At 42.0% G+C, this 249,202-nt stretch overlaps 5 protein-coding genes and 1 long non-coding RNA gene across 46 annotated transcripts; 3 read left to right on the forward strand and 3 right to left on the reverse strand.

The window, feature by feature from the left end:
- The first annotated feature begins 6,185 nt into the window (after positions 1-6,185).
- LOC132327055 (uncharacterized) lies at positions 6,186-13,588 on the forward strand. Its single transcript, XR_009486431.1, has 2 exons — positions 6,186-8,591; positions 8,752-13,588. It is a non-coding gene; the product is annotated as an uncharacterized LOC132327055 (long non-coding RNA).
- A 91,039-nt stretch (positions 13,589-104,627) lies between these two features.
- PPARA (peroxisome proliferator activated receptor alpha) lies at positions 104,628-137,830 on the forward strand. 2 transcript variants are annotated; one of them, XM_059845746.1, is made up of 9 exons: positions 104,628-104,759; positions 104,966-105,117; positions 107,393-107,515; positions 121,157-121,401; positions 123,253-123,413; positions 124,380-124,518; positions 126,930-127,132; positions 129,960-130,407; positions 130,584-137,830. In XM_059845746.1, exons 4-9 carry the CDS (start codon positions 121,194-121,196, stop codon positions 130,829-130,831), a joined length of 1,407 nt encoding a protein of 468 aa, XP_059701729.1. In that variant the 5' UTR covers positions 104,628-104,759; positions 104,966-105,117; positions 107,393-107,515; positions 121,157-121,193; the 3' UTR covers positions 130,832-137,830. The 2 variants fall into 2 exon arrangements, with proteins under 2 accessions (XP_059701729.1, XP_059701730.1); XM_059845747.1 differs by lacking the exons at positions 104,628-104,759; positions 104,966-105,117; positions 107,393-107,515; ... (1 more) ...; positions 123,253-123,413; positions 126,930-127,132 and having other exon boundaries at positions 124,417-124,518.
- Positions 137,831-140,078: 2,248 nt separating this feature from the next.
- CDPF1 (cysteine rich DPF motif domain containing 1) lies at positions 140,079-149,532 on the reverse strand. Its single transcript, XM_059847800.1, has 3 exons — positions 149,528-149,532; positions 146,167-146,278; positions 140,079-140,785 (listed from the first exon to the last, which is right to left on the reverse strand). The coding sequence occupies exons 1-3, from the start codon at positions 149,530-149,532 to the stop codon at positions 140,639-140,641; spliced, it is 264 nt and encodes an 87-aa protein (XP_059703783.1). The 3' UTR covers positions 140,079-140,638.
- Positions 149,533-156,756: 7,224 nt separating this feature from the next.
- PKDREJ (polycystin family receptor for egg jelly) lies at positions 156,757-163,295 on the reverse strand. Its single transcript, XM_059845749.1, has one exon. The coding sequence runs from the start codon at positions 163,172-163,174 to the stop codon at positions 157,037-157,039; it is 6,138 nt and encodes a 2,045-aa protein (XP_059701732.1). The 5' UTR covers positions 163,175-163,295; the 3' UTR covers positions 156,757-157,036.
- A 51-nt stretch (positions 163,296-163,346) lies between these two features.
- Positions 163,347-181,096, forward strand: TTC38 (tetratricopeptide repeat domain 38). 2 transcript variants are annotated; one of them, XM_059845790.1, is made up of 14 exons: positions 163,347-163,529; positions 166,983-167,060; positions 167,525-167,606; positions 167,957-168,128; positions 169,107-169,280; positions 170,145-170,220; positions 171,318-171,437; positions 173,542-173,601; positions 174,656-174,694; positions 175,447-175,528; positions 176,414-176,579; positions 178,557-178,716; positions 178,999-179,072; positions 179,535-181,096. In XM_059845790.1, the coding sequence occupies exons 1-14, from the start codon at positions 163,506-163,508 to the stop codon at positions 179,626-179,628; spliced, it is 1,401 nt and encodes a 466-aa protein (XP_059701773.1). In that variant the 5' UTR covers positions 163,347-163,505; the 3' UTR covers positions 179,629-181,096. The 2 variants fall into 2 exon arrangements, with proteins under 2 accessions (XP_059701773.1, XP_059701774.1); XM_059845791.1 differs by lacking the exon at positions 163,347-163,529 and adding an exon at positions 165,083-165,237.
- Positions 181,097-182,376: 1,280 nt separating this feature from the next.
- LOC132327057 (zinc finger CCCH-type antiviral protein 1-like) lies at positions 182,377-212,440 on the reverse strand. 39 transcript variants are annotated; one of them, XM_059845752.1, is made up of 19 exons: positions 212,059-212,437; positions 209,932-210,064; positions 207,090-207,342; positions 206,869-206,979; positions 206,432-206,494; positions 205,795-205,857; positions 205,152-205,214; positions 202,133-202,195; positions 201,496-201,558; positions 200,853-200,921; positions 199,406-199,507; positions 196,083-196,206; positions 194,717-194,882; positions 192,728-192,848; positions 192,074-192,170; positions 191,582-191,663; positions 186,745-186,875; positions 184,761-184,912; positions 182,377-184,175 (listed from the first exon to the last, which is right to left on the reverse strand). In XM_059845752.1, exons 1-19 carry the CDS (start codon positions 212,337-212,339, stop codon positions 183,820-183,822), a joined length of 2,493 nt encoding a protein of 830 aa, XP_059701735.1. In that variant the 5' UTR covers positions 212,340-212,437; the 3' UTR covers positions 182,377-183,819. The 39 variants fall into 39 exon arrangements, 37 of the variants coding, with proteins under 37 accessions (XP_059701735.1, XP_059701734.1, XP_059701733.1 ...); XM_059845751.1 differs by having other exon boundaries at positions 191,582-191,660; positions 205,789-205,857; positions 212,059-212,436; XM_059845750.1 differs by having other exon boundaries at positions 205,789-205,857; positions 212,059-212,436.
- Positions 212,441-249,202: the final 36,762 nt, after the last annotated feature.

The raw sequence follows: 249,202 nt of genomic DNA on the forward strand, positions 1-249,202 counted from the left end.
GGCGGGTTTGTGTGAATGTGAGAGGCAGACAGTCTGGCAAGCTTAGACCTGTGTTTTTATATTTTTTTTCTAAGTAAGCCTTGAGGGATTTGTTTGCCATAATTTGAAACCCCTTAATAGCTTATGGAGCTCAGTAATATCTTGGTTCCAGAGGCTGGAACCTGATTTGTCCATTTGATGTTTTCTAAGGGGAAGTTATACACATTGGCAAAATGGAGTTAGGGCCCAGCTGGACAAGACAAAGAAATTAAGCAGAAGCATCCCAGGAGCTAAAGCAGTTGCTTTAGGCAGGTGGTCTTCTAATAAGAGTATGGTAGGTTTGTGCTGACTGTGTGTGTGAGTTGCTTTGGGGTCACCTGTTACAGCTGTGTATTTCTAACTACTTGTAAGACTTGTTTCGGTGAGTTCCCTCTGTCCTGTTTTCAGACTTGGGCAGTAGGGTGCGTGTACCAAAATGTCCCCAGGACCTCATGTAAGAGCCTAAGGAGCATTTTCAAATGTCTGATAGTTTGGGTTCTAGGTAGCTCAACACCACTGCTTCTTAGTTCCTTTGTGTAAGGTTGTATTGGTGGTGTTATGCTCAGCATTCCAATAGCCATAAAAAGAGGTCCCTGTGTGGAAATCTGCTTCATGGGCCAGGCTGCCAGTGGGTTCTGGCTTTCTGTTCTGCATGCAAGCTGCCATAGGGCTCTTCCTGATCTCTGCACTATGCTTTGGGAGCTGAAAATGTAGAACATGTGCAGGAGGAAAGTGATGGAAGAACATTTATACCAGCAGTTTCAGCAGTGGTTTTGACCTCAGTGAGAAAAGATATGTCAAGGTAAGATGTGGAATTGTATGTTTTAAAAGATAAGGGGAAAATGTCCTAAACTAAATTGGATTGGGTTCATGATGAGGAAAAAATTAACAGGTATTTCATTCCTCTGTTGTGTATGTTAAATGCTGGGTGTGTATGTGTGTGTGCTGTTACTATATAGAACAGTAAAGTCCAAACCCACCATGTGAGCTCTAGAGTATTTGCTGAAATACTTTAAGGTTCAACTGTCTGAAGCTCTTGGCTCTTAGAGGGAAAAAAGTCCCACTGGTGTCAGACAAGACACTTTTCCAGGGCCTGAAGGGTGTAAAGAGTAAGGGTCTCTCAGAAGTGAACAGAGCAAATAAAATCTTTCGAGAAGAGATGAGCTCCAGGGAACATTCCAGTTAGGCAGCAATGGTCAGCAGCACAGGGGCGTCATAGGCTCATCCTTCAGAGTGGAAGGACCTTGGGAGGCATCTAGTCCAGCCTCCTGCTCAGAGCTTGGCTGGCTGAGACTAGGTGGTTCAAGGTTTTGTTCAGTTAGGTCGTGAAAGCCTCCAAGTATGGAGACTGCACAGCCTCTCTGTGCAGCCCCTTCCACTGCTTAACTGACTTCATGGCAGAAAGGTTTTCCATTGTTTCTAACTGGAACCTTTTGTATTTCAAATTCTGTCTGTGGTCCCTTTTTCTCCCACCACACCCCAATGTGAATAATCTGGCACTGGCTTCTCCTAGCCTCCTGTTGGGTGTGGAGGGGCTGTCACCAAAGCCTACTCAGGTCCCTTAGCCCCTTCTCACAGGGCTGATGGTCATTGTAGGGGTTCCTGTCATTCTGCCTGCACTGCAGTATTGCTCAGCAGGTTGAGTGGTGGCACTGGAGCCTCTCAGGACAGTGCTGGGGCTGACCCATGCTGTCCCATGGGATGCTGGCACCAGAACAGGCAGAATGGCTCCCTGTGTGCTGCATCACTCTTGTCCAGCCCCTTTAAGAGGTGTGGGTGTTTTTGCTGACCATCTGCTGGAAGCAGTGCCAGGAGCTGATGCTGTTGGCTGGCCTTGGCCTTCACAGCAGATTCCTGGGTGAATAGTGAGGCATTACTAATTTCAGTTGTTAATATGGAAAAATATTAGCTTAGATTCAAAAATCATGTCTTAGTTTAAATGCTAGAAGATGTTAAAGCACTGTAGAGTTTCTTTGCAGAGTGGTTTTTGGGCTGCTGAGATACAGGTTTTAAGCATAAAACCCAACAGTTAGAGATATACTTAGTCTTAAAAATTGTTAGGTGTCATGTAATTGCATAACTGCAGAACCCAAGGCTTTAAGAACAATACTGAGTATCATGAAATTGTGATTTGATTTTTAAATAAAGCAACATCGATAAGATCAAGAATCTGCTGCTTTTGTAAAGCAAATGTTCATCCAAGAGGGGTTTTTTCAAATAGTGAACCACATCTGTAAAGTTCTGAAATGATAGCTGCTATTATGTGCTCATCTGCTTGGCACAGTAATTAAAGTATATATTAATGCTGTGAGACACGTGTTTAGAAGTATGGATTGAAATTAATCACCCTGCCCCTACAGAAATTGCTTGATGAGTCCAGCAGCATATGTGTTGCTATAGAAAGCTGTGAGTTAGTATATTTTACATGGGTACAGTTACATTTAGTATTTCATATGTTTTATTAAATATAAATACAAAAATACATTCAATTTTAATAAAGCTACCAAGCAGGGTTATTTACATATTTTTCCAGTGTGGGACAAGCATTTTTACAGGTAAAACTTGCACAGTAATAACCCCTAAAGATAGAATTGTCAAGCAGCTCAAATACTGCTCAAGGAGTCTTTGAGGTGTCTGCAAGAATTGTGTGAGCAGGGCAGGAGGAATTCCTGCCTCTGTGAGGTGTGGCTCACCCAGGGCCAGCCTGGCACATCCACAGCGGATCCCTCATGGAGCACCAGGTGCAGGATGGGCTTGTGCTGAGCTGAGCTGTGTGGAGGAGGCCTTTGGCTGCTGAGAGAGAGTGATAATTCTGCATCCACTGATGAGTTTTATCTTAGATTTAAGCTCACAATGTTAATTCCATCTCCGGCTTCCTGGGCATAGGACACAGTTGTCCTGAGGAAGTCTCCAGTGTGAGTTTACAGCCTGTGCAGTTGCCAAGTGAGGTGCCACCTCAGCCTGTACCATGGTTACTCTGCCTGCCAGAAAAGCTTGGTGATAAATATTCCACAAGAAGCTTGAGAGGCCATGATGTCACCCCTACACCAGGTCAGGTTTGCTCTGTTACTTTGTGAGGTGGAAGTGGAGGAGCAGGTGCGGGTCCTTCCCGCAGCGCTGAAATGCACGCGGTGTGCAGCTCAAAGCGCTGCTCACTGCTTCTGTCCTGCTTCCCAGTGCAGGGAACTGCTCCGCTTCCCCAGCTTGTGTAGGGAGCAGCTGGAGAGCTGCTGCTTTTCCTGGTGGCACAGTGCAGTGTCCCAACAAAGGGCATTGCTCTGTGCAGTGCAATTGTGAAGCTCATGGATTGAGAGAGAGAAGCAGCGAGCAGCAGGTTGAGGACACAGAAAGAACAGAATCCTTGTCGGGGGGGTTGTTTGAGAATCGCCGCTTTTGCGAACTTAAAATGTGTGCACAAAATATGTCTTGTTCTTCCCTGCTTACAACATATGACCCAGTTCAAAAAATGGTTGTTTTTGCAAAACTCTGACTTCTATACTCTCACTGGTCTGTGTACCTCTTTGTGTGTTCAAGATCTAAATGCAGTGTGCGGGCAGCCTTTCTCTTACAGCTAATACTGATATCCTGCCCCAGAGTTACAAAAGCAGAGAAAAGAAAATCCTTACATTTACTGCTTCGGTTGATACATATTTGCCTGTTTCTGGGTATTGAAAGTTGTTATTTTTATTATTTTTGCAGCATATCAGCCCGGATGTAGTCACCCTGTCAGGAGTGTAAAATTTACAGCAGAGATTATTTTAATGCTGGAAAAGCTCTTACTTATCTGAAGCATCATTCAAAATGCACAGTGAAAGTCACCAAGCAGAAGTTTTCCATCCCGTTGTCTGCAGGACTCCTGCAGGCCTTCTGATGCTTAAGGTAAGATTAAAAATAAAGAAACAATCAGTTGTAAAGTAGAAGCTGGTGGAAAGCATGAAGGTGTAATTCTGAGGCAGAGAGGATCCTCTTTGTGCATTGACCCTTTTCTATAGGAGCAATGGTATTGTTAGAAAATATTAGTGCAATATTTGTTTAAATAGTCAAAGCAGAACAAACAATAAACCCAAGCTTACTACCAGAATTAAGTATATATAAATGTATGTATGTATATATAAAGAAATTACTTAGTATTAAAAAACAAAAGTATGTATCACATTTTTTTTATTCTTTTGAAAATGTGTGTCAAAGTACAGAAGTGTTTAACTATCAAAAATAAGTGTTAGCATAAGGAGGGAAAGTAGGAACCACTGAGTAGGACAATGTATTTTGTTTTGCTTAGCTCCTAAAAAATAGCTGAAATATAGAAATAGCTGCATAACCTGTGTACAGGTTATGCAGTTGTTTGTCCTTAGTGCTTTTGGTTTGTGTTTTGTAGTGGTGTTCATTACATTCAGTGAATTAAACTCTTCCACTGTATTTCCTTATTTCTCTGCCATTGTAGTACAGGTAGCTGTGGTGTCGTCAGGATCCCTTCTCCAAGACTGCAGCCATAGGATTTTATATAAAGAGCATTTTCCAGAGGCTATCATTATGTTCTCTTATACATTACTTTTTTTCTATGGTTTGTTTTAGGTTATATATATAACAAAAAACACGTTCCAGAAACTTTGTTTTCTAAATGTGTGTTGGGCACAGTTGTTAATGTTGCAGGTGTTCACATTCAGGGCAATATAAAATGCTGCTTGTGACAAATGAAAAATAATGGAATGCTCACTTTATAGCCCTAGGAGTTTGGCTTGGGCCTACAAACAGACATTATTTTTCATTTGTTTATAGACAGACAAGTTTATAATTAAGACAGTAATGGGCATAAGCATTCTTGCAGCCTTTGTAGCTCATCTTTCTTGTAAGCATCAAAGAGAATATTTGTGGTAGAACACACAGTAATAAGTGTGGGGGAATGAACAGCATGCAGATCCATTTGTTTATTTATTTATTAGATCTGGTTGTCCCCTATCCTCCCATCATCTGTGCCTCTGCAATAAAGGCAGAGCATGCCTATTTTCTCTCATTGCTATCACTCCAAGTGATGTAGATAAGAATGATATCTGGACACAAGTACCACACTGTGCACCCCAGAGCATCAGAGGTATTAATGAACTCTGGCAAAGACTTGTGTAACCATTAGATCAGTGTCCTGTTTCTGGAAATGACTACTCTAAATTACCATTTGGCTGAGGAATCCATCGTGCTGATCTGGAGCCTGCATGGCCCAACTGTGGATTACATCAAGCACATGAAAAAGCTGCCCAGGAATCCTGGCACAGAATGAGATTATTTTGTTTTGCATAGGAAACCTGTGTGTTCATGCATACATGTATATAAATATGTGAAGTGGTTTGATGGCCTGTGTCTGAGGGCAGAGCCCTATATGGAGCAGATCTTTTAACTTCAGGGGTTGTCCATCTTTTATGTCAGCTCTGAGGAGGTTGAGATGAGCTGAAATGTCAGTCTTGGGGGGTCACTGGTGTGTGAGAGTTGCCACAACACAGTTTCTCTAAGAGCCCTTAGAGAATCTGTGATTTGATTCCTCTCACAGCTTGGTCCAAACCAGCTTGTGTTTATTGGCTGTGAAGCCCATTTATGTCTGCATCATCTGGGGACAGCACTTGGGGGCTGTGTATCTGATGAAAAAGTACTTGGGGGTCAGGAGTTTTGAGACCTTTAATAATTATCTAGAGGGATGACTTCTTTTGAGGAAATATTACCAATTTGATGATTTTTGTCGTGGTTTACGTCTTTAGTTAGTGCCAGCAGTGTTAAAAAGCTGAGATTTGTGTGACCATATATTTTACACTGAATTTAAAACACAAATATGTCATCATAAGAATCTTCTTTTTAAAAATGGAGAGAAAGAAAAAATATCAGTCTGGTTAAGAGGTGGTAGTTCTTATTAAGAAAACAGTGAGTTATTACTGCTACCTCTGATGTATCTAAGTCTAGTAATACATGTATCTCTTTAGGACTAGACCTCAGAATAAATTGCAACATCAGAAACTAAATTAAAATCTTCTAAATCTTGATCCTCATGTATTTTTAAGGAAGTGGTCTATTCCAAGAAGTCTAATGTATGAAGTCTTGTTAAGATTAAAGTCTCTGGAGGCTGAAGTTCATTTTTTGAGGAAGAAACCCAGTTAACAATAAAATCAGGTAATGCCAAATGATATTGTCACAAATAATTAAAATAAATTTGTATTCAGAACATCATCAGTGTATGCAATAAATAATAGCTGAGAGGAAAGGCTGACCCCTGCTTGTTAAATTGCTTGGAAGTTCATTTGGATGTGTTCAGGTGAAAAAAGAGGTTTGCTCGTGTGAGATTTTTTTTCCCCTCAGCTGCAGTTTTCTTTGTAATTCCACAAGAAATGGAATAATTTGGGCTTGTCAGACCCACCTGTGAAAAGCAGATGCCCTTGTGCACAAGTGATCTTCACTCAGCTGGTGAGCAATGAATACAGACAATGGACAGTGCAGTTGCTCCAATATTAAACTGCTCTTATGAGCCTTTCGAGCTGGATTTCTTTCCAGCCCATAGGAAATGACTGGTAATCCTTTTTTCTTTTTTTTTTTCCCAGAGAAGGAATGTGGTGCAGTAGAAATACAATGTGTAACATAAAGATTAATACATATCTTTAAGTTAGATAATTGCAAAGGTATTGACTTTCTCCAACTAAAATGAGGGTAGTGAAACAAGGGAAGTTAATTGTGGGAGAGCCTAGTTGCCTCTTACTGTCATTGTTATCTGTTCCTTAGAATATTGCCAAACTTAAAATATTTGGGGTGAACTTTCAGTGCTGAATGTATTTTTCGGGTTTGCTGCCATAGGCAAGTTCAGTCATAACAGTTCACTTTTCCTGAGCAGAGGGCAGCCTTTCCTTTGGCATCTTTTAAATTTTGAGAACTTTGTGCTTTAACTGTAATCTTTTTCTTCTCTAAAGAAAATCTTCATTTGTGCAGTCAGCTGGCTGATTCAATCTGCAGCTGAAAAATGATCACGAGATGAGTGTGTGTTCAGTCCTGTTTCTGATGGGTTTTAAAAAGCACCGACAGCTTTAGTTAAACACAGCAATGGTTTTCAGTATGTGGCTCTTTGTCTCTGTACAGGATTCCTGTGCAGGAGGTCCTGTGAGAAAAAGCTCTATCAACCATTGGAAAGAAAAGAAATTTTATTTTAAGATTTTAAGGAACAAAAAGATCTCGCAAGAAATAGCATAAGAGGATGCTTAAACTCTCTGGGTAACCAGGAGAAAGGTAGAACAGGCGTAATGTTAAGTTAGAGTATTTTGGGCAAGTCATCATCTTTCTTGAAGATTTTGGTATAAGTCATGTTCTTAATTTTTCTTAAATATCATATTTTTTTTAATTACCAAACAGGTTAACAACTACTTTCGTAGTCTTATTGTATTATTTTTCAATTATTTTCCAATTTCAACTATTTCCAATAACTTGCTTCTATTAGTAATCAGTTAAAGCAAATTTTTAAATAAACAGTGATTAGCATATGTGAATTCTTATCCCTGGAAGCTCCTCACCCAATGAAAGCAAACCATGAGATAGATATACATCAAATAAGTTGATATTCCTGTATTTAAAGCACCCAGAAGCATCATTTCTCTGTAGGTAAGGAAATGAGATGGGTAGGTTTCCCCACCTACTTTACAAACCTGCTCTGGATGGAAGGGGGATTTCTGGAAATGCCTGTATCCTCATCAGGTATGGTGAGTGCCCACTCCTGGGCATTCCATGGCCAGCAGGTTGAAGTCCCAGGAGATAACCCCCACACCCACGTTGCTTGGAACTGGAACCAGTGCCTGTTAAATTGGCTGGGAAAATGTGCTGCTTTTAACAGGACAATTTCAGGACACCTCTGGTCTCTGATTTTTCGTTTGCATTGAACAACAGGATCACAGCACCATGAAATGGGTTGGGTTAGGGGCCTTAAAGCCCATCCAGTTCCACGCTGTGCCATGAGCAGAGACACCTTCCACTATCCCAGGTTGCTCCAAGCCCTGTCCAGCCTGGCCTTGGGCACTTCCAGGGATGGGGCAGCCACAGCTTCTCTGGGCACCCTGTGCCAGGGCCTCACCACCCTCCCAGGGAAGAATTTCCCAGTATTCCATCTAACCGTGCCCTCTGTCAGTGTGAAGCCATTCCCCCTTTTCCTGTCACGTCTCTGTTTTCAGGTGGCCTGAGATGGGGGACATTGGCCTTTAAGAAACCCATTTCAGATGCTGAGTAAAACCCCACCAGTTCTGAGATCATTGTTTCCCTTGTCTCACATTTTCAAAGACTTCAGGCACTTCCAGCCCAGTGTGTCTGTCAGGGCATTGTAGCAATTCTTGAGACAGGTAGCAGAATGGGAAAAGGTGGAATGCTAAAGGAAGATATTGGAGCCCTTTTGCAGGTATATCTGGTATTCTTTGATTAAACCTAGGCTTGTGATACTCCAGATATAATTCTTATATTTAGTTGAAAGTTTTTAATTTTGTTTGTTTGTTTGTTTGTTTGTTTTATGAGAGGGAACTGCTTCTGCTGCTCTCTGCAAACTCCAGAGTGCACACTGTTGTTGAAAAGTAAGTTTTAAGGACATGTTATTTTCAGTGTAAATGTGGAGCTGCTGGTCACAGGCACGCAGACTGCCTGAAATTCATCAGTTCATGCAGCACTACTACAAATACTGCTTCTAGGATAGTAGTTTAAAGAAAGTGCACTGTATCTTTCTCCCATTTCCAGATATGGTTTAGTAGCCTGACATGATCAATCAATACCATGTGACCACTCAGCTGTGTTTGGAAGAGCTTCACAAATCACAGGCAAGTTTAGGACTCCTGAGCTGATTGATGTAATCAGGACATGCATCTATAAAACTGGTTTCATACAGCCTGGATTCAAGCAATTACCTGGCCTCTCTGCTGGTTTGTTTGGGGTTGTTTTTTTTTTGGTTTTTTTTTTTTTTTTTTATTTCAGTATTATTGGACAAGGAAATAGTATGTCCACAAAATTCAGATTTAGTAAACTGGCTACAATAAACAATCATTAAAAAAAGGCATGAAAGACTAAAGAATTTTAAGTGTATGTAGATTTAATTGTAATGACTGTGCCATGTATTATTCTCAGACTCTGGAATGAAGCACAGGGACTGACATAACTTGCTCTGAGCATTCCCTGGATTAAATATTCTTGCTGTTTGTATTCTGTCATGAAATGGTTGGCATCCCAACAGTTGTGACAAGTGTGTATGTTGGCAAGGAATTAAAAATGGTGGTGCCTCTGAAGTTTAGCAGGAGGTTTCCTGCTTGGGGATGGCAGGCAGTTGTAGCTGTTACAAATTCCATTCCCTTGTCTGCATTGCAGCTCATTTCTGAAACAAAGCAAGCTTGGGAACATGTTCCACTTTGTAATAGGAACTGCTACATTTGGTTTTCTTTGAGTCTTCTCTGACACTGGAGTCTTCATGTGCCCACTTCTCTTTTTTTTCTTTTTGTTTTGTTAATAAATCAAATCTGACTACAATATCTGTCTGCCTCTAAACCACAGTAAGGGCTGCTTGAAAACGCATGAGCCTCCCAAATTTTTTACCCTCAAGAGGAAATAAGTGATTTTTTTGTTTGTCTTTGATCCAGTCTCATCAATGCAATTTTCCTTCTTCAAACAATTGAGCCTGCAGTTCATTATAGTGCAGGACCGGAACCCTTCTATTACCTTATTTTTAGCAACAATTAAATCGAGCCTTAAAATTGAATTTGCAAAAAGAAAGGCCTGTGCCAGTCCCAGATCTTCGAACTCAGCTCTTAAAATTTGAATCTCAGCACTTTGCTCTCCTGGACATCTCATTTGGTAGTGTGGCTTGGTGGTATTTGTGGCCAAATGAAGTGTACGGTGACCCCGCAGAACAATTTAAATTCTGACATCCTCATTTTCAGAGTTTCCACTTGCTCTGATAAAGCACTTGAAGGAGTTTTTACTCCTTTGAAGTGTAGCCCTGTTGTGCTTGTGACCATGACCTGTGCCTCTGTGGGTGTGGCAGCCCACTGGACCTGCCTGGATGTGCTGCCTGTCCTGGGATTCCTTTCTGGCCTCCTCCAGCCCCGAGCTGAGGGTGCAGAGTCAGAGAGCACCAGGATGCCCCAGGCAGGTGCATCTGTGCTGGAGACTCTGTGAAGCTTCTCAGCCTGGGACAGTGAGGAGCTCCCACCTTCCAAGCCCCCTCCCAGCATCAAGGACACAGGGTGCTCTTGAGCATCTTCCCAGAGCACAGCCTCTGACTATTTACCAGAGCTTATGTACGTGATTAAAACGTAACTTCCCTTCAGCTTATGGAGCTTAGAAGCTCTTAAAGGCATGAATTAATGGAGAGACAGGTTGTGTCTGCTGTGGAGTCAAGGAGCTGTGCTGCAGAAGAGAGAAGTTGTTCTGCCAGGTGATTTCTTGGGGTCAAGCATTGCCTCCAGAATTTTTCAAGCAAGATGTTTATCTGCAGTTGGGACTGACTGACACCATCTTCGTAGAACGCTTGCCATTGGAGATTGTCGTAGTTTTCCTAAAGATGGCTGTTAGAAGTCTAGGAAAAGAAATTTGCTACTTGGGCAGGACGGAGGTGAGGAGATTTGGAAGTGTCTGCCAAACATGTGAGAGCAAACTCCTGTCCCAGTGACTTTGGGAGCCCAACTGGAACTTAGAAAGAGGAGCATAGTCTGAAACACTGGAATATTTTACTGTTGTTGTACCCGACTGAGATATCCACATTTCATGGGTAGTAAAGCTCTCTGAATAATGGAATTTGCTGCAAAATGTGGAGCCCTCATGTTATTTACCTAGCATGGTATGCATAGAAGCGTGGCTAGCATCAGGCAGGCTGAGAGATCCACAAAGAGAAAAAAATCTGATTAATGGCACCTAGGAGAGGGCAGAGTAACCCCCTGCAAGGAACCAGACCCCTCAGAATGCAAAACTGCCGGACCAAGATTTCAAGCCCATGTGGAGGTGCTGTGTCTGTGTATGAGCCTGACAAAGGGGATAAAAATGACAAGATGAAGGTAGAGCTTTCTTACACTTTCACCAGACAAAATGAAAGAGTGAAATAAAACTGCCAGGAATTGAATACACAAACCCCAGAACAGCTGGGAAAAATATTTGAGGAAAATATACAGGAGATAGCAGAGGGATACTTTTCTCTAAATCCCAAAAGCAAGAAGCAGAGAAGAGCATAGATGCTTGCATTGTGTGGTGGAAAATTCTGGCACGCACATGTACATTAGAGACATAAAAGATCCCCTAATTAGAGACAGGATCATTTGTGGGACATGTGATTCCAGTTTACAGGAGAATTGCTGAGAAAAAACCATCTAACCCTAAAGGAATGAATCAAAGAATAAGAGCTGCTGAACTATCCAGGAAAAGGAACAAAACAACAGCCACTTTTGCAGGACACAGCAGAGACCAGGAGAGAGGGAAGAGGGGGATGAACCTGTGAGCAATGCACAAAAGTGAAGTAGGATTTGGGACTGGTGGGATGGGAGCCACAAGGATTTATTTAGCTCAGCAGTGGGCAGTGGTGCTGTACCTGGCTGAGCAGACTCCCCTCCTCAGCAGAGAGGCAAAAGGAAACGACAGGGCAATGAGGTGGATGAAGCAACAGGCTGTTCTGGAGCTCAGCGTGTCTGAAGGAAAATGGAATCAAAGAGCCAGCCTTTAGGGGTCCCTGGGTCAGCAATCTCTAGTTAGCCACCAAATGTTTGCATGGAAAGCACAACTGTCAAAAGGAAAGTTGGGGGGATCCATTTGCATTTCCGAGAGAGGAGGAGGAGGAAGATAAGGTTTGAAAGAGGCACCAGGAAGTCAATCTGTCTGAGCGTGACCTGAATGTTACCTCGGTTTTTTGTGTTTCTCTATGCCGTTCTCTAAAGAAAAGCCAATTATATTTCAGAAGAATAGGGGCCTCTCATGTTGTTATTCATCATGTGGCACATGAAACACCAACACTAACTCCGAAACTGTGAGTTAACCTTGTCCTTTCATCACGTATGGTCATCTCATCACCAGGCTGGTGACTGCTCAAAGCTGCCTGAAAGTGGTTGAGCCCCAGACAACTAAACTTTTATACATCAGTACAAAAGCAGCAAAGAAGATGAGAAGGAAAACTGATTGTCCCCAGGGACGCAGCATAGTGGTTTGGGTAGTCCTGCTTAGAAAGTCACTTGTGGCTTTTATAATGAGGAACTTAAGGTTTGAATTTTCAGACTTATTAGCTGTACATTTGTTTGTTTTTTATTAACTTAATATACTACGTGCCACATTTTCCTTGGGGTATTGAGTCAAGTGATGGATTCATCCAGTTTAGCTCTAAATGCATGGGCTCTCTTTTTCATAAAACTTGGAAAAGATTTGGGTCTCATATTTCCTGAAGGATTTTATTTTATGCCTGTATATTTTGGTACAGCAGCTAATGTTTTCTGTCCTGGTTCTTTTCTGACAATATGTGCTTCTGGCTAATTTAGAGTGGGAATGTAGTTTTTGTTTGTTCTCTTTCTTGACCCATGAGAATTAGAGTTGTCTTATATGAGCAGGTAGAGTTAAACCACTTTAGTCTACTAAAGAGTCACTGGAAGTTTCCAATGCCCTCGCTCTCTGCTTCAATGGAAAGAAAAACGGGTTTTAAAAAGTCTGAGAAAGATATGGTTATTAAGCTAATCCAGTATACTTCATCTAGCTGCTAAAAATCTTGACTCTTAACAGTGATTAAATATAATTGCATCAGTAAAGGTGGTGTAAAAAAACCCCTGGCTTTCATTAGAAGCTATCTTTAGGAAACCATGGTTCCTTGACTTAAAAAGTTACATGTAACATCGCTGTTTTATTTTGGGAGCATTTTGAAGGTTTCTTAAACAGAGGGTTATGCAGAAAAAATAAATAAACCCCTGCAGAACAAATACACAAGTCTGAAGTATTCTTCCGTATTTCAATATATATCTGCAGTGCATGTGATTTATTAAAAAGCAAAATTGATCATAAAACTGAAAATTTAGTGGATAAATGTTGAACCATTTTAAAGATCTGATCAAATAGTAAAGATATTCCAAAGGAAAAAAAACAAATTAGCAAACCACCACATATGTGTGGGATAAAATTGTTATAGGATGGAATGGCAGGACTCCTAGTAATTTTAATTAAATTATATTCTTTTTTTTTTTTACTACTCTTCAGTTTGGAAGGGAGTCTGTCACTATTTTAAGAGCTGAAAAAGAATGTTGCTAAACTTTTTCTCTTATTTTCATAAATTTAAAATTTGAGCTGTGTCAGAGCCTTAACACTGCACAATCTTCATAGAGAATTTAAAATTCCTCCAATTTATGTGATCTGAAAAAGCTCTTCCTAGACAGTCAGATGTTAAAAAATTCAGCAGTTTTGCTATAATTCAGAACACCACATGCTGCTCTGTATCCTTGGGCTGAACTGGATATTTGCACTTCTGTGTTTGTTTTGTAGATTATGAAAAATTGTGTAAACTGAAAGGGGACTGTAAAACCTCCTACCCTGAAATACTGAAAAATATAAAATAATCTAGTTCTTACCTAGCTTTGTCATTGCCAATGTTAAATGTTACTGCAAGTATTTATTGCAAGAACCTGAGTTACTGCAAAGACAAAAGTACAACAGTGAGCCTTGTTTGCTTAGAGAAATCATATACTCCCAATGTGTTTGAGGGTAATAATCGTCCATTTTTTGTGGGTATTCAGGTGAAGTGATAATTCTGAAGCAGAGAATGCTATTGATAATGTTTCCACTGGGATACTCACTAAAAATGTAATTAGCTGTTTCCATAAACAGAGTATAGGCAAAGTTTAAGTCCAGATCGTGACTGGCCCATGATGAGATGCTGAACTAAATGTTGGTTTGTCTTCTTCACATACTTTCTGCTTATAAGTTATTAGAGCTATTAAAACCATAAAAAATATGTCAGTATTTTAATATTAGGGCATTTAATGAAATATTCCAAACATAGGCATTTATAGATAGATATGCACTATACAAAAAAAGGTAATGTGGATGATGAAAAATTAGCCTCTTGTGAATTCATTATTTCTATTCTGTTTAAATATTTGCCTCTTATTTTGAGAATCCCAATGTGGAAAAATATTTTTATAATTTGTATTTGGCATTTTTGCCCTTGTGCAGTTTTGATTCACAAGTTAAAATCCTGTTTCCATGGAAATTAGCTGAATTTTTGATTAGCTTTGAATTTCTCCCACAAATTAAAGCAACTGGGGAACATCATTTGGGCTGATTCTGTCCTTAATGTTAGCTATAATATTTTCCCTTTTATTCCATGTGAATGGGGGCTGTATTTTGATGATGATTTAAGTCAAGATTCCCAAATGTTACTGCAACAAGTTCTCTTTTATCAAGGGAAATGAGGGTATTTGATAACATCGAGCGAGTTTTTGTGTGACAGCCATCCACAACTTCCTCAGCAGGAGCAGCAGATCTGCCCCTGCCCCCTACCATAAACACCAGCAATCCATGTAGCTTTTCTCTGATTACTTTCAGAACAGCTGAAAGAAAAATGAACACTATTTTTTAGGAAGTATAAATAAATAAATAAATACAGCCTATAATATAAGCTTGATATATAGATTGAGAGGAGAGGTTAGGCTAAATTTATTTTATGAGAATATTCAGCAGAAGTGAAACTCCAAGCACCAGCTTATTTTCCTAGCTCTAACTTGTAACTGGAAGAGGTGCATGGGATAGGAATTGGCTGCTATGGGCAGGATGGGACAAGAATGCCATCATTTGCTACTCTGCAAATATCTGTCCCAGGCCCTCAGATGGGAGGGTGGCAGTGAAAGCAGACCCTCCCCTGCACTGGAAATGCCAGGTGATGGACTTGAGCAATATTCACATTCTGAGTGTATTTCTGGCTTCCCTAATCTTTGATCCTGCCATTGAATCCGCGGGGGTGCAAAAATCCACCCACACAGATCCGATGTCAAAATCCTGGCCTTAATTATTTATGGTTTGGTTTGGACAAATTATTGTTCTCTGTGCAATAACCACAGTTATTACCAGAAATACTGGACAATCTGAAACATACATATATACATTGTGTAGGTATGAATTTTTTTTTAATAAAGGTCATACCTTTATTAATGTATTTTGACTCTCAACTGAAATTCTCATTTCTGAGTCTTGCCCTCTGCTGTTTTTCACCTGACCAGACTGGCCTGGATCTATGACAATTAATTCTCGGAAAAAAGGAGTTCATAATGTTTATAATCTGAAATCCAGCCTAGAACAAAAAGAACATCCAGCTTTATACACCTTGCACTAAGATCCTACTGATTTGTTATACTGCAGATGGACTGTACTAGCTTTCTGCACTAAAGGGGCACCCCCTTTTTTAACTGCCTCTGGGCTCTATTCATTATTCCAACCATCTCAAGTTAGATCATCTTCATCAGCATATAAACAGCAAAGGAATCTCTTAGGAAGAAAATCCCTTTAAACAGGAACAGTAAATTTCACAAAAGAAAACTAAAATCAGAATTTTCCAGCAAAATCAGACATGCCAGAGCCACTGCAGAGCTTGGCAATGTCAGCCAGCACCATTCTTTAATTAATTAAGGAAAACTTTGTGAGTTTTATGTGTTTCCCATAGTCTTTCTTTCCTTCTTTTCATCTTATTTTTTCCTGAATTTTTAATCGTAAGTTAATACTGATATAATTGCTGACATAATGTTTACAAATAGGTTCCCAGTACTTGAATATTGCTTTAAATTTGGATTTTTGTCTTTTATTTTTCCTTACTAGAGCTGTGTATAAAAATGTGCTCTCTTCAAAAGTTCATGGGTAGGACATGGCAGGCCTGGTCATTTCACTTCTTGCATGTTCTCAGTTGGAAGTCAACTGAAAATCAGCAGAAGCTCCCAGGCAATTCCTGTGCCTGCTTAGAATTGTTCAAAAATGACTTTTGTTTGAAGTTAAAAATCTGTACCCCATTTTTCAATGAGGTGCCAACCAGGTGCTCTAAAACATGTTCCTAATTATTTGCTTTTGATCTGATGAGCACTAGTTTTGATTTTCAAGTTCATCTCTGCTTTTAGATCCAAGATATCAGTGGAGTGTATTATGGATATGGATTGCAGTTCCAGTCTCAGAATGTCTGAAGCTGTTCCTAGAGTCACAGGAAATATTTGTTTTACACATGTTATTTTTGAGGAAAACCCAATGGCAATAAAAGTATTCTGGAAGGGAAGAAAACTTTCTAGTAAAAATCACATTTGTGTGAGTGGCCTATCTGAAAATGCTGAAGCCCCACAAAGCATAGCATATCTGTCTCACCAGAAGCAGTATAATTCCTTTTCACTAAAGAGTGTGTGCAGTTTTCAAAAATTAAATACAGCATTAGCATTTCTCCAGGTTATTAAATAACACACAAGACCTTTTCCAGTTGGGTACAGTTTGTATTTCCAGGTCTTGGTTGTGTCTGGCGCTTCTTCAAAAAAAGTGTTCTCAAGCTTTCAGAATTGCACCTTTCAGAGCTTTGGTTCTCTGCAGTTGGTGTTGGAATTAATTGTTTTCTAAGCCTGCAGTAAACCTCTTGAGGGGATCCTCTGTCTCCTCCTGATTCAAAGGAATTGTAAGCTAAGGCTGTGGGTCCACATAAGGCCTTTTGTGATGAGAAGCCAGTTTCACAATAGGGAAGAATTTTACATTTAATACATTTGTACAGTTTTGTTTGGGTTTTTGTTTTTTTTTTCCCCTGCAGAGTTACCAGATTCTAGCATGTCTTGTATGGATTTTTTTTTTTTAAAGATTGTGAGCCAAGGTTTAAAAATCACTGGTCATTCTGGAAATGGCAGTGCTGAAGAGCTAATCTAGAAAACTGGCTGCTAGCCCTTTCAAAGGTTTCAAAGCGTTCAGCTTTGTGCAGGAGATCCACCTATTAAAGTGTCTCAGGCTGGGATGCAAAAGCCCAAACTTACCACCTTTTAGTCTTTGACCTACTTCAATTTTTATAAGAAATTACTGTAAATATCTACTTGCCAATTAATACAAAGCAATATCTGGTAGTCTCCCACAGTAAAAAATTGTCTGCACACGTATATCCATATGGGGGGCATGGATGTGAAACAAACAAGAACTGTGTTTCATCTTTCAAGCTACAATTAGATTGTGGCTTTTCAAAATCTGCAGATTTTCTCTGTAAATTAATCTTCCAGTGTCTTTTGTTGCTGTCTTTCAAGTTCTATCGGCTTCCAGCTAGAAAGCTAATGATAAAGCATCAGAATTGCACCCTTTTAAAAGAAGAAAAGCAGGGTAGGCATCTGTAATAGTAGTGTAACGACACCAAATCTGCAAGTACAGTTTAGAATTATTTGCCTACATGCTCGTTCATTGGCACACAGACGTTTTCTTCAGCGCTTTATCTGCGTGTGATGTTTTGCAGCACCAGTCTGGCATCATTAGACATCCAGCTGCCAGCATTTCAGAGATTTTTCCACAGAGCCATAAAATTGCACCTTCCTCCTTGAATCTAAAATCCAGCCCACCTGTAATAACAGAGCAATGCAACAGTATGGATCTCTCCTGGATGTCTGCAGTGCAGTGAGCTGGGGTGGCTTGCCTTCACACTGAAGTAAAGGTCATGTCCTAATGTTATGCCTTCCTGTTTAAAATGAATGGCTTGTAAATGTTTATCTCAGCTAGAAGTGAGAACGTGGTCTACATCTGTGCTCTCCAATTCCCCTTGGAGAAACCCTGTGCAGTGAAACAGCTGCATATCCCTTCACGTCCTTCCTTGCTGTTAAACATGTACATCTCTGGCTTCAGCTCTTTGCCAGGTTTCCCCTGCTCATGTTTGGATTCCAGGTTGAAGTTTGAAGTTGTGTTGTCTGGATTTACAGTGGGTTACATTGTTTTCTCCAGGAAAGAGGAGAGAAAGAGATCAGCCCGATGCAGACAGACTCACAGTCCGTGCAGTGTCATGCAGGGTAGAGTTTCTTTGGTTCTGCCAATAGGTATTGCAGTGTAAAATGTCTGGAGGCTAGTTGGGGCTGCTTCTCTAGAGACAGGACCAAAGTATACAGTATACTGGCTTTCATTTTGCTGTTTTTGGACAGTCAGGGCTGCTTTCCATTTCCTACAATGTTCCAATATAACCAAGGCACATGTGCTCAGTAATGGAGGCTTCTGAGACCTGGGGCTTCTGTAAAAAGGAAAAGAGCAAAGTAGTATTTATACAGTATAATATTTGGATTCGCTAATGGGCTGTGAGGTGGGTGTTATCACGAACTACTGTGTGGCAAGAAAGGTTCCTAAAACACAGATCAGCTTACTCCATCTCCAAATGGTTGCAGATAACACAGTGTTTAGTTTCTAATTAGACTTGTGTTGTGCTAATTCTCGTGAGCAGTGCAAGTGATTGACGTGCTGCATTTTAGTGGCAAGTAGCAGAGCAGCTGAGTGGAGCTCAGTGATGAAGCCAGCATCCAGCTGCTGAGGAAGGCACACAGCTCCCAGAGACTGATTTGCAGGATGAACACACGCTGATTGGTGTGGCCTTGCTCTGAGGGAAAGGAGGAAATAAAGGCACGCAGTCTTCAATTAGACTAATGATATTCTAGTCCTAAAAGGATTAGGAAAGAAACATCTAACTGAAAATAAAATCCAATGTGTAATAATTCACAAATCATGTATTTACTTTGGATAGTATTTTTCACTGTTTCTTAGGAGAGGATGGACATTATTCTTTTTCCATGCCTCAGTCCCCTGTATTTAAAACACAGATGGCTCATCCTAAGTTCTGGTTTCTTTACATGTAAGTAATAAGTGTAGGCTTTGAGGCAGAGCCTTGTGAACTGTTTTTTGATGAAACATGCCAGAGCAGCACAGGCATTTTATGTAACTAAAATTATTTCAGAATCGTTTTTGCCAGCACTTTCCTTTGTGGCCAGCTCAAGTCAATATGTTTGGTAATGCAGTTCCACTGTGGATATAAAAATAAAAATATGGATTTGATATAAACAGTCTCATTGAGCTAGATTGGGTTACTGTAAGGAACATCTCCTAACTTAAACCCTCTAGTCAGGTCCAAATCCCTTCAGTCAGATTCTTGATGTAAAGTTTGGCTTTTTCAAATCATCATCATCATCATTGCATTCAGTGCTAACAAAGGCTGTGCCTGTGACTCTTGGATTTATTCATGTAGCATTTGATTTTTTCACAGCCTTTAAAGCCCCTGTGAGGCCATGCAGGGCTGTTCCTTTGCTTTAGGGGCTTTTTGGGTCCCCCATACAAGTATTAAAGGAGAGGGGCTGGCTAAGGAGTGGCATTTTCTCAGGATGATCAAGCTGTGGCTTTCTGCAAATCCCATCTGCCCTCTCCACATGCAGCATTAGAGGCCCTTCCTGGAACAAGCTCCTCGGGGATTTACCTGCGTAGGATTTACCAGTACGGGGTCACTGGCAAGGCAGATGGGACACATGATGACAGACTTGGACCAGTTGCATTTGGCAGAGAAAACACCTATGGAGTAGGATAGTGACTTTATGGGTCAGAATTTCTTTTTAAGTGGTATTCTTTGTGGATCTCATCCCCCAGTCAAATAGCAAATATTGTGGTACAAATAGCAGTGGTACCGTGCAAGGCTTAGATTTTCAGAATTGCCAGGTGGTCACTGCTGGCTGCAAAGAGTGTGTGTGTGCAAAACCTGGAACAGATAAAGGTATTTATTCCTGTCTGTGTGCTTCAGCCTGCCAAGGATACTTTTTTGCAGGCTGTGTAAGGAAAAATCAGATTTTGCTTTGTCAGTTGATGTTGGGGTGAATTTGACTCGAAAGCCACAACAATATCCCAGGTAATAAAACTTAATCTTGAAGTAAGAATGACACATTTGTCTTCTGCTTGAGAAAGGAAAGTGTAGGGCAACCCAGGCTTCTCATACTGTTTTGTCTCTCTCAGAAAATGCAAAAAGAAGGCTCTGGACTTTGTGAGAGCTTTAGGAAACATGGGAGGAAAAATCATGTGGTGTAAATGTTCACTTGACCCAATTACGGGCAGTGTGTTTTAAATATATGAACTTGTAAAGTGCTCATGCTTTTTCACGAGTAAAAATGAGTAAAAAAATTTTTACTGAGTAAAAATGTTCTGCTGCTTGCTGTGAAGATGAAACTTATCTTGGACTTCACTGGCAGTGAAACCAGGCTTGCTACAGATCTGTGTTGCAGATTAGGTCATTTACTCATATTTCAGTTATGTTTCTTCCAGTTTTTCTTCCTCCACTGCTCTGTTAAAGTACTGCAGCTGCCTAGAGGGCCACAGGCATTGAAAAGGCTTGAAGCACTAAAAAGAGAAATTTTGGGTCCTTTTTCTTAGTCAAACAGTTTTTATGTACCAAGTACAGTACTTTATGCTGCCCAAGGACATGGATATAATTTGCTATACTTTAAAATAACACAAAAGCCAGTCTGGCTCTCCTTGAAGCCAGTGAGAACATTCCACTTGCTTTCAGGGGGAATTTGTAAGCAATCCATGATGTAGTTTTTGTCAGAGCAGGAGAAAGCTGAGAGTCCATAGTACCATGTAAATGTAAAATGAAACAACTTGGTGCCATATCATTTGCACATTTCAGAGAGAAACTGTCTTGGGTTTGGAGAAGAGTCCCATAAACTTGTTACTTAGGCACCCTCACATCCAGAGAAATCCAGAAGAAGAAGTGTGCAACTGCCCTCCAGCCCTCCAGAGAGTGTTTTGTCTGAGTGTGTGTTGGAGCATGGGGAAGGAGGAACCATCTTCTTGTCCTGGGTGTTCCCTTCAATCTGCAGGGTGAAGTGTCAGCTGCAGTTTGAGTGCGTAATAATCACCAGTAAATCATAAATCTAGAATAGTTGCTTGTGCAAAGCAGAGCTTGAAATGGAAGAACTCCAAGGAAGACATCTCTTTTTGTAAAGAGAGTTTTCCCCTGGGCTTTTCCTGCCACAAGCCAGCAGAAGTTTGGCTGCCCCAGATCTGTTCCCTGTGCACCTGCTGCTCAGTGTGCCTGAGCAGCCCTGAAAAGGGGAAGCCAGCCCTGGGCTGTGTGTGAAGGGTAGTGCATGGGTAAATGTACCTTCCAGACACCTGCCTCAGCAACATGGCAGCAAAAAGAAATGTCTCATGTTCCCTCCACATGAGATCAGCCTTAAAATTCTCCAGAACAATGAGGTGTCTCTGCAGCTGTGGAGAGCCTGGGGCCTTGTCAGGCATTCTTGCATTTCTCAGCTTATTCTTGTTGCACCTTGATAGAAGTAGGACTTAATTATTAGATCTTCAACTTTAGACTCCCTGCAGTTACTCGGTGCACAGGGTTTACTTTATCTATAATTTTTCACTCTAGCCTTACAGTTTACTATGGGGAGATTATATACTTGCAGCTACAGGCAGAATTTGCCTACCAGGAAAAGACATGGCTTTGAGCTCCATGGGATGTTACTGATGTGTAAATCATTTCATCTCTTCCAAATAGTGGCTACTCTGTCCTTTTTCACAAGATACCTTGCCTTAACATTTTAAAACAATGGGTGATTTTGGGTGATCAGGTTCAGCAGTCTTCAGAGGGACCCAAAATCTTTAGAAATTGCTGTTAGGGAAGATTATATCTTCTAAAAATCACATTGCCCCGAGTTTCAAAAATCTCAGGCTTGCATCAATATTCATAAGAGACCCAAGCTCAGCAATATTTAATGAAAGAATACCTTCATGGAAAGTACTTTACATGCACAGTAAATGCATTTTAGAACCTGTTTGAAATGGATGTGTAGAGCCTTATGTTCAGAGAAAGACAAAAACTTTGCAAACAGAGGTGTTTGCAAACCGGGAACAAGCGTGTGGATCTTTTGCTACTGGATCTGGATTTTAATTAGACCTCTGTGCTGCTGTCTGACTGTGATGGGGTGACACATCAATCCATGCAGTCATCAGGACAGAATGGTAAGGAGAGGCAGAGACTGGGAGAACCAGGGCTTAGAGGAGACTTGGACTTGTGCCTGATATGGCCCATGGCAGTGTCTGGTTGGTGGGGCTGCCTGGAGTTTTGAAAGATGAGCAGAATGAAGGAAAATACCAAAGAAGGAGAAATGAAGTACACTCTGGGCATTCTGTGACATTTCTGTTCTCACCCAGCTCTGTGTGAAGTTGCAATATGTGTGTATGTACTTATGTTGATTTATCTTCATTTTAAGGTCAGGTAACTGACTCTTCCACAAAGGTAGAACACACATTTTCTCACTGGCCTCAAGAGAAAACAATTCTCTGCTGTTCATTCTGATGAATTTAGAAGAATTTCACAGGGCATTTTCCCAAATTCTCTGCTTGTATGAAATGGTGCTGCATCACTTTACTCAATGTAAACTTACGCCAGTTTTTGTGGCAGGTGATATGGCCTTGATGACAAATCATGTGTCCCCAGTTCCTGAGTAACCAAGAGATGGAAAGTTTTTGTTAGGTTTGGATTGTAGCTTTCCTGTAATGTGCACGCTCCGGATGAGTTGGCCTAAGCCGGTGAGGTGTCTGTGTATGCAGATATTGTACCCCAGCTAAAACAGGTTTCTGGTTCAGCTGAAGAAGGGGAGCAGGAGAAAGGTTGGCAAAGTAGCCACTAAATCCAGCAAAGCTTCAAGCACTGCCAGTAGTCTTGAGCATGGTTCAGTTCAGGAGGTTCAAAACAATTGCTAAAGGAGCAGTGCAAATATTTTCCATCCTTTCCTATGAAATGACATGGTTTGTTTGCTGTTGCTTGTTTATCTGTTCTGCATGGTATGTTGCATTTATCAGTCAAATAGACTGTAGGGTGTAACAGTACTTTAATAGTGATGTTTTGACTTTTGCTGTGTTTATTCTGTGTTTTCTGACTGAATTCATACTCAGATGGCTTTTTCTTCTGCTGTTCCAGCATAGCTGTCTCAGGCTGCCCCTAAAAAGAACAAGCAGTAATCTGGCAAAATGAACTCAGAACACACAAAGAGGAACCACTGGAGACTAATCTGCAAGGTATTCAGGTATTTGCACTTTCATATCCTACACAGTAATTGGTGCACACACATGGTATGCTCTGCAGTTCTTGTTAACTCACATAAAGTGGGTGCCTTTATTATCTAAATAAGCAAAAAGTCATGTGAAAGATGAAAGTTGTTTAGTCAGAATGCCCCCTTTCAGGTTAAAGATGGAGCCAGGCTTGTAAAGGTAGAGTTGCAGCTCCAAGTTCAACACACATTGATGCTGCTGTCCATCACATCTGTTAGCCAGGTCAGATTTTACAATCTGGTACTGCCCAGTGCACTGATGGCCGTTTGAGAAGTGGTGGAGAAAGAGGATCCTTCTCTGACTTCCACTGGAGCAGAGTGAACAGCCCCTCCTCTGCTGATGGGCTAAGGCACTGTGACACTCCTGTTGACCTCAGGAATTAGGTCCTGGGCTAGGCCTACAGTGAGGAAGAAATTCATTTTGGATCCCAGAGATGCCAGAGGTCCTGTGTCAGTTGCCAGGCCTCAAGGATTTTTATGAGTTTTAGGTATATATGTCCTGTATACAGCTGAAAGAAAATAAGGCTTTTACAGTTCTTCTCAGTGAGAAAGAGACTTTCTAGTTGGAAAGCAAGAACAATCCAGAGAAATGTTGGAATTTTCTAGATATTAGGAAAATAGATTTTTGTTTTATGTATACATACAGCAGAAAGTAGCACAGCTCTGTTGAGTCTATGTTCCATGTCTCTGAAGCAGGGAGAATTCTTGTGTGATTCCTTCTCCATGCTCTGTGTGAGCAGGTGGTGGCATACATGCATGACATGGATGTGCAAAGTGACAGCTTATGGATGGCAGCAAGTAATTACATATGTGTTTGTATGATGGTGTGAGTGCAGAGGTTGGCTCTACACAGTTTTGTAGCTGATTAATTGGGGGAAGCAAATGAGCTGCTAATGGGAGTAAAGGTAATGGGTGTAAAGGTAAGAGTTAATGGGAGTAAAGGTAAGAGTTGTGCTTGCTGAGTGCACCAATACCAAGGAGCATTCAGAGAAAACATTTTATTTGTACAGTGATTGTAGTCTTATGTTATCTCATTGCAATAATTAAGCTGTTATAATTAACTGTTGTTCATGATGAAGTATTTTAAACAAACCCACAAAAGCAGAGGTATCTCCTAAGGGTATATATTTAATGGTTATATCACTGATATGTGAAAAATCACTCTCGTTGAATGTTACATCATATGTGACTCTCTGAAAAGCAGATGCAAGTAAACAGCAAAGTTACTATGGGTATTATTGTAATTCCTGAATTACACACTCTATCAGCTTCCAGATATTTATTAACATTGGTATTTTTTATGTGTCCATTCCCATGGTCTTAGCAGTGTGTTCATAGACACTGCTGTACTCTTTCAGATTCTGCTACCAAACTGCTTCTGGGCTTTCATGCAGTTTGCTTCATTTGAGAGAACTTCAGATAAGTTATATGGAAAATTGATAGTAAATCCCAGAGTATCAGATTTTGCTGCCCATAATGCAGATGTAACACATGGGTTCAGTGAATGATGGTATAGTATTTAAGTATTTAGTATTATTAGTGCTTTTCCTTTCGGTATTTTGTCTTTTTTTTTTCTTTTTTTTTAACCTTTTTATTTTCAGCATTGGACCTCCAATGCAAGTAGTTGCTTGCCATGGTGTCCTGAAAAAGTAAAGTCAATGGTGAAAATTCTTGGTTTTCTACCAAGTGTTTTAGAACCTTGAGCCAGCTCATTAGCCTTCAGAAACATCCTCAGTCTCACTTTAGAACTACAGTTTTCTCTGTAAGAACAGGAAACTCTTGTCAGAATCTCCTAATGTAGACTTAGGAAAGGTTTCTATTCAGCTTTGAGAGTTGATACTGTTTTCTTGTAAGAAGATTAATTGTATCTAAATAATTTCAACTTTTAACCCTTTTAGAAATAAGTACACTTGAGATTAAAAAATGTTTTACTGCTCAGTTATGCAGTTCGTTCCAAAGAGAATTTAAAGGCAGGAGAAATGAGCCTTAAACCAATTTTATTGACAGTAGATGGGAAAAATAGTACCTGAGAACATTCTGTAAGCTGAAATTATGGACTCATTCTGTACCCGAAGGTGGAGGTCAAATCAAACTATTTTAGATGAGAATTACTAACCTTCCTTAATGTTCTGAAAACTCATCATTATGGGAAAAATAGACTTTGAATTTCAGACTGTGATCATTCCTCAAAATAAGAAAACTCTAAAAGTTGGATTTTCCTCCAAGAAATTTCTAACTGTATATGATTTGGGTAACTATGAGTAACAAGCTATTTTAGAAAAGATTTTTTTTTCCTTCTTTGGGGAAAAAATGTACTCAATGCTTTTTGCAAACCCTTCATGTTTCTAACACTACCCTGATACTCTATTTTCTAAACAAGTTACAGGTATAACAAAGCTACTTACAAGTGTTGCTGTATTTGAGAGAAACAGCTTTTAATTTGTTTTCACAGAAGGAGTGCTTCTATTTCATAAATTTTGTGTAATTTTGGGACCTGAGAAGCTTGCAATCAGTATTTTGTCACAGTCAGTATTTCTAGATAATGTCGTTTTAAAAGGAACTTTTCCTAATTATAAAACTTGGAAAAACTCTCAAATTTTTAAAGTCCCAAAATTGTGGTTTGTAAGTTTGGTTTCCTTGATAATGTTCAAAACATGAATTAGTTTAGGGGTTTTTTTCCCTTTTTTTTTTTTCTTTTTTTTCTCTGAAGGCAGGGCATTCATTGGACCCTAGAAGCATTTATTGAACAGTAATGGGGGAGGGAAGAGAGTTTCAGATATGAATTAAGTCTGAGTTGTAGTGACTCATAACTGACAACAAAACACCCAAGAAGAGATGTGAGACAGGATGAGATTAAATGAGACAAGCCATGAAAGGAGGGACAGATTTATGACTTATTGGCCTACAGATGGGGTGAGAAGATATGAGTGGAGAATGAGATCATCAGGCAGAAGTCTGCTAGGGGAAAAGGAGGGGGTTCACAGGACACATCCCAGTAGCCTCCTGTGCATAGTGGGAGGATTGATTTAAGCCACAGGAAAATCAGTATTAGAAAGGATACAAAGATGGGTTAGATCCCAAACCTCAGAGGGGCTAGATTTTTCTCTCCTTTCACTTAGAAAAACAAAGACACAGCAGTTAGGAGGACTCTGAGCCTGCAGCAGTACGTGCAGAGCCCACACTCCAAGGGTAGTCTCACCTGGTTAAATCATATTGGCCTCTTTTCAATGTTACCAATGCAGGGCTCTTTTCAGCAGTTCAGGAAAACTGCTGGATTGCTTAAAATAAAGACAAGAGGCAGAATTTTCACCTTCAATCTAAACAATTCAACAGTTTTCTTAATTAAGATTTGCTTTTCATCCCTGAAACTGAAAGCATGTTTTTAAGTAACTACATCCTTCATGCTAAGCTGCAGCCAAGGCATTGTGTATGGGTTATATTGGTGGAATTGATTGCCAAGTGTGTTTGGGTGAATTTTCAGTTGGCCAAATCACAATCCTTTTCAAGATTCAGTATCTTAAAGTTCTCACCTACAAAATGAAAATAAGACCTTGGATGCTCACAAAGGCCTGTACAAATCTGTAGAGTTGCTGTGTTACTGTAGCCATGACCCCTGTCCCTCTTCTAATTTTGTTTTTGTATCCTCTGCAGAGAGATGAGGAGAATCTGGAGAAATGCCCTGAATTCTGCCCTTTAGCTGAATCTGTAGAATCAGTTGGCAGCCTCTTGAAAAAAACTTTTCTGTGGAATTTCTTCTTACATCTGATTCTGATAGTAGTAGGGAAGAGGCAAATGTGTGTTTGTCACAGATTCAATCATTTTTGCTCCATGATTTAGCTAAGAATACTAAGGACTCATCTGTGCATGTGGACAGCTTGAATTAAAAGTTATTAAACTTGGTAATGGATCAGTAGAACTTAAGGTGATCAGTAGAGCAGTTCTGATTTGGCTGGAACTATGAAATTTCATTTGGAATATAAAAGTGAATGGCATTAAAAATTCACAAAGCCTCTGTTATTCTTTAACTATATCTGGAGCTATTTAGTTTTGGGTGGAACTGAAAAAATGGCTAGATTTTTCCTTAGAAAGGTAAAGTTTAAAAATTCTGAAACTTTTTTGCTCAATTTGAGCCAGTGGGCTGAAACAAGATTTGGTTAAGTTTCAGTGTGCAATACTGTGCATTATTTTAATTATTGCTGATCATTCACTCCACAGCAGTGTGCATGGAGTCAGAGTTCCCTTCAGGAAGGGCTGGAACATCTGAGCTTAGTGCTGGGACTCATCCTGCAGCAGGAGGATTGTCCAGCTGCTCAGACTGGCACCTGTCCTCAGCCCTGTCTGAACCCAAATGCCTAAGGAAGTGTGTAAAGACAAGGAAATTGTAGATCATATTTCAGCTAAGTGATCTCTTGGTGCTCCCCCACCCCAGAGAAACATGCAGTCAGGCATAGTTTATTTCTCATTAGCAACTGAAGTGATTTCTGTTCTGTAAACTTGCCCGACCTCCCTCTGAGCCTTGCAGCCTCCCTTGCAAGGAGTCCTAGAGCATAACACACCTGTTGTGAAGAGCCACTTGGTTTTTGTTTGTTTTCAAACTACCTCATGCTAGTTGGAGATGAAAGGATACCTTATAGAATCTGACAGTGAAACTAGGAAAGGATCTTAAGATTGTATTTTTTTAAATGTAATTTGTGTTTAGGCTTTAGGTTAGTGTGGTGGATATAGCACAGTTAAGTAATCCAGGACCAGGTTGCCTTGTGAGTGAAATAAGTATAACCTAGAGGGTCTGTGCTTCAAAAGAATTTAAGTCTTAGCAGCCATATCAGTTTTAAGCATGGGCATATTTGGTAATAGCAGGAAAACTCCTGATGGATTCCAGTTAATGAATCATTTGAGCATGCATTTAACTCCTCTGCACATTTCAGACTGAGTTGTGCTGGGGTACTGAGTCTGGGTCTTACTCTGGAGGTACCTCTCTGTTTGTAAAATTTAATCCTGTTGTAACACTTATGGTGGGTTTTTTTCATTTTGTTTGCTGGATAAACACCATGTGCTTTTGACTTTGCTGTCCTGTGTTGGATGGTGTTGATTTTGTGTAGAGCCCTGATTCTAACTGGGAGCTAATTGAGATCAAGGTGTTCTGGGATGTTTCTGCTTGCCAGTGATAAGAGGGATGAACGGGAGAGAGGAGTAATGGGAAGAGAGAGGTAAAGGTGCATGAGGAACCCTGAAATTTTAAGATAGGAAGAACATGGATCATCAGTCTGTTACATACTGAGACACAAAATCTCCTTGGAGTGGGCTAATAAGTACTTCAGTAACTTCAGCCGCCTGAGCCAAGGTGTCTACAGACATGGTTCCCCTTCATGGCACCTTCTAGGAAATAAGAGCACAGGAAGGGCTTCAAATGGAAAACACTGGAAAGAGAAAATAATTAAAATTACAATTTGCTCACCAGGTTTTGTAGACTAATAAGATTATTCCTGCAAAACCAAATGACCAGCCAAACAAATTAACAACGTCATAATAATGGAGAGACTGATTTTAACTAAATTGCAGTAGGGTCTTGCTATCTGTGGGAATTTTTCCTTACTAGATTTCGTTTTGAGAAGGTTTCTTAATGCAAATGAACTTTGCAAATCTTAGTCTGCTGAAACTGAGCTGTCTTAAAAGTCAAATCTTCTCTTTTGGCAAAATATAATAGATATAATGCATGACTTGACATTATATTACATTACATAACATAACAGTGGTATTTCTAAATGAGTAGAGTTCCAGGTTAAAATTCAAGACAAGCTGTGTATAATAAAATATTTGATCTATTTATATCCTAAATTCCTTAGGAAAAGATTAAGCTTGGGAGAAGACAAAATACCTTATTTTTTTATATGACATAATGGAGCACTGAAAGATTAGGGTAACAATGTCAAAAATTCTGAAGTCCTATTTAGACTGCAGGAGAGAAGTCTGGACTTTGAAAAATGCTTAGCTGTATTGACCCTGAGCTATTCCAAATATCCCATCATAAGAATTGGAGCAGAAATAGGTTGATGCTGTGCTCTCTTGAAAACCTGTCACCAGTGGTGTCACTAGCAGTGGAAAATAGAGAAGCTGTTTTGAAAATCTGTTTCACTGCAGGAGATAAACACGGATGCTGGCATTTAACCCAGTGTCTAAGCAAAACATCTTTCTGGGTTTTTGTAAGTATTCTTGATAGACAGAGTGTAAAGGGGAAGGAAACAGAATGACTGAAAAGTCTTCATTAGGATGGAGAGGAATGAGGGCAGCAGGAATAGCAGGTGTCAGAAGAAAATGCCATGGACAGGACATTGATGGCAGTAAAAGATGCAACCCATCAAAAGCCATGTCAAAAGTAGCTTGAGGTGCTGGAAGCAGTAAAAAATGGGATTATTTTTCCCACAGGTGTTGCTGTTGAGCAGAAGTTGGAAGGAAACTGTGAGGGTCAATAGACTGAGAAAATGGTCCTGCCCACATCGTAGGAAGCCATGAACCTCTCCACTGTGGGACACGAGTGACCAGCTTCTCTGCCTTAGGAGCATCCCCATTAGCTGTACTTTTCAAATAAGGTAAGAAATCAGTTGTCCTGGTTTGGGGAAAATTTGGGAGAAAACTTCCAAAGAGGTTCTTCAGAAAGCAAATTCAAGCAGCCTCTCCCCAGTTTGGTTCAGGAAAATATTTCCTTGAAGAAAAAAAGTGGAAAAAACTGTTTATTTAACAGGCAAAACATTCACCAGCACAAGAAAAATGAACAATATTAAAGAATAAAAGCTCTTGCCAGTCTGAAGAGATGACAAATTAGAAAGTCCCTTGGTGGGCTGTAGCTCAGCTCACCCAGTCTCTGATCAGTCCCTCCAGGGCTGGAAATGCCACGGCCCAGCCCCGGCCCGGTGCCCACAGGTGGAGGTGCTGGTGCTCTGCTGGGTATTCCATCCAGAGCAGATTTAACAGGTCCAAGAAAAAGAAAAACCACAGTCCAGGGAACTTCTCTGCTTCAGCTAGCTAAAAAGTAAGTAAAAGCAAAGGAGAGCCCTGTCCTGCTGTCTGTCCATGCTGCAGACAGCACAGTCCAGGAGCAGGAAGGAGCAAGTGCAGTTCTTGAAAACAAACTCCACACTTCTCTCCCCCTTCTCTCTCAGAACCTGTCTTTAAGGTGCAAAACTTATTTTTGGCTAAATAGATCAATGGGGATACAAGCATCAAAAAGTCAACCCAGGGCATCAGTTAATATCTGAATTGAATTGGGAAAATACTGTTTTAAATCAAACTGAATGCAGCCTAAGCAAAAAGTCTGAATATAGACTTCTAAAATCAGTGGCTTTATACGTTTTCCAGAGGCAATATATGTCAAATGTACACCCATTTTTCGGACTGATACAATAGAAGTGTCTTAATACAGAATACTGAACTAATTCTGTCTGTTCGTTTTCTTTCTTGAAGCTGTTTGCTGCATTTCAGACAGGTTAAAATGGAGTGTTTTTCTGACTCTTGGGACTGACATTCAGCTTGCCTATTACATCTTATGAAAGGCTCTGTCAGGTTTGAAAATCAGAAATTTTCAAATAAAAGCAGTGTCTGGAGGGAGAGGCACAATTTGCTTTCTTTTTCCAGCCTATTAATAAGTGAGGAGTGGGAGTTAAAGCAGGGTTCAATACAAGACAGGGGGCTACTTTAGACCTTTCTTTAACTGAAAAGAGGAAAAAAATGTTTATTTGTTAGAGAACAGCCTGTGTTTGTATGCACTCAAAATACTGACTGATTTGCTGATGTTACTGACAGACACTGCGTGCATTAAAGTCCTTGGATGAGAATTTGCAGTAATTGTGTTTCCCTTTGTGGAGATAATTAAGGCACCCAACAGCTGTCTGGCAAACATTAGCACTCTACTACCTGCTCCCAAGGGAGCAGAGGCAAGGCAGGAGTGATTTGACCAAGTGATTGGCAGTACTGGGATGAGAATCAAACCTTAAGCAAGTCCTGCATCCGAGGGTGAGCACATAGCATTGTACTTACAACATTTACAGTTGCTACAAACATCTTGGCATTGTTTAGGTTGGAAAAGACCTCTAGGATTGTCAAGTCCAACCATCAAATGCAGAGGAGAAAGTAGTTTTGTGTGTGGAGACAAAAGATACAGCTGTGCTAAATGCTCTACAAATACATAGTAAGAGGACTCCTCATCACAACACTGCTCAGTCCATCTAAACAAGGAAGAATCTCCTGTAAATTTATTTGTAATAGTAAGTTAAGGTAAGCTCTGCCCCAGCTGAGCAATATTTAGACATGTGTCTTTTCTTCTCAAATCAAAACTGTATATTAGTTAATGGGGACACCTTTTAATTAATTTCTCAAAATGTGTATATTGCATTATTTCACAGAATTATTTAGCTTCGAGGCACAAGCTTCCCTAAGCCTCGTGCTTTGTGCAGTATCCTCCTTATCTATAAATAAACAATATATGACCTTTGTACTCTAGAAGCCCAGTAAAGACCCTGGCAGGACATCACAGAACCTCTTAATATAACTTTCAGCTATTTGTGGGAGTCTGCCTCCGTGTCACTGAGAAACAGAGTTGGAGGTGACAGTTTAGAGTTTGCCTCCTCCTTCCGGAAGCCATTTCAGTCATGCAAGCAGTTATGGATCTTACTGTGCATTTATAGCTTAAGGAGTCATTTCCACTTGGAAATAGTCCTGGGCACAGTGAAGATGGACACAGAGTGCAGGCAAAGGTACAGCTCTGTTACTGCTTTAAGGTACTGAGATTAAATGCATGTTTACCAGGTTTCTGTTTCAGTGAAAATTGCAATAATAAATGCGATTATGTACAGTTCAGTAAAGATGCAATTTAGAATGTTAAAATATTTATGTTAGCTCTCAAATGCCACCCTAAGTAGGTGTTATATTAAAATTGCATATTAAAACAAAACACAGATTTCCCTTCCCTACTTAATGTCAGTTACTTTATTTCAGTTACTGAAAATATTTTGCAGTTGTTTTTACTTTCCTGTTTTTCTCTGCTTACATAAATCCACTTACAAGTTTAATGAATTTAGGCTTATATCCTTCAATATTTAAGCTTCTGTCTGCTTTGATAAATAAAGTTAGGAGCAAAATAAAATTTAAAAGTGTAGAATACCGGCATTGTAGTTCCACATGGTCAGAATGTTTTCAGATGTTTTAAATGTTGCACTGTTCTGGTGCTTCATATTAGTATTTGAAGCAAATTTGTGGTCAACCACAGGAAGGCTTTCTTAGGTCTTTTTTTGGTTGTCAGACCTCCAGTAAGCTGTTTAACATGAGGGCTTCTCCAGCGACACTTGCTGAAACAGTATTTGTTGCTATGCATGTGGCAAAGTAGCCACTTGATTCCTGGGGTCTTGAAAATGCAACAATATTTCAGGTGAAAGCAGTGTGTATTCCACTAGCAAAGGTGCTGATCATTTTGTATAATGAAATTCTATGTATTTTAGACAGAAGTTGTGATTTTTGAGGTTATACCTGCATTAGTGGTATGTATTAGTTTGTATATTGTTTAGTTTACATATTCCACCTACATCCTTGTAGCCAGATGCAGAGCTCTTTGTGTCTAGTAAGTGTCTACTCTGAGAATATTTTTATCAACAATTACACAAAGGAAACTGAAATGATAGGCTTTGTGGATCATCCATTGTTTTGTTGTTGAAATAATGAATCCTCACTGCAAAACTAGAAATGGAAAATGAGCTGCCATTAAAAGGGGAATTCAGATGTGTTTCATGGATCCTTTGTTTTTCTTGCTTCCTTGTGATTGCACAAACACTGTATTTTAGGGAGAGTGAGAGAAAATCCTAAGGGCAACTGTCAGAACCAGGACACAGATTTGGTTTTGTCACTGGTCTCCATGCAAATGGACTTCTCTTTCCATCCTTCCCTGCTGCTGGACCTAAAAATGGATTTTAGAGTGCCAGAGCTTGTGGCCTCAGTTATGTGGGTATATGTTGTGAGAACTAGTAGTACCAGTGGAACTCAGGGTTGATAAATGCTCCTATTATTGTACAATTAGGTATTAAATGTTACCTGTATAACCCTCTCAGGACAACACACTGCACTTCAGGGAAGAAACACATAACATGACTTGAAGAAAATGAGAACATGTTTTAACAGAATGTCTCCAGGATAGTCAAGGGAGAGATTAAACTGGAATTCAGATGAAGTCTTTTGTAGGTACATACACTAGTGAGGAATTACCAAAATGAGAGAGCCAAAGGGGAGTGCTTAGCTTACCCTTTTTTCCCCTCAGTAAAATCTGGGAAGTAAAATTTCAAATGTCATGTGAATATTGAGCCCTATTTTGGTTTGCTTTTAGTTTATTGAAAAATTAAAAATTATTTTAAAAATTAAATTATTCCAAGGCTTCTTTTTTTCATCCTGCTGTTGTTGGACAAAAGTTCTTTCAGCAATGTCAAACTGGTTGACTTGCTACAGGAAAAAATCCTGTGAAATAGTGATAAATAAACAAAACCAGGAAGGTTTTTTATGTGTTTGTTCCCCACCAACTTTTTACTGTGCTGATACTCTCAGTGATTATTTGTAATTGTATGAAAACTGTGTCTGTCTGCATGAATATGAGAAGAAATACTTGGTTTAGTTCTGCATATGAAGAAAAGGAACTGCATAAAATACTTTTCATTCCTCCTGTTAATTCTTGATTGAAATCCATTGAGCACTGTTATTCTTTTGCTGATAATGCACAGACAAAAGAGCAGACTGTTACCAAAGACAATTCCTTAATTCATATTTCAGAGGATAAAAATGAAGAACATGTTATTTATTTTATGGACATATGTGTGCATAGTTAAATGTATATCAGTTATAGTGGGCCAAGGAAAAGTGGAAAGGAATCCTTAGTGCTCAGATGGAATGGGAAGGAGAGAACCAGATCAGAGCTGGCTTTGAGATTTGAGGCAAAGGAAAGCATTTCATGTGCAAAGGATCAGGCTTCTATTGGATTCCCTGTACTGGGGGCATAAAACTTTAATTTCCTTATAGAAGCAGAGCAGTTTGAAGTGCTAGGTTTGACAGTGGAAGCTGAATATTGGTTTTCTTTTTAATTTATTATTTATAATTTAAGAAGTTGTTATAATTTATTGTATTTTATTTTACCTTCTCTTTAAAACTACTAGTCATTATTTAAAATAATAGAGTAAGGTTTAGAATACGGATTTACTCAAATATCTCTATATCCATTGTAGAAGAAAAATCTGTGAAGCAAAGAAAATAGATTTAGATCAGTCCAATTTGACATTGTGTGTGTAACAAGACTTGGGAGCCTAATTTGTACTGATGACAATAAAAATAATTTTGGTGTGGGAAATGTTATGACCCACCTCTGAAGGCCAAGTAACTGAGGGTCTTGGGGTGGATTAGAGTAAAATGTGGTTTTAGAGAGATAGACAGCAGATTTATTTTAGAACCATTTGGGTACTTTGAGTTGCTACATTGCATTCTGACAAGGTTCAGCTACAACAAGCTGAAGATTTTTGCTTTTAATAACATATTGCAGTCAGTATGTAGGTGCATGAGCCATGCTGTTCATAAATACAAGTGTGGCATTCTTTCATAAGTTTTTGAAATGGTCAGATTTTAAGTGAAAATCTTGAGAATCATAAATAGAAAATTTTCTAGATTTTTAGGCAGTGATCATATTTTGAACAGCATGCTGCTAAAAACAGGCTCCAGACTTAGTCTTGGACATCAGCTAAACAGCAAGTGTTACCAGGTAGAAGATTTCATAGATGGATGAAACCTTATTTAAAAATTGCCTTCACTTAGATGATGTGTGGAATCATTTGGTACTGGCTTCTGATGAGCAGGATGTTGTCTTTAACAGCTCACTGGGATTTTCAAATACATCAGTGCTGAAGTTTAACAAGTGCTTGTGTTCCTTGAGGTATGGAGAATAAAAGTAATTCTGAACAAAATTCTGTTCTTTATTTCAGTTTCACTGATGACATGCAAATCAGAGTCTGTTGACCATTGGCTGTTCCAGATATGATGTCAAAGCCAGCAAGGGAGACTTGATGTAGTATGACTCAAAAGCAGAAGTATTTTGGTAAGTCACATAACATGCATTAAGTGGTTGGGAAAGTGATCATTCATGATAACAAATATTTTTTCTACTCTTCGTACCTAAAATGTACTTTCAAGAGACATTGCTAAAAAGCACAGTAGACTGTTCACATTTTGGAAAGTGTTTCTCCCTTCAGAGGCCTGGAAGACCAAACCTCCATACAGGGAAGGCTTAGAACATCCTGCCACAGCCTAAACTTGTGGAAAACTCCACACTGCTTCAGCGTGGCATACTGGTTTTGGTCAAGTGTAGCACAGGGCTCTTCCTATTTGTGCAACTTCACCTTCTTTCAGAGGTTTTAATTCACCTGTTTCAGTTAGAACATCTTTCTTGGTAAGCCTGCATTACCTCAGCACGTCAAGAGGAATATTCTCAAGTTCATACAACACTGAAGAGTATCATCTGCTTGAGGAGTTTTACATTGCTTTCCAAAATACATTTTGATTACAGCAGTATTTAAATAAAACAAGTCCCAAAACAAAATATAACTCTTGTGTATTCACTATGTAAATATGATTTACAGGGTTTTAATCTCTTTCTTGAACCCTTTGAAAGCTTGGTTTTTAAGGTGGTAATGATATACCTGTAATAGTATAAGTTCTTAAATGTACTGGTGCTATCATTCTGCATGCTTGGTTCTTTTATACCTAAAGGACTCTTTAGTGCTGCTAATACAGCTAACAATACTGCTTGACTTTATTAAAGCCTACTAATGTGTTTACTTGGGGTTGAGAAGTCACACATTTTCACTTCCCACCAGTAGCAGTCAGCTCTGATGTGTATTTTTGCTTTCTTACATAAACACATATGTGTTGCAGAGTATCTGTGCAGGTGATTAAAAAAAAAAAAGGCTGCATAGCCTTTGGTGTCTGTGAAAAGTAAAGTGAAAGGAAAGAAAGGAAACTCCAGGTGTGTACCCTACTCAGGTGAGACTCCATATGAATGTGTAGATGCATCTAAATACAATTTCTGAAGAGAAAATTATCCTATTTTGTCCTGGGCTCATGTCCCATTTTTATTAATGCCTCAGATTGGAGAAACAGCTGAAACAGAAGCTGTATCCTTACTGTGATACCTGGGTGTGAGACAGAGCACCCCCTTTTTAAATGAGTAACTCATATAAATTCTTATTTCTCCACTCATAGAACTCTTATATATACCTCCCATCCCCATTTTTCTCCCCAGAATTTATCTTCTATTCGAGAATTGCTGTTCTGTATCCCAGTTTGGCCCAAGCAATAAGTAAATACTAGTGATATTCCCTTAATCATTGTATCTTGCTGCTGACATCTACATAAGGAGCAGATGATGTCCAGTGTTGCACCACTGTCAAGGCATGGAAGAGTCTTCCTTCACTTTCTGGCCTTCCTGATGTTGTTCCAATTCTAGTTGAAATTGTGTGTCCTCTGGACTGGTATGCACATGCTCTTCCCTGCCTGTACATGTTTGATCTGTTTAATTAGAGCCATGGAAGACATCTTCTGTACCTCAAAAAAATACTTCTTGGCACTACAGCTGGAGGAACAGGCATCCACCATAATCTGGGATATGACAAAAACAGCAGAGGCCAGCTGAAGGAGGGATTCCCAAAATCTTAATGTATTTCTCATGGTACTTGCATGAGAAAAAAGCATCTGCAAAAATGGCTCCAAGTGCATTTGTCTTCTGCAAGTGCAGAGCCTGGGACAGAATTGGAAACAGCTGTAACCACTGCCTCAAAGAGGTACAGTGCAGATCCTGTTCTATAGGAATGCTATCCCAGCAAAGGTAATTGGGCAACTCCTGATCTAAGGTATTAGTATTTTATTATCATCGTTTTCTTCTGACATCCACACATGAGCATTTACATTAGAAGTGCATCCAAAAAGGTCATAGTTACTTAAATAAATAACATTGGTATTTTGCAAATGAGCAATTAAGTTATGGAAGAAGCCTCTTTTCATATAGCTGCTGGCTTTGATCCTTCTCTGCATTATTTAAGACCTAAGGCTCCAGAGTTAATTCCTGGTGTCAGACACAGAGTGTAGCTCTGCTGTGCTAGAGTGTTGTGTGACCTCCTGGACCAGGGGCAGGGCAGACTGCAGGCTGATAACAGCAGGCCCTGCTCTTCCCTGGGCTGGAACTCCTTGCTTGTCTTTGCAGCCTCTCTGTCCACTCACTCCTGTCCTTTCCTGCACAATCCCTTTTAAACTGGTTTCCTCTGGTTCCTGCCACAAATGTCTGTGGTCACAGCAAAATATGTGCCCTCTGCAATGTCTGATTTCTGTCTTGATTGGCTTTTCCAAGGCTCTCAATACATCTGCTGCCTCCCCTCCACCTCCTCATCTATGTCTTCAGGTCGGAAAACTGCCTGCAGAAAACAGTGACTGGAGATAGGTGCCATCATGTGTCACCACAGACAGGGGAGTGGTCAACATGTGCTCTGAGACTCTAAAAGCCAGGTGGAAATCTGCAAGTGGGAATGTCCCTTTGTATTAGAGTTTATCAGAAAAGGATTCCAGGAGTTAAAAAAGAATTCCTGTGAATTTGAATGACATTTATTTTTTTAAAAAACATGAGTTAGTGTTTACTGTAAAGTTCTTTTTTGACTACAGACTGCACAAGGAAGGAAACAAAATATTTGCATTCTCTCTGTAAGGCAGCTACTTTCTCTGTGCCTTTTTCTTTCCTCTGTTTAATTCTCAATACCTCAGAGGCACAGTTTCCTCCTTTAGCAGGGACTGTGACCTTAAAAATAGCTTGCTCCAAAGTAAACACAGGAAAAACCTACTTCAATTGTTTCAAATATGTGGTAAGTAACCAAAACCATGTCCATGCTAAAGCTGAAATTCAGAGTTTTTTAGAGCTGCCCTGGGCCTTTTGTTTCCCTGAGCCTTCGTGTTCAGGCTGCAGGCTGGCCTCTGTCTCCAAAGACATTGGTAAATCCTGCAGTGCCATTTGTAAGTAATTTGTCCCTGCCTTTGCCACTCTTGCAAAATGTTTATAGGGGACACTTTCTGTTTGGATGAGGGGCAAGTGTGGCACCCAGCACCTATGGAAGTGGTGATTCCAGGCTGCTTCCATGGCATCCAGATGGGTGGAACATCACAGCTGGAAGAGTTGGTGATTTTTCAAACAGAGAGCTTGTTTTGTCGCTTTTTCTTCTACCTGTAGGCCTTCATTCTCTGGTCCAGCTGCAGGAGGAGGGAGGCAGGACCCTTCTGCACTGGTGCTGTAGCACAGCCACATCCATAGGGCTGTCCTGCCACCCCTGCCTCTGCTGCCTTCACATCTGCCCACAGCTGGACCAGAGCTTGCAGTTCCTACAGAAGTGTTTTCCAGGACCAGGACTTGCCATCAGACAGATTTATGGGGCAGTGAACCAAGTCCCAGCCTGTTCAGTAACAAGGCTGGTGTCCATGTGTTAAAGCAGCTGTGAACAGCTGTGCTCTACATTTCACTGAGGAGCTCTTGGTATTGTGTAACCAGTAAGGACAGAAAGACAAGGGAAAGGACATTCAAGTCTGCAAATTAAATCCCTTATGACAAGCAAGTATTGCAAAGGAATATTTTCAGAGTCTGGCCAATGCCCTTGCATGGAAAAGTTGGTCAGGTCTCACAAACACTTCTCCCTGGGCAGAATTGTCTCCTTACCTTGCTTTGGAGGGTTTAAAATGGTACAGATGCAAGAGTAACCGTCCATTGGGTCTCTCACAAACAGTCATCTTGTGCAGACTGTCTCAAAACACAGGTATTCCCTTTACTTTTCATATTGCAGAGGGGATCTTTCAATCTCTAAGTATACCAACTCTATCTGTGTGGTGTAGCAAATATGTAGTCACTTGAATATTTTCCTCTGAATATAATCTAAAAGCCTTCATTTATTTAGAAAAAATATGTATTACAGTGTTTTGAAGTCTCAGAAGAGGACTAAGAAATTTTTGATTACCATTGACAGCTTGGTTCCTTTGGTGTAGGGGAAAGAGGAACAGTTGAAAAAGGAGCAGGGGGAAACCTCAAAAGAGCTTTTTTTTTTTTTGTACTTTTCCATCTAAGATGCAGCAGGGTTTGGGAAGGTTTTCTTAATCCGTTGTGTTAGCCTGATCCACAGGGAACTCATTTTGAAATTAAATATACCAAAGCATTTATGATTTACAAGGGGGGGTGGGGGGGAAGCCTTAAAAAATATCTTGTGTTTGATCAGTTTGTCACTATGAAAATATTGACAGAAAGTAGAAGAATGGCCTTCATTTAGCTTATTATTCTTGGCTTATTTAAATGCTTTCTTATTAAGAGCAAACTCCCTTTAAGATGTGAGATTAACTCTTTCACAGTTGCAAAGGAATAAAAAGTTTGACAATTACATCAAACTGTAATCTATTCTAAAGCAGGTAATTTCTACTCAAAAATACAAAGTGTGGCTGAGAGGGATGCTTTTAAAATTAAAAACATATATGGAATAAGCTGTGCAGAGTTTATGCTGCAAAATATTTTCAAAAAGCAGCTTCTCTGTAAAATCAGAAATGGAGTGTTAATGACACAGTTCTTAAAGGATTTTAGAAAATAAATACTTTATGGGGGAAAAAAAGAGAGCATGAAGTGTTAACTACAGAGCCAGCCCAAGGGTTCCTGGGACCTTGGCTTCCTCCTCTCTCAGAAAGCTCTCAGTTTGTGGAGCGTGCTTTCCCTGAGAGTCAGTGAGCCCTCTGGGAGCCTGTTTTGAAGGACAAGTGCTCCCAAAATGGGCAAAGCAATAAAGAAACTGGAGTTGGTGCAGCACAGCAGCTGCTGATCCAGCCAGGCTGTGCCACTATCAATTACCCTGGGAGCCCAGGGCTGGGTTTGGGGGCAGTCACTGTCCCAGGAGTAAGAACTGGGTTGAGGTCTGTGCCAGAACTGAACCTTCAAATGTACCCAGAGTGGGGCCCAGGGCACTGCCTGGAGGTGGCAGCACAAGAGATCAGGTCTAGGGCCCAGGCTCCTGCCCTGCCACCCGTGCTACCTGTGCTCATTAGTCTGAAGGACTCTTAGGTAGCTAGAAAGTCATTAATGCTGGCAGGAGAATGATTACCTAGCTCTGGGTTAGTAATGCAATGCGTCATGTTGCAGAACAGCCAGACCTGAAGCTTAAGCTCTCTGTTATCACTTCAGAGAGACAGATGTTACTACTGCCAGCCCAGAATTCCTAAAAGAAAATGCTAATTTAAATGACTTACTCCGTTAAATTCCCGTTGAATTAGCATTAGTAATGAAAGAAGTTGCATTGTTATCACTGTAGTATCTGAGGAGGCTGTTGGCCAGAATGTCATATGAACAGGAATGTCTGCTGGGATATTTAATTTCATCTCCCATGACAATGTGCAATTGTTCTCTTTTGTACATCTTCTGTTAACTCTTAGTGGTCTGGGTGGTGTTTTGGTATAGGCAGAAGTCCCTCCAGTCCAGCACAAAGTACACAGTGGTGAAGTCCCTGTCTGAAGAATGGCAGTGTGCAGGGACAGCAGAGTTAGCATTCCACTGCAGTGAAACAAAATGTTCACAATTTCCTTCCCAGAATTTCCCACCAGGCTCTGGTTATATCTGCAGCCAATGCATCTCCATTGTTACTCACCTGATCCTGCAGAAATATCCCTCCTTGGAGGCTGTTGGCTGAGATGTGCAGAGGGTCCTTTGTGAGCCTCTCTCACAGCACATTTCACCTGATCTCAGGTGTCTCAGTGGGTGTAGAGCTCTCAGCACTTAATGCTCTATCCTTGCAACACTTACATTCTGCATCATTGTGCTTTCATTGGAGCCCAGGCAGGAGACACAGGTTTGGATTGGTTTGCCATGGGGACCCAGAATGAAGATAGAGGTGTAGGAGGTATTGGTATTAAAGCTTGTAAAAGGCAGCAAGCTTGTGATTGGAGTTGTGAACCAGAAATACCACCTTCCCCACAAAATTCCTTTGGTGTGCAGGATTCTTTTTTTTTGCCTTTGGCTTCTTTTGTGTTGTAGAATTTTGTGTCTTTGGAGTTGTGGGGTGGATTTCTTTGTCCCAGGAACCAGCAGTATTTAAAATATAGGGGGACATTGCTTTATTAAAGCAATTATTTCAGTTGTCACAGCAATTGGTCTTCCATAAATGATGAAGAAAGAAGGAATGTGTGTAAAGAGATACATTAGGTCATAATGGTGAATACAGTTTTGCTTAAACTAACAAGGAAGCATTCTGGGGTTTGTTGCTGTAGTTAATTTTATCCAGGTGATTTTTTACTTCAGTATTCTCCAGGTTTGCAATCAAACACTGCAGCCCTTGTATGTTCACAGCTGTATCAATTCCAGTTTCTCTTGCCTGTGTAACTATTAAGTTCCTCCATTAGGATATCAGTGAAAAACAGAGAGAGAATTATATAATAGAAAACCCAGATGTGATACTTTGTGATTCTTCCCAAAATATTTTTCTGCTCCTGCTTTCCCAAGCTTCCCTCAGTCAGATAGGCAGAAATAGCAGCATAATGAGAATGGTGCTATGCCCCTGAGGTGATCTGCCTGACCATTTTGTACAAATGGCTACTTTTCTTACAGCTTTGCTCAGTTAAAGGATAGTTAGAGACTTGGGGAGGCAGGGGATATTACTCTAGAATCAGCATATGTGATTTCCAGCATTTCCAAGTGGCTAAGGAGTAATTCACCAAAGAAATGGAACCCCAGAGAAGAAAAGTGTGCTGACAAAATTTAGCATTTTTTTTTCCTCTTTCTTTAGGGATTGAATAGTAGAATCAAAATTCTTTACTGCTCAAAACATTTTCTACATTTAAGAAAAAAAGCATGTCAAAGAAATGTGCTGTAAGTAACACACTTAGTCTTTTTATTCCTATTCCCTGATTTTCAGTATGATTTCTAAACCTTTTTCCCAATATTTGTGGGTTGGTTTTTAATCCTTATTCTCATCTGTCTGTAATCATCTCACCTTACTTTTCTCTTTTTCTTCTTACAGGCCTTTACTTTTCTTTTGCTTCCTTTATGCCACTCTCTTAGGTAAGTCAAAAACGTAACAAATGTGCCTCTGCCACCCCTCCCTAGTGTCTTTATTTAAGTTGAAGTGGAATTGGAGGCTGTGTAGAGTTCTGCTTTTCCAATGTCAGCAGGTGAAACTTAGTATATTCTTCCCAGGAGCACATGCAAACATTTTTTTCCTAATCTTTGTCTTGCTGTGTTTAAGTTTGCAGCTGCTGGATTCCACTTTGAGTTTCAAGTTCAAAGGCATCCAGGCAGTCTTTGTGAAATACCACAGAACCCACTGAACTTCACCTGGGTTTGCAGGGAAGTTTTGTCAAGCCACAAGTTTCCCACACTTCCAGTGTAAAGCCTTGTGTTAATTCAGAGCTCTTTTCTCCCAGCTCAGATTAGAGTTAACTCTGAAGGATCATAACCTATAGGGAACTTCTTCCTAAACTTTGACCTGCTTTCAAGTTTGTAACAAAACTCAGAATTGTTTCTGTAATTTTGGGGGTTTGTAACAAAAGCAAAGGACAGCTGTAATCCAGGCTGATTTAAAATCTGTGGCTTTAGAGATGGGTTACTGGAAAACGTATGTCAGCTATAGGCTAAATTCTTCCCTTTTCTGAGAACATTTACCCTGCTGTCCCTGGGGACTCAGAGTTTTTTTTGGTTTTTTTTTTTGTGACATGGTCAGGCTTTCTGCCATTTTTTTCCAAGAGATAAAGTTTCAAAATCCTCTTCTTCCAACTGCTTTTCCAGGTAGCTGGTCCACTCTGCCCCTTGCACTCTGGGAGGGGTCACCTCTCCTTGGCTTTTGAGGGCCAGCCCTGCCCCTTCAGTCAGCTCTTCCTGGTCCTTTGAATATCAAGTAGCATCATCACACTGGAGAGCAAGTGGGATAAAGGGAACAGAATTGCTTTGGCCTAAACTCTTCTAGCTTCAGTGTGATCCTGTGTATTCAGTGTGCCTTTGTATAGAAATGTTACCTTTTTTGTTGGTTTCATTTCTACAAGTCCCTCAAAAGCAGAGCTGCATAAAAATTAAGAATGATTAATTTTTTTGCATTGTATAATTCCAGGGTGTTGGGGGTTTTTACACCTATCAGCCTTTCCAAGTACACCACTAGCTGAGCTGCTTTGCTTATTATGTCATTAAAAAAAAAAGTAAGCAAAATCCCCTTGGCCATTTTTTTATTTATACCATAGTTTTTCTGTGTTAGAAAGTTTTAGGTTTTGGGGTTTTTTAGGTGGTTTGTGTTTTCTTCTCCTCTCAGGAAGCAGTGTGAAATCTCTAAATCTCTAAACTGGTAATTAGGCAGGTACCTAAATTTTTAATGAGTAGCATGTGCTTTGCAGTTTTTCCTGAAAATTTGCATATTTGTTTCTTAGGATTTATCAGGTGCTAATATGTTTACAAGGAGGCTGGTGGATGCACACTTGAAGAAAATATGTGCTTCTTAATTCTTGGTGCTTTTTTGCTATTATCAGCTCTGGTGTTACTGTTCAGCTCTAGCTGTCCCTGGCTTATTACACTCAAGACAGTGAAATTTGAGTCAGAAGTCACTTGCAGAGATGGAGGTGTAGGCTCCATTCTTTGTGTTCATTTGCTGGTTATATTGCAAGTGCTTTCAGAGCTGTGCAGAAGACTGTGAAGTTCCTGGGGCTGTAATAGAAAACATTGGTGTCTTGACTTTCAAGGGAAGAATGTGGTTAAGATTACAGTGACTGAGGCAGTGTCAATGGGTGGTCCTGGGTCCACGTGGCTCCCAGAAAAGAGTGTCTGCTCAGATGGGTGATGAGCTGCACTCACCACAGTCAAACAGCTGGGAAAGAGCTGGCCTGGACTATATTTTTGCCTGCTCCGTGGCCAAATGCTGTCAGGTGGCTCCTCAGTGCTGCTTGGCTTTAACTTTGCTATAAAATAAGATAAAGGGTTTGTTTAAAAGCTGGACCATCATAGAGCTGTGTGCTCCTTTCATCCCCTTGGGTCACTGCCTTTCCCTCAGCACATTCCCATTGTCCTGTTCAGCCAGAGGTACAAAATGTCTGCCTCACTCCCAGCGCCATTTTGTGGCCTGATTGTTGGATAATTAAGTCTGTGAGAAGTGGAAAGTAAACAGCATGGCATGGGGGAGATTTCAAAAGGAGCACCAAATTTGCATGTTTTGTTTAGATGTTTAATTGTTGCCGACTGGCTGCATTTAAACAAGTGACTTTACAGTGTCTGGAAGAAAACAGGCTCCCAAATTTGAGGAGCTGACCTTGGATAGGTGCCACCAACTGTTCTTTTCTATTGGCACGAATGTGCTGCTGGCAGGGTCTCCCTGGAGCTGCAGTCTCTCACCCAGCCCTGAGGCAGAACCTGCTCACATTGTACTGGGCCACCAAATTATGGCACTGTCATGGTTTAACCCCAGGTGGCAGCTCAGCCCTGCTCCCTCCCCTGCCGTGGGTTTGGGGAGAGTAAAAGTGAGAAAACTCGTGGGATGAGATAAAGACTAAAAGATAAAGCAAAAGTGTGTGCACAAGCAAGGCAAAACAAAGCATTCATTCCCCTCTTCCCTTGGACAGACAGGTGCTCAGCCATCCCAGGAAAGCTGGGCTCCATCACAGGTCACAGTCTCTTGGGAAAGCAAACACCTTCACTCCAAATGTCTCTCCCCTCCTCCTTCCCCCAGCTTTGTATACAGGAGTGACACCTTATGGTCTGGGATGTCCCTGTGGCCAGTTGGGGTCAACTCTCCTGGATGTGTATCCTCCCAAGGCCTTGTGCCCCCCAGTCCCAGCACTGGTGGGATGGGAGAGGAGCAGAAAAGGCCTTGGCTCAGTGCATGCCTAAACCAAATAATAACCAAAACATCCCTGTGTTATCAGCACTGTTCCAGCACAAATTCAAAACACAGCCACTACCAGCTACTGGGAGGAAATTTAATTCTACCCCAGCCAAATCCAGCACGGCCATTTATTCCAAATATTACTTGCAGCCCCTTCAGTAATTTGATTGAGAAAATATAGGATATTTAAAAATAAGAGCCTTCAAAATAGCTGTAATTAAGCTTCTCCCATAGAGCAGCACATAACATTGTTCAGGGAAAAAAAAGGCAGCAGGATAGACTACAAATATGCTGAAATCAAACTAAAAATATGTGATAGGAATTGAAGGGACACTGTGTAGTTGTTCCTGTCATCCTAGGGATGCATTACTAGCTGTGTGAGGAGCAAAGTTAGTGGCATTTACTCTGTTTCTCAATGAAATGCTCTGGTGTGTGTGTGTAACATGGGCAAGGGGGATGGGGAAGGGCACTTTACATTCACAGGAGGGTGCAAATTCAAAGCTGTTTAGAATTCTGCAATATCTTAATGGTGATAGTTGATCCCAGTATCAGAACAGTGCTTCTATTTTTAAAATGCAATCAATCAATCATTTTAATACATTGCACCCTTAGTGCCAAACACCTCAGAAAATTATGTCTACAGCAGTAAAAATAAAGCATCTGAAACCCCTTTGCAGAGTCATTCTTCCCTTTTTTCTTACCCATCTAAGTACAGTAAAAGCTCAATGCTGCAAGGAATATCTGGAATTACATAAGAAGGAGTAAATCCTCCAAAATAGACTGATTAGCAGGCAGGGATTGCCATCATGAACTGAGCAAGGAGGGACAGAGAAACTGCCCCACCTGACGAAAGTTCTCTCTAAAAATACAGCATGTGCTGGTTTGTGCTTGGGGTTTGGTTTTGACTTCTGAGGTGGGAATTGTGTACTGCCTTTTATGAGGATTACAATGAAAATTGCTCCTTTCTGTTTATTTCTCAGGAAGGTGTTCCATGTCTACCATGCTTTTACAGAAAACTGTTCATGTAGAGGTGATTGAAGGTGTCGGTAATTCAAGTTCAGTTTCTGCCTCTACTGCAGTGATTCACACAAATGCACAAGAGAGTCTTGTACATCTGTTCCTCATCTGCAAAATAAGGATTAATGCTTCCTTATCATTAGTGCTTATAAATGACTTTGAAGTTCCTCCAGTGTGTTTCAAATATATCTGATACTGTTGTTGGTGATAAAAATGTGAAATCATAACTCAGACATGTTAACAGCATATTAACTGAGAGGATTTTTAACACAACTTGAATATAAAAGTATCAGCACCATATTCTAGCAAATAACCAGCTACAGTGAGAGCATACCTTTACATCACCTCTATTTTCCCTTCCACATGGATTTTCTCAAGAGTGAATTTTTCCGTGGGCCGCTTATATTCTGAGACTGACCCTCAGTCTTGTATTGATCAAAGCCTTTGCTTTTTTATATAGGATCAGCAAGAAACAGTGTTTTCAGTCATGAAACTGGTAGGACCACTACACTGGACCAAGAAGTTAAAAATTAATTTCAACCATTCTTGTTGCCCCAAGATAAATAAAGGGGGAAGTTTTGAACAAGATTTTTGGTTTCAGTTGAACAGTAGCCTGCATAAATAGGTATTTATATAACAAAAAATAACTCAGTGAAAGCAAGTTTAGTTGAGGTAAAATTGGAGCCAAAAGCACAGATGATCTGAACACAGATCATAGGTTACAGAGTTAAGACATCTGGATTTCTATTCAGTTCTCTGAAGGTGTAACTAGGAGTTAATAAGGTTTGCTTTCCTCTTCCAGAAGAGCTTTTTTTATGTAGTGTCTGAAATCTGGTTTCTTTAGGGGATTAATAAGTGTTTTTCCAATAATTCAAAATAACTGCCTTGAAAATACAAGGCAGCTTATGATAGTCCTTCCTAGCCTAATGCATTTATAGCAGCAATACTGTAATTTGTGATTTGCAGATGTGAGTGCATCCTTCCTAGGGACAGCTGTCCCAGCAGTTGGGATATTTGAGCCAAGACTTCTTTAAATCATTTGCCTTGATATCTTAGGCAGTATCTGAAAGGATTTTTTTCTGAAGTAGCAGTAGAGAGGGCTTGTGTTTTGGGTTTGTCTGACCAAGAGGTCTCCTCCCATTACGTGTTTCATTTTGATGTTGATACACATGCTTTTGTAAAATATTGCACATTTTTATGTCAGATATAATTATATAAGGTTTAGTTCACTATGCTTGTATGGCACAAATGGAAGATCCTCTCACAGGGTTTGTGGTTAGGGCATGTTGAATTCATCCTGCTGTCCCATGCATTGCTTGAGTGGTTGAGGACAGAGTGCCACAGCAGGGAATTATCAAATGTCTGATTCTCTTCTCACCCTTTTCTGAAAAGGAGATGTGGGATATAGGAAGGGCATGGCACTGAAAAAAACTTCAGTTGAATTTCAATGTTTGAAGCACCATTTGTGCAAAATATACCACATATAAAACACATTAACAACCTCCATGAAAAATCTCATATTCCTTCAGTAAGTTCTTGAGATTCTTTTTTCTAATTGAATTTTTTTATTATTTTGAAATGAGGCCTTTCTCCTCTGAACATGAAGTAGTTCACAAGCACTTAGTTTGCCCAGTGTTTGGATATCCCCAAGGCAGTAGGAATACAAGCTAGTTCCAGATGAGTGACAGCTTTCATTCCTTTACCATAGTTAACAGCAAAGGTTCAGAAGTTGTCATACCAGCTTTTTAAACAAAATTGTAAACTTGCAGTGCCCATGTTTCCAGAAGCAAAAAGGCTTGCTAACATTCAGCATCAGCTCTGTTAGGCTTCTTGTGGTGCTGACTTTTTACTTGGCTAGTTTGTGTCTGATTATTGCTTCTTGACATTACTTTACCAGAGTCATTCATTTAAAAGATCTCAGGGAGAAAACCTCAAGCAAATGACAGGATTTTCAGGTCCTTACCATAGTTTCCCTTTGATATTAGACACTTGTTTTCATCTAGCAAGAAGGGCTTTTTAGCTTCTAATTTATTAGGTTGCAGTTGTGATAACATGAATAGATCTACTTAAGATTTAGTCTGGTATCCTGCTACAGCTATAGGCCTTTAAAAATTGTGTTGCACACCATACTTGTCTTCATAGGTAGACTGATGGTTCTGGAGGGACAGCCCTTCCTGAGAGTATGTGTTATGAGGGAAGATAGAAATGAGTTATTTGTGTATTCCCACATGCCTTATTAAAGCTGCCCTAGGTATTATGTTCCTGTCTTACTCTAGATGCTGCAAAATACTTAGTCTGCTTACTTGATCAGTTACCATGCAGTGTGGATAGCTGAAATCACAACAATCCTCTTCATCCTTTCAGTTCTAATACTTGGTAGTAGGTTATGTTTATGTTAGAAAGATCATAGTTTTTCTCACATGGATTACCAAGTACATGAATGTTGTAATTGTTATTCAGAGCCCAGATGATTCATTATTGATAGAAAGTTGTGTTCCTTTCTTAAAGGAAAGGGCTGTTCATTTGGAATGTTCAGTGTTACAGTTGTCTTTCTGATGAAAATGATTTGGGGTTTGGTTTCCTTTTCAGCAACAAAGGATCTTTCTAGCAAAAAATATTGGTGATCCACAACAGTGCACTCTCCATATCAAATATCTAGATTACAAAGTGTTCTGGGATTATCATACCCCCATATGTTCTTAGAGGATAATTACTACGCTGTAGACTTGCTATGTCCCAGCTTGTCATCCACATTTTGTTTAAGAGTGTGTGGCTTTTTTTGTTTGCTTTTGTAAAGGTGCTTTCTATGCACTGTTGATGCTGCAAGACATAGAAATTAGGAGACTTGTATATTAGCACTTCCAGAGCACAATAAAATTTGGGGGATCTGTGTATTTGCCAGCAGATCTGGTATCCAAATTTTTGCATGTATAATATATAGAAATACAAGGAAAAGATTTAAAAGACAAGGTAATAGTTAAATGTAGGGGGGGAGTTAAGCTTTTAGATTTCCTAAATGTTAAATCTTTCACTATTTGACTTGCTGTATAAATTTGGGGGGGGGGGGCGGGGGGTGTGGTGTTTACTTGGGATTGTTTTGGGTTTGGGAAGATTTTGTTTTGGGGGGGTTGATTTTGGTTTTGCTTTGGTTTGGTTGGCTGGGCGGGGTTTTTTTTCTTCTTGTACTTGCTTGCATATGTATTGTACAGGCTCTGAGTTTCTGGCCAGAGCAGACAGAATTACTTGGTGCTGATAACCTTGTTAATTTTATGGCCCATTTTCACATGGAGATCGGCTTTTCTTTCCCCTCTCAGTCTTTATTCTTGATTCAGTTGTTAGTAAGGTTTACTGAGCAAAAACACTGGGTGTATTATGGGAAGAAATCTAATCAATGCAGCACCAAGGGACAGTCCTTCAGAGTCCTCCCTGTGGCTGTGAGCCAGCCTGGAGGTTACTACGAGGTTACTCTGTCTGACTTTAACCAAAATACCCATCTACTTCTGAAAAGGCCGCCGGCCCCCCCAACATGTGTAACAGAAGCCTCATTAATATGAGCTCCCAATATATGTATCCACCTGTTGTGGCAGCCCCCAGCACAGAGCCTGTGTTTCCTATTTTAAACACTTTGCATGGCTGTCTGCATTCCCTGCTGTCTGCAGTTGCTGTGCTGTGGAACTGCAGGGCAGCTCCCAGGCGGTACCTTCGGGGAATGCAGGAGGCTAAAGAAAGTGGTGGCAGATGTCAGTGGACCTTGCCAAATGCTAGCTTTCAACTTAGATTGTCTGCAAGATTCACTGGCTAATCCAGACTTTGTGATACAGAAGTATCCTCATTAGTCATGGCTTTAAGTGTGCATTTCTTTAATGCCTGCTCCTTTTTCAGGTATTGATGCAGAGAATTGGATTGACACATGTGTAGGAAATCTTTATTTGTTTTGCTTCCTAGAAAACCCCAGCCCTCCTGTAAGCAGAGTTTAACTCTTCTTAGAGTTGAATTATTTGAAAGATACAGCACTTCCTTAGGGCTTTTACCTGTTTTGGCTCTGAGTTCTAATAAATCATTTGGCAGCAAAATGACTCTAAGATAAACTTCTCCCCTTTGATGAAATATTTGTTCAGCACATTCTGCAGTATGGTTTATGTCAAGAGTTATACATCTTCCTTGTTAAAGACAAAAAAGAAAGGATCAAAACCATTATCAGACACCACTGCTGAGTCAGCAGAGGCACAAAAAATTCACATATCCAGTAAGCCATATATTTTCTGGCCACCTCGCTTGGTTTTCCAGACAAACACATTGGGAACTGCCTGCCACGACTTTTAGCCCGTGCCATATTTTGTGTAAAGGAGCAGTAAGGTCTTAAGGAAATTATACTGTTCCCCCAAGCTGGTCCTGAGGAGCCTCAGGTGCTCCTGCTTGCACACAGCTGGTTTCCAGGGAACACCCTCCCCTTAGTTGTGTAGCTCCTGTTGCACTATGAGTGGACTGAAATATCTGCAAGCAGGCACACCTGCTGGTGCATTCACAGATTTCATTATTGTTCTCACAGGGCCTCATTGATAATTCCTGCATTTTGGTTTTGTTTCCTTCTGTTTTCCATGGAAGTTTCCGGTAAGGTATGATTCCTAGCACCAGGTATTGATGGCTAAGAAGAGGCTGAAGTTCCAGTGGCAGTGAGCTGCAGTGAATCAGAGACTCTGAAGGAGCTTCATTAGCTCTGCTTTAGTTTTAGCTCTTCTCTGTCTGCAGTGATGTACTTCCTGCCCATACCCTGTTGCAGCATTTGATTGTGAATTGTAGCCTGAGAAGCATGTGGCAGTTTCAATATGCATGTATGTTAAACTAAACTTTGAGAGAAACAGTCTCCTCAGTTAAAAATCCTAAGAACATAAGACTTCTGGAACAGAGAAGGGACCTACTGTGTTGTTTCCAGCAGTGATGAGTTGTCTGTGCTTATGGAAAAAATACAACTGCTAAGTATATGGAATAAATAGGCAGAGGTGTTGTGGTTGATGAACTCATGTGGAAAATCCCCCTGGACTGTAGGTGCATCAGGTCAGAGAATTCTTAGGCAAAAGCCTGGATTTGTATGGTTGGATCCACAGTCACACATTGGGCATAGGGACCAGCCACAGCACAAACACCAGACAGGTCTGGGACTAAGCCCAGGGGTTCCAGCCATTTGCAAATAATCTGTTTGTAAGGGCATTCATCTTCAGTGACAGTAAGTACAAGAATGTTCAAATGCAATTAATTACTAACTTGCTCTTAATAACTTTAGTAACCTGCTTATTTCAATAATGGATTTGATTTGCCTGGGTTCTTTTTATATTATTTCAACATAAACCAAATTTCTTTAGCCTTTGTAGGTTTTGGATTTGATGATCCTTGTGGGTCCCTTCCAACTCAGCGTATTATGTGACTCTGTGTTTTGAGGACTTGGATTGTAGAAGTTATTTTTTGTCGTTAGTTGAAGTGGCATCATGTCACAAAAATTTGCATTTTGCACAAAAGTGTTTTAGTAAAATTGCAGTCAGGCTGTAGAGCTTATGGGGACACAAAATAAATGTCGTTATTACACCTCAAATGTCTTTTGCAAGATTAAGTATTACAGAAAAGGTTAATAGCCAACACTTTCCTAAAATGGGACCAGTGGTGCTATTTCATGGAGATCCTATTTCAGTGGGGTTCCAGTCAGTTGTGTTGTTGGGATGGGGGGTTAATCAATCAGGATAATTTCTCCTTTCTTCCCACAAAGGAAACATCTTTGCTCTACACTAAACTGGGGGAGTTTCCATTTTAGAAGACACCAAGTGTCAGTTCTGCATGTGGTGTTCAATTTGACTGCAGCATGATGTGTAAGAGTATTGTTTCAATAATCATGAGTTAAAGCAGAAATTGTGTTCTATTGCAACCTGCCATGGTAAAGGGTGCCTTATGCCATTTACCTTCAAAAGTTCATACCAGGTTAAGCTGAACCAACATTGGATTTCCAGTGTCAGTCATTAGTGGCTGAGGTTATCCTTAGTGCCTTTTTTTGGTGCACTGCATTAGGGAGGAACCACCAGCTCTGATGGTTCTGGGCCAAAACTAGATGTAGACTGGAGCTTAACTGTCTTGGTGTGTAGATACCAAGTACAAAGGAAATTCCACCCTCTTTTCTATACCAACATTATCATTAGTTCTCTGACTCTCAGACTGGGTCACTTGGCTGCCTCGAAGACCATAGTTAACATGTTCCTGCTATTCACCTCTTTCTGCTTTTACTCACAACATAAAAATATAGTTCTTGCTAAGGAAGATCATGTTTGTTGTTTGGGAACAATATCCCTGATGTTCAGTAATGCCCCCTTTCAGACTAATACATAAACATATCTATGATTTGAGTTCCATATTTCAGCAAGCCCTTGAAGGCCCTGGAGCACAGGCATTGTGCATTTCAGAATGGAAGTTTAATATGATGTTTCTTGTTGTGCATTCTCATGTTTCAACACAAATATGTCTGGCAACTGTTGCTCTTCTATAGCCAGTCTAAGAGAGAGGGCTTTCTTATAGCTCTCTCGAGAAGAAATTTAATAAGACCCAGTCATGAAAACACTGACATGACTGAATAAAGTCCTTCATGTCTAAACATCTGCAGGGTTGTAGCCTACTGTAATAATGGAATAGTCTGAAAACCATGTCTATAAAATCTCAGTGTGGCACTGTACCAGCACATGCTCTTTATACAGCCTTAAGGCTGTCAAGTTTGAAGAGTTTCTTTATCTGTACCATTTCTATCCCATCTTGTGTCTGGACTTTTTTCTGCCTGTAGGTTCCCATTGGCCAGATGTCTGACTGAGACTAAAGATTATTTTCGTGTACATTTTTGTACAGTACCTATATTCTATTTTAAGGAAAAATATACACGTGCATTTTTCTTCTTTATTAATAAACCAAGTGACAATTTTAAATAAATTCTTTCAGCTGTTCAGAATGGTACACAGATGTACTGGCACATTTCAGAATGAGTTAAATAGAGAGCACAGCATTACATCACCTACAGAGCTGAGGAAGAGGAGGTGGTCTCTGACCACGAAAGCAAAACAAAGCAGTGCAAAAGTGGTGGCTTTGAGAAAGATAAACCAGACTGTTACCTCTCCTTGTAGATTGTGTGGGGAACTCTGATGCCTTACTGCCTTTCATTCCAAAGCCAGGTATCATCTCACAGTGGGTAACCCAATCCTAATTTTTAGGATACTTAAGTCTTTATGGGACTTTGCTCTCAGGCTTGGCAGTGAAGAGACTATTCACTTGCATTTACATCTAATTTAGGTGCATGTGTAGGTAATTGTTATTCCTAAGCTGCTGCTATGGAGAGAGAAAAAAGAGGCTCCTAAGGGCTTGGTTCAGGGTATGTATGTTAGAGATGTACTGCAGATTTCTCTCTGAAGGACCCTGTCTGTATCTGGACATTCTGTATGATCACCTTAACTGAGACAGTAAAAGTGAGCTGTATCCTCTCTCTGTCTCTGCCTTTCTGTTCTGTAAACAAAGGCAGTATTTTTCTCCTGTGAGGTTGGGGGATAACATTCAAAAGGAGTTGTGGTGCACGTGGATATTAATGGTGGTCAAAGAGTGAGAAATGCCAAAATAGGAGGTGTCTTTTATTGGAGGAGAGGAAGCAGTATTCCAAGAAGTTTGACTTGGAATGGACTGTTAATATATACAAATTTTGAGGCCATTGTGGAGAAAAGTAGCCCTTCTTCATAAAACAGCAGTGGAATTAACTGGGGGAAAAAAAAGTAGAAGCAGTAAGAAGTGAATAGATTTAGCATTTGATGTGATGTGATGAGAGAGAGAACAATCACAGCATCACTTCTTTGGAGTGACCCAGAGTAATTTATGTACAGTGTGCAGGGGATGAGACCCAGGTAACTGCACTGTGAGTTCAGCCAGCACCCTAAGGGAGAGTTCAGAGGTGGGACAAGGGTGGAACCCACAACCTTGGTGTTATCAGTACCATGCCCTTGAGCCCATTCAGGGTGAGTCTCACTTGTGAGAGGGTTAACATTTACTGAATATTTGTTCCATTACAGGTGGTGTTCTTGCACAGTTTAAGTGGATAGAATTGTTGAGAGGGCTAATGTTTACTGAATACTTGTTGCACTAAATTTGATGTTTCTGCATAGCTTATGTGGATACAGTTGTGACAGGGTCACCATTTTATAATATTTGTGCCATTAGAGTTGCTGATTATGGACTTTGAGTGTTATTCTGGACTTTGAGTGTTATCTCACCCTAATCCACACTGGGGGATCTGTGAATCTCAGCTCCTCTCCCCTTCTCATAGTGAGGACATGAAGGAGTGGGTTTTTTTTTTAGGTTCCCCATAGTTCTATCACCATCACAATGCAAGAAACTGGGAATTTTTTTTTCACCATACTGTATGTTTTTTTTTTATATGAGATAGACATTTCTGTATTTGACAATGATGACAAAGCATATGTGAAGATATTACTGAGACAAATGCATTATCAAAAATGTTAGTGTCCCTGGCTACTGAGACTAAACTGCTGAATCCTACATTTTAGGAGTGATTTACACCTGATATATTGATGTCCATGATTGGTAAATTAATCTGACCACAATTAATCTTTCTACTGGCTATTGGTATAGTAATTTTAAAGATCTGGAAACAAGGATGATATTTTGGGGTAAAGGTTGAAATATTTTTATCTGGTAACTTTTATTTAAACTCACTTGGCTATGAAATTAGAGGAAACTTTTTCTACTCAAAGCTTTCAAGGTTTGCAGCTATTAAATTGACTGGTCTCAGGAACTTGTCATAGTGCTTCCCTGAGGGTAAAGTCATCCCTCCATAAAGTGCCATTCATACCCTACTTACCCTCAATTAAGGCTTCCAAAATAAGTTTTGGGACACTGGCCTTCTTCTGAAACAGAATCCTCACCTGCAGAAAAGACTTTGGAAGGCTGTATTTAATATCTGTATGTCTGTTCCTCACTTTTTCCATCATAAGGATAACACTTTTTTTTTTTTTTCTTCTTTCTCTCTCTTTAGAAACAGAAAGGATGACTTACTGGGGCACCAAGTTAAAAAGAAGTGAAGATTGGTCATCTCTGCAGAGGTAATTACAAGGTATGCATAGTAATCACACTGGAGATTCATTTCTTGCTGGTGCTTAGGTCTTCATGGTACATTACTTGTGGCAATAAAGTTTAAAAATAGTCCTCAGAAACGTTGGAAAAGATATTTGAAAAGAACTTTTTTCTTCTGTGTGCTTCCCAGAGTAAGCAAAGCAAATATTTATTTGGTTGTAAATATCTTTGAGATGCACCTTTAAACTCATTACTATGCTGAATTGTAGCTGTGTTTCTGCAGGTAAATGGCAATCACATTCAATGAATTGGTTTTTTGGCTGAGGCCAGTAAAAACAACTCTTCTCCCAACAGTAAAATTGAAATCCATCCAGATTCAATCAATGGTCATTCTTGAGACTTAAAGTGCTTGTTTCATGGACTCATTTAAATCACTGTATGCTCAGTTCAGCAGTGTTACCATTTTCTCTTCCTCATTTATTACCATCACAAGGAGATGCACTTAGAACCTGTTATGCACTGCAAGTGAAGAATGTGTCCTTTTACATTTGTCATGCTGAAAATTTGTAACTTAAGGGATGCAAAATCAGCACTACTAACAACTCCTGCCTCTCAAATATTTTCTGTAAAGTGAATGCTTAATATTTATCCAGTGACTGCTCAGAGACCAGCACAAGGCTATCTGCCACTTAAGTCCTGAGGTTAAATGTTACTTCAATGATGCATAAAATTTGTATTGACCATCTGCCCAGCATTGAGTTGAACCCATTAATGAATGAGCCTCACAGTATCACAGTGAGATAGGGAATTATGATCTGCATTTAACAAGTGATAAAACTGAGCCCCAAGGGTAACCTCTTCAAGTCCTACAGGAAGTGTATAATAGAACCAGTAAGGAAGCCCAGCTCACCTGACCTGCTGTCCTTCCTACTTGGACACCCCTGCACCTGGTGTGTTTTTCACCATGTTCTGTTATCAGCAGCTATACACTCTTTATGCACAATTTCAACCATCAAATTCTGTTGCAAAGAAACTTTAAACACAGCTGATGTGACCTGTGAATCCTTCTTGTCCATAAAAAACAACATGAGACACAAGGCACAAAGGCAGCACAAACAGCACCAGATGGCCTTCATAACTGGAGCAAGTCAGCACAAAGTGACAACAGGGAGAGCTGTTGTTGTGACCTCCCTTTCTATTTTTTTGCATAATGTTGAGAGGAAGAGTATGCAGACCTTTCTGTAGTACAGAGAGGAGCTGCTGGTAGAGGGCAATCAGTGCTTTGCCTTTTGTAATCTTGCTCAACATTTCTTTGATTTCTTTAGTAAATGTCAGGTCACATGCTTGCATTCTAAAGCTGAAGTATAAATCATCTTCTCAAGTGACAGAAACTGTCATTTTTCCTTGCAAAGTATTTTTCTAACTATGTCTTATGTAACTGTTACAGTTGTTGACATTCTTCTTAAAAGCCCTATTGGTTTGACACTCAGGATTCAGTATAAAGCTATAGACTTGGATAGAGAATTCTTCTGCCTTTGCTTGTGTCTCTTTTCCTTTCCCATGAGCTGAAGAAAGAAATATTATGCAACTCTGAGTCATGCTGTAGAAAGGTGTTGTATTTTTAATATCATTAGAATTTTAAAAGAAGAAGAAAGATAAACCTTAGCATAGGTGAAACCAAGAGTTAATATGCTTCAATTATAGAAAGTGGCTATTAAATTTTGATGGGATGCTGTGACTGATACTTCAAATAAAATGTTGATGTGGCAAAGTGGGGAGTGTCGATAATGAGTTGAGTACTAGAGAAAGGCTGTTGATTTTTGTGGAAAATATATATATAAAAAATACATGATCCTCAACCAGAGATGTTCTTGTGGAGATATCCATAGTAAAGAATCAGAGAATAGACTTCTTCTGTCTGTCTTGGCTTGTGTCTACAAGAGCACAGCCCTGTATAGCTGTGTCTTGGCACAGATACAGGCTCAAAGTACTTGCCCACATGAGATGTTTTACTGTGCCCAGCTTAAGGATGATACTGATTCCTGCCCAGCTTAAGGGTGATACTCTAGCATTATTAACCTGCTTTCCCTACTCTTTCATGCCTGCAGAAAAAACTGTTGATACATTCCTGACAGGTTTCTTTCTCAGAAGAAACAGCTGCAGAATGTGGAATCAGTTGTGTGAAGTTCCTGTTGGCAAGACCTTTGACCCTCTACTTCTGCTAGATCCAGCTGAGTGATCAGAGAGGACTTTTGCAGGTATTTCATGTCTTCACCTATACTAATCTCACCTGAATGAGAAGCAAATTACTCTGGAATAATAAGTTCAAGAAACACTTGTGTTCCTTCTGAGGGAATGCTGCAAGGGTGATCTGGAATGCCAGGAGCTTGGTCTTGAGTGGGCCCATTAATCCTACTGCATCCAAGTCCAATGTTTTAGTTAAATTTTAAGCAAGCTAGAGACCTTTATGGTAATTGCAGGGTATTTTAAGACACATTTAGGACTCTGATGATACACTAGATGTCTGTACTGACATAGTTTTCATCTCTCAAAACCAGCACCTGAATTGTTTGGTTAAGTGTCCTGTGGCTGTCAAAGAATAGTGCTGAATCTAGAAAGGAAAGTCAGGTCTTGATCTAAACATCTCTGCTTTATGAAGAGATACTGTCTAATAACCTTCACAGCAAACAGTTGAACTCCATACAGACACATGCCAGAAGGGGCACTAGTCCCTGTTAAGAAGACTGGAAAGTGCCCTCCTCATTCCCATGACTAGCAGCCAGACTCTTCACTGAGTTTAGAGCAACCCACCCTGGCATCTGTGGCATCTTGTGATCATGACTTTGGGGTTTGTAGATCCCAGTTCCCTTCCTGTCAAAGCCAGAAGTGGGAGGTGGTCCCTGTGACCCATGAGCCCTGTGCCAGTCCAGGTACTTAAATGATCTTAGCACTGAAGCTTCCCACAGCTGGTTCATGGGCATTACAAACTTCTTCTCCTCAGAACATAGAGGAGGAACACAGTATTTTACAGGTGAGGAAGTGAAGCACACCTGTGAATACTTTAAGATGCATAACCTCAACAGATAGGGATAGATCTTTAGAAGTCTTCAGTGTGGGTCAGCTTGTAACGTTTCCAGGGAGACTGACAGCCGAGTTGCATTTTTCTTTTGAAAAGTCTGATGAGTTATTTCAGCATCTAAAGAAGCCAGAAGAACTGAGCTTATTTTTCTGAAAACTTGACCCAAGTATTTGCTCATGATCATGAAAGAAATATGTAGTCCAGTTGGTAAATTAATCCAGCTCACTTAAATTTCTGCATACCCAAAGGACCTTCCTCTCTCCCACCTTGCTCACTTCCCAGAGATTTTTTTGCTGAGTACTTGGAAGTCAATGCAGTTCTTCTGTGCTAATTAAATCTTTCTTTCTCTTAGTGCCAGCTGTAACAGAGGGAAAGTCCCAATAGGACTGTCAGAGAGTCCTGTTGTGCTCATTAGACCATACTGAGTCTGGAACCCTAAAGTCTCCAAAGGCTTACTGGATAATCTCTTTTTTAAGACCTCTGTTGGTACCAGTTATTTCAAATAGCAAACCACTGTCAAGTCTCAGGAATCTGCAACAGCAGGTCTCCCCAGGCATTGGATAAAATGACTTGTAGAGAAAGCTCTGGGGAGACCTCAGAGCCCCTTCCAGTGCCAAAGGGCCTCCAAGAGAGGTGGAGAGGGACTTTGGAACTGGATGATCTTTGAGGTCCCTTCCAACCCAAATCATTCTGTGATTCCATGATTCAATACCTCAGGAAATCTGCAAAGAAGAGGAAGATAACTGAAATTTATGGCTGGAGCAAGAAGTCAGAGGGACCATTTCCAATTGTTTAAGAAGTTTTTTAAAGGTAAAATATTTTTCACTGGCAGGTTTTTTGAATGATTGAATGCACTCAGTGCTCAGTATTTGCAAAGCCTGGAAGAACACATTTTGATTTTCTGATGGAAGACTGCAGTCTTCAGCCCTCTCAATATTAAGAGCATTGGAGCCTGGGTTTCCTGTTGATGTTTCCAAACTGAACTTTAATCAGTCTTGAAAAAGGACTTTAATAACCTGAATTATGGCCCCCAGTGCTAGATCTTTGATATCAGTGAGCCTAGCAGTACTGATTTTCTCATGCTCAGCATTTCTTCTGGTATTTTTTGCCACTTGTTAGGAATGTGTATTTTAAGAAAACCTCAGTTTAGGAAGTGCCTTTTCCCAGCAATTTTTCTGTGTTTAAGTGGAACCTTTTTACATCATTCACATACTTTTTTTTTCCTCATTTTGTAGCAAAATATTTTTTTTTAGGAACTCCTGGATTCAAAATCTAAAAATGGAAATTTTGTTCCCTCTCCAAGTATGATACAGCATTTGTCAGTCACACCAGATGGGGAAGATGAGCCAAGAAAGCAGCACACAGATAGTCAACCACTTTCATTTTTTCATGTTGGTGTTTTTCTGTGAGGAGGCAAATGTGCTTTTTGACTCAATATAGCGTTTGAAGTCCTGGCTTGTCTGTTCAGAAGAACTTAGACTTGGTTTTAATAAGAAAAACAGACTGGAGAGATTAGAAAATTCAGAGCCTTTCTGAGACAGCAACAAATACCTGAAAGGTGCTGCCTTCATTTTTGGCCAAGAAATCTGATGAAACACCCCATAGCTGAAAACAGGATTTTCCTTTAGTGCTCTTTGTGCATTGTGGTTTTATTTGCTGCTGAAAAGGTTCTGTACAGTGCTGATTCTCCAAAGCAGATGACAAACAATGATTAACCAGTTCCTTCCAACTGCTCACTCATGAGAAGACACCAAGTTGAACCAGTTATTCATACTGAATTAAGCTTAAAAAATATCATGTATTTATGAGAGTAAATGTTCTCATCTAAATGGAAACTTTCCCAGAATAGTGCACTTGGGGCTGGATGGATATCTTTAAGCATATTTCTGGTGGCAAAGGGTATGAAAAAGTAAATGATACTAGAATATGAATATAGTTCTTAATGTAATTTAAAATGTTTCCATTGTAAGTGAAATAGTGATGCACAAGGGCAGGACCTCTGATCCAGGTGCATTTGCAAGCCTGTCCTAGGCAGCAGTAAGTGTCTTGTGTGGCTGCTGAGTCTTACTGTCCTGTCTAAAGCTTCTTTTAAGATTTGAGTGAAAGCACTGCTCTAACAGTAGTATCAAGGATTTTAGATTTATGGCATTAAGAGCTAATGGGAAGCACATTTGCTGTACATTCATATTCTTAAGCTGTTCTACTCATGGCACTTCAGGGCCAAGTGAGGCCTAGGATTAATGAAATTTAAAAAAAAAATAGATAAGATAAAACCTTTTAGTATCAATAATTTGAGGAATGGTGTAAATACTGTCATGGGTGAGATCCTGATGAAACAGGCTGGGGCAGCTGTGTAGGAAACAGTTCTGCAGAAAAGGAGCTGGGGGTCCTGATGCACAGGTTGACATCCCCCCAGCCATGTGCCAACTGCATCTGGGACTGCATGAGCAGAACAGGGCTAAGAGCAGTAATCTTCCCTCTTCATAGCACTGCCTTAGAATCACAGAATGGTTTGGGTTGGGAGGGACCTCAAAGATCATCCAGTTCCACCCCCCTTCCATGGCAGGGACACCTTTCATTATCCCAGATTGCTCCAAGTCCTGTCCAACCTGGCCTTGGGCACTTACAAGGGTGGGGCAGCTACAGCTTCTCTGGGTAACCTGTGCCAGGGCCTCACCACCCTCTCAGGGAACAATTTCTTCCCAATATCCCATCTAACCCTGCCCTCTCTCACTTTGAAGCCATTCCCCCTTGTCCTGTCACTTCAGGTCGTTATAAGTAGTCTTTCCCTGTCGTACCTGAAGGGCTCCCTCACTGGGGACAATGAGGTGACCCCAGAACTTCTCCAGGCTGGACAATACCTGTTCTCTCAGCCTTTCTCCATATCAGAGCTGCTCCATCCCTCTGATCAATGCTTTGTCCACTTTGGGAGCACCCTTGTGCAAGAGAGGCACCAGCACTGTCAGAGCTCACTGCACTGAGCCAGGCAGTGCCACCAGGCTCCTCAGAGCTGGGCCAGTGCTGAGCACAGAGAGCTGGGACACATGGGTCTGTGCAGGCAGGGAGGGCACAGAGGGGACACCTGGGTCTGTGCAGGCAGGGGGGCACAGAGGGGACACCTGGGTCTGTGCAGGCAGGGGGGCACAGAGGGGACACCTGGGTCTGTGCAGGCAGGGGGGCACAGAGGGGACACCTGGGTCTGTGCAGGCAGGGGGGCACAGAGGGGACACCTGGGTCTGTGCAGGCAGGGGGGCACAGAGGGGACACCTGGGTCTGTGCAGGCAGGGAGGGCACAGAGGGGACACCTGGGTCTGTGCAGGCAGGGAGGGCACACCTGGGTCTGTGCAGGCAGGGAGGGCACAGAGAGCTGGGAGGCTGCAGTGCTCTCTGCAGCTGTCTGACCACACGGTGGGAGGCTGGAGCCCGGCTCCTCTCAGAGCTGCACAGCAAAAGAGCAAGGGCTGAAAGCCACAAGTTGGAACAAAGGAAGTTGCAGTCAGATAACAAGGAAAATCTTTTAACCAAGGAGGCTGGAAGGGGTGCCCAGAGAGGCTGTGGATTCTCCATCCTTAGAGGTGTCCAAGATTCAATTGGGTGTGTGCTTTAGCAACCTGATTAATTAGACCTGCTTTGAACAGGAGGTTGGACTGGATGCTTTCAGGGACCCCTTCCAACCTGGATTATTCTGTCATTCTTTGATTCTTTCACAACAAGGACTAAAAAAAAAATATTGCAGACTTGGACCACTGAAAGACCAAAAAGGGGCAACTGAAGTTCCTTAGGTGGAATTAATAATACTGTACATCTGCCCATTCACCTTCTGGGCTCAGAGGGGGGGGTTTATGTAATGAATAGTAACCTCAGCATTTTTCTGTATGGCTCTGCCTAAAGGGAAATCACAGCTCTGCTACATTATAACAAAATTCTTACTGACTTCAGGAGGCTCTGAATTCTGCCAGCTTGAATGGGCATCACTGGAGGGTTCTTTGCAGTCAGGTAATGGTTTTAATGTGGGGAAAACCTCAGAGAATAGTTCTGAGTTTTTCTGAAAGTGTATTTCACAACATCAGACTCCTTTAGCATATACACATTAAGTTATGCTAGTTTTGGAAACAAACAAACAAACAAAAGGTATTTCTCTCAGCTTTGCACCTGTGTTCCTGGCAGTACAAGTTTAACTGAGTGGCTGGAAAAAAAGAGAGAAAATTGCACGGAAGAAAAGCTTCCCTATGACCACCAAGTAAGAAAGTGTTTCCAAGCTTTGGAAAATGTTGGCCAGCTCTGACATTTAGACAGCTCATCTTACAGAGAAAGACTATGTAAGAAATCTGAACTTTATCATATGAGCTTGCTTACACCATGAAATAGCCTGGTTTTTACAGCCAGGATAAAACATACAAACTGCAGTATAAACATACAGTGCCCTGGTAGGGCATATGTTCCTTTACTGCATTTCTCACAGGGGGCAGGGGGTTTTGACATTGCTTAGGCTGGCTTTATGCAACGGCACTTGGCAGCAGAGCATAGAGAGCCCTGGTACTGTTATGTTTGGATGGTAAAAAATGTCCAGGATACCTTTCCTCTTCTCATCTAACCAGCCTGTTCCACTTCATAACATTGTAAATGCTAGTGACTACAGCATTTTTAATTGTCTGGATTATGTGTGAGTACAGATAATGATAAATGCACACTGGAGTCTACTTGACCCATAAAAATTTTATGCAACTCTGAGGAAAAGTTACTGTTATTAAAAAACCATTTTGGAAACCAAGGTGCCTGTATCAACAGCCCAGCCTTAATCCTTTCATGGACTCAGTGTTTTGGATGAGTGCAGGTCTATGTGTAATTACAAATTTAAAATGGTCCACGAATATGTAAGAGCAGAAATACTGCCTATGCAGTAGAGGTTGATTTCTAGAAAATAATGGCTACAGAACCATTTGGTAATTTTCTACTCTGCCCTTCCAAAAGAACAGTCTGGATCTAAGGAGAGTCTGTCACATGTTATTGCCAGTTCCCGTGTTTGGCATTTGTGGTGATTTTATACTAATATTGATAAAATATTTATGGTTTTCTTCCTCATATGTTTTAGCCTTCAGAACTTGTTTTCTTGGCATTTTTTTCCCTGTAGTCATGAGGGATTTTTACATATATGTAGAGAATCTGATACAATACATTTGTCCAATAGCTGGAGCATTAGAAAGCAAGAAACATAAATCTTGCAGTTCTGAGGAGTGGTAATACTGCTTTTAGGATTTGGGAGGAGGTTTTTTTTTTTAATGGAACACTTACATGCTTGTATGTGAATCCATTACATGACGTACACCATGGTTAGCAACAGCTTTTGTGTGTCATGGCTCAGGTTCCCATACACTCCTGACAGTTTATGCATATTCATGAGATCCATGACATTTTCCTGCATCTGGTCTTATCACAGATTTCGTTTCAAAGCAGCACTTCATTGATGTAGTACACTGACACATTTTACATATAATTGCTTTTCGTCTGGTTGCATGATTATTTTGTGACACCTAGTGGATAAATTGATAGTGGTGCTGATTTAAATTGCCTCTGTTTTTTTTATTCTCCTGATAAAAGTTCTGGCCTGGAAACTCAATTCACATCACAAACACATAGACTCTTGTTTTCTAGGGTTTTTTTCTCTTTTTTTTTTCCCCTCTTTAACTTTGCTCATGGAATAACTTGCTCATAGGCAGGTGAACAAATACCCAACACCAGTCTTGAGGAAATTCCAAGAGTCCCAAAATAATACAAGGTAGTAAACGTTTGAAAATGTCATGCTGTTGTTTAGTCAGGCTCCCTGTGCAGTCTGGGATCTTCGCACAATTACTTTTTCTACTGTATTAGCTTTTTTTTGAGGTGTGCTTCAAGCATGCAGTTCCATTAAGAACAAAATGTGCACTACATAAAGTTGTAAAAGGTTGCAAGAGGTACTTATTTCCCTGTAAGGACTCCTAGAAATATCTGTTACTTTAGTGTTCTTTATTCTAGAGAATGAAATCTGATAAATAATTAAAATATTATTCTGTACACACAAAAATATTTTCAGAATATTTACATCAAGAGTCTTGAAATGCCTTAAATGCATGACCTACTTTCACAACTAAGATATGTCTTGTGAAGTATATCTTAATTTATATGTCATGGATTCTGTGCTTAAAGCTTATTTCTGCAACAGGAAAATATTGAAATACTGTCCACTGTGTTTGCTACAAATGCTGTGAGATAGAAAAAACAACCTTTTATATGGCTCTTATCTTTTGTCTTAATAAGGGGAAGGGAATCAATTATTTCAGTTGCACCAAGTCTGCTTGCTGTATTTCTCAGTTGATACTAGTAATGTGCATGTTTCTGTCTTCAGAGAAGGTTTAGTCTCTTCCTGGCACAACAGGTCTTAAATTCTGGAGTCTGTCATCCCTGTGCAGGCACAGAACAATAGCTTACATGATAGCCAAGATAGAATCCAGTAGATTTTAAACAGGAGCTAAAAGGAACTGTAATGTAGATGAATTTGGAGCTAAGAGGTTATGTGTTTTTCATATGTGGAGAATTGCAATGGAGTTGTGCATAGGACATGAAGAAACTGATTCTAAAGACCATCTACAAGATTTTAGGTTTCAGCTTTTTACTCTTCAGAGAAAATGTGTTGCATATTTTGACTCCCAAGAGGCTTCACAACCAGAAAATGTAATACTGAACTGTGTTTTTAATGCCAACTGACAAGGCACTCTTTCCCTGTGCTTTTCCTGGTTGCTCCTTGTAACAGTTCTCTTGTGACTTCTGTTTGTGTGAAATTAGGGCCTGTAGCAGCAGCATCATGAATAATGGACAGGGAGAGCCAAGCACATTGAGGAGCTCTGGCAAAGATCTGCTTGCCTTCTACCCCTTCAGCCCACTCATAAATGTTTAATTAGTCTCAACTACACAAACTTACACTGGTGTCCATCTATGGAGAGCCTCAGTCACCTGAGAAAGGAGAAAGCTGTGTGGAGCTGAGCACAGGCAGTGCTGTGTGAGCCCCAAGCCTGGAACTCACCAGCAATTCTCTTGTGCCCACGAGTGCCATGTCAGCAGCACTGCCCACTCACCCCAGCCCTCCAAAAGCCTTCAGCCCCTCAGCATGCAGGCACAGTGGGCAGAAGGGCCCTTGTGTGCACATGGCAGCTTTCAGTGCTTCCCCCTTGCTCTTGAAAGGCTCATGTAAAGGTGGGCAGGGCGAGTGTGTGCGTGACACTCTCGGCAGTGTGGTTGGAATGCTCCGAATGGAAAAGAACTGCTCAGAGCAGAGGCAGAGTCATTGTAACAGAGCACAAGTGTGTGCTTCTGAAATCATAACACAGCTTGAGACACCATCCCATCCCAGGGTGATAACGAAGCTGTTGCAGTGCACAGGGATCTGTGCTGGTGACCAAAGAAAAACAGTCAGTAAAAGAAGACAGGGAACTCGCTAAGTGGCAGTTTCGCTAGTGGCAGAGTCCTGGGGGTCCCCTGACAGGGACACAAGAATGCTTAACAGGGTCAGGGACAGCACTTGCTCTTGCAGGTAGGCTTGTCTGATCTTGTCTATAGCCTCACTGCCTCCCCAAGCCCCAAAAGTAACCAGAAACAAACTGCAGCTTGTTTTGCAATGCCTGTACAAATGTTTTCTCCATGTTAGTGCATGTGGACTTCCAGGCCTCTGCTGGCTTACTGTCAGGTTGAACCAGGCTCAACCCCAAATGCAGTCCAGACTCCAGAACATTGTTCTGCAACAGAAATGAATTTTAGGCTTTTAACAATATTATAAAACAAACATACTATACAGAACAGTGATTTCATGCCAGCTTTCCATACAATGTTATCCTCAATTTCAAATGCTGCAGGCTCTGAAGTGATCATCACAAAAACAATCTGTGAAGGATGGATTTTGCTTGTCTGCCATCATATAAAGCTCCTTCTTCAAGAGCACTCAAGTAACTTTATCCTGTTTGTGGTGATGGCAAATATAAGGGTGCATTGATGCAAATACAGAATTTTAGTCTAAATCCACTACTGCTGGCTTGTTTGGAGCTTTGACCTACTCCTGGCTCCCAGACCACCAATTCATTCAGTCCTACTTGTCAGCTCCTTGATCTCACTAAGGGCTAAAATTTAAAATGAAAGCCTTATGGGAGAGAGGCCAGAAGCCATTTTTCTACCAACTATAATTATTGGCATGGCTGAATTCTGCAAAATGAATTTTAGTAACTTGTTGAGGCTTAACCTGACAGACGTTCCCTCTTGGTGCTTAATTAAGTTAGGATTTGTATATACTAGTTTATTGCATGTCTTTTTAAAGAAAAATAATTTTCAAGGACCTGAATCAATTTCAGAGTGAAAATTCAGTTTTCCCAAAAAGGAATTAGTGGATTGAGATTGGGAATGGCATTTTTTTAAGAAGATGTGACTCTATTCTCTTTTTCCTAGCTTCTATAAGGAACTGAAAAAAGCACTTTCTCAGTGGTGTGACATAGGTTAGGTGTGAATTCATACAGTTGTATGAATTGCACTAAAAAGTCAAATCCACTTGACTTGAAACTCAGACAGCTTATTTAAGATTTTCTGTGCAGTAAAGCTGTTTTCCATCCAAAAAGAATTAAAAATATCACTCAAATAATTGCTGGTGAGATGGCTGAGTGTTTAGCTGGAGAGACAGAAGACTGTGGGTCTGACTGTTGTCTGCATCATTGACTGTGCCCAGTTTTTATTTTCCCAGGGCTATAGGGGGAGTGGGAAAGGTGCAGTTTTGGAGAGCTGGACATCACATATCAAGTCAAAGATGAGGGTGATCAGTTTAAGTGTCCAGTTTTGTGTTCAGAGCTGTCAAGGCAAATCCAGGTGATGTCAGCTGAGTTTAGTGAGCTCAGCTCTTTCAAATATAAGATCCATTGCTCAACATCCTAAAATTAGTGAATATTTGTGGGGGTTGTCATTAACATTTCATTTTTGTGTGATCTGCATGAATACAATCCTCCCAGGAGCGTGGAGATAACTGAGCAATGTTTAGGAAATACTGTAAGGGAGGTGTTCTAGGCCCCTTCTACTCTTCCTATCTCCATCTGCCAGAGAAAATAAACCTGACACATTCTCTTTGTTCTTTTCCTAATAAAAACCAATCCCTAATTTGTCACAGCTTCATCTCCTCTTGCTGGCTTCATTTCCCAGATAATTTCAGCCCTTGCACTTTTTGATTTTACACATGGTAAGGCAGCAAGAGTACCTGTAAAATTCGTTTTTCATAAGGTGTATCTCACTTACCTGATGGATTTGCCATTTCCACACAGGTTTCACCTCCCCTGGACTCTGGACTTGCCCTGATTTCTGGGCATTAGGATCTGGGGGTCCTCATCTCTGCCAAGGAGAGCTCAGGGAGACAGTGGGGGCAAGCACAGCAGCTCAGCTGGGAAGCCAGGAGATGGAAAGATTATGCCAGGAAATTGATCTGTAAGTCCTACAAAATTAATAGCTTGTAATGCACTGAGCAGTTCTGTTGTGTCTTTCACGGCTTATTTTTCAGAAAATAGATCTTCTTAAATGTTTATTGGTGTAAGATCACTAGTGCAACATACAGAGCTGCCAGTGCTTAGCCCTGGTTTAATTTCTGTATTTGTGGAGGCTTTGAGACATCAAGTGTTTCATCATTCTCTGGAATACCAGCTTTTGTGGCTTTTTAGCATTCAGACTAGTACACAAGCAAAACACAGAGATAAATGCAATAGAAAAACAACTATTTTGTCAGTGTAGGTACTGCAGTTTTCCTAAGCAGGAGACATGATCCCACCTCCAAGGAAAAGGAGGTGTGTTTTGCTGGAAAATGGTCTTTCCCCAGTGCATGTTTAACATTCCAGGCATTTCACAGAACACAAGGTGTATGAATTGCTAACATAACACCTGTAGAACATGTCTGTGGTGATGCAGAACACCTTTGGTGCACACCCAGCCCCAGCTCCATGGATCTGCTGCTTGTCAGACCTCCCTACAGCCAGGCAAGGAGTTAGAGCAGCTGACATTAGGCACTTCCCATTTTCTGATAACCATTGTAAAACTTTTCTGGAAGATCATTTCTGGGGAGGAATTTCCTTGACTTTAGCATGATTCTACACAAGAGTGAGGAAGTTCCTGTGCAGGTCTGGCTGGTAGTCAGGCTACAGTATAGGAGATGGACTTAATTAAGCTGATGTATTTAAATGTTGTTACATTCTGTTGCCTTTTTTTTCCCCAAACATGAAATGTTCAGACTTCAGAAACATACAAAAATTACTGCAGAGCTCAGAGACATTTAGCCAGAGAGTTCTGACTCATTTCACAGCTGCTCCCTTTTCTCAAAAACTTGCAAACAGTTCAGTAATGACAATGGCTTCACTGAAGACATAAAACTGTTTGTAATAAAGAGCCATGTTGCACTGCCTCTGATGTTCTATGTAATAAAGGGTGAATAAAATTTATATAACTGATTTTAACAGATAATGAAAATAGTTATTGACTCCTAAATTCTTTTTGATGTGTAAGCTTGCTACATATCCAAAAGTGTCATTTTGAACTTCTGTGTCTCATAATTTGTGCTATAATCAAGGCCTCCTTCAAAGGCACTGAGGCCAGGTGAGGGTGTACTGTGGATCTCTATAGTGTGTGAACACTCCCCTTCTTAAAAGTCCCCCTGATGAATCTGAGGAAAATGCTTCCCTGCAAAACTGTGCCTGTGGTTTGTACAGAGCAGGAGAGCACCCCTGAGTGCTCCAGCACCAAGGAACCCGTGGGTGAGCAAACCCTCACCCCCCTTTTGTGCTTTATGACCACAGACAGAGTGATACATTTGCTCCTCTAGTTACAGCTTGGCCTCAGTAATGCCCAGTGAAGATGTGAGCAAGCTGCTGGACACAGCTAATGCTCTGACAGACAGACAGACACTTGTGCAGAGGAGGAGCCCTCCTGAATTGAACCTTAGAAAATCCTGTACATCTCCTGTGCAATGAAGGAGGCTGTGGAGGTCTGCTCCTGTGAGTTTTTTTCCATTGTACCTGCCTGAAGTTCTGGCAGAATCTGGCCTGTATTGTTAAATTCCAGGAAAGTTTCACAACTGGGGAAAGAGCAGTTTGCCATTTTAGAAGCAACTGTATTTAAGTAATGAGTGAGATTGCAGTACATGTTGTATTTCACAGGAGTCACAACATCTGTGTTGTTTGTAGAGTGTTTTTTTCTTGAAGTTTGCATGCTGTATGAAGGCAGTGTGTCATTTTCACTATATTTAGTTAAAAATATATTTTAAAATGCACTGCGTGGAGTTTATCAGACATAAATCCAAGGAAACTGAATCCTTCTGTCCTCTAAGGAATCTCTACCTGAAATCTCTAGGAAGGTTACCTGCCACAATACTGCTTTGCCACAATCCTGCCCCAGAAGAAGAGTGTGGCAGTTCTGCCTGATCCAAGCCCTGCTGAGTTTGGTCAGTAGTGTCCACCTTGGCATATCCTCAGCCATTTTCCCCACAGTGCTCTTCCCTAACACATTGGTGACTGTTGCATTGCACTAAATAGTTGATTTAGTTGTTGTTTTTGCTCTGGGTGTTTGGTAATTTGCAGTGATCACATGGTTTGTCCCATTCTCCCTTTCCCCCCTGGAGAATCGTGCCTCCAGTGTTTTACTTTTGTCCTGTGTAAGATTGTAGGTCCAGAGCAAGCCAGATTGGACCCAAATGGCCCCCCAGGTCAATCTGACAGGTGACATTTCTAATCATGAATAAACAGTCTGTAGGAGCAGAGTGGGGACTGTGCTTCACTTGGGAAGCCAGAAGATCATCACTGCCTGCAGAGAGATTGGAAACTGCTGGTCTGGCCTGCATCCAGACCCCAGGCCATGCTGGGGAAGGTCCCTGCCTCAGAAGGCTCCAAGCCCTCTTCCTCCCTGGTAATCACAGTGCACTCCAAGAGCACCCAGCCAGGGCATCTCCTTCTTCCTGGGAGCCAGGGAGGCTTGGCCTTTGTAAATCCTCACAAGGTTTTGGGGGGAAGGTACCTTGAAATCACAGAATGCTTGTTCTGTACTGTCCCAGTCTGTTCCTTAGTAAGGCTTTTAGTGATATAACAAGCCTGCCTTAAAACTGTCTGCTTTCCTGTAACATCACAGAAATAGCAGACTTGGCCCCCTGCCTTTTGAAAAGTGACTGCTGAGGTACTTATTAACACAGTTCCAAGATGTTTTTCAGTGAGAGTTGGAATATGGAAATGTCATATTTTTCCTAGTATTAAACAATTGTGAAACTAGAAACATAACTCTTGCCAGATAGCTCTTTCTTGTGCCTGTCTTCGTAGAAGGAAAATGAACATGTATTTTTCTTTCATTAAGTATTTTAAAGTTCATCCTTGTTTGGTGATCTAGTCAATTAAAATAAGAGTATGGGCAGCTTGTGAGAGCAGAAGACTAATTAATTTTAGGGGTTGGATAAAGCACATTCTTTTCTGGTTTTGTTTGCTAATGAGTATTACTAATACCCATAATAACAGATCTTATAGAAAATAGTGTTACACAGAGTTTATGGTTCTTTACAAGTAATTATCTCAATATCATTATGAATTTAAAAACTACTACTTTAGTGGGGAAATATACATTAGGGCAACATTATATAAGCACAGCACCTAGAGAAAAGAATCTCTAATATCATTATCATAGAAAATAAGAGCATCCTTTAGAAATGGTTAATTCAAGTTCACCCTTTTTTCAACAGGGATGAACATTTTCCAGGATCCCACCCAGTATTGCCCCCAGAAGTGTAAGTGAAGTCCAGGTAGATTAAAGACAGGCAGTGCAAATCCCTAGAACATACTCCAGAATGTTGCTTTTCTTTCAGTCTATATTTCTGTCTCTTAGAGTCACTGAGATCAGCTGTAAGTAAAGGTTCTTCATCCAAAATTCCCTGTCATTGGAGTTGGATGGGTCTGTGGGATAGTTTGGGCTTTTCACTACTGTGAATGTATCCTTTTAGAGCCACACTAGCTCTCTGAACTGGCTTCACTGGACCATCCAGCATAAAGAGTTGCTGTTCTGAAAGGCTTTGTTGTTTTTATCCTTCCACTATGAAGCAGATGCTTACAAAAAGTCACACTTTGAAGTCACACAATACTCAGCTTTCCTCCAATTATATTATGTAATGCTGTTCTGTTGATGTAAGCACAGGGTTTATTTTACACAGAAAACACTTTCTGAGAGGTGTCTGTGCAACACATTCAGCCTTGCTGAAACTGCACAGAAGTTTAGCTCCACTTCACATTTTCAGCTCTGAGGAAAAATACTGAGATCTCTGACGGCACACATAAAGAACTTGTTTCTTTTTAAATGTCTTATCTAAAAACAGAGGTACAGGGTAGGGTTGTTTTTCAGAGGATTATTGGGAGAGTAATTGACCATGATAAAAAGCTGGTACTCAGAAAATTCTGGGATTTACAACCCTTAAGTACAGAGAGAAGACTATCAGGCTTTCTGCTGGAGAGCTTTCCAAAGGGGCTCTTTATAGAGGTTAAGAGAGGCTTCTGGTACCAGTCTGGGGGGGGGTTTACATTGATGAAATGTTGAATTCTCTCAAAGTATTCCTTCAGTGTGTTATTGAAAGAACATCACCCTTTTTGGCCTGCAAGGGCTTTGAGGTTGCAAGAGGTGAAATGCAGGGCTGGACAGTGTTTCCTTCCTTGCAGGATCTCAGCATGGTCAGAGTTGCAGCTGTCTGTTTTGTCCAACAAATGGCAGCATGTGCAGCCAACAGCAGCCAGTGACCTCTGTCTATGTGGTCTCCACTACAGTGAAATGATCTTTGACATTGATGGCATAACATTGTCCTTTACAGATTAACACATTGATACCCAGTTTGATCAGATATCTGCATTCTCCTTCCTTCTCTGCTTTGTTTAAAAGTGTTTGTTCCTTGAAGGTGAAGTACCTGATACCTCTCTCTGCCTGTCTCTGCAATGCTGCTAGTGTTCAAGTCAATCTAATAAAAAAATATTCTCTTTTCACTATACTTTTCTCTTGCCTGTTTCTTGAGTCAGGGTCCCTACAGGCCTTGGTGTACCTGTGGTAGTACCAGGTGAATGGGAGAGCTGGTGCTGTGCATGGTTCTCCTGGAGAAAGAAGCTGCTCTCTGCTTTGCACATGCTCTCACCCACCTTGTAATTGTTTCAGTGTGCAGTGAAATGCAATTGAGATTTGTGTGTTTTGTCTTGCTCCTCTCTTTTCAGATCTCTACAGCAGTGATGCTGAAAGCCTGGGCAGATGGCTTCTGTCCCCCTGCAGTGTGACCAAGTGACCTCAGGGTGGGACTTGCTGAGTAAAACAACTCTCCTTGATCCATGTGGGGCTGATGGATGCAGCATTTATTGTGCTCTTTAATTAACTAGCAAAAGGTTAGTTCACTGAATAAGGTAGGGTGTTTGTTTTAAAAGTTTGCTTTTTTATTAAAGCAGTGTTTATTAGAATACAGACTGATATCTCAGTTATTCCCACTTCTTTATATCTGCCCTGAATAGGAAGTGTTGTTGTCTATCAAACCAGGTGGCAGGGAATAACACCCCCTCAAACTCAAGCATAAGTTTGAAGGTACAGAAGCTGATGCTGTAGTGGCAGTTCTGCTAATCCCCCTAACCAAGGCCTGTGTGGAACAGTGGGGTGTTTTTAATTTGGTCATCAATTCAGAGCTGGGTTACTGCTCAGTTAGGAGTATTGCTGAGTAGGCCACAATTCCTCACAATCTTGACAAATTCATTGCTCAGTCTTTGGGGTTTACCTATGCAGAACTTGGGAAATTCACTTAGAGAACCTCAGCTCTGCCCCATTAGGATAATGGAGAAGTATCTGGAAGCATGTTAAACAGCCCCTCTAAGTCAGCATCCATTCTAAGTCACAGTGATGCCTTTCCCAAAGTGACAAACTGGTTTGATAAGTTACACTCATGTAGGAGCTGGAAGTACACAAGTGCAGTTATTAAAAATGAATGCTGTATCCTCTTTCCTTTGTGTATCTTGTCACTGACATGACTTCACGAGTTGCAAATCTATTAAACATTTCAAAGGTGGAACTAGAGCTCATTAAGCAGAACGTTGACTGCTGTATAGCAAACTGTTTCAAATTCAAGACTGTTAACATTTGTCTCCAGTGTTTTTTGTCTTATAGGTTGTCACTAAGCAATCCAGCTGTCTGGGAATACAGTCTGTGCTCCCTGTGATCAGAAAGTGACTGTCCTTTGGGGTGAGGTAGTAGGTTGTATAGTTTTAGGGCTATGCCCTGCCTGTCAGATAACTATACAATCTACTGTCTTTCCTGAAGTGGCTGTGATGTCAGCGCTGGATGTCTCCAAAACACAGCACAGATATTTTTCAACTGTACCATTCTCTGGCTCTGTCTACGTGTTTGGTTCTTGTACACAAATGTCCTCAGAGTGTTTAGATTCCTGCATTTCCCACTCAGGCTCAAAAGCCATTTCCTTCTGGCATTTTTGGAGAGCAGGTGGGGTGTGAGTGCAGGACACAGAGGTACAGCCCAGCCTGCAGTGGATTTGCTCATGCCCAGCTAGGTGGGACTGCCATGGGAGTGGCCACTTGGAAACAGCTGATCCATCTCTCCCTTGTTTTCTGGCATCTGTGTTCATATTAAACATAAAATGGTACTTTTGATTCAGCAGCTGTTTAAATCCACTTGGTGTAGGCTGTTTGAGAAACTCCAAAGGGATGAGCTGGACAAAACCCTGAGATGATGTCTTCCCAGTCAGTCGTGTTCTGCCCTGGAACTGGTAAATTCTTGAACCCTAAGTAAGAGGTCTCTTCAGTCAGTTTTGGGCACTGACTTAACTCACTTTTTTCTTACATATTGCTGGTTTGGGAGGGACAGTGTTTGCCACTGCAGTTCTCCTGTGTCTGCAGTGCCTCCACCAGTTCTGTCTGACTCCCAGGCAGAGCTGTGGGGAGGGGCTGAGGTCACACATGGCCTTTGTAAGGCTAAGAAATGTGTGGGCTGGAGAGTGATAAGGTAATTTACTTAAAAATGGTGAAGTGTTTCCTTCAGAAGATGCATGTGATGCTCTAACAGGATGAGGTAGTAGGTTGTGTGGTTTCAGGGTAGTGATTTTGCCCCAATCAGGAGATAACTATACAACCTACTGCCTTCCCTGATAGGCAGCATAACAACCTCAGTGTCCTAATTCACAGAGAAACAAGAGCTGAAATACATTCCTGAGATAAACTTCTGAGAGCAGCAAAGTAAGTCTAGATACAGTTGTTGCTATCCTGTCCCTAATAACTCTAAATTTAGATTTTAAGTGTAGATTTTTGATAACTGCCTGCAAAATAATTATTCTTTTTTTAAGTCTTTATCATGAAAAATTGAATTAAAGAAGTTTTATTTATTTCAAAGTTTGCCTGCTCTTGATCTCTTTCATTTTTGATTCATTTGAGTGGGATGAAGTAACTGGGGGAAATTGTTCCAAAAATGCTGAGAACTTGCATTGAGGAAGTTTGTATTTCCTTCACATCTAAGTTTGAGTGCAACAAATTTTACTCACAATACCCTGGTTTTGTTCAACCTTACCTCTCCCTCTTGCAGTGTTTTACAAAGAGTTCTGGGTTAAATCACAGAACATTCTTCAGCAGGTAAGGTTTACATTGCAAGGGAAAAGCTGTAACAATGAAAATCTAGAGTGAGAATTAAAAAACCAAAACCAGACATCTATTTAGTCCCTCAGTTTCTCGTAACAGGCTCATTTAATGATGTTTAGTGCCCCAAAGGAATTCCCTGCTATCTAAAAAGTACAAATTGCACCTGAAAAACTATGGACAAAAAATGTTTGGTCATTAAGGATATTTTGAGAATATGAACTCTAGAGTCTAACAAGAAAAATTGGTGGAAGAAAGGGAATATAACAACAAGGTGCTTAATTAGGTTGTAGACATAGAAATCCTTCTCCCACATGCAAAATACACCCAAAAATAGGAGTCCTGCAAACCTTAGTTACCTTGAGACCAGAGGTATCAGACTGCTTTTGTATAACCATTAGTATATATTTTGATTGTACAACAGCCTGTTACTGTAGACTGGAGTCAAAATTGAAGGTGTAATCCTGTGTTTGTGTCTGCCGTGCTACACAAAGGCAAGCCTGACTTCCCTGAGAAGCTTTTCCCTCGTCTCTGTAGCTGGGAGAGCTGTGACATGCACAGTGAAAGCAAATGGAATAACTCATGGTACAGTCAGAAGCTAAAGTGGGTATTTTATTGCCTCTCTTGTCCAAAAATGCCACACATTATCTGGAGCCAGGTGGTAATTTGAGGTCATCCAACACCTCAAAACAGGGCCTTTTGTTCTTACCTTTACCAAAGGTTTGGAAGGCTTTTTGACTTGGGTTCAAAGAGCCAGATAAAGGCTGTTGGTACAGGAGGAAAAGTTGGTACATGTCTGAAACACCCACGAGAGAACAGGCAATACTGTAGCTGGTTTTATTCTTCTCTATTTCTCTGGTTGGGCATCTCTTAATGCAGCACTGCAGGTCCTGAGCTCTTGTTTGCAGCCTCAGGGCTGCAGCTTGAACAAGAGACAGGGTGGGGCAGTGATTGCTTTGTGGGAAGCCTAAAGCATCCTGCTGCTCTCCAGGGTGCAGAACCAGCTGGAGAGCACAGTCTTGCATTCTGTAAATACAGAGGGAATGTTCTCTCTGGAACAGTGGGGTTAACAGAGGAAAAACGCTGTCCACATTTCTACAGCAGCCTGTTAGATCTCAACTCTGAAGTAGTTTTCAAATCTTCTGGCTCTGCCTGGGTCAGCATTTTGCTTTTGGTAATGAGCTGTGAGTTTTCAGATTCAAGTCATTCTGGCAATGCCATTAAAATAAAGGGCCAAAAATATCCATAGTGTTCTCCTCTCTAGGATCAACTGTAAATGCAAAACCATGTGCCTGTACTTGGCAGCTTGTGAGCCTGCAGATAATCAGGGCTGTCCTTAGTGGCTGGCATTACAGCAAATGACACTCCACCAGAAAGGTGAAAGCACAGCTCAGGGGCACTGAGTATTTCCCTGAACTGCAGACTGAAAATGTTTGTGTCCAAATGTAAGCAGCAGCTTGGCCTGCTGGAATCACAAGGAAAGAACAGCTGGGTTTTTTTAAAACTCCAGTCAGCATTACTACTTCTTGAGGTATCAAGCTGTTGCACACATCAGGTGTGAGGAAAGAGCTTAATCATGAGTGCACATAACATGAGAAATGTGTATCATGGCATGCACTTCTATACAGTGTGTGTCCACTTCAACATCTCTCTTCAATTTAGTGTATAGTAAATTTATAGTAAGTATTTAGTAAATATTTGTTGACAAGCAGAAGCTTAGTACATCTTGCTGGAACAAAGCTTGTACATTTCTTATAACAGGCTGGGTAAAAATTGGTGGGTATGGGATTTTTTCTGAGGCCAGGATTTCAGTTATTAGCTTCCCTTCTGTGCCCTGGAGAAAGTGCATGGTGTTTTGGGAGAAGGCACAGAGAAGACATTAAGCAGCTCTCTGACATTGAAGCCACCCTTGAACTTTGGAGCTCCACTGTGTGGATGTGTGAAGTGTTCTGCCTCTTCTACCTTTTCAAGGCTCTCACAATTTTGTTGGATTTTTAAACATGAGCAAACCTCCTTATTCCTGAAACCAGTTACCCGGTGTAAAAATGTTTACTACATTTAGCAAAACCCTAGAGCAAAGATAGACATTTGCAGATGACCCCAATAACTACTCTAATGACATGTGCTGCCAGCCCCACCTGTGAACATGCAGCCTTGCCCCCATGTGTGAGTGCCCTGGAGTGCAGCTGCTGGGGCTCTTCCTCCATGGCTGCAGCAGAGGCAAAACCACAGAGCACAGGAGTGGTTCCTGGGCACTCTGCTGAAAGGGCAAATTGCAAAGGGGTGTTTTTACTGCAGGAGGATCCAAAAGCCCAGTAAGACTGTGACTGGTGTGTCAGTCTGTGCTGGTACTGGTGACATGGCACACCCCGTCTTGCTAAACAGGAGGGGCAGTTGTGCTTGCAGGGAGAGAGCTGGTGCTCATTGGGAAATTCAGAAAGCCCAGCCTTGGGCTCAGAAAGGGTTCCCACACAGGGCCTGCACCCAGCACTGCGCTCTTACTGGGAGGTAAACAGTAGATTCACAGAATTGGGGCATATCCTGAGCTGGGAGGGACCCACAAGGATCATCCAGTCCAACCTCTGGCCCTGCACAGACACCCCAACAATCCCTGCCCAGACACCCCAACAATCCCACCCTGTGCATCCCTGACAGCGGTGTCCAAACGCTCCCGGAGCTCTGGCAGCCCTGGGGCCATGACCTGGGGCTCTGGCTTCCCTGGGGAGCCTGGGCAGTGCCCGACACCCTCTGGGGGAAGAACCTTTCCCTGCTATCCAGTCTGATCCTCCCCTGCCCCAGCTCCAGCTGTTCCCTCAGCTCCTGTCCCCGGTCCCAGAGCAGAGATCAGAGTTGCCCTTCAGGAGGAAGCTGCAGACTGCCATGAGGTTCCCCCCAAATCCCTTTTCTCCAGCTGAACTGACCAAGTGCCCTCAGCCACTCCGTATGGCCCCTCCAGATCTTTCACCATCTCTGTGCTCCTCCTTTGGATGCTCTCGAAGAGCTTTTGGTCTTTCTTATTGTGCTGGCCAAAACTGCCCAGCCCTAAGAGCAGCACACTAATCTTGAAGGACAGGAACGTTAACAAAACATTTTAAAGCTATGCTGGCATTGCTCTGATCCATGTGACTCATGGATGGTTTTCCATGAAGGCATCCAGGTAATAACTTCCATTACAAAAACTGGGAGATGGGAGCGTGGGAAGATGTCTGTGAGGATCTGGGATTCATGTGATGTTCATGCTCAGATTTCACCAAAAAATCAGCACCAGCACTGTTTAACAAAGCAAGACAAAGGTATCAAAAACCTAGGCCAAAATATCCACTGGTTTTCAAATAAACCTGTGTTCCTAAGTCACATGGACACTTTCAATTGTTCTACAATTAAAAGTAATGAGCACCAATCATGCTAAACACTTGATGGTATAAAGATTTGTTTGGTTGTGGGATAGTGTTCCTGCCTAGTCTCCAACACAAATCAAAACCCAGCAAGGAACCAGGTTAGGAAACAAAGTTGCCAATGAGTTCCCTGATGTGTCTTATGTTCATGTTCCAGAGGTTCTTGCTCTAGATTTTCCCTGTCCAGCTTGCTTATACAAAAGTAAACAATAATATTTCCATTCTCAAGGAGCCCAAGCAAGATTTTATAAAGCAAACAAAGTGTGTTAAGAAGGTTTCTCAATCAGCTGAAAGTGAGCAGCAGTTTACACATTAATATCTGGTGTTAATTAACACTTGGAAGAGAGTGAGAAACATTTGATGCACTTTGAATAATACAAAAGTACCACTCTTAGATGGTTCTTAATGCAAACATCTAAACTGAAAATAAAATTGTTCCTGATAGGATAAATTGGCATTTCCCTTTTGTGAAAAAAAGGCAGTTTAACCCTTCCTTTACACAGTAAGACAGGTCCTTTGAACACCTTGCTTTTGGTGACAAAAAGGTCTCACTTGTGGTGAAATTATGAAAACATATTTCACAGCACTCAGGGATCTGGGAGGTTTCAGTCCAGTCTCAGACTTTCCAGTCCTTCCTGAGCAGAATATTCCCGTGTGCAAGGATACACTCTTCTCTCTGGCTTCAGCCCCGATTTGGTGCTGTGTTTCTCATATGTGGTAAAAAACTACCCTGCAAACTTGACAAATGGTAGTGTAGCAGTGACTATTTGAAAATCAGATGGGGAATCCCACAGGTCCTATTTTTATTTAGGCTTGGTTTGCTGGCTCATTTCAGTGACCTCCGCTGAGGTTTGGCACAGGATACTCATGGTTGCAACATACTTATTTTTATTCAACTTTTTCCTCCAAAGTTTCAACATGACCACAACTTTGGTTGTATTTTCTTTTCCTCCCCTCTTTTTCTTTTTTGCCATGGGTAGAATAAAATTCTTGATTGTCCAGGATTCAATGATTTACCTTTTATTCCTGCATCTTAGCAAAACAGAGTCTGACTTTGGAAGTTCAAATGGACAAATATGGTCTCATTTCATTCCCCTTTGCAATTCATCTTTTCCAAAATTTAATAAGTTTTAACCGTAGCACAAAGAAACTTCATAAAAATATTACATCCATCATATTACTCTAGCTGGCAGAAAAAAATTTATTCACAATTTTTTTTAGAACTTGAACAAAATTATTATTAGGAAAGTCTCCCTTGGAAAACTTCCACACTTCAAAGTTTTTTCCCACTAGAGCAAAGAAAAAGAGATTTTACTGTCTAGAATATGGTAGCGTATCCCTAGCTCCAGCTCTTCCCAAATTTCCAATGGAGGAGCTACATCTCCATTGGTTTGGGTGAGGGTGTGTGTGGTTATTTTCTGCATCCCCTGTCAAAGGGAGGAATGAATTAATCTGACTCTATGTTCTTAGAAGGCTAATTTATTATTTTATTATCTGTATTATATAAAAGAATGTTATACTAAAACTACACTAAAAAATAGAGAAAGGATACAGACAGAAGGCTAAAAGATACTAAAGGAAAACTCCTGACTCTCCTCCAGAGTCTCACACAGCTGGACTGAGATTGGTCATTAAGTCAAAACAATTCACATGACACCAATCAAACAACCACCTGTTTGTAAACTATGTCCAAACCTAATTCCAAAGCAGCAAAACACAGGGCAAGCAAATAAGATAATTATTGTTTTCATTTTTCTCTGAAGCTTCTCAGCTTCCCAGGAGAAGAATCCTGGGTAAAGAAATTTTTCAGAAAATGTGACAGTGACAGGTGTGGACGCACACCCTGAACCATCCATTGCTCACCTTGAGCTGTGGAAGGCCCACGATGTTGGTGGAGCTTTCCCTGCCCCAGAACTGGGACAGGAGTGGCTTGGCCCCAGGTGAGCCCAGCCAGGTGTGGTGTTTGGTTTCCCCAGGTGATGCCAGGTGGAGGCAAACCTGGACACACAGGGCCCTGCTCCCACCTGCAGTGTATGGCACATCCCTGGGGTATTCACACCAAAGGCAGGTAGGTGCACTTCTCCCAAAGAGTATTTCAAGGAGTTTGATCACTGTTCAAGTCTGGAGACATCAGAACCCTTTATTTTTGAGGCAGCTGTGCTCACCTCAGCCCGAGGGCAGATGGACTCCAGTGGCAGGGGCCAGGCTGTGGCTGCCTTCCCAGCCTTCCCCCCAGTTCTCCCATCTGAGGCCTCTCCAAAGTGATTTATGGCTCCCTGTGAGTGCCTGGGATGGAATTAGGGCGCCTTGGATTACATGGTGCCTTCCCTGTTATTCTTGCTGCACGGCACAGATTTATGATGGCTTTTAAGCCAGGCAGCACATAAAGAAATATGATCTTAACAAAATATAGAAGGGACCAAAGGAGGTCAAAATGTGGGAGCTGAACACTACATGGTGATCCAGGATTTCCTTTTATTTACTGCTCACACCTTTTCAGTCCCAAGTGGATTTGGGCTGTCTCAGGCAGCCCTGCCCCACATAATCCTCTGAGCCCAGAGACTCTGCCATCAGCAGATGTCTTTCGTTATGATTTAGGAAATGTAGGAAATCCCAAAATGCTGCTGGTGAATTAAAGGAGTTTTAGGCACAGAGTGCCAGAAAGACCCACAGCATCAGGGTAGGTAGGAACCCCACGTTCATGTGGGCAGGCTTTCTGTCTCCTGACATTTCTTGCTGTGGCAGCAGCTGAGGGTTTGCTGGGTCAGTGGTGTCCTGCAAAGCTCCTCTGTTTTCAGTGCTGGAGGAGAATCATTTGGGAGTCCTTCATGTAGATATGGAGAAAAAGCTGTGCCCAATTCCATGCTAAGACTGTGGGACAAGGAAAATAATGCTGTAAGCAGCTCTCCTTTATAGCTTTATTTACAGATATTCATCAATTATTCCTAAACTGTAGCACATAAGAAAAAAAGGCTTTGCCCTTAGCCTGCAGATGGACAATGTGAGACCTGCAGCAGGTGCAAGGTGCCTCAAGCACAAGGGTAGAGCTGCAGGGAGTCACCTGCAGGACCATGGCCTGCCTTAAACACTGCCTCAAACTGCAAAGTGAAACATCTGGCGACGGGTAGGGAGAATGTAATTACAGCCAACAACTGACTCCTGAGCCAGTGACTACTACTGAGAGCCTGGTCTTGAACCAGAAGCAAAGAACAGGAGCCTCTTCTCTCTGGGGTGAGGACTGTAATCCCCTCTAGCTACAGTATCATTCTCTCCACTAGTAAAACAAGGTCTGGTGTGCTCCCTTTCATCCAGATTTATTATTATTTCTCCATGGGAGGAAAGGAATTTATCTCTCTTCTAGCCTAGGGCTGTAGCAACGTTCCCATGGTGTGGGGGTTCTGTTGGGTTTATTCATGGGGGATGCTGGTGGTGTTTCTTTTTGGAAGACACACAACAGTTTGCATAATAGTTCACCTGCTCTTCTAAGCTTCCAGGGCAACATCCTCTCCAGTTCTCCAGCTGCTTGTTGCTGCTCACACTGTAAGCCCTTTCTAGAGCAACAGGACTTGAATCAGGCTGGTCCCCAGATGTTCTTTGGGAATTTCACAGGCCAGGAGTCCACATCTGAAGCACCTTTGTTTTAGAAGCTTGGACTCTTGTGAGATGTAAGGCAGACATCAGCACTGACAGTTACCACAGAAGTGCCTCCTGTTAACCAATTTCACAGGTGACTTACATTTATTAAGTAAGCAGCACCCCTTTGGTTTTCAACACAGAATATGGTTAAAACAAATAAACTAGTTGGTAGAAATAATTTGCAAGAGGTTTGTTGCTTTGTCAGTCACCCATTGCTGTTGCCATTTCTTTCCCGTGTGCAGTTCCTCAGAGCCTGGGCTTTGCCTGAGAAGCTCTCAGCTATGGGTGTTCTCCTGAGGTTCCTGGTCTCCTCCAAAGGGCCATCCCATGAAAGGTGAGTGATGTCACTTTGTCAGAAGGGGAGATGTGTGACCTCCCACTGACCTTGGGATCCTCATGCTCCACAGCTCTCTGTTTTTGAACTGATTACTGAATTTCTCGTGCTTATATCCTCACAGTGTGTGCTCTTTATCATGACATCAAAAGCAATATCTCTGGGAAACACTGACACTACTGCACATGTTTAGGTGAAATCCCAATATTCAAAGCATAGTAAAATTCTGTAAAAGACAAAATTTAATGAACATTCTGAGGAGAAAATTCTACCTATCTCTTCTTACATTCCTTTTGGTTGAATGATAGAGTCAGTGTACGAAAGTATTTATTTGTTTATCTATTTAAAGTTTGCATTGCCTAATGTACAGGAGATCCTGGAGGCAGAGTGAGGCCTGGATGTGCACTAATGAGTTGGTGTTAGTAATTAATGCCTTGAATGCTGAACTGTGTCCAGCCTGATTCTAAAGCAGATTTTTAGTGGGCTAAAGGTGCTACCAGCCAAGCTAAGAATGAAACCCTTATGATGATACTTGTCCATTCTCTCTTAAAAGGAAAGGGATCCTGAGAATAGAAAATTAGAAGCAGAAGGAAGGAAAGACACAGGGAATGATTCAACAGGTGATGGAAATTCAATTGAGATTGCATATATGCAACATGATCATGTTGGAAAAATAATTAGTTGAGCTGGGAGCAAAGTGAACCTCGAGTGGAAGAAGTTGGCTTAGTCAGTCAGGAGATAAAAATCTCATGCTAGAGAAAGTCTGAAGCTGAGCCTGATCAATCTGATTTGATTTTTTCAAAATACAACTTCCTCCAGCTCAGGGGGACATCTTCAAGTTAACAGAGTATACATTGGCTTAAAATAACTCCACTTGAATTGGTCATCAAAGTGAGAGTTTGTCTCAAGCAGTATCTGAACTCTTGAGAGTGTGAGATTCTGCAAACCAAGCAGAAGGATCTCCTGCAATTCAACATTCAGCAGCTGTCAACACTTTTCAGTTCCTCATGTGAAAGAGGCAGTCATGGAAAACAGTCAGGGGAAAAGAGGTTTCAGAAACACAGTTACTGAAATTGCAGGTGTCAACATCCACAGGAGCTGGAGGTACAGGGGAACTCGCAGGGAGGGCTTGGGGGAAACAAGGGGAAGCTGCTCAGAAGATCATGTTGCAGCACTGCCAGGGCTGTCAGTGTGTCTGTTAAAGATGGAAAGAATGAAAAATTAAATACTAGATTAATATACCCCATCAAGTTGAAATAAACTTGATCTGGATCTGAAGAGAAGCTGGAGAATGATCAGGAACCACAGCAGGGAGGGAGGGATGGAGGGATGGATGTGGAAGAGTTATATCTACAGATGCATCCCAACTACAAAACAAACACTTCAGCATTCTGACTTTGGGAATGTGGGGTAGAGCTTCAGCTGCCAGACTTGTCTGAGAATCTGAGACATGCACGTGAAGCTCCCTGGCAAAAGGCAGAAATGGAGACATCTAAAATATGGGAAAGTTCTGTTTAAGAAAGTCCCTAAAGAAGCAGTATAAATTATAAAGAACAGCATTGAAACATTAGCTGTGACTTACAAACCCCCAGTATGATTCTGCCTTAACATCTTCCTTCCTCCCTTCCTACTTATTTAACAAGTATTCCATGTACGGTAGTTCCTTTATACAAAGTTTCAATTCTTTTGCAGCAAGTGTTACTGACTTACTATAAAGATGCTCTTTGACAGAAGTTACTTTCCCTTTCAGCACTTCTAAATAGTTCTGTTTCAACTTTGTGCTCCTTTCCCCCCAAAATCTGAGTTACAAAACTACTTCCTTCAGTCCCCAGTGGAGGCTTGTTTGTATTGGCTTTGATGTGAGCAGTTTTAGCTGCTTGGTTTAGTTTTGTCCTTTCAGGTTGAATTTTAACCCTTTAAAGGTTTATTCAAAAATAATAACACAGCATGAAATCTTAAAAGGCACAGTGAGATGCTCATGGTAAAAATGTATAACAGGTCTGATGGGGGAAAAATGTTACAAAAATGATGTTCTCCTTGTCTAAAAAAGGAAAGTACAGGTGGTATCTTTGTCAGTCTCCCCAGTGAAAAAAATAGGCAAGATTTTAAAAGCTGATTAACTGCTGCAGATAAAGAAACTGAACTCTTACAAAATAACTTCTTTTGGCTTCCCAAGAAGTAATTACAGGATTTTATCTGGAGGAGATAAAATCTCTGGGGCAGCTACAATGTCTGTGTAAGATAGGAAGCCCAGCTGTAACGTTCAGAAATATGAGATGGATAGGTAAAGGCACTGGCCAGCTGGCTGCCACTGATCAGAAATGTCCTAAGTAGCAAGGAAGTACAAAAAAACTCAACTGCTTTGGCTCATACCAACAGAAACTGCAGCAGCAAGGAACTTGCAAAGGAAATTAAAAGCTGTCAAGATTCCTTGACAGGAGCCATCCAGTATTTCAAATTTTCTTTTACTTTGGATACAGATGTCAGTGTTTATGGACCCCAAAATTACTGCCATAAGAAAGAGTGGAAGGCCATTACTATAAAAGTCTAAATTTTCTAGAAGCACAGCATCAGTTGAGACTGAAGAATGATCTTGCTGCTCTTGCTTTGGGAACAGTAAACTACAATACACCTCAAGCATAAAGAGTTGGAGTGAGGATAGGAAAGATGGAAGCAATTGCTTTACCTCAAAATAGCTAAAAAAGGCAAATATTAGCTGTAGAGGAAAATGTCTTATTTCAGCATATAAGCAAAAGCCTGCTCTGAAGTTATAATCCCTGCCTTGCTACCAGCCAGATGTTCTCCATAAAGGAAAATTCACTAACTCTTCAAGCACCACAGGTATATGAAAAGCCACTAATTTTATACTGGCTGATTAAGTTAACATCATTCCATGAACTCACTGTAATTTAACCCATCAATGCTCTAAAATGGCTGGGATGAGTAGGAGTAGCAGTGCCAGATAAAACCTAGGAAGAAGGATGGAGACATTGAGTTTCTGTGCTTGTAAACCCAGCCCCAGCCCACCAGATGGTGGCAGGAGAAGCTTCTGGGGTTGGTGACCACGTGCAGTTTTTTTACTCTCCCTTATACAGTGCACAGCAACAGGTGATGATGTTTTAGGTTTCACTGGAGCATTTGTGGAGAGAAACTGCATTGGGCCTGAATATAACGATGAAAAACAGCACAATATCCCCATGGTCAGAGCATGTGGAAGAAAATACAATTTGTTGAAGTGCAGTAACAGGTCAGCTTTTTCTGGGAAGGCTGCAAACATATGTAAAATGCAAACAATAGGACAGTATAATTAATTTGCTTAACAGACAGCATCAAGCCACATGAGAGAGGCAGCCCAGAAAGGCTGATTTAGTGCAAGGAGGGAGATTTGACAGCCTGTGCAGGAAGAAGGAGTCTCTCAAAATGTGGTGGGTGTTTTTGTGAAAAGCTGTGCATGGAGGAGGTTCTCAGAAGTGGCTGAATCAAAGATTTGGAAATTTTTCTGTGAGGGGATGCCTCTTTGGCCTGCGGGCACAAGGGAAAACCTGTGGTGTGGGCACCTGGCTCAAGGGCTGCCTCCCCTGGTCCCACGTAGTGTTTTGAGGTGCAGGTGAGATGTCATCATTGCTGTGTCCTTCAGTGGGACACGTGTGTATGGTCTACCCACCCTGCAGGCTTTGGAGCTTCTGGTGACAGGAATCTCAAACCTCTCTGGACTCACACCACCTCTTTGAAGAGCCCTAAAAAACCCCAAATGCTCCTGCAGCTGCAAGGATTGCTCAGTGTTACCTTGCCAGTAAGACACAAGGCTCATCCTCATTGACTTAGACTTGTGCTCCAACCAGTATAAATATTTGTTAATCCAAGCCCCTTTCAGAGCTGTGTTACAGATTTACCTGTGATTCTCATTGGGCAGGACTGCACTTTATATCTACAGTAACATCTGAATCCCCCATTTTCCTGGAACATCTGTTTTCAGCTGGACAGGAGGGTGGGAGAAGAACACTTACTGACCTTACTGTGCAGCTGAAACACACTTCTGGCTCTCAGTGTCAGGGAAATGACAGTCCTCTGCCAGCCCATGGCCTCTGGACTATGGGGCATGGGCTTTATCACATGCTGCAGTCAGCTGCAAATTAATAGAGAAAATAATACTTCTTGTCCTGTGAACCACAATAGCCACAGAATTATGCCATTATTTCTTTCTTCAACTGCTTTTCTGGTTCAGTTCCAGTTCAGCTCTGCCTTGGCAGAATCTCAGCCAGGCTGAATATGAATTTGAGCTGAACCAGAATCTCTGCTGGTTCAATGTTCCTTTCTTGCTATGATACACAAATTAACTAGGAACCAGAATGCAATTAAGATTGATGAGTACAAGGATTATTTTTTTACTCTCACAGCCCTATCTGTTCCAGCTTCTAAGTCTTCCTGTCTATAGCAGCAAGAATGAGGGATGAGCAGAATGTGTACTCTATGTCAGCAAGTTACAACATCAGAAAGAAAGTAAACAACCCCTGCAAGCACCTCTTACAAATCTAGGAAATGGAGATTACCCATACCAGAGACAAACAAGAGTAGACACAATCAACTTTGGGTATTTTAAAGCCAAAACACTACAATCTGACTGAAGCTCTGTGACTCAAATCTTCCTCTACCAAAGACAGGATTCGTTTTGAAAATCTAACATGAGCTGAACCCCGATTTCAATTTACAAAAAGTGAATTTAGTTTTTCAACCACCATCCTGTCACACCAATAAAACTGGGAACAAATTAGCAATTACTAAAACACATAATGAAGTATCTTTTGAACAGGAAGAGGTCAACTTATGTTTTCCCAAGGGTCACTATACAACTTTATGGCACCAGACTATATATGATTTGAACACTGTATTTCTAAATGAAATAGTTTTGGAGTTCTCACATTTTATGTGGCTGTTTTTCTGCAAGAGAAAATGAACTGTAATGCTGATTTCCTCTCAGCTCTCTCAGTTTTCCATACACACACACACCTGCACATATATATACACAGTGTAGTGTTAGCTGAATGAAATGCCTAAGTCGTAACAGCCTATTTTAGTAAATTTGACCAGCAAGTCTACATTGGAAGATCTCTTCCCTGTAACTTTCCTTGGCATTTAACACTGCCTGCAAAGTTAGTGAATAAATTCTGACAAAATCCTGTGGTGCAGAGGCAGGTATTGACTACTGCTATTAATGGACTTTTTGGAACAAGGCAAAAGGAATTCACTTTGGTCAACCTGTACTACAGGAGTTACAACACAGAGTGATTTGGGCCTGCATTCTCCCCCTCTCCCCCACCCTTGGACCTTTCTGCATGTAGTAATTTAGCAAAGGTTATGATTCTGTGCCGTCATCTGACTTCTGGGTCACCTGTGCCTGGACACAGCCAGCCCGTGACTGGATGAGAACCAGGCAGCCAACAGTGCCACAGTGTTCCTGGTGTAAATCCTCAGGCAGGGCATTGCTGCTCCTTGGGGAGGATGGCAGAGTATTTTGGACTGGGGTAAATTACAACCATGAACTTTGTGTGTGCCAACTAAAACAGCACAAAAAATAAAATTCCCCCCCCCACTGCCCAGCAGTGGCGAGGCTCTCACCAGAGCCAGCACAGCCATCCAACTATAAATAGCAACTTCCCTAAAATTAGATGGAACTGGCAGGCTCTGGGCCATGAATGGGAGCACTGTTAATATGCTCATCAGGTACTGGAAGGGCTCCAAATCTGACAAGGCCTGCTACGGCACAAACGTTCTGTGCCTGGAAAAATGAGCAGGAACGGCTGAATGAATGGGGCCAGGGATGTTTTCCTAACTGGATAATAATGTCACAGACTGCCTGACCATGCTGGTTACATTTAAAGGAGTACTGCAAGTAGGGATATTTCTCCATATTTCTTACTGCTTTGCTTATGCTAACAGAAAATGCTGTTAAATCTAATGAATAAAGAGAGGTGAGAAGCCATTTAGAGGGAAATTAATACTGAGATACTCAGTAAAGTTAAACCAAGCTGGGTAACAGTGTAAATTTTATTATGTAGGTGCTTTTGGCTATTTTCATTCAGAAATGGCTAGGGCTTCTCTGCACTCCTCCATGGTGATTTTCTGAATAGTGAATAAAAATATGAGTCAATGGTACAACAGGTACTTGGTACTAATTGGCTGTTCCCCTGCTACAGAAACATCAAAAATGCTGTTTGGCTTTCTGCAGTTCAGAACAGACCCCATAGCATAGAAGGTGCCATTGTGGTCCCAAAATGGCAGAGAAACTTCAACTGCACAGATGATGTATGCTGACCTTTTCTCTAGTGTAGTACCATTGAAATCCAATCACTTCTGCACCTGCCATCAGTCAGCCCACACTTCCATATATAGTCTTTTTTTCCCTCTAAAAAATTAAGTTACCTCATACAAAGGCACCTTGAGGGCACATTGCATTTCCACAAGGGAAGTCAGAGCACAGCAGCTGATGAATTGTGAATTTACACCGAGCTCATTGTACAGTGTCTCTCCCATGTTGATAAACCATTAGTTCACTTCAGTTTAATTCATTTTGAGCGTGAATTAAGTTAAGGTAATTATGGCCACCTGACTCCTAAATGAGTGTCCATAGAGAAATTATATATGCTTGAGTTATACTCACTTTAAATTCACATCTTTTTTTGTTAATTCACATTGACATCTTGTGCAAGACAAGCCATTGGGTATCTTGGGCTTGTGCCAGAGCACCTTGAAGATAAGGAAGGAGATTTTGAACTAGTCTCAACAGAGGGCAGAAAAATCAGATTCTCAGAGATGAAAAATATAGCAAGTTTTTTTTACTAAATAGAAAACATATAAATGGCTCAAACATAATAAGATTTTTGTACATAACTATGATTATTTAATTTGTTTTATGAGAAAGATTAAAATTAAACAGCATAGCACTGTTTCTATGCCCTTCTCAAGTCAGCACTTGTCGGCCATAAGGAAACCCCAGATTTACCACACCATGCCCCAATTAATGTGATCATTTAAATGGGCTAAGCTATTTGCACAGCTTGGTTTTGGTTTTGTTTTTTCTCAAATCATCTTTTCATATGGCCGTATCGACTTGTTTCTAATGTACAGAATTCTTTGAGTCATACATAGGTTAATTTTCACCATGGCTACAGGAAATAAGAGTGAGTTACTCTAACTCCAACTGGAAAATGAGGATGCCATTGCTCCAGTCCTGCTGCAGCTTGGCCACTGTCACATTAACAGACTGTATTGGTGGTCTGAAGGCCTCACACAGCTGCAATGAAAAGTAGGTTTAATCACAGCTTCCAGACAATGGATTTTTGCTTAGGAGAAATTTTGTGTAAGCCAGCACTTTGAAATTTAAGCCTACAGGGGTTAAAAACAAGACTGTTTTTTCTCCATGAGGGGATTTAATATTTGGGTTAACCACTTGATTAGCAAGGTTATGACCTTTGTTTATGGAATAGCTGCTGTATTTTTTAGCCCAATGGGAAGGAAAGCTTTGATGTCCAGAGTGCTGATAGTGAAGTATGTATTTTCACTGGGGAAATGTTCTGTGTCAGTGAGGAGCAGGAATGAAGTCTAATGAGGACTCAAATGAGCTTCTTGAATAATTGTGTGTGCATGGGGGGGGGGGGGGGGGGGAAACAACCAAAGTGACAAACTTACCAAAAGCTTTCTATATGAAGATGTAAAACCTGTTAGGATATTGCAAAAGCTTTCTATATGAAGATGTAAAACCTGTTAGGATATTGCAGTAATTCTTTTAAACATAAAGAAAACTTTCAGAAAGAGAAATGCCCTGGATTCTGAACCGAGATTTCAGTGGAAAAAATAATTAAACAAAAACTGACAAAGCAACTATTGGAGGTTCAGACTCTACTTCATAGTTCCAGCTTACTCCATAATCCTTTTTTCCTCGCATTTCCAGCTCTCTCCCTTCCCACCGAGCCCAGAGAGCTACCACTAGAGGTCAGGTGTTTATCGCTCTCCTCACTGCCATCAATCACCTCTCGTGCTGCTTGGTTAGAAACAAACCTGCCTGAAGACAAACTGGAAATCAGAGCAAGGAGGAACTGTGAATTTACACCACGGTTATGTGTTCTTCACAAATCACAACTTTTAAAATCTAGTTACGATTTCATGTGAGAAATCTGCAGTACAAAGATGGGATTTCCCAACAGGCAGAGAAAGCATTTATTGATTCAGGTGCTACACCAAAACCGATGGAGAAGCTATCAGTAATGGTGATGAAAATAATGGTTAGCTACAGTACACGTAGGTTTGGAATGGTATAGGGCAGGTTCTGCTGTGATTTTTACCAGTAATGATTATTCTTCTCACACAATTAGTGTTTGCCTGACCAATTTTTTGGTCTCTGCAAAAGTGAGTGCCAGCTGGACAGGCAGCACGAGGTGGGGACGTGGGGCTAGAGGAATTGGGGGAGAGGACGTGGCCAGCTGAAGTTCCCATCACACAAAATGCTTGGGAAGTCAGGTTTTGCTTGTTTCCTGGCACACATGCCATGTGTGTATGGCTAGGAATAGTTCTATTTTTCCAAATTGCTCTCAAGCTCTTTAGTAACTACACAGTCAATATTGCTGCCTTGTGCAAAAATACAAATGTAAAATTTTATTGGGTCTTTCCCAGTGAATGCAGTGAATAGTCATAGAAACTAACACAAGTAGAGCAATCATTCCAGGTCCAAATGTAGGCTCATTTCATCAATACTTACGTGTTTTATGGAGGATCATGATGATTTTCTGAGCCAGAGCCTAAAAAACAAGAGCCTAAGAGAAAATAATAATTTAATTGCTTAAAATGAGGTGCTATTTAAATTAACTAAGCCAGTACAGAGTGGTGACATCAGAGAACCCCACTTACACTATTGCCTCCCAACTCTACATCTCCATAGGGAGATGCGTTAAATGAGTTTATGGGGATGGATCCACAAGCCAAAGGCATGTGCAAGGGTATTTAGCAAGCAGCAGTTGCAATCTCCTGAAAACACAGCTCAAGACACTCCAGATCATTCATGGTGCTTCTGAAAGGCCCAAACCCAGCCCAGCACAAGGAAAGAAACTTCCCCCTTATCCTTCTCTTTCACAAAAGTGTTCCCATGACATGTCCCTGTTCCACAGATCCAAACAAGAGCAGGGATTTTGCTTTCTGTGGAAGAGATAAAAAATCAGCTGCTATCCTTCCTTTGTTCAATAAAAGAGTTGGGTTCAGTCTTCTGTCAGAAATCAGTCAGTAGCAAAGAAAGAGCTCTAGGCTATGTGGATGCAGCCCTGGTCAGCCCCAAGCATCACTGCCATTCCAGCACTTGAAACTTCTGGTTTTGTAAGCTTTTCACTTGAGACATCTCCCAGAAACACCTGGAGAGTATCCAACTTCACTTTAAAATGTATTTCACCTGACATATAAAACATCTTGTGTGAACCACACTGAGATGATCTTCAAAGCCTGTTCTTTCCTTCACTGCCTCTTTCAGAGTGCAGCAAATTCTTGTACAGAGATTTCTCTGATGATAACAACAATCATTAAATATGTCCCAGAGCACAGTCTTTTATTCATTGGCATCACTCATCACTGTGTTTTCAAGATATTTTCCAGGTGTGTTTGAAATAACTAATTTGAATTTGTTATTTAATCTGTCCCTCCATACCAGATTGCAGGGGACCTTCAGTGCAATATCTTAGAACTGTGACAGGGTGAGAGGTGGTATAAAATTTCATCATCAAAAAACTCAAAGCACATCAATTCCAAATTTTTGGAGAGTTTTAATTTTATCAACAACTGGAAAAACAAAATAATCAAAGAGTAAGAACCTGAAGTACCAGTCAAACACATTAGGAATAAGGAAGAACTATGTTTATTTAGGTTTGGGAGGGTAGGCTTTGGGGTTTTCTGGTAGAAGAAGTTTTTTTATCTTTGTTCAGAGGGTGAGTGGCTACTGTTCTAAGCAGCAATATAGAAAGGGAACAAGTAGTTTTGTCTCAGGTGTTTTCTATTCTCTCCACCTTGTTTTTACACAGTGCAATCACCAGTACACAAGTCCACAGTTACTCAATGTCCATTTACTGCAAGCAAATATTTTTGTTGTGACAGAAACATTATTTTAGAGGATGGCACAATGGCCATGTTACTATTTTAAACCAGCTGCTGGTAATATGAAACTACTCCCAGAGTACTTGAAACTGCTACTGTACGGTTTGCTAAAACTGCATTTAGGGTTTCTTTCATGGCTTTGATGACTACATTGCTCAGATCCTGCTGTGCCTTGTGCTTTGTCTGCTCAGAAGAGGGACTACAGCTTTTCTTTTCAACCAGAGAGAAATTTCAACAGCAAATATTTAATTTTTAGGCTTAAGTAATTTCCAGTGGGATATTCTTTGTTATTTGCAGATACAAAGTTTTATAAGGATTAAAAAAAAAAAGTTTATGGGAAATCACCTATTTGTGTTCTTGTAATGCCATAAGACAAATGCAAGAAATTTTTTAAAAGAAATGTTTTTAAATGAGAGAGGAATGGTTCTATCAAGCAAATGTGAAAATAAATTCAATACGTAGGAATTCATCCTCATTTTGCAGAGAAGTCATTTTTAACACCTTGAGGGTTAAAAAGGTCAGTCTAAAAGATCACCTGTTACATTAAACTTTCACTAATTTGAGGGCAAAAGATCTGCACTGATGGTTGCAGCTGTTTTCTGCAGGACTGAATTCTTACCAAATCTGATGACTCTACAGTGCCTGCACAGTTCTGGGTGCAGTCCTGAGGGGTTTCTGTGCCTGCTGACAAATAGGAAGAATAACTTCGATAACACTGAGTGACTGCACTTTGTAAAGCTAAGCCACTGCAGGTGGTTATGAGGCCTTTCTTTTCTGAAAAGCAGTGCTTTTAAAATCCATTTAATGCTGGAAGAGTTAACATGCAGCAAGGTATTCTCTGCTGCTGCCTCCATCTCTCTGTACGTTCTGGCCCAGGTGTTTGGAGACACATCAGTCAAAGGTGAATATATACAAGGAATATGTGCATCCATCTACTTCTGACAAAGGGATAAAGTGACTGGTATATGTGGAGTGCAGGAGAAGGGACCTCCTATCAGCTGCAGTCTTGCTGTGTTGACCACTTATACTTTTTGTTGTGATACAAGAGGAAAGCGAGAATGCAATTTTGCTGTTTGTTAGGGTTTTATAAAATAACTTTCTGGCTGTGTCTCTCTTCTACACCTGTGAATCTGGCAAGGCAAAAAATAACCAAATTATTCTCTCACAGCACCCCCCAAAAATAGGTAAAAACGTGCTCACAAGGTGCAGGGTAGACAGGATGCAGGGTACTGAGACAAAAGGGTGGAAACATCTGTAGCCATCCTGCCTCCCAGCTCCTCTCAGAGTTCTTCACTGTCCATAAAGTACAACTTGAAGGCCTCTGTTTCTTTCCTCCTCAATGTCTCTGCATTTTGTATGTCTCAGCAGTCCACTATTTTCCTTTTTTTAATACCAGCTTCCCACTCCTGAGCCTCAATCTGAATACCACTCATAAAAATTGATGAAGGTGCCAAGTCCAGCATGGCATTTACAGAATGCCACATCAGGCTTTCATTGTGACCTTTATTGTGACCCCTGTGTCCTCAGGCTCTCCCTGGCAGTTTGCTGCTGTGGTAGCACAAACCCCTCTGGGAGGAGCTGCCCGTTTTTTTGCTGCAGAGCACTCTGCTCTCCGTGAGGAAAGAAAAATAACAGCGGTGGGTTCCAGTATGCACGGCATGAAGGATGTGGCTGCCAAGAACAAAGGCTTGATCCTCGTGTTCCACAAAAAGAACAGCTCAGTATACTTAGCACATTGCTCCAAGTGATTAATCCAGGGAATAAAGGTGGGGTTTTTTCCTGAGGCACATGAATATTTTTTAAAAGTACAATTTTATTCTCTTGGAGCAGCAAAGCCTTAGAGTTGAATAGCCTAATTTCTACTAGTGCTATCACGACTTGTGATAAGGAATGGAAAAACAGTATAAAACAGTAGCCAGAAACCTTGTGTCAGGTACAGACTGCACTGGGTACAACCTGCTGTTCTGCTGGAGTAGATGAAGGCAGATCAGTTCTGCAAATTCAGAAAACTGCACATATTGCCGGAAGCATTAGGTATTTTCATACATTTGTATTATCAACCTTTTCTTTTAATGTAGGGTTTGTCCCTTCATTCCCAAGTAACTCTACCTAGAGGCTATTTAGTGAAGAGCCTTGCTGGATTCAGGCCCACTGGAAACTATTTATCACTGTTTACAGAAGAGAAAAGCAGGGCTGCCAGATTAGCAACCAAAGCTAAAACCGGCTTTAAAGTACATTCTCTGATAGCACAATACACATCTTTCAAATTTATGGACATGAGTGCATATCTGAGAAAAACATGAAATCATCATTTATCCAAAGACAGCCTGACTTTCATGAACCATGGGTACAAATAAAATGTGCATACCTTCCAGAAGCAAACACTGTAGCCAGGTCTCAAAGGTAACTCAAATCTGACTAGATTAATTTAACATCTGTTAGTTGTATTTCTAAATCAAAGCATCATTAGTGTAATATACATACCAGCTGCAAAGTTTCTATTTCTGGAGTGAAAAACCAACATAAGAGCTAGAGACAGAAAAAACAACAAAAAAATGGTTGGTTTTTCCACTTGGACTCTCCAAGGATTTACAGAGTTTAGGAAAAAAAAAATCATCATTGTATTTTATTTTTAATCAGAGATTCACTGGGTCTAGATTAAGTACATTTTCATACCAGTATTCCACTCTGATTTTTGAATGTCTAGTTCACCTTTGTTTGGGTAATATATCGTATTTTTCTGCATATGGTTCATGGGATTGATAGTGGGGTAATGACTGACTTGAGTCTTTCCTCTAAGAGCAAATCAAAGTTGCTAAAATGTCTTAGGATCTTTAGCTATGTATAGGCAAACAGCACTTTACAAAATTGAGAGAAATGGTAAGATTTAGCCCCAAAGAACTGAGTAGTCAGGTAAACAGGAGCAAGAATTTAGTATAATTATGTTAGAAGTAGTCAATGAAGGGTTGGCCAATGGGAAAAACAAAGTTTGCAAAAGAAATAGGGCTTGAAGGACTGATACAAAGAGAGCAGGCAAGGACAGTGTGTGCTTGTGAAGAGGGGCATTGACCCAATCAAGGGGTTTGAAGATGGGGGAAAGAAAAGAGGAGTACACTAATACTGGTGCAATGGGAAACCAAACAACCCACCAGGGATTTCAACCAATCTTTGAGCTGTTTTTTAATATCCAGAGAAAGTGGATACAGCCTTTACCACCTTCTTCCAAGGTATGGTTTAACAAACAAGTGAACTGATGTAACACCTTACAGCTGCAAGGGGGAAGATCTCTCTTCCTTCTGTCCTCTCCAGTGTCCTCTCCTCACCCCTGAGCCTGCTCTGGTGTTCCATGACTCCCGCCTGAGGCAATGCAAGTCCCTAACCTACAGACAACTAGCCAGTCTTTTGGAGGGGTTGAGAAATGCCACAAATACTAAAGCCCAAAGAGGGTAAATTGTGGAGCCTGTGCCTGAAAGAAGGGGTAGAAGGGAATGTGGTTTTCCATTTTCAGCAGTGCTACATTAATATTACCCCAGAAGGCTCCTCTGCTGCTAGAACACCATGAAGTGCAGTTGTGTGACAGCTGGCCTTGAGGATTTCTTCCTGACTCAGTTTCCAGTCTGAGAACTAGCCTATGGCATTGGCCTTGATAAGAAAAAAAAATTCACTTTTTCACTTTGTGTTGTAATTAGAGTTTTACTGGGTCAAAAAAAAAAAAGAGGTTTGAGTTTGTTTTTACTTACAGCTCGTGCTGGAGCACAGTCATAGGTAATAGCTAATCTAACTGTAAAATCTGAGTGGAGACACAGCTCCTGTAATTGCACCGCCAAGTAATCAGGTGATGTCAGCACACTCACACCCTGGTTCGTGTAACCTCACTTACCCTGAGATAACAGAGCAGTGCCTTGCCTTCCCCGTTCGCAGTGCCACGCGTCCCTCGCGCTCTGCGGGGCATCTGAGGCTTTCTGCGTGTGTCCGCGGGCCGTGACAAGCCCGGTGACCTGTGGGACAGTGACAGGGCACTTCACTTGCTGCACAGCTCCAAAAGGCAAACTCCCAGAATGCAAACATGAAGGAGATGTACAGGGCAGGTATATTGACAAGATCTTTTTTCTTTCCAGATTAAATAGAAATAAATTGGAGGTATACTGAGATATCAGCAACATTTAAAAATCCCAGGACATTAAACAAACATTTGTAATGCTGAACCCCAGGATAAACAGCAAATATTTTGTGTTCTCTAACAAATATTTGCAGAATTGCACACAGATGAATTAGGTAATCAGAGCAACTGCTGTCAGATAGCAACTCAAAATGGGTACAAAACTCTATGATACAACTCTAATTAACCACTCTTGTATGATGGTTCTTGTTCTCAGAGGCTCCCAGAATGGCATCAGTGATCTGCCTCTCCTGTTGTCAGCATTTTCCAGTGGCTTGGGAATTTCTGGGGTCTCCAGCTATGGCTGTAGAAAGGGTGAAGCCAGATAATCAGTGTGTGTGCACCCTGAGAGGCAGGCAGCTGGCAGGAGACCAGCTTTGGTGTATTTGCTGCTCTACATTCAAACCTTATGGATTTTGTCTGCCAGTTTCTAGAGCCAAGTGTACCTCAAGACATAAACAGGAGGTAAAAAGGGAGAAAGGGAGAGAATTATATTAAGATACGCAAATGATAGTAACAATTTTTTTTTTTTAAATGGGGGAAGACCTGTGAAATAATTCAGTCAAAAACAAAATATCTGATAACACTAGTACACAGAAAAGCAGACTTCACAGGCTGTTCCTTAGACAAGTTCTTGTTCTTGCCTCTTTTAAACCATATATCCAGATTTTTCTTCTGGCTCTCGCTGCATTTGAAGACAATGAAATGATAAGAGAAAAGACAATTTCTTCACGTTTTTGGGTTTTTTAACTGGAAAGACATTAGCTCAGGGATTATTATGAGAAAAAAACTCTTTGCAAAATATGCTGAATATTGCAAATATATAGCTTAGAAAACATGCTGGATTTTCATCTAGTTCTGAACACAATTTCTATTTCTTGCAGGTTCAGCATCAAATAGTTTCCACAAGGTCATGAGGTTTTCAGAAGCAAATGGAGCATTTCAGGCTTGGTTTCACTAAAGAGAGATGGGTCTTGCTACACAAGGATCTGTCATATGCAATTTTGTTTACTTGGGACTGTTTGCTAACCTCCAGCTTCAATGAGTCACGGTATTTTTACTGCCATGCTGTCCATTCCATAGGCTTTAACACACTCCTCCACTTAATTATTAACAAAGTCCAAAGGTATCCACCCCTCTCCCACACAGACCTTCCAGCTAAACACAGCTTTGAAACCTCTTCTTATTTAAAATTGTTCTTTACGGTTTGGATAAATACAGTGTTAGCAGTTGATGCTTTCGTGTTGCTGCAATGACGTCCTTCCCCACGAAGGCTCCTGCTGCTGTTTACATTCCTTATGTCCAAACAAGCCAGACTTGCCCACACTCCAACAGATATCCTCTGGCTTGGCTCCTCATGATCCAGCTGAAAATCACCTCCTTTCCCAGGGTTCCCTGTAGTCACTGAAAGAAGCTCTTCCCTCTATTTCCTTATCCCTCAGGTTCCCTGCCACAGTCACCTTTTCCACCTCTTTGGTGAGGCTGGACCAGGGTTTGATGCCAGGCTGATTTCCAGGGTAGTGCAGAAGGCAGGAATTCAGCCAGCACTCCTCGTAGATGTGAGGCACATGCTATGAATTAAATAATGAAATTATTCTTATTTTCTACTGCTATTTTCTATTCTTTTTCCATGGAACACGTTCCCTGATCTGGTTCACGGCATAGCCCTGCAAAAAGCTGGAATTGGTAACATTGAGGAGTGATGCAGCATGACATGAGGACAAATAAGGTGGTAGTGAATGTTGGGATGTTTCTGAGGCCACAGGATCAGAAAACTGTGACCTTTCTTTTGCTGGCCTGGGGTAAACCTCAATTTGTAGCCAATAATGAGTTTGTTAATCTGTTTTATGACAATGTGTTTTCAAGTCTCATCTGACCTCACTCTTCTATGTTTTTTTAACATTTTGTTTACAAATTATTTTATCAAACACTTTAAACAATTTTTGAAGTACAGTCTTGCTTTAAAAAAACCTGTCTAGGACTTAGTTACGAGCAGCTCCTATTCACACAGCAAAGCTGGTCAGTGTGAAGAGCAATGAGAGGTACTTGAACAAAAACGTGCACAGCCAAAGTTTAAAGGAAAAACTGGAACCTACAAAGCAGCAGCCCCATTATGTGTGCTTTTGTTTTGAAGTCTGACTTTTCGATGTGCAATGATTGAGCAGAAAGTCCCAAAATGAGCTGTGTAATTGTTCATCCCAAGGCAGCTGTGGCTGAGGCTCAGTGTATCAGTTATGAGTGCTGGAAAAGGCTGGGTGTGTATCACAGCGGGTGTTAATCGCGGCCTGAAAACAGGGTAGGAAAACAATTTAAACTCAATGGTTACTCAGCTAATTGCTTTGACTAAGTCTCAGATTTACACACCCAAAGCACCCAAACTCAACATTTTTACTTGAGAGTAGAAATACTTCCCCTTCCTCTTGTGGAGACAAGTAAAAGCAGTACAAGGGAAAGAAACTGCTTGCATTAAGGACCCTGGAGAACTACAAATCTGTGATTAGATGAGCTCTGGGAAACGCACTGGTGTGGACACACAGCACCACTACCACCCGGGAAATATCCTGTGTGCCACATGCTGCCAACTCCGGAAGCGGCAGCAGCCTGTACTTTCCCTTTAATTGCCTCAGCTAAAACCAAACAAACCCAAATCGGCTTAGCTTTGAGCTCCCCTTCAGGAGCCACCGGACTTTGCACCAGAACAAGCACACATGCACGATTGGCGCTGCATCTCCTCAGGTGCTCTGGAAGTCGTGCAATATGTGCAAAACCACTGCACCTCCTTGGGTGCTCTGGCAGCAGTACAACCTGTAAAACCACTGCATCTCCTTGCTAAAGGTGTGCTTACACCTCTGGTGCATGAGGTGTCCAGGGTATGGAGGCAAACAGAAGCTGCAACTTCAGTTTTAATTTCTGCACTTGGACTGAATTATTTGCAAAGCAAAATTATTTAGGGCAAGCTGATATTTTCACAACAATTCCTTATTGAAATCTGCATAAAACACAAGTGAAGGCCCAGAAACTTCTGCAACTTACATTAAGGCTACAACTAAAGCAAGACAAGGATAGGTAAGCACTGATGCTGGGAAAATTGACCAGTGACAGCATAAGCTGATTGAGGCATGCAAGGGAATAAATACACACTGCAGAGATGCATAGGAGGACACATTAAAAGAAAAACCAAGTAGAAATTGCTAATAATTGTATTAGGAAACACAATCCACTGAACATTCTGTCTTGCTTCTTTTTGTGCCGTGTCATGCTCATGTACAGGCTGTGCAGGGAAGGAGCAGGTTTCCTGCAGCGTTGGTAAAGGACAGTAGAGAGTGCATCAGAGGTTACAGGAAAGAAGAGTTGGGAATTGGAAGCAGACATCAAAGGGGGTACAGTGTTGACGCAAATAGAAAAGAGACTTGAGAGGGGACAGTGAAAGTTAGCTTTAGCTGGAGACAGGGGAGAACGAGGGCCAAAAGATGTGTTGCAATAGCCACTTGTGAGTAAGGTTTGAATCACAGTTATGGGGGGACAACAGGGACAGATTTTAAGTACGTCACCCAAGAAGAGAATCTCAGTGACATGGATAAAACACCAACTGGGAAACTGAGACTGGGGAAAAGGGGGCAGCAAAGGCTTCACTGAGCCAACAAAACAAAAGTAGGAACAAGTGGGAAACCTGGATCAGAAAGAAACTCTTTCTTTGAAACAGAAAACGTTCAAATAGTATTCAGTTCAAAGGACTGGAAATACAGGGATAAATAAATTAAAATGCATTAAACAATTAAATTAAGAGTACATTTATTTCCAAGGATAATAGGGGAAAATCTGCCAAAAAAGGAGGAAACTTTTTCCCTCAGTCACACTATGGCAAGTACCACATTCATCAAAGAAAGGAAGGAGCAATCCACCCAGAAAGAGAATAACAAAACTTCTCCCCAGTTCAAGATACCAAGCAGTGATTTGTTTTCTAAAAATGTATGCATTTATTGTATTAAGCTTAACTGATTTTTAGCAGTTCTCAAGACCAAAACCAAAACGCACAAATAAATCTGCTAAATCCTGCTGAATCTGGTAATGCAGTGTCCAGCACAAAAAGAAATGTGTAGAAAAGGAATATTACACTGGAGAAAGAAATTATTCAGATGAGAGGGTAGGGCAAATTTGGGAAAGAATAGCCACAGCTGAGTTTTGAAAGTAATTACTTATTGCCATTGGGTGTTTTCAAGTCAGTAATTTTCCCTCTGCTTCCTCCCCATCCAGCATGGGCTCCCCGTCAGAATAAAGGGAGCTTTACTATAAGAAACGTGCTTGCTCTGCTAATAGTTTTCTTTAAAGAACTTTTTTTTATTAAAACAAAGGAATGAAACACACTGGCTGTAATAATGATGAGGGGGTAAACACTAAAAAAAATTAATTCACCAGTTCTCAACCTGGCTGGCAATCATGTGAAAATTCATAGTGACAATGACAGCACCAGCATAAAGAGTAATGAGAGGAATTCTAAACACTTTGGCTTAAGAAGGGTTAATAAGTCTAAAACACCATGATCTTACATGCAACTGTTCTGAAGTCTTTTTGAAAGAGATGCATGGACACCTGCAATGTTTGATCTTGACGCTCTGACAAGTTATGAATTGTTTTAGTAAGTGAAGAGTAATGAGCAAAGTAACTTTCAAACATGAAAAGAAATTATCTGAATGACCAAGGTTATACCTTTTATAGATGGGGTGGCATGGTAAACATCTCTAACAGAAATTAAATGTAAGTAACAGATTAATTGCTTACTTTGTTGGGAAATATAATATCATCCTGGATTTTTTTTTTAATTGAATGTCTAAATAGCTTTGTGGAAGAGTAGGCTTGTGTAAACCTGTAAGTTGCATCCTGCTTCCATCCAAAACCTGTCATAGTAAAATGAGGCAGATGAGTCTCATGTGACTTATCTAAATGTTTTCATTTATCACCTTTAGCCTTAGAGCTCTGTTCTAATCCAGGAGAGAGACATGCACCTAAAAACAACCAGTCCTCAAATCCAGCCTGATCTAAAACCAACAGCAAAACAAAGCAGCACAGATACTTCTGTACCCAGACTCTTATGCTGAGCTTCATAAGAAAAGCTCAGAGTGGATACATCTCACTGTCCCTCTGCTCCACCAGTTTTCTTGGCTGTTGTTTGGGGGTTTTTAAGGGGTTTGATTTAAGGAGAGAGAATTGTGCTTCTAACAATGATTTGCATACTGTGTATATTAGGTATCAGATTTAATCCTCTCCTGTTCATTATCACATGGGGCTTTTGGCTTTGCCATATTTTGACCAGACACAAAGAGGCAGGATCCAGCATGCACAAAATTGTACAGAAAAATAATCAAATTACACTCTGACAGTTTTCTATACTTCTGCTAGTGACCTCTGCTTATAAAACTTGTTGCTTTGTGACTGTCTAGCCTCTTCTATTCTTTTAATAAGAATGATTCAAAGATTAATATAATTAATTTTCCATTAGTACATGTTAGTTCTGTAAGGCTTCAGTAGGCACTCACAGAGAAACAGAACCCTGTGTATGCTACATCAGCTGATAAAGTGCCGGCTACAATACCGGGTCTCTGCAGTTCCCACTTCAAATAAATACTCAAATGACAAGGCTCTATGACTCTATCGACTTTCTAGTGGAAGTATTTCATGATGACCCAGCAAAAACAAGGCCCATTGTCTGTTAAAATCTCTACCATCAAATCAGCAAGAGAAACCACAGCAAATATTTGAGCACAGGGTCAGCCCACTTCCTGCATTCTACCCGTAGCTGGAGGAGGTGGTGAAGGCGCTGCCAATTTTCCCTGGTATGGTCTGTCCTCCCAGCCTTGTGAATGAGTCTGTGCTGACTTGGAGCTGCTCATCTGCTCCCACAGAATTGTTATGAGAGACTATATCTGGCCTTTAAATAAATGAAAAGGCATTTCTCTTTTGCAAATGAAAATGTTTTGTGATAGAAATGCTGTGCATGGCTATGCAGGCCTTTGACAAAGCCAGCTGGCTACTGGAAAGATGGAAAATCAACAACTGCACATATCTGGCTGCTTCTTCCACAACTGTCAAGCTGTTAGGCAATTGTAATAAGGTTATTGCATATTAATAGAATAGAACACTAATTGGAAGTTATTCCAGCTAAAAACCTAGTAAATAATCTAACTTCTGATTTCTAAAAGCTTGCACATTTAAATAGCCAATGGATTTTTATATTTAGTATGCGATTAAGATTTGAACTGTGATACAAATTTACACAATCCAATCAGTAACTACACTTTAAAAGCTCTTTTAGTACAAAAGGAATTTTTGTCTCCTGTGCAAATATTTTAAGCATGGAATAGATTCTCCTCCTTTACTTTCTGCAACAAGAGTCATTTTCATGGACAAAATATTTCCAATTCTTCAGAAGAATCACTTCCAGAACAGGGCTTAAGAGAGCTCTCCTCCATGCCTGGAGTAACACAGCCCTCCTTGCTGCAGACGGAGCTTGCTACATGTTTGGTGTGGGCTGAGGAGCCCACAGCTCATAAACAGGAAACAACCCACAACTCATTTTGAATTCCAATAAATATTTTGTGTTTTACTGCCTTTGGGACAGCGCTTGTGCGTGAGTCAGGGCAAGATGAGGTGTGGATAGAAAGCTGAGTCAGCCTGGCATGCCTCTCACTGGCTGCTGTGGTAAGTCCCTTAAAACGTGCATGTTCCCCAGGCAAAATCCTGCGTCCATTCCAACATCTTACTCTAGAAAATTGTACTGCAGCGCTTGCATCATGTCACCTCACCTGCAGTGAAATATGTAGGTGTTAAACCTGGGAATTAACCTGGTAAATCAACTGATTCTTGTGGCATTGGATGTTGGCCCAGCTTGGGACAGACTGCGGAACAGCTCTAGTGGTTGAGAAGTTGAACTGTGACCTGAACCAGTTTGAAACAGTCTGAAATACTTTAAATCAATATAAGGCTTTTAGTTAGCTTCTGTTTTGCATGTTCAATATTGCCTTTTGCTGGCTGGTCCTGAGCCATGCCTTTGGGGGCTTTTCAGCCTCTGCTGTTACTGTTGCTTCTGCACCTCATGCTCTGGTGTCCAGGGCCACGTGCTAAAACTAAATTATGAGAAATTTATGGAAGTAAGTGTAGTGCTTGCTGCGGCATGGACTAAACCCCCAAAACAGTGCCCTCTTCCCTTTCTAGGCCTCATTTAACTTCCCATTGGAAACATTTGAAGTGACTCTTGTTTTATCAGCCCGATACTGTGCCATTGACTACTCAGCTCACTAATTAAGTGGGGTTCCTGATTAAATTTTGGTTTTGGTTGGTTGGGATTTTTTTTCCCCACATGGAATGCAAACGTGAAAGCAAGCACGCATTTATATGATTTTGAGAAGTGTTTCGTAGAGGGATGGATGGGCACAGCCACAGCCCCTCCTAGCCGGCCCTCAGGCAGGCGGCGCTCACCGCGCCCGCGGCAGCCGGGCCGCCCCTCCGGCCGGCAGGGCTTTGTGCGCCCCTGACCGAACGTCCCGGGGTCTCAGGCTCGACCCCCTCAGCCCCGTTCCCCGGTAAAAATGCGGGGGCACGGAGGGAACCGGGGCCGGGGGGTTGTGAGGGGAGCGAGGGGTCTGAGGGGAGCGAGAGATGTGAGGGCAGTGAGGGGTCTGAAGCGTGAAGGGAGTGAGGGCACTGAGGAGTTTAAGGGCAGTAGAGGGATGTGAGGGCAATGTAGGCAGTGAGGGGTGGGAGGGGTGTGAGGGGAGTGAAGGCAATGAGGAATGTGAGGGCAGTGAACGGAGTGAAGGCAATGAGGAGTGTGAGGGCAGTGGGGGATGTGAGGACAGTGGGGGATGTGAGGGCAGTGGGGGATGTGAGGGCAGTGGGGGGTGTGAGGGCAGTGAGGGGTGTTGAGGACAGTGAACGGAGTTAAGGACAGTAAACGGAGTGAAGGCAATGAAGAATGCGAAGGAAAAGAGGAGTGCGGGGGGTGTGAGGGCAGTGAGGGGTGTGAGGGGAGCGGGGCCGCCCCCGCCCCGCCAATGGCGCGCGGCCGCGGCGGGAGGTGTGTGCCGACCTCACTTCCGGGACCTGTCACCGGCCGCTCCCGCCCCGCTCCCGCTCCCGCTCCCGTTCCCTCCCCTCTCCTTCCCCGCTCCCGCTCCTTCCCCGCCGGCAGCCGGGGACACGGCTCGGCCCGGCCCCGCCCTGCGTGGCCGGTGGCAGCGATGCATGGTACTGCCTTAGGGGCGGCCTCTGCCCGAGCCGTGCCCGTGTCCCGGCCGGGGCGCCGGCAGGAGGCGGGAGCGCCCGCCCGGGGTTGGGTGACGCCCCCGGCTCGCTAACGCGGCGGCGGCGGCTTTGCTAATGACCTGTCCTTTCTTCTCCTCCCCTCCCTTGCCATTCGCTATTACTTATCTCTCCGGCCCCGCGGTGTGAAGCCCTCGGCGGAGCGGCGGCGGACAGTCGGAGGAGGTAGCCGGCCCGGGGAGATGCTGTAGCGGCTCCCGCTGCTTGCTCGGAGCGGCGCCCGCCCCCGGCTGCGGGAACGGGGCCGAGGGGCTGCGGGACGGGCAGAGCCGGCCCGGCGCAGGTAAAGAGCCACCCGGGAAGCCTCGGGGGAGCGGGATTTCAGGGCGCTGGAGGTGGGAACGGAGAAAGGCGTAATGCGAGGGGCTGTCACACAAGGGGCTGGTTGGCAACTGTCATGTCTCCCAAATGGAACATCTGGATTGCCCTTAACCTGGAATGAACTCGGGCACGAGGCAGAAAGTGCGTGCTGCTGGCTTGGCTCGGTCAGGCGGGTTGTGCTGTTCCCGGCCGGCTGGTCAGAGGAGGGTCCTCTGTCCTGAGAGCGAGGAGCAGGTCACTGGGAACGCCTCCGGGGCTTGTTTTTGGGCTTTGCCGCGTTCTTGGTTGTCCCCGTGGGGCTGGATACTTGCCTTTCAAAAAGCTTTCCAGAAGTAACAAAGGACAGGAGTGCGAAAAGGTGTTGCCTTCTATTCATATTAAGATTGGCCCAGTCTCACTCAATGACACGGGAAGCTGTTCCTAAGCTCTCTGATGGAAGTAGTATGAGCACAGGATTCGTCACACAGGATTATCTGGAATGATAATGTTCGGCACTTTTGGCATTGGGTATCTTAGTAATACTGCACTAATAAAGGTGTTGCATAAGTTTTGTTGTGAAGGAAAATCGTGGTCAAACTCCTTGTATTACAGAACATGCACAGACTTTTCTCATTGGCATCTGGCACTGCTCACCTATTAAAATTTGCTTTGCAGGCAGCAAAATGGATCAGCTGTAAAAACTATTTCCTTTGTAAATCCTGAATCATTGACTTAGCACTGAGGCTGCTACCTGGTCTCGTGCTGGAACTGAGGCACGTGGTTCATGTGATGTGGTCACACGTCTGCTAAACCAGCACCATAACTTCTGTTGGCTGGCATGAGCTACCGAGCAGCCATCGGCTCCTAGTGACTTTGAGTGGCAACTTTGGGAATTTCAAGTAATACAATGTAGTGTATGGGAAGGATGAGAGTATGCAGACCTTATCAGAGGTTTGTGGAACTCCCCAGATTGCATGCTTGCTGTCTTTTCCCATGTTTGGAAGGAACTCTTAGCATGGTCCAAAAAAACATTCTTATCAAGTTGTTGGTGCTTTATATTGACTGTCGTCCTCTACAGTCAGGTGCATAGGGAGTTTTGGCTACCTATTGGAAACACCTTGTGGGTTTGTCACTTGCTTTTCAGTAGTTCTTTAGTGTCCTCATTTTGTGTTCATAAAGGGTATAATGAATTTTAAACCATGGAGAGAGGGTTACACTTCAGTTGTGATTTTATGTTGTTATGCTTTTAGTATTTCATGTGTGGAGTGTTATAAAAATATAAGGAACAATAATGTCCTGCAGGAGAGTAGGATATATGGCCTAAGATACTAATCTTGTTCTAAAAAATGTATTATAATTCTCACTATTGTCCCAAAGCGGGCAAGGAAACATAACTTTTCTTATTATTTTTTTTCAGAATCAGCTTGTACTTCAAAATTGCAAACAGCTCTATTCTTGTCCTTACTTTTCTGTAGCTTTCTTGATGAGATTTGGGTTCTGACTTCTGCTTCCATTGCACGTATCATATTTTTGCAAGGGGGAAAAACAGAAAACACCATACTTATCTTGGAAAATAAACAAAGTTGAATTCATATTTATTAAATGTACAAGCATATTTTCTTACATAATTTTGGAATTTAAACTTTTTTTTAATCCACTTTTTCAAAATCTCTCTGCGTCTCAAATTTGTTTGTAATTTTTTGTTATGTATGCTTTTTTTTTATATATAGACTTTATAAACTATATAAAACCAAAATCTCTACCTTTGAGTTGTAAATCCTCAAAATAAAGGTCAATTGCAAAGACATCTCATGGGGCTGTGTGTGTACCTTGGAAACTATAACTGCTCTAAAGGTGTCCAAGAAAGACTTTGTGAGAATGCTCTTCAGCAGTAAAAGTATTTTACTCTATAACAGATAATTGAAATAGCACAGGGCTGTCACTATAGTGTTCACTGTTGAGTGGTTTTGAATTCTTTTTGTGTGAAGGAAAAAAGATCTGAATTATACTGGGATATACCTATTATATTCCCTAGCCAGATGTCAGTGTGGTCCTGCTGTAAAACTAGGGACATATTAAAAACCTCAGTCATTTAAAAAATTTTCTTAGCCCAAGTGAAATGAAAGCTTTTTTTTTTTTTTTTCAGAAGAAGCATAAAGAAATATTTTTCTTAAGTTATATTACATCATAGCTATGTAAAATCAGTATTATAAGACTTGGGAAATTTTATTGACACTTTTTTTTTTCTTTTTTTTAAGAATGTCAGCAGCTTTTTATTGATGAAGAACTGCTTGTTATCACCAATCTGCACATGAAATGGAAGGGGAAAAGATTCTGGAAAACAACTTCTGTTTTAGCCTTGCAAGATGCTGCTTGAAGGGGTAAGTACATTCATGGACTGGGCATAGAATTTCTGTAAAGAGTGGTTAATGTATAGTCAAATGGCAAGGAAAGAAATCTGGGCATATAATGGCAATAAAAAACTGATAAACACAAAATAGTAGCACAATCAGGAGAACAAAGTCAAACTTCCTTATAGTCTGATATCTACTGTTCTCTTAGGTGCTTGTCAGTAGAATTCTGAATTCTTAATATTTTAGAAGTAGAGTGCTCAGCATTTCAAAGGACCGGGTCTGTTAAATTAAATATTAAATGACATTTTATGAAGTTGAAGGTTGAATTTTTCACTGAAGTAGAAAGCCTGGTAAGGTTATGCTCTTAATCATCACAATCCTCAAAACTAAAATCTCTCCAAGAGTGTGATATTTGACATGTTGTAAAGATACTCAAGTAATATGAGACTGTTGTGTGACCAGATTGCATGTGGCATTGAGATGTTGCCAAATCTGACTCCACTTCCTCATACCACTTCTCATAGTTTCTGCTTATGAAACAATATTTATTTATAAGTGCATTGCATGTGTCTTTAAATATCTAAGAAGTGTAATTTCTGTGTCCAGTGAAGGACTTCTCGTGCACAGATTACTATAAATTATAAACCACAACTCCCTGGCACTCTAATCCTGACTGAGGCTTGAGTTGTTACATGACTGGTTTGTGTTTAAGACTTTGCTAAGTCTTAAAATGTGTGTATGGTGTTAAAATTTTTTATACTTTGGAAAGATGTAAACTACCAAAGAGGCATAGTTTGTTCTGTGCCACTGTATTCATCTAAATTTATTGTTTTAAGTTCAAGTTGTCTCATGCCTGTGGAAAATCTAAGAGTAGGAGAGATTGGCAAGCATTTGGCAAATTACCTATCCCTTTCTAAAAATGCTGATACACTGTCATGGTTTTTAAAAGATGTATAAACTGAGAAATTATTCACTAAATCTTTCCAAATAGTAAAAGAAACTTGTTCCAAAATGTGTCTGCCTTGAGGAACTCAGAGCAGTTGAGCTGAAGTTGTACTGAGGTAGTACAGCTCTTTGGCATGTTTCCAGGCAGATGAAATACATGTGAAAGCAAGTTAGTCCAATATTTTCATATTTCATATTTTTGTATCTCATTAGTTTGTTTTCATTTTGTTGAGAAGTATGTGGAAGGAAACCAGAGCTGCTGTTTGGAGTACTGGTTGAGTAAATCTTTGCTCATTTTTGAGTGTATTACATCCTGGAGCTGAGAGAACTTATCATGGTGAATGGTTTAGAGTTTGATATATTTTAAATGGAAAAATAATACTGCAATGACTTAATATTATTTACATTTAACAACAACAAAAAAAATCATAAAAGTGGATCATTTGAAACTATTCTACAGCCTGTGATTAAGATCTGGAGGCAGGTCTTACTGTTTTGTTGTGTATATCCATGCATCCAGCACTCTTATGCTGAGTAAGTTCTCTTATCTGAATATAGGCTTGTATTGCCATTCTTTGTTTTGTTTTGTTACACAAATAAGAGCTACATGCCTGTTTTGTTTTAAAAGTTATTTACAGGAAATTATTGATAGAACAAACCACTGAACATGAATGTTCAGAAGGTAAGGACACCTCATGTCTTATTTGCAAAACTTTGCTTGAAAGTGAAGACTTGAGTTACTGACGATGTTTGCTAACCTGCTGTCAGTGTTACTGCTTCAGAAAGAATGGTACAAAGTACCTGACACTGGAGTGATGGGGCAGGTTCCCATTAAACAAAACCAAACAAAACCAAACCAAACTCTCTGGCATCTTTATTCAACATGTATGGAAAACGTTCCCTGGAGTAGTAAGGCTGAAGAACATAATGTGGAACCAATTGGATCTGCAGGGGAGGAGAAGGGAGAAGGTGGGTGTTGTGTCAGGAGACTGCTTTGGAGGCTCTTGTTTATTAGTGCCTGGTGGCATTCTGTCCAACAGAGCAGAGGAATCCTCCAGTACAGCTGTCAATTGGTTCCTACACTCTGATGTTAAAATACAATTAATTGCAGCCCATGGGTCATAGCAAGCACTGTTGTCTCATTGGCAGTTTTCAGTGGAAGATTACAAAATAGTTGTTATTGCTTGTTTTATATATTTATAAAACAAGTGAAGTTTATATATTCATGCCCACCTCAGGATAAAGTATATGCTGTGTGCAGTTAAGAAGGCCAGTGTGATCAAATCAGGTAGCAGCTTTGTAAGTAAGAGACCAGCAGGACAGGGTTACTGCCTCTGAACAAAGCAGCAGCTGTACCTGTTGTTCTGTGCTGGAGATGTACAGATGAAACTGCATAAACAGGCCAGTATTTTCAAACAGCTGTCAAATTTTCAGGATAAATATGCATTCTGGGCACCTGATTTTCAGCATAATGAGCTGCTGTCATTTTAACTAAATTTACAAGGAGTTGCATTTTCTCAAGATTATAAATCCTGTAATAAAGCCCATGGAAATGTAATAGCGATTATCCTCTACAAACATGGAATTGTTCCATTTGCAGCCATCATTCATTTTATTTCTCTTTTACATGGCAAGCCGTGGGGTGTGTGTATGAATGAACATATAAATGCAAAAAAGAATGGGATGTCCTCTGTCAGTGGTTCCTGTCAGCCCTGCAAAGATGGGCTACAGCAAGAAATGTGGCTACACAGCCTGGCTGGATCTGATCTAGGCTCCTTTTTTCCCTCTCCCATCATCCATACGCCTCCATCCGTCCCGTTTGCTGCCCCTCCGTGCGTCTGCTCAGCTCTCTGTAGCTGTCCGTGGTTTTCCTGTGTTACCGATTCAGGGAATGGAACTGTGTCTGTGCTAGGGAATAAAACTGGCCAGGGATTGTTCCCTGAAGCTGGCTCGGAGTGTCGGGATCGCGGGGAGGCAGAGCGGCGTGCAGTGCCCTGGGCGGGGCGCTCTCCTGGGAGCCTGTCGGGCTGCTCCGGGCCAGAGCGGTGTCGGGCAGGCTCCGGGGCAGCTCTGGCCGGGGTCAGTCACGGTGCCAGAGGTGGCCAGCGGGATCCGGCAGCGCCACAGCCAGCGCAGGCACCGGGGAGCAGCGTGGCTGGAAGGACACAGGGACACGGAAAGTGCGGGGCCGGCAGTGCCAGGGAGCTGCTAAAGGAACATCCTTTTGATCTGTGTTACTTAAGCTGACTTGGCTAGGTACCCTTAAGGTAACCTTATTTTGCAGCTAGTAACTCTGCTTCGGAGAGGGACAGTGTGCTGTGTCCCCCATAACTGCTCTTTCAATGTCTGATTCAAGGCAGCTGAAATGCCTTAGAAAGTGAAGTAAAACTGGAATATGAAAATGCATCCATGGTTTTTTAAGAGGTTTTCTTTTTCCTGGTTGTTTCACTGGACTCATATTCTTCCTCCACCTTTCTGCAGTTCAGATGCTTGCTTGGTTAAAAGGAGTGGGGTGGCAGATGTACAGCAGTGCTGGTATTGCTGCTAAACTGGGCACCAGAAACCCTTCACGTCATAGAGGATGAGCAGGGAAAACATGGCAGGAAAATAATTGGTTACAGTTTGCCACTTTTTGATCACGCAGGAGTGTGAGGCTTGTGATCTGTATACTGTAGTGAGTGACCTGATTTAGAGCTGTGAAGTCATGTGTCCCAAGTATATCCTCTATCTGACACGTCAGGAGCTTGCAAGTACAAGTACTTGATGTCCATTTGCCAAAAAATGTAGATTAATTGCATTCATGCCTGTTGCCAAGGCTCCTGTCAATAACACTAACTCAGTGTAAACTTTGGTTTTGTGTGATACATTTATCACAAAGAAAAACTTTTAAAGGTAGGGATGTCTGAATTGTCAGAATAAAACTGAAGGCCTTTTTCTTAGCAAAAAAAAAAAAAACAAACCAAAACCCAACAAAAAACCAAACCCAAAACCAACAAAAAAACCCAGCAAAAAAAGTGAAAGAATTTTGTTTTGCATTCCACTCCGAGTTGTGGCATGACATTAAATTGAAGTTAGTTTATTTTTAGCAGGTTTCATTTGTTTATTTACTTCAACATAATAGCTGAGCAACAAAAGTAAAAGTATTTCTAATGAATGAGTAAAATTTTAGCACAATAATGAATAAGTAAACTACACAACTTCAGGTGCTAGTTACAAAAGACATTGGATTTTTATGTGCAAGTAGAAGAGTATAAAATTTGGCCCATTGGAATTACTTGATTTTCAGAAAGACACTTGCAAGCAGAAGAGGCCTAAATCTGTAATTTTTTGTATGAGAGTCATTATTTTTTAAAAGATATAAATCCCTCTGTTAAGCTGAATTTAATTTATCAAATAAGTCATGTTATTATGTCTGCACAAGGGAATAAAGTTTATCAGTGAAATAAAACCACTGAAAATACACAGTGGTGGTGTTCTCTGCTAAGAAGGCGAATTCAGGCTTCTTGAATGTCTTCCAGAAACAGATGTAAATTCCACTGTAGCTTTTCAAACAGTGAATAATCCTGGTCTGTTATGTTTGGTGATGAATCATGCGAGGAGTTGCAGATGGTGAGGCGGGTGCAGCTGTGCAGATGCTGGAGGAGCTGAGACAGGAGACTGGAGCACCAAGGGGGTGAAGGAGGTGATTTGGGGGTGGGTTGATCTGGGTGATAGAGGAGAGGGATAAGACAGCTAAAAGAATATTGAAAAGGACTGTAACCTGAGATATGGGATGGGGAGTGAGCTGGTGACTGGAAGGAGGTATTCTTGAGGAAAAAACATATTTTTTGTTGTTATTGATCTTGGAAGCAAAAATTGCAGTATCAGATACCAAAGCAACTGGACTTTTGTCCTGAGCCAAAATGAAAAGGAGCCCAAGCTAGAAGTTTAAGCTATAAATGAAAAGAGAAAACTAAGAGACTTCATGTCTTTTTTAAAGGAATACTGGCTTAAGTAGGAGAGCTTTTGTAGGAAAAGGTACTGGTGCAAAGTTGTGGGCTTTTTTTATTTCTATTTTTCTGAGCAGGACATGTGTGATGAGATCAGTGTGGCAAAATTTGGGAGTTTGTCAGATGGAGAAGTTGTATCTGTCTAAGCCAAAATTCAGTCAAAATTTAGTCCCACTAAAAATGGGAGGTTGCAAGGCCTAATCATTAAATGGCAGGTAAGACTCAAATGTAACTTTTCACAATCTTAAATCAGTATGCTAAACACACCTTTCAAATTTTTGCATTAAGTAATTTTAATTTATCTTTTTCTTATTTTCCTCTCCTTTTAGATTGATGGTTTTGCTCCAAAACAATAGCTCTTTATTCAGGAAGAATGTTGCCATTAAGATGTCTGCAAGAATTAGGGGGTAGTGCAGGCAAATGTCCAGATCAGTCTTGGAACAGAGTTTTGCTCCAAAACTGAGAGCAATTTTCAGGATTGTTTTCTCACCTCTCCTGGTCTAGTTACCAGTATGGTCATCTGTCCTGTGCCCCCAGCCCAATAATTCTGAGACTGCAAACCTTCTCAAATTAGAGAGAGCAGTAATGGCTGCAAAAGCATTAAAGTTCTGTCATTTTCATGGAAGTTGGTGATTGGGAAGAGGAAAGGAAAACACATTATTGACCCTGCTGAGGAAGTGATGCAATATGAATTCAGCAATTGTCTGTTCTGTTTGGCCTGTCAGTTTCCAGCCAGCGCAGGAGGACAAGCGAGCTCAGGCTGAAGCAGCCACAGTGTGTTTGTACTGCTTTGGGGGTGCCATGTGGGCAGGGGGCAATTTTAACACCTGTGTGAATGGTAGTTCTCAAATCTGGGTATTGCCTCAGTGCTCCCAAACTTTTAATGTGCTATTTAAACTCACAAAACCATATGCAGCTGCAAAAATTTTATTGCCAGTCAATAAACTCAAACTTAATTGGCATCTGTCATATATAATGCGTGGCCTTGAATGAGGTTGTATGCAGTTGAACTGTTTATGTCATAGGAGCAATCCTTTGCTCTTCTCTTGAAGAATAAGCAAGGCTGAAATAAAACAGAAAGGTTAAAATGCTCAGAAACAAAAGATTATGTAATTATTTCTTATCCTTCTTTTATGACATTTCAGCTAAAGACAAGTATTCTTATTTATAACACAGCAAGCATTTGAATTTCTAAAGAGCAGGTTACTGCTATATGTTATGTTATAATATATATATATGATATATATATATATATTATGATAACATACTAAAGAATATGTTATTATCAAGAATATATACCACTTGCTATCACACATAAAGGTCTGCAGAAAAAAACCAAAAGGGATTCCTATATCCTGTTTTGTAAGAGCACATTTGAAGTTATCTGTACTTACACATAAACCTTAAATATTGTTGAAATACCATCAGCTTCAGAAAGTGCATTCAAGTGTTTGACTTTAAGCTAGTGGCGATTGGCTTTTTCTTTTCCTAAGTATGGTATGTCTGAATTTTCACATTTGTAAGGAAGAGTTACTAGACAGTTATCCTCGTAAAAATTATGTTTTCCTTGACAAAACAGTCATGTGTGTTATGTTTTTGTGGGTTTATTTGGTTCTGGGTGTTTTTATCAAGCATGTGAGCAAGTAAATCTTCTGAGTGAGAGGTTTATGTAGCAGCACCATCAATATGCCAAAAATTTTGCCTTGCACTGCATCTGTGTGTATTAGATTATAATTTTAATTGACAATTTCAGTTGCACAGATGTCTTTAATTTGTTACCTTATGAAGTTTATTTTTACCATATGTCGTGAAAATGTATTCTGCAAGGGACTTAGCAAGGGGCTTACATTTTATTTACTTCAGGAATTGATTATATTTGAGATAATCATTTAGGCACCACTCTAAAATGCAATTTCTATTTGCCTGTTACCCTCTGATGTCTGTGTCCTTCAACAAATAAGGTCTCTGTGGAATATCAGGGTATAGTTAGAAAATTGTCAAGCACACGCTTTTCATAATCTAGGATGCAGTAATCACATGTATAAGGAAACAATTGCAGCATTCCAATTTAGTCTTAAGGATCTGGTTCCCAGTCAGCAGCATGTTGGGGCAAATGCGTGGGCTGTTTGTAAATGCTGTACATGTTGTAATCGACTTTGACTTCACCACTCAAACTTATTGTCATGTATTAATTTTAGAAAAAAACCATCTGACTATGGCTTAGGACATCTAATCTATGCCTGCAGTTCGTAACATGCAGTTTTTGTGGGATTTTTGGTTTGTTTCTTTTTCTTAATTCTCTTAATTCCAGCCGCCATACCATGCAACCAGATTTTGCCTCAATCTGAGCTCTGATCTCTGAAATTAAAGTGTCCCTAACTGTTAATCAATTCAAAAGCTTGGCTTATGTAATTAGCTCATCAGACGTTTATAAAGTATTGCAAAACTTGGAAAAACCTGGCAACTTCCAAGTAAATGGGCAAGGAGTTTTTGGGACACACCAAATAAATGGGTAAGGAGTTTTTGGGACACGTGAGGAAAGTAAAATAACTTTAAGTTCATCAACGGCATAATAAAAATAAAGCAAATACTCAGATGACACATTTGTGTGAACGTGACCTTGGCTCTGGGATCAAATAGCAAATACATGTATGTCGTGTTTGTCTGAATGTGACCTCTCCTTGGTTCAAATATCAATCATAAATCAAACCCCAGCTTTTGATGTACATGCAGCAGGAGCAGCCTCTTAGATGATGCACCACATCTCCATTTCTCAGCAGTTGTGGTATCCACATGTTCAGCACACACCCCCAGCATGTGTGTCAGTGTGTTCTGTCAGCTTCATGGCCTGCCAGGTGTTGTCACAGAGGCTTTAGAATCTGTAGAACTTTGAAGCACAAACTGTTGTGATTAGCACATGTAATCTTTTGAATCTTCCTCAAGCATGGAATAATTTGACTGGAATACAGCAGTGACTTGAAGAGAACCTGACTTTGAAATGGATTGGATAAAGAGCAAAACCTGGGGATTCATTTGGGAGAGGAAAGGAAAAGGAAGAGTGTGTTGCAAGTGCAAAGTTGTAAATGTAACAGTGGAGTGGAGTTTTCATTAGAAGTTCTGGTGAGCTTATGCCTCAAAAATACTGGATATTATGAACTGCAACATGAATATTTGCTTTAAGTGCATTAACAACTAATGTAATAAACTGAATAATCTTCCCTCATACTGCTTTACAGGCTGATTTTTTTTTAAACCATATTAACAGTAGTATCTTGATTCTATAGATTAGGCTGATAGTCAGTTTGATGATAAAAATGGAAACAGACACCATTACAAATGGAGAGGTTTTTAGGCCTTCCATGTATCTGGACTATAAAAGTTGAAGCAAGACAAAAGACTTTTTTAACACGAAGTTTTTCACTTGAGTCTTTGGCAGTGCTTGCTTGGGCTTGGTACTGTCTAAATTTCAGATTGAATTATAATGTAGTTAAAAATTACAAAAACCTAGGAACTCAAAATACACAAAGCAACCAACAAAAAAAAAAAAATTCCCCAAAGCCCCACAAACAAATAAAAAGCCCAAAGCAGCAAAGACCCCTCCAAAAACACTTCTTGAAGAAAACAGTAAATTGAAGGAAAACATTGGTTTTACAGGCTTTTCAATAACCCTGAGTATGTTATTATATAGTTTGTTAATTTATATTACTCTGAATTATTCTGAAGTCATGAGTAGACAGCTTTTTAAAGGATTCAGCAGACATAGATTTAACAAATATTTGAAAGCTTTACTTTGACATACAGCTATTCCTGTCTTCAGTTTCAGTTCAGCATTCAATAGACAGAAAAATCAAGTCTTCCTATTCCCAGTTACAGAAACCTCCAAAGCATTTACTTCTTGGATATGAAAACACATTTAGAGGAGAGAAAAACAAACCAAACAACCAAAAAATCTCAGTCATGCTGGCATTCATTGCAGACTTGAACCTATTTGAGCTTGAAGGCAGTTCAAACAACGCTTTAATCTCCACTCTTTACAATATGGGATTTTCCTTTTATCAGAAGGGCCTTGATGCAAATTTGATTAATGCCATGTTTGATACATCCATTTGTGTGGAAGAAAGCAAGCATGATTGCTGATAGGTGTAAACTTGAGGTGATAGACCTGTAAGTCTTGTCTTTGGAGCCTGGAGGCAAAGGTTGCAAAACCTTTCTGTCCTGTTGCTGATGAAACCAAACCTGGCTCCTGCTGCCAAAGGGACTGAAGGGGCTCCTTTAAACACAGGCTCCAGATCTTACTGCACCCATACCCGGGAGCTGCGGTCTGCAGCTGAGCTGTCTGACACAGGCTGACTGGTCTAATGGTGTGGATGAAATATGGTGAAATCTGTTTGCTTGTCTGATGTGAAGTCGGTGTAAATATAAAGTGTTCTGAACAGAGTTCCTAGTTACCAGGATCTTGAGGGGTTTGTTGAATTCAAAATTCTCCTTTAGAAAGCCACTTCATGTTAGGATGTTACTTTATTCTTTACGAGCAGCTGAAGTCTTTCTTTGAGTGAGATTCTACTCTCAGCTTGAGTTTCCAGCATTGGAACTTTAATTTCATTTTTGTTATTTATTTTTTGGAGCATGTTGTGTCACCTCAGAGTAAATGCCTGGATCTTCAGGCATTACTAAATTTCAGTGGCAATTTTACTGCTGGAAGATGAGTATCTACGGGATGTGCACATAGCAGACTGCATGACAGTTCCATAGCCCTGCCAAAAGATGGTAATACCCCTTAATCTAATAGAGGTGCTGTCTGATCTGTAAAACAGTTTTCACCTCCCACAGGAGACCAAAGAGGCATTGGCTTCTTCACCTCAGGCAGTGCAAGTGGCTGGTTTGCAGACCCAGCCTGTCCACACAGTCCCTGGATCTGCAGAGGAGATTCAGGCTGCACATGCAGTCATATTTTGGCCATGCAGCACGTGTATCCCTCTTCCCAGCTGCTTATTTCTACTCTCCCCATTGAGCCAGCACTAATATTTGTAAGGCTTTGCAGTGAACTGGATCAGGGAAGTGGTTGGATTGAAAAGTACCACGTTTTTAGTGTGTAATCAAGGCCTCGAAGATCACTCATGGCTCTGGAAATTCCATTGAGCTCCACTCAACCCAAACATGTTAAGTGAGCTGTTTGACGTTAGGTGAGATGAATTACCTCTCTTATTTCTGTTTGCTGAAAATTAATTTCCTCTTTGTAGTTTTTTCTCCATTAGTGACTGCGTCTGTTGTGTGAGAGGATATGATATTTGAAAGAAATAGTTTCATTAGCTCCTGAATAATTTTGTTGCTGCCCTGTTATTAGTTACTTCTTAAACAGTAATCTTGGCAAAACAAATTTTTAAAACTATTTCGTGTATAATAAATGTGTTACTAAAGTGAAAAAGCATTGGGGGAAATAGTGGATATATAGTCTTGAAGGGGTAGAAAGCAGCTAAATTGTTTAAAGAGGGAAGGTCAGGCACATTTCTAAGGAGGGTTTGAGTGGTCCTGTTCATAGACACTGATCTGTAACATACACTAGCCAATGTAATTTAAAATCCACTGGGACAGAAAATCCTGGGTCCAAAGGAACACAGCTTCCTAGCTCAGTAAGTTCTCCTTGAGTTTGGCTGAGCAATATAAACAAAAAAAAAAATTCCATGTTGTTTTTGTCATTTTATCTGGGCTTAACCCCAGGAGGCAACCAAGCCCCACTTGCTCTCTCACCTTGGGGCTGGAGAGAGAATTCAAATCAAGGTTGCAATGCATAAGAATTTTTCCTTATGTGACTTTTAAGATCCTGACTTTACAGCTTTGCTGTCAATTTTCAAAATTAGGGTATGTGAATTTTGATTTCTTTTAAAGGCAAGGATACCTATAAGTTGCATATGGTATCTTGGAGTACAGCTGAGTAAAGGGAAGAATGATGACATTTTTCTGTGTGAGTTTTTTTGGAGAGGGCGTGTACAACTGGCAGTCTTCATGAAGGGGTAATTACAAAAATTTTTCATCACATGCATAGAAAATGTTCTGTGACTTATTAATACTTTTTAAAATAAAAAATAGTACGAGTATGTAAAGTTACAAGCTATGAAAACTGAATCAATTGTCACGTGATAAATTAGAAAATATGCATCCTCTGCTGGGTGGAAGTCTGGGTGTCACACTGGAGGTACTAAATCCTCTTTACCATTTTTTTTTGTGTTGAATCAGCATATTGGAAATATTCTACATCTTACATATTCAAGGCTCTTCCTATCCAGTGAAGTTTTCTAAAAATATCTATTGCAATCACGAGTTTACATGTGCTGTTTTCAACCCCAGCATTCTCAAAATGACCCAGAGGTAATGACTGTTTCAACTTTAACCCTGGTATTTGCAAGCAAGCCCTTTACACGATCAATTTGTTTATGCAGAAAGATCAGACTTTGTTACTGCTTCCCAGAGACCTTTGCATCTCAGAGACCTGTTTCCTTACAGAGATTATCCCTGGTGTGGCAAGTATTAAATGTGGAAGGGCTGGAGGTTTAGTATCCCTCCATCCCTTGCCAAAAATGAAGCAAGTAACTGATAGCTGCATGTTGAGGTGTTTTTCTTTAATAATCTGACTGATTTCTTTGGGACTGATTTCAAGTTTATAGGTAAGTAACTCAGTGGGTATTCACAGTGAGGTGGTGGGAAAAGACTTCTTGTGAAAACAGACATATGTCAGAGATAACAGGATGTGAGAGAGTAAAACCTGTTTGACCTTAAAACCATAATTAGGTGAAGTGGGGTCCGTATTTTTCTATGTTCTATTCTGTTGTTTTCAGTTTGTGTATGTTGGTACTTGGGGATAAGAAAGGGATTATGGAGACTGAAGTATTGCATGGGAAACTGAGAAAATCCTCTGCCAATGTCTTTGTGGCACAGAATTTTTATCAATACTTAGAAGACATAGGTCTTTGAGTGGAATCATCATGCTTCATCTGCTACGTCTACTGTTGTAACATGTACAGAGCTCTTTGTAAAGCAAAATTCTCTCTGTGAATATTAAATGAGCTTCCTACTCATTACCCTTTTTATTCCAGGAGCTTTTTTTCATTCAAGCAAGGATCAATGCATATTATGTGAAACCTGCCAGTGAAAGCATATGCATGTGCAAACATGCACTGAACACAAGAGAAGCCAGAAGTCAGTTTACTGCATAAATACTAAGCATATTACTTACAGATTTTCTGTGCTTATAAAAAAAATTAATTGTCAGTATTGTGAATATTAATATATTTTGAGTCTTCAGAAATTGTTGTGTTGTTGCCATTCTTGCTTAAACATCAGTTAATCATTGACAAGAGCGCTAATGATTAAGCAGCTGTAATTTAATTGTAGTGTTTGAAAGTACAAAAGGGTATGTAATTTAATAGTTAAAGCAAGAAGCACTCCATTTATGTTTCACTAGCTATTAGGTTGTTTTTACAGAAATTTAGCTAAAAAGGCTGCTGAATTTTACATATTGATTGTAAATGTAGAAAGGTATTGTGTGGTTTGGGGGATACCAGGCAGCTGTTGCCATGTTCAGAGGTCAGCTCTCAAGCCTTTCCTTTGCTTTCCTGACAGATAATGCCTATTTTGGTTAAGGGTAGACTTCAGTTTTCCCTTAATCTTTTAAAAATACGTGTGCTGGATGAAGAAGTGGTACTTGGAGAGATGTATATGTGATTCAGCAGGGAACACTGGGTACAAGAAGCTTGGTGCCTACTGTAACCTCCCCAGCTATCCTGGGCTGAGTGTCTGCAGAGGAATACAATCCTTCTGCACTGTGAACAACTGGGTTAGCCCAGGAGAGCTTCATGGAGAGCACATTGGAGAAGCAGTGCCAATCATATGCTCTGCCATTCCTCTCTTCTTTTTGCTAATGGCTCCTTAGGGAGACAAATTTGGTAGTCTCCTTTGGGTTGCTGGAGGTTTCTCTATACTTTTCCCCTATCACCAAATAGATACACAGAGAGGAATTTAATTTTATTTTCACAAATTACATACAAGGGATTTCTCTTTTCTGAGTCTGAGTATGTTCTGGGTATGTGAGTAGATAACTAAGAGCAAACAGCACAGTTAGTTCCAGGTGTTGCTGGGTTTATCCCTGCTGTGTGTCCAGCTCTCACCCACCAGCACAGTGGGTACAGTAACATTCCTTTTGTCTGTAACTGGAAATCATGGATAAATTCACATACTTAATCCTACATATTCCTGCTGGCTGCACTGTGTGACATAGAAATTATTTTTCTTTTCTGGTTAGAACTATCCTCTTTCAGAGAAATTGGGCAAATAGATCTGTACTAATGGTATTTGCAGAATGAGATGGCAACTTGGTAATAGTGACAGCATTGCCCTTATTTCTCCTGCTCAAGAAGAGTGAGTAGAATACTGATGTTTGTTAGAAGTTTTGGTGGGAAGTGCATAATGCCTTCTGTAGAAACACTTTTCTCAGCAATGGAGAGAAAACAGCCATCTACAGATTGACCTTGTCATAACTTTCATTCATCTTGAAGTCTTTTGGGGAATTTTCCCCACCCTGTGCTCTTGATGATTCATGTTGCATGAAGTTTCCAGAGCAATAGAATGTTGTATAATATTTCACTTTTGGATTAGAAATCCTGTATTCAGTGTGCTGCAACTGGTTCGAATATTTTTTTTAAAAATATCTGATTTTTTTTTTTAATTTTTCTTTCACCAGTATAAAGAAGTTTAAGTGACTGCTCTACTTGATCAAAATGGTGGACACTGAAAACCAGCTCTATCCCCTTACACCCTTGGAGGAGGAGGATATAGACAGCCCTTTATCTGGAGAATTCCTACAAGATATGGAGAACATTCAAGATCTGTCCCAGTCTCTAGGTGATGATAGTTCTGGAGCTTTAAGTTTAACAGAATTCCAATCACTGGGAAATGGTCCAGGATCTGATGGATCAGTTATAACAGGTAGGAGTTTGGTTTAACATAGAACTTTGTTTTATAAACAGAATGGTAGAAATTAACAACTACTTTAATGCAATAATTATTATTTATGATGAAGTGACACTAGAAATATATAAGCTGATTGTGGAATGGTCTTAAAAAACTTAAGACTAAAGTTAATATATTAGACAAATATCACTGAAGAATGACTGTAATATAAAGTTACATAGCCTTTAGTCAGAGGCTTTGGGAGATCAGAATGGGAATCACTGCAGTGCTGTGGGACACTGTGGAGTTCTCAGTAAGGTTTTCCTGTTGAATCTGGGTATTTGCAAGTCTTTTAGCAGGAGAGCCATTTGAAGTAGTTTACTGTTAACCTTTTGGTTGGTTTGCATTATGCTTTGTTTTGGGGGGTTCTTACTTTACATCAATTCCCAGCTTGTGATCCCTATTTCACCTTGGAATAATAGAACTGATGCAGTTGAACAGTGTGGGTTTGAAGGGAATGGGGAGAGCTGCCTTCTGGCACTATGGACTGAAGGAATGTTTCTAGAACTATGATTTTGTTCCCTTTTGGTTGCAGACCTTCTCATGAGAGAGATGCCTTGTACAGGAAAAGTTATGAAGTGTGTGTGTATGTGTGTATTTGTTTATAATATGGTCCTTCAGAGGCAGGAGGCTTTACAATTATTTGAGCGTAGGTGTGTACAAGGCCTACAATAATTTGGATCAGCTTCTACTGTCATCTTCTCATGGAATATTCAGTGCTCACTGCAAAATGTACTGGTTTTGTGGTCAGAGAACATGCAAAATGTAAACTTGCAAGGCTCAAATTCCATAAGGCAAGTAAAATGAAATAGCACTTTCAAAAAATGCTGGGGTTTAGGCTGTTCTTGATGACTCTGATGCCTGTGGGCTTGGCAGCACTGGCAATGGAGACTCTGAGTTCCGTGCCAAGGTTTTTTTTCCAACATAATACTTGCTGACCTACATTCATGAGTGTTTCCTAATCTGTCTGTTAAAATAACACACCCATTAATTTACTGAAGTCTTGTGGTGCGAGTCGCAAGATGGAAGATAAAAGAAATTCTGGCCTCAGAAAATATTTTCCTCAAACAAGGTGGAAATATTAATTGAAATAATTAAGGTTGGAACATGTTGGTTTTGTATTGTGTTCATCCACTGGTGGCACGTCTGGCGAGTTTATTTCATTGTACCATTCAGGAAGGCTTTGCCCATTAGAAGGAAAACACAAAATATCTGAGCCAGGCTATTTTAGAAGCAGGCATTTGTGTCACCTTCCTTTTAACATCTGTTCAGCATTTCTACTGATGTGCAGGACTCGACCATCTGCTTTTCAGCCCTCAGTTTAGATTGTCATTTAAAATTGTGAGTAGCTTTTCAAAGGTCAGGGGTCTTTATGTGTATCTGAAGTGTATCTGTGTGAGGTAAGAATGTGTCTCTTGTGGTACTGCAACAAGAGATGCCCTGCTCATCCCTGTAGCACAAGAGATGGAAGATGCAAAGCCAGGATGAGCTGTTCACAACCTTTCTGCCAAGAACAGTGGTGTGGTGTGTATTTATTGGGTCCATTATCACCCAAATAGTTCTTGTTGCCAGAGTCACTTCAGTAAGGCCTTTTCCTTCTTGACATCCCATGTCACATCAAAATTAGCAAGGTACACCCTGTATTTTGTGTGTGTTTGCAGTGGAAATATGAATTATGTTTCAAAGAATTATGATCAATTAGTTCACTTAATGACTATTAACACAAGATTATTTTTTAGGATAAGCCCATTTTTTGTGTGGTTGTTAGTATAGAAACTGTATCAATCTTGCTAGTATAGTATTTATGAAATGTTCCTTTTTTTTTAGATACCCTTTCACCAGCATCCAGTCCTTCATCCATTAATTTTGCCACAGCTCCAGGTAGCATAGATGAATCACCCAGTGGAGCACTAAACATTGAATGTAGAATTTGTGGGGATAAAGCCTCAGGCTACCATTACGGAGTACATGCTTGTGAAGGTTGTAAGGTACAGTCATCATTTTCTTCTTAAGAACCTAAATCATGTTACTTTATTTATGGGGTAGTATGAAGATAAACATTTGGTATATAAATGTTTCATTACTATAGCTCTAGTCATTACAATTCCTATCTGTGGTCTTTTTTCTGAAGTCATCCAGATACCATAACTCAGTCCTTCATCAAGCAGGAGCAATTCACAGGGATAATTTTAATACTGCTTTTCTGTGTGTAGCTAGTGAAATACTAAAACAAAACACTAAACTGTGACCAAAAAAAAAAAAAAAAAAAAAAATCAAACCCTTCTTGCTCCACTAGCATTTTATTTGTGTTGGGAGTATGGCTAGGAGGACTATGCCACATTCCTGGTATAACAGCAGCAAATCCTGAATTTTTCATCTCTGCCACATCCTGCCTGAATCCCTTAGTCTTTTACCTCTTGTAGTTTTGGGGCCAGGGCATGTCTCTAGCACAAATTACTCTTATCATTAATACATAATTCTTGAGATTATATAACCCATGAACTATAAGATTCTTTTCTTTTACCTTTAATGTTTTAGATTTCAATCTTTTTTCTATATTAGAAGGTAACAGGAGAGAAATAACATTCTTTGTGTACAGCTTTCTTTCATGCGTCATGTCAGTATGATCATTTAAATGTAAATCTTATGGAATAATGCAGAATATCTATTAGAGATGGGGAACCAGTTCCTAGCCAGGTGTGTCCCACAGCCTAAATGACATGTTGCTCTGTGATGTGACACAAAATGTTGAGAAGACTCTGGATTTGCTGTCCCTGTGGTTGGCCAGTGTGTGAGCAACCTTACGTTGCAGACTGGAGACATCCTGGAAAGAGCAGTGGAGGTAGAGGCTGTTCTACAATAAATGGTAAAAGAAAAAAAATTACCTGTATGATTGAAGCTTAGTAGTCAACATTCATTAACATTACGTATTGTTTTTTTCAAACTTTTTATAGGGCTTTTTTAGAAGAACAATTCGTTTAAAACTCATCTATGATAAATGTGATCGCAACTGCAAAATTCAGAAAAAAAATCGTAATAAGTGCCAATACTGTCGTTTTCAAAAGTGCCTTTCAGTTGGAATGTCACATAATGGTAGGTAAGAGTGCCCTTAATTTGTTTGTTCCTAGCCAGAGTCTGCTGCTGGAGGCAGGCACTTGGATGGCATTTTTACTCACATACATGAATTGAACCTCAGATTTTTTAGGTCGCTGTGGGGAGTGCCAGTTTCCCTGGTGGGTTCATGTGGTTGGTACAGAGCTGCCAAATGTGCTGTTATGAGCTTTACACAGTTGTGCTACATCTCAGTTTGTCCATACGAATGTTCATTTATTTGCTTTCCTCGCCCCAGAACTTTGGCACCAGTACTCGCATTGAAACAAATTTCAATACTGGAGGAATTCTGTTTTAGGGCTTTGTGGAAGAGTAGGAGGAGAACAACTGCTTTCATTGTGAGGGGGATTGATGTAGGATAGAAATCTGTAGGAAAGCAGCCTTCACTATTCTCCAGGTTACAGTGCAACAGCTCTTGGGCAGATGATTCAGAAAGTGGGGAGGGAGGGCAAAGGTCTATGCTGACTGTGCAACAGGAATCTGGTAGGTTGTTTGTTAAACAGAATGGTTTAAAATTCAGAGCTTTTAGATATCCAGTTTAAAAGTTATGTTGTTGTTTGTGCTAGTGATTTAAGATAAGGGTGGCAAGCTTGTGGCTTACAGACCAATTTCAGCCCACGAGGCAATTCTCTGTGCAGGACATAGCTTGCTGAGCAGCACCAGTGAAGAGGGAGAGGCCAAGCCATGAGAAAGCGCATCTCACCCGGCCAGATGACAGTAGTTTTTCCTGCTTGGCTCTGATATTGTCCAGGCTGGACTGGGGGGCAGGTGCAATGTGAAAGTAGGTAAAAATGCTGGGGTAGGTGAAAAGCTGTGGGTTAGGAGACAAATTTCCTAAGGAAACTATGCAGTCGGGATAGGTGGGATGGGAACATGACTGGGGAAGCTGCTTGAGACATTGTAGTCTAGAGTCCCAGCAGGAGGCATTGTGAGAGTTTACCTTCTGGCTCTGCAGAAGCCTGGCTCTCTTGCAGCGAGCCTTGACTGAGATTGAGGTGCATTGGGAGAGGGTTGGTAATCTCTGCAAGACTGGGGATGAGCATCCTCAAAAAGTGTGCTTGAAAACAAAGTGACATCTCAGGTGGGGAGCTGAGCAGGGAGCCGTGCTGGTTGGCGGGAACTGACATCCATGTGAAGCTGTTTCATCCTACTAAAAACACTGTGGCCACCTGTGCTCCAGTTGAAGGGAATAGCCACAGTTTTATTGCAGCAAACATGTGGGAGGTAGCAGGGGAAGGGGATGACTGCTAACTTGCTGACAACACTCTCAGGAAAAGCGCTACAACTGAGTTTACACCCATGATCTTAAAGCCGTAAAGTTTAGTTTACAGCAGATATTCTTCCACTTTTTCAACAGGTTGGTGTGACCATTCACCCTCAAGGGGAAGGAAGCACCTAAGCCAGATTCCAAACAGGCTTTCCTTGCTGGACTTTCATTGAAGTCCACAGCTGTTTTTCAGATCATGCCTAGAGTCACCTCCTTATGTCATGAGAAGATCCCCTGGGCACGTTGAAGGGCTGATGGTGTCCATGCCTTGAATTGCTCAGTGTAGGCAGTGATGTCCTGTCCTTCCTGGTTGGAGGCTGAAATGCAGTACAAGCAACTCACTGTATGAGCCATCTCAAACCCTTGCACACCTCCCAAGGGTAAAATGGGGCTGGCTTAGCTTGAAACTGAAACTGAAGAAGGATGTGGACGTGCCTGTGAATGGCAAGACCACTTGCCCAAAAACCAGGAGACCTCCATACCCAGAGGTGTTTCAGACTTGCATCTTCTGCCTCTCAGAAGAATGTCCCAATGACTTGACTGGGTATTCAGACAGTTCTCTCCAGTCCTGAAGGGCTAGTCTGTTGAGAAAGCAGTATGGAGTGTTGGGGGTAGAGGAGATTTTGTTGCCATTGAGCTGTAAATGCAGGTCTTTGGGGTTCCCACTGGCAGTACAGATGTGTTGAAGGAAGAACTGGATACCCCTGCAGGTTCTGAGCCAGCAGTGGATTCAGGCCTGACTCCATTGCAGCTCTCCAGCTCGTGTGCGTGCTTTCTGCCAAGCTCCTGTCACGAGTTTACTTAGTGTTTTAAAAGCTCCCAAGGTGGACTTTGAGTTTCACATTGGAAGCTGTAGAACTCAGTAAGGAGAAAACAAAATGCAAGTATATTTAGGTAATGCAGAAGGGAAAAGGATTGTGTTCTAGCCCACTGCTGGTAGCACTTTGTGTTCTGAAACACCTGATTTCCTTCAGTTTAGCATATTAGTCACTGACTGTATTGGGAAGGGGGCAATGTCTTCACCTCTACCTCAGTTTTTCTAGACAGAAAAATCTTACTGCTCTGATCAGCAATGGTAAAAGGCATAAGTTCTTGTATAATTTGTGTTTGTTTTACTTCCCATCAGCAATACGTTTTGGACGAATGCCGAGGTCTGAGAAGGCCAAGCTCAAAGCAGAAATTCTAACAGGTGAAAATTATGTAGAAGATTCAGAAATGGCAGATCTCAAATCACTTGCCAAAAGAATTCATGATGCCTACCTGAAAAACTTCAATATGAACAAGGTTAAAGCCAGAATCATCCTTGCAGGGAAAACCAATAACAATCCAGTAAGTTCTTTTTCTGTTACCTTAAAATAAAACTGACAGGTATGTAAGGTGGTTGTAATAATTTGGTAGATGCTTTAGCAAATCTTTTAGAAAATAAATATAATGGTAATACAAACATGAAATATTCAAAGCAAATATCTGTAGTAAATATGGTTGCTTTTAACCACTATCAGAATAGTAAGAAGTTTTAGGAAAATCAGGTGATTACCTTGTAAATGGAAACTCATAACCCTAAATTATTGTCCTTAATCAAAAATGAAGTGATATCTGAATGTGAATACCTCTTGATATGGGGAGAACTGTTCAAAATTATTCTCCTATTATGACAGTGAAAAAACTGCATTTTTCTGTCACAAATGCCAGGATAAGTACTATTAGTTTGTAGGGTGTCCAGGTGCTCCTCATGACTTTTCCTTTAATCAGAATAGTGTTTATAGCAGAAGGGGAAAGAAAACTTGAGCTTGTAATATTTTGTTTACAGTGCTGGCCATTTCCTTACCCAGCCCTCCTGGTCTTTTCTGTATGGTTGCCTTGAAAGGCAGAAGCAAGCAAGGTTGTGAAGACACATTTGCTGTAGAAGTTGTTTTTCTTTCAGGGTAATTTAGCCAAGGTCTACCTAATTTGATCAACTGGTTTTTTTTAGTAGCACATAGGAGAGTATAATCAATGTAAGGACTCTCTTGTTTCACTTTATGCATATTCATTTAAGCTCCATTGTGATTTTTATTACTTTTATGTAGAAGATAAGTATCTTATTTTATCAGCAACTTCAGTTTCAGTAAAAATTTTCAGGAAAGAAAATTTACATTTGCCATAATGAAAACCATGTAAGTGTGGGGATGAGTGTTATCAAAATGGTAAGCAAGCTGTCTTCTGCATTATGGAATTTGACATGTAATAGTCTAGTCTAATCTAGCCTACAGCTTTCTGCATTAGAAGAGAGACACGTGAATTATCCAAGTCTTTTCCATTGCACTAAGAGGTGTGTAAAATGAGGCACAGGCTTAAACATTTTAGGGGTACAGGCTGACATGAGCCCACAGTAAATACCACCTTTATCTTCTCAGGGAGTGGGCTTCAGCAGAAAATCGATTTTGTGCTTGTTACCCTGTGTCAGAACCATAAGCCACAGTTTGTGTCACACGTGCAGGGATGGATCCTAGGGCACCTGATCCCAGTTCCTGGATTTGAATGTGTCCCACAGCCACAGGACTGAGCAGCCAACAGGGACCAGCACGTGTGTGCCCGGGTGAATATGCACCGAAAAATTAATGGAAAATCAGCCCTAGGATGTTGCAAACAGGCTGCTATCAATTGTTTTTTCCATATGCAGGGAAGAGCAAAGGGTTTTTAGGCTATTTCATCATCTCTTAAGAAAAAAAAATTTTTTTTTTTTTTTTAATTTTTCAGCAAAAAAGCAAATTTTAAAAGATGGGTTTTTTTGATCGTAAATAGCTACCCACCTGTTTCAGAACTGTGTATTAACAGCTAATTTTGGTGAATCCTAATTTTTGGCACCACTACAATTAATTTCAGAATGAATGAGCATTTTTCATGATGACAGAGTGTCATTTTTTAATTTAGCTCCCAAGTCCTTAGCCATGCCTCTTTTCTGCATCCTGAAATGATGTTAATTTTTTTTTAAAAGTACATAAGATAGTGTACATCTTTTAAAGGTTTAGAGATATGTTGTGTTTCTTGCTTTGCCACTTTCCACTGATATCCACCTTCCCATGGAAAGTTCTGCTCTGTGTAACTGTGCTGTAGTGAGATGCAATGTGCATAGCCATAAACATTTTAAAATGGAAACCCATAGGAACCTGACCTGTTGGACAGTCTTCTGAAGGAAACAAGTGAATCCTATGAGTTCCTGACAGAACACTGTGTGTTCCCCATGCTGTTTAATCTGAGCTGAGCAAAGCAGCACAAGGAAGGTGCTTGGTGTATGGAACTAGGTTTCTGTTCCAAGTCAGTTGCTGTGAGTTTGCTAGGCTGGGAAGCACTGGGGTTTGTTGTTTTTCTTTAGTGGATTGTACTTCATTTTTGTTGTTGCCCTGCAAATATGTATCAAAATATTTTCGAGTTCTGATTGTTCGTAAGTCTGAATGCTGCTTTTGAGAATGATGTTTTAAGAGAGTGGCTCATCTGTTTGTAAAGCATGTACCTTTCAAAACAAATGGGATTATGGGATTTTGTGCTTGGCATTCTAGTGGGATTCCCTGTTTAGAGATGACTCAGCATCAACTGCAGCTAGAAAACTGGGACAATTGGGACATTGTCTGTGAGAATCTGATAATAAAACACAAGAGGAGAGCAGGGTTCACATTCTTATGCAAATATGCTGCCCTGTATTGAAATTACTGTCTGTATTCCCCCTAGGGTACTTCAGGAAAGCATCATGATGTGCATCAAGTGTAGTTAGTTTAGGAATCAATAGGAGTGTAGGCAGAATAACCTGGACTTCTGGAGAAGGTAATACAAGTCTTTTGTGGACCCTCTGGGACTGGCTCTGAGATGGATTTGTGCATCCCAAGCCCAGTAGTGCTGGAGCTTCGCTGTAACTATTAGATAAAACTAAATTAAAGATATGCCATACATCTTTACATTTGACTATTTGAATTGCTGTTTGCAGAGCAGACTTGTTAGGTATTGCAGTTTGTCATGCACTGTTTGTCTTGATGAGAAGCATAAAAGAACTCAGGGTTTATTGGTAGTTGAGGACTCATTAGCATGGAAGTTAAAGTTTAGCAAAATTCTTATTTTTTAGGAAGAGAATGATTAATAACCATTATTTAGTGACTGAGCTAGTGGTTTTTTTTCTCTGTAGCCATTTGTTATACATGATATGGATACCTTATGTATGGCAGAGAAGACCCTGGTGGCAAAACTGGTGGCCAATGGGATTCAGAACAAGGAAGCAGAGGTTCGAATCTTCCACTGCTGCCAGTGCACGTCTGTGGAGACTGTCACAGAACTCACGGAATTTGCCAAATCCATCCCCGGCTTCTCCAACCTGGACTTGAACGATCAGGTGACACTGTTGAAGTATGGGGTGTATGAAGCCATATTTGCCATGTTGGCCTCTGTGATGAACAAGGACGGGATGCTGGTGGCTTATGGGAATGGATTTATAACCCGGGAGTTCCTGAAAAGCCTGAGGAAGCCATTCTGTGATATAATGGAGCCCAAATTTGATTTTGCAATGAAATTCAATGCACTGGATTTGGATGATAGCGATATATCCCTTTTTGTTGCTGCCATTATTTGCTGTGGAGGTAAGCATGACCCATTTGTTCTCTAAGGTAGTAAATTTTAATACTTCCCTCTCGTGAATTAAAAAATTTAATGGAAAAGCTTCTATCCTCTGGAAGATTCAGTTCTACCACTAACTACACTTTGAGGAATCATTATAAAATTATGACATGTATTCTTTTGCTTGTTTTGAGAACAGATCGTCCTGGTCTTGTAAATGTAGGACACATTGAAAAAATGCAGGAGAGCATTGTGCATGTACTGAAACTTCACTTGCAAAACAACCATCCTGATGACACCTTCCTCTTCCCAAAACTTCTCCAAAAAATGGCTGACCTCCGACAGCTGGTCACAGAGCATGCTCAGCTTGTTCAGATAATCAAGAAGACTGAATCTGATGCACATTTACACCCTTTACTGCAGGAAATCTACAGGGATATGTATTAAAGACTTTTAGTATTTTTTTCCACAATATTTAAAGACAGAGAAATACAGATGGGAGCAAAACTACTTGTACAGTTATGGGCTGTTCACTCAGCCCAGAGCAGGAAAAATCTAAAACTGGGGAACTTGAGTGTTACACTTCTTTTGGTTTAGGATCTTTCGTCTTCTTTTGAAAAAGCACTGCAGAAAAATACTGGTCAGAGTGCTCAATGAAGTGTCTTACAATGGTTCTTTTATTTGGAAATTTGAAGATTGGTAAGGAATACATATTTGTATAATAAATCAGAATGTTAAGTAACAGAAATGAACAAAATTGTATTTCCTCTTGGCTTAGTCATTTTAGTATTAATATAACAATTTCAGCACCTTCCTTCCAGGTATCTGCACAATCAGAAAGACAATGCACTTTTACCTAATGGTAACTACTGAGAACCAGCTAACACTTTTTCTTAAAGCATTCAGTCTAGGTGTAGCAAATGGCTGGATATTACTGTCCATACGCTTCTAAAAATCTGGAAAGATCTTTCATCCATTGTTGCTTTAATTCCATGAAATTATGTACAGCTTCATCTAGTGTCACATTGGCATACTTAGGGTTAGCAGGTTTAAAAGACAGTTCTCTTATGAAATTAAACAAAATCCAAAGAGTTATCTAAAAGACAGCAGAGATGCTCCAACGGGTGTGTCTTTAGAAGTAAACATGATAAACTGATGGGACCTTTTTGTTTCAAAAGTCTGTTAAGTGAAATGTGGAAATATCACTGATGAACAAGAGATCGAATACCCTGTATTTTTGTAGAACTTGTAATAGCTCAGGATGCAGTTTTGACATAAAAATACTATTTTGAATTAGCAAGAGTTTTGGAGAGACTGAAAAATCTGATCCTAGCCTAGAAAAAAAAGAAAAGAATTTTAACTTTCCAGCAATGATACTGCACTCTACTGCAGTGATAGATGACTCCAAAGGAATGATTGGATAGGAAAGGCACCAGCTTCCTCTCAGCATCTTGGCAGTATGGTTGTTTGGACCTGTTTGCTTTTCTGATGAATACACTGCTTCATTTTCTACCCACTTGGATATATTTCTATTCCTTCTTCAGCCTCATGGATAGAAGTATTTGGTACTTGTTTTCACCAGATTTTGTCCTTGTGACAGTAATACCAAGAGCAGTGTTTGTAGGTGTCAGACTGTGTCACAGAATGGAAGGCAGCACAGCTGAGAGTAAGTTTATCTTGTTCCCAGGAGTAAACTGATTTTTTTGCTGTACTCCTGCTGCAAAGGAAGCCCCAATGAAATGGCTTCCTGACTTTGCCACTTCATGGGCTCTTTTCTCAAAGTGCCTAGAAATGCCAGCTGCATGCAAGGCACTCTGCTGTTTCTCTTTCATTTCTTTGATATGGTCACTTCATATTATTACCACATAATTTTACTTTCTGTTTCACAACAACGAGGTCTCAGGAGCAATCCCAGCATTTTCACTGCAGTTAAGCTTTCAGTGGCACAGGAGGACACTTTGCACTTGTTTTATTGTAGCACGTTTGAAGACACCAGCATCTTCACTGCAAGGATTGAGTGATGAAGTGAGAACATCACCTTGTCATTCCTATTTCAGTGGCAATGCTTGTTTCTGTCCAGGCCCACAGGCACAGCTGGACACCGGAAAAATTACAGGTTTAAAGGCAACTTGGGGTTTATCTGGGCAATGATTGTGGCAGAAGTTATAGATAACGATAGATATATTTAGTGTAAAATATTGAAGCACAGGCCTCAGGTTTGGTGAGCATCTAGGGCAGGATAGAAATAGTAACTGCATGTGCACAAAACTTCCTCCCCTTCCCTGCTGCCAGCAGGAAGAACACTCAAACACTCAGGGAGGAATGCTGGTCTTGCCAGGAACCCTCAGATGAGAAATGGGCTGCCTTTTGTGTCCCAGAGCAGCACACAGTGTGCCCTCAGAAACAGAGGATTTTAGGAATGCTGCTGCTTTATTCTTCCAGCCAACCCTGTTTCACTGAGGAGCTGTGGGGTTTGGGCCATGGAAATAACTGATCTGAGATATTGCTGATGCAAGAAGTTGTCAAATATCAGCCATTCTGGGATGCTGTTCAGAAACTGTAGGAGCCAACTGTTAGTTTATCCTCTAAAAAAAAGGATAACTTGAAATATTTTCCCCCCAAAGGTCAGATTTTTTGCAAAGGGCAAATTTCAAAGTTGTATTCCTTAGTCTAGGTATACTGTAGGTTCTCAGGAAAAATCAGACACAGTCAGTGTGCATAACTATTTTTCCAGCTCTTGTTCTCAAAAGTGGCTTCAGTAACACTTTAAAGCATGGAAAATTAATAATAAATACTTAAATTCTCAGCAAAGCTATAAAGAATGGCAAATAGAGTAAGTCAGTGAAAGACATAATATTTAGCTGTTTCAGCAGCTGCTTGTAACAAGGTCCTGTTATTAGTATGAGAAAAGTGCATAAATTTTTTGTTATTTGAAAACCAGCAAGAAATTCAAGAAATTTTTGACTATTTCCTTGGACATTAAAGATTTGATTTCTGTTTTAAATTAAATTGCAGACCCTTAATAAAAAAAAAAAAATAGAACACATCTCAGAATTACAGAAATATGAACAAGATGTTAACACAGCCTAAAATTCTGGATGGATTCCACTGCCCACACTGCTGTCCCGTGCACATTCCCACAGTCACTTCAAAGAGTGGCACAGGGCAGACAATTCCCTTCCCAAGAATTAATGGGCAAAAGAATTTCTCATTTCTACATGACACTTTTAAGGAATTACATTTGCTCCTTCAGGAGATGACTACAGCAGATTTTGGCCAAGGAGATTTTAAAGTTATTCAGTTTATGTCCATTTTTTTTTTTTTTTAATTTGGAATGCAAACTAGTCTCAGATCTTTTTCTGATCAATTACTTCAGCATCTCCCCTATGTGCAGATAAACTAATACTTTAAAATACCCCATCTATAGAGGGAAGCAAAGTGATCAGATTTTAGGATTAAAATGGTATTAAAGATTTACTGGCTCACCAGGTACAGTTTGGATCTGATTCTTGCCAACACAACTCATTTTACTGTCATAGCATGGAAGAACTCTGGTTAGCAATCAGACCCCTCAAACAGCTTAAGGCAAGAGACAGCAGATGGATAGAGAAATATCCTGGGAAACAACGGTATGATTTAAGTTTTCAGCAAAACTACAAATTACTCGTTTTTGAGCATCGTTTGGGGGGGAAATATTTATTTGTTTACTTATTCTGGTGCCCTAGGTACTTTTTGTCAGAGGGGAAGGGGGGAAGAAAAGGAAGGTTTTGTGCCAAGTATTAGGGAAATCTGAGGTTCATTCTTCTCTCCTCCTTATGTATTTCCTTTAAAGCTGCTGTTTAAAAAAAATTAGTTACTTTGTACCTTTTCAAAATTTCCGATCCCGCTTTTGCTTTAAATACAAAGTGACACCTGATAGGAAGGTTTCCACTTACAGAAAGCACATCTTCCATTGCATTTAAAGAAACCCCATTTTGTGTTAACTGCCATTTCCATGTGCCTTTGTGCCTTGGTTCCAGCAGCTGCTGCAGAGCTGAAGTGCTGCCAGCCAGCAGAGTTTGCATTATTCCTGCCCTGCGCAGGTCTCGGAAATACCAGCAGTTGCACTAAGCCTGTTCTCATGAGAGAGCTGGCACAAGGCTGCACATCAAAGAGCTTATAATAAGCATCCAAACATTTGTTTGTTTATTCAAACTGCTGAAACTTGGGGAGATTTATTCATCACGAGAGCTGGGTCACATACGATTGAGTTTGAATTTCCTCATTTCTGACGGAAAGCCTGGACAAACTTGGGCCCCATCTGAGGCCGAGCAGCTGGGGGATATCCTGCTGTGGCTGCAGAGGAACAGTTTCAGTCTCTCCTAAAAAGCTCCCTGTGACTTCACTGAAAATCTGCAACTGCATTTGACAAATGCATTTGCAGCTGTCATGGTACTGTTTAAGCATAAGGTCTGCAAATAATGGTCCCTCTGAGAAACCCCTCATCCTTTAGGAAGTGTTGGAATGTAAGGTGGAGCGTGGTATCTGTGCTTGCTTATGTCCCAAGTGTTTTCCTGATAATCATTTGCATATAATTTTTGTATTTAGGTTTAATCAGCTTTATTATCCTTCTTTTACTGAAGATTTAAATAATATGTGGGTTTGATCTAAGATTATTGATATTGTTATGTGTCGTGGGATTTTTTTAATTTAATGTAATACCATTTCTTCATGTTTCAATTTATGAAATACAAGAATATAAATGCAAGGTATAAACTTTCACTAAATGAATTACAGAGGTGCTTAAAGAAAAATGTGTAAATTATTTAATTTAAATATTTGTACATACTTTATCTTGTGAACCCTTTGTACAGTGAGGAAGTATTTCCTTTTATGGGCTAAGGATGAAGGGGCTGATGTCAAAGACAATTTGCTATTTATTCCTGTCTGGTCTTTATTGCTGTATCATTTGTGAAGAACGATCACAAATTCTTCAAAGCTATCAGTGTTTGGTGTTGACCATTATAGCAAAATTTTAAAATATATTTTCACATAGAACACAGACTTCCTTTTATTCAAGTTTAATAAAAGCAAGTCTAGTTGAGGAATAGCTGCAATCCCAAAATTGAGTTTTTAACTCAAGTTCACCAATAGGAAAAATCGTGTGTAGAACTGAGCTCATCTTTGTTGTGCAGCATGGTAGCTCATTTTCCTTTGAAAAGAGCTAAAAAGAAGCTGCCTTTGATTTGTGCACCAGTGCTGGTGTTTTCTGTGGAACTGACTTCTGGCTCACTGGGAATAACAACATGTACTCAGGATTATTCCCTGCCATCTGCCCTGAGGGCAACCTGCTGCTTTTATACATGTATTTCAAACATGATTTGGCAGCACAAAACAAAACGTTGAAATGGCATTATTGGCCTCCCTGCAGGAGGGATTTGAAATAGAATTCAGAGTCTGCTCGTAGGGGTTCTGTGTCTGGTGCATGCAGGTGTGACAGTCTGTGCCTACAGCATCTTTCTAAGGAAATCTGATATAGGAAAAAAGGTACCTTTCAAAGGTATCTACCTTTTATTTTGCTGTGTGAACCACCAAACACAGTAGGTATCACAAGCACAATCTATTACAAATGTTCTAGCTATCATTTGTACTTACTGCTTTTTATTTGTAACATACAATGCTTTATTTCCTCAAATTGCTGCAACTTGGCATTTTCACTTCATCAGTGTCACCAGACAGGTATGTTGTCTCCTAAGGTGTTTGTGTCACGTTTGCAAAAGCTCTGCTGGACTTCCCTGTGCTGACCTGCAGCCACTTCCTTTACCCTGTCGCTTCATATGACACAAACCCACTGTGTAACTGAGCCCACCCTAAGGAAGGCTGTTTCCTCCTTTCTTTTTTCTATTGTGCTCACAGTTTTTTTAAATCTTTTTCTGTTTCTGAAGCTGGGGTGTGTTTTTTTCTTGAGCTCCTTTATTGCATCAGTCTTGTCAGAGTCCATTGCTGTGGATGTTTTGAAACAGAATTCCTGTTGCAAGGACCTCAATTTCAGATGAGCTGCCTCTGCCAGGGGATAGGCAGTGTGCACAAGAGACTGATCTGATTACAGGCTGGACCTTAAATAAGGACTGCAAGATCAAGCATGAGGTACTTGAAGTAGTTTCACTACTTGAAGTAGTATTAATATTTTGTTGTATTTTCTCATGCTGGGTATGCAGGTGATCCCTGTTGTGGTAAAGACCCCAGCCTTATGCTCAATGCCAGGAGTTTCATGGCATTCTTTCCACTTGAAAGAAAAAAGATTGGCAGGATGGGGAAGTCCTGAGCCACTGAAATCCCGGTGGCACACCAGTCCTGTGTTGTACTCCAGGTGTGTAGGAGTGCAGTGTCACCAGGCAGCCTGTGTGGGACGTGCTGCAGAGCTGGGAGCAGGTCACCACCCTCCTGCAGGTGACTCACAGCCACCCGTGCTCACCCTGGCCATGCAGGGCTCACGTCTCATCCCCACACACACAGCAGCTCTCTCCATGGAATGACAGTGCCTTGGCCCTTCCGGCAGAGCAGAAACCTGCATGGTTCAGTTACTTTTTTAGTAGTAAGGAACCTGACCAATGTCTCAGTGCTATTGGTGTGCTCCAGAACCCTCTCTGAGTGGTTTGACAAAGTCTGGCTTAGCAGCTTCCTAGGAGACCTGCCTTCTGAGCAGCTCCTGCTGTTCCACAGCTCTTTACAAACAGTTGCTCAGAATTTTCTCTAGGAATGCAGCACCACAGTTTAAGTGCTCCGGGATGTTGAAGCCCTCCCTCACGTCTTAAATGGTCTGTTATCTGGTAGGACACAAAAAATGCACAGTGTTGTTAATGTTGCCAAACCCTAATCAATAGAGCCAGCAAGTGTTTCATTAAATCAAGATATCAATATTAAAGAGAAAACAAAATAGCTTATTGTTTCCAGTCAGCTGTTTTGGGTACATTTTACTTCAGTAAATACAGAACGTAGAACGAGCACAGTTCTTGCAAGGAGTAGTCAAACCTAATTCTCATGGAATGCTTGTTTCCCAGTAAAAACCACTAATTCTAGCCAAGTTCCCAAGTTTCTTTCTGTTAGAACAATGCAAATGACACTTCCAAGGATGAATGGATGCCCTGGTCTCGCAGGGATTTTTAGGAAGGACAACATATCTTGCACTTGTGAATGTTAAAGTCACATCTAGCTACACACGATGATGCATTCTCAAATGTTACCAGCCTACTGATATAGGATGAAAAACTTGAACTAAACATTTTTTTCTTTTTTACATTCTGATTTTTTCTGCCTTCTTTAAAAAAGGTTGAATTCACAGTGTTTGTATAGAAACTGTAGGAACCTATGTGCTTTAATCCTTTCAGACTGAATGTAAACCAACTTAATTTGAAACACGGTTTTGCCTTAATGGTTTTAAAAAAATAAAATATTTTTAAAAGTGAATTTAATGACATGTGATGATCTTTTATACCCAGAGACATTGCATATACATTTATTTATATATATTACCTAAGTTTGGGGCTGACCCACCATCCAGCTGGGATCTTTCATATTCTCATGGGTTGTATGGCTGGTTTGAGACATCCGTGGAATTCAGCGAGTGCACTTCTGTGTGAAATGCAGCACTGACTAATTCAATGAGCACACCTTCAATTAAATCAGGGAAGAATGTCACAGGTAGCTGTTTTCCTTCCAGAATCTGGGGATATTTCAAGCTGGTAACAGAGTGCTAAAGTGAAAATTACAGCAGAGGAAAAAGACTCCGGTTTCTTCATCAGCTGCGCTCAGGAGCATGGAAGACCTGATGCTGAGCAGCAGAAAGTCCTTGAAGACCCCAGTGAAAACAACCTGTAAAGGCTGTGCATCCATGAAGAGCAGGAAAGGCTGGCCATGGTATCATTCAGGCTGTGAAATCACATATATACCAAAATATGATGATACTGAGAGCATAATGCTCATGTTCACTGGGAATACAAGAATGTGGAATAACTAAGTTCTAACAGCTGGGCCCAGATAATAATCCATTGTCATTCCAGGAAATACCAAGTGGCACATAGGGCAGTCTCCTTTCCCTAAAGCATAAACCAGAGATGCCAGAACACATCTGCTGTCTCTGTGGTACCTGCTGGTTTTTCTGCACCTACCAGGTCTTCACAGCCAGGTAACTGTGACTTGGTTTTTCCTGCTGCACAATAAATAACTGAGCTGTACTGAGCAAAATTAAATATTATGCAGTTTTGCTCTGAGGTTCTGCTCCCTTTTAACACTGAGTCTTTTCCCCCTTCAGTTCAACATAACAAGTACTTAAAGGCATGGAAATTTCTGAGGGTTTTAAATGACTCCTAAGTCATATTGTAAAAGCAAATATAATGGTTAAGAATAAATGAGATAACTGCTTTTGTCCTAAAAGGGCACAGAAGAAGCTGAGCAGGAGGGAAAACAGGCCAGAGAGATGAGATCCCAATCTCACTGACATCAGAACTGCACTAGGCAGGCTTTTAAAACCTGTGTTTAAGAGTACAATCTGTCATGATCAATGGGAAATCCAGGAAAAAACATATTTCAAGGTCTGTTTGCTGGTATAAACATATCCTGTGATCTCACATAGCCATGTTGCTTTGGCAGCTTGATTATAAGACTTCAATTCCAAGGTGGGAAAGTGCTCTCTTCAGTTGTGGGTTTAGCACAGGACATACCTCTGGTGTTTATACGGAACACCAGACACACCACAGCTTTTAAAGTGTTCCTAATGTGAAACTGAAATGTAATACCACCCATCTTACATAAGTTTAGTATCACTTTCCCTGAAAATGTAGTCTTTTGTAACTGCAAAAAAGAATCTGAAATGTTGCCTCCTAACATGGATCTTTTTTTTCCTGCATTTAGATATACATATATTTTATTTATTAAAGCACTTAGGGCTTGAAAAGGCTACTAATAGGTCCATTATTGCTCCTCCAGTCACTGCAAGAAATTTCAGTCCTGAACAGAGGGCACCAATATAGTAAGTTCAGAAAAAAGAAAGATTTTAGGATACTTCAATGCCTTCAACAATTAATTGAAATAATGTTGATTTCTTTTAACAAACACAGATTCATTCTACTAAAATGATTGATTTTTGATGTGGTCCTATTACAAATTATATAGATGGAAGTGTTGGAAAAAAGAGATGTTCACCCAAGCACTAACAGGTTCTGAAGCAATGACCAGCAGTAACTTGAATAAAAAAAAGTGATTTTGTGATTAGGGAGCATTCTAGATGTATCCTTAAGGCATGTGACTTGGGTTTTACATAAATGGCACCTAAATCTTAAGACAGTCTAACAGATAACTAAAGAAGCTAATTTTTGAGCTAAAGAACCTGCTGTTTCCATTGAACTTTTTACCTTTTTTACCTGAAACTGTGTTTCTGACATCCCTACTACAGCTGCAGTTTATTTGTCTGGTTCAGGAAAGAATTGAGTGTATAAATGGAACTTTTCTATTTCCAGATTAACTGCTTTGAAAGTGAAAAAGAAGTCACCTTTACTATAAAGCATATGCCAAATGTATTCAGGGTCTTCTCCAGCTGCTGTGCTGACATGGACTGGAAGGTTAAGTGAAAAGTGACTGCAAGTGCAAGAGACTTGTAGATACTTTTATTGATTGCAGAAGCACCAACCTTCAAAGTCTCAAGTCTCAATGCTGTGATAGCATTAAGATTACCATATTGAGAAATGTAGGTATTATATTTAGGACATTTTCTCACTGCACTTTTATTTTAGACTAAAAAATAAAGCTTTAAATTCCCGGTCTTATGTAATCTTACAGGACAGCACTGCCAGATTAACAATTGTTGTACACTGACTTTCTTGGGTATAGGCTGAAATTAGCCAGATCAATCTGTTTTGGAATTTCGTAACACTGTAGGGAGTGTCAAGAACAACACAAGGCACTAAAATAGCAAAGGTGGAAATCTGGACACGGTTCCTAGCTCTGTGCTGTTTGGTTTCTTACTGCAAGCATTCCACATGGTGACAGCAGGCTCGTCTGCCTTCTCTTCTGGCTCCTCAGCAGCTCGGAGCTGCTCCCTGGCGCGGCGGGCGCTGCACGGGGATGTCTGAACCCCAGCCAGGGCAAGGAAATGTGCTGCTCTCTCCGGTAGTAGTGAGCTGATGAAGGTCACTTCTTTAAAAGGAGCAACATGATAGTCTCCAAGCAGAGAGAGGAGAAACCCCAGCCAAAGAACTGTCGCTCTTGGACCTTCAAGATTTATGCTTTGTATCCGTTTTTTTTTTTGCAGGATTTCTGCTGGGGCTTCCTTTTATCCATGTCTTCTTGTATTTCCAAAGGAAAGGCCTTTAGGCTTTCCTTCACACAGGGGAGGGAGAAACTTTTGGAGTAGAACAGACTACAGTACTGTAAAGAAAATAACATTACTAGCAGGATACACAAAATGAAAATGCTTACATTCCAGTCTCATTAAACTACATTTATATTTAGAATTCTTCTAAAATGAATTATTCTTCTTCTAGGCTGAAATATTCCAGCAATTTAACTTTTTCTTACTTAATAATTCTAACATCTGGTTAGAGCCAACTGGGTGAAAAATAAAACCCCCAAATCACTGTCCCACTGCTCCTATTAAAGTGACCTTCACCAGCTCCCTGCTACAGGGAATAGCAACACCCCTCCTTCAGCTGCCTTCTCCTTCCAGCACCATGCATGGGTTCCCTGGCCTGCTCACTGAATTCCAAATCAGATTTCATGGGTAAGCTGCAGCTGGTGTTGCTGATGGATTATACCTGGAGAGTGAACAAAGGTGTAAGAGATTCCATGGGTTTTACTGAAACAGCAAAGCTTTCCTCTAAGTCTTGCTTGATAAAGATTTCTACCTCCTGGGAGGATCTTCCAAATTCCTGCAATGGCATGTGAGACTTGGAGCCTCAGCACACTCTTCCTCACCAATCTCCACAAAAATGACCGAAAGGCCCACACAAGGACCAAGTACTAGAGGCTCTCACAACAGTTTCCGTAACTCCCAAAAAAACTATTCTTACTTCCATTAATCCATGCACTTGTATTGTCCTAGGAGACTGCTAAAAAGTATCACTATTATATCAATGTCACAGAGGTGTCCAATAACTGGAGTAGCTAATGAACTCCATTTATCTGAGACAATTCAAATGAGATTTCATCCCTTACCCTCAATAAATGTACTCACTGGTTAAAACCTAGAACCACACCTGGTACTAAAGCTTGAGCTAACGGCTCTCTCTGAACTCTTGGTGGCAAAGTATAAAAGCTGTTGTGCACAAAGAAGGTATTTTTGCTATCCCTGTTCTGTTCACAGCTCATACAGACCCAATATTTTTTTTCCCCAGGAGCTGTAACGAGATGTTAGTAATTGAATAGAAAGAAGCAAAACTGATGGAATATTTTAATGTATTTGCAATATAGAGTTTGAACAACAGGAAGAGAAATTAATTAATGTATTATTCCTTTGCTCTGCGGCGAGACTTGACATCCCTGGTTCTCTTGATGTGTTGATCACCAAATTCCAAATAGGATTTCATGGGTAAGCTGGAATTGGTGTTGCTGATGGATTATTCTTGGGGATTTAAGAATGAATAAAGACATCAGTTTAGATAGAACTGGACAAATGGATTCCCTGGGTCCTACCTAAATAGTAAAGTTTTCCCCCTGCCATGGTCATTTGCAGCTGGCCTTTCTCTGGGAGCTGGGTTTGGCTATTCCTGTGTTCCTCTCCTTGTTTTTGTTTCTTATGTCACTATCTGGGCTTTAGCAGCAGATTCAAATGATAATTATATCAAAATCACAATCACCCTGCTTCCATGTGACTTGGAAGCTTGGGGAACAACTTGTCTTCATCTATTGTCCTTTTCTGCACTGACTGCCAGGCCCCTTCATACTCAGGAAGAGTGTGAGGCCTTAGTCTCTGAAAAGCCCTGAAAGTGGATTTCAGTTGCACAACCTCCAGAGCCTATTGTTTTTTGTCTCTTGGTATCCTTAATAAGTAAAGCTGCCAGTTTAAAAGGAGAGATTAGAGTTTCAGTTGGCCTGACTATTGTTGTTTGCATTGCCAAATGGCACACAGCCCCCCAGCTCCAGGGCTCAGTGCTCCCAAAGGTGGCCACTGGGCCATGGCAAAGGAGGGGAGAGGCTGCTCCTGCAGGTGGGATCCCCAATGTCAAGATGCAGCTCCTCACAGGTAAAACAGGTGCTCAGCTTGCATTTTTTTGGCTGAAACAAGTTGCTAGTGCAGATTTTGGCCAACAGGAACTGGGGAAACCATGACTATGAACCACTGTACCCCTGAGCATGTACCCATAGTCCTGCTCTCTCAGTCCTGGGATTTTCAGCCCAACTTCTTTTTCAATACCCTACAAATTAAACTTACCATGTAGAGTTGAGCCCTTCTTTTAAACGCTTATCCTGATACAGTTCTATGCTTAATCAGATGATTCTTTAATGTGTTTTCTCCCTTCCATGACCAAGGCAGGAGGGGCCCATTTCAATTCCAAATAGTCCAATTCAGGCAAAACAGCTGCCAAAGCATGCTGCCATAGTTTATTTCTGTTTTGACATGAATCATGGCTGAAAGTAATATATATATATATATAGGGATGGTATCTTCACCACAATACGTAAAGGAAAGGCTCTGCCTGTCCCTATCCAGGACTGACCCCACATGACTGGAAGTTGAGTGGGAAGCAGCTGTAGTATTACATTTATCACTTAATGCCTACAATCATGTCCAAGGTCAGTGCTCAGTCACCTTCTGCTGAGGTGAGCAATAAGAGACGAAACTTGCTCCCTTTCCTCCTTTCTTCTCCAAAAGCCACCTTTTTTCCATGTCTTTAGAAAGCATTGCAATAAAACAGAAGTAACTATTTTAAATTAGTAATATGGTCAGATTATATAATTTCCTCTCCCCTTTTCTGAAAGGGTAATAGGAGGAAGGGCACTCAGCCCAAAAACTTTTAAAAGCATTTATATTATCTTCCTTTTTGTGTGGTTTTGACATGTTTTAAGACATTACAGATAATCATTGGAATTATTCCCAGTTGGATCAGAACTAATGGCACTTACCACGGCACTCTGATAAACGACTTCAGCAGGGTGACACAGGCTACAAAATGATTGAAGTAAATTAACTGAGTGAAACTTCAGAGGATATTTGGAGATATTTAAGCTTATGAACACTATACAGAACAGCTTTAAGTCATGACTTTTACTGGCACAATAAAAGGAAATACACTTCAGCTAGCATGGGTTGTCTCATGAAAACCCTAAAATCTGATCTGTCTCTCAAGTCCCCTTAGGTACAAAAGCTAGCTAAAATCCCTTTGCTAAATCCAAGGTCAGAAAAGTCTTAATTTTGCCACACATTAGCCTAATACTATTCTGAATTACCACAATTTAAAAAGCAACCTGTCACTAAAACCTTTTCAATTGGCCCAGCTTCTTTGCAAAGAGGCCCAAGAAAGTATGATTTTCTTCAGCTTCAATTCCTGTGTTTTAACATCTAACTCAGCTCAGGAGTGAATTGATGTACTTGGGTCAAGCACAAGCAGGAACCACAGCCAATACAGAGATACTATTCTACCTTTGTCTCTCCCTATTGCCTTGGATAAGTTTTTACTTCTCTGGACTTTTAATTTTCCCTACACAAAGAGGAATAGTATGTGTTTACTTACTTTGTGGTGTGGGTGTTTAAAGCACTAATTATCATTTCTCAAGATCTCTTTCAATGTTACCTAAGCAGTATTGCTAAATTCATTTTGAAACCATAGTCATCTGTGTGATTCACTATTCTGGCCTGGCCAGTTTGGTAAGAAATTCATTCTCAATTATTTACAATCAATGTTTTACTTTGAGTGATACCATCAGGGGAATCTTGAAAACTCAGATAACAAGCAATAAATGACTGACAAATTTCCACAACAGGCAAAATAAGCATGACTTTCAAAAAGATTAGAAGCTTCCATTAGCTCACTGCAAGTATCTTCTATTCATTGCCAAGGCCTAGGTTAACTGAAACAAACATATCTTTTCAAAGAAAAATCCCCACTTCCATTCAGAAAAGCACAGTGTGTGCAAAGACCCTGAGAGGCTGAAATGCTCTATTTCTGACAGCTCAAACTGCCACACTTGGAAATATCTGCTGAATCCTTCCTAAATTCAAGACACTTGATTTGGGAATGAAAATAGTTAAACGTGCTCAGGTTTGTCCCAAATGTGTCTGTGTTGCCAATCCTCTGCTGTTAAAAAGGAAGATAAACCTGGCGTGTCAGGGCAGGAATCAAGCCCCTAAGCCCAAACTCTCTGAGTAGCTGCTCTTGGCTCCTCATTGGGCTGAGTGGGAGGGAGTCAGCCCCTGCCACAGCAGGGACAGCAGGGAAGATCCTGCTCAGCTTTGCCTCCACACAACTGCCCTGAGCAACCTGGCTCTGGAAACTTGAGCCCAGTCACCACGGCCATGACCAGAAAGTGCTGGTACTTCACCTAGTCAGAGCCTACTTGTAGCTTCAGAATAGAAAAAAAACAAACTAAACCCTCTGAGCTGCAATCACTTTTGGTGACTTTTGGTCATTTAAATGTCAGAAGATACTTCAGAGATAGGATGCTGAGAAATACTCCCAGTGCAGGTAGCTGGGTGTGCAGAATGGTAGGAAACAACTGGAGCCCCCAGCAATGAGCCAGGAATGGGCACAGATCCTTTCCCTAACAAAGGGCTCAGGGCCCCGCATCACAGTCTGGGAGAGGACTGGTCACCCTGAGACTCTGCAGGAACCAGAGAACAGCAGGAAGACCCCAGACCCAAAATTCCCCATGGGAACAGGTGCACAGACTGTAGGGGTATAAAAGCCCAGGGGCTCCTTTGTTTGGGGCCCCTCCCAGAGGAAGCAGCCTGAGCTGTTCCTGCTGCTGCATAATTAAATTATTAAAGCTTTTTTCCTGAAATTGGACCTGACAAACTGGGTAAGAAGTTTCTTTAACAAGGAAATAAACCAAATCAGGAGAAAGGTGTTACTGCATGCTCCTCTTAGGCCATCCTTGGTGCTGACTGCCACAAGTCAGAACAGCAACTAAACTGAGCCAAATGTGCCAGTATCCTTCTGGCTGTGTCTGCCCAACTCCCAAAATCTGAGACTCACAGCAAACAAAGGGGCCAGTTCTGCACTGAGAAGAAGGAATTAAGACAAGTAATTTTACACCACCTTTCTGGACTGCACTCAGATTTCATAGTTTAAGGTTTCCTTCCAGCTGCTACTTAAATTCATTCTTCCTCAGAGAGCAAGCATGGCATGGTACAACTCTCTTCCCTGCTCACTTTAAACATTAACTTTTGCAAATAGGATGACAGCCCTGTGCTGTGAATGCAAACCTAACAATCCATGGACATTTATACTCCCCTTATGGAAAAAAACCCCAATCTACTATTGTGTGTGATCTATACTGTCCTTGCATTTCCTGGTGCTAAGAAAGTAGAAAAGAGCACTCCTTGTGCTTGAGAGGCTGGACTGTGCTTATCTGTAAGTAGAACATTCACAGTTGCTGATCATTTTAATTTAATACTGAGAGCTTCATCTGGTGGAATCCACAAGAACACACAATTATGTACAATTAACATACATGTAGTGGTAGGACAAGGGGGAATGGTTTGCCTTAAAAATGGATTGTTTGGGATTTTGCTGCTTGATCTTTCTCCAACAGGTCACCAGGACTGGAACAAAAAGAAATTATTGAAGCAGCTTGTTTTGCTTGTTACTTACTGTACCAACACACACTGCTCTGCTACACAAACTGCAATGAGACCTAATGATGAGAAACTTGTCCTTGTCAGGGGTGAAAGGATCCTTCATGACATAGGCTTCTTCCAAAAGCCTGCAAAAGAATAATTTCAGTGTATACTTCACACTTGCACTTGATTTGCTCATCTTGCTGTTGTACATGAGGCAATGCAGCAGCTCTGCAGCTCCTTTTCTCTTCAAAACCTTCAACTCTGCAGCTGCCTTCAGTCCTATACTGTACTTCCTATCTCTCTTCCTAAAGTAGAGCAACTGGTGAGTCTCTCAGTGTCATCTTACTAAGTTTTTCTCAATGCTCTACCTCAACTTCCATTTTTTATAACAGGCATTCCTTAGCATGGCCAGCTTCAGTACCTTCAGTACCCTGTCAAGTCACCCTTTCAATTGCACAGCTCTTAATCAGAGGTTCTCTTCCAAAGCTGTATGCATGAGAGTATGAAATACAGAGGTTTTACTGCTCTTGGTTATGTTGCTGCTGTAAAGCTGAGGTCCCCAGCTCCTGAAAGCAGGAGCTTCCAGCAGAGAGCCTTGCAGTTACCTCCAGTGTGCTTACTTTATGTCACAGACTGTACTGCTTGCTCCAGGGTGTTGAGGGAGTGCATTTAATAATAATTTGGCAACCTGCTTGGGAAAAACTAAAGCTTTATTTTTTCTGGGAGCTCCAGGCAAAATAATACAGAAGCCAGTTGAGCATCTGTCTGCATAGGGGATGCAGCAAGGGCACCTGTCTTACTCCTGGGCTTAAGTAAAACTTGGATTACGGGAATAATACGAATAAAAGGTATTCTGTCAACTTGTACTGCCTTCTCCTTGCCTCCACACACACAAAAGTGTGTGCAGGAGTGTATCCAGCACTGTGTTCTTCTCTCCTTTTTCTGTCCACTCAAACAGAAAATGATTCAGCCAGAGCCTTCCACTGTTAGGAAAGATCAGGCACCTTATCATGGCAGATCACCCTGTCAACAAGTCCCTGGGATACAAAGACAGGATTGTGTTTGCAAAGCTCCCCTTGCAGGATTCCCAGCCCTCATCAGTGCAGAGCCATTTGACAAGGGCCCCTGTCCAGCACATTTCCTGCAGCACTGCATTTGGGACATGAGCAAGCCAAGAAAGATGGGGTGTGAAGCTGTTTCTTAAAAGCATCTATAAAAGTGTGATGCTTCAGCATTATTCTTTTGCTTTTGCACCTGAGCAATCCTAATAAAGCTGGGGTGTTAACTCTGAGATTGAATAACCTAAATTAACCTAAATTAAGATTCACATTCAGACTCTTCAGGAATGGACCTGATCAAAGGTGAGCCATTGCTCTGCTGAGTGGAAGAGGGAAAACCAGTAGCACTGTGGAGTTTAGAATGATAAAAAAGACAGCTGCCCAAGGACAACAGCCCCAGCTGTTGGATTAACAGCTGTTTCCATTCTTTAAGAAACTGAGCAGTCTTATTGGGGCAAAATGCTGAGTACATGCCTGACTTCCAGCTCCAGAGAGTTCCTGAACAAGTCTGCCTGATGAGTTTGTTGACCGTGATGGCTTCCACCAAGCTACTCTTGCATTTAAAGCAAAATGCTTTATTTTATGGGGAGTTTTATGTCTGCAGACAAAGCTGTAACTGCATAATTTCTGCTCAAAATATCCCTACTTAGCAGAGAGAGAAAAGGCTTTGGTCCCTGAAAATATAAATACATAGTGAGCATCCACACACCCTGATGTTGCACAGTCTGACAAAGGATTGCCCAATCCACACAAAAAAGCACTGCTGTTCAAAACTCCACATCGTGCCACAGAACTCTTAAGAAGTGTTTTTGCCATATATATTTCATTCATGCAGTGTGTAAGTGTTGCTCAGCTAAGGGAGGCTACAGTGAGAGAAGGGCTACTCCCAGAAATACCAGGCTGGCAGTCAGCAGTATTCTAGCAAGAAAATATTGGTACAGTAGAGTAGTCAGTGAGGCTAGAAAATAGGTTAAATACAGATTTTTGCATGGTATTGAAGCAGGGCACAAAAATTTACTGCTGTTTTTCCTACCAGCACTGACAATTTTTAATATGGTGTGGCAAGTAGGCTTTTAGGATTGGTTTTAGTCTGTATCAACAATCCTATCACACACAGATAACCATGTGCATGCCCAGAAATTGCACCAATCCATGAAAGAAATGTGGTTGCTTGTTTGCAAACTGGGTATCTTTGCTCACCTGCACCATTTTTTTTTGTACAGACAATTCACCTTGCAATTATCAAAACTACAGCTTTTAGCTAAAACCCCTCATGCTTCTCATGGTACAGTGTTCTGCTGCAAAGCAGTCAGCTTTTGGAAGAGAAGCAGGGCTGGTGTCAGAAGAGGTGAGCACCAGGAACCCGGGTTTGGGCGGTATCTCAGCAGGCAGGTTGAGTGTGCTCCCAGCTGAGCACATCCACAGCCTGCCAAAGGACAGCAGGGCATTCCCACTCTTCCAGCTCTGCAGCCAGACCCTTTCCCTGCAGAGCTGATTCAGTTCACTAAAGCCATGTCCATAATTATGATTCAGCTCAGGGGTTTTCTTTGGGAACAAATTGCCTGACTGTCTCTCCTTATCACACAGGTTTGCACCACAGAGCAGTCTCACAGCACACAAACCACAGGGTTTCAGGAAAAATAATCCAAAAGTTGTGCTCCAGAAGCACCTAACACACTCCAGCCTGAATGTCCAGCTGGTGGCCATGCACCTACAGGCTGGCACCAGAGGTGATCTAAAACATCCCAGAACACAGAGAATGGGCAGTGGTATCCAACACCCAACACCTTGGTCCATGGTTTCTGTCTTACTAAATCACACTAGTTATGAATGCAATACCAAAAAAAAAAAAACCACAAAAAAAACCCAAAAAAAACCAAAACAAAACAAAAATAAAACAAACAAACAAAAACAAACAAAAAACCCAAATCTTTTAAACTTTCTTCTTCCAATATTTTTTCCTAATTGCTTGTAATTAACTAAATTGGCTTTCAGAGGAATCCAACAGCTGCCAACAGTAGCACAAGGTAAGAGGCAGAACTGCAGCACCAGCAGAAAGGCAGGGCTGAGATGAGGGACCTGCACATCCCTCTTTTGGTGACAGTAAGCTGCTATTTCTGCTTGCCCAACAGGATGAAACTGAATCCTCAGAGACATCTGCTGATAAGGTGAATTAGGGGCAAGGTGAAGCAGAGCTGGGACTACTTGTCATCTAATGTTCCAGAAGAACAGGGAGATCCTCAGAGGCTACAGAGGCTTCATGACAGACATCCAACTCAGAAAGTCCTAGCCTGTTAAACCCTGAAACCTCATTTTGGAAATAATCTCCCTTACCTCATCACTCCTTTACCACCAGCCTTTCCACAGACATTCCTGGCATTTCAGTAGCACAGAGTTCTTCAGATGTAAAACAAATGGGATTGGACACTGGATTTATAAATAAATTCACCTTGAGAACACCTTAGGAAGCTATTTTTTCACAAATTATATGACCCTTGGATATGATGTGTTTTCCCTACCTCACAGGGATGATTGAGAGCATTTAATTAACTCAAGTGCTTTCAGATTTGTCAGTTAGTTGTATGGCATGTACATGCTAACCCTTTCTCCCTGCATATTGCAATTCAGATTCTTCACACTATGAGCTAACTCAGCTAAGAAGTCTACTTTTTGAACCCTGCACTTAGGATTGCCAGCTAGGTCTCCCTGACATACCTAACTTTACTTTTTCTGCAGGTACCCAGCAGCAATACCAACACACCCACTTGACTGAATGAGATTCAGATCAACACTTGTATGCAACTTTCTGTAATCAGTCTTCCTTAAAAAAGAGAAATCATTAACCCCAAAGGAGTAGAGTATTGAAAGTCATTTGAATCAAATCGAGAAGACTAATCCTGACTTTTTCGTTAAAATAGTGCAAAACACCAAGAACCACAACAACAAAAAAGAAGTATTTATGGCAGTGAGGGTCATAGACTTTGGAATGAATATGTCCTGATCCCAAGTTAAAATAACAGCCCTGGGTTCAGAGCTGAAGTACATTAGATATAGAAACACCTGCTCTCTCACAGACCATGGCATGTAGAACAGAATCTGTTCAATGCCTACCACTGGGAAGGAATGATATCTATGTACAAACACATTTTTGGCTATGCCAGTTGAAAAGCATATGATCCTGCCTGCAAGGCACAGATGAATTTATGATGCTTTCCATCTTACACCCAGCTTACAAGTCACTGGTAGCAGCTGTACCAAGTTTTATTTCACTGGGAACATCATTTGTCCTGAGAGCTTGTCTACACATCAGCACTTGGAAAAGTTAAGTTTCCTAACTAAAGGTGTGAGGTCAATGAATGCACAGATTTCAGAGTGAACGCTCCCATTCAGAAGTAGAGTTTGCTGTACAACAAAGTAAAGCCATTTCCTTCTGAAGAAAGATATTTAATGTCAAGTTTATGCATGTTCTTCACACCTTTAGTCTAAACTGCCAAGCAGACAAGTCCCGAGATGCACTTTTCAAAAAGAGTGGCTTCCAAAAAGTCCATTTGCTTTGAATAAACATGGCTTTGTGCCATAAACCCAGCTGAGCCAGCAAAGGTTTATCACATTGGTCAGCTCATTGGTTTGGCACTACACACCATCTTAGCAGGATGTGACAGTGTGCCAGGTGTTTCTCTGCCCTCCAAACACATGAAGCAGAGTGAGAACTCATTTTTCTCTAGCAAACCAGCAGCAGGATAAAGGACCTCTTGAGGAGAATGTCTAGGGCACTGATCCCTTCTTAATAATGACAGACAAATTTGTGGCCACAAGCAGCCCAAATCATCACCAGGTGCTACCACTATTTTTTTTTTACCTTGGAATGTTCTGAAGCAGCACCATTTCCCAGTAACACATCCAAAGTCTGTCTGGCTGACACATGCTGAACAGGTCTTTGACAACAGCTTGTCTAGAACTGAATTCTGCCCGAGCATTTTCCACTCTGACTGGAGGCCACAAGGTATATTAACACATCTTTACTTGACACACATGCCCAGCTCTTCTGGAAAGAACACAGATATCCACATGCTTGGGTAACCACTGAACTAACACGCTCCACAGAAGCCTGCTAGGTCAAGCCTAGAGTGCTGCAGGACGTGTGTGAGGTTGGCTCACATATCCTGGCAAAAGGTGAAGCACACAGATTTCAGTGCCATAGTAAGGAAATAACTGCAGTAAAAGAAAGGCACGGGTCAGGTAGTGCTGTAGTGCTGAAAGAGTGTTTCTCTGTGCTGTCTGCAACTGATACCTGATATAGACATGGGGAAATGGCTCTCAGTCCAGTTCTCTGGAGACTCCTAAAGACTTAAGGGCAATTCTGATTGGAACACTCTGCTAAGAGGCCTGGAAGGCATGCCAGAAATCATAAATCACCCTTAAATTGTCAGGGTCAGTGGCAAAGTAGTAGCACAGATAAGTAATCTGATTTTCTTTGCTTCAAACCTCATTAGCACAAGTATTTACAATGCATAGGTTAAGCCCCTCTTAATACTCCACAGGAGACTCCTGTATTTCTGAGTCACTGATAAACTAGAGAAACCATACAAGAAACAAAGTACCTATAAACAGATGCAGACTTTGATTTGAGAGGCTGTCAGATAAGAAAAACATTGACACACCCTTAATCCTCTACAAAACCCTTGTTTCTTTTACCTGCCAGGATTTTCCTGCAGTATTCACTGTTGATGACAATAATCTATTAAAATATCCACAACTCGATTTTCTACAGATAGTTTTCTCTAGTAGAAGGGCAGTTCATACCCTAGCATGTGCCAGTGTTTGGTGTGACAGATATTTAAACACACTTCAGCACCAGCAACTTGCCTTCTTCAGAAAATCTGCTGCCTAATTGATCAGGCAGTAGATAAAACAGCAGAACCTTCTGACTTGTTAGTTAATCCCCAGGTGAACAACTTTCTTCCTCCTGTTCCTTCATGCTACAGTCCTGAAGGCATGTTTAGGTCACCTGTGGCTGCCTCCCTGCTCTTCCTTTGAGGTGACTTACCTTGGACTGCAATTTCACAAGGTGTGAACAATCAGAACTTTCATCCTTACTCCCTCTCCCAAAGATCACTTGATTGAATTAAACCTTGATTTGTTGCAGCACCCTTTCCCCCCACGCTGGGGGGTTGTCCTGGCTTTCTCTGCTTGGAAGGAACAGAGACCCCTGCAGGCTCCCTTCTAGCCGCAGGTCACAGAGCAGGGCCCAAGCCCCGCTCCTGAACAACAGCTTCCATGGATTCCCCATGGCAGCAGCAGGATAAACAGTCTAGGTGCTCACAGATGTGAAAGCCAGTGTGTTTTCTGAACAGTTGTAGGGACAGAGGAGTAACAAAGACAGGCAAATCAAACCCCTTCCTTAGGTAAAAAGGCTTTCCAAACACACGATGAATCTCAAAAAGTCATCTATACCTAATATCCATGATTTAACAAAGCTGAAAAACCAACACTCAACAAAAACTAAGCCCAAGTGCCCCTTACTCAGAGATGCCTGCTCTAAATTAGGCAGCATTTAGTAAGAATCTCAAATTAGGTGGGAATGTAAAGGTTCACATGGGAAGGCTGCACAAGGCATCATCTACCCGTAACCAAGAGATCCAAACACTGAAGTGTTGCTGAAGTGATCATCAATTCTGGATCACAGAACTGTTATTCTTTGCCAAAATGGAAAAACCAGACCTGAGATCAGATTTCATTAAATCTCCTTCTGGTTCAACCACAATAAAAAACTCAACCTACAGTAATAGTAACCCTCTGTTCTGAACTCATCTTCTCTCCCTTCCACATTGCAGCTCCCTATTAGAAATTTGTTACATTAACAGCCATAGTAGGGAAGAGTAAGTTGCTCTATTAATATATAAGTGATGATCATTTCTTTTTAAGTTGTCCTTAAAAAAAGTGAAGTGCAGGGCCACACATGTACCACTGAAAGTATCAGCTTGGTTAAGCACAACCTAAACTTAGTGCAATACTTTCCAACAGAGTCTAAAAATAGGAACACCAAGGTGTTGTGGAAATACAGGAGGAGAGGCTAACACAGTATTTCAGGAAATAAGACACTGCCATTTGACATAATCCTGAATGGAAGAAATACAGCTCCAGTGATTAATCTCCCTACATAAAGCAAAGTTGGGACTATAAGGAAAGACTAGGAAAGACTCAGCCCCATGACATGGGGTTGCATGTGACAATGTCAATGCTGTAGAGCTGGTGCCCACTTTCTCCTGTAACCAGGAAGATGTTGAGCATTAACATACCTGGGAAGGGGAATTTCTTCCAAGAAAGAGTGACTGCAGCTCTCAGTTTGTTAGGACTGAGCTCGAGTTGGGGACTGCAGAATGAAGCAAAAAAAAAAAAAAAACACCTATCCAGAAGGAAAAGCAAGCAAAACTGCCAGAGGGGTGAGGGGTATGGGGTGAAGAGTGCCAGCTTCAAGAAAGCCTGGGAATAAAGACTGGCATGTCCCTGCCTAAAACTTCTGTATGTACATGGCCCAGCACACCTTCTGCAGCCATGCTCACTTCCTCTGGGGTATGCTCCTCGAGGTTTGTTATCCCATCTGGTATGAACAGTAAAAAGCAGCAGAGAGATCCTCTGGTAGCACATCTGATGGAACAAAGCCCACTGTCACCCAACCCTTAAAAAGTTCTTTTCCAGGGCACTTGCTGGGAATTGTCACAAACATTTGCACATTTCCTTGTTTCACACCTTCACACCAAGGTCACTTCATTGGTTACAGTTTACAGCACAGATTATTAACTCTTTTAGTCGGGGTTAGCAGCTTCCAAACCTCCTGACATACACCTATGTCTCCTGTCTCCTAGTCAAGCAGCAATATAGAACAAGGTGAATTCAGGCAGGCACAAGACTTCCTGAAGTTTTAGCAATGTTTTGAGGCTCATCTGTTCACCCCTGTCAGAAAGACTTGGCTTCCCAACTAGTACTTAGATTACTTTGCCCAAAAAATATGCAGGTACTGAGGCTGCACTTCTTTCAACACCTGATGCATCAAACAGGCATCAAGGCACATACACAAGAATCACTTCCACAATTCTCTGTAGGACACAGGGAAATATGTGTTCTTAGACAGCTGAAGACCTATTTTATCACTGACTGCCAGGCTATTCCTTTTGTGCATGCTCTGTACCCTGCACAGTCTGTTCTCCAGAGGGTCTATACTTATGCTCTTTCCTTCCAGAAGTTCTCTTGGACAAATTTACTTCTCTGTTATCACAGGAAAAAGAGAAGAAAAATGGCTTTTTCTCATATGACAAATGTAATCATGGCTGGAGATGTGTGGATCCTAGAATTCACTATAACCACAGTGGACTGCTCCTCCTGGGTCACATGCTAGGAAGGCAGATACATAAAATTTTCACAGTTCAGACTTTTTACTCAAGTAGCTCAAAATCCACTAAGAATTGGCAGCATCCTCAACATGTGACAGATATTTAATAAACTTTTCTTTGGCTTTAGATCTCCATCTGTCCGGTACACACAGACAAGTCTCACTAAGATTTCACTGAGGTCCAAAAAGAAAGTGTGGGCTCAGAGTAGAGCTCATTAAGCAGGAAAGCTGATGGTGTCTTGACAAAAATTGTATGTTGCCCATGTTTTTCAAAGAGCTGTCTATAGGTCTAGGTAGATAAGGCTTAAAAACACTATGATGTTTCATGCCAGATTTAAATGTATGCTTCCCTTCTGCACATACTCATGGCTCCAAGCACAGTTAATGTACTTCACTCATGTTGGGAAAATTATGAAAAAATGAATGAACAGCTGGGTGAAGAATAATTTGGCACTTAGTGCAAAGTTATTATGGCCTGTAGTTAAAAGCAGACTTCAAAGGAGGCAGCAAAAGGTTCAGGTGTTAAATGGGCAGCAAAAAAGAAAACAGAAAGAGCAGGTGAAAATGTCTTCACCAGGCTCTGACAAAAGGAGCAAAAACCACTTGTATTTTCCAGGCCTGGACTAAAGAACAAAGAAGGCCAAACCATTGCAACCACATAGATAACCCGTTCCTTTCTTATCCAAATCTCAGGTTTTGCCTATCTGTTGGGAATTCTGGGGCTTTTTACACCTTTTTTGGTGCAATGATTCTTGTAGTAGGAAAAACACTGATTTAATCAACAGATCAGTGCAAAGGTGATGCACAGGCTAGAGAGCTTGGTATCTCAACCAGCCTGGGAAGCACATTTCCATTACAAGTCACTTTACCAGCAGAATACAAGTATTTTCCTACAACCCTCATCAAACAAAAACCATCTTTGGTCTGAACAACCTCAGACTGCTGCATCTGGGCAGAATAAAACTTTCAGGGAAGCCTTCATCAAAGCTTTGACATAACCGTGTTATATTTGTAGAGATCACAGACTCTGAGGCAAGACACAAAGCGAGACAAGGTATCACTAATGCTTTCATTGTAACAGTTTTTAACAGTAAATTACTTCCCATAATTTACACGGGAAGTTAAGGCATGAGGAAAATATTTCAGGTATGGGACCCAGAAGCATGAAGGTCTTAAATTCTGTTTACATAAAGCATGCCATTTCAGTTGTAAGAATAGAGTCATATATCCTTACTAACTACCAGTGCACAGATCCACTTCTTTGGCTCAAAGGTGCCTGGAGCTGGAAGAAAGTGGCCTCCAGCTCGGGAACAGTGTCTCCCCGTCGGCAGTGCCCGGCCAGCAGCTCCGGCCTCCCCCACTCCCGGTTCCCCCGCCAGGCTCCCCTTCGCCCCACAATTCCCGGTGCCTGCCGCCGTGGTCCAGGTTCCCAGCTCCCCCAGACCCTCCCTAGGTCCCCGTTTCCACCCCCACGCGGAGCTCCCAGTTCCTTTCGCCCCTGTCTCCCGTTCCTCGCTCCCCTCCTCAGCTCCCTTTGCTCCCCATTCCCGGTTCCCGTGTCTCTGCGCGCCCCACGCCCTCAACCCCCATTTCCCGTTCCGTCCCGAGCTCCTGTTTGCCTCCCGATCCCCGTTTCCCGCCGGCTCCAGTTCCCTCCAGCGCCCACTTTCCACCCAGTTCCCGGGGCTACCCCTCTCCCCTTTCCCCGTTCCCGTTCCCGTTCCCCCTCACACGGCGCCCACCGAGCGCCTTCCCGGAGTGCGCGCGGACGCTGCGGCTCCGGGGCCTCCCCGGAAGGGGCAGGGGGCGCCCGGCGGCCGGCAGGTGGCGCTGTGCGCCCGCGAACGCCTCCCCGTTCCCTCATTCCCTGCTCCGGGTCTGGGGGACACCCAGGCGTTCCCAGCGTGTCCCCAGCCCTCGGGATGGACACCCAGGCGTTCCCAGCGTGTCCCCAGCCCTCGGGATGGACACCCAGGCGTTCCCAGCGTGTCCCCAGCCCTCGGGATGGACACCCAGGCGTTCCCGGTCCTCGGGATGGACAAGCGGGTGTTTCCAGCCCTCAGGGTATGTTTTGCTCTTACATCAGCATGTGCTCAACCAGAGGTGAGAGCCGTGCTCAGCATGGCGCTGGCTGCTTGGGAATCACCTCTGCGAGCTGGACAGAGGAGTTGATACTGCCGTGAGATGCAAGGTCATGCTTTACCACAAAACTTGGGTGGGAGAAGTATTTTGAAAGCAGCTTCTATTCAGGGACTGGCTGTAGTGGAAACTGTTGGCATTCTCAGTGGAATATGCAGTGGAGAATTTAATAGCAGTGATAAAAAGACAAGGTGATGGATGAAACCTTTCATGAAAATAAATGCATTTATTTTAATTTTTGCCCTTCTCAGCATATTTTCTTTCATCAGCTTCCAAATGCTGATATTGCTTGGTGCCTCTGACATCAGCAAGTTTCAGGTATCTCTCTGAGTTTCTTCAGCTGAGTCAATCTCCGCAGGCTTTTCCTGAGTTTCCCTTATGGTATCTTCAGTGTGTCTTGGACGAACTGTGCTCTGAGTTTCTTCAGCTGAGTTAGTCGCCACAGGCTTTTCCCGAGTTACCCATCTGGTATCTTCAGAGCGTCTTGGACGAACTGTGTTCTGAGTTTCTTCAGCTGAGTTAATCTCCACATGCTTTTCCTGAGTTACCCATCTGATATCTTGACAGTATCTTGGACGAATTGTGCTCATTGCCGAGAAAAGTAAGGATTTCAGAATTGAATTGAAAAACACGTTCTGAAGAAAGGAGGTTCCAGATGCTATGAGCCACTCTCGGGAAGTCTGGTAGCCATAGGACAAACCATAGAGCACAATGAAGAAGGATGAGAGCACAGTTATGGTCAGAACCAGGCCCCAGGCCAAAGGGACACACCACCACCACAGCAAGGGCTCAGTGTCCGGGATCTTGCGAAGCTGCCTGATGGTAGCACTTAGTCTCCTTACTTTGGAAAGGATGCCCCCTTCTAGGACATTGGAACTTGACTTCTGGGACTTTTCACCTATCTCAGGGGAATTCACAGGTGTTGTGTCCTCCTGTGTGTCAATTACATTTGCATCTTTTTCAGATATTATGCAATTATTCCAGTACCTAGAATCTACCTTTGGGTACATCTTAGTCACAACAGGAGGAGGATCCTTCTGGGAATACTTAAATAAGAGAGTTATTAACATTTCCACAGGGAGGGTAAGCAAAGCACATTCAATTCCTACTGCTATTGATCTCACATACCTCAGGTATATTGGAGCTTCATCATCCTTTCCAGCATTAAAGAACATAATGTTAACAAGCAAGGTGAATAATAGCACTGCTAAAAATGTAGACAACCTTTGGAACCTGGTGAAAGCCCCAGCGATAACAGGAGCAAAAATTGAGAGCCATAGATGGTACTCTGTCAGTCTCCTGTTAAAATGAATAAGAAAATAGTCACTTTTGGGTAGAGGTCTCTGGGGGTCTGTGACAGAAAATTTCTGGGCTTGTGAGGGATTGTTCTTGTCAAGGAAAAGCCATTTTCTGCACAGAAAAAAACAGACCTTCCTGGTGGACATGTCCTCAACTTCAGCTCTGCTTAAGAACCAGGTTGGAGATTTGCCATCGTTATTGAGCCTGATCTTGAAGGAACTAATATCTCCCAATTTTTTCTTAGTAGTTATCAGAAAGCAATCAATGCTTCCCCGTTGGAAAGCTGGAGAAGGCTGGTGCCATAAACAACGGAATTTACTCCTGCCGTACTGGCCAATGAGCTGCAGGAAGACCTCTGCTTTGGTCCCAGCATTGCAGCGACTGCCTGTGTACAAAGTGACCAAAAAGTTCCCTTCATCAGAGGCCTCATTGTCTGGCAGAACGATAATGTACTTGATCTCCTTCTCAGCCCTGTCTCTTCTTATAGCCCAGCAGCACAAAAGCAAGAAGATGATAAAAATACAGAGCACTGTTATGAGGGTCAGCGCGTTTTTAGGTATGTCTGCTATCAGGTTTCTCCCCAGATCTATTGTGTTGGGAAGAACTACTACTTTGGCTGCCAGGAACCTGATGCTGGGTGCTGGAAGGGCTGACAGACTCCTGCGATACCGCATGGAGATACAAATACAGTGTACCTTCTCCCAGTTGGTCAAGGGACCAATCACACATGTGTTTTTGCTCCACTGACTTCCAACCCCATTCAGAAATAAGCACTGGTCATTAAAAATGTATATGCTCACCATTTTCTGGTTTGGGTACCTTAAGATATAGTCTGTCTGCAAGATAACAGTGATGTTCTGAGCATCTGCACCACTTTCCTGCACTATGGTTGTCAGCAGGGACTTTGGGAGACAGACTATATAGGGACCTTTAACGCTACAGTCATCAGTGATTGTCTCATTTCCACTTGCAACTGTTTTCCTGTTGTGAAAAGCAATAAATGAGGCCACAGGCTGAGCGTCAGTAAGATTGGTACCTGTAAATACCAGCACATTGAAAGTAACTTTTAATTTTGTCATGATCTGGAAGTACATGCTAGTGGGAGTTTCACTGATCTCAAAAAGAAATCCTCCAGTTGTGTAAGTTTCTGTTTTATCGGGTCCCATTAGTAAATTAAAAGTTGCAACTCCACCTTTCCTGGCAAGAAAAATGTCAGCTCTTTCAGGCATGAATGGAACTAGATCCCCATCAGTCTTAGTCTCTGCCATTTTAAACCCCATGACCATCGATATAATATCCGATGTGTAACCTAACCATGGGAAGGGGCTCTCATCAAATTCAAAAATGGCAGTGGAAAACACAGTGTCCGGTGCTGGTCCTGAACTTTCTCCTTTTCTCAGTACTGGATAAAAACAATCGTGGCAGGTGTCTGTTTCAAGCAAATAATTTGTAATGTTCCAGGCTTCATTTTTCTTCAGAGTGATATTCCAGTGTCCTGTTTCTATTAGAGTTTCTGTTTCTTGAGGGACTTTTCCCCAGAAAACTACATCTGTTACACCTTCCATGATGGAGAAAACATGTTGAATTCCATTTGCACTGACATTCTTGAGACTCAGAAGATCAGCTCTTAGGACATTGGACAAGCATCTTAGTATTCCACTGGTCTGAATTTCTGCTCCCTCAGACCAATGGATCTGACTTCTCTGTCTCTTCAGAATTCCTGTTACTTCTGTCAGTTTCCCAATGGCAAGGTCTTGTGACCTAACATTCATTTTCTCAACTGACTCTGTGATTTCAGAAATAACAGCCACTACTTGGTTGATTTCCATTATGCTATTTACTGAAATATTCAAGGCTGTTTTAACTACATTTTCCCGAAACTCAGCCTGAGGGAGCTGGACGATTGGTGTGTTTTTAATATAGTTTAAGAGTGAGGCTGCAAGATAAGTCAAATAACCAGCTCTAAGACGATCACCAGTCAGCTGAGCAGATGCCGACATGCTTAAAAGGCTTGCTGAATCCAGCAGATCATGAAATATGCGTACAAGGGATTGAGTTCTAAGTGGGTTCTTCACATAGGCATGTAAACTCACCTGGGTAAAAGCCCTGAATGCATCACGGACTTGAACATAAAGTGTCAAACGGTACCAACGAGAGGGCACTCCAAGTGGGAGAAAAGATGGAGGAGTTTTAGGCTCAGAACCAAAGTACAGAATTGTGCCAAATGTGTTTTCCACCACAGAACTTACTGTGGTAGTTTGGGGTACGTTGGAAGCTACTATCACTTTATATGTCAGAGGTAAATGGCTGTCAGAAAATCCTCTACACTTAACAACAAATTTTGTCTGAAAGGCAAATCCGTAGCGGGGTCTGATGTTACACCTGCCAGCCTGAGGTGGAGTATTTACCGCAAAGGGTTTTCTGAAGGATGTGGACCTACCATCCCAGGTAGTTACGCTTAAGTAAAGTATGTAGGTTGGGTATTCAGGCTTTAGGAAAGTCATAGCATGTATAGACAGGTAAGCCCCAGACCTCCCCGTTGATGTTTTGGAAGCCCAATCAAAATTAATTTCTTGAGAGGTGTCTGAAAAAAGGGACCAGTAATACAGTGGCTTGTTGCTCGGTTTACAGTTTGAGCATTTTCCAGATAGGACAAATCTCTCTGTTGGAATTAAACTGGTACCACAGTTTTCAATGCATTTCACATCCAGAACAAGTGGAGGGCCAGGATCTACCTCTATAACTTGATCAGCATAAGCCGTCCTTCTGCCCTTTTGAATCACCAGGCGAAAGTAGTATAAGGTGCCTCCTGGGAGGGATTCAGGTGGTATTGTTTGAATGGGACCTGAGGGTGTTATCCATCTCAAATCCTTCTGGAATGGATGGCATCTGTTTTTCCATTTGAATTTCATGGTTTGATAGTCTGCCAAGTCTTTAGTGCAGTACCAAGTAAATATCATTGGTCCTTCCTGTGAATCAGGATCAGAGGATCCAGAACCATCAAGAGTCCAACTCTCAGAAAATTTCACTGTGCGGACCGAGCCTCCTGAGATATTTACCATTAGATCAGCTCTCTCAATCTGAACGTAAATCATATCGTGGGCCTTAAGGACTATTGAGGTCCTAACTGGGACTACCTCAGCAGTGAAATAAAACAGATACAACCCATAATCTAAAGTATTAGCTGGAACAGTTAAATGTATCATTTTTATGCCAAACATTTCAGAAGTGTTTACTGGCTTTGACCAGTCCGGCTCAGATTTTGTGTCCTTAGCAGGATAGACTTGCCATAAAGGCTTGATAGATATGCCAATATGGCAGTCTATGTTCAACTTGACAAAGAGGAAAAATTCTAATGCCTTTTTCTTGTACAAGATAATGGATCTGGGATTAGGTCTCTGAATCCAACACCTGAGTATCCTACATTCTTTTTTCTCACAGACTACTGGTGCTTCTATGGTTTTTGCAGTACGATTGTTGACCCTGACACTTAAAAGAGCCGGAGTTGGTGCACTGCTGGTGCAGTTCACTTTTGCCACAAACCCCGTGTATTTCTCTGCATCAAAGGGTAATGCAGAGCGACGGACAAAACGTGTGGCATTTTTTACGTGGTCATTGTATGTGTATGTGCTACTCTGGACAATATGGTCTTTTTTTGCGCCAAAAAGCTGCAGATAGAAGGTCCACTCGCACTGTAGCATCGGATGTTGTGCAGGGATAAACCACACTAAATAACTAAAGTTCTGCAGAAAAGAAGGACGGCCACTGCTGAAAACGTGGACGTCAAGGTCTCTTTCTGCCAGTGACCTAACCAAAGCCCTCTTCTGATTCATATAAAGGTACATTTTGAACTTGTACCACTGTAAGGCCAGAAACTCTATGGTGAGTAAGTAGGAGAGCTCCTTGTATTGGTAGAACACAGTGTGTGTGTTAGGACGATCTGAGGAAAAAGTGCCGTTGTTGTCTTTAGATGTGTAAAATGTTCCCTGGTTGTACCTGAAAATGTAAGTGCTGCTATTGGTCTTCCCTGGACAAAGGTTGATGTGTATGGGAGTTTCTTTGCCAGCAGTTAAGCTCAGAGTACCATTGAGCAGGTGCAGTTCCCCCATCAATTCTTCAAACCTCTTTCCATCAACATGGAAGTAAACACTGGCCACCACTGTCTCATCCAGGCTCTGAGGTGTAGAAATGGCACAGAAGTTGCTTGGCAGTGTAAATGAACTATAGGAGCAGACCCAACCTCCCATAGCCTGTGTGTCCACCAGTCTGTAGGCAAGAGTACTCAGGGTAAGGGGCTGAAGCCACCAGGACAAACTGAGGGGCTGCTGAGGAACACTAAGGAGCTTGGAGCTGATACTGAGGACATGCACCAAGTCAGGCTCCACCTTGAGAGAGAGGCTGAGGCTTATGTGAGGCATCTGCTCAATACTGACCAAAGCAATGTGGATCCCGGGGTGCCTGTAGCGCACAGTCAAGCGGTAGCTGTAGTAGGTGGCACAGGTCTGTTGCAACTCAACTGTTGGATAGACATCAGGTGATGTTATGTCCCGGTGCTCACTGCTGGGAAGGAGAAGGGTCGAGGGGACACCTCCCCGGCTGCTGAAGCGGTACTGCCAGCCAGCACTCTTGAGGCGTGCACACCAGCCCAGCTCCACGGGCTGCCACGCTTGGACAACGCGTGTCTGCGGCCAAAGCACGAACAGCCGCATATCCTGCTCCGCGATCTCGACGCTCACGTTGCGGTGAAAGCACGCGGGTGCAGCGCAGGAGGCAGACGAGCACTGCACTGTAAGAAGGCTGGAGGCCCCGGGTGAGGGAGCTTCTGTCTGCAGTACCACCTGGCCTGACCAGCGTGAGATGTTCCTCAGAGAGGCCGCGTTCAGGTACCAGAGGCAGCAAGGTGGGGATGATGGCTGCCCCACCTCCCCCTCTCCCTCCAGCCCTACTCCTGGGGCGGGCTGGTAATGCAGGGTCACAGTGCTGTTCCACAGGCACGACACTCTGTGCTCGTTGTCCTGCCGCTGGAAGACTTGGCCGTAAGGGCCCGGGCAGCTGACCCGCAGGGGTGACGGCCGGAGACGGACAGAGGACGCCGCCGAGCCCCGGCGGCAGCAGGCGAGCAGCGGCAGAAGGAGGAGGAGGAGCGCGGCCATCGCGGCCAGAGGGGACAAGGCGGAGGACGCGCGGCCTGCCGGGGCTGCTCGTTGGGGTGGCCCAACGGCCGGGCCAGCAGCCCGGGGGCACCGGAGCCTCCTCCGCAGGGCAGCTGGTGAGAACACTATTTAACCTCAGACTCCGGGTCGGGCCGGAAGAGGGAACAAAGATTTGGGGGCCAATAATCGCCACGGAGCTGCTGCCAGCGTCCCTCAGCGACGGCGCGGGGGCTCCGCGCGTACCCGGCAGGCACAGCCCGCTGCTCGCGCCGGTGGCGGCCCCGCCCCCGCTCGCGTTGGAGTCGCGGAGCGGCGAGATTGCGGCGGGACCATGGCTGCGCTGAGGGACTGCAAGGTGAGGGCAGGGCTGAGGGGCTGCGAGCGGCTGGCGGCGTGACGGGCGGAGGGGGCTGGGGGCCTGCGAGGAAACGGCAGGATGAGAGGCTGCAAGGTGAGGGCAGGGCCGAGGGGGGACGGCACCGCTGAGGCGCTGAGCCCGCGCGGCTCGGTCCTGCCCGTGCCCTGAGCCCAGGGGCGGCGGGCGGCCTCCGTGGGGTCCCGGGGGCTGCCGACGGGCTTTGGGCTGTGGCGGGCGGGAGCTGAGCCGGGCTCGCTGTGGCTGGAGCTCAGCCTCATAAACTCGGGTGGGTTTCGGAGGAGGGGAGCTGTTGTTGGCGTCTGGAAAAGGGGAAGGGTCTCTGCTCCCATCTATTCTACTGGGGAAGCAGACCCGTGTCTGAAGATCTCTGGGTCTTGTTCCCAGCGCAGGGGTCCCACGGCACCCACCTGCCCTCTCCGTGGGCCTCAGAAGTGGGTCAGGCCTTCGATTAACTCTAAATCAGCCTCGGGTCAAAGGTTGCAACCTGCGGGAGCTGCTTACTGATTAAGTAATTTGAATGCTCTCTTTCTGATAAACTCCTTTTATGGTTGTGTTTTGGTTAATCAGGGCAGTGGCAGGTTAAAACAAAGTTTTGAAGATTGTGTGAGACAGGTGCGTGATTGGCAGAGCTTTGGGGATCTGTCACGCAAGGAATCCAAGAGGTGCCAACTGCAGCCCGCAGAGAGCACAATTCTCAGAGCCAGCTAAGATTCTGGTGGAGGAGAAAATACAAATAAACAGTCACCAGATCTCATGACTGAACTCTAATCTTAATGCAGGGGAAAGGGCAAGGCTTTGGTCTCACCAAGAAGCAGTGAGAAGAGCAAAGGCCGTACAAGAGGAAAGACTCTCTCCTGGAGTTAGGGAGAGGGCTGTGGGAGATCCATATAAGGGAACCCAAAGGCAGCCTCTGTGGGAAGGGGAACTGATGAGCCTTAGACTCTTGAGGCTAATTTTTGCCCACTCACACTCCCTCCTGGATTTCTTCAGTCACAGTCTGATACCTCACTAGAGAGAAGCCCCAGGACCTGAGTGTCCGGAGTAGTCTGGGCAGGACCCCTTATGTATGTCCTAGAGGAAAAGGGATGCTGCATTTCTGTGGTCCCAGTAGTTCTTTAGCTCTCAGTTGGCAATGACAGATTAGGTTTGGAGCACATCTTTTACATCGTGTAGGAGCCAGAAGCTGCTGTGGGGTGGCTCTTCCCTGTAGCCCATTGTCCTGATGTGCTGGTAGTGGAACAGAGTAGTGCCAGAGTAGTGGCATCCCTGGTGTGACACAGTCTAGCTGCCTTTCTCCTGTTGCCAGAGTGGGAGTTTTCCAGTGAGGAGTGAGTCAGGTGGGCTGTAGCCATAGCAGGACAGAGGCTTTCCAGAGTGGCTGGAAATAGCACATACCTCAGCTAGATCAGCAGTGTCCTTAGAGATAGATACAGGCACATTTTCCACTAACCCTTGTTCTGCTGGTTTGTTCTGGTGCTCACAAACAGACTTTTCCATTGTGAATCAGCATCAAGTCCCCTCAGAATGGGACATCATTTTCTGCTTGGCAAACACCTCAAGCTGTTGTGTAAAACAGTAAAACAGGCAGTGATGCAGAGACCTGTTCCAAAGGAAGCTTGTTTTTGATGACTGATGCTGAGGGTGGCTCCTGGCCTACTTTGCAGGGCACAATGGAAGATAGCCAGTAAGTAGCAAGCCTAACCTTGCTACCTGCTTGGCTTTTCTCTTTATTCTTTTTCTGGATGATAAATGACATAGAGAATAAAAATTTTCAGCTCCCCTAAGGTTGCTGAATAGAGCTTGAAGACTAACTGGCAAAAAAAGATAAAGGGGTATATCTATCTATCTATCTATCTATCTATCTATCTATCTATCTATAAGATAAAAGTTTATATAGGTATATATAAACCTCTAAAGGTATATATATAAATAAATGTGTGTATATAAAATATAAAGGTTTAAAGATATGCACACAGAATTATAAACATATAAACATGGCTGGAACCAGTGGAGAAACAGATAAGGAGGACTAGAGTGGTTTTTTGGCAAGTTATATAACACAGAAACAACAGCTCATGCCCAAAGAAAGAGTTCAAGGAAAGGCTGCATTTAATATCAGTGAATATGACCACCAGAGACCCCTTTTTATGACTCTTCAGGACCATAAAAGAACTTCCCATAGGAGGAAGATGCATGCAAATTCATTCTAGGAATTAGTTCAGTGTATTAGATGAGAAGCATGTATTAATAAATATGTATGATTATGATGGATAAAGAAAGACCTTGTTGCAAAGTCTCACCACACCCACGGAACAAGGAGAGTGTGTCCTGTGCAGATAACAAATGTCTGTTTCCTAGTGCTTCAAATTGTGTTAGGAAGTTTATTCCAGCCAATTTCAGTATCGTGGATATAATATGAGTTGTAAAGAAAATGTGTAATTTTAGATTCAGGTCTAGTCTTTCAGATATGTAATTTGAAGACTCAATTGCTTTAGCTGTTGGAATGTGAGCCTTTAATCCAATCACAGTGGGAAAGCTTTAGGATATATTAACAAAGTTGTCTTTGCCTGGTTACTTAAAAATTTTGACAGATTATTATAGCTAGGAAATGTTTTAAAGTGTAAAATGAGAAGACCTGAATTCTTGCAGCATCAGGAAGGACTAAGCTCCCTTTAGGAGAAGTCTGAATTAGCTTGCCCCAGGTCTGTTTTTACAATAGTTGTCTATCCTCCATATTCTGTGAACTGCATTAAAGTAATGCTGAAATGACTGGGGCAGCTTCTCAAATGAACTCTGCTCATTTGCCAGCAGTCAGCCAGGAGATGTTGTGCCTCAGTAATGTTATGTTGCTAGAAACTGTGGCAGCCCAGTTCTGTTTTGCTTTTTATCTTTATCCATTTCCCATGTTCTTACTGTTGTTAGGCTTGTGTATAAATGTGATCCAAATTTTCAGTTGGTTAACTCGAGAGACTTAGTGGATTTGCTCTGCCAGGCTGTTTGGTCTGCAGGTTGGTTTAGAAGAACATTATTGTTTGAAGAAGATTACAGATTTATAGATTATAGGAGAACAGGGTTTTATTCTACCATGTCTGTACTTCACACGAGATGTGCCTGTAGCAGAGGAGCTCACCAGCAGCTCTAATGAGTTCAGAATGGTGCTGTCATTATGAGCTGGGTAACCCATCAAGATCTTCTGGTACACTTGGTAATTGTTGGCTTCTTTAGACTCACTACTAGCTCCAACTAATTGAGTCTTAATGTAACTGTAACTGAACAAAAGGTTTGTTTCTGCCTCACACTCTACTTCCAACTTTTCTTTTTAAAAGTGCACAGCTGATGAAAATACCAGAACAGCATCAATTTGAACATCTGTCAGTGTCAGAAAGATGAGGGTGTAAAGGAGCATGTTTTTGTTTGTTTGCTGTGCAGGCCTGGCAGGATGCTGGACTTGTCCTGTCCACGACCAGCAACGAAGCCTGTAAGCTCTTCGATGCTGTCCTGACACAGGTATGACCAAAAAGCACAGGAAAATGGGATTTGAAGGGACTTGTGCATGGAACACTCTTTACTGTAGCTGATATTTAAATTTCTTATCAGCTGGGAGAGCCTCAAAATCAGGTCACCACAGGAGTTCAGCCTTTAGCTGGCTGCAGGAAACCCTTTTAACAGAGGGCTGTACCAGATGCTGCAACTATAATGAAAACCTCAGCCAGTGTGCTCATTCCACTTGATACCAATAAATCAGCCAAAAACCCTGTAGAAACCCAGGGTAATTGGTTCTGCTGGTGACTGAATTATATTAAACCCCAGTTTTTCTGTTTTTCTACTATACTAAACCTTCCCAAATGCAACATTTGTCTTTTAGTCATTTGCCTTGCTTTTGAATTTTAAGTGTCTGTGAGAACAAAAAGAAAAAATCCTCCTTATCATAGAGGATTTCTCGACCCTCTCTTGCTCTGTCTCTCTTACAGTATGCAACTTGGACCAATAATGAGAGCCTTGGAGGTATTGATGGATGTCTCTCCAAGCTAAAAGCAGCAGATCCAAACTTTAGTGAGTATAACCTTTGATTCTGAGCATGGAAAGTGCTGAGATAATGCCTTTTATCTTGGTATTTAATTGACTTGGTGTATGCAAGGGCAAGGTGATAATTTATAGAATTCTGTAAAACTTCCTCAAAATGTAGAGCAGGCAGAATGCTTTTATGTGGTGTTTTTTTCTTTTCATTTCACATAATATTTGAGTGGCTGTCATGAAAACCTTCTGAGAACATTAGGCCTGGGAGACTTCCTGGACCCCTGTGTCCACAAGTCAGTTTTAGTGAAAATGCTCAGCTCCTCTGGTGTTTTGTGGAGCTGAAGGCTCTGCTGTGAGCTCAGCCGGTGCTGTGCTGTTTCCTGCAGCAATGGGACATGTCATTGCCAATGGCTTAGAGCTCATTGGCACCGGAAGGACCGTGAGGCTCGACGAGGAGCTGGACAGTGCCGTGAAAGCCATGGTGGCACTTTCCAAGTCACAGCCACTGACAGAGCGGGAGAGGCTTCATGTGTCAGCGTTGGACGTGTTTGCCAGGGGGTGAGTCCTCTGTCACCCTGCTCAAGGGACTGGGAAGAGTTCCTTTGTCTACTGCAGGCTGGAATGAAGGTTGGCAGTAGTTGTGTGTCATGGTAGCTGACATCTAGCAAAGGATCAGGGTGAGATGTCACAGATTGTCCCTGAATTTCTCTATCCACCCTAAGTCTAGCTGATGAGCAGCACTGTAGCAAGTAAAGTGCTCTATTGCCACCACTTCCTAGCATTAATCACGTCAAGTTTAAAATGTGCAACAGATCCATCAGTGTGGTTTCGAAATAGGAAATGAAGTATTTGGCTACAGTAGGGTCCAGACTCAGATGCACAGACAGAAAATTACAGACTTCTCTCTCTTGTCTCCCTATGTCAAAACCTATTTCCCCTGTAAAACAGGGAGATAAGAGTGTCACACTGTGTGCTGTAGAGGCACACTGCTTCATTCCATATGATAAATCTGTATGAACTGCAGAATATGTGGGCTAATGATTCACTTTCATTATTTGTTTGCCAAACAATTGGGCAAGGATGGATTTGCCCCACATCTCAACAAAGAAAATGAGTAAGCTACTGAAGCCCTGCCACTGGGTTTGATTCCCACAAAAGGGGAGGGACGATGTCTTTTTACATACAAAGTTCCATTAATTATTGTGGGTCCTTCTAGGAACTATTCAGCCCTGGAGGAAAAATATTTAGATTTATGGTTTAAGCTTGTTTCATTTTCCTTGTGTGTTACAGTGATTTGGTGTAACCCAACACGATTTCTTTCATAAGATTTCTCAGAAGGTGCCAAATGAACATAATCCCATTATTATCTTAGAAAAGACTAAATAATTCCTTCAAGGAAGACAATAAGTCATTTGGTGCTGAATTTTCTATTTTTCAGCATAGTTTGAGTTCAGGACTAACAGTAGGGGCAGGACTAATAGAAAGACAACAGTGTGTGCCTTTTTTCGGTGATGGAAATAATTTTTTTATTTCTAGCCAACTTCCAAAAGCTTGTGATCTATGGGAGCAGATTCTGCAGAGCCACCCCACTGACCTGCTAGCCCTCAAATTTTCCCATGACACTTATTTCTACCTGGGATACCAACGTCAGATGCGAGATTCTGTTGCCCGTGTTTATCCTTTCTGGACACGTGATGTTCCACTGAGCAGGTGAGTCATGCTTCATTTGGAAATTGCTCTTTCCCTGGTGTGCACAGACTACATGGTTTTTAATTCAGACTTAAAAGTTAAGGATAATATGGAAACAAGACATGTAGACAAAAACCAAGAGTCTAGAAGTTAATGTTAATCAAACTTGACCCTGGATAGAATGTGTATCCAGCATCCCTCTTGACAGTGTTGGTGAGGGATTTTTCCACAGCTAAGTGAGTTGTGTCTCACTACTATCAAATATAGCACATGGTGTGTAACACATAGGATAAAATCATGTCCTTACCCAGGGCAGTGGCAAAATTTCTTCATTTCTTCCAAAAAATACTGTTCATCTTGATCCGTTAAATAAATCAGGTGCACATAACATCCCTTTTTTTTTTTTTTTTTTTTTTTTAATGGCTTAATGGGGATGATTTACAACCAGTTTTAAAGGGACACTTCATGTAAAAGTACCCTCCTGTGGTTTTGGGGGCACTGGGGAAAATGTATAAGATTGCCTTTGAGATGCTCAGATAGCTTTGGTGGCAGCAGTGTCTCACTTCTAGCCTTTTAATTCTGCATCTTACAACTGTTTTGGAGATCAGCAGCTGGTTCTGTGTAGCTGGTGATTCCATCTCCTCCAGAGATGGAAATGTCCATTCTGATGTGCATCTTGTCACTGTTTGCTGTACTGGTGTCTCAGGGTCACTCATTTCCTCTGAGAATTAGCTTGGTAGTTCTGTATCCTGTGAGCTTGAACCTTGTTGTAAATTGCTCTGCAAGGGCTTTTTTGAATTAAAGGTTCTTTCTAATATGTTTTTTCAGTCCTGGACTAAACCTTGTTATAAATGGATGATGTGTTCTTTTTCCTCCTTCTGTTAGCTATGTGAATGGCTACTACTCTTTTGGACTCGTGGAAACAAACCTTTTTGACCGTGCTGAGAAGGTTGCCCATGAGGTAAACTGCCTGCTGTTGGTGCTGAAAGGCTTGAGAATTCTCAGACAGGGTGTTGGTTCCTGCCAGTTGTTAGTCAAAACAGCAAAGGGCTACAGCTCAGCATGGAAATGCTCACAGATCTTCGTGAGATTTGTTGATGACTCTTCTCACATCTGTGCCCCCACCAAGGCAGTTTCACTGGGCTGTGTTCCCCTCACTTGCTTATGAGCATGCCCTGTCACATGGGGTCAGAACACCCCTATAAAATCCATATATCAGCCCATCTGCTGCTTCCCACATCTATAATTGGCTGTTTACTCCTATGAAAGAATGTTGGATTGTTTTGACATAGTCTGCTCTTAACAATCAGTCCTGTTTGGCTTCCTGCTCCTTTTTTTTTCCTAGATACTTGTTCCTGGATTATTGAACAGTTAACTGTAACAATGTTCCTGGGGATCAGTATTAGCCAGCCTGTTTCTTTTCTATGAAGATAGTAATTATACTTGACTTTCTTCAGTCCTCAGGATTATCCCTGTCCTCCAGGGGTCTCAGACACAATTAATCTCTAATGGGTGTTCTTGGCAAAACTTCTGTTACATCAAATTGCTGAAAGTGACAATAGAGATTAAGCCCTAAAACTTAATCTTTACTAGGTTTATGACTAACTTTGAACATGCCAAAAACCTAGTGGAAGTTCTTGGGCTAAGGAAGAGGAATTGGCTGAATACTCAGAACTGGCCATATTTTGGTAAAGAAATAATTATATCTGCAAGGCACTATATCATGGAACATATTGTGCCTGTGCCTGCAGTTTTTCCATTGATGCATGTCTGTGAAATAGATGTCATTTCACAGTCATCATCAAACCCTGTGTTTTAAAGTGTTTTGCAGGTGTTCATCTCCCTGCAGCAGAAGCTGGGAAGTGAAGTCAGCCAAGAAACATTCTCTTCCTTTTCTGCCCAAATCAGACTTCTGGGCTGTGGTTAGTTGGAGTGGTACAAGGATGTACTTACATGCAGCAAGTAAAAAGTAGTCTCTTGTTTCTAGATAAGCAGTGATAAATGTCTGCATTTGCAAGTTTGTAAGGCTCATTGTGTTTTCCTGTTTTTCACTCTCAGGCTTTGGCTATAAATCAGACAGATGCATGGTCTGTCCATACTATAGCTCATGTAAATGAAATGAAAGCAGAGGTGGAGAAAGGCTTAAAATTCATGAAGGAAACGGAAAAGAACTGGAAGGTAACGGTTTTTGTGGCATCTTTGAGGAAACTATTTTTAGCTTTTCTTTAATTCCTGCAGCCAAGTTCTTGAGTCCTCTGCCTGCAGTTCCTTCCTATCTGCAGACCTGTTCCAATCAATGCAGAGTTTGCATATTAGAGGAAATCCTCCTTTGAGGTGCTGCTACTCTCCATGCAGCTTTTAAGCAAGAGGCAGGAAGAAGTGGCATGTTATGTGGGACATGGCTGTCCCTATTTGTGATCTGTTGCGTGGTTATAAAAGTAAAGTGACCTATAAAAGTAAAGTGATTCTTTCACAAGCTTTTTACTTAGGCTGAGGTAAACACAGACAGTCATTTGAAGGACCTGGCTAAATGAGGTGGAAAATAACACAGTCAAAGCAACTGTTTCAAAACACCAAAATACTTGTTTGCTTCTGGATGGGGAGGGGATTTTAAGAACAAAGAAAAGAGAAATTATGCTCTTACATCTTTTCTAGTGTACTAATTACTTTCTACTGTATCAGTTACCTAATACATCCAACATGTTTGATACCATCTTTCAGAGTGTTGAACAGGTTAATTAGTCTGTTATGTGGTCCTTTGCTGTAAATTAAGTTTTATTTTGTGTTTGATAGCATTTACCCAGTGATTAAGTCCGTTATATTCAGAGCTGAGAGCTGTGAGGTTTGCCTTTGCTAGAACTCACAAGTGTCTATTTTAGAGTCGTCTGAGCTGACTGTCCCACCTCACACCAAGAGCAGGACTGGATAGTGAGACTAGAAAGGCTGGGTTTGTGCTTGTTTTATTTTTTAAGTTAAGCATTCAGATACTGGGCTTGGAAGTGCAGACAGAAAATTCTTGCTTGAAGTTCACACCTGTCACTTCCCAGAAAGCATTTTGTCTTTTAATACGTTAGTTTTAATGAAACAGTGATTGACAGTTTGGGTGATACCTTAAAAACCCCAAAACTTTTGGATCCATTTTTTTTAAACTCTTGGTTCTTAAAATAGTTGCATGTCTATGTGATTCATACTTTTATCCAAATAAAATCAAGTGGAAGCCCACTTCTCTCTAGCAGAGAGCTCAAATTTAGCAGCAGGGAAAAGGTTTTGCTTTATTTAGTCAGGTAATTCCATGATCTTGTTTGTATGACATTTGGAATGGCAGTATGATATTCAACTTGATATTATCAGTGTTTATGCCAAGCACATAACTGCTTCTGTTGCTTGGATTTGGTTTGTGATTTAATATTAAACAAGAAAAGATTACCAGAATATTTATCTTAGAAGCCCTGACATTTACTGGAAACCTTTACCTTTGTGCTTCCTGAAAGTGGTTGTTACAGTTGTCAGTATGACAATAAAGATGATTTTTCCACTTGTGAGACCATTAAATTTAACTACAGAACCAGGAGAAGGAGGGGAGGAGAGGGGTGAACCTTTCTGGTATTTTAATTTTCACCAAAGGATAATGGAACTACATTTGTCTGTTTTTAATGCATTCACAAAAATGAACTGCAATTGCCTTGAACTACAGGCTAGGGAAGAGGATTTGAAGTTCTGGTGCCAGCTGGAAAGGACAGTGTGAAATTGGTGCAGTTCAGCAAAAATTCATCTCACCTGATGAGCTGCCAGTGTGCTTGGCATCTCTTGCAGCTCCTGTAGCCTGTAGTAAAACTTGTTTAAAAATGATTCCTCTTTGTCTGAGGTAGATTCTGGATGGCTGGGATGAATGGCCCTCATAAGGCCTCCATGTCCTCCTCTCTCCACTATCTGGCCAGGTTACTTCAGACAAGATGCCTAAATTTTAGATGAGACAAATCTTTCTCTTCTTACAGATGTTGATTAAATTTCTCTCTTAAAAAGGGTGCTGAAGAAAGGTGAATTCTGAGGCATCCAAGTGAAACTCTTAAATGATGTGGGGGAACCTTGGGTTAGAGGTGTTGCCCTGAATAGCTGCAAAGACAAGTGTACCAAATGAGAAGGTGTCCTGGCAGCTGATTTAAATTTGTTGTCTCTTTTGTGTCTCCTGAAATACTCAGTTTTGCTGGAGGAGGAAACAGAAATCTGACTAGATAACTTGAAAAGGGGAGTTACTTTGTAAATATTTTTCTTTTCTCTCCAGAGCAGTGATATGCTTGCTTGCCATAATTACTGGCACTGGGCTTTATACTACATTGAAAAGGTATGAGATATTTTCATACATGTGCTTTATGGTCCAGATAGGTTATCTAAAGCTCTTTAAAAGGCAGAGCTAACATTTACTTGGAGGTGGGGGGGGGGGGAGGGTGTCAGGTATTTGAAGGTATGTTTTTAGAAAATAGCACAATTCTATATTTACAAAGTGGCATAGTCATTTATTACTGTTATTTTGAGAATTTTAATTGCATTGTCAGCACTTTCAGGATCTTTCTAAGAATGTTGAAATATTGTTGTGAGATTATTTCATGTTTGAAGATCCAATAGTCTCACTAATTACATTTAGCACAGTTATTTGATAGCAAAATGAACATAGATCTCTAATTTTTGAGACAAAAATTAACAAAATTCTTAGCAAATTCAGTACTTATTTTCTGGCCCAAAAATTTGCTTACTATAGAAAAAGAGGCCATAAACTCTAAATTGGGTTGCCAATGCTGTTAATTATTGTTACTAATTCTTACTATTGAAAGCCTTTAAAAATGGTTGAAATTTTACCCAGCCTGTCAGAATTTCCTTGGATTTAATGCTGAACACTCGTGGGGTTCAGCTTAATAGGGAGATAAATGTGGCATCCTTGAGAAGGCAGCATCCTTTGGCCAGACAGCAGAGTAACACAGAAGGAACATAATTCTCAACAGGAGTCCAATAGTTTATTTATTTTGTCACTTCCTATCTACATAAGTATTTTGAAGGCTACTTAAAGCTGTTTTTTTTCCATCTCTTTGCATACACCATGGGATGCACTGATTTTTGCAAACATCCATGAAAGGAACATTAGAATGAGAGGCAGTACCTCCATGTGTCTCCTTCCTGCTTAACTTGTGCCAGTATTGGTACTTATTCTTTGATGGAACCTCAACATACTGATCATTTTGCCTATTAAATCCAGGTTTTTCTGCTTTGAATACCTCAAGGTTTCTTTGACTTGGTTTGTTTTGATCAGGCAGTCCTGAAGAGCTGTTATGATGTCTGTTAATGTGTTTATCTCTGGTTGCTGTGTCTGCACTTAACCACACAGTCCTCCTTTGCTTTTCCAGGGGGAATATGAAGCTGCTTTGACAATTTATGACAAACATGTGAGTAGAGGCCTTTTTTCTTTACTGAGATCATGCAAGATCATAATGTGATGATGACGTGTGCTTTCTTCCTTCTGTGTGACATTGAAGCCTATCACAGTGCATGATCTGTGTATAAATATTGTTTACATTCGTTATCACAGTCTTTCAGGGAAACAACTTCTCAGCAGTTCTGGGGAAAATGCCCCAAAGATTGAGTATTACATAGTTTGAGTGCTTGAAGGAGCTACAGTGGTACTGATTTCCATTCTGTCCATGTTTCTTATTCATACCTTTCAAAGGATGTAAATTAGTCAAGTCACCTCTACAAAGAACTTGTTTTGCATGTTAGGTATGAAGTCAACTGTCTGGATTTCAAAACAACCTTTTAAGTAAGCAGTATCAATTTAGATAACATAGCACATCTTTGTAAGGATTGTAAAAATACTACAAGCATGAAGAAAGCTGCTGGGCAGATTTCTATCTACTAACATTGATCCAGTGAAGTAATATTTATGGCAGAATTTTGGGAAAAAAATACTGTGGTGATTCTCCATATTTACTGAGAAAGACAGCACATGTAAACCATATAAGTTTCTGTCATTGCAAATTCCTTTATTCAAGAAAAATACAATTAGGACTATTACAAAACAAGTAATTTTGAATTAATAGAAGGATAAAATTAATTTAGTACTGTGAAAATAAGTTTGATAATCGGAGGAAGTTTCCACTAGTGCATCACTTGGCCAGCCTCTGAGTACTTGTGATTACAGATTGCTCCCGTGTGCCTGGCAAGTGGAAGCATCCTGGATGTAGTTGATAACAGTTCGATGCTGTACAGGCTTCACCTGGAAGGTAGGATATCTTCTGGCCATTCTTTTTTATAACTTTTTCTTTTTCCTTTCCCCTGCCATTCATGTGGGGGAAGTATTTCAATATGATTACAGAGCAAGCTCGATCAGTGTTTCAGAAAAAACTTGAGAAAAGCATCAGTGTGAAGTTCCTCATGTCCATAAGCTTTATTCTTCCCAAGAGCTTCCACTTTCCATGCCAGTGTGGCATAGCAGTCAGCTCCAGCTAGCACAGGTCACTTACTTCTTCTCTGACAACTTCACTTCTATTGTTCCTGGAGGTCTGAGGCTGAGCAAAAAAGTGCATAAGCCTGTAAAAACCCATAGCACTTTCTGGATGTAAATTTCCAGTCACATCTTTTTTTTTTTCTGTTTTGATCCTGATTGAAATAGTTAGTATAGGCTTATCAGCTTTTTGTACTCCCCTAATTCTGGCTTTTTGTACTCCCCTAACTCAGTGGCATTTCCCCTTTTAAGTTGGTGTTTATACACTGGGGTTGATGGCAGGGCACATGATGGGCAGATACTGTTTCACACTGTCCTGCTAAAACACTTATGATGTATTGGGATTTTTATTAAATCCATCTTCTCACTCTGTCTTGTGATTCCTACAGATGGCTCATGGTGAACAGCACCTCCAAAACATTGTGAACAATCTCATAATAAAGCCAGAAGCTCACACAATGCAGGATAAAATAAAATCCTGACAGTCAAGAAACTCTTGGCCCACATAAGGCAGGCTGCAGCTGAGCATTATTGCTGCATTTTGCTACATCAGGAAATGTTGAGTTCAGTGGGAATACATTTTATGCTGAGTGGCTGACAGTAATTGCAAAGTTGTACTTTCTCATGTGGCAATGTTATTGCGGGAAATATTTTTTACTCCTAGGTGTAAAGCTTGGAGACAGGTGGAATGATCTGCTTGGGGTTACAAAGAAGCACACCAAAGATCACATTCTTCTGTTCAATGATGTGCACTACTTGATGTCTTTCCTTGGAGCCAAAGACCACAAAAGTACTGAGGAGCTTTTAACAACTCTGCAGGAACTTGCCAGGTAGGCAATGGAATTCCTGCACTGGGTTCAGTGAATAGCCCTCTGAACTTCAGGGCAGTGATGCAGTGATGTTTCTGGTTTGCTGAAGCTCCAACATGCTCCTCCCTGCCTTAGCATGTCACTGAGACACATCTGGTTTAAGCAGGACAGCATCCAGTTAGGAGATCCATATTGTTGTCTATTTATTGAGTTAATGTCTAGAGGGGTTCCTCATGTTGTTGAGCAGAAATCTTTTGTGTTTAAGGTCATGGACACCACCTGAGCAGCTGCTGTTTCCTTTTAGTGAGGTCACACTAAGCTGTGTTACAGACAAGGAGTAAAGTATATCAATAAGAACATTCTACAAGATATGTCAGCTGTCTGTGGTGGAACTGTTCTGCTCTAGTTTAAAAGGTTAATAACAGAACATTAGTTGGTAGTGATATTCTGATGGCTACTCTTTGATGTGTTGTTAAGTCCTACTGCAGGAAATTGGGTTTCAAGTACTAGTAAAGTAAAAATCTAGAATATTTCACTTTCAAATTAAGTTATTTGAAAAAGTTGAATATTTAGGTACTACATCCAAACAATGAAGGTTTTGAGTTCCCTTAGGTATTAAATGACTGTGAATTGATTTGATTTTTTTTAAGGGGTTGATATCTAGATGCTTTAAATTCAATTTCTTCTCCCCACTACACCCTTTTTTCCCTCTGTTTAAGCATCTGTTGCTTCCTTTGCCTTTAAAGAGAAGGAAGGAAGGAGAACCTGAAATTGTCACTATTTGTTCCTGACTATATGTAGTTTTGAGGAACACTTTAATTTTTAAGAATACTTATCAAAACAAATAACTTTCAAAGCAAGCCTAAGTATGTCTCATGTAACTAAAGCAGAAAACAGCAAATATTTTTTGTTATTTATTCTATTATTTATATGTCAGGATATATAAAGTATAGAAAACTGTCCACCACAGAGGCTTTAATGAACATGTGTTCATATATGCTATTTATTCTTTCATCCAGTGCTTCCTTTCACCTACTTTTAGCCTTAATAATACATGTGTACATTTTTAACTGTAGTTTGAAATATTATAAAGCTTCATTTCATTATTTGAGAAAGCAGGCTGTGTGCTGAAGGGACTGTATTAATGATTGGATTAATTTACATCTATCACAAATATGTAATGTATAAATGATACCCCAGAGGCAGTGTTACAACCTGGTCACAAACATCTGGCATTGCACCGGTATTTTTCCCAGGCCTTCGCCATGGAAAGTTGCTGGGAATTTGTCGGGTGTCCCATGGCGCTCTCTGGTGGTTGGTGTCACAGGCTCCTTTCCATGGAAATGCTGGACAAAACATGGAAATGAGTTGTTCCATCATTTTCCTCACTAGCTGTCCAAAGCTGCTTCAAATGAACATCTGTTGTGCACTTTTATTTTTCTAGGATGCCACAGTTTGTTTAAGGAATGATAAACACATAGGGCAGTGTTGCCTCCTGGAAAATGAAGGCTGGCCCAGTGAAAGAAACAGGAAGTTTTGTAACGCTGACTTGAGAAGGAGCTGGCTTGCAAGGTCATGACTGGGAGCTTTGTGCAAGGACTGGTGGCCACAAAGGACTAGCAGTAGGATGTTCTGGTGGGGTCAGCAGAAGAGAAACTGCAGTTTTCTTACTGTCCTAGCCCAAACTGTTTATTGCAGAGCTAGGAGGGGTTGGGCTTGTGCCTTTTGTGGGTATATTGAGGAGGATAAAAACAGATTGCTGGATGAGTAACAAAAAGGTGAAAGTAGCATAACCACACCAAAAGATATGACCTAAGTCAAGTACCTGAAACATCAGGCTTTGTACAGGAAACCCCCCCCCCCAAAAAAAAAAAACCACACAAAAAAAAAAAAAAAAAAAAACCAAAAAAACCTGTCTGCAGGCAGGGGCAGGCTGGCATTGAAATATGGCTATTTATGCTTTGGCCTATGGAAGCTAACCACTTTTTCATTCTACAGAGCACCTCATGAAGACCACCAGCTTTCCCTGGCTCCTCGTTTGGGGCTGCCACTGTGCCAGGCTTTTGTAGAGTTTGAAAATGGGAATTGTGACAAAGCTGTAGACCTGCTGTACCCAATCCGTTATGAACTAGTCCAAGTGGGAGGCAGTGATGCTCAGGTAAAGGAGATCCAGAAAAGACTTTTTGATGTGACTCAATCCCCTTTCAGTAGCCACCATGAAGCACTTACCTCATCAACAGCACTTAAGTATCAGACAGTGAAAAGCTGAACTGTGCTGGTGACCAAATCCTGTTTGCAAACACTTACTAGCAGGGTTAGCTATTTATTTTTAGTGTTAATTTGTTTCCTTCCTGTGAATTTAATAGTTTGGTAATCAAGACATTGTAACCAGCCATACATTATAAATTACTTATTAGTTTGTATTCTGCTTTTTTTCCAGAGAGATGTTTTCAGCCTGTTATTGATTCATGCTGCTTTAAATTCTAAATCAAAGGCCAAACGAAACCTTGCAAGGTGAGTATTTCCCCTGCTAAGTATTTGTGGAAGTAGCACTGTTGCTAAAAGTAAGGAGTAGTGAATATACTCTAAAAGTAAGAAGTAATGAATATATTCAAACCAATAAATTTAAGGCTAAAATTATATGCAAGCATTTGTGTTAAATGTAGCAACATTTAACCAGGATAAAAAGTACAATAGCTTCCAATTCCAAAGGTCCACTCTCTCAGCCTGCATGGATGATCTGTGTATGTTCAAGGGTAGTTGATTTTCAAATGGTTCTGTCTTCAACTATAGCTGTTGACCATGTGTATTATGGACTGCTAAGCTGTGAACTGCAACTCCAGTCAGTGCCACTGCTGACATCTGCTTTGCTGGGGAGTCAGAGGTGTGCTCTGTCACGTGGCTCAGCACAGCCTGTTTGGCAGAACAGTCCACGTTTATCACCCACTCCTCAGCCTCCGACCTCTCCTTTCACAGGTGTCTCCTGCATGAACGTGATCTGATGAGACCCAAGTCACCAATGACTGAGCGACTGATCAGGAAGGCAGCAGCTGTGCATTCCATGGCATAGGGCTTTCCTCCAGCTTCAGCTGGGAGAGCCAGGAGCTTTCCACAATGTCTGGGTGCAGGGAGTTCAGGGGTGCTGTGAAGGAATTCGGGGAGGTACTCAAGCTTTAAAGATCTGAGAATTATTCCCTTACAAAAAAGACAGAGCTGTTGCATTTCTGGAGGTTGTGTCTCAGATGATTCCACAGGGAAAGAAGAAAACTTGCTGATAATGCAAGCAAAACTTGCTGACAAAGCTTTCTGGAGCATCCCAAAGGCACTGCTGCTCTGGTCTGTTTTCCTGAACATTCCCTCTGACTCTGATTATACACAGTGCAGTAACAGTGCCTGGATTTCAGTCCTTCTTTGGCCCAGTTTATTACTTGGCCTACATGTGAAGTTAACTGCTCAGGTAATTCAAAGGGAGCTTTGAAATAAAGCTAATACTAATAGGAAGAGGTAGGGCCAGAGCCAATACAGGCATGAACTGAATTCCATATTGAGCTTCCAGCCCATTCAGGCAGGAGTCACAGATCTGTCTGCATTCAGGATCTTTTTCCAGGTGTACATTTATAACTCCCTCTCATAAAATGTTAAATTTTTCCTCCCAATATAGCACATCAGAGCTTTCTGGCATTACTGGGTAAATGAAACCAGACAAGAACCAGACAAGAATTATGACTAGTCTGCTATGGGTGCTCCCTCAGCACTTTTAAATCTTTCAGAAAAAGGGAAAAGCCTGGATTTCAGCTGAACAGTACCATTTTTGAAGGGTTGTTGGACTGGGTCTTTGTGTTTCCCTGAGCTTTTGGATAGTTAGGCCTTACTACCATCTCACTCCAGAGAGGCCCTGCACGTTGGCAAAATGGGGTTTAAATCAGGGTTAAAGCACACACTTTGGAGACGTGAAGACCAGGAGGGAACTTCTGCCATGGGAAGGAGGGCTCAGGGGGACAGGCACAGCTTGGTCCCAGCACATGTGATGGGATAAACTTCGGTGCTGCAAGTAAGACATGATGTGAGCCACAGGCCTTGAGGGAGCTCTGGTGCCTCTGGATTCCTGCAGCATCCCAGAGCTAACACATTGTCTTGCAAAAGTATTCCAGAAATCCCTAATGACAGAGAAGATTGTATTTCAGACCAAAATTGAACTCATGTCTCCTCTTCTGGAAGAGAAGTCCCACATTCTGCAACTGCCCAAGCTCTGGCTTTGTTTCCACATCTGCAAACTCTCCTGACCTCACAGGCCTGCCCCTCCCTCCTTCCTGTCCAGCTCAGGCTGTTCCCCATGTCCCACAGCAGCCTTGTCCTACAGTTTCCTTTTGACCTAAGAAAGCACTTCCATAGCTGGCCCTGCCCTGTCCCTGGAGTTCCTCCATCGTGGAACAAGAGGTGGAAGTGCTTTGCTGACATTTTGCTTTACCCAGTCCCCCCCTGATGCAGAAACAGCTTATTTTTAAAGGAAGAATAATAAAACCATGTAAGGGATTGCATTCCTTGCCTTCAGGTCTTCTGATTTATGAATGAGCTTGTCTCTTCAGCCATGGTGGGGGGTGACTTGGGGCACTTTTCACCGGATTTTTACTCTTATTTTTAATAAGTGCACTTCAAGCAATGACTTTTTACAGGTAACTTTTTACTCGAGGAATGTAACAAACTGTATAAGGGAACAAAAGCCTGAGAAAGCTCTGGCTGGCTATGCAGGGTGTAATCAATGTAATCAATGACAGCCCTACTTTTGATAGAATATGATTGAGAATTCTGTCTGCTTTGCCTCAATAAATTCAAAAATAATCTTTTTTAAGCAAGCAAGTACAAAACTTCTTTGCACGTGTGAAGGTTTTAGATATGTTATTCAGCCTAATTTCATAGATGTGTAGCAGTGTGCACCCACTTTGTTTCCATCACAGTGGCCAGAAGCATCCAGAAGTGGAGAGCAGCAGTATCTGTGCTCACACAGGTCACAGCCCAAGCGTGGCACAGCCTCCCAGGGGTTTTCCTTGGTGCATTAGGAAGAGGCTGAGGTGCCACGAGGTGGGTGAACCATTGTTTCTTTCTCATCCTCCTGCATTCAGAGTGTGCATTTTCCAGCTTTCCTTCCCCTTCAGCTCAGTTATCCAGACTGCAGCTCTCACCCCCAGTCCAGCCCTCTGATGGAAAAGCCAAAGCCTTGTGCACCAGAGAGCTGCATCCATCCCTGCTGCAGGGTGGGTTGGACCATGGAACAACTCTGCAGTTCCTGTACTGCTGTGTCCTTACTCTGTGTGTGGTGATCTGGACTGATTCTAAGCTGACAGCATCTCACTGAGATGCTGACATCCCCATCCAGGCCTGCCTTGTGCCTCACAGGCCTGGGGCTTTCTACAGGTGCCTGATTTAGTCTTTAAAAGTTACTCATCTGCATATTAAAGAAGTACATCCTTAGAACCTCTCAATATCTCACTACTTCAAGATTTAAAACCAACAATTCTGCCACTTCCTCACGTAATTCTTTCACCTTAGGACTTAATTGACTGCTCAGAGCAGCTGTTTAATTACATGAAATCTAACCAAACTAACCCACCACTTTAATATCAAACATCTCCTAGTTAGGAAGTTAATTTACAGAAATATTCTCTCCTTAGCAATTAGCTAAACACCTACTCTACTATGGCAGTCCACGTGTGCAGTTCTCTGGTTTAGAAACACTGAAGGAAGACAGGGAATGCAGGCAGGGGCTGGTTCACTCAGCATATTTAGTCTTGCCATGTTTATGTAAAGACAAACTTCAAACTGAAAGTGCCTAAACACAGGTTTTATTTGCAGATACAGCAAGCTCAGTAATTCAGGAATTCTACAGGCAAACAAGAGAAAGATCTTAAAAAATGTTAAAATCTTCTTTGCATGTTTTCATTTAGTTCTAAGTCATTTTAGTAAGATTTTCTGGATTTATCTTTTCCATTCTTCTTGGGAAGAACTTGCTATCTTTGAGTGATTGACAGATTTCTATCACAGATGCAAAAACCTTAGAGGCTATTGGTTTTTCTGGAAAGCTTATCTGAAGATAAAAATTACTGCTCCTCTGTCCTCACTCCCAGTTTTCCTCTGAACAGCTAAACTGCCTGAATATGGCATTTTGTACAGAGGGCCTTCATTCTGATCCACTTACAGACTCCCTGCTAACATCCAGAGGTTTCTGATCCTGGATCGCCGCCAAAAGAAAAAGAGGATCCTCACTTGTCAGCATCCTGCCCCACGCAAGCGGGCAGCAGAACATGCAGACAGTGCCTTAGGACAGCAGTTCTACCACTGGCCTCAGGAGAACCTGACTGGTCTCTTCTGGTCCTATTCTAATCTGGAAAAACGAAAATTATTGCACAAACAGGACAGAACACCTCCATGATCCTTAAGAAGTTTCTTCTGTCCTGCTGCGCTACGTGGCCACACCCACTGGAAAGCCTGGCTCGTTGGGACACAGCCTTTGTGTCCTTATGCCATTAGTTGTAGCCAAACCACCAAATTTTGGTATCTGCTTACTCACATGTCGTGGCTTTTACAGTTTCAGTTGAGCTCTGCTTTTGTATAGGTTACAGCAAGTTACTGCTCATTTCCACAAAGAATCTGATTCAACAGCTTTCTGATCCATCTGCCATTGTACAGATGAAAATTTTCGAGAACTAACGACATGGATTTAAAATATGCTTTTTCTTTTTTTGTTTATCATTTTAACTCAAAACATGTACCAGCATTAGAAGCAGTGCTTTGAAAACAAACTCAAGTAATTATTACCTACACTGAGTTGTTTATAATAATGATAGATGAGAGGATCAAGAACAGATGAATTCTGCACTGAAAAGAGTCTCTGGCTACTAAAAACCTGACAGTTTCCTTTAAAACTACTGTTCTGTTAATTTTTCTTTTAACTGTTTGCGAAGTCCTCTCTATTTTTTTAGACGATGCATTTACAATTATTTGCCCACAGCAGTCATAACATTCAATTTCCCATCCCACAATTCTGATTTTTCTGCTATGGTTATCAAAATGTCTGTGCTTGATTTAAGAGAGGAAGAGAAGATAAGGCAGTCACAACAAATGTAACATCTGCTTTGCCAGCCCTCCTCAATGCAAAAATTGGATTAACATTCCCAAGAACTGTATTAAAAAGAAAGAAGTCACCAAGTAGGAGAACACCTGCAATACGAGAAACAAGATGAGGGACACAAACTGCCACATTCCTCTAAGATATGACACATTTTCTTCCCTCCTCTCTAGACACTCGTATTCCTGTCTCTTTCTGCTGTCTTATTCCTGTCTCTTTCTGCTCACTTATTCCTGTCTCTTTATACTCTATTATGTACTCTGGGTAAATCTGGTGTTTTTCAAAGACAACAAAAACAGCAGGATTGAATTCATCATCCACACAGCTGTCATATAACCACAGCTTGTCAGCACACTTCACTGGGGGACGGACGAAGGCGGCGTTGCCTTTCACGTAGTCTCCAACCAGAACACGAGCCACGAACATGAAGTGTCCCTGCAGCGTAGCCTGACAGTAGGTGTGGGAATAGCAAGCATCTCTAGAAAAGTAACTTCCTAGAAAACGAGATGGAAACGTGGTTGTGAGGAGAATTTATACAGTGACAGCAAAATCTGAGCAAGCCCTGGGTTTTTAGGAGGTATCTGACTCAACTTTCAGGACTTGTCTTAGTCGGTTTACAGAATACCACCAAAATTTTTGCAAGAGAGGGGACTGCACTATGTCATTTCCATTCACTATTTGCTATTTTAGGAGTAATTTTTTTAAAAGCTGTACAAATAAGCACACTACAGGTCTATGTGTTGTGATGAGAGGGACAGACAAGAAAACATGAGGACTTTCCATGATCACACTGAGGACATACCTGCCCCTCTGCTCCCTGTCATACAAACTGATTTTTAAGTTCAAATTATGACCTCAGACATCAGAAAATGCCACCTACAGCAAATCCCAAATCACTAATGCTCTTAATACCTTGTAGGAAGACTTACCCCCAACCCAAAGCAAATCCTGGCCCTCTTCAGAAGGATCATAATATCAATTCTTGTCTTTTTTTTTCTCCTTCTATAGTTAAAGACTTCAGAACTTTTGACTGCTCCACTAGCAGGGGAGTCTCAGCAGACATCTCACTTTCTACATACCCTTCCCATAGTTAGTTCCATTGCTTCCACAAATTCTCCAGTCAAAGTTCTGACTGCAGATCGTTTCCATGGACGTGACGTCAGCTCCGTGGAAGAGGCGTTTTTCCGGGACTTCCTTTCCTCCATTTTCTCTTTTCATCTTCTCTTTTTGCCTGATAAAAATGAAGGGGAGGAGAATGTGAGCCATGGAAGAAAAGGGAAAAAAGTGGCTTTTTAAACAATTTAAACAACTATGTAACATCCACACAAATGTCAGCTGGATGAGAGCTCTCACCTCTCAGAAGATGAGACACACTAGCAGCATAATGAACATGTATGAGATGAGCACAGTACTGACACCACTGCTCAGCAATTCTAGATAATTCTGGCTTTACTCAGGGAATTTAGGCACTTGACACTATTGCAGTCACCACTGTGCCAACCTGTTGCTCCTCTGTAGGGCCCTTCCCACTGAAGCTCTCAGTGAAGTGGAGGCACCATTAACCTCAGAGGCTCTGTGCTCCCACAGTGGCTCAAAGCTGGAGGCAGCTTGTGCTCCATGCCACAGCCCCAGCTCCTGCCCTTGAGAGGTCAGTGCTGCTGAGGAGATGGAGCCAGGACACAAACCCAGCCTACTTTGCCCACTGCTCACCTCGCTGGTTGAGGCCAGAGTCAAACTGAGCTATGAACAGGGTCAAAAGAGAAATCACAACAAAAGGCTCAATTCATATTTCCCATCATCATTCCACAGCATCCAGACACCTCTCAGTTTTTCAGAAGCTGCTGAAGTGGACAAGACAGTAATATTCTGCAGAGAGTCATCTGCCACAAATTAATCAGAGCCAGGGGGAGGAGAGATTCCTTCCAACTTGTAAAGTAATAAATGTTATGTGCAACAGACTGAAACTTGTTCATTGAGAATGTACTGTGAGGGTGGTGAGGCCCTGACACAGGGTGCCCAGAGAAGCTGTGGCTGCCCCATCCCTCAAAGTGTTCCAGGCCAGGTTGGACAGGGCTTGGAGCAACTTGGGATAGTGGAAGATGTCCCTGCCCTGTGCAGATTGGATGAGCTTTAAGGTCTCTTCCAACCCAAATTACTCCATCATCCTCTGGACTTGGCAATGTTTAACTCTGCCTGCTTAGCTTAATTATGTCATTGGAGAAGGATAAAAAATATGCACTAATACATGTTTTGAAGTCTCTTATGTTTTGCTAGATGAAAAGGTTTTATGAATCAGTAGTTGATCACTTTCTGGGTTCCATCATTTTGCAGGTGAAAGCATTTATTTGAGCAGTATTTTTCTACTCCATTACCATTCCATACAGTCCTTGAATACTTACTCTTGTTTTAAACTAGACAACTGTTCTAAGCAACAGCTTAATCCTACATCAAACTAACTTGAACATGGTTGAACCCCAGCTCTAATCTGCTGGTATCCAGCTTGGCCTAAGTACCTAGTGTTCAGTATCACAGATGCAGATGTTGAAAAGCAGAAAGGAGCTCTGGAACTCAGAGATCATCAAGTTAAAACACAAGGATTCTTTCTCAGTGAATACTGACTTTGTTCAGCAAAAGCACTGAAATAAATCTGACTAGAACAAAAAGGCCCAAGCAGCCTTTACTCTTTTTAGCATTTCATATACTCTAATGGATAAAGATTTGTAACAGACAGAGCACGTGTGCAGCAGGCAGTTATTGCTCCATCCCCAAGACAATCACTGTTCCACATCCCTGTAGGTATCCTCATCATCCCAGTTCTACATCATGCATGTTTTTCCCTCCATGCTTCTCCCCCCATCTTCCAAGGAGCCATGCAAAGGAAACCTCCCCACAGAGCATGGCATTCTGTGGAAGGCCTCAGACACCAATCCTGAAATTCTAGTAACAAAGTACCAGTTATGTCACAGCACAGGTGGCAACTTCCTTTCTTTCCTAGAAAGCACATACAGGACAACCTGTTCTTGGAGACTGCCTCCTCATAAGGATAGGGAAACAAGTACTAACCACTGAAACACCTTCCAGAGGGATGGATTCTGAATCCTCTGTATGTTAAGGATGCTGTAATTTTTCATAGTCTGATGAAACAGCTGCTTTATTTCATTGTATTCAGAGGTTGTGTTGCTGATCACCACTGCCTATAAAATACAAACCAAAGCAAAAAAAGGCATGAGGCTGCAGTGAGTCTGGAACATGCAGAAGCCTAATTCCAGCAGATACACTTTCAAAAGGGTCCCCAAACTCTGCTTATGAAGGGTAATTAAATGCTTTAGATCATGACTATGTGAATAACCAAATACCAAGAAAATCAGTCTGTCCTGCTTTGCAAGGACACCTCACCTCTCTTCAGGAAGGATGTTGAAAGGTTTATAATCTCCAAGAGTTGACACCTGCAACTTTAAATCTCAATGGAATAGAAATTGCAAAAAGCAAATTTGACAGATTATTCCAGAGAGTATCAGTTTCATATCCGAAGCTGACTAAGAACAAAAGATCTTAGATAAAAGCATCATTTTTAACTAGACATCTGTGGGAGCTTCAGCTATTATAGATTAAACAAACAAAACATAAATACCCTCTTGGCAGTGTCTTACCTTTTCAAAGTTAGAAAGCTTCACTTAAATATGGACTTCAGAAAAAAACTCTACATTTCTAAACAAATGTGACACCGAACACCTGCTTAAACAAATACATCTCCTTTCCCAAAGGAAACAAAGTCTATTTAGCCATTATCCTTTTATTTATTTATCCATACATTTTGTGTTTAAAAATCCCTTAAGAAATGCTCATTTTTTCCAAAGAGAATTTAATGCAAAACATAATTAAACGTTATTCAATCTCTTCTGCTTGTTTATGTCATGCATGAATTTTCCATTTTTTCTCCAAAGTAACTCATGTCTTTTATCTTCTAGAATCAACATTTATCTCCATAAACTGCAGAAGTTTGATGCTGGCAGACTGATGCCACCTGGTAATACCTTCCACTTTACCACAACTCAAGCCAAGTGGGAACTCAAGATTACAAAGTGAGATCCCAACATCCCAAGATCCCAACATGCCAAAGTGTTTTGAGCAGGAAAGCTGTGGCCATCCTAAAAGGTAACAAGGAAACTAACATCTTACCCTACCAGGCAAAAACTCCCTCTTTTTAGAAGGCTGAGCTTAGCGAGAAAAAGTAGAATAAAATTTGTGTTTCACTGATACATTTAAGTATTTACTAATGAGGAGATCACCCACAGGGAAGTGTTCTAAAGGTTAAGAATAAAGCCAGCTGCACAAGAAAGAACTACTTCTTTGAATTTATTTAAAAGCCTTTAAAAAATTGAGTGAAATTTCCCATGTCTCAATACAGAGCATTTTCCAAAGCTTTACAGCACAGCACATAAAACAATCAGGATATGCAAATAGTCATTGTCTGCACAGTCTGTGGCACCACAGCCCAAGTTGCTCACCATCAACTACAGGATGAAGATCATGTCACTGTATTTCAGGACTACATCTTTTATTTAGAATCAAACAGTAGGTTGGCTTAGAAGGGATCTTAAAGCCCATCCAGTGCCACCCTGTGTCACGGGCAGGGACACCTTCCACTATCCCAAGTTGCTCCAAGCCCCATTCAGCCTGGCCTTGGACACCTCCAGGGATGGGGCAGCCACAGCTTCTCTGGGCAACCTGTGTCAGGGCCTCACCAGCCTGACAGGGAAGAATTTCTTCCTAATATCCAGTCTAAAGCTACTCTCTGTCAGTTTGAAGCCATCCCCCCTAGTCTTGTCACTCCAGCCCTTGTAAATTATCAGCTCAGCACAAGGGGGGTTCAGGGCCAGGGCATGTCCAGCTATCACCACCAGTACCCCCAAGTGCTTCTCCCAGGGCTGCTCCATCTGCTCATCCCCAGCCTGAACTGCTCCCAGGGGCTGTCCTGGCCCAGGTGCAGCACCAGTACTTGCTGAACCTCATTGGATTCCCATGGACCACTTCTTGAATTTGTCCACATCCCTCTGGATGGCCCTTGTCCTTCAAGTGTGTTACCTACAGTGTTCAGCTTGGTGTCATCTGCAAATTTATTTCTACATGAACAATTCTCACTTCAACTACAAAAGTACTTTTGCTCTGCTGCATTCTTCAGGCTCATGGTGTAATTCCTGGGGTGTTCTGTGCGGGGCCAGGTGTTGGACTCGATGATCCCAATGGGTCCCTTCCAACTCAGCCTGTTCTATGATTCTATGATCTCTTCCTGAGGAACTGAAACCTTTCTAGGTAAAACAGAGGGTCAGCCATGTTACACAAGGCCTGATCCTGTAAGAAAGGTATTTCCATTATTTAATCATATGATGGCCTCCTGACAACAAAGCTGTTTTCCTTTCCATGAAATCTTTGTGAGCTTGACCTTATTTCCCCAAAGATGCTTCTAGTGCTAATAAAGGATCACAGCATCACATTGCTGTTGAAGGCTGATATGGCATAACTACACAACTTCTTCAGCATTTTTCACCTTCAGGCCTGAAAAGGAAATCCTACTGAGTGTGAGCATTTGCTACCCTCTTATCAAGGAGCAGAGTTCCCAAGGCAGAGAAGGAATCACTGCTCTGGCAGCAATTTCCATCAGTGTATGACTGAAGAAGAGCAGTACTCTGTGACTCACACCCTGAGCTCTGCTTCACTGGGGTGTTGGAAGGAGCAGGGTTGGTACTGGTGGCAGTGACCCCACCAGAACTGACATCTGTAAAATGCTCAGACACTCTTCACATTGCATCCTGTGCCTGGTACAGTGCAGCAATCCTTGGCCTGCAATCATTGGCCAAGATTCAGCAGCACATCAGCCACACAGAGACTGACAGGAAACCACACATCCAGTGCACACTTTTCTCAGTTGTACATTAAAGAGACAATTTTAAACCCAGCAAGAAGTTTCAGGATATAATAAATTCTTTTTTTTTCCCCTTTAAAACATTTAAAAACTACCAATTCCACTTTGTGAAAACAAAGACAGGAGAAATTCACACCAACTTTCCAATGAGTGTTCCCAATTTCCATTGTGCATTTTATACACTTCTTTCTACAGAACTGTTCTCAATGACTTACAGTTTAAGACACGGCAATACTTGAAAAATAAGCAATGTTACCAAAGCACAGCTTCCCATTTTAAGACAAGATGACTTTCTGCCTATCTCACAGGTTCCTTTTTAAAATGGATCACTTCCAGCACAGCAGACTTTGCCAGGATTATTTGTCAATGTCTGAAGAGAAGGCAGTTCATCGAGTTGTAGCTGTCAGCTCTTACACTGGTCACCACAAGCATGCAGAATCCCAGCCACTCCCAATATTATCTACTGCAAAAAAATAAGCTTAGGGTCCCACAGAAAGATTTAATCTAGCCCAGGCTTTCACTTCTAGTGCCAATAGGTATCATGGGCACTGTCACTTTTCCTTTCCTGTGAAAGGCACTCACAAGTTAAAGAGATATTTTCTTAGGTGCTAACTGAGCAAGCAAACTGAGCTCCTTCTACTCACACATCCCCACAGGTACAACCAAAAGATACTATGGATCTGTGCAGTGCCTTCCAAAGCTTCCCACATTCACCCCAGTGACTCCAGAAACACCCCAACAAATGTACTCAACTGAAATTCAGACAAGTTTTCAGAGCAAGTATGGGAAGCAATTAAGTACACACAGCTCAAGAGACAGAGGTACCTGAACAAAACAGAGGTACCTGCCTTTCTGGCACTCTTTGGAAAAATTTATGCTTGTAAATTAAGATGCTGATAAGCCAAGGGAAGAGCATATTCCTTTGTTACTTCCACTGGGCTCCAAATATCACAGGCAAATCTTCAAATGGGCTGCCTGCCAGATTCCCACACACTCTCATTATTATTTCATCTTTTCTTTATAAAAGTCACGACTCAACAGGAGGGTCTCTCTAGCACTTTTGTCTGACCCTGTCCATGCAGTAAATAATCAAGTGTACTTTGCCATCAAATCTTGTTAAACCACTGTCTCCTTCACTATCAAATTTTGTTAAATGGTGATTAAATATCAACATAGCACTCCTTCTCCCTTGTAAGTGAAGTGCTTTACTCCACCCATGACACTGACACACAGCCACGCACTGGTGCTCCTCAGCCCCCAGGGTATCTGTGCCAACACAACCTGGTCAGCATCACACAAGATCCTGTGACACAGTCAACAAGGAAAATCTCTTACACTGCTCCTCAAGCAGGGTCAAAACCACTACACAAAGGGCCTGTGTAACATGAAAAAGCCTTTTCTTCTAGAGTCCTGCAGTACTTCCACAAACTGTGCTGCTCTCCCAGAAGCACTGCAGGACCTAGAAATCTAAAAAACACCCACACATTGTGGTCTTGGTAGACCAAATAAGAAGCTAGACTTGGGGCTGACAGGGGTTGGGTTTGTTTTGTGGAAGATATCACTGCCATGGTTTTTTTATTTTAAGGCTGTAGATCTTTATTTCTGCCATTTCCTGAGGCCAAGGTCTGCGCTCAGATCCATGATGTATGTTGACAGTACTGGAAGATACAGAGATTTCCTTTCCTGGATCTCCAATCCAAATTTACTCCTCCTGTCTTGAATTTGGTGAGTTTTGGGTTTGTTGTTGTTTGGAGTTTTGAGTTTTTGGTATGTAGATAAATGCCTAAAATGCAGTTGAAGTTCAAGGCAATCTGGCACCTGTTTCATGAGCCCCTGGGAGATCACCTAGATCTTTAGCACACCCACCCAAGAAATTACTCCTGTCCCTTTTTAGCATCCACACAGTTACAGCGGATTCAGTTAAGCTCTGAATATGGCCTTTCCATCAGAATTATGAGAAGAGGGGGAAAAAATTACCTTGTATCCGAAGTCAGGCAGTGCAGATCCATCCCAGTGACTAGGACAGGTCTGATTTGGAATAGAAGAATCCCTTTGGCTGCTTGCAAACAGATGGAAATGAAGTGTTAGTAATTCTAGTACTGCTCCAATTGGAGCATCCCCTTTGGCCAATTCCTGTACTTAATAATTAACAAAATAAACCACAAGAAACTAAGAAAACAGCCTCAGTCTGTAGGCTGGGCTCTGCCTGCTGCTCCTCAACCATCACAGGCCTCTTGCACTTGCTTTTTAAAGTAACAGCTATGGTTGGAGTACCTGGAGTAACGTGTACCCCAGACAGAAGTAATACACCAAGACTGCAGTTAGTGATATAGCTTCTGTTCTTCAGTCCCATGGTTAGGCTTTCTCCAGCAGCACCTGTGATCTCTGTACAACTACTGCCAGCACTGGGACCCATTTTGCCTTATGATTGCTTCTAAAATATGAAAAAACACCCTAAGGAGCACTTACCCTGTCTTTATCTTCTGCACATCTTCAGAAGACACAAATTTTGGTCGCCTGCAAACCTGTCTTCGAGTTTTAAAATGAGTATTTGTCTGAATCATTTCTTGTGGAGAAAAAAGAGAAGGGAAAAAAAGTTATGAATAAGTCTACAAGACAGGGTCATCTTGTCCTCACCAGTCATCCTTTAATGAAAACTGCATACTCACTGTCAATTCTACCTGCTGAGGAGTAGTTGCACAAAGGCTGTATAAGCTTCCTGTCTTTCCTGTAATTCTGTGATTGAACCTGTGCCTATCCTGCTTGCTCCTTCAAGCCACTCAATGCTCTTTAAACATTGCTACAGCAGCATGAAGATGCCTAACTTGAATTTTTTACCATCCACAGTGTTAACTTACTTTCCCTAAAGTTTACTATGACTTTATGTGAAGACTATGAACCTTTATATTTCTGGTCAGATGTGAGTCTGGAGAGTGTCAAGGAGTAAGGGGGGAAGGTTACTTTTGGAAGGAATTTGCTCTGGGCCACGACTACCTCATTTCCAGTAAGTGAAACTGGAAGTGGTGTCAGAAAAGGAAGTCATAACTTCTAAAAACTGGGAGACTTTGCAAGGGTCTATAAAGCAACTGCATAGTTCTAGATGAGAACCTTTAAAATTACTACCTTTAAAATTGAGTTCATACTGATGTTGGCCAGCCTGGAAAGGTACAATGGCACATGGATCTGCTTGATACAAATTCTCAATAATAGCAGAAGATGGTGAGGTCGTGCTGTTCCCTTCTTCCTTTGTGGGGAGAAGAGAAAAAAAAAAAAGAGAATGAGAAGTATCACAGTCAGGACTAAACCCTGGATAACTAGCTGGGGTAGAGGAAAAGAAGAGGCCAAGTGTAGAATGACAAGGAATCTACCCAGAACTATGGTGGCCTGAGGCTGAGTACTGAATATTTGTGACATAAATTCAAATACGTAATTAGTAACTTTAAATTCCTGTAACAAGTTGTGCTGGTTCTGGCTGGGGTAGAATTAAATTTCCTCCCAGAAGCTGGTAGTGGCTATGTTTTGGATTTGTGCTGGAACAGTGCTGATAACACAGGGATGTTTTAGTTATTATTTAGTTTAGGCATGCACAGAGCCAAGGCCTTTTCTGCTCCTCTCCCATCCCACCAGTGCTGGGACTGGGGAGCACAAGGCCTTGGGAGGATACACATGCAGGAGAGTTGACCCCAACTGGCCACAGGGACATCCCAGACCATAAGGTGTCACTCCTGTATACAAAGCTGGGGGAAGGAGGAGGGGAGAGACATTTGGAGTGAAGGTGTTTGCTTTCCCAAGAGACTGTGACCTGTGATGGAGCCCAGCTTTCCTGGGATGGCTGAGCACCTGTCTGTCCAAGGGAAGAGGGGAATGAATGCTTTGTTTTGCCTTGCTTGTGCACACTTTTTTGCTTTAGCATTTTTCACCTTCAGGCCTGAAAAGGAAATCCCACTGAGTGTGAGCATTTGCTACCCTGTTATCGGGGAGCAGAGTTCCCAAGGCAGAGAAGGAATCACTGCTCTGGCAGCAATTCCCAGTCTTTATCTCATGCCTTGAGTTTTCTCACTCCCTGCCCGGTTCCTCGGCAGGGGAGGGGGCAAGGCTGAGCTGCAGCTGGCTGTGATGGGTACACTCAACTCCTTACCAAACCAGAGTTAGTTTGGTTCAGGCTCCAAAGGAAGCAAAGGCCTAGGCCAAGAACTTTTCTAGTTCCACCCTGCTATCTAAAAACCCACAAAGGAACAGGGTGACATGGTGAGCAATGATGCATATGAACTTGGAAACAAACACTGATGATGTGATTAATGCATGAATAGCAGGTGGCTCTTCCAAGACTAATTTGCCAAGGGAAAAAAAAAAGTCGCAGGTGTAAGGAGTCTCACTCTTAGCTTTTACTTTGCTTGTGGTTTAACTATGAACCAACCACTTCATTCCACTCAGGAAAGCCTGAGTGAGTTCCTTGTAAGCTCTCCCTGCTAAAGAGCAGCTGGACAGCTGTAATCTCTCCTGGACCTGGGTGACTCCTTGAGGCTGAGTACTATGTGAGATTACTCTGAGTCTTTTAAACTGTGCTCTATCCAGCACCTTTCTCTGTGTCCTTTTCCAAGTCCCTGGATCACCTTTGTGTTCTACCATTTGTGCTGCTATACTGTAAACCATATGGGATAAACTCATCTGCCTAGGGGGAAGGTAAGATTCTATATATATTTCTTTTCCTGCATTTTTTCAGATAGATTACTTTCTCATCAGAGGACTTGGACATGCATGGAAAAAGACTGCATTTGATCAGAGAGAGCAGAGCAATCCTTGCATGTCCAAGGAAGCAGGGCATTGCTTAGAAAGGAGGCAACTTCTTCCCATGTATCTTAAGAGCAGTGTCTACATGTTAAATCTCTGTAGGAGCCATGGACAACTCCAAAAGGGAGCTCTCTTTCCTCCAGCCTGTCAGCATTTTATCACATCTGTTATGAACAGATGTAGCTTCCCTGCCTTACCCAATGCTCTAAAATTCAAGCACAAGGACTGACTTAATTAATCCTGTTGAGAAAAGGGGAAAGGATGCAGAGAGGCTCCACATATTCCTGCAGAACTGACTCAAAGCACAGGATGTGAACTCACCTGTTCTCCATATTCAATCCATTTGTCTTGGTTATTCTTCCAGTACCAAATCCACTGTGTGGTCAGCAGGAATGTGGGTTTTGTGACTGATGATGGTGTAGAGAGGCGTCGAACCAAAGAAGAAGAGCAGGTCATTGTCTGGAAATTAATGTTCTTACTTGGCATGCTGTAAGGACAAATTCAGGTTTATTACAGTTAGCAGTGCATATTTTATCTGCTCATCCACAGTTTAAGCTGGTGCCATTTTCTTTAATATAAAGTAACCAAACTTAATTAGATCAAAAATACAAGAATTTATTTCCCACAGCACATGACAGCTCTGAAAGCCATTTCCAAGCTTCAGAAGCGAACTCTGGCCTGTGAGACACCAAATGCCACCTCAATCACATGTGGCACTGCCAGCTTTACAGATAACGTCAGGCTCCAAGTACAGTGTGGCAAAAGGAACTTCTGTGATAACTAAGCATGGTTACAGTCTTTCTCAGTAGAAAAGCAGAATGTGCAAAGTGTGTGACTGAATTTGACAGCAAACACCTGCAGCCTATCAACTTTGTTCTTTTTCTGTGGTTACAAAGGATGCAATCACAGCAACCACAGCTGTGAGTTCTGCAAACTGCATTCATCACTGGAGCCACCTGGGCTCTTATTCCTGCAAGTCTTGAAAAGTTAATTCCCAGGCAGGAAGACTTTGATGGCAACCTCCTCTTGAGACTATTGCTTGTGATCTCCAGAAAATTGCCAATCAAAATCATCTGATGCCTTAAGAGGCATAGGCCAAAATTAGAATACTATTTTGTGAAGCCAAACTTGGGGTGCCCTATGAATCCAGATCGCTTTGAGTAGGACTAGAAAGGAGCTAAAAGGAAAACACAGTCTTAAAGTAGAAATAAAAAAGAAGAAAAAACAAATAGGCTGCTTACACAAAGGACATTTCATAAAATGTCTCTAGGTACATAACAGATTACTATTATTGTTATTACAGATACTAGCTGTAGTAGGAAAGAAATAGCTATAGTGAAGGACCAGCTCTGAGATGTTGTCAAAAGGCCCAACTTCATTACTGTAAATAAACTGATTAATGATCTGAAATACTAGTGCTTTAAACACTGCCTTTTTACCTTATACAGAGTTTCACATGCAAAATATAGTTTTGTTATTTTTAGAAGACAAAACTGGAGTTGGATTTTCATGCAATCATTGTTTCTTTGCTTTTTTAAAAGGAAAAATTCTTATTTTTACATCCTTCCAGCTTCTGAGAGGCTCAGTAACCAGAAGCTGAGAAGTCAGACATCTTTAGGAAGAAAACATGTTTTCCTACACAGGCTCAATCACAATCCCCCAAGCAAGGAGTCCAGCATTACTACACCTGCTGTTCTTTGGGTCACAATAGGCCTTTTCAATTTCCTCCATCATGGAAAGTTCTTTCCAGTTCAATCCATCATGTATCTCCCATTTATATGGCAAATGGTAATGAACAGATTTGCATTTATCTGTAATGAAATCAGACATAGTCAAGAATTCTGCAATCATTAACACAGAGAGCAAGACAAGAACAAACCAAAATAGAACCAGCATCTTTTATACTTTGAAGCTTTCTCTCCTGGGCTTTGGTATAAGCAATGAAGACAGAGTGCTGAAAACAGAAGGGGAGAGTGTTTCTGCAGTCTTATCAAGAAAAGCAACATATATATATATATATATATATATATATATATATATATATATACACACAGACTGCCAAATTTACTTGAAGGACACCTGTAGTGGTTTTGGTTTGCTAATCTGAGATTTTTTTGGTTAATGTACTAATTATTGTGGTGGGTTTAGTGTTGGTTAATTACTAGTGCATTTACTAGAATGTATTGATTTATTTTTTGTTGTGAGATAGGAGAAAAGTAGGCCCAAAATTATATAAAAAATAGGCTCAAAATTTTGAAAGGGTATAAATAAAAATGTATTAATAGTAACTAAAAGAAAGAGTAATAAGAATCAGAACCCAATTTTTAGGACACTTATCTTCCCTTTACAACTTTTTTTTTCCTTATTAATAATGTAGAGACAAAACCTAAAATTTTTAGTTACCTACTTCTAGAATAGTCTTTCTTTAGTTTACTTAGGGAGAGAAGTCCTTCTTTTTAATACTATGGACACTTCTCTACAAGAAAATAGTTCTCTCGTGGCTCTTAATTTCTACGAATAGCTTCTGTTTGGGGAAATTTGTAATCATGAAATCTTTCTCACGTTCTATAAGTTTTTCTCATAGTTGTGTTTATGGGCCATGTCAACTTATGGGGTATTGGTTTAAAGATGAGTTGTTTAAAAGCAAAAGTTCTTAATATCTATCTCTAGGAATACAGATCTTTTCTTTCTTTGGGGTATAAGATCTTTATCACTCATCTTTCTTTTTCTGTTCAAACTTCTTATAGGATTATAGCTACTTTAACACCTGTTCACTTTAGTATGGAGGTTTTTGCTCGATATCTACAACTTGCACACTTTTATTTCCTCATACTTTTAAGTGTTACAGGGAAAAAAGAGTCCTTCTCTATAGTTTTACAAGAGAATTTAGCCTAAAACTAAAGGCATTTCTTCATCTTTCTTATTTGGGACTTGACTCCTTCTTCATTGACTTTGGTGTTTTTATGTTGTTTCTTTATGTTTGTACTTCCGTCTTGTTCTCTGTCACTGCCGTATTTTCTGAAAAATCCCTTCACCAGGATTTCTTCTCCTGGGAAGCTGAGAAGCCTCAGAGAAAAATGAAAACAATAGTTATTTGATTTGCTTCCCCTGTGTTTTGCTGCTTTGAAATGTGGTTTGGACATTGTTCACCAACTGGTCATTGTTTGTTTGGTTTCATGTGAATTGCTTTTACGTAATGACCAATCCTGGTCCAGCTGTGTCGGGACTCGGGAGAGAGAGTGTCACAGTTTTTTTCATTAGTATCTTGTTAAGCCTTCTGTAAGTAACCTTTCTCTAGTCTTGTGTCATGTCATGTCATGTGTCATGTCATGTGTCATGTCGTGTGTCATGTCGTGTGTCATGTCGTGTGTCATGTCGTGTGTCATGTCGTGTCGTGTGTCGCGTGTCATGTGTGTCTGCCTTCTAAGAACATGGAGTCAGATTCATCATATTTCCTTCCTGCCATGGGGGACCCCAGAAAATACCACAGTTCTCTCACTCGAGGGAGGATTGAAGTTTTGGAAGAGTTAATATTTTGCCCAGGGCCTGCAGATGGTTATGTGACCCCAGGCTCCACTGTGGCTGGGTGGAAGTGGTTAGCATTTCAGCAGCTAGTACAGTGATGGCTCCTCCTCTGCCCCTGCCTGGTAGCCATGGGTGGCCTGGTGGGTGCCCTGCCCATGGGCCACCCAGCCCAGCCTGGCCAAGACAGGGGCCATGTCACCTCTTTGCCGACCGGAAGGGAAAAGAGTCTTTAACGTGTGTTTTTCACAGAGGTGTGTACAGCTTTACAGTGGTTTAACAGACTGTCAATTCCCAAAGCCAACCACACATTGGTTTCCTATCAGACATAGAGGAAACTGCTAGCAGCCTCTCCTAGAACATCACTTCTGTGATGCAAAACTAGCACATTACCAGAACCTTCCCTTTGCTGAGACACAACACTGGCAGCTGGGAGAGCAGTGCCACAGACAGGAAGGGCCTGTTATGTGTCACACGACCGTGTGTCTCAGCTGTAAAAAGTCTAGTCTACACAACACATAAACACTCTGATATATTTGGTTGTCTTTTCCTTAGTCCCTTAGAAATCACGGGTGGTTGCCAAGGCCTGAAGGGTTTTCTTCTCACTGACACTCCACATCCAAGTACGGATCAAACATCTTCCAACTTTATGGCCCAATGTAGCAAATAAAGCACAGTAACACTCCAACAGTTACTTGAATTTAGTTATCTGGTGGTCACAGTACAGCTGCCTTGAGCCTGACCTTCATAGTTTCACCCAGGTACACCATTCACATCACACAGGGTCTTTTGTCAAGACCAGGTGGTCAGAGGAGTCCTTTAGAAACTGACTGGACAAGATCAAGGAAAGAAAATGTCATGGTACCTCCTCATAAGAAAGGAAGAGCCAAACCTGGGGGCTAAATGACTCAGGACAGCTCCCAGCTACAATTATTTATATTCTTCCCTCAGGCCTCTGTTCTGGCTACTACCAAAAAGACAATGGACTAGATTTATCTTTAGCTTAGCTGGTACAACTAAGTGGATCTTTAGAGATGTTTTAACACCTCAGATCCCTTTTTAAACAACCTAATGAGGGAGAATATGGCTATTATCTGATGTACATAGGATAGATACAGGAGGAAAAAAAGGTGGCATACATTTATGAGCTGTCAATAATGACAGCACAAAGTCAACTCATAACTTGATCTTCTAGCAACAGAAAGGGTAACACTTCACACTTAAAGGGCTTTGCCACAGAAACGTACCCAAAAGCCTGGCCCCATCAAAAGGGCTCAAATAGGCTGGATTATCCAGAGGATAAAGTGTTTAAGTATACCATTTGGCTTTCTTCTGATTAAGTTTGTAATTCTGACAATGTTTATTAATGACTTGGAAAGAAAAGAAACTACTGAGGAGGCACAATTCTCACCAGTAGCCCAAGCCACTGAGCAAGAGTGCCGCTGCAGACAAGTCTTCAACAACAACATTACTTTTCATACAGCTTACCCTTGTTTTTGCAGTACTTCCAGACATAGAACAAACAGATCTCATCACAGTTATCTTTTTTGTTGTCCTTTGAAGCTTCATCAGAGGAACTGTCCTTTTTACCTACAGCAAAGAACATCACAATTCATATTTGCTTTAAGAGAAAGATCCTGCATTTGGTACTTCATCCCAGAAATAACAAGGATGTCAAATCCTTGCAAGTAGCAAAGTCAGCACTTTAAGGATCTGATTATCTTCCATACAGCCCAACAGAGAAGTCAGGGCTTTGTGACTGAACAATCAACCCTGACACTGGAAGGAGTCAGTGAGGAAGGGCAAGGCCAGTGTCAGGAAGCTCAGAACAACACAGGGTGTGACTGACCATGGTTCTTGCAAAGAAGCTGACTTTGTCTCCACACCAAGGAGACCAGAGGGTGCATAAAAGGCAATGGCAGCTGAGCAGACTGACTGGGAGTAGAAATGTTTCTCTCTGAGTCAGCCAGACCAGCATGGGGGTAGTGAACACAGAGCTCAGCCCCACACAGAGGTATTAAACCTAAACAAAAGAATTTGAAACCAGCAAAAAACCCAACCAAAGAATTCTGAAAACAGCAACTGGCTTGAGCTGGCTTCAATTTCCCCAGGGGCTGGGGACACCCAGTGAGTACACATTGAGACAGTGAGTATATTATACAGATCTACAATGGGAATCCCATTATTATTGTGATTGAACTGTGCACTATCTTTGCACAGTTCAATATATCATCATCATATATCATCATCATCATGTATCATATCATTGCTATCTTTTGTAAGTCAACATTTGTATTTTATTTCCAGTGGATTTTGCATCACTTTGCTATATCAGAAATGTCAATGTACTGGAAGTGGGTAGAATAAGATGTAATTTTTTCATAGCAACCCATATGATGCTGTTTTAGATTTTTGACCGAAACAATGCTGTTAACACACTCATGCCCCAGCTTCTGCTGAACACTGATACACATCAAGGCCTCAGTTTTTCACCCTGCCCCAGAGTGAACAGAAGTGGGGCTGCACATTAGCTTGGGTGGGGATACAAGTGGGCAAAGGACACAAATTTACCACACATTCCACACCATATAACATAAAGATCAATAACAAAAGGGAGAAGAGGGAGTTTTAGGAGGGTTTAGCTACATTTTGCTAGGAAACTGGCCAGGCATCAGCCTGTGGGAGGTGGTGAATGACTGCCTCTGTATCACTTATTTTGCTTGGTTTTCCTCTTCGACATATTATTTGGGGGATTTTTCCCTCCCCCATCTTGACCCTCAAGTTTTTTTGCCTTAATTCTTTCTTTTCCATCTGGTGAACTGGGAGAAGTGAGCAAGTGGCTATGTGATGCTCACTGAGCCACAACACCTGTGTGATATCAAATCTCTTTAGGATAAGCTCATCTCAAGTCAGGAGGGTTGGAAAAAAACCATACCTGTATCTTTATCTCCCACTCCTGCTGGCAACTGGTCTCGGCTCTGGGCAGGTACAGTGCTACTGGGACCTGCATGAGAAGATTGAATGAGCAGCACTGCTGGGCCACAAGCTCAGCTAGCTGGCAATATCCCAATCTCTGTGGAGAACTATGTCCATCACATGTGTAATTTTATAGGAAATATTACACCATCCATGTGTAGAATATCTAAAAGAACTTGTCCAGAGAGTACTGGACTCTGACAAGCTTTAAAGCCAAGGTCCTTCTGCCCAGAAGAACAAGAGATTTACAAGTTGCTGTTCACTCACTGGAAGCTATATCAAGATAACAGGTCTACTGACAAAGGCATATTCATTGCCTAGAAACAGTAGGCAAGGAAAGATGCTGCATGCACTGATACAATTCTGTCACCTTCCTAGGAAGGAAAAACCGTGCCCATGACAGTACAGAGTGCTGCACAATGCTTGGGCAGAAATTCCAACACTGCCCTGCTGTCCATCTGCTACCATGGATTTCAGCACACAGCAAGGCACACACATAAGCTGCTGTACTCAACGACCACTGGGAGCTGTCAGGCTGAGTGAAATCAAGGCCCAGTGAAAACCACTGGTCTCAAGACTGCAGAGTTGTAAACAGTCCATACCTTTATCTCCCACTCCTATTGTCAACCGGTCTCGGCTCTGGGCAGGTTCGGTGCTACTGGGACCTGCATGAGAAGATTGAATGAGCAGCACTGCTGGGCCACAAGCTCAGCTAGCTGGCAACATCCCAATCTCTGTGGAGAACTATGTCCATCACACGTGTAATTTGATATGAAACATTACACCATCCATGTGTAGAATATCTAAAAGAACTTGTCCAGAGAGTACTGGACTCTGACAAGCTTTAAAGCCAAGGTCCTTCTGCCCAGAAGAACAAGAGATTTACAAGTTGCTGTTCACTCACTGGAATCTATATCGAGATAACAGGTCTACTGACAAAGCTGTATTAATTCCCTATGGACAAAAGGCAAGGAATGATGCTGCATGCACTGATACAATTCTGTCACCTTCCTAGGAAGGAAAAACCATGTCCAGGACAGTACAGAGTGCTGCACAATGCTTGGGCAGAAATTCCAACACTGCCCTGCTGTCCATCTGCTACCATGGATTTCAGCACACAGCAAGGCACACACAGAAGCTGCTGTACTCAACGACCATTGGGAGCCGTCAGGCTGAGTGAAATCAAGGCTCAACGAACACCACTGGTCTCAAAACTGGAAGGTGAGAAACAAACCATACCTTTGTCTCCCACTCCTGCTGGCAACTGGTCTCGGCTCTGGGCAGGTACGGTGCTACTGGGACCTGCATGAGAAGATTGAATGAGCAGCACTGCTGGGCCACAAGCTCAGCTAGCTGGCAATATCCCAATCTCTGTGGAGAACTATGTCCATCACACGTGTAATTTGATATGAAACATTACACCATCCATTGTCGCAGTGAGGGAGGCTTGGTGACACCTCAATGTGAGAATCAGCAAGCTTCGTTTATTGATTAGAGCATCAGACATTTAAGCACAACATGTAATAAGCTCATGCATATTCTGTAAGCTAAGCAGTCTATTGGTTATTCTTACTTCTTCATTCTTTACAACTTACATCTCCCTTTTCTCATGCTCTGCTCTCGGCTACATCATCCTGTTATCAGACTACAGCTATACCCAAGGCCACTGCGGCATTGGAGGTGTAGGGCCTCAGATTAGCTGGGCCAGTACTTTTCCAATTCTCAGCTATCCAGAGCATGTCTACCTGACCTTTGTCATGTAACCAATTCCCAACAATTCCCCTGTTTTCTTTTTGCACAAGCAATGTTTGATTAAATGCAGTGAATATTATTTTTTATACTATTTTTTATAAGCACATGCAAAAACAAAGCAAAACTAATACTATTATCAAAGCTATAACACTTATTATAATATTAGCTTCAACAATAAAACAAAGCTATAATCTTAGGCCTAAAGTTTTGAGCTATCTATCAACACTAAAGCTTAATTCTACTTGTAAGTTTCTAGTTAACCTCTGCAACTCAGAGAGCTGGGAGTAAATAGACTGCGAATGGTTAAAAAGGTCTATATAGCACATGCTTTTAGATTCTTTACAGTTATGCAGTTTTCTTTGGTGTACTCACAGGGTTAATTTACAGCTCTTTGGTACTACTCTCACCCCCCCGCCCTGGGCTGGGGAACAGAGGCAAAACTTTTAGGAGTTACTTTTTCTAGGCCGCTGGGGCAAGCAGGGGAATTTAAGCATTTTAAACTTTAATGGGAACTTCTAAACTAGACTCGAATCGGCTTGCGAAAAACGCTGTTTTTACACAGGCCCTTGCGGCACCGCAGGGGCAGGATGGCGTCCCCCCCCCCCCGTTCTTCGTCTTCCCCCCCCCCCCCCCCCCGCCGTCTCAGCTGCCCCCGCAGGGGCAGTCTCGGGACAGTTCGAAAATTTCGGGAGGGAATCTCGGCTGATCGCAGGCGCGGGCAGCTACTGTTGGGGGCAGAGGGGTGGCTCCGAAGACGGTTCCGCTTGGTGGTCGCTATTGTCGACTCCAATCTTCTTTACCGGCACGGCAGGTGAAGGCGGGGTCGCCGCGGGAGTCGGTGGGGGCTGCAAAGCTGAAAGAAATGTATCTCTTGCCGGGTTGGTGACGGCAGCTGCGTCCTTTCCGGGTGCCGAAAGCTGCAGTGCAGGCGCAGACAGCTGCTGGTGGAGCCGACACGGGAGATGGCAGGACAGCCGCGGCCGGTGCTCTCACGGGCTCTGCTGGAGAGGCGGCCACGGGAGGGGTCGGCACGGGGAATACAGGGTCGACTCCCGCCGGCACCGCTGTGAATGCAATTGCCGGCTGCGATGCAGAAAAAAAAAGCACAAAGTGTCCGCAGCAGTTTCTGCTCCCAGCGGGGGAGCTAGATGTTACTTTTACCGCGCCACTGCTTACTAAGTTGTAAAGTTAGTCTGCCGTCCAATTAATAAAGATCTCACTGTTTGTTTGCTTGCTGTAACAGGCTCTTTAACTCTTGTTTGGTTACGTTGCGGCTTGCAGTCTATATGCAAGCAATCTTTGGAGTTCTTTTCCCAGGTCAATACTTTATAGTCTTCGCATTTCTAAAAAGCATTTAAAAAAAAAGATCAGACGCCGCTTGTCTTTTCATACCTTTCAATTTAAACGTCAGCGCTGTTGCAGCCCTTCCAAGACGTCGGCGGCGTTCATCGGCCGAGACTCTTCTCTAGGGTCGCTCGGGGCCGGAGTACCAGCTCTTTGCCTCCCGTGCTGCTTCGGGACCGACACGGATACTGCACTGGACCGTGGCCAACAGGTTCAAGCTGAGACTCCTCTGTAGGGTCGCTCGGGGCACGGAGACCACCCGCTCTTTTGCCAACCCCCCTCTCTTAGGGTCCTTGTTCAAGGCGCGGAGCACCAGCCCTTTCGCCTCCCCCCTCTTTTAGGGTCTCTGTTCGAGGCGCCATTTGTCCCAGTGCAGGAAGCTCGGGTCATCTCCATGTGAGAATCAGCAAGCTTCGTTTATTGATTAGAGCATCAGACATTTAAGCACAACATGTAATAAGCTCATGCATATTCTGTAAGCTAAGCAGTCTATTGGTTATTCTTACTTCTTCATTCTTTACAACTTACATCTCCCTTTTCTCATGCTCTGTCTCGGCTACATCATCCTGTTATCAGACTACAGCTATACCCAAGGCCACTGCGGCCTTGGAGGTGTAGGGCCTCAGATTAGCTGGGCCAGTACTTTTCCAATTCTCAGCTATCCAGAGCATGTCTACATGACCTTTGTCATGTAACCAATTCCCAACAATCCATGTGTGGAATATCTAAAAGAACTTGTCCAGAGAGTACTGGACTCTGACTAGCTTAAAAGCCAAGATCCTTCTGCCCAGAAGAACAAGAGATTTACAAGTTACTGCTCACTCAGTGGAAGCTATATCGAGATAACAGGTCTACTGACAAAGCTGTATTAATTCCCTATGGACAAAAAGGCAAGGAAAGATGCTGCATGCACTAATACAATTCTGTCACCTTCCTAGGAAGGAAAAACCGTGCCCAGGACAGTACAGAGTGCTGCACAATGCTTGGGCAGAAATTCCAACACTGCCCTGCTGCCCATCTGCTACCATGGATTTCAGCACACAGCAAGGCACACACATAAGCTGCTGTACTCAACGACCACTGGGAGCTCTCAGGCTGAGTGAAATCAAGGCCCAGTGAAAACCACTGGTCTCAAGACTGCAGAGTTGTAAACAGTCCATACCTTTATCTCCCACTCCTGCTGGCAACTGGTCTCGGCTCTGGGCAGGTACGGTGCTACTGGGACCTGCATGAGAAGATTGAATGAGCAGCCCTGCTGGGCCACAAGCTCAGCTAGCTGGCAATATCCCAATCTCTGTGGAGAACTATGTCCATCACATGTGTAATTTTATAGGAAATATTACACCATCCATGTGTAGAATATCTAAAAGAACTTGTCCAGAGAGTACTGGACTCTGACTAGCTTTAAAGCCAAGATCCTACTGCCCAGAAGAACAAGAGATTTACAAGTTGCTGTTCACTCACTGGAAGCTATATCAAGATAACAGGTCTACTGACAAAGGCATATTCATTGCCTAGAAACAGTAGGCAAGGAAAGATGCTGCATGCACTGATACAATTCTGTCACCTTCCTAGGAAGGAAAAACCGTGCCCAGGACAGTACAGAGTGCTGCACAATGCTTGGGCAGAAATTCCAACACTGCCCTGCTGCCCATCTGCTACCATGGATTTCAGCACACAGCAAGGCACACACATAAGCTGCTGTACTCAACGACCACTGGGAGCTCTCAGGCTGAGTGAAATCAAGGCCCAGTGAAAACCACTGGTCTCAAAACTGGAAGGTGAGAAACAAACCATACCTTTATCTTTATCTCCCACTCCTGCTGGCAACTGGTCTCGGCTCTGGGCAGGTACGGTGCTACTGGGACCTGCATGAGAAGATTGAATGAGCAGCACTGCTGGGCCACAAGCTCAGCTAGATGGCAACATCCTAATCTCTGTGGAGAACTATGTCCATCACACGTGTAATTTGATATGAAACATTACACCGTTCATGTGTGGAATATCTAAAAGAACTTGTCCAGAGAGTACTGGACTCTGACAAGCTTTAAAGCCAAGGTCCTTCTGCCCAGAAGAACAAGAGATTTACAAGTTACTGCTCACTCAGTGGAAGCTATATTGAGATAACAGGTCTACTGACAAAGCTGTATTAATTCCCTATGGACAAAAGGCAAGGAAAGATGCTGCATGCACTGATACAATTCTGTCACCTTCCTAGGAAGGAAAAACCATGTCCAGGACAGTACAGAGTGCTGCACAATGCTTGGGCAGAAATTCCAACACTGCCCTGCTGCCCATCTGCTACCATGGATTTCAGCACACAGCAAGGCACACACAGAAGCTGCTGTACTCAACGACCACTGGGAGCTGTCACGCTGAGTGAAATCAAGGCCCAATGAAAACCACTGGTCTCAAGACTGGAAGGTGAGAAACAAACCATACCTTTGTCTCCCACTCCTGCTGGCAACTGGTCTCGGCTCTGGGCAGGTTCGGTGCTACTGGGACCTGCATGAGAAGATTGAATGAGCAGCTCTGCTGGGCCACAAGCTCAGCTAGCTGATATCCCAATCTCTGTGCAGAATTATGTCCATCACACATGTAATTTTCCAGTAGCACTCCACTGCTGATATAAGAGAGGTGCAATTACAGTTACAAACCCCAGCTAGTCATTGTTATTGCCAGCCACTCAATTGCTGTTTTGAATGCAGTACTTCAAGCAATAAAAGTGCAGTTCTCCCTCCCACATGACTGTGCCATGACTTACTCCATTCTTGCAAGTGCATAATAGCAGAGAGGAAAAAATTGTATATATTGCAAGAAGAGAAATACAAAAGCTGATTCCACAAGGAAATAGTTGGTACTATTATCTAGGTATTTACCTCCTGAAGGTGGCCCATCCAGCATGCATTGCACTGTTTCCAAAGTTGTCTTCAGTTCTTTAATCCTTCTGACTGCTGGCTTTTTCCAATTATCATTTCTGTAGTTACGTACTGAAAGCATCAAAAGGATGGTGGGGTTCAGCTGGGAGGTAAGGCAAGGAGAGTTTCTACCTCTATCAAACTCAAAATCATGATTAAGACCACTGTTTCTTGCAACTTACCATACACCTTCTTCTGTTCCCTGTTGAATTCCACATGCTTGTAATCACATATAGCCTGGAAGTTTGAAGCTATCTTCCCATCAATGCCTACAGTTTCCAACACTCTCAATGCATGGTCATCCAAGAGGTTATGGGAATTTATGCATCGAGGAAATTTACACTTCCCCTTGAGAAAGTGTTGACAAACATGAAGCTTGTTGCAGTTGTTTTGCTGCATACAGTGAGAACCTTTTTTGTTGTATAACTGGCAGGCCTAAAAGTGGAGAGGGTACATTAAGAAATAGAAAAGCATGTTAGAATTTTTGTTTGTCCTACAGGCATGCAGCTTTAACAGCAGAAAAATTGTGATTAAAAGTAATGTGTTTACTGTGACTTCTTTAATCTAGACAGTTTTCTTGCATAGAGGAGCAGGTATTTTAGGCTGAGTCATGCATTTTCAGTTTTTAAGTTGTACATGTTTTGTTTCCAAGAAAAACCAACCGAACAAGCTTAGGAATGCCAAAAATGGATGCAAGACAGTTGCATAAAACAGACTGGTTAACAGTTCTTCTATTTTAAAATCCCCAACAGCATAATGAACTACAAAGAACAAATATCTCCATAAAAACATGTACACTGTGTCAAATGAGTTATCATTTCATGGAGCTGAAACTGAATTTGCACTTCTTATTTGTAAAACTTATCCTGTATTGAAGATTTGAGCTTATAAAATGGTAAGAAAAATGCTTTGAGATATGGATAAAGCAATGCACTTCTTTATTCCTCTATTCACTAAAAAAGAGGTACACAGAGAATCAGATGAGGGAACAAATCACAGACCAAAAACTCCTTCATATTAACCACTAAGCACCACAGTAACAGTTTTGCTCCCAGAGCAGCCTGCAATAAGTTTCTTTGAGGACACACAGCTGTGGCAGAGACCCCAGTATACACTGGGACTCTCACAGGTCCCCTCCAAATCCCTCTTCCCAGGATTCCCAACCACTGCTGAGGGATGATGGTTTGGGCATCAGTCAGTGGGTGGGGAGCAACTGTACTGGGAATTACTTGTATCTCTTGGGTTTTATTAATTTCTCTCTCTCCTCTGCATTACAGTCATTATATTTTAGTCCATTTCAATTATATTAGTATCCTTATCTCAACCCACAAGTTTTATCTCTTTTCCAATTCTCCTCCCCATCCCACCAGGGTGGGAGAGAGCAAGTGGCTGCATGGTACTTATCTGGGCTTAAACCATGACAATAGGGAATCCACTGCTTAGCTACATCAAGAAAACACACTGTCCCCTTGCACCCACCAAGAAACAAAAACAAAAACCAACAAAAAAAACAAACAAAACAAATAAACAAAACAGGAGAGCCAGAGATGTGAGGGTAAGTGTGAAAACCCCTGATGTTGTGGTGCTGTTGTGTTTTTCTTACTCTGAACCCCAGCTCAAGTCAGAGAATTAAAAAGTGTCCTCTTTCTTGAGAGCTTTCTACATGCCATGTCTTCACACACACAACCAGTCAGCATTTCTAAGCAGGAAACAGCCAAATTGGCTTTTACATCCAACCTCCAAACTCTCAGGTTTATGAATGGCCTGCACTGATCCCAATTTTCTCTTGGTTTTGCTATTTTACTGCATGACAGGAGTTAAAGTGCTCAATTACAGGTAATTATTGATGCCTGCCAGGGGTGAGGGCTGAACAGATTTCTAGGAAGCACTTAAAGATAATACCAACCAAGAACAGTTTATACTATTTTCTCACTACTGGGAACAATTAGTATTTTCCTTGCTTACCACCACGCTCCTTCAGTCTGCCAGTAAAACATACTTTAAAACACTACACAATTAAAAAAAGAAATCTGCTTTGTCAAAGTCTAGCACTTTCATAGCAGGGAACAAAGAAACAATAGAACTGTTGTGTCAACAAATCTGAGGAGATTATAACCTGCAAAAGACAAGGGCGGTACTTTGGTAATTTCTCTACCAGGAGCAGCTGTAGCCAGAACAGGGTATGACTGACTTTCAAACAGTCATACCTTGAAAACAGCACTGCCCTTATACACACATGTTGAACCAGAATGGAATGTTCAACCAAATTCACCAAAATCAATGAGTGGCATACAAACTGGGCAAAGATTCCTTTGTAGAAAGCCAGTGTACAAAAACTCCATGCACTTTGGAAGAGCCAGATTTGACACGAAACTGACTGCAGTCATTAAGTCATTTTCTCACAGGTTCTTCTCATCTCTTATACTCTCAAGCACCAAAATGTGTGCAGGTCTACATGGACTGAAAAAGGAAAGGGGCACTCACTTCCTAGTCTTCATCTCACAGAGAAGAAGCAACAAACTGGGTTTTGGTCATGCCTTTTACCCAGTAAGCATGTACAATTATTGTGATCTTTCAACTCTCTCATGCTTATCTCACCCTCTGTAAACCTCTGCTGAAGTTGCTGACATTTCTGTTTGCTTGTTTTGAGCAGCTTTATGGGCACCCTGTTGGGTAACAGAACTGGCACACTAGACAGGCTTTGCTGCCTACCTCCTGCTATCAGAGGGCAGGTCTGCTCCTGACACATCACAGATGATAGGGCCTTCTCCAGATGTGTTCTCTGGGTACTTATTGAAGTTTTACTGCTGTGGGGATGTTTTTTTAATTATTTTAAGTACACAGCCCTTTCACAGATCTGGCTTTATGTTGTTTTACACGGCCATTCCCATGTCTTGTTGCCAACGACTAATCTCATTTCATATCTTAACAGATGGACATTAAGATAAGAACTCCACATTCTCTCTTGCCCTCTCCCATTCCTAATGAATGAAAACTTTCTCTTAAGAAATCAGTACAACTCACATCAGGGAGGAAGAATGCATCATTTTGGAGAAGCAGGACATGCAGCTCATTCTCACTGAGGCCAGACAAATCATGTTTTTTTAGAACTTTCTTGTTCTCCGCATTCATGATGTCATGCGAGTACTTACAAGAGCTGCAAGAAAATACACAGAAATATCAATGTTTACTCCTTTAATCAAGCTGATTTAAAGAAGAACCTCAGATAATGTACAACTTGGGAAAAGCCAGGAGAGAAAGGTGGCTTGGTGAGAGTCTCTGAACATTTAGATTCTGTCTGTAATTAGCCAGAGAACGGACAAACAGCAGAACTCCTCTGTGAAGTGTGGTGATCCCATACTCCTCATTTTAAACTTCAATGCAGCCTGACCCCAGGCATTCTTTGCCACCAGGAAGATCCAAGTCAAGTCACATGACCTAAACAGCCAAAGGGGAAGTTAATTTTAAAGGATTTAAACAATGCCAGAAGTTGCAACAGCCTTCATTTTGTGAACATAAAAGGTTGTCATCCTAGGGATGGCAAGTAAAGAAACATGCAAGAGTCTGCACGAAACAAAAGCAACAGTGATGCTGAAAACAACACATTTTGTTATCTTTAGTGGCTGTCAAGTTTTATTTTTAAAAAAATCAAAAACAGGTAAAAAAGTTTAACTTATGAGTTTTGATTAAGGAAGCAATTAAGTTGCAATAATGGAGTCAGTGCTGCCACCTACAAAGCCAAAAGTCTGATGAGGATATATTAGAGAGGGAGATTGCAGATTTTTTTTCATCTGTTTGAAATGGTACTGCAAATCAGTAACAGAGAGGAGACACATAGTCAGCCTGTGCATTAATTTAATGCAGTAAAATGCAGCTGCCTCATGTCCTGCTCTTGATCTGATACAGCTTTCAGATCAGACATACTCAACCAGTAAAAGTACCTGTTAATTTAGTAGATTCAAGTCTATCCCTTTTCAGCCTCTAGTTAACTCCTGAAGCTCTCCTCATGACAGTTTTACCTCAAGGTGTGTCTGGTCCAAGGTGTGTCTGTGTTTACTGATTTTTAACGCATACCAAAGCAACTTTAAATACTTTGTGTTATTGAGAGGGCAGAATGGCCTCATTGCAAGCTTGAACTCACACAGTCATCCATCATGAGTGTCTGCACACATCAAGGCATTTCCAACAGTGAACCCCACAGGAGCTTACTCTATTGTCTGTAATGTAACAAAAAATAAAATCTTATCATCCTAATGATGAGAGAGAGACATGGCTTCTCCCCTCCATGCTATCCAGATCTTAGTGCACAATGATCCATTTTGTTGGGACAGAAGAGAAAGGATCCAGTGGAATCATGCACATTCCTAACATGGCATCAGCACCAGACCTGGGGCTTAGGGGCTCAAACTACAAAGTTCTTCCATCAGTAGTTGTAGTGGCAAAGCTGGGTTGTTCTTCTGGATTTGCCTTTGGTTTCCTTTACGTTCTTTAAACCAGGCACCACCTTTGGCCACCTGTGGCTAGAAGAGGCTCCCAGGCCTGCCCACCCCATAAGCCCGCCCTATTCCAGAAACTGGGACTGATGCACCTGGGTGATGAAACAGCGCCTCTCAAAGAAAGGGCCATAAGCTAAGCAATGACGTACAGCAAAACTCAACTTTTGTAACTCTTTCGAGCGAAACCAGAGGGCATGTCAGCACTTTGCTTTTTCTTTCTGAGAAATAGGTGTAAACTGTTCTACCCAGATACCCAGGGTGGCTGAGCGACGCGTGCGGAGACGAGCAGATTTAAACAAACAAACATAAAGGAAAGAAACAAAAAACCCAAATCGTCGGTTTCTACCGACCCAGTGGGAGCAGGACACGATGCCTTCCGGAGCAAAGATCCCCCGCGGCTGATGCGAGGGCATTCCTGCCCGCTCCTCCCGGGGCACCAGGGCTGGAGCGGCGCCTCCGGCGGGGCGTGGGGTGTGAGGGGGCTGTGGGGGAGTTTGGGGGCTGCGAGGGGTTTGAGGCGCATGGGGACTTGGAGGGTGTCAGAGAGTTTGCGGGGGACGTGAAGGCGCTTAGGGGGGTGTGAGAGGTTTGGGAGGGTTGTGAGGGGGGTGTTTGGGGATGAGGGCATGGGGGGCTGCCCGCCTTCCGCGCTCACCTGGGCCCCAGGTGGCACCTGCCCATGAGGTGCAGCTTGCAGAGGTGCAGCCGCTCGCAGCCGTCGCACTCCTTGCGGACACAGACCCGCACGTCCGTCACGGCTAGGACCACCTGGCCGCCCTCCAGAACCAGGAACCGCCGGGGACCCGCCGCCGACAGCGTATTCTCCAGCTGCAGCGCCGACAGCCCGATGTTCTCCTGCAGCTCCCGCAGCCCCATCCGCCCGCCATGGGCGCACAGCGTCTGGGTGAGGAAACTGGACACGGCCGGATCGCACATGCTGATCCTCCGCCCGGGACGGGACCGTGAACGGACTGCGACAGGAGCGGGGCGAGAGCGGGAACAGGAGCAGGAACAAGGCGGGGTCTCGTCACCGCCTCTCGGCTCCGCTCGACGGGAATCGAAACCGAAGGCATGGGCGGGGCCAGCGGCTCGGGTCGCGCTGGGGGCAGGGATCAGCCCGGCGTGGAGGCCTTCTTGGCTGAACGTCACACGGAAAGTAAATAATGCAAGAAGTGATTGAAAGGTCTGTGAGGTTTCCTTGTTATTATCACGGAATCACGGAGTGGTTTGCGTTGGAAAGGTCTTAAAGATCATCTCGTTCCGCCCCCTACGGTGGGTAGAGTCTCTTTCCACTAGACCACGTTGCTCCACACCCCATCCAACCTGCCCAGAACACGTCCAAGATGAGGCCGCCGCGTTTTCTCACCTTGCTAACTTTTACTCTCTCTCTACACTAACACGAATCTAGTGCAGAGCATTAAGGATATAATGCAGGATACCACACACTCTAGTATTTATATGGCAATGCCATTACTTTTCTTTCTTCCCGACTGGCAGTGAGCTGCTGACTAGCACTGGTTACAACAGAGTGTCGTGGCAGGGCTGTGAAGCTGTGCTGCTTTTGGCTGGGGTAGGGTTCATTTTCTCCAAGTGGCTGCTGTGGGGCTGTGTTTTGGATTTGTCCCGAACACAGGAATGATAACAGAGATGTTTTCGTTATTGCTGAGCAGGGCTTGCACAGAGCCAAGGTCTTTTCTACTCCTTGTACTGCCACGCTGGGGAGGGGCTGTGGTGCGTGGGAAGCCGGGAGGGGGTGGAGGGGCAGGAGGAGGAAGGCTGGGACATTTGGAGTTACAGCATTTGTCTTCCCAGCCCATGGTGACATGTGATGGGGCCCTGGTCTCCTAGAGATGGCTGAACACCTGCCTGCCCTTGGGAAGCAGGCAATTAATTTGCTTTGCTTGTGTGTGCAGCCTTTGCTTTCCTATTACACTGTGTTTATCTCAATCCAGGAGTTTTCCAGCTTTTACCCTTCTGATTCTCTCCCCAGTCCCACTGGTGGGGAATGAGTGAGTGGCTGCCTGGGCCAGGCTGCTGACTGTGGTTAAACCAGGACAGAAGTGCCAGGTTCCTCTTAGTGTTGAAGTAGGGCTGGGGACGGTCTGTGGGATGGGGAAGAAGCACAGCAAATACTGCCTCGAAAGAGGGTTGAGGATTAAATCCATTTGAGATTAAGTTTTATACTGAAACCCTTTGGAAATGTAAGTTTCAGGGACAGTATCAACTGCTCCCTCTCGATCAGGAAGTTAACCTTGAAAATAAAGCAAGTGGCCTGTGTTGCCTATTGCTGATGCCTGATTTGAAAGGCATGTGAAACTACAAAGTCACAGTCACTGTTCAGGTAATGAAGAGAGAACCACCTCCAGGAATAAGGCCAAGGTGGTACTACCTCTGGTATGCTGTTTCTTTGTTGTTGAAGGCTATGTAAGAACCTTTTCTTTGGGCATATTTCCCCATATCTGTCCCTTTCCCGTGATAATCGAACCAATGAAATGATTTTTAAAAAGCAATAGAAAAGAAGAGGTAGGAGGAGGAGTTTGCCACATCATAGCTTTAGAGAAGTAAATTGATAGTTCTGGGTTGGTTTATGCTCTAGGTGTGGATATTGAAATTCTCAGGTTGATAACAGATCAGGAGGATAATAAAACTCAGATCCATACTTGAGGTAGTTTCAGGACTGACTGATAAGGACAAAAATAATCCAAACATTGAGTCAGCAATATATTGCCAGCTTTAAATACAAGATAATAATAATGAGTCAGACAAATTGTACAGTAATTTGCTTATATTTATTTATCTTTTGTTTTTTTTCCATCCAGTTCCAGTGAAAACATACATTTCTGCATTAATCCATTTAGAAATCTGGACTACTGGCCTGAGGAATTTTGCAGGAACAGTATTAAGAGTATGGAGCAGTAAAGTGAAGCACTGCAAGCAGAAAGAAACCACAAATGCAGTCTTGGCAAGCAGGTTCTATTCTCCACTTAAATACATTCAATAAGTGTTTTGGATCAGGCCCGAGTAAAAGCAAACAAAGAAACATTGCTGGATTTATCCTGTTTGTTACTATGTTTTGCAAATACAAATGCCCAAATGCTTCCTTAGCAACTTTAAACAGAACCAATTCATGTGAAACAACAGAACTGGGTGAGGCAAAAGAGATCACTGTATGAAGGAATCCCAAAATGGTGTTATTTTCATGGTGATTCCAAGCGCAAGTGTCAAGCCCTTTGCTTAAAGTTAGAAACCAGTGTGTCTGGATTGCTGTAACCTCCTGCTACCCTGTAAATCTTTCTCTCTGGTGTCCTCCACTTGTAGCTGTAGTATTTCCTTATTTGCCCTGACTCTGGTATTCAGCTGACTTTGTAGTAAACAAAATCAACTTTCAGAGACTTGAAACTGCAGTATTGATTGGTATGAGCAAAGTATGAATGGAAGTGGCTGTGTGCAAGCACCAGAAGAAACAGCAAAGCAAAGGTTAAAAGAATGACCTTGTTAATAACCAAAACCACAGCTTCCGGCAGTAAAATCGAGAAATGAATCGTTTTTCTCAAAGCGGAAGTTTTGCATTCTGTAGCATAGACAACTTGTCACCTGAAAATCCTACCATCTGACATGCTGGCCGTGGCAGGAAGATACAGCACATCACAAATAACATTTATTTCCTATTGGTTCAACTGGGAGCAGACCATAGAACGTGGAAACACCGAAAATAACCAAAGTTCCATGATGTGCATGGAGACAGCAGTAGCCAGACTGTGAAGCACAAGGATGCCACCACAGTCAGTGCTGGGTCCCACAAGCTTTCACAGGCAGTTTTCCCCTGCCAGTGGAAAATAACACAAGCAATAACAAAAGGGTGTAATGGTTGGTGCCCATCTCCCCTTTGTTACATGCAACATGGATCCTGGTGAAACCAGCACCCCTCTGGGGCTGTGAGTGTGGGGATTTGACAGAGTTGGATAAATTGAATAAATGTGAATGAACTGAGTGAAATGAATGCATACCTAAATGCAACTTCTACAGAGTACAGATGTATTTTGAAAAATATGTGTCTTGTCTAATGTATCTGCAGTTGAAGCGCAGGATGTGGTTACACACTGGATTCTGTGGAGCTGCCTGCTCTAGGTGAAGTAGAGGCTATTCCTGCTCTAAAGTTGGTGCAGCCCAGCTACCCTGGTGGCTCCAATGGTATCAGCAGTTCTTCCCTGCAGGGGATAAATAAAGTATGCAGAAACACCCTGGAATGATGCTGTCAAACTGGCTTTCCCTCTTTTTTTCTGGCACGTGACCAATTCAGTTTCTCTTATCCTCCATTCTACTTCTTGAAACACCTCTCTCAGGTCTCAGCTTTGGCTCACCTTACAAGTTATTCTCTGTCCCATGTCCAACTCTTTTTCTTGCTGTGGATTCCCCAGGCTGTTTCAAATAGCATTTTGCAGTACCTCCTGGCACCACTGTCTTCTTGTCCACCCCCCCTCATTTCTTACACAGCCCTCTACCAGTTCAGTACATTTGCTTACTTAGCTAATGGTATACAATTTGCCTGAGGCTTTCCAGGTAATTTTGAGGCTTCTTTGTCCTGAGGAAACTGTTAAGCTGTGTGATAAAAGTTCATCTGGTGGGAGGTAGGGGCTCTTCTCACCTGACATGCCTGCCCCACACTCTCCCAATAACTGCAATCAATTCAGACTGTCTCATCCCCAGCACAGGCACTGGAAGAAGACACAGTCTTCACTGTAAATTGTAACTGTGTTGCCCGATCTGAAGAGAACACAAAACAACCGGAGTTTCTTTATGAGGTGCTTTATTAGGGCCCGGGAGCCTGAGGACTTTCGTCCGAAGTCAGAGCCCCATTTTGCCACAGAATCTGCAGGGTTTATATACTTTTCTTAACACGATTGCTTCATTTAATCTATGTGCATCGCTAAGCATCTTTAAAGGCATACAGAGATTTATTAGGTACATCATGACATTTGTTACTTAGCCAGAAGGTGCATTCCATAGATAAGGTTTGGTACATTCTCTAGATAATACATCCTCTCCATCTACCATGCACTAAAGTTCACTTGAAGTTTACCGGGCCTACTGCGGCCTTAGCATAACTACTGCTACTCATGCTAACTATTGTATTGCTTCATTAATCTAGACATCTATCTATTAACTAGAATATGATTTTCAATAATTTTCGAACTTCTGCAACAACTGTGACTGCTCAGGTCACTTGCTGGACTGGGTTGGGCTGTGGGGCTGGCTGGGCAAGGACATGCCTTGCAGGCACCTCTCCAGAGAGGAGGAAAAGGAACACGAGCCAAAATGGGGAAAAGGCAATTTGAATTGTACAAGAAAGGATGAGAATATTATGAGAAATTTAGGGGAGGAACAAGTGTGGGGAAAATAAGGGGACAGCAACTGGAGTGAGTGCAGATGTGGGAGTGTGTGATGGAGCAGCTGGTGTAAAGGTGAAGGCCTGGGATTTGGGGGCAAGTGCATCTCCAGGGACCAGCTCGGGATGTGAGGGGACCTGTTTGTCTCTAGGGGCTAAACCACAGGGAGATCAGTTATGGGACCTGGAATGTCCTGGCTAGCTCTGTATGGCAGTCTGTCCTGGCAACTGGAGTATGGCTGTGCCTTGTGGTTCCCTCTGTGTGACCAGAGCATGGGACAGCTGCACTGTGGGAGTGGGGCCATGTGCCTGGGAAGCTTCGTCTTGTAAGAGATCTGAGACACTCTTAGTTCTCTTAGGTGGAGGACAGCCCAGCAGCTGGAATTACAGGAGAGGAAGGGAGGAGAAAAAGAGAAAGATGCACCTGGAATGGCAAATTGTCCCAGCAGTGCCACAAAGGAGAGCTGTGGTGAGTCCTCTGGGCTGTCTCCCCTCTTGTGTGTCCCAGGATGCTCCCTGCCCCTCCACTGCCACCCTCCTGCCTCTTTTCTACAGCGCTGCAATTTTTTATTTTGGCTCCCTTGTATCTCCTTTTTTCATCTTGCTCTGAGCAGTTCCCTGTCTCTGTATTTGCCCTATAGTCCCTGGTTTCTTCTTTCTTTGCTGTCTGTCTCTGGCTCCCAGGCAGTATTTTGGAATTTCCCTCTCTGTCCTGGAGCCTGTTGGTGTTTCTCCCATCTCTGTGCCTCTCTGTCCAGAGGCTTGTCCCTGTTCAAGGTTTTCCTGCTTGGCTCTGTAGCAGGGAGTGAGTTTTTCTCCATCTCTCTTTGCTCTGCTCCTTTGCCCCTCATTTTGAAATCCTTGCTCTCTGTCCTGTACTGGGATGTGTTCTTTCTCTGCCTTTTTTATTTCTGGCTCCCTATTTATCAATTACTTCTTTCTTCATCTCTCAGTCTGGTGCTGGATCACAATCTTTAATTCCTCCTTTCCTTCCCTGAGGCCCATCTTTCTCCTGCCCACCTTGGGCTCCCTGTCCCTGTTTTAATTCCTCATTCCCTAGCTGGTGCTGTTCTTCCTGTGCCCGTGGTGCTGTGTCAGGTATTTATCTTTTCATTCCTTACTCTCCCTCTGTTAGGCCATTGCTATCATATTATTTTGCCATCTCTATGTTTAGCTCCATATCCCTTGTTTTTTCCTTCTCCTCTCTCAGTGTCCTGTTGCCCCTGGCTGTTTTTAATTTCTCCATCTCTCTCTGCCTGGCTCCAGCTCTAGCTCCCTGTTTTTTCAATCCTTCCTCTCTGTCTTGTAGCCCATCAGTATTTTTAATTTCTCTGACTCTCTTTGTCCTGCTCCCTGTGATTCAGTTTCTTCCTTTTCAGCCCTGTGGATGGTGTGATTCTGTTTCATCTTCTGCCTCTCCTTTTCTATTTCCCTGTCCCTTGTGTGATAAAGGAATAGGATTTGTGCTAACAATTATAAATATATTGATACTTTAGAAAATATTTGTTAAAAAGTAATAGAGGAAAATTATATGTAATTAGTGTTACAAAGCAGATGTTTTCAGATGTTCATGAGAAAACAGGATACAGGATATAGTTTGAGATAAGTAACATCCTTTGAGATAAGTAGCATCCTAAGTAACTTATAAGTAATATAAGTAATGGAATAGGCCTCAGGATAATTAGGGAAACAGCCTTGAAATGGACAAAATTGGGATTATTCCAGGTATCTATGAAATAATAAGGCTTCTTTTTGGAATACAATGCTGGCTTCTATAACATAAGACTTGGGGCACATGTGCAGCCTGTGGGGTTGTTCAAAGGACAGTGATGATGATGAGAAGCCTTCATCAGAAGCGACCACCAAAGAGCCAGAAGACCCTTTAGCAACAAGCAGAGCATGCACTATGCAGTATAGTGATGTAGATTTCAAGAATCAAAAATAGGAGGAGATTTACAGAAAATATCAATGAATATGTGTTAGCATACAGTATATAAGTTTAGCTGGGATTCTTTTGTTTTTGTATGTGAGGCAGGGTGAAAAGCCCCCCCCATACCCCAATCCCAATTGGTTTTGCTGATGCCTTATCAGAACCTTAATCAGACTTAATTAATCACTGCCAAATTTACTTTCTACATGCTTACTTGATTGTATTCATTTTATATAAAATTGCTGCTCAATTAAAATTGCTGCTAAATTTTAATTTTGTGGTTTATTAAATTAGACATGTAGGACCTCATTAATAACAATTGCTTTGAATCTCATGCACCTCCTGCAACCTATTGCTTCCCATCCCTGTGTTTGAATTCCTCCCTTCCTGCTGCATAGTCTGTTGCTTTTTCCTTTTCTCATCTCTCTCCATCCATCTTGCTGTGCCCACCTTTTATTCCTTCCTATCTGCTCTGTACCCTGCTGCTATTTTTTGGCCTTTTCTATCTGTTTGTCCAGCTGCCTGTCTCTGTTGGTTCATTCTGCCTTCTTCCTCATTGTCAGAGACTGAAATATTATAGTTTATGATGTAAACATTTTGTCTGTTATAGTAAAGCTGTATTACAAAAGGTGCAGAGATGCCCACCACACCCTGAATGGGGCTCCAGAGGCCCTACAGGCTCCCTGATGGAGATAAGTTACAGCTCAGGCCTGGGGACATTCAGGAAGCACAAGCCTAACAGCTTCAGGGTGGACACCACAGCCCCAGGGTTATCAGCTGCCAGGCTGGAACAGGCCCTTGCACCAAAGGGTGGGGGGAAAAAAGCTTTGGATGTGTGTTGGAAGGGCCTCAGAGGTGCTCAGACTGCCCATCCAGACCACCCACCCTCTGGTGTGCAGAGGAGCCTGGCTGAGGGCCCTTCACCCAGTGTGAAAAATGCCAATCACTCGTTTTTAAAATTTTAAAAGTATAATAGTAACAAAATGGTTATAAAAATAGTAATATAATTACAGTAATAAAAAACTGGACAATTAGGATTAGAACAAAATGAGACAATAAAAACAAAGAGTTACGGACAGTTCAGGTACCTCTTTCTGGGCAAAAGAAAGCCCAAAACAGAACACCCGTTAACAGAGGATTAACCCTTAAAAACAGTTGCCTTTTGCATATTCATACACCTCATACATGATGCATAAATTCCATTCAAACATAGGATTCTGTCTGGTCAGTGTCAACTTCTTCCTCTTAATTCTGATGGTGACTTCAGGGTTGAGCGAGGCAGGATGAAGTCAGTTTCTTCTGATGAGTGAGCAATAAATTCTTTTTTTCTGAAAGATTTAGGTCCTGTGGCTGCTATCTCGGTGCGAGTACTCATTCCTCTCTTTTAAAAAAAGTATCTTACATAAGATAGTTTCTATTTTAACATTATGTTATAACCTAAAACTGTATTTAACACACTACTTAAGAAAATTAATACAGCATAACTTTCTAACATAACACAATAATATTCATTTTAATATTTGTGAAAAGCCAATCATAAAATACACATTTTTCACAGGAGCAATGAGATCGCTGGGACCCTCGGATGGGTGATACACTTCCACCTGACCCCTGTCACTCTCCCCTGTCCCCCCCACTTCCCATGCACACTTCTTTCTCTGTTTCTTTCCTTCTTTTCTCTTTATTTATCTGTGCTTCTTTTACTATTAAATAAAACATATCAATTTTTTTGGCACCATCATCTAACCTCGTTTGGTTTTAATCTCATTTTTGCGTATATTTTGAACTTTCAAAGTTCTTTCCGGTTTATACATAGAGACTTGTTTTCTTTGCTCTTCTGGGTTTAAACCGGATGGTGACATTCCTGCACCCATCGCTATGCCCTGCCATTGCCATCCCTCTCTCTTCCCAGTGCCTCTGAGCCAGCTGTCTGTGTCCCTAATCCCTGTGCCACTGATTCCTCCCTCTGACAATCCCGGTTTTTCCCTCCGCTCACTCTTGGGGATGAGTCCGGGATATGGACGGGCTCTGTGTCCCCGCTGCCGGACCTCGCTGCTGCCGCTGCCCCCGCCGCCCCGGTGGGTTCCTTTAGGGATTCCCCACCCCCTTAATCATTACAGATTGGGGGGTTATAAATAAGAAGCTAGACTAGGCTAATATTCAAGCAACAATCAATTTATTAATTAATATGGTAAAGTATGAGCAATACAGCGCTGGGTACAGTGGGGAAGTTTTCCCTCACACTGCACACCGATAGTTGAGGCTTACAGGTATTTATAGGGGTACTCATAAGCTTTCTCAGCAGTTTCTATTCTCAGTTTTTACTCATCAGCAGTTTCTATTCCCACTTTTTATGTCACAATACACTATTGTGATTTAGTTTTTCTCAGGATGTATCCCAGAAAAAGGAGTATCCCAGGTGGTGGGGGTTCGGTTTCCAAAAGAAGGAAGAAATTTCCCAGATGGTGAGGTCCAATCTCCAGATGTGGGCCCACCTTTTGATTGCAAGGACTATAAATCTCATAACAGTGATGTCCAGCTTCCCTTGGTCGAAATTATCCCTGAGTTGATGCTCATCTTCCTTTCTCAAGCTGCATGTTTCCTTTTTATATATTCTAAAGCTATAGTTTCGAAGATCCTTACTACATGCAATATTCTAAAATTATACTTCAAAAGGTTATTTTTGCAAAACTCTTTAAGGCTTAACTACAAGCAGAAAGTTCCCGTCAAAAAAACATCCTTAAAGCTTTAATTCCAATGTTCCTAAATCAACTTAAGACTTATAAAGGTTAATTGCAAACAAAGGAAAGGTTCAAAGACCTTCTTCCATGCTTTACTTTTCTCAGTTATTATTAGAATTCGTCTTTATAACTGTCCCATGGTCGGTTTCCACACATACTACAATCACAAATACACACGTTGCCTGTATGTACCTGACAGGAAATACAGCTTTGTGTTTCACAGGGGCACCCCAAAGCCTCCCCTGTTTCGCCCCTAAAATCCCCCCGACAGGATCCAGAACAGGCGGGCAATCGATGGAAACCACAACGGGCTGGTCCGTGAGCTGGGCTTTGGGGGCGCCCCGGCATTTCGGGCGGTGGTTTCCATCATTTTGGAGGCTCCCTCATAATTTTTAGCGGGTTTTAAATAAATTTTGGGGTGTCACAGTCATTTGCGGGGAGGGGTCCCGTAATTCTGGGTAGTTCCCCTGTCCTTCTGGGGAGATTCCTCATCATTTTTGGGGAGTCCTTCATAATTTTGGGGTGGGGGTTCCTAATAGTTCGGTGGGGTCTCCTTTATTTTGGGGGGGGGGGGAGGGGTGTTCCCATAACTTCCGGGCTGATGCGCGTCATTTTGAAGGGTTTCCTAGGCTTGAGGCTTTTCCTGAGGACTCAATCCAGGCGCACAGAGCCCGCTCCAGACGCTTTGGAATAACGGGAAGAGGGAAAGCGACGGGAGCGGCGGCACGGCGGCCCTGCTTTACGGCAGTGCGGCAGGCACGGCGGGGCGGTGGCTGGGCTTTACGGCAGTGTGGCGGCGTGAGGTGGTAGCGCGCTTTACGGCAGGGTGTTGATCCAGGTGGTTACCGCTCAAAAAAATCCCTGAAAATTCACTGGGAGGGTGTGTGTATGTGTGAAAAATGCGTATTTTATGATTGGCTTTTCGCAAATATTAAAATGAATATTATATGTGTTGTGTTAGAAAGTAATGCTGTATTAATTCTCTTCAGTAGTGTGTTAAATATAGTTTTAGGTTATAAAAATTGTTAAAATAGAAACTGTGCTATGTAGGGTACTTTTTTTTTAAAGAAAGGACTTGCAGCGAGACAGCAGCCACAGGACACCTAAATCTTTCGGAGAAAAAGAATTTATTGCTCCCTTATCAGAAGAAACGAACTTCTTCCCGCCTCGAAGGCGCTGTTAGGATTAGGAGGAAGAAGTTGACGATGACCAGGCCGAATCCTGTGTTTGAACGGAATTTATGCATCATGCATGAAGTGTATGAATATGCAACAGGCTGTTGTTTTTAAGGGTTAATCCTTTGTTAACAGGCGTCCTTTTTCGGGCTTGTGCTGCCCAGAAAAGGTACCCGGACGTCCGTAACTCTTTGTTATTATTGTCTCATATTGTCTTAATCCAAATTGTCCAAATTATTATTACTCTAATTGTACTATTATTTTTATAACTATTTTATTACTATTAAATCTTTAAAATTTAAAAAAAACCAAGTGATTGGTGTTTTTTCACATATGTAAAATGCTAAATCCTGTTAAGTTTCTCTTTTATATGTATATATGAACAGACAATAATAATTTATATAAAAATTGATATCAAAATACCCCTGCTCCCCCCATACCTGCCATATTATATATAAGATTTTAGAACATGAGAACTCCTTAATAGATCCGTAGGGCTGGAAAATGCAAATCAAAATTTTCTATATGTAAGTGAAACTAGAATTAAGGGCTTGAAAATATGAGAAATGGTGAAGGAAATAGAAATAGCTCTTCGTGGTGAGGCAGGGGAGGAGCAGAGCGGTTGCTGAGTGTCATCAGGGGAAAATTGAGGTGATCTGTGGGAGGCAGCTGGGGAAAATTTGGGAGATAAAGGTTGTGTTGAAGGGAATGAACATTTTGAGGTGAAAACAAGGTAGTCAGTCGTGGAGAGGTGGGGAAGGTTTGGGTGGTAAAATTTGATGTAATCTCTAGGGGAAAGAATGAAGGTAAAAATGAAGTTCTTAGTAGAGGACATTTTGGGGGTAAAAACTGAGACAGGTTGGGAACATTGTGGTGGTAAAAGTTGAGCTAATCAGTAAAGGACAGAATAAATTTATTTTGGGGGATAAAAGAGGCAATTTGGGGCTGTAAAATCTAGCTAAACTGCAGGGCACATAATGAATCCTTTGGAAGGAGAATCAGATCTAACCTGTGGGGGACATTTTGAAGAAAGATTGAGACAATTAGTAGGTGACATTTTGAGGGTAAAATTAAGGTTATTTGTAGGGGACAGGTAGGGAGAACCTGTGGGTAAAACTTGAGGAAATCTGTAAGGCACAGAATGAACTGGTTTTTTGTAAATGTGAGGTAAGCTATAAGGGACAGAATGAACACCTTGGGTTTAAAATGTGAGGTAGTCAGCAGGGGATGGAGGTAAAATTGGAGTAATCAATAGGGAACATCTTGGGAGAAAAACCTGAGGTAATCAGGGGATGTTTTGGAGATAAAATCTGAGAGAATTTTCTCAGGGACAGAATGAACATTTTTGAGGGAAAAGTAAAGGTGGATTGTGAGGGGGAGCAGAGGTGACATGTTTGAGACAAGTGCTGAATTAATATAGATGAAATAAAATCAGCCTTTTATGGGTGCAGAATCTGGGGCACTTTAGAGAGAAAATAGAGCCTTTCTGAGAGAAAGTAGGGGACTGAATATTTTGGAGAAGAAATGTGAGGTAATCTGTAATGGATAGAATGAGAATTTTGCAGGGAAAATTGAGGTAATTGATGTAATTTATGGAAGGGTTTGGGGTCAGAATCTGACTTAATCTATGGGGACAAGTATGGGACATTTTTTAGGGAAAAACTGAGGTAATATGTAGGGGAGAGAATGCAAAAAACTTACATAATCTGTAGAGGAGAATAAAATTAATATTTTAGGAATGAATTTGAGTTAATTGAAAATATTGAGGTAAACTGAGGTAATCAGTAGAGGACAGGGAAAAATTTGGGATAAAATTGAGATAATCTCCAGGACAGAGAATGGATATTTTGAGGTAAAAATGACAAAATCAGTAGTGTATAGGGAGGAAGGACATTTCCTGCCCTGAAGGACACCAGTTGCCACCAATATCCATTGGGACACTGAGCCATTGGCTACAACCCTCCAGATTTGACCATCCAACCACTTTGTTACCCAGTCTAACAGCCCACTCATCAAATCCATCTCTCTCAAATTTATAGAGAAGGGTGTGGGGATCATGTTTTTACAGAAGCCTTTTACAGCTACTGTTATAAGAAGTTATTACAGATGTTCATGATTCTGTTTTTGTTCTTTTCATACTGCTGCTTTGTTCAAAAAAGCTCCTGAAATTCAATGAATTCTGTTTGATACAGGTGATGGTCAAAATCTCCTTTGACATCATCAGTTTGGGGCACCTGCCTCCCAGATAATTTATGTATTTGATCCAAACACTCCCTGTGTGCACTCATATTTTTGTTTTAGCAGGTGTGCTGCTTTGGGTCGTTTGCCAAGGCTGGACACAAGCACACAGAAAGGACCTCACTGTCACAGTTAGGAATGCAAATCATTTAGAGAAGCACAGGTCAGCCAGAGAAGACCTTGTGCTGAGACAGTTAAAGCAAGAAGCATTTTTTTCAATGCAAGTAGCATTCTCATGATTAGTAGTAGTAGGAAAAGGGAAATATTCAGCTCTGGGTAATGTTTTTCTCAACCTTTCTGAGCAGAGTTACTGGGGGAAAACTTAATGCAAAACTTCAAGTGAAGTACTGTTGAAACACTTTGAATGTGGATATAATAACCTCAGTTCTATCTGCAGTCTTTTAGAAGATTATGGAACAAACTCTCCTGAAAATTCATTTGGCATCATGTTTAACATCCTGTTAAATGAGGAGCACACCCTTGTCAAGCTGTGTGGAGCTGGGAGGAGCAGGTGCTGCAGAGAACTAGGCTGGCCACTGACAGGGATCTTGACAGGGTGGCTGAATGGGCTGACAGTAACCCTGTGAGGTTTGAGTGAGTGAATGTAAGTCCTGCACCTGGAAGGTGCAGTAATTCCTTGCAAACATCCAGGCTGGGGCTGACTGCCTAGGCAGCAGATCTGCAGAAAAAAACCAGGGGGTCCTGATCCTGTTGAGTAAGGGATGGAATGAAAGACTCCAGTCTTCAGAAGGTGCATCAGAAGGCAATTTAATGAAGGTAGCAGGTCTTTTATAATGTGACTTGCTAAGGTGAGACTTGATTGGTGTCAAAGTAAAAACTTCTCACACTCTTGGTGAACTATGAATAGCACACTCTGGAGAACCATATCTATAAACAACAGTTACAGAAATAGAGATAATTATTGTTTTAAATCTTTTCTCTAAGTTTCCCACAGCTTCCCAGGAAAATCCTGGGACAGCTATGACTCTCTCTGTTCAGAGGATATGTGATTACCACAGGTTCCCAGTGAACAACCAGTTGCCCACGAGCCAGTGGTGTGGCCTTGTGGCAAAAAAGTCCATTGGCTTCCTGGGATGTTTTAGTAAGATGTAGCTAGCAGACCCAGGGAAGTGATCCTTCCTTTCTGCTTGGCACAGGTGAGACCACCTTTGGAGTTCTGTGCCCAGTTTTGGGCTCCCCAGGATAAGAAGGGTAACAACATACTGGAACAAGAGTAATGGGAGACCACCAAGCTGTTTGAAGCTCTGGCATGTGAGTAAGGGCCAGAAGAGCTCAGTGTGACCAGCCTGGAACAGACAAGGTGAAGGTGAGACCTTACTGTGTGTTCTACTGTGAAAAGCATGAAGGAAGAAAAGGTTACCCAGAAGAAGGATCCAGACTCTCAAGATGCTCAAGGAATGGACAAGAGGCAACAAACACAAACAAAAGATCTTCCAATTAGATATGGGGTAAAAACTCTTCCCACTGAGGATGGAGATGCAGCAGCCATTTTTACCAGTGGCTCATCCTCCCAGGTCGTCTTTACAAGCATTACCTAAAATGCAGCAGTTGTTAGCACAAGCCTGAATTCACAAGAGTTGATAGTACAGTGAAGACAGCATGGTGAGTGTCTTGAGCACCTTGGTCTTTCCAGTAATCCTCTTTGCTGTGATGTAGTGGGATGCTGAAAAATCAGCAGGAGTTGCTTGCAGCTCTTTGGGAAAGATTACTGTGACTTAGAGCCTGTGGAGAAAGCTAATAATAGAGGAAAATGATAAGACAGTAAAGAGAAAGGTAAATGAAGATAATTAAAATGAAGCAAAACTCCAACACAAAGTAAATGTTTAGATTATTGAAACAAAATATCCACAAAATTTCCAGTCATAAGGGATGGAAGTTGAATGAAGAAATAAACTGTCAGGAACAATAGGGAAGGCTGGGTTGTTCTCTGCTTAAAATCAGACCCACCACATTTCATGCTGTCAGTGCAAAGCACTTGGATTTTCCTTTTCTCCTTTCCTGCTTTCAGGGCCAGGTGTCTCACAAAGCCATAGTACCAGGCTGGAGCTCTTCTCCTGTTGTGATGCTTCTGGGTCCAGGAGCCCCAAGAGTGTTGTGTTGTGCTGGGTTGTTCTGTTTCCCCCTCAGTTTGTACGTTGGACTGTTCTGTTTTCCCCTCAGTTTGCCATGGTTCAGGCTTGACTCACTCTGCCCTCCTCCTCAGGCTCTTCATCCTCGCTCCTCCCAAACCCCATGTATCCTTCCTTTGACCCCTCCCTGGTGCCCTGTCTGTCACTTGGTGCTCCCTCCCATCCCTCTAGAAACTTCTAGCTGGAGCATCGAGTGATTGGCTCAGGGGCCAGGGTCTCGCCCTCAATGTACTCCTATTGGTTTGTCCTTAATGTCAATCTCATGTTTGCTGCTCCCCTCTGGTTCCCTATTTGTCCGGAGCTTGTCTCCTCCCCTGTTTCCCTTGTCCTTTAAAACCTGTTGCAAGTGTGTGTTCAGGGCTTCAGCCCTGGGATTCCCTCGGTGTTAAAACCTGATTTCACCCTCGGCTGGAGTCACTCTCTTCTCGTCTGTTGGATTGCTGCTGCAAGCCCCGTCTGTGACAGGGAGCTGCCTTCGCTATAACATGGAGCAGTTTCCCTAGGTGCTGTCCCAGGGAACCAGACCCAGGAGAGTGCCCTTGCTGCAAGCAGTGCTGGTTGCTTGCCGGGCAGTAGGAAGGAACAAGCCCTCCTAGGCAACTCGCTGCTTCACAAGAGTAGGAGCAAAACTAGAGAGCTGGTAGGCAGAAGACCAGTGGGTGTCAATGCCTCAGAAAGGCAAAGGCTAAAAGACTGGTCAGAAAACAAAGCACCAAATAGGTGATGATGACATAGTAAAAAATACATTATGTCTTGGCAGCCCAGCTGCTTCTGGGGCCCTGGGAGAGGGGCAGGGCATAGGAACAACCCATCTGAGAGACACAAGATATGCTGAGTTGGAATGGACTTATCAGGATCATGGGTTCTAACTCCTGGCCCTGCACAGACACCCCAACAATCCCACCTTGTGCCTGAGAGCATTGTCCAAACGCTCCTGGAGCTCTGGCACCCTTGAGGCTGTGACCATTCCCTGGGGAGCCTTTTCCACTGCCCATTCATGCTCTGGGAAAAGAACCTTTTCCTAATATCCAGTCTGACCCTCCCTGACCCAGCTCCAGCCATTCCCTTGAGTCTTGTCATGGGAGTGAAGAGATCAGTACCCAGGCCCCTGGTGATCCTCAGGAGGATGTTGAAGACCGTGATGAAGTCTCCCCTTAGTCTCTTCCAGGCTGAACAATCTGCTGGTAAGTTTGTAACCACTAGATGGAACTCAAACACTTTGCATTAATTCACTGATCATCTGCAGGGAGTTCATCCTAGTTTTAGGTAAGGCTATGGGTCTGGTAGCTGAATGTCAACACCTGTACTCAGTAGCAAAGGCCTTTTATGGAAATAAAGCAAGAGCTCCTAAAATATGGGTGAATCATTCATTCATTCATTCTAGTGAGCAGGGATACTGAATATTTTATGTCCAAACCAAGGTAATGTACACCTACAAAGTGGCACAAAAGCCTCTGGTGAGTTGATGGAGAGCACTGTGATACACCACTCCTTAGACAGACCACCAGCACATGATTTTGGGTAAGTCATTTAACATGGCTGTGGCTTGGTTCCCCCTTTGCTGAAGTGACTTTTGAAACTGTCTGCCTTAAAGTGTGCTTGAGCATCCAGTATGTTGTTCTTGAAGCTTTTTAATACTCCTTGGTGGGGTTCATCTTGCCAGTGTACAGTGGTAAACAAAAATACAATCATCTACTACACCAATCCTACATTCTGCTGTCCTCCAGTTTCTGGGACTCCAGACTTGTTTTCTTACAGCCCGTTAAATGAAACAAACTAAAGCACAGCTACCCTTCATTTCTTAAAGGCTAAGGATATTTGATTATAAGTAAAGAATAACCAATAAAGCCTAGAGGCCCCAGGCAAGATCAGCTTTGTGTTGTGCTGTGTCTTGTACAAACAGAGGAAAAGGAATTCCTTCCCTTAAGCAGGTTACAGTCTTCACAGGAAAAAACGTACCTGGGGACAAAGAAAGCAAGCAGTGCCCTCGTAAATGCAAAAAAGGCCATCACTCAACATGAGGGAATTAAGAGGTAAAAGAGTAGCTCAGCAGCTGGTGTAAAGCTGGCATAGCACTGTGGATGCTGTGAGTTTACAGCAATTTATAGCAGCTGAGGTTATGCCTCAGGTAGGGGAAGTGTCTTTCTTAATATCAGATTCAAAGTCTAGCCTAGAGTTGAACCAGATCTTCCAAGTCCTGATCACAAGGCTTCGTTTTCATGCCCTTGCTTCCCCACTGGCCAGCCCCTGGAAGGGTGGCTTGCTTGTCTCAGATTGTGCTGCTCAAGGACTCATCACTGCACACAGCTTGTGTGGCATTCAATCCAGCTGGGATTTTAGATGGGCACAGAGTAATGTGGAGAAAGACTAGCTCAGATCTGAAACAGAAGAGACTGAAAATTTGCAATTAATTGTTTTAAAGGAGTACCAGCTGGAAGGAGAGTAGAATTCTTGCTATTACCAAACAAATTTTAAAAATAGTTAATATTCTAAATGATGCTTAATGATTAAGTATTTTCTCACCAAACACAGTGTCTTTAGCTGTTATCAGATAAGTAGGTTGTGTGTTAATTGAATATATTGTTCCAAATGCATTAGCCACCTTCAAAGTCAATAGAGATTATTTTTCCTTACTTGCATTGAGGTGATACTGTGACTATATTAATAGTAGCAATATACTTCAGAGCAATGCAGAGATATTTGATTTCTCAAGACACATGGGAGGCTCCAAAATATTTCTCAATAGTTATTTTATCATTCAAATAAAATTAAGCAGTAAAAATGGTGACTATTCTGAGAAAAAGACTTTTCTTTATCAATTTGTATGTATGAACACTAAGAAACTAGTGCAAGTCATCAGAATATTGAAAATGGAGTAGGAAAACCTGCTCTGGTAGTAGGAGATTAATGTTATATTCTGACATACAGTCCTTCAGAGAAAGAAAGACAGATTTCTTACAAGTACATTTTGCTGATTGTCCAAAGCATTCAAGGAGAGTGGTAGGGAAGTTAGTTCCTAATCTAATGTATCAATTAATTGATGCATTATGTGAAATACATGAATTGACAGCAGAACAATCCAAATCTGTAATTTAAAGATTTGTACAGTGTTTAGGCTTTTAGTCTCCCCAATTCAGCGTGGAGGTTTAACAAAAGCAGTTTACAGAACCTAACCTAAAGCCAGTGAAGTTTCCTTTGAAGGGGTTTACTGGGAGAGTAAAGGTCCAGAGAAATCATTACCAGGTGGGGGTCACACAAAAAAAGGTACAGAAAAAGAATGAGGATGAGCACTGCCCATATGGAAAGCTCCTCCTGATTCACTGACCCAAGCTAAGAACATTGCAGTTCCCACTTTAGGCATTTCTTCCTGTCTGTGTGGTGTTACTCAAGCAAGATACAAATCTTTTCTCAATAGAAGAAGGTCTCTCAAATGAGGTACTTGGGTTGAGAATAGGTAGATGAGGAGTTTTTTAATTGGAGTCTTGCCTTGCATGTGAATTCTGAATTTCCTGGCTTTGGTCAGTGCACTTCTTCTGCTTCACAAATGCTAAGGATTGAACAAATCCATCCTCCTGCTCTAGGAAAGAAGCAGTTTGCCTCAGAGACTTTGCAATATTCTTGGAAATAAGGACATAAATGAAATGAAGAAACAACTGACTGGTAAAAGGGGATTAGCAGAGTTATAGCACTCTTGGCATATAAGAGACTGTGTTTGTAATGATAAATTTTATTAACATGATATAAAATAGCAAAACTTTAAAACAGTAACTAACACTTAGCAACTCATTGCGGATCCTCCTAAGAGTAAATAATGAATGCCATTCAGCTGTTTTTTCACTTTCATGAAGCTATTTGCACTGACCATGCAGAAATAGTGTCTTCCAGACTGATATGACTAACATGCATTCACAATTTATGCTTTATTGTAAAATCCCCATGGTCTTGGCTGCAGACAGTTTTCCTCTACATTGGGCTTGATTATTTTGTGATATGCAGGCATTTGTTTATTGGAGGGCACAAGTTACTGATGTGCAACATTCAGAAGTGATAAAGGTTTTACATTTAGTTTAATCCTATTCCATCTATTTTGGAATAATTCTGCCCCCAGGAAAGGACAAATATGAAATATGAAGTATAGTTGACTAACAAATTAAAACTGGAAGCTTTGGTCTGAACTGGATATCACAAAAAAGAAAAGGTGGTCCACAAGTTTTGCCATGCTGTGGTGATTGATGGAGAACAAGAGTGTGATAATTGTTTGCAAGCCTTTCCTGGAAACATCTTGACTGTTCCAAGATGCAGAAATTCAATTTGAGGATGCTGTAGCAGTAATCAGCATTTTACCTGAAAAATGTTACCAGAGTTCTCTTCTTGGAAAGCTGAAGTGACAGGGAACATGCTGCCAGCATTTAACTCTGCACTAGACAGTGATGTTTTTCAGGCATGTAGACAATCACCAAGCCAGTGTAATGTTGGCCAGGTTAAACCTGCAGCACAAAATTGGAATCAACATCTGAAGTTTTTACTTTTCCAACAATTTTCCTTTAGATTTTATCATTGCTTGGAAAGGTTTTTATGTATTTTTATATATCTAAGTATCTCATGAGCTTGTAGATTTTTTTAGGCACTTTCCTGCAGCTGTGAACATCCCACAACTAAGTGGAAAGATGTCCTTGCCTGTTGTTTGTCCTGTGTGGTGCAGTAAAGTCAGTCCAGCACCTCTTGGTAGTCCAAGGGCCAGCCACCATGGCTGGCAATTTAAACAGTGTCAGGGAACATTCCCAGCTCTTGGAACACCTCTACCTGCCCATTCAGCCATTGACTGAGGGGTCCTTGGCAGCACCTTTTGCCAACCAGCATGGACCTGAGCAGAGTCTAACATGGTTGGGGAGTTGGTGTGGGACATAAAAGCTCAAAGGAGGTTTGGGTGCCATCAGGCTGGCTTGGAGGGGTGACCTTAACAATGATGTTGTTGGCTATCCCATGCCAGCAGTGTCTTGAGGACACTATGTTCACCTGATTTTACTGATGTAACTTGGGAGTAAGAGACAGAGTTTGCATGCACCTGTAACATCTCACCCTTAAGGGGAAGAGAGCACCCAAGATGCTTGTGGTCAAAAGGAACAACAAAAGTCAGAGGGTCTGCAAAAACTCACATTAATAAATTACACCCTTGGCATGGAAATTGGTAGGTTAGTCCCTGACCTACTATATAAGCACATGTCAGTGGGGGTTGGATAAAGGGGTAAGAGGAAAAGGAGGAAAGAGAGAAAAAGAGAGCACCAGTTCTGGTGTTGATCCAGCCCATGGGATGTGCAGGGTCCTGGGACATGCTGCCTGGGATTGGTGGGGATACCTTTTTATAGATAACTTTTCCCTGCCCTCAAGACAGGGTTTTATTTTCTGTGCAAATTAATTCTTAGGTACACTCCCTTCTTTCAGACCTTTCTTGAAATGGGTAGGAGGGCTAAGGGAGTCTTGGGTGGTGTTGATTCCTCCCTACACTCCATGCCCACTTCTCAGCCTCATCCCTGTGCTTGCTCTGTGCTGTGTTGTGCTTATCCCCAGGAACTAGAACAAGGGTGCTTGTCCCAGAGAAGTGCTGCCCTACCTCCACATGCCCCCCTTTGCCAGCCACACTTTGTTCTTTCCCACAGCAAGTTACTGTTTGCTGTTTCCAACAATCCTTGGTTGGCTCCACAGCCATCTGGCTGTCAGTGTTTGAGATACACCCATTAGCCCCTTACCTTCTGGGTTCTGCAGCCCTGGATGATTAACCTTGCTGGGAAAGTGAAGATTTAATCCCACTTAAATTACTACTGTAACAAGGTTGCAGCAGGTCCATTACCTGCAGTGCCCTGGGCATCTCTAAATGTCCCATCATGACAGGCACTGGCCAGATGCATGTTGTTTCTGCCTGTCAGTGGGCAGGAAGGCTTTGCATCCAGCAGTCTCCCTCATGACTTGTGCCACATGCCAGGGTAGCATATTTTTTAGCATCTCATCCATGGACAAATGTAGACTTTTGCAGTATGGAGTGTGTGTGTGACATGATTGACTGGAGTTCTTCATGAACATTTGCATGACTGAAGGAAACCTTTCTCCTGTCCCATAAGCTGTGTCACCCCTGGGCTCCCAGTGACACTTGCCAGCTTTGTCTGCTCAGAGACAGAGTGCACCAGCCTTTCTCCAGGGCTTAGACTTTCCCCTACACTGTAGACAGGCCAGCAAATTGGCCCTGAGACATGTCTCTTGGCATTCAGCCCTTTCCTGCTTAGGAGAAGCTAGCAGATGTTCTGCTTTGAGTTCATTACAGGTTTCCAGGCAGGGGAAATTAGCAAAGTCTCTTTAGCATCTGCCTTTTCCAGCTGAGGAGTCAAATGCAGAGGAGCTCCTCAGCCCTGCCTATCTGATCTTATTTGGGCACTGATCCCTCTAAGTTCACCACCTAAACTGTCCCACTCTGCCACTGTGGTGGCCCCAGCTGGCCCTGCCTTTTCTCTCTAGGGCAAAATGAACTGGCTGTGCTCAAGAAGTGTTGCTTCAGAGAACTTGTAATTGGTTTAGATGAGGAGTCAGGAAAAAAAAAAAACCACCAAAAAAAATCCCTCTAAGGTCTTCACAGAAGCCCAGGATGGGTCAGGTTGGAAGGCACCACAGTGGTCATCTGGTCCATCTGGTCTCACCTCCCTGCTCCAGCAGGGCCATCCCAGAGCACAGGATTGTGTCCAGAGGGGTCTGGAATATCTCCAGTGAGGAGATTCCACACCCTCTCTGGACAATCTGTTCAGTGCTCAGGCACTGCCCAGGAAGAAGTTCTGCCCCATGTCCAGGTGGAACCTCCTGGCATCAGTTCCTGCCTGTGGCTCTGGTGCCACTGCTGAGCCCCCAGAGCAGAGCCTGGGCCCTGCTCTGCCCCTCCCTGCACACAGGGACACCCAGGGCTGAGGGCCCCTCTCAGCTGGGGCTCCTCTCCAGGCTGGACAGCCCCAGCTCCCTCAGCCTTTCCTTGTCAGGGAGATGCTCCAGGCCCTAAATCATCTCTGCAGCCTCTGCTGGCCCCAGTCCAGGAGCTCCATGTCCCTCCTGTCCTGATGATCCCAGAGCTGGACACAGCTCCCCAGATGTGCCTCCCAGGGCTGAGCAGAGGGGCAGGATCACTCCCTGACCTGCTGGCACTGCTCTTCCTGATGCACCCCAGGGTTCCAGTGGCCCTCTTGTCCCCCAGGCACTGCACATGGTTCTGTCACTCAGTTGCCATGGTTATTTACTTTTCTTCAAGCCTCAGGTTCTGCAGCCCAGTAATTACATAAGAAACTTGATTCTTGCTTTAATGTAAATTATAATAATAGCTGCAGATAAAGGCGTGGAATTACTGATTCCAGCAGGCAAAATAAGAAAGGCTAAAACACCCCAACAGAGGCAGATGCATGGATGTGCAGTGAGGAAGGATGGCAGCTGGCTGGGCCATGTCCTGGGTGGCATGTCCCTACACCAGGTCTTCTGATGAGGAGCAACCTCAGCATCAATTCATGTGACAAGGCCCATGCCAGACCCAGTCAAACAAGGAGCAAAAGAAACACCATCCCTTCTGCCAGGCCTTGCACCAAAGGTGAGGTGATCCAGTCACACAAACAGGAAGGTCTCTTCCTCCTCCTCTCCCTTGGCTGTGTCACCTGGTCTGGCTCCAGTGCAGGCACGGTGGTGATGCTGGGGTTTGAGCGGGAGAGTTAAAGCACTAAGAGCAGGCAGCTGGAGGCAGAGAAGGGTGGTTTAATTACAGGTCTCTCCTTTGGCAAAGCAACATCACAAATGAAATTTTGCTGGTGATGTTTTAGAGCTTGTTGGTTTTAAGTGTCTACATGGGGAGCCAACCTTTCATCAGTGATCAACCATTATCATGTTTGGTGGACTTGTACCACTGTTAAACCCATCACTGCAGTGCGTAGAAAAAGTATGTTCTGTAATGTGGGACAATGCCTTTGCAGTTCTTACTTATTTCTAGTAAATTCAATATTAGCAATGAGATCTATAAAAAACCCTTCATGCCTCTTTCTTACACCAGCAAAATATTGCTGGGAATCAAGATGATACTATTAGAGTGTCTAATAGTGGTGTGGTGAGGATAGGAGAGTCTTACCTGGGATGTGAAAGGGTCAACACACACAGGAGGGGCTCTGAACCAAGAAGGATATCAGTTTTCTGACCTTGGTGTTATTGAGCCTCAAACTGTTGGAGCTTGGTGCAGGAGTTACCAAGGGAAATCTGTAGGTCCTGTGAAATATATTGAGGTGGACAAGATAATCACAACAAAAGTAGGGTTTGATAAAGTTATTGGAGCTTACTTTGGCTTTATGCTGATATAAATTCTTCAGTGCTGAGCTACTGGTCTTATTATAACAGATGCTATGATTCTGTAATTGTTTGCAGCAGGGAGAGCCAGACAGCACCATGTCCTCCACTGCCCTGGAGCTGTGATGGACCTGCCACAACAACATGAAGCAGAGGCAAATACACTGCAAGCACAAATGGGACAGCCTGGAATATGCGTTTGCATGACAATGGCTAATTGCCTAAACTACTGCTGCAGTCAGTGGCCACAAAGAGATAATTCACCTGTTCCCCTGGCCCATTGCAGACACCCACAACAGGATGAGGTGAACTTCAGTCACCAAAGAGAACTCTTTCCCTTTCAGAGTGAAAGGGGAACTACTGATTTGGACCCCCAGCTCTATTGATTACAATTAATGTTTTTTTCTTGGTGTTCATTAGCAAAAGTGAGAGCAGAATTAAACCCTGTTTGAGGAAGGAAAGGGTATCTGAATTTGGTACTGTATTTTTTTACCTGGAAATCTCCTTGGCCATATTAAGTATGGTCCACTACTGCATGAATAGAAAGAGTTAGGAAACTTAGGAAGTATCCAGGTATCAGAACAAAATGTAAGAATATTAATCTGGAAGTTAATAATTCAGATTGTGTGAGTGGAAAATTATATAAATTAAACTTTGGAAAGACAAGATTAACAGTATAAATTTGACATTACAACAGTGGTCTCTGTATTGAGTCAGTGACTGTTCCATATACTGTGACAAAGGCAACTCTGTATGGGCTACTTTTGAAATACTAACTGAAAGGCTTTATGCCAAATGGAAAACGAATCCAACAAATGGTAATTAACCAAATTATATCATGGTCAAAACAAAAGATTAATCTCTCCCATTTAAAATTAAATCAAATGCCTTGTAATACGACACAGATAAATACTTAACAATTATGGGATGCAACATCAGTGCCTGTAGGCAAATACAGAACAATATATTTCTAATGGGAGACACTTGAGAGACTATTTATTTAAGTTGCACGAAGATTTATACTGTACTAATCTCATTATGACCCATACATAGGAAACATGGGCTGCAGCACATTATAGGATAAAATTGGACCTTAAAAGATTATCACATTCATAAGGATCTTCTCCTAAATAAGGGTAGCATGACACTTTATATATTGCAACACTTGGCTCCAGAAAGCAATGCTGTTAGAAAACATTAATGCTGTTAGACTGGTTTAAGAAGCAATTTGTCTTCCAGGATTCCTTTTTCAGTTGAAAATAACCATTAACACCTGTCAGATCCATTCAAAACGTTCACCTTTCAAATCATGTGACCTGGTTTTATTATGGCTTATGTGCATTCTGAATTTTTGTCTCTGAGGGTGGTAAATTGAGTGAAAAGAGAAACCTTTTCTCCCTCTTTATGATAATATCTACTCCCATGCTGTATTTTTCATCTGTCCATGCTCGGCTGCTTTACTACTACTCTAATTTTGTTTGGTGAGAAAGCTGTAACAGAGAGGGGAACTCAGGTGCAAATCCCCCCATGAAGACACTAAACCCCAGGTTTTTGTGGTCTCAGGTCTCTGGAGGTAGGGATGGCACTGTTGTATCACTGCTGATGCCACTGGGACAGTTGTAGGTCTGGCACTCTGGGGCTGGCCAACGCCTCCAGGCACACTGGGCAAATTTATGATCAGCAGTGGACAAAGTGGCAGCTTTGATTTAAAATCATGAGCCTGTTTAAAAGGACTGAGGAGCTGTTCCTGTCTCTTTTATCAGCTGCCCATTGCCATTTGAAGGACAATTGCCCAGCTGGGCACTTCACCCACGATGGCTCACTGCATCCAAGGAATAGTGGTATTTTTATGGAATTGTCAGACACGTGGATCTGTCTGTCTTCATCATGCCACATCAGCAACTTCTGTGATTGATTCTGATTGGGAAAAGAGGTGAAAAATCTCATAAAAAATAGTTTCTGATTTTTATTTGGAGTGAGGCTTTTCTTTCTTGCGTAGCACTCATATATATCCAGAAAAATACTTTTTCTTAAGCAAACTGAAGAAAGTATTGTCACTCATCAAGCATTCATGGCACTGACCTCTAGAGTTTTAAGTGATTTGAGTTCTCCTAAACAAACTAGGAAGCAACTTTTCAATCAGCTTATCTTTTTTTTTTTTGTAAAATAATGTGGCATTTGGCATCAAGCAAGGCATTTTAAATAGAGACAGCTGGTGGCAAGTGTTTTCAGGGAGAAAGCCTGAACTTGTGATTTTCCTCACTTTCCCTCATTACAGATTTGGTATTTTTCAACCATAACACTTTTTGATTTTTCTTCCCCCATCATTCCTCTATCTTGTGTTGGTTGGACCTGCTGGCTGGTGATCAGCTAGAAGGGTTTGGGGCTTAATACAGAGGCCAGACTGTTCATTTGGGATCTCTGGAGACAGAAGTATTGTAGGGACTAGACAGGGGGAAAAAAAACCCCACCACTATGCTATTTATGTTGCAAAGATGTTTTGAGGTTTTTCAATTTGTAAGAAAGTTTCAGAAACGACTCTCTAGATGTCCCAAGGAGGGACATCTAGAACATGCTTTCTTAATCTCTGCAGGTTTTGATGGCAGACACTTCTACCTGTGAAGCACAAGGATTCCGCCTTGTGCATGTTTTTACCCATCTCCTAGTGAGAGATTTGGAATCACAAAGTGAGAGAATCCCATCCCTTATCTTGGTTACAAAGAGGTGGTAGAGTTATCATCAAATATAATAAATGAAATGGAGCATTCATCTCCCAAAAGGAACACACATCATCTGAGCAAATAAGCTGAGCATGGGAAATCTTTTACTGATGAACTTCATTTTCAATACTGGATGATCAGGTTGGGGGGAAATTGTGTGTGTGGTTTTTTTTTTAATTATTATTAATTATCATTATTATTGAATGCATCATGTTGTCAGCATCAGAAAATGGCTTAAGCAGCAGTACCCCCAAAGTCCAACCTTGGCATTGAGAGGCAGTAGATTTAATTGCACAAATATTGTCACCTGAAGACACACATTTACTGTCCAGAGAGGAACCACAGGTGCAGTACAGCCTTGGCACAAAGTTCCTTTGACGTTGAAATTCGTTCCCTTTCACACACTGTGACATGCCAGTTTTGGCTATTGCAGAGCGTGATGCAAGATGCCACAGTTTGCTGTGGCTTCCTCTTCATCTGGGCAGATAGCCAGGATCTCTTTTGTAGATGGAAGTAGGAAAAATGAATTTTTATGTGTCAAGAGCTGCTGGTTTTAATTTTGGGAAGCATATTTTTAGTAGCAAAATGGTGGGCATAGTAGATTTGTTTTTTCCTGTTAGCTTTTTGTTCTTTAAATAAATGAACACTTGGTTTTGGGCAGGAGGGTAGATGAGAGGGAAAGAAGGGCCAGCTTGTTTTTGAGAAGTTTTAGAAATGCTATTGGACTTCTTCTTCCAAAGGATAGCTTTGGAAACTTACGTTCCCAAAGTTCTTAGAGATGAATCGAATCGAATCGAATCAAATCAAATCGAATAGAATAGAATAGAATAGTAGAATATTTCAGTTAGAAGGGGCCTGCAGTTGCCTGGAATCTGCATATGGCCAGGTAGGAGATGAACCCACTGGCCATGTGAGCTGGACCTGCAGAGCACCAACACATCTGGAAGTGTTTGACCTTTGCATCCTTCACCCAGATGAGATCTCTTTACAAAAGCAAGCAGCCCAAACAGGCATTGAGTAGAGCTGCATCAGAAGGTGTAAATCACTGTCTCTCTTTACTGGGTGCACTGAAAAGCAGCATTTATCTCCCCTAGGTGTGTGAGGCAGATGATGGAGCTCAGAGCAGTCCTGCAGTTGGAGGATGGTGCTGTTGGCAATGGCCAGAGGGTGGTAGCACTGCACAGCTCCTACTACTCTATCCTCCTCAAACTACAGCAAAACATAGCTGCATTTCCTCATTTCTTGTGAGGAAAAGAAAAAAGAAGAGGTGAGGAAAGGTGGGGATTTTTAAATGAAGAGGAACTTTTACAAAAACATGAAATTTTCCTAGGCCCTAAAAACATGATGCTAGCTCACACTAGGGCTGGTGGCAATTTTCTGAGCTTCTGCTTTTTCAGAGAATGCTCCTTTTGATACGACAGCCACAGGCTGTCAGGCTTATAGTTTCTCTGCCATGGCACACAACTACCATAAACAATGACCCCACCACAAGAGTGGTCATTTGCAGCTTCCAGGCAATTGCAGGTCCTTTCCAACTGAGATATTCTATTCCATTCTATTATCTTCTATCTCTAAGGACTTTGGGAATGTAACACTATTTGCTGTTGTGGAAGTCTTCTGATATACACATCTCTCCATTTTTGTCATGGTAGGTTACCTTAATTTTTCTGAAAGTTAGAAAACTGAGAAAATCAATTGTTGAAGGGCACAAATCACACTAATGCTAACATCAGAACTGTTGTGTGCACGTGTACTTGTGCATATAGTGGTATGTCTGACTCTTAGTATTGCTTAGCTTATAGTTTAAAGCATAGAGGGTCCAAAGCTCACAGCTTCCAAATGTCATTTTATGTGACAATATGTATTTTAGAGCTATCAAAATAAACTTGGGCTGCTGACATCAGTCATCTCTTCTTTTTCTCTCCTATGCCAGTGAGAACTCTGTGCCCCTGTCTGTTTACTCCCATTATCAGTTGCATTTACTGTAATAGTTTAAACCAGAATAATGTATTGGCCTTGCTGTGAGACCATAGGCAGGTGGCTTCACTGCTCTGAGCCTCAGTTCTCCCACAGGTGAAACAAAGGTAATGATGCTCTGTGGAGGGCTCCGAGATCTCCAGCTGCTGTGGAAGAGACAATAGTGTGATTATAATTGCCCAGGCACTGTAAGACCCCATGTTTGGTGGCATTTTTTTTGTCTGTCTCCTGACACTTTAAAATGCTGCCATGAACACTGTCACTGTATTTTTTTCTCCCTCCCCACTGCTGCTCTTTCTCCTCTAGCTGCTACCTCTGTCCCAAAGGCACCTCTCAAGAAAATCTACTTCATCTATTGACCCATTTTCCTCCTATTGTTAGGTTCTGATTTGTCACTGCCTTTCCCTTCATAACCATCTGTATCAACAGTTCCTTCACCACCATCCCCTTTCCTGCTCCCCTCCTCTGCAATTCTCCTTCAGCCCTGACACTTTCTCTTGAAACAGCCCCAGGCTATTTCTAACTTTCTTTCTCTCATCAAAGTACTTGAAAAATCAGCTCACTTCCTTCTCTTGTCAGGGAGGCTGCTGTGGTTCGTGGGCCAGGCTGGGAACCAGGAGCTCCTGGCTGGTGATGGTGGCAGTGCCACTGAGTCAGCACCTGGCCTTCAGCACGGCACTCACCCTCTCTCCTTTCCTAGCTTTAAAATAGGAGCAGTACTTGTGTGCTTACCTCACATGGATGTTGTAAAAACTTAATTACCACTTGTGAGATGGTATCTAAGAGTGAAACGTGACTTTATCTCTTGCTGTGGTAGTTGTGACCACTGCAATCTGCACTTAGTTCAGGCTCTGGCATCTGGAAGTATCTTCCACAGGCAGCTTAAGCCTTCCTTTCTCCTGGTCACAAAGGTCTCTGTGCCATAATCCTCTGACACAGAGGAGTCTCCCTGGCTGTGAGGATAACAGGCAAGGAGGCTGAATTTCCATCCAGTCAAGGTCCAGCCTTTCCAGCCACTATCTGATCACTCTCTCCCTCTCTCTGCCCCCCTGAAATTGCTGCCAAGGCCTCTTCTGAACAAAAATCCTGGTCCTCATCACAAATGCCTTTTCTAACCTCACCAGTTGCTTTGCTTTCCCCTTCCTCTACAGCTGACAGGGCTGGAGTTCAAGGTGCCCTCCCTGCTCCTCCTTCCTGGGTGCCCTCTCAGCCTGCCCTGATGGGTACAACCCAAGACAGAGCCTTTGCCTTCCTGGGCAGTGGCTGCAGGGACAGCTCTGGTGGGAAGGGGCAGTGAAGCACACACTGGGCAGGCAGCAGTGGTTATCCCACCACTGTCTAAGTAACCACCCAGGTCAGGCCTTGGCATGCAGGTCCACCCACCTCAGCAACTCCTGCCAAGCTGATATTGGGGTCAGCTCAAATTTCCGGTCTTAATTACACCACTCCCTACAGGCACCGAAGAAAACCATCAGCAACCTGGGCTGATTGCTACCTCTTTCCTGGGAGGGGGCAATTGTTTGCTGTGGTGGAGGTGGCAGAATGTGCAGTGCCTGCAGAAGTTGCAGTCAACCCTTCTGGGTGCAAGACATGCCTTTGGAAATGGGAGACAACAACAGAAATAAAGGCCACTTCAGATCAGGACAGTCCAAACTCAACAGGAACAGAAAAGTTGTTTATCTTTTGTATTCTTCACCAAAATATTTTTCTTTGGAGTGTATTTGTCTGTATCTGAGCTCAAGGTATACTAGGACATGAGGATGGAGTAAGACCTGTAAGTGGAAACTGCTGCTCAGCCAGGGAGAGGCTACTAACTCTCCATAATGCATGCACTCTAAACTACATCCATAAATGTCAGGCATGATTTAATAGGCTATAAAATCCTACATCATGATGCCACTGGAACTATTGAAAATAAAAGCAGATAAATCACAGTTCTGTGCAACAAGCTGCACTTGAGTTGCTATTTTTTTCATCTACCAGGGTCTCACTGTACCATTTGCTGAGCATACACAACTCTCAGCCCTGAGTTTCCATTTCCTTCTCTATTTCCAAGCTTGAGTTTTCACATCAGCCCACTGGCTTTGCAGCTGTGGTCACACTGCTCTAAGCCCTGGCCCCAGAGTCTGCAGAACTGCTCAGAAAGGTGCTCAGCTTCCACAGGCTCAGTTTTTCCCCTCAATACCAGGGGACACAATACCATTATGAGCAGATTGACTGCTGTTGCTCATACAATATTATTCCTCACATTAGGTGATAAGCATTAAATCCACTAGACAATTTTTATCTGGCAGGAAAACAATTCGTGTCACTCTTCTACTGCCAGCAAGATACAGAGTTACAATGACATCGATGACAGAGTGCACACCACAACTTGGAACTGGCATGACAGCTGTAATCCTGTCACCCTGTGGAGAAAATGATGCTGAAAAAGGAGGGAGGGAGTGGTGAGACTGGGAAAATATTACTAATAGAGAGGATTAGGTTTTTAGAAAAGTTTGCTCCACCTCTGCAGCTGAGGTGACTGAACTGAAAAAGTAAAAATCAACCACAATACCTGCAAAACGTAAATCAATTTGGACTTACCTGACACAGAATTTGAACCCTGTCCCTTCAGTTTCCATTTTATTTTTCTTTATTTTTGTTGAAAATGTTTTACAGTAACAAAATACAGTTTGATGATTTTTCTACTTTCACCTTGAGTTACATCATATTACTTAATGCTTCTTAATTTTCCTGGTCCACATAATTTAATTACAAATGAAATCAAAAGGCAGGTGGAAAGGCAAAAAGGAATAGCGAAAACTAACAGAGAAGAAAGAAGAAGGAATTAAAGAGAAAAAAGAAATTTTTTAGCATTCAGAATTTGTGGGGGAAGTTTGAAAACATGTACTTTGCAAGACAAAATCTGGAGGCAGGTAACGAAATACACACATACAATTTAAGGAATTTTCCAAAGTAATTTTTCCCCTCAAAATCTTGTGATTTTGAGGTGAGATGCAACTGAGTCATTATTTTGAATTCAAGAGGCTGTAAATACTGACACACACTTCACTGTTCTGGACTGTGAATAAACCAAACTCAAAAGTAATAGCTTCTTATGCCTGAAATTGGGAGCTGGGCATCTAGTGCTTGGCAAAATTGTCCTCCAAAAATGCTATTTTTGGTAACCTTTCCCTTATTTACCAGTGCTTTGCAGAAATGATGAGCCCATGCCCACAGCAGTTTCTCTGTGGTCCCTGCTCTGGCTGTGCCCGTGTCTGACCCTGGCCAGCACAGCCCTGCCCCTGTCACTACATGTCTTTTGGTGATGCCAGGAAGTTCCTCACATATCTGCAGAGATTTAAATTCCATTTAAACAACCAGCCCTGCTGAAGTAGGTTGAGTGGGGAGATTTTGCCTGGTGCAGCCCAGCCTCTTACCCCAGCTTCTCTCTAGCTCCCTCCTGCTGACCTTCCCCTCCCTGTTCCACCCAGGGGCTGCTCTCCCTCCTTTGACAAAGCCTGCCCAGCCTTGCCCGTCTCCAGCCAAATGCAGAGGTACCTTGCATTCACTCCTTGGTCCTTGCATGTCTGCTGGCCCTTCCACACTTTTTGCTGGGGCAAGATTCTGTAGTGGCAGGGCAAGGAGCAGCACCTGGCCAAGCCTCTTGACTCTTTGGAGGTGAGGAAGAGACACTGCCAGCATGAGCTGAGGGGACAAGCTGCATCTGTGCCCTTGAGGAACCAAAAGATTCCAGTTTAAGGTATCTCTGTCAGTCTCCTTCTGAGGGAGACCACAGTCAGGGGGAACTGAGCTGGCTTTAAACACAGGGACACACATGCACAAACATACAGATTATGTGTTCCTGTGCCTTTACACAGTATTGGCACAGTCAAAGGAGGATGTGCCATGACCTGCACAGCACAGCAGTGTAGGATGGGGTACTTTACACCTTTTACACTCTTAGCCCTAGAAGTTTTGCTTTGTGGCACCACACTGCGACCAAAACACTAGGAGAGGTAGAAAAGGACTTGGCTGTAACCAGCTCATGGTGCCATGGGACTGTTCCACAGCAGCATGAGAGGGGCCCGTGGTCCCAGGCAGTTTGGACTAACCTGATAGACAGGTTTAGCTTTTGCCAGGTGGGTGTCACTGGGGTCAATGCTCTCAGGAGCTCTGTCAGGGCCACTCACTGCCTCATTTTATGTGCTACAACTTGAGCATGTGCCCCAGGAGTAGCATTGTCAGCACGTGTCTGAGCAGGGACTTGTGCAATGGAGTCCACTTCTCAAACACAACTACCAACTTGTCTCTCAGAAAAATGCTGCACTGCTTTGAACAACAGTACAATTCTCAATTTCCCTTTCCCTTTCTCAAGCACAAGAGTCACACTTGGAGCAATAGAAAACTTTTTCTCCTATTTACAGAAGCAATACACTAGATGATTCAAAATAATACAATATGTGAAAACGTGTGAGGATGATGTGGCTCAGACCATCAAGAATGATGTTCAGCATTATTTTCTTTTACATATATTTGCTGCTGGATGAATAGGTGTCATACCAGCATTTTTGCATTTCTAGTTTGGCTGTTGTGAGTTTCTGAAATGGGAAAGCTATGGGAGTGCCTAAGAAAACTCAAGTATCTTTATATCAAAGTGCCTGCAGCTTTGGGGAATGCACAAATATAACTATTTTGACTTAAAACCAAATCAAATCAAAACAAAACAAACTTATTATCAAAATCATTGTATTGGTGCAAATCCTATTCATAGAGTCAGACTATGGAATCTCAAGTAGGACTAGAATCTTGGATGAACCGATTTGCAAGAATGCAAATAAAATGTATATAGCATTTCTCACTCTAACACTGCAGACTGGATTTCAAAAGTATTCCTAAAAAGTCAAGGATTTGGGACTTATACCTCAAGAAACCTGTCTGAATCTTGGAAAAAGGACTTGCCTGACAACATGAAGTGAAGGCTAGTCTTACTGCTAATGATGAGAAGCAGCATGACTGATGCATATTAAGGCCATAAAACACAATTTAATTTCAGAAACCGATTTGGTAAGAGGGAAAGGAATCACAGTGCTAAATGTGCAATGGGAATCACTTCCACAGCACCTCTGTGTACTAGTCCTCATGGATTCCCCTTTAGCCCTCAAGACTAAAAAATCAGTTGCATTCTAACATGAACATGTCCTTGCATATTCTGTGAATCTGCTGTCTCCTCCTGTGCTTTGTTGTTATTCTGTCCCTCAGTTTGGAAGGGTCATCTCTGTTGAGACCCAATAATGTCAGCAGACCCATCAAGTCACATTTAAATCTACTCAAACACTGGAAGACAAAAATGAAACTAGTAATACAAGTGAGGTAAACAAGTGAGCACTAAATGAGTCAGTTAAGTTGTGCTGGGAAAGATAAAGACAAGGAAAAGATAACAGAGGAGCAGTGGAATGAGTTAATGATAACTGGGTACTGGGAAGTAATGACTGGTTTGAAAATAAAAAGAGGAAAGGAAAAATACTACTATGAACAAAGTCTCCTTAATAAAAGTCAATGATTATGGCAAACATCTGAGGCGTTGCTGTACACTGCTGAAACCAGACAAACAGTACACACAAAAGAAGGAATGAAAACCTTGGCTTTCAGCTCGATGTAGGTAGTCAGGTGTCTAACTCCTTTGGGAAAAAAGCTTCAACATCCTTCTGGGACATGTGAAAAAGGCCCTGGTTTAGCTGCTGAGCAAGTGCAAGTAGGAAGACACTGAGAGTCCCATGGCTGTGAAAGAGGCCCAGGTGGCAGAGAATCAGTGGAAGCTGCTGGGCACATGCACTGCTGTGGACAGAAAATTATAAGTCCCAATGAAAGGGTGGTTTGTCTCCTTTACTTCAGGGTTTGCTCTGTTTTCAGGGACAATCTTTAGGCCAGAAAATACAATACCAACACAATCTAGAGCCAGATTTTTCAGACCACTAAAAGAAATACTTCAGTCTGTTGATTTTTGCATCCTGCTGCTGGCACCCAACACACCACCCACCTTCCCTTTCTGGGAGAGCCCTCAGCAAGGGAGGAGCTTGGCCTCACCTCACAGGCCACGGTACCCTTTGCCTGTATTAGTGTTGCTGACATCCATCCGAACAAAAAGTTAGGGGAATTCTGGCTGGAGTGTTGATGACAGGTGGCTCTGCCAGATCATAAATCCTAACTAATGGGTCCTCCCTGGAGATAAGCTAAGCAGTAGCCTCTAGGTGAGGGAAAGAAACTCACTGGGAGCCTGTTCAAGGTTAAATACGAGCTAATGGACTTCCTTTCCGCTCTGTGCAATCTCCACGTGGCACAGATCTAAAGGGGAGCTGACAGCTGGAGCAGCTTCCTCTTACTTTTAAACCAGAACAACTGTCCTGCAACCGTGGACCACCCTGCACACCAGGAGATTTGGTAGCAGTTTTCTTCTACTGCCCAGAGCAGCAGGCAGAACCTTAAAGTCTGAGGTCTCAAGAGACACAACTAATGAGAGGAACTGCAAGAAATCAGGGCAGAGAAACAAGGGCAGAACCAAGCAGAAAAGCTAACACATGACACAGGGTTTGGCCATCCTCGTTCAAAGGGTTCAAAGGTGTTCTCCAGTCACGGTGTGTAGCACCTAGCCAGCATGGCTCAGGCAAACCTGCTTCTGTTGGCAAGGGCACACCACAAGGTAGGGTGGGGTGTGTTTTGTGCTGCCACATTTCCTTCCCAGCTTTCTTATAGCACCTTCAGTGGGATTGATTTGGGACTGACTTGCTCCAATCATGGCTGTGGCCTTCTCTATATGTTCACCACTTCTATCCTTACCTTTTCTAGTTTCCATCCATTGAACTCACATTCAGTGGAGCATTGGAGAAAACAAACAGAATGAGCTGAGAGACAATAGCTCTTGTAGCAGTGGGGAACAAAGCGACACAGACTCCCTTATGTATCTGAAGGAGATCTCTCTATTGTAAAAATTGGCCCCTTTTTAAAGCTTTAATTTTAACCTAACTGAAACCAAACCAAGACTTAGCAGAACTGAACAGAAAGAAGGCCCCCACTGGCTGGCTCAGCTGCCATGCTGCTCTCCACATGTTCTCCCATCCAGTGAGCCTCCTGCTCATACCCTGTCCACACATTCCTTCAGCCATCACAATCTCACTTCCAACTGACTCTCCCCTCACTCATAATGGCCTCTCACCTCTCAGCCAACTCCCAGCCATCCAGCCTGCAGCTCTGCCTTTCCCATGGGACCTTCTCATGAGCATAAGCCATAGAAACTTTAATAATTATAACCCCACATCCTACAAGCTCTAAATCGGGTTGTGGTTTTGGACAGACACTTGCAACCATCCACACTGGTTGAGAGGTTTGAGGGGATGGATCAAATCTGTATTTGTAAGGGCCATTAATCAAAGTGTGAGGAAAAGCAGCTATCAGTGATCCCAGAAGGAAGAGATGTTGAAACTCCAGGCAGAAAACTGAAACTTGGGACGCCCATCTTCACCAGAATGTCTGTGGAGAAAAACAGATTGCAGTGGCACTGCAAGATGGAACACATCTGATTCAGAGCCATGTCAGGTGACAGATTCTGTACAAGCCTTTGAGGCAGCTTGGAGACAAATGAAACTGTGATGGGACACCATGTGGGTATGCATGGACTGAGAAAATGATGACCAATTGAATGGGTACCAAAGAAGACCAATGACATAAGTGATAAAGTGGCTGCAGGGACTGATTAATGAAAGGAGATAAAAAGAAAGGATGGTAATAACTAGGAAAATATGTGATATCTGTGTGTAAAACACAAACAGCCATCGAGGAGAAAAACTCTTTAGGGGAGTACACAACGTGGGTGTAATCAGAAGTAATTGGGTGAAACTGAACCAATGAAAATATAGACCAAATATCTTCCTGACCACAGGACTTTCTGGACTGTGAAACAGACTTGAAAAGAATGAGGTGCAAGCCCAGTTCCTGAGGCATTTAAAAGAAAAATCATACAAGTGCTGTAAATCCTCTACCATCAGGGGAGCAGAGTAGATCACCTAACAAATGTTTTCCACCTCAAATTTCTATATTTGATAGAAAGAATCTCAAAACCCTCCAACTTACCATGAGACAGAGAATAATAACCCAGCTCTTGGGGAAAGCCAGTGGTAATCTCATGTAGGTAAAAAGGCAAAATGTCATGGTAATGAAATAGAGAGGATGAGAGGGGAGAGAGAGGCACTGCCCTGTATTTGGCATTCAGTTTTGGACTCCTCACTTTAAAAAGGACATTGAGGTGTTGTGGCGTGTCCAGAGAAGGGAACAAGGCTTGTGAAGGGTCTAGAAGCATGTCTTATGGGGAATGCCTGAGGGAGCTGGGGTTTAGTCTTGAGGAGGCTCTGGGGAAACCTCATTGCTCTCTACAACTCCCTGACAGGAGGCTGGAGGGAGCCAGTCTCTTCTGCCATGCCCTCAGTGAGAAAACAGGAAATGGCCTTAAGCTGAGACACAGGATTTTTAAATTGAATATGAGAAAAAACAAGTGTCACTGTATGGGGGTGTCAGGCATTGGGAGGGGCTGCCCAGGGAGGCAGGGGAGTTTCCATCCCTGGATGTGCTTAAAAGCCATCTGGATCTGACACCAAGTGATACAGTTTAGTGATTTAGGGGATACAGCAGTGCTGGGTTGACAGTTGGACTGGACGATCTCAGAAGACTCTTCCAACCTTGATGATTCCATGACTCTGAAGAGCAACAACTCTACTTCAGCAGTTCATCTGTGCTGAGGGAAGACAGTAAATATGAATCCTTCACTGTTGAGTGGGTGCTATATTTAAAAAGGGTCATTGGTTGCTAGGCTGGGAGGGGATAGTACCATCCCTCATTTAGTTTAAGGCCAAAATGAAGCTGCAAGAGGCTGCAAAGAGTGGGTCCTGGTTTGCAAAATGGACCAAGGGGTGCCTACAGCAGTCTGGCCTATTGGCCATGCAGGTGAACCAGCTCTGCTTGCAATGCCAACAAACCACGCTTAAGGCAGGCACCGAAACGTGAGCTAAGCCTTGCTCTGAAAGCACCGCGGTTGGATTCCCTCTCGTTTGCCATTTTTGGTAGCACCAAATCGCTTCCAGGAGCCTCCCCTATGGCA

This window comes from Haemorhous mexicanus, chromosome 5 (assembly GCF_027477595.1).
Source record: "Haemorhous mexicanus isolate bHaeMex1 chromosome 5, bHaeMex1.pri, whole genome shotgun sequence".
NCBI lineage: Eukaryota > Metazoa > Chordata > Aves > Passeriformes > Fringillidae > Haemorhous > Haemorhous mexicanus.

Excerpts from the sequence above, each read along its gene's own strand:
- PPARA (XM_059845746.1), top strand. The coding sequence starts at position 121,194 with ATGGTGGACACTGAAAACCAGCTCTATCCCCTTACACCCTTGGAGGAG. Across the intron at positions 121,402-123,252 it reads TGATGGATCAGTTATAACAG|ATACCCTTTCACCAGCATCC; the intron begins GTAGGAGTTTGG and ends CTTTTTTTTTAG. Across the intron at positions 130,408-130,583 it reads TGCCATTATTTGCTGTGGAG|ATCGTCCTGGTCTTGTAAAT; the intron begins GTAAGCATGACC and ends TTTTGAGAACAG.
- LOC132327057 (XM_059845750.1), bottom strand. The coding sequence starts at position 212,339 with ATGTGCGATCCGGCCGTGTCCAGTTTCCTCACCCAGACGCTGTGCGCC. Across the intron at positions 205,215-205,788 it reads AGTGGGAGATAAAGATAAAG|GTCCCAGTAGCACCGTACCT; the intron begins GTATGGTTTGTT and ends CTTCTCATGCAG. Across the intron at positions 184,176-184,760 it reads TGGAACTAACTATGGGAAGG|GAAGTTACTTTTCTAGAGAT; the intron begins GTATGTAGAAAG and ends CTCGTTTTCTAG.
- PKDREJ (XM_059845749.1), bottom strand. The coding sequence starts at position 163,174 with ATGGCCGCGCTCCTCCTCCTCCTTCTGCCGCTGCTCGCCTGCTGCCGC.
- CDPF1 (XM_059847800.1), bottom strand. Across the intron at positions 140,786-146,166 it reads GAGCAGTGTGTGTTGGTACA|TACTGTAGTCTGTTCTACTC; the intron begins GTAAGTAACAAG and ends TTTTCTTTACAG.
- TTC38 (XM_059845790.1), top strand. The coding sequence starts at position 163,506 with ATGGCTGCGCTGAGGGACTGCAAG. Across the intron at positions 163,530-166,982 it reads CTGCGCTGAGGGACTGCAAG|GCCTGGCAGGATGCTGGACT; the intron begins GTGAGGGCAGGG and ends TTTGCTGTGCAG. Across the intron at positions 167,061-167,524 it reads TCGATGCTGTCCTGACACAG|TATGCAACTTGGACCAATAA; the intron begins GTATGACCAAAA and ends TCTCTCTTACAG.